Source organism: Eumetopias jubatus, unplaced genomic scaffold, assembly GCF_037043125.1.
Source record: "Eumetopias jubatus isolate StellerSeaLion01/CBP00866 unplaced genomic scaffold, mEumJub1_p1.0 scaffold_9, whole genome shotgun sequence".
Taxonomy (NCBI): Eukaryota; Metazoa; Chordata; class Mammalia; order Carnivora; family Otariidae; genus Eumetopias; species Eumetopias jubatus.
Genome location: NW_028274815.1, coordinates 35,482,709 through 35,763,933, shown reverse-complemented (window position 1 = coordinate 35,763,933; position 281,225 = coordinate 35,482,709). Strand labels below are relative to the sequence as shown.

At 50.0% G+C, this 281,225-nt stretch overlaps 11 protein-coding genes, 1 non-coding gene and 1 pseudogene across 24 annotated transcripts in view; 3 read left to right on the top strand and 10 right to left on the bottom strand.

Annotated features, from left to right (window-relative positions):
* The window catches only part of LOC114219706 (oxaloacetate tautomerase FAHD2A, mitochondrial), a 9,627-nt gene extending 5,987 nt beyond the window's left edge, over nt 1-3,640 (top strand). For 3 of the 4 annotated variants that reach the window (XM_028117285.2, XM_028117283.2, XM_028117284.2), the window contains exons 4-8: nt 281-340; nt 535-697; nt 1,622-1,730; nt 1,841-1,928; nt 2,042-2,219. In XM_028117285.2, coding sequence (XP_027973086.1) covers nt 281-340; nt 535-697; nt 1,622-1,730; nt 1,841-1,928; nt 2,042-2,104 — 483 coding nt within the window. In that variant the 3' untranslated portion in view covers nt 2,105-2,219. Of the gene's footprint in view, nt 1-280; nt 341-534; nt 698-1,621; nt 1,731-1,840; nt 1,929-2,041; nt 2,220-2,945 lie in introns of those variants that run through there. The other variant, XR_003611442.2, reaches the window with a different exon arrangement.
* GPAT2 (glycerol-3-phosphate acyltransferase 2, mitochondrial) lies at nt 2,519-12,672 on the bottom strand. Of its 5 annotated transcripts, none has more exons than XM_088026415.1 (21): nt 12,610-12,672; nt 12,361-12,474; nt 11,616-11,689; nt 11,085-11,189; nt 10,714-10,842; nt 8,299-8,398; nt 7,777-7,913; nt 7,363-7,462; nt 7,054-7,266; nt 6,598-6,717; nt 6,347-6,429; nt 5,881-5,999; nt 4,983-5,053; nt 4,648-4,906; nt 4,410-4,558; nt 4,172-4,249; nt 3,588-3,719; nt 3,385-3,505; nt 3,231-3,296; nt 2,940-2,995; nt 2,519-2,635 (listed from the first exon to the last, which is right to left on the bottom strand). In XM_088026415.1, the coding sequence occupies exons 1-21, from the start codon at nt 12,670-12,672 to the stop codon at nt 2,519-2,521; spliced, it is 2,406 nt and encodes an 801-aa protein (XP_087882541.1). The 5 variants fall into 5 exon arrangements, with proteins under 5 accessions (XP_087882541.1, XP_027973080.1, XP_027973081.1 ...); XM_028117279.1 differs by having other exon boundaries at nt 7,777-7,910; XM_028117280.1 differs by having other exon boundaries at nt 4,648-4,888; nt 7,777-7,910.
* A 65,964-nt stretch (nt 12,673-78,636) lies between these two features.
* ADRA2B (adrenoceptor alpha 2B) lies at nt 78,637-82,016 on the bottom strand. The gene has a single exon (XM_028117182.2). The coding sequence runs from the start codon at nt 81,803-81,805 to the stop codon at nt 80,474-80,476; it is 1,332 nt and encodes a 443-aa protein (XP_027972983.1). The 5' UTR covers nt 81,806-82,016; the 3' UTR covers nt 78,637-80,473.
* Nucleotides 82,017-88,098: 6,082 nt separating this feature from the next.
* On the bottom strand, nt 88,099-102,370 carry ASTL (astacin like metalloendopeptidase). Of its 4 annotated transcripts, XM_088026414.1 has the most exons (9): nt 101,611-102,370; nt 99,523-99,590; nt 98,198-98,288; nt 97,628-97,745; nt 96,721-96,902; nt 94,287-94,368; nt 94,038-94,192; nt 89,873-90,069; nt 89,477-89,556 (listed from the first exon to the last, which is right to left on the bottom strand). In XM_088026414.1, the coding sequence occupies exons 1-8, from the start codon at nt 101,759-101,761 to the stop codon at nt 89,957-89,959; spliced, it is 960 nt and encodes a 319-aa protein (XP_087882540.1). In that variant the 5' UTR covers nt 101,762-102,370; the 3' UTR covers nt 89,477-89,556; nt 89,873-89,956. The 4 variants fall into 4 exon arrangements, with proteins under 4 accessions (XP_027973049.2, XP_027973052.2, XP_027973050.2 ...); XM_028117248.2 differs by lacking the exon at nt 89,873-90,069 and having other exon boundaries at nt 88,099-89,556; XM_028117251.2 differs by lacking the exon at nt 89,873-90,069 and having other exon boundaries at nt 88,099-89,556; nt 97,682-97,745.
* Nucleotides 102,371-106,665: 4,295 nt separating this feature from the next.
* DUSP2 (dual specificity phosphatase 2) lies at nt 106,666-109,076 on the bottom strand. The gene is made up of 4 exons (XM_028117238.2): nt 108,571-109,076; nt 108,325-108,446; nt 107,651-107,867; nt 106,666-107,528 (listed from the first exon to the last, which is right to left on the bottom strand). The coding sequence occupies exons 1-4, from the start codon at nt 108,956-108,958 to the stop codon at nt 107,314-107,316; spliced, it is 942 nt and encodes a 313-aa protein (XP_027973039.1). The 5' UTR covers nt 108,959-109,076; the 3' UTR covers nt 106,666-107,313.
* Nucleotides 109,077-136,618: 27,542 nt separating this feature from the next.
* On the bottom strand, nt 136,619-161,001 carry STARD7 (StAR related lipid transfer domain containing 7). 2 transcript variants are annotated; one of them, XM_028117128.2, is made up of 8 exons: nt 160,679-161,001; nt 150,143-150,351; nt 149,746-149,795; nt 148,182-148,292; nt 148,019-148,101; nt 147,461-147,560; nt 140,824-140,908; nt 136,619-139,973 (listed from the first exon to the last, which is right to left on the bottom strand). In XM_028117128.2, the coding sequence occupies exons 1-8, from the start codon at nt 160,999-161,001 to the stop codon at nt 139,789-139,791; spliced, it is 1,146 nt and encodes a 381-aa protein (XP_027972929.1). In that variant the 3' UTR covers nt 136,619-139,788. The 2 variants fall into 2 exon arrangements, with proteins under 2 accessions (XP_027972929.1, XP_087882538.1); XM_088026412.1 differs by lacking the exon at nt 160,679-161,001 and adding an exon at nt 156,304-156,925.
* An 8,541-nt stretch (nt 161,002-169,542) lies between these two features.
* On the bottom strand, nt 169,543-181,965 carry TMEM127 (transmembrane protein 127). 2 transcript variants are annotated; one of them, XM_028117154.2, is made up of 4 exons: nt 181,818-181,965; nt 181,076-181,418; nt 172,773-172,937; nt 169,543-171,984 (listed from the first exon to the last, which is right to left on the bottom strand). In XM_028117154.2, exons 2-4 carry the CDS (start codon nt 181,317-181,319, stop codon nt 171,677-171,679), a joined length of 717 nt encoding a protein of 238 aa, XP_027972955.1. In that variant the 5' UTR covers nt 181,320-181,418; nt 181,818-181,965; the 3' UTR covers nt 169,543-171,676. The 2 variants fall into 2 exon arrangements, with proteins under 2 accessions (XP_027972955.1, XP_027972954.1); XM_028117153.2 differs by having other exon boundaries at nt 181,076-181,393.
* A 185-nt stretch (nt 181,966-182,150) lies between these two features.
* On the top strand, nt 182,151-187,534 carry CIAO1 (cytosolic iron-sulfur assembly component 1). Its single transcript, XM_028117225.2, has 7 exons — nt 182,151-182,437; nt 182,995-183,143; nt 183,297-183,408; nt 183,512-183,600; nt 184,048-184,249; nt 184,897-184,984; nt 185,850-187,534. The coding sequence occupies exons 1-7, from the start codon at nt 182,299-182,301 to the stop codon at nt 186,088-186,090; spliced, it is 1,020 nt and encodes a 339-aa protein (XP_027973026.1). The 5' UTR covers nt 182,151-182,298; the 3' UTR covers nt 186,091-187,534.
* SNRNP200 (small nuclear ribonucleoprotein U5 subunit 200) lies at nt 187,535-220,223 on the bottom strand. The gene is made up of 45 exons (XM_028117133.2): nt 220,059-220,223; nt 219,391-219,554; nt 217,870-218,041; nt 216,749-216,941; nt 216,212-216,267; nt 213,880-213,978; nt 213,356-213,508; nt 213,148-213,247; nt 212,863-212,999; nt 211,573-211,656; nt 211,307-211,480; nt 210,870-211,007; nt 210,477-210,632; nt 209,555-209,725; nt 206,690-206,883; nt 206,353-206,476; nt 204,908-205,057; nt 204,606-204,716; nt 203,932-204,063; nt 203,579-203,767; nt 203,007-203,204; nt 202,226-202,378; nt 202,032-202,112; nt 201,691-201,774; nt 200,942-201,048; nt 200,518-200,636; nt 200,087-200,241; nt 199,781-199,970; nt 199,401-199,574; nt 198,070-198,230; nt 197,539-197,766; nt 196,983-197,174; nt 196,718-196,896; nt 196,376-196,527; nt 195,431-195,539; nt 194,404-194,512; nt 193,716-193,905; nt 193,458-193,622; nt 193,111-193,232; nt 192,745-192,888; nt 192,465-192,641; nt 191,992-192,152; nt 191,793-191,874; nt 190,043-190,135; nt 187,535-189,940 (listed from the first exon to the last, which is right to left on the bottom strand). The coding sequence occupies exons 1-45, from the start codon at nt 220,101-220,103 to the stop codon at nt 189,797-189,799; spliced, it is 6,411 nt and encodes a 2,136-aa protein (XP_027972934.1). The 5' UTR covers nt 220,104-220,223; the 3' UTR covers nt 187,535-189,796.
* On the bottom strand, nt 188,779-188,916 carry LOC114219720 (U4 spliceosomal RNA). Its single transcript, XR_003611448.1, has one exon. It is a non-coding gene; the product is annotated as a U4 spliceosomal RNA (small nuclear RNA).
* LOC114219594 (ubiquitin-conjugating enzyme E2 C pseudogene) lies at nt 207,962-208,483 on the top strand (annotated as a pseudogene).
* Nucleotides 220,224-230,333: 10,110 nt separating the features above from the next.
* On the bottom strand, nt 230,334-264,674 carry NCAPH (non-SMC condensin I complex subunit H). Its single transcript, XM_028117290.2, has 18 exons — nt 264,534-264,674; nt 259,672-259,891; nt 259,436-259,526; nt 258,670-258,762; nt 258,201-258,339; nt 257,628-257,752; nt 250,246-250,435; nt 248,612-248,703; nt 247,688-247,893; nt 243,641-243,789; nt 243,130-243,236; nt 242,451-242,573; nt 239,657-239,767; nt 238,256-238,432; nt 237,086-237,199; nt 234,956-235,047; nt 234,270-234,345; nt 230,334-230,836 (listed from the first exon to the last, which is right to left on the bottom strand). Exons 1-18 carry the CDS (start codon nt 264,550-264,552, stop codon nt 230,777-230,779), a joined length of 2,184 nt encoding a protein of 727 aa, XP_027973091.1. The 5' UTR covers nt 264,553-264,674; the 3' UTR covers nt 230,334-230,776.
* A 3,978-nt stretch (nt 264,675-268,652) lies between these two features.
* On the bottom strand, nt 268,653-273,195 carry ITPRIPL1 (ITPRIP like 1). The gene is made up of 3 exons (XM_028117253.2): nt 272,950-273,195; nt 272,682-272,785; nt 268,653-271,861 (listed from the first exon to the last, which is right to left on the bottom strand). The coding sequence occupies exon 3, from the start codon at nt 271,845-271,847 to the stop codon at nt 270,204-270,206; it is 1,644 nt and encodes a 547-aa protein (XP_027973054.1). The 5' UTR covers nt 271,848-271,861; nt 272,682-272,785; nt 272,950-273,195; the 3' UTR covers nt 268,653-270,203.
* Nucleotides 273,196-281,225: the final 8,030 nt, after the last annotated feature.

The following is a 281,225-nucleotide window of genomic DNA, read 5'->3' as shown; positions in this document are numbered from 1 at the left end:
TTTATAATCTCTACACCCAGTGTGGGGCTCGAACTCACAACCCCGAGACCAAGTCACATGTACCAAGTGAGCCAGCCAGGCGCTCCCCAGTGGGGAGCTGTGACTGCATGCAGTGGTGCTGCCTGCCACTGCCCACGTTTATGGGTCTACAGGCCACACCTCCCCCCTCCTTCACTACATCTGGTTCATGGTGATTACAATTGTGGGCCCACAGCGAAGCCCCACTGTCAGAGGGAACAAGCCTCTGGAGCCAGGCAGCTCACTGCTTCGTTCTCTATAGGAGGTGGACTGGGAGGTGGAGCTGGCTGTGGTCATTGGAAAGAAAGGCAAGCGCATCAAGGTAAGGTGGTAGAGATGCCAGCCGTCTCTGGCATTGGGAAGTGGATGGCGACTACCTGCTCCCTGACTGCCTTATTCCTTGCCCATGTTTGGCTAGTTCTGGCGACTGACATGGGATAAAGTCTTGGTTATGGGGGGTTGGTCTCACCGTGATGATCTAACTTCCAATCTGGCCAAATCCCCTGTCCCCTAAAGGCCACAGATGCCATGGCTCATGTGGCTGGCTTCACTGTGGCTCATGATGTAAGTGCTCGTGACTGGCAAATGAGACGCAATGGAAAGCAGTGGCTGCTGGGAAAAACCTTTGACACCTTCTGCCCCCTGGGCCCTGCCTTGGTGACCAAGGACAGCGTAGCAGGTAGGTCTTGGATAGCCCACATGGTGACTCTTTTGCATGGACACAGCAGAGTCAACGAAAAGCCATACTCGGGAAATTGGAATTTGGAGTTACCTTTGAGAGCAAGTCTCACCCTAGGCCATGCGTTCCACAGGCCTCCTTCCATGTCCCTCACTACAGAGGTGGTAGAACTTCCTCTAGCTGCCACTATCTGTGAGCGTCTTTAAGTTGGCAGGAAGCAGAAGTAATGGCTGCCAGAAGTCCATGCCTTTTCCCCAGGAAGGGAGAGGGGAGAGCACAGCGGCACCTCCACAGCCAGTGGTACCAGGGCAGCACCCGTTCTAGGCAGCAAGGTGAGCCAGGAGGAAAGCCCATCATCAAGAGGGCAGAGCACAGCCATTTCGGTAGGCATGTGTCCATGCGGCCCAGGTTTACACCACCCTGTGCAGCCATCAGTGAAGTGAAATTGTGTTCCAGCTGCTCTGAGGGGGCTGTGAGTGTATAAAGCAAAAAAGACAAAGGTGCTCATTAGCCAGGACACTATTACAGGTAAGCTGTCCCCTGCCGTCAGGTGCAGCCATCTGGGTGGTTGTCCTGCTGGACTACAGATACCCAGTCGTTTTTATATCTGCAGTGGTCAGCCTCTGCTGTGGATAGAGGAGGGTCTGGGACATCCCTCCTTAACCCACCCCAGTGACCACTGGCAGATGCTCTCCTAGGTGGTAGATGAAGGAAGACTTGAGGAGGCCAATGTCCATACAGAAAGTTCCAGGGTAGGGAGTGCTGAGTGAGCATGAAGTGCCAGGATTACATGCAGGGAGACTAGCAGACAGACCTTTCACCTGGCCTGTCACAAAGCTACCTTATGCATTTGCTTTCTGAGTAAAGGGAGGGTATTGAGGGAAAACAAGGAGAACCCCAAGGTGGTGCTTTTACATTTCTCAGATCCACACAACTTAAAGATCTGCTGCCGAGTGAATGGGGAGGTGGTCCAGAGCAGCAATACCAACCAGATGGTGTTTAAGACAGAAGAGCTGATAGCCTGGGTCTCCCAGTAAGTGGGATGGGGCCCTACTCCACACACCCACCTGAGGCTGAGCTGAGCCTTGCAGCCCTGGCTCTGGCCACCTCGGCCCCTGGTCTCACCTGTCTCTTCTGCCCCAGGTTCGTTACTCTTTACCCAGGGGACGTCATCCTGACTGGGACCCCCCCAGGTGTTGGTGTATTCAGGAAACCTCCAGTCTTTCTCAAGGTAAGTTGACTAAAAGGTGGAAAGGGAACAAGGACCCAGAATCCCTGGCAGGCTTGTGAAATCCAGGCCTGTATGAGGCCAAAGGACTAATGTCTTGACCTTCTCTGTTACAGAAGGGGGATGAAGTTCAGTGTGAAATTGAAGAACTAGGCATCATCATCAACAAGGTGGTGTGAGGACTCTCCCCACAGGCCCTGGACTTAAGAAGTGGGGCATCCATTCTCTCCCAGGGCCAGCCGCCTCTTCCAGGTAGAGTGAGAGGAGAAGCTTGCTCTCCTTGTCAATAAAATTCTCAGCCAAAGCAGCAGCTTGGCTTCTGCTACAGTTTGTCTTTTCGGGTTTTAAGGAATAAGACAGGGCATTCTCCCAGGGTAGGGAAGGAGAGAATAGATACCCCAAAAAGACACTTCTGGGCTTGGGAAAAAACCTGTCCAGTCCCCTTGTAACACACCAAAGGATGGAAAATGAAGAGACGGCAAGAGCCAATGAAGCACAAAAGATTTTATAGTTCAGGTAAGGGTATGCAGCCCCCTCTGTCTTCTGGCTCCAGACACAGCTATGTTCTGGGGCTGAGAAGTCACCCCACAGTTCTAGCTACAAATGAACTGCCGGATGAACTGTTCCAGCTTTTCCTGATTTTCCCGGCTGGTGAATGTAGGGGACAGGCAGAGCATGGGGCCTGCAGGGCTGGGCGTCTGCTGCAGCACCTGGGCCAGAGGGAAGGGCTAAGAGCACTCACCATGGGTGCTGTGCCTGTCCCCCAGCACGCTGCAAGTGAGACCTTGGGCCCCTTAGGTCTGGAGTGGAAGTGTTGTCTCTTAAGCCCAAGAGTAGGAGGAGTCAGTGGTTTAGGAGACCAAAAGGGCCAGGAAAGCCATCCTACCTTCAACTACTGCCACCACGCCTATTCTGAGACACTAGGTAAACCCCAGGGTGGGCACAGCTAGGTTCCCTGAGCAGCTCTATCAGTATAGGGATGGGAAGCACAATGGTGAGACTGGCTCCTCTTACCCCCAGGTCTCTGAAGGTCCAGATAGCACTGATGGCAAGATTTTGGTCTGCACACTCTGGAAGGAAGAGAGAAGTGAAGGCTATAGGGAGGAGCAGGGAACCACCAGGCACAGGCTTCTCTTGTGCTGAAAGGAGGAACTAGCCAAGGCTAGGGCTCAGACTAGACGCAAAGACCCTCTCTCTACAACCCTTCTTCCTGGAGTTGCGATGTCACTGCCCAGCAGGGGGCAGCAGCCACAAGCAAACCCTTCCCTGCCTCTGGGGAGCCTGGACTGGCTGCCTGGGACTTACCAAAGAACCCTTCCTCCTGGGCAGTGGCCTGCAAGAACTGCAAGAGCTGCTTGGTGTAGCCGGACTCTGGGAGAAAGAAGATGTGAGCCTGGGGCCCCTGCCCTGAGCTCTCAGCCTCCCCCTGTGGCTGGCCAGGGTGGGGCACAGGCCTTACCCGTATCAGGCAACTGTCCCCGGTGAAGGAAGGTGGCAGCCTGTGCAAAGGCCTTGAGCAGCGGGCTAAGCAGGCGGCAGAGGAAGAGGAAGAAGTCAGGGCAGCGTGACTGCTGACTGAGCTGGAGGGGGACAGACCAGAGTGAGGGCCGTTCCCACTGGTCACCTGCCTCCGCACCCCCGACGTGGCTTCTCCCAACTTACCCTGAAGTACCGGCCCTCAGCCTCCTCGAAGTCATCACTGTCACTATCAGTAAAGTCCCCACTCGGTTTCCACAGCAGCTTTGCACTTAAACGCTGCCGCCCTGTGTCACAGGCTGGCCGGGAGCCTGGGGTCTGGGGACCATGGGAGCCATTGGTCCCTGACAGGTTCAGTCCTGAGCCCCCACTTCCCTAGACCAGGTACTTGGCAGACCAGGCATGTGGGGGTGAAACCAGTAAAAGCAGACCTAGGGAGCCCAAGAAGACACCCGGGGCCATGCGAGACCATGGCACGTGCTGACCCTCGAGGGCCACAGTCTGTGGACAAGAACTGTAAGGGGCAGGAGACATCCAGAGGACTGCAGAGGTACGGCTGTCCAGTCCCGTCATGATAGGGCAGATGGGGCAAAGCCCGAGGCAAAGACTGGCAGAGGCAGGACCCAGGCCTCCCTGTCAGCCAGGCTAGGAGCACGCCCACCCCCATAGCATGCTGGGGCAGGAGGAGGAGTCTGGGGCAGCTGTCACTCAGGGTGGGAGTAGGTGGCCAGGCCCCAGACTGGGGCTTTGTCTCCAGCCGCCCTTCCTACCTCCTCAGCAACCAGGAGCCCACACTGGATAAGACGGTCCAGCACTTCCTGACAGTAGCAGTAGGAAGACTGGCAGGGCTGAGAAGAAAAGCATTCTGTGGCCTCAGAACCAGGCAGTGGGCCAAGGGAGACCTAACGCCACAGGAAGACTTAGGGACCCGTGCCTGCCCAGTCCCTCCCCCTCCACAACCGAGAGGGGAGGCCCAGGACCATGTGGGGCTGGGGCGAGAGGCCTGACCTGCAGCAGCAGCAGGTCCTGGGGCAGCAGGTGCAGCAGCAGCAGGATCTGACGGTACAGCTCGTTCTGGCTCAGCAGCTCGATGCCCTGTAACTCCCAGGGCCCCTCAGGTGGCATTCTGCCTGCCAGCAGACCCCGAACAGCGCAGGCTGGGGGAGGGGAAAGGGCCAGGCATGAGGAGGGACGCCATTTGCCTCACCCCTACACACGTCCCACCCAACCCAAGCCCAGGACTCACCACCTACAGCTTCACTCAGGAAGGCAGGTAGCAGCTCGGCGCTCAGGCGTGCCAGGTGTGTGAAACTCGGGCCTGGCCGAGGAACTACCAGTAAGTCCCCCTGATGGACACGCAGCAGGGCCACATGCGCCCGTAGCAGGCTCAGCGTGTGCTGCACGAGGCACCGCAACTGCCCTGAGAAGCCCACGTCAAAGCCACGCAGTAGTGTCTCCTCGGTCAGCCAGGAGAACTCCCCCAGGAGCTGGGACAGGAACACACCCTGGGGGCCAGGGTAGTAGGGGGCTAAGCAGGAGGGCCACACCCCTCCCCCAGCCCCCTACCACTCTGTCCCCTACCTTCTGATGCTTGAAGAGCAGCAGTGTCGCCATGATGGCTGTGCTCATCACTGCCGAGCTGGTCACACTGGCTGGGGCCAGGGGTGGGAAATGCTTGTCAGGGCCTGAGGCCCAGGGGCCTAGTCCCTCCACCGCCCCAGCAAGTCTTCCTAGTACAAGAACATTCCTCCCGCACCCACCCTGGCAGCAGGCACCGCCCCCCCAACACACACACACACACACACGCACACACACACACACACACACTCTCTCTCTCTCTCTCTCTCTCTCTCTCCTCTTCCCCCCCCCCCCCCCTAGGCAAGGGGAGAGAAGGCCTGGTCCTTGAGTGCCACCCTTCCCTGTGGAAAACCAACATTTATCAAATACACGATGGGAGCTCAGGGACCTTCCCTGCCTCTCACAGGCCCACTCACCCCCACCGTCTCTGCCACAAAAGGGGCACTCAAGAAGAGTAATAAAAGAGAATTTCGTTAATACAGTATCTGGTACAGAGGGTGCTCTTAAGTCCCTTATGTGCATAATTCCATGCAAGTGACATCCCCTTCATTTACAACTAAGGAGACCAGGCTGAGGTGAATGATGAGCCTAAGGCAGGGCCAGGTATGGCCTTGGGTAGGTGGCTCATCCAGCCAGCTCCCCTTGCACAGTGCACCCTCCACAGCTTAGCCAGCTTGTGCACTCATCTAGTGGCTTCCTCAGGTTCTCCCTGGCTGCCCTGCTTCCCGGGAGCAAGGTGAGTTCCACTCCTCCACATGTCCCAAGTGGGCCAACACAGGAGTGGAAGTCAGGTGCAGAAACCCATTTGGAAAGGAGAGCCCCAAAGACTAGCTGACCCAGTAGAAAGAATGCTCAGAAGCCCCCTCCCACCCCCCAAGGCTCAGACCTCGCTCCCCCTCACCATTCAGGACATGACGACTCAGCCTCCTGACCAGGAGCTGGTCCTCTTCCTTAAATGCCAGAAGGGGCCCGGTTGCTGGAGTCCACTCCTGCTCCTTCTCAGTGTCTGGGACAACAGTACTGGGATAGAGACATAGATCACAAGATAAAGGGACCAAACCTCAAAACAGTTGTGGGGAAGCCCAGAGCCTTCTCAAAGGTGAGGGTGTTTCCCCACGCCCACTCCCAAGGCAAGAGGTGGCTCATGTAACCCTAGCCCTTTCCAGGTCTGTGTGCTATGTCCCAGTCAGAGTATAGGCAAGGCGGGGTGCCTGGCTCTGTTCGAGATGACCCATGGATATCTGGAGAGGGAAGGCTGGAGCTGGTGATGTGTTTGTGGGTATGGGGAAAGAAGGTGCCAGCTCACAAGCTGGGGCTGAAGGGCTGCCTGCCTTGCCCCTGAGACCTACACACACCCATGCCCCTACCATTGGCCCAGCACGATGGGCTGCAGCAGCTGCTCCAGGGTCTGCCTGCTGCCCCAGCAGCTTCTGGCGTTGATGGTGTATTCCTGCCCAGGACAAGGTTCTTAGGCAGACTAACCTGGCCCACCAGGAAGCCTGCACACAGCCCACCTGAGGTAGGCAAGGCTATCCCTGCAGAGGCTCTGAGGGCCAGGCCGCCAGAAGCCCTGGAACAGACCCCAGGTACTCCCAGCCTCGTCCAGCAGGCTGCATACCTGTAGGGAGAAGGGCTGGGCCAAGTGTACACGGACACAGACCCTGGGGCTGTGGCCCCAGCCTCGAAGGCTCCGCAGGACAGCCAGTGCTCCTGTCCACAACCCCAATGGGGCCAAGGCCTGCAGGGAGGGAGGGTCTGAGTGAGTAAACTGCCTAGGGGCACTATTTTCTGCTCTGTTTTATCTTGGGCCCCAACTGGTGCATGACCATGACCTCTTCAAGCTTATTTTCTCATCCATGAAACAGGAGAAATCCCTCTAACTGGGTCTTTAGAAGATGAAATGACTGGATAAGTCTAAGTGCATTGGCAAGTGCCACAGAATGATGACTGGAGGGATAGAATTCCTTTGCACTCCCCTTAACTCTAACCCTAAGAGGAGCTAGCCAGAGGATACAGTAATGTGTCTCCTCGCTAGAGATGGTGTCCACTTGGAGTCACTGGGGGCAGGACTCACATGGTATACATCACAGGGTGCATCTGGAACCAGGTCATAGGTGATAGCCACTGGAACTAGCATGGCATCTGGGATGACGCCCACCTGGACAGCCTGTACCACCAGTCCCAGCCAGGTCTGGCCCAGGGCTGACAGCCGAGGCCCCTGGGCCCCAGGATGCTCCTCCAGGAATATGAGCAAGGGCTGCCTGCTGACCAACAGCTGCTCCACAGCCTGGAAGGGGGTTGGGGGAGGCAAGTATCAAGGCCAGAGCAGCAACAATCCCCTGTACCCTGGTCTGGCCCCAACGGTACCACTGGGGGCACTTACGGCATGGACCACAGCCCTTGCAAGGACCCCCTCAGGGCTGTCCAGGGTGAGGTTGGCCTCTTGGGGCAAGAAAAGCCCCCCAAGCTTCTTTAGCAGAGCTCTGTGGGGCATAAGGCAAAGCTTGATGAATGAAGGGGCTCAGGAGATGGGACCAGGCAGGCTAGTGAGAACCTTGGTCCACCAGGGCCAGCCTGGGTCCTGCCTGAACACTCCGAAGCCAGGTATGGCCCTAAGGCTCATAGCTGACCCTCCACCTGAGCCCCACAGGCTGAGATGACAAAGAGTCGGGAGCAGAAAGACCAGGAAGAGGGCCTCTGGGGAACTGCTGCCAGCAACACCCCCGTACACATCCCCACACACCCCTACCCCAGGTGGGGACTTCTCCCCTGTATGTCTACGGGCACAGGCTTTTACCTGAGGGTGGGGGAGCAGGTGCGGGGGTCCCAAGCCACACGGAGCACACCTAGGCCTTGGGAGAGCAGCACAAAGGGCAGCAGGATCCCATCCAGGAGTGACTTGTGGGTAGAGAGGAGGACAAGCGGCAAGCCCTGCTTGGGGAGAGCCAGAGGGAAGTGCCAATCCGCCCCCACCCTGAAGATACAGGAAGCTGAAACCCAGCACCTCCAGACCCAGGGCAGCCCCAGAGGGAAGGAGGGTTCAGCTGAGCAGTTCTTCCTCTGAGCACATTTCCCAAAAGTAGAGGAGCTCTGTCAACAACTTTTAAGGTAATGCACTGATGTAATGGTTGTTAAGACCATGATGAAAAGACGTTAGAGGGAGCCCCATGGGAGCAAGACCGTGAGACACGAAGAGAAGGTCGTCAAAGAGCAGTGGATTTTTCCCACCAGCTGATGGGGATGGTCCCAACTTAGGGCTTGGCCTAGCCTCTGCTCCTCTGTTCCCGCCATCCCCAGCCCAACGGAGGGCGGGCCTTACTGCCTGCGCGGCCTTGTGGACCATCTTCATCTGGCCCTTGTGGAGCTGCACGTTCAGGAAGACACAGTTCAGGAACCGCAGCAGTGCCCAGCTGAACAGCCTGGAGAATGACACCCAGTGTGAGGTGTGTCAGGGCCCCGCCCATGAGTCAGGGCCCATGGCACCTCAGGAGGCTACCCAGCACTCCTGTAAGGCAAGTGCTATTACTGTCCCCACTTTATGGAAGAGGAAGTGAGGCTTGGGCAGGTTACAGAAGCTAATAAGAAGTAGTAGAGAAAGCTAAGAAGTGGTGATGTGGAGACTGGAAGGCAGGCCTGACACCAAAGCCCATGCCTATAATGTGCTGTTACTTTCGCAAGATCTCATGGTGCAACCGCCTCAAATCAGGTTCAGAGCACCTCCCTGCCTCCATTTACCCTAAAAGAAATTAGAGGACCAAGACTCTCTCCAGGTATAACCCAGCTTGGTCTTTGAAAACTCCTGGGAAAGGTGAAATACAAAGGAGGGAGTTCGTGGTACAAAAAGGGAATAACTTAAAGGGCCAAATCTCTGAGGAGGCATTCCCAAGAGGCCCAATGTGGGACTGGCGTTGAATGAGGACAGAAGTGTAGACGCAAGTTGCACAGAGATGTGGTGGACAAGCCGCATGCCCTCGTCCAATGGCTTCTACTTCTCCATGAAGCATGAGATGGGGCCATCAGTTAACAGTGAGTAAATCTGAGAAGTCCGGATCAGAGTCTCAGCAGATGCTGTATGCCTCTTTGAAAATCTCATAAAGGAAACATTTGACTGCTTAGGTACAGAGAAGGCAGGAAGCTGGGTTCAGACAGAACCAGTGACTCCTTCCCAAGGGCATCATCATCACGATGAGCCCTGGAATCGAAGCAAGACCAGGAGAGAAGAAAAGACAAGAGGGGGGCTGATGGATGGTGTAAAGGTGGTCAGGTCAAGGGACTGGAAGTCTCAGCAAAGTCAAAGAATTGTCACATGGAGGGCTGGTCAAAGTTACCAACAACCTCTACTTCCCGTCCTAACTAAGCAGTTGACCACTGAGCGCTTTCGAGACAGCTGTGCCTTCTTTCCCTCAGTGACTCATTCATCTCTTGGTTTTAAATATCATCTATATGCTAAAGCTTTGCAAACCTATGTTCCTGGCCTCAACCTCTTCTGAGTTCCAGACTCATGAGCAACTGCCTCTTCAGGGTCTCTACCAACATGTCAGGTATCTGAAACTGTATAGCCAAAGTATCCTTTGTGGGCCAAACTCACTCCTCCCCAAGCCTGCCCCCTCCAACCACACCACCAGGCGCACTGCCAAAACCCTGGCTCTCCCATGACTTCGCCCTTTCCCCTCATTGGCCCCACCTTCACCCTTCAATCCACCAGTGACCTATTCACATTGGTCTTTCGATCCATTTTTCCAACCCCTACTGTCACCACCACCGCCTCATCGTGGCATCCCACCTGGAGTCACTGGGGGCAGGACTCACATGGTATACATCAGAGCTTCCCAGATGGTCTTCTGTTTTCTGCTCTTGATCCCAATTCACCTTGTTGGCATTTCCTGCTTAAAACCTTTCCATTGGTTTTCACTGCACTTAGAAATCAAATCCAAACTTCTAAAATGGCCATGCATATCTTGTCCCTTCTACCTCTCAATTTTGTCTCTGACAGCTCTCTCACTCACTCGCCAGCTTCCAACCACAGCTTCGTGAGCAAAAGTGGCCATTTCCTATGGCCATAGCTCATACTATTCCCTCTAGTAGGATTGTTCCCTCCATCCTTGCCCCCTCGAGGTTGGCTCCTTTCCCCGCTTTGTCCCTGGTCTTACAAGTCTCCTCCTCCCCCCACACCTATTTTCAATCTTAACCCTTGTTCTGTCCTTCTTTCAGCCATATGTTTACTCTGCCCTGTGCATCCCTCCATTCTTCAGGAACAGGGCCCTGCATCTAAGAGGAGCTCAGACTTGTGCCAGATGAGTGCAGGAGGGAGCATAGGGGCCTATAAGATGGGGAAGCAGCCACCTCACCTCTCTCCACAGGAACCTGATCTGGGGAGAGGAAGAAGGATGGAGAGGGAACTGGAGTCTGGGCCACAACCAGGGGTTCCTGGGGTGACCCCCAAGCCCCTATCCCCAGGACTGACAGACAACACCAGGCCAGCAATGGTGAGAACCTGGGCTGGAAGCCAGCTCAGATCAGAGCCTTACCCCATAACTGACTAGTCCCATCAAAGAGCCAGCTGTCCTTGAAAGAGATCACAATGTCCAGATCAGGGGCTCCCTTCAGGCTCTCTGGTAAACACACCATCCAGCTTCCCAGGAGGGGAGTCCAGTATTTCCCCAAACCTAGCCAACACCCACTCTCCAGAAGGGCAGAGGCCCCAGCCCAGAAGAGAGTGCCCCTCACCAGTTACCTGAGCAGGAAGGGATGGATTGGAGCCTGGATATGGCCCAAGATGCGCTGTACCTCTTTCTTCACAAGGCCTGGTACCTGGCCTTCCCCAGTCCCTCCTGGGACCCTCCCTGAGATGACATTCTGCACCCTGTGGTGTGAGGGAGAGTGGTGTCAGGCTGGGGTAGGCCTAAGATCTCTCAGGTAACTTCCTTCAGCACCCCAGCATCCCCAGAACACAGACTCCTGTATTTATCCTCCATCTTTAAGGAAGGGCCCCAGCAAAGCTAACAGTCTAGAAGCCAGCCCTCTAAACCACCCCTGCCTAGAATGTTGGTCATCCCTTCAAGGGTCCCAAAAGTGCCAGCCAGACTCCAATCCCTGCTTCCTCACCGAGTGCTTTCCATGATCTTCTGTGGGGCATCCTGACAGGGTGGTATGCGCTGCTCCAATGACCATAAGAAATAGCAGAGCCTCCGAACCAGCCAGCCCCGAAACCTGGACACAGCCCCCAGAGCAGGGAGGGTGGTGATCTTTCAGAGGGCCCATATCCCACTAGGGTCTAAAGAGGGTATTCCACCAGGAAGGGATCACACCTGAGTCCCATGGCCTGGGAACACCTGAGCTTGGCTTATCATGGAGCAGGAAGAAGCAGCACTTGCCCAACTGTGCCCCATTCCCCCCTTCTCCCTGAGTGGGATACAGGTTTAGGGCCTGACACACATTGGGCAATCCATAAATGCTCAGAGAAGAAACTGCAGGAGAGCTCCCAGCCTGCCTCTCCCCACCTGCGGGTATGGAGCAGAGGGCAGGGGCCCTTCTTTTTCCACCAAAGGAAAAACTAATGACACCACAAAACAGGGCCCCAGCAGCCCTGCACCCAAGGACCCTACCCACCGCCTTCCCCCCAGCTCCCAGCCCTACCTGGTGTTCTCCTCCTTCACCAGGACCACATTGCAGAAGCCTAGATCCATTATGCTTCTGTGGAAGAGGGACTCCTGCAGGAGAGGGGCCAGAGACAGTATGTCCCTGGGGGCCTTAACAAACCAACAGAGAAGAGCTTCCACTCTATATTCTGTAGGCTTTGCCTGACGGGAGTATTGAGTATTCCAGAAGACAAAATTATAGTACAGCATTTCAATTCTCAGATCCCAAAACTCACTCAGGAGAAAGGGTCCCATAGTCAAAATGGAAGTGCTGCATGCTCTACAGAATCCCCCTTGTGGAGAGTAGCACATAGTTTCTGAGAAGTTCTCTTGTCAACAGCAGAGAACACGTAGCCTGGATCTTTGCCAGGACCCTGGGGCTCATCAGCACCAGCACATGGTATGGATGCATGAGGTCTTCAAGCATGTGTCGAGTGCTGTGTGACTTTAAGTGGGCAGTGTCCCCAGAACTGAACAACAAGACTCATGCAGGCCTGGCCAGACCCCAGCCCTCTGGCCATGCCCCATCTCCTCTCTCTGCACTACCCCAACTCTTGAAGGCCTGGAAGCCAGCCCTGACCAACAACACAACCAACACCAGTGCATCCATTCCCCTGAAAGACAAGAGCACAGGCATGGGTCAAGGAGGGCTGAACATAAAGAAAGCTGCTTCCCAGAGCCCTGGCTCCCATTGTCAATTTCCCCAAGTTTCCCTGGTGGGGCCCAGCCCTACCATCACTCACCCAACTCTTGGGAGTGCAGGTTTGGCAGCAGCGACCCACAAAGGGGCGATATTTCCCCAGGAATGGGGTAACAGCCTCCAGCTTCATCCCAAAGCCTGAGGACCACAAGCTGGTCTGGAAAAGGGTCACAGGAAGAAATTAGAGGACTCAAAATCCTTGGCAGAGGGAAGGGGGCTCCAGAAGTGAGGGGGCACAGAGGGGGAGGTGAGAGGACAGAAGGTATTTTGGGAATGGGAGGGGCCACATTACCTCCTGGCTGTTCTGGGTGTTCCTCTGCTGGGTTTGGAGTCTGGCTTCCAACATGGTATCCATGGGGGCCTATAAAATCTGGGAACTAGCCACTTCTCTCTCTCTCTCTCTCTCTTTTTCTCTCTTTCTTTCTTTCTCTCTCTCTCTTTCTCTCTTTCTTTCTCTCTCTCTCTCTCTCTTTCTCTCTTTCTTTCTCTCTCCCCCCCCCCACCAGAACCCAACCTGGGAAGAAGGATGGAGGGGGAACTGGAGTTTGGGGAACAAGGGGTCCTGGAGTGACCCCCCCCCCCCCGCAAGTCCTCAACCCCAGGACAGACAACATCAAAGCCAGCAGTGGTGAGAAGCTGGGCTGGAAGCTGGCTCAGATCAAAGCCCCACCCCATACCCGACATGTCCCACAAAGAAGCCAGCTGTCCTCAAAAGGTTTCAGTGTCCAGATCAGGGGCTCCCCCAGGCTAACATGAAGGGGATCGGCTATCTTATCATCAGCAGCCACCCCGCCATCTCACAGCACAGATGAGGGCTATAACGGAGACTGAGACCCTTCTGTGCACAGGGAAAGAACAAGGCTGGATTGGCATGAAGGAGGCATCAGACTGCCAAAGAGGAACAGGACCATTGCCACAAGGCCACCAGGTCCTGCTCAGCGGCTCTTCTCCCTTGCACAAGATAGCACTTTATCCATCCAATCATTACAGGAATGTGGGCATAAGGTATGAGGTGGGGGGACAGTTGGAGGGTCAGAACACAGAGAAATGCCGCACAGACCTGTTCCCAACGAATGCTCATCTGGTTGGGGACAAGATAGACTTTTCCAAAGTGGATCCCATCCCCTTTTACTCAGTACTCTCCACCAAAGCTCCCACTTGGTATCTCCTCAGTCCCTCCCTCCCACCACAATATTCCCCTGAACTAACAAACATCTTCCACAAAACAACACAACCCCTCCCAGCCTAGAAACTGGATGCTAAAACCCCCTCTACCCCGATTTCTCACCATGTCCCTGGGTAGGCTGATCCAATTATTTATGTTACCCCACCACACAATGCACATATCCATGTGGAAGTGCCTTCTCCCTTCCCTGCCATCCCACCAAATTTTGTCCAGGGCTCTAAATCCATGATGCCTCTGGATCACCCTCTAGTTTTTTCCTCTCTTCCTTGGTTCCCCCAGCCCAAGCTTGCTGGGCAAGAAGCCTCCTCCAGGATTGAAGTTTCATTTCCCCACATCATCTGAAAGTCTCCTGGGGGCAAGGCCTGCAGTGGACACATCTCCATATGTGCAGCAGTCAGCCCTGCACAGAGGAGAGATCCAGGAAGTGCTAGATGAGACTGTAACTCCCCCTCCCAGAATTCCTCTGGGTCTCTCCCCCCAACACACACTTAGCACAGTTTAGAACTATGAAGCCAAGAGGATCGAAATTCCTTCAGTGCACATGGTCTGCTAGACTCATTCCAAATGCACTTCCTACTTTGAAAAACGTCTCACAGCCCCACTCACAGACATTTGGCACAGAGTTCCCAAGCTGAGACGGCAATTTGAGGGGTTGTGCCTCCTCTGCAAGGAGGATGCCTGCTCCCCAGCCTCAGAACACCCCCTCAGACCACTCTCAGAATCTAACCCCATTAAAGCTGTGCTAACCCTGAAGGGGCGGTGTAAAAGACAAAGCAAGGGGTAACTCCCATTCACCAACTGAGTCAACTACTCAGCTTATAAGATCCAGAGGTCCGTTCAGGGGTAGACCTTTCTAGCGCTCAAGTCCCCAAAATGGGGATCTCTGTCAGTCTGTAGCTCCTGCCTGGACGCCCCCTCCTCCTAGGACACCTATAGCGGAGGTGGCAAACTGGCATCCCAAAGGCCAAATGTAGTTCATGTATGTATTTTCTTTGGCCATACAATATTCTAAAACTTGATGAGTTAACCTCAACATTTAAGACTAGTGAGCATGTTTTATTAGAAAAAAGGGGTTTCCAGCTGTTGTTATTAAAAACAAAACCCCAAAACATGAGACCTACATCTCTGGCTTGCACCGCCACCCCCCCCCCGCCCCCCGGGGCTGGCTGGAGCCCCGCAGCAAATGCCTTCCCATTTGCCACATCAACGACACCTGATGCCCTGAGCAGCGGGGCCTGCAGCCCCTCATCAAGGGATAACATCCAAACCTGGTCCCTGTCCGGAACGTCTGTTCCCTACAAAGAACCGCGGCTTGAACCTGGCGTGCCGGGGGAGGCGGGGGGGCTCGGAACTCGGGCCTCTCACCAGACTCCTGGCAAGCGTTCCTTGAGCTGGCCCCGGACAGAAGAAAAGGCGCCTGAGCCAGTGGCAGGGTCGAACGTCGGACTGGACGGGTCTAGGCTGATGGGGGGCCCCTGACACCCCCCCCCCGGAGGGACGCATTTGCTCGGCAGGCCCTGCAAGGTCGGCACTCCGTCCAACCCTTGCCAACCCCCAGAAAGGTCATCCGAGCTGGCTCCCAAACTGGGAAGGCCCCTGGGCCATCCTGGGCCCGGTCCGACCTGGCCCGGGGCGGGAGCAAACCCACGGTTCTCACCTCACACCCGCCGCGAACTCCCGCCAAAGCAGCCGCCAGTGAGGGGGCCGGAAGGCACTAAGGCACGGGCTGGCGGGCTTTGCGTTCCCGGCTAAAAGAAAGCTCCGCTTAACCAATTGGGACGCGCGCCGGCTCGAAGCCCCGCCCCCTGGCGCCCTGCACCACGCCGCGCCGTGCGCTACGTGGCCACGTGGCCCGTGCTGTGGGCGGGCGGGACAAGCTGACTGCACGCAGGGCACAGGCGCAGTAGGTGCGCAGCAGGCTGCGTGCTGGCGCCTGTTTGCCGTCCCCGGCAGGCCATGCGGCTTCATGGGAACCCGTGGAGATGTCCTTGAGTCCCGCGGGTACCCGAAGGTTGAACGAGGACTCATGAGCAACCATGTTCTAATGAAAGAATTTCTTTCCCAGGATACACATGGCCTCCCAGCTGGAGTTCAGAGTCTAGCAAAATTCTGAGTTGGGAACATTTACAAAAGAGAGAGAACCACCAGGAGCCGGTTACAGATCATAGGAAAACAAGTCAGGCTTCCCCAGTGTCATTTCCCTCCTTGGTTAGAACTCTAACAGAGCTGGCCCTGTGACTAGTGTGTTTATTCGGGTGGTTATGTGGTAAATACCCGAGTCCTGTCTTGACCCTAAGCTCCTGGTGAATGAAGACTGTATTGGTTCATTCATCTTTTGACTGTCCCCAACACACAGCAGGGGAGCAGCAAGTAGCAGGGAAACCATATAGAATAAATGAGGAAAGGAATGACTGCTGTGTTCCGGCACTGCCCCCCATGTAATGAGCTCATTTGTCGCACAAGAGAATCCCACAGTTTCAGAACATCGTTGGCATTGCATGAGCAAAACCACATGGAAGCCTGGGTGGGTAGGAGAGATGGTGGTTCACATCCCTCCCTCCTTGACTCACCTCCCTTGATGTGACTGCCCCCATCATCCCCTCCAGGGTGTAGCCATCTTAATGCCTTCTTTGTGCCACTTTGTGTGTAGCTACCCAGGCCATATTTTTTGTGTCCATTGACTTTAACCCAGGTTGGTGGTGTCTGGTCAGCACTTGCAAAATCCATGTTTTCCATCTTACTTGCTTTTGTATCTAGGTGCACTGGCCACAACTAGACCCTGAGATTCTGAAGCTGAAACAAAACAAAAACAAAACCACCTTTATTTACAAGTTGTGAGTTGCCTCCTAAGAGTATAGATCTGAATTTGCCTGACACTCCCCTTGTGCTGGGAACACTATCTGTACAGGCAGTTGAATTTCACAGTTGTCTGAGGTAGGTTCCCACCTGTCCTTCCGAGGGAGATTTATTGTTGAGACGTAGCCGCAAGCATCCCCAAGATGCTTCAGACTGGAAAGTTGCACAGATTGTGATAGCAGAAACCAGGTGCATCAGCAACCAAAATTCTGTTCTTGGTTATGTTGCTTCTTTGGAAGAAATGTGTTTTGCTGTAATTTGGACATTTGAAAAGAAGCATCACCTCTCAAACCTGGATCGGAGTTGGGGTATTGAGGATTCAGTGGGCTCTTCTTCAAGAAGGTGCAGAAAACCTAGGGCTGCCATGCAGCCAGAACTGCAGGCCAGCGGCCGTAGAGAATGACTGTGGCTGGTTTTATTCTTCCTTACAGCCCTCTCCTATACCAAGATGACAGCCAGCAACCCAAGACTTACACCCACCTGCCTTAGCAACCTTAGAAAGAAATGTCTGTCCCCCAACATCCATATGAAAACCCCAAGGAAGACTCTGATTGGTCCTGCTAGGATCATCTGCCCACCCTCTGGACCAATCACTGCCTAGGGAGTATGGTACCATATTGGCTCCACATAGACCACTGCCCCCTTTCCCTAACTTTGCGAAGTGAAGGGAACACCATGATTGACTACCACAGCAGGAATGGGATGTGGAGACGTTGGTTCCCTCAGGGAAGAGGTGCTGGCTGACAAAAGCAACATGCCCATCATGGTTTCTGCTGCTGACTTACCAACACTAGGCTGGACCATTTGTCTGGTCTCTACTGTGTTCCAGGGACCAGCACTGTGGATTCTGGATAAATCTTTGTTGAGTAATTAGTGAACTTCCTTCTCTGTGGACCTTAGTTCTCTTCTTCTATTGAATGGGAATAATAATCTGTCTACTTACTTCACATGGTTGGAATGTGGCTCAGGAAGACTGTGGAGTGGATGGGTTTGGAAAAGCATGATCAATCCTCTAAACATCATTGATGCTGGTGAACCAGCCAGTGCCATCATGTGATGCTGGCCAGGGCAACCCTGGGGAAAGGCAGGAGTTATTCTGTTGTTCTATGATCCCCTCGCCAGGGGAGCCCAACCCTTCTGGGTGGGAAGTTCAACTTCCCACCATATGCATTTCCTCCACCATACTTGGGTTTTGTCTACCCAGAGAACATAGGTTCTGTAACAGGGTGTTTCCTTCCTATTGCCCAGCTTGGCTAGGAATGGAGGGAGTGGTGCTAAGGAACATTCCAGACCCATTCTTTCTTCCTCCTTGGAGATTTCCTCCCTAGCATTGATTTAGCAAACTCCATCCATTGCTTGCTAATTGCTAGGTGGGAGCTAAGTGTGGGTGTAGACACCCTCCAAGCAGAGTCATCTCATGCTCTTGGGAGGGGTGGCCAAATATATGGCGATGTTACTTCTCCCTAAGTTAATCTATAATGTCATTGTAATCCAAATAAAAACTCCGGCTATGAAAACTTACTCTGAAATGTGTGAGGAGGAATAAAGGTCTACAGATGCCTAAATAAAAGGTGGGTGGGCAGGAATCTCCCTCTTCCAAATATTCAGGCATACTATAATGACATTGTTTAAAAGCAAACAAACAAAAAACCAGTATGGTGTTAGTGAAAGAATAGACAAGCCATGGAGAGTGCAGAGATGAAGCTCTAGTTCTAGGGAAGCTTCATATACAATAAAAGGTGCATCAAAGTCAGCTGTTCTTACTGGGAAAACTGCCGCACTTTATAGAGAAAAACAATGTTATCTCATACAAGGTGGGTGCTCAGATGGTGGGCCATGAGAATGGCCAAATTCTGACATTGATTAAAAAAAAAAAAACACATGGAGAGGAACGTCTTTGAGACTCAGAGTGAGGAAAAGGTTTATTAGGCAAAATTTCAAGGCACAGTCATAATGCAGAAAAAAGGTGGAGGGACTTTACTATGTCAAAACAAAAGATATCTCTTCCAGATGACGCTTGACAAAATGAGAGAACATGTGCAAAGTCTAAAACTGACAAGATTAGCACAGCCTCAGTATACAAGGAACTCCTGCAAATTCGCAGGAGAAACAAATGCACAAAGGATATAAGCATGGACTTTTGGGAAGAGGAAACCCCCAAAAAGCTAAGAAACATATGAGGATATGGCTAAAATCATTAGTAGAGAAATGTAGATTGTCATAAGATATCCAAACAGACTTCTCTCCAAAGAAGACATACAAATGGCCAATAAGCACATGGAAAGATGCTCAACATTGCTAATCATTAAGGAAATGCAAATCAAAACCACAATGAGCTACCACCTTGCACCCATTAGGATGGCTACTAAGAAAACAGAAAACAACAAGTGTTGGTGAGGATGTGAAGAAACTTGAACCCGTGTGCAGCTGTTGGTGGGGCATCACATGGTGCAGCCAGTAGGAAAGCTATATGGCAGTTCCTCAAGAAGTTGAGAATAGAACTACCATATGACCCAGCAATTCTAATCCTGGGTACATACCCCTAAGAATTGAAGGCAGAATCTCAAAGAGATATTTGCACACCCATGTTCATAGCAGCATTATTCACAATAGCCAAAAAATGGAAGCAACCCAAGCGTCTATGACAGGTGAATGGATAAACAGAATGTGAGACATGCACACAATGGAATAGTATTCAGCTTTAAAAAGCAAGGGGACTCTGAAACATGCTACCATGTGGATGAAACTTGACGCTGTTATGGGAAGTAAATAAGCCAGTTAGAATAAGACAAATATAATTCCACTTAGATGAGATACCTAGAGTATTCAAATTCATAGAGACAGAAAGTAGAATGGTGGTTTCCAGCGGCTGGGGCAAGAAGGAAATGCTAAGTCAGTGTATAATGGGTATAGAGTTTCTGTTTTACAAGGTGAAAAGCGTTCTGGAGATGGATGGTGTGATGGCCACACAACAGTGTGAATGTACTTAACACTACTGAACCGTACACTTTAAGATGCTTAAGATGGAAAGCTTTATGTTATGGATCCTTTACCACAATTTAAAAACCAATAACAAAATTAAAATGAGTCCCCGTGCCCAAGCCCTATATAATTCTCTCCCCTTGAATATGGGCAGGACTATTTAAACTTGCCTCTAACCAGTGAAATATAACAATGGTGATAGGATGTCAACCTCTGATGAGGTTATGCAGTATGGAAAAGGCAAAGAGAATTTGCTGATGTAATGAAAGCCCCTAGCATTGATTTTAAGTTAATCAAAAGGGAGATTATCCTAGGTGAGTCGAACCTGATCTGGTGAGTTATTCTTCTAAAAGGATGTAGAGGTCAGAGACTCTCCCTCTGACCCTGAAGAAGCAAGTCAGCTTGAGTTCTACAGCCACCAGGACAGGAATTCTGCCAATTCAGCCCGAAGCAGCTTAGAGGCAGATCCTTGTCTACTGGAGCCCCAGATGAGAACGCAAGAGGGCCAATACCTTGCTTGCAGGCTGAGCAGAAGACCCAGATAAGCTAGACTCAGACTCCTGGTCCATGGAGGGACCTTTTTACCCCCCATGAAAATGGGGGGTAAAAAAATGCATGTTATTTTAAGCCACTGAGTTTGTGGTAACTTGTTACATAGCAGTAGTGAACTAATGCAATCTATTAGGCCAAACTTTGCTGGATAAAGACCAGTGTTAGTGTTGGGTGGAAATGTGGGGATGTTGCCGTTGTGGGAAGGTAGACCAGAACAGCCATGCAGAGGTACTGCAATCAATAGCACACAGCCCTCCAACCCTGCAACTCCCTTCCCAGGATAGATGCAAAAGAAATTGACACAGGTCCCTAGGACATGTATAGCATGCTGTTCGCTGCAGAGTTCTTTGTGGTGGTGATGGGGACAAGGGTTGTCAGAGGGATCGTAGGTGTCCATCCCAGGGAGAGTGGAAAGAAAAATGAGAATGACACCCACTGTAAATTATGCAGCAGCTAGGAGAGATTAAATGCATACAAGCAACATGGATGGGCCTTAATGCTGAGTTTAAAATGTGAGAAACAACATGAGAACCAAAACACTGCCGTTTGCAGAAATAAAAAAATACATAAAGTCAATATCCATTTTGCAAGAACGCCGACAAGGGGGTGGAGGAAAGAGTCCCATTAGTGTGTTGCCTCTGCGGAGGAAGGGAATGGGAGTGGGGGAGAAATGAAAGAGAATAAAGAAAGCAACAGAAGGGTTTTATGTTGACCAAAGCTGATAATGCACCAAGGAATTTAACTCCACTTGAGAGTATAATGAACGGTACCCGAGGTCCAGCAGGCACTGAGGTGGAACAAGGTCTGCTCCTGCAGAAGGGGCCGGTTCAGCTGCGCAGGGAGAGAAAGGAGCAGGCAATGCTCACAAAGTGGGGTAAGTGCTGTAAGCGTATGGAGAACAATAAAGGAGAGATTAATTCTGCGTGCGAGGGAGTTGAGCCTTTATATGCGTAATGACTTTGAACGGGAATGACAGAGAGCCCAGCTACGATTGTTCATTTTGTTTATTTTTTCTAAATAAAGGGAATTTATTGACTCAAATCACTGAAAAGTCTAGAGGTAGATTTCAGGTATAGATGGATTCAGGTACTCAAATAATGTCACGGGATGCCCATGGGCGCTCTTCCGATCTGCTTTCCTCTGGGTTGTTTCCCTTCCTATGCTGACCCCCTTGGATGACAAAGACGGTCCCCAGCAATGTCAGCTGCATACTCTCCAGCTAACAAACCCAGAAGTGTGGGTGTGCCTCCCCCAGAGTTTTCCACAAAAGCCCCAGGACTAACCCACATTTTTTTTAGCCCAGAAAGAGTCACATGCCCGTGCTTGAAGCAATCTCTGTGATTCTGATGGCCACACTGGGGTGGCAGAATCACCTGGGACAGGGAGAATCCTGAGACAGGGAATGGCAAAAGCTCAGCAACATGAAGATGGAACAGCAGAAAGTGAGATTCCTTGCTGCCTGGCTCAGGCATGGCCATCCCGGGGCAGCAAACACCATTAGAGTCTCCAAGCAGAATGGGTCAGATCAGCAATTTGTAGACTTCACTTGGCAGCTAGTGGTGGGTGGCCTGGGGGGTGAGTGGTGATGTTCGGGCCCTCTAGCATTTCCTCTGGGAAATAAAATGCCTTAAGAAGTGCCCTCCCTCTAAGTCATTCTCCCTGCCAGCGTCCCTTTCCCAGAAAGCAAAGAGGCTAGCATGCTCAGAGTGTTTTCAACACAAATGGCTGAGGGAGGGCCCTCTGGGGGTCCTGGGTCATTGCAAGAGAGCTCCTTTGGAAGCAAATCTCTATAATCAGTTGCCAGAAAAGTACTTAACTGGCCTGTATTCATCCTGCACCAGGAGAGCTGCAGAGACAGAATGGTCACAATCCCTCAACAAAAACCCATTCTGGGCCAGCCCCAGGATCTGGGGATTCTCCAGCACTTAACCACTAGCCTTTCTGCCCCATCCGGCCCACAAGCAGCTGGTGGGTGGCTGCTAGTATTGTCTCCGGGGCACTGGGGGCAATGCTGGGCTGGGCGGGGCTACAGTGGGGGAGGATGGGGGTTCTGAAGGCCTTTCTTTATGCAGCCCCCACAACACCTCCCCTCAAACCACTCTTCCCCACTGCCTGGGGTTTTGAACACAGTCCTCAGCCTTTTTCATGGCTATAGTGGGCAGCATGGTTGTGTAATGAGCAGCCAGCCATAAGAGGCTGAGCTCCAACCATGTGGGCAAAGAACAGGTAGCATTGCTTTCCCCCGGAATGGGGCCGCTTGCTGCTGGTCTGCACCTGCCTCTGGAGCAGGAAATGGAGTAGAGGGAGATGTGTGGATAAGTTAGAATGCCTTCAGCTGAAAAGAACAGAAGGCCCGACTCAAAGGGGCTTAAACAATAAAAGAGAGTTGTTTCCTGCACAAAGAAGCCCCAAGGCAGGAGAGCTCAGGGCTGGTCAGTTCAGTGCTACAGTGACATCAGCAGAGAAGCAGGTTTCTTCTCCCTTCCCATGCTGTCTTCGGTGGGCCAGCTCTGTTCTCAGGGTAGCTTCTCTCATGATCACAATATGGCTGCCACAGTTCCAGGCATCATATCCAGACATGACTGTACACAGCAGAGGAGACCACCTCTTCCTGGTTATGTTTTTGGGTTGTTTTTTTTTCCTGGTTACATCTCTTTAAGAATAAGGGAACTTTTCCCAGAATCCCCCTAGCTGCTTTTCTGTCATATCTCACTGGCCAGAATTTCATCACACACTCATTCTTGGCCAGTCTCCAGCAGAGGGCACTGGCTTAAAGGGTGTAGACTACCCTAGTAGTACAGGCTTCTGATACTCCAGCAGCATCTGCTGCATCAGGATGCCCAGGTTCTTCCCATCAGATATCAGGGGAGAGGGGTTTGGGGGCTAGCCCTGGTGCTTTCTTCACTAGTCAATGTCTGACCCTGGACAAGTCACACCCCTCGTCAGTCACCCAACCTGGCAGGCATTTTCTCTTCACACCTTGCAAACACAACCCTGATTTGGCTTGGTAGCAATGTGTGCAGCCAGAGGAGGGATCACAATTGTGTAAACAGTTGTGGCAGCACCTCTGCCCTTTGTTAAATCCTTGCCTGGGCAGCCTCCATTGCAATCAGGGGTAACCATGTGACTCATTCCCAGGCAATGATGAAGAAGGGGGACTCTGCTGTGGTCCTTCTGGGAAAGATTTTCTTCTATAAGGAAAGCCACCCTCCTCTTTCCTCCCCTCTTTCTCCCTTCTTTCCAATTTTGTTCACCAGTAAGTGAGGATGTGGTATTTGGAGCTGTGGCAGCCATTGTGCAACAATGCGGGAAATACCAAGAAAATCTCAGACTTGCCAACCTCACACTTTCAATTTATTGGGTTCTGAGGCAGTCTTAAAGCCACTAGATTTGTTATATGAGTAAAATAAACTCCTATTCAATTAAGCCTCCATTGGTTGAGTTCTCTTTACTTGTAGCCGAACATACCTTAACTGACACAGAGCTCAGTTTCTTCATCAGTAAAAATTAAAAGAATGGCTCCGATGGTGGCCATCTTCCTTCGGGTTCTCCTCTTCTTTGATGAAGGAATCCTGCTAGAATTCACACTTAAGAGCACCAAGGAAGACCAAGTTCCTGCTGACCCTCCATCTGTCTTTGCAAAACTGAAAGGACAAAATGGTGACGTTAGAGTCTCTGAAGCCCTTTCCTTTCCTGCCAGGAAACTCCATCCATGACCAAAATTCCCAAAGGACACAGGTGAGGATCAGTTATAATTGCATATAAAAAAAAAGCACAGAAACCTGTGCTTAACCTATATCAAGCAAATAAGCCTTTGGGGTTTTTTCCTCAAGTAATAGGAAATCCAGAGGCAGGAGGCCACTGGGGTTGGGGTGAGGTTATCAGGGACCAGAGTTCTTTCAGCTTCCTACTTTGCCACCCTTGGCAATTGCCTTTGTCCTCATGGTCACAAGATGGCTGATGCCCTTTCAGAGAGAGCTTCGTGCCCCAGAGAGGAGTGAGGGGAAGGTGAAGGGCCAAAGTGAAGAGCCACTGGGTCTCACAGGAAAGCCCCACTCAGAGGACGCCTGTCCTTGGTCATACTGGGTTGTGGAACTGTCTGTGGCTTTGAGGGAAAGGAAGGGGAGAATGGCTTTTGGGTAGACTACTAGCAACATGGGCCACTAGGTTTGGGGTCAAAGGCCTGGGATGCAGTCCAGTACTACTTGCTGCTGCCTTCTGTGACCCTGGCAATTCAGTTAGAGTCGTGAGCTACAGCAGCCTCATTTGCCTGGCACAAAGGGAGGGAAGAGGACCACATGCATGAGGATCCCCAAAAGGCTGGGGTGCTAGTTCGGGGACCTAGGGCTGGCGTGAGAATGGGAAGGGTGTCTTACTGAAGGCTCTTTTGATTTCAAGTGATAAAAATTCATTGAACTTCTCTACAGAGAAAAAAGAGGGGGATGGGGATTTATTCTGAAGATGTGTGGCAGACCCACTGGGCAAGAGGGGCAGTCAGACCTCAGAAAGGACCGGACCCAAGCGGGAGAGCCCTTGGAGACGGAAGCAGCTGCCCCCTCTGGCTCGCCTGGCCTCAGGGTGGCCTGCCTTGGGTTTTTCCCCCACACCATCTGCACCTTCTATCCCTCTGGGTGAAGGGAGCCTTCCTCAGCGCACAGCTCCCAAGTTCCCTCGGATAACGGACTGCTGGCATGTCTGCATTCTTATTTCAGATCTGTGGGAGAGAGCATCTGATGGCCCAGCTCATCCTTGGGTCCATCTCTTGTCCCATCAGTTCAGCCCGAGGATTAGAGCAGTTCCCAGAAAGGAGGGGTTGTACAGGGCTGATCAGCACACTCAAAACAGAGCCCTCCGCCAAGGGGGGGAGGTGCAGAGGTGGGAGAGTCCTCTTTGGGGTCACAGGAGGGCTGAGGGTAGACCTGTGGACCTGCGCCTCAGCAACCTGTGGGAAGGGTGGCTGGTTGAAGGCAGACTTTTCTTATGTGTCCAAAACTCAACTTCAGTCAGGTCATATGCTCCCTTGTCCCCCACCCCCTGCCTTTGAGATGGAATCGCCTTCTTGGGATCACATGGTCCCCAAACAGCTCCCACGGGCCTGTAGGGAAGGAAACCAGGGAAATGAAACCTGTCCCCACATCAGTCACCTCCAAGATATGCCAGTTTGAACAGGACAAGAAAGCAGATGTACAAGGTTACCGGCATGTGGGAGGCAAAAGAATGAACCCTAAAGATCTGCACGTCTTAATCCCTGAAAACTGGGAATGTGTTCAGTTCTATAGCAAGGCAGAAATTATGGTTGCAGATGGAATGAAGGTTACTATAGTCAGGTGACCTGAAAATAAAGAGGTTATCCTGATTACCCAGGTGGGGCCCAATGTACTCACCAGAGTCCTTGAAATGTGGAGAGGAAGACAGAAAAGTCTGTGTGGGAGAGACAAGATCTGAGACTTGAGCCGCCCGGGCTGGCTCTGCAGATGGAAAGGGGTCACAAGCAGCAGAGTGCAAGCAGTTCACAGAAGCTGGACAAGGCAGAAAACAGATTCTCCTCTTGAGCCTCGAGAAAGGAAGGCAGCCCTGGTGCCACCCTGATTTTCACGCCTGGGGCCGACTTCCGACTCCAGAACTGTAAGATAGTGAATTTGTGTTGTCGTAAACCACTGAGTTGGTGGGAAGCGCTTACCCTGGCGATGGGAAATGAATATGTGGCATTTCAAGGGCAGCCTTCCACGTGGTGGGAGGGATGGAGAGGCGTCTGGTGCAGCGCTGGCCGGTAGAAATGAAATGCGTGCCACATGAGTAATTTTACACTTCTAGTAGCCACATGTCGGAAGTGAGAAGAACAGGTAAAACCGGTTTCAATAATGATTTGATGCAATATGTTCAGAATACTATCATTTCAACATGTAATCAATACAAATAAATGAGATGGTTATGATATTAACTAATGAGATAATTTATGGTGTTATAATTAATGTATTAATTAATTGAGATAGCTCACGTTCTGTGTTCATCCCGTCTTCAGAATCCAGTGTGTATTTTACACTCACAGAACATCTCCCTCTTTCTGACCACATTTCAGGTGCTCATTAGCCGTACGTGACCAGAGGCTGATGGGCTGGACAGCATAGCGGCCATTTCTCGGGTCACTCGGTGGTGGCAGCCGACAGCAGCTGTAACAGGGAATCATTTGTGAGAGAGCCGAGGGAAACCGCCAACCCCTGCTGGTCTGTTGCTCCGTGTCAGACATCCGAGAGTTGAGTTCTTTCCTAATCAGCATCCTCAGTGGCCGTGGGGGCATCCTGGTTGTGTTCGTGCATCTCAGAGTCCAGAGCGTTCAGTGGGCTCAGTCAGGGTGGGCAGGAAGGCCCCAGAGAGGAGGGCCGTGGCTACTGGCTGGGGAGAAATGACAGCACCTTGGATTGCGGGGGGCGGGGGGGGGTTGTCCCATGGGAATGTGCACAGGCTAAGAAGGACATTTTAAAAGCCTGTGCCTGGAACATTCTACCTCTAAAGAATCAGGTGAACTCGGAGCAGGGAGCCAACTACAGAGGGAGTGGGAGACAGCTTCATATTTGAAAGTAGACAGAAACCATTGCTCGGCCTTTGGATGCAGAGCATCAGAAACTCCAGGAGGAATGAGATCAGCCGAACAAAAATGGGTTTGATCTTATAGACCAAACAGGAGCAGTGGGGAACAGGCCAAAAACAGAGTGGACGAGAACAGAAGCCGTCTCCATGGCTGTAACCTGCTCCTCTTCTATGGGGGGTGGTGGGACCAGCTGGGAATGGGCCGAAGGGGATGCTGGTAGAAGGACCAGGGGGTGGCCAGGAGAGGACATGCAGCTGGGCTGCTGCAGGACAGGGGTGGGGGGCGGGGGTTGCGAGGGAGGGCTTCAGGGACCCATGTGCCGCTGACAGGCCTGGGGCCTGAAAGAACCATGGGAAGCCTGCTGGGGCCAGCAGCTCTGGGAGAAGCTCTTACCTACTGGCCCAGCCAGCCCACCCCTAGGCAGGGATGGTGGTAGCAGCCCTCAGCCCCTCTCCACACATTGCAGACAGATGACAACTGGAGAAGCCAGAAAGGGAAGGAGCTGGCCTGGCTTTCCCCCTTCCCAGGGGGGTGCCGGCCAGGCCTCCAGCATCCCATGGACATTGCCTATCCCCCCCCTCAACCTTTAAACTCTTTGCTCAGCACTTAAAAGTTCCAACCACTAGTTGTGGCCAAAGAAATGTCCCTGGTCTTTGACCTTGGCCTGTAGCAACATTGCCTTTTTTTTTTTTTTTTTTTTTTAAACAGGGAGTATGGGACCTAGGAGCAGAGAGTACCCTTCAGCTAACTTATATGCCATCTCACTTACCCTCCAATAATCATTTAAGGTGAGTATCATTCTTACCCACTTTATGGATAAGGAAACAGAGCCTCAGGGAGGTAAGGGCCACCCCGTGTAAGAATTAGGACTGGCTTGGTTTGCTGCTGTAACAAACAGCTCTGAAATCTCATAACTGAAGGCAACTGTTCACTTCTGGCTCCTGCTATATGTCTCCAGGGGGCTGGCAGGGGCATCTGCCCCACACAGGTCACTCACGGATTCAGGCGGATCGAGGCTCTGCTCTCTGGAACAGTGGCCTTCTCAAACTCCCTGGCAGGGGAAGACACAGCTGGGGGCTTGCACAATGGCCCCTCTATGCTTTGGTGTGGTCCTGCCTAAGGAGAAAGGAGCTGGGAAGTCTGGGAGAGCAGCGGGGAAGTCCGACGAACCACACCCGGTCAGGAAACGAGAGCAAGATTTTGTCAGGTAGTGTCTAATGTCACAGGCCTTGCTCTCCTGTCCACATTATGCAGCTTTGCCCCCAGATGACTTTGAAAGCTCGATGTGAGCTGTATGGCAATGTGCAAGTGCAAGGGGCATCCACACCATGACCCCCCAGTAGTCTCCTAAGTCCCCTCCTTAGCCCCTCCCCAGACAGAGAGGACTCTGCAAACCCAGGGCCCTTGCAGGCCAGGCTGGGAGAGACAGTGTGATGATCCTACTGCCCCCCCCCACCCTGCCCCCACGCTCTGAGCCTCACCCCTGCCATCCAGCCTGCTCAGTCCAGTGACTCTCAGCTGCCCGCAGGTTCCTGAGCTGGAAGATTCCTTTCATTCCTATGGAATCTGGAGCCCCGGTTCTCCCCAACCCTGATGCCTGGCCCAATCCTGGCTGGCCGCAGCACCACCAGCCTTGCTAATCTGTTCATTATCCGCTGCGAGCAGAGGAGCCTGTTAATTGAAAATTCAGCCCCCTCCTTTAATTGCCTGCCTGCCTTCAGTGGTGTTGATTTTCTCTCCATTCTGCATGCCCTGGGGCCCTTGGTTCTAGGTCTTTGAGCTTTGGATTTCTTCCTGGCCCATAATGGCATTTGTTACCTCTTTTTGCAGGGAGGGTCCTAGGGGCTGCTGAGGCCCCAGTATGAGACTCAGGGAGTCACACCCACTCCTGCTGGGTCTACTGTGGCGGGGCAGGGAGGCAGCTAAAGCAGTTTGCCCCAGGAATGAATGGAGAGGTACTGCGCCTGCGGGGAGGACTATGCAGGGGGAGCAGATTTTAACATAAATGAAACACCAGACTCCTCAGAGCCAGCCAGGAGCCAGGAGCTGGCTGCCTGGGAGGGCTGTTGGCTGTGCGGGCGCCTGGAAGTTTCCCACTCTGGCTGAGTCTCCCTCTAACCCCCACACCCCTTGCCTGGAGAGTTCTCTGACCTCAGCCCTGTGAGCCTGGCCCCCGGCCTCATTCACCCCTTCTCTTTCTGGCACATCACCAGATTGGCCTGGCCCAGATAGAATTTGCAAATGTCAACAATTTGAAGAGTGAAAAAAGCATAGTTCAGAAAATGGGGATAATATAATCCCATTTTTCTAATAAAACTCTGAGTGTGGTATACATATATGTTTGTAACATTTTTTAAAGTTCTGGTAAAATGCCCACCAAATTGACGAACAGTTATTTTTGGAGGGTGGCATTGGGAGAAGGGAAGACCAACATTTTTATCTTTACTATTTGAATTATTTCACCAAGAAAGGGAGCGTGTGAACATTTGTCCTAAATGGCTCTAGGACCTTGGACAAGCCACTTGACCACTCTGAGCCTCATCAGTAAAATGGAGACTTGTCCCAAATCCCCTTGCACTCTATAGTAGGACCCTTGGTTGAAAGCAACCTAAACCAACCCAAGCTTGTATAATAAAAAGGGGAAGAGTTTCATAGAAGGACATGGGGATTTTTATGCATCCAGATCTTTGGCAAAAATAGAATGCTCATAGGATGCCTGGGTGGCTTAGTAGGTTAAGCGTCTGCCTTCGGCTCAGGTCATAATCCCAGGTTCCTGGGATCAAGTCCTGTGTGGGGAGCCTGCTTCTCCCTCTGCCTGCCACTCCCCCTGCTTGTGCTCTCTCTCTGACAAATAAATAAATACAATCTTGAAAGAAGAAAGAAAGAAAGAAAGAAAGAAAGAAAGAAAGAGAGAGAGAAAGAAAGAAAGAAGAAAGAAAGAAAGAAAGAAAGAAAGAGAGAGAGAAAGAAAGAAAGAGAGAAAGAAAGAAAAGAAAAGAAAGAAAGAAATAGAATGCTGGAGATATCTCTCCATTTCTCCTTACTGTTCCCACTTTCTTCTTTCTCTTTAAAGAATGATTTCTCTGGGGAGCCTGGGTGGCTCAGTCGTTAAGCGTCTGCCCTGGGCTCAGGTCATGATCCCAGGGTCCTGGGATCGAGCCCCGCATCGAGCCCCGCATCGGGCTCCCTGCTCTGCAGGGAGCCTGCTTCTCCCTCTCCCACTCCCCCTGCTTGTGTTCCCGCTCTCTCTCTCTCAAAAAATAAGTAAAATCTTAAAAAAAAAAAAAAAAAAGAATGATTTCTCTGTTTCCACGTTCCCATGGAGGAAAACAAAGCAGTCAGGTTTACATATTATGGGTCTAGCCCATTAGAAAGGCCTAGATCCTAATTCAAAGCCCTAGGCAAGGTTCTTACTGGCCAGCCTGGTGACTGCACCGGTCAGGATAGGCTGGGGTATGTTGCAACCGTCCCCAAATCTCAATGGCCTTAAAGCAGTGAACTTTATTTCTTACACACGCAACACATTCGCCGTGGGGAAAGTCACTAAGTGGCCTGGGATGATGGAGGCTTCATCTCAACGGATGCATCCAGGACCTCAGAGACAAGGAAAGAGACGAGGTGGACTAACATGGGCTCTTAAAGCTTCTGCCTGGAAGTCACACACACATCACTTCCAGGGACATTTTCCTGGTCAGACAAGTCAGGTGGCTGAGGTCTGAATTGCAGTGGATGGGGAAGCCAATGCCCACAACGGGCCTGTGATAAAAGGGACAGCCCCACGGACTACCAGAGTGACGACTTGCCCACTCTCCTTACACCTGCCCCCTCACTACAGGAATGCCCACTCTGCTGAGAAAATGTTGCCAGCAAAGGAGGCGAGATTCTTGGGGAGGATTCAGTTTCTAGCCATTGTTAGCGGGCTCCTTTTCTGTGGTGAGAAAAAAAAAACCATCCTGGCAGAGAGTTAGAAGTCCCAACAGATTCCCGGAGCCTGCCTGTGAGTCCCAGGGTTGCCAGGGCCTCCACCCCCCACACTCTGGGACTTGGGGTCCCAGGAGGACAGCCTTCTCCCCAACCCAACCTTTTCCCCCTCCAACATGGAAGACCTACTTCTGCGGGTTGAGGCCGGGTTGGAGTGGGGGATGGGAGGGCACCTTTGGCAGATTCTACCTGAGGACCCAGAACATAAACTGTAGCTGTTGCCCCTTGCTCTGGCATTCCCTCGCCTCCATGGGGTCATTTAGGGTGGGGTGCCAGGCAGAGGTGGACTTCAGGCTTCAGACGCCTGGGTTCAAGCCCTGGCTGTCTCACTAACTGGCTCTGTGACCTGGGCAAGTCAGCTAATGCCTTGGAGCCCCACTCCGTTTCTTCATCTGTCAACCGGGTTCATGACAATGTCTGGCCACCTGACGGTCCCTGTAGATTCTTATGAGGACTGGCCGCTATTGTGGATGTCACGGCTCTTTGTAGGGGACGACGCTTGGGCAAACATAAACGGTTATCTTTGTTGTCATGGCCTTCCTGGGATCCTCACTAGGGCCTGGCCCTGTCCTGCCTCACACCTGCCCCTGGGAATGGCCCACCCTATCAGCTCCACACCCAGCCATGAGACAGTCACTCTGCCAGCTCGTCTGGAGAAGAGCTCGTCTCTGAGATTTTAGACAGAGTAATTTCTTCTCCATCTCACGCCTGCCTGTCCGGGAAAAATCACACAACCCACACAGGCCCCCCCCGTGTGCACCCACACACTCCCAAAGCCATTGTTTCCCTCGTCAGCCAGCTAAAAGCTCCCCATCTCTGTGAAGCACAGTGCGGCACCGGAAGGGGAGGGGAGGCTGAGGAAAGAGGGCTGACACCCTTACTGCAGAGGCGCTCCTCGCATGGGGCCAAGGGCTGTCCTTAGGACGTGGGGACCAGGCTCCTTCCAGACTCCCACCCCTCCTGGGTCCAGTGTCGAAGGGAGCTCTGCGTCGGGTCAGCCACCCTGCTGAGGCCTTAACCCAAGCCACCGCAGGAGCTCCACAAGGCAGGACTGAGTGTCAGTGCCCCTCGTGTTACGGCTGTGGGCTGAGAGGGCAGGGAGTGTGGGTCACACAGCCAGTTGGTGACAGCATGAGAAGTCCCATGCTCTTTCTGCACTGTTTCCCAGAACTTCTTGCCACTGGAGGCCTGGAAGCCAGAGGGCCCGGGAAAGAGTTTCAGGGAGAGCCAAGGGACGCCGGGAGCCCCAGCCCCTCCTTCCCAGCACTGAAGTCACGCAGGCCTCTGCTGCCCAGCGCTGCTGATGTGGGTTCAGCCAGCTCCTGTGGGTTCAGCAGCCCCTCTTCCCCCGGGGCCCGGCTCCGTCAGTGGGGTCAAGCCTCAGAGGTCCCCTGGAAGTGCAGGCATCCAGGGACCAGGCTGATTCCCGAACTGCGAGTGAGTTTCTCCACAACTGGACAGGTATGCCTGGAGGGGGCACATCCTGGCCACCCTGCCCTCCAGTAGGAGGCAGGTTCTAGATCCAGAAGGGGCTGCTGTGGATCCTTCCCCCTCTACCATCTAGGACGCTAGGTCTTGGGGACTGATGATGGATTAAGGGGGCTCAGGGAGTGAGGATGTGCGGGGCCAAGGGAAGGGGACACGGACAGAGCATTTTGGGGGATACTGTAGATTGGAGACACTTTTTCTACAACAACGCAGACGTTTGCTCAAAATCTGCTTCCTCACCTCCTGTCCCTCCCCAGACGTGGCCCCCTACCAAAGGGCCTTGAGGAGGAAAGCCAGAAATCACTGAGGCACCAGAGCCCACCCCTTCTTCTTGCAGCCCTCAGGTGGGTACTGCTCCCCTCTCAGAGCCCAGGGTGGGTTCTCCAGGATAGGGGAGAGCTGGTCCCAGAGAAGGAAGGCGGTCCGGGAGAGGAAGCGGCCTCCGCTTGCTCTGGGAACGAGGGCACACGCCCCGCCTCTGCTGTTCCCACAGCTACCTCCTTCTGACCCCTCCACAAACCCCACGTGAGCTCCCTTGCCCCTGCGCCTGGCCCCGCAGCCCATCGGGAGCCAGAGAGAGCACCTCTTCTGGCCCCAAAGGGAAGGGGCTTTTGTGGCTGGCGCTCAGCAACAAACCTTGGGGCCAGCCTGGGGGCTGAGAATTAGCCAGTCCCACCATAACCAGGGCCATAAATATGCCACGCTCCTTGACCCAGTAATCCCACTGTTTGGAATTCCTCCCAAAGAGGAGGAATTGCAAGGGGAAAAATAGCTATATGTACACAGCTGTTTATAGCAACATTATTTATAATAGGACAAAACTGCAGTCAGCCAAAATGGTCTGCGAGTGGTGGAGTGGATGGGTGATGTGTCAATAAGGCAGAATATTTATTAGGCAGCCAAGCAAAATGGCAAACTTGGAAAAGTCTTTGTGAAATAATGTTAAGGGAAAAGAGAACCAAAATGTGTACCCATTTATTCAGTCCACAAATGGTGACTGAGTACCATCTCTGGACCATGTATTACTGCTCTAAGTGTTAGAGAGACCACCATGGATGGGACCAAGCCCCTGCCTTCCTGGAGGGAGCATTCCAAAAGTGAGCCTTAGTAAACAAGGAATCATAACATCCTCAGGTCAGTGCCTCCCTAAGACTGGAGAAGGACAGAGGGACTCCCCCCAGCTCCCCTGACCCAGCTGCCCTCTCTGCCCACTGGTGGGGGGGGGTCCTTCCTGTCTGGGCAAGTGGGTCACCAGAATGTGGCCCAGCAGAGGGCTGCGGACTCCCAAGGGAGAAGCCCTTCATCAGGCAGGTGCTAGGCCCAGGAATGAGGAAGCCAGGGCCACCATGTGGCAATAAAGTCCCAGGCCAAGGGCAGTAGGCTCAGCCAGCCTGAAGGGCCTTCTCCCCGCAGGAGGGAAATCTGGCAGGGCACTTTTGGGAAGCTCATGAACGTTCGGGGTCTGTGGACAAGCCAGGGGGAGAAGCAGCCCCCCAGAGTGTGAGCTAGGTTTTCTACTAACCTGGCAAGTGGGAGCTCAGGATTGATGGTTCCTTGGGGGCTGGGGGTCCATCCTGCACTAGCATGGCCAGATCTGTATCTAAGATGGGTCCCCTGGTGGCCTGTGGATGTAAAGGGGTAGGAAGGAGGAGTGGAAGTATAATGTAGAGGTGGGCTGGCCTGAGTCCTGCCCACTCTGTGAGGCCTACTCCGAACACGAGGAAGCCATGCAGACCCAGAACCCTCCCTCACTAGGTGCTGTGTGGGGGCAAGAGATGCATAGAGCACCAGAGCTTGGAGGGATGGAGCAGCCAAGTCTCCAAGAACAGGAGGCGCTTTCCATTTCCCCGGAGCCCTGAGGGAACTTCCTGGGGGGAATTGCACGGGGCATCCCGCCAAGTCCAGGGTCCAAGTGGACCACGGGCTGCGGTCAGGGCGGGGGAACAGGTAGTCCCTCTCTGTCCTAGCTATCCTGCCCCAAGCAGAAGCTAAGAGACTCCCAGCTCCCAGCCGTGGGAGGCACCAGGCAAACAGAGGAGTCGGCAAGCTAAACATGCTATTAGCAGCGATGGAGAAGTGACGATTATCTGCACAGCTGTCAGCAGCATCTCCCTGCCCCCTCGAGCCCGCACTTGGGGGAGGGGGGCTGCCTCTCCTCTGCCTTCCCCGAGATGCGCAACCCAGGAGAGATAGGTGAGGAGGCGGGCATTCTGAGTCACCATTCCCTAGTGCTGCGCCCTGGGGATCCGGCCTTCCGTCTGGTAATGGGGGCCTAATGGCCAGGCCCATCTCCCCAGCTGTGACCCTCTAGCTGTGCCTTTGTTTCTGCAACAGTAAGCCGGAGGTGAAAGTCACACTACCTCACAGGGTTGCTGGGAGGGTCCAGTGAGATATTTTGGGCACAAGCACCTTGTGTAAAAGGGCTAGGGGGTCAGTGCAGTTACGATTCTTCCATCAAAAAATCTGATCTTCGGGGGTTCTCACTGTCCGCTTCATTCACATAGCATCAAACTGAGGCTCAGGAAGGGCAAGCAATTTGACCAAAGTCCCACAGCTGCAAACAGAAGTAGGTGTTCGTTCTGATGTTGCAGCCAGGAGGAAGCTCAAAGAACATCTGCCCACGTTCTGTAAAAGGGAGCTGAGGTCCAGAAAAGTGGCCACAGAGCAGGATGGAAGGCAGCCAGCACTGAAGGCCAGCACTGCCAATCCCCACCACCCAGCTTTGTCCCCAGCAGGGGGCTGCTGGCCAGCACAGCCCGGAAACGACCTCTCGGCCGAGAGTTGAAGATCAACCCTGGCAGCCCCTACTGGAACTTCTTCATCTCAGAGGGGCTCTCTTGGAGACACGGTGCCATGGCCTGGAGGAATGCACCTCCAGTGTTGGGAGTGCAGGCCCCTAGCCAGCTGATGAGGGGTGGACCTTGAACCAAGGGGTACGGAACCTGCCCCGGCACCACGGCGCATCACACCTTCTGAAAGCTCACGCTCTGTGTGAGGCTCTTGGGAACGGAACGCCTCCCCCCAACCCTGCCCCTCCAACTCAGTCTCCCCACCTGACAGAAGGGAGGGCCCTGGGGGGGCAGGCTGGGAGGTGAGAGGCGGGGTGAGGGCTGGTGCACTTGGGGCCTGGCCACCTACCCACCCCCACCTCCAGTCAGCCTCGTGAAGGTGCTCATGCACACAGGAGGAGCGGGCTAGGGAGGCAGGGATGATGATCATGCTTGTGTGGGAGGGAGGCTGAGGGGGGATGGGGGAGCTCACAGGACAGTGGAGACATGAAGTGTGTCAGGGAACCAAGTGGAAGGGAAGGGGCTGGTGGCTCAGGGACAGTTGGGGAGGGCATGGCTGGTGAAGGAGCTCCTTCCCAGAAGCCACTTGGCCACCTGGCAGGACTTAAAATAAGCGAGGGGCTCATGTCCACTGGGATTCATTTCTGCTGGGAGTAACAGTGTGTGAACAAGAGAGAAGCTTATTCCTCTCTCACATCTGCCCGTGGTGAGCCTGGAGCTGACCTAACGGCTCTGCTTTGTGAGGGAGGAGGTCTCGGAGGTCAGGAGAGCCTCCAGCCCAGCCATGGACCTCTCACGGCCCAGACTGCACATGCAGAAGCCCTGCCTCCCTTCCCTCAGGGGCCAGGGCTGCCCGCTCTGGGAAGAGGGCCTAACGGTAGTGCCCGGGCTATCAGGGGGCAGGTCCCCTCCCACAGGCACTCAGGGAAGGCTCTGCCTCTGGGGGCCCCCGCCCCCGCTCCTCTGACTGACCCATCCCCAGCCTGGGCCTCAGGGCCACAGCCATGACAGAGGCCAGCTGTGTCTTCCTCAGTGGCCCAGTGAGGCCTCTAAGAGGAAGTGCTGGGAACATCCGGGGACATCAGCAGAGATCGTCTTGGGTGGCCGCCTCCTTCTTAGAGCCTCCTCCCCAACCAGATGCCCTGGGCCCTTGGCCCTTTCTGGACTAAGGATGATTCTGTCAACCTCTTCCCGCTGTGGCCTACTGTCTTTGCCTTGCTATGGGTGTTCACATTGTAAAAGAGAGGAGGGTGATGCTTAATCCAAAGGAACGGAGCTCTCATGGGGAGATTTCAGGCACTCATGGGGAAGAGTTTGGCATGGGGCCCCTGCCCCACCACGTGTCCTGAGCCTGTCCTGGGCTCCGAGGCCCCTGCCCTTTCCACGGCCATCTGCAGACTCCCCACAGAGACCACCAGGCTTCAGGCAAGCGTTGAACAACTTGGATCATTGCTCTTCTGGGTGATCCCGTGTCAATGACCCTTCCTTCCTCCCTCTAGGGGATAATGTGAGGACTGCTCTGTGTGTGCGTGTGTGTGTGTGTGTGCGTGTGTGTGCGTGTGTGTGCGTGTGTGCTTCCCAGCACTCAGACTACACCACCATCACCCTGGCCACACTGCTTCATGTGGCTGCCCTCACTCATAAGCCTGGAAGACACTGCTGATTGCCTCATAAGGGCCATTCCCAGGTCCTCTATTTCTACCCTTCTTCCTTACTGGCCCATTCAGCCTTCCATTAGAAAGAAAATGCTGGGCACTTGCTTTTTCAGCCCCCCTTTAGAGACAAGCCCCGATTCTAGATGAAGGGACCTGGGGGGAAGTCTGCTGAGTCTTCTGGGGAAACTGCCCATTTGCTGTCTTTGGATATGTGAGGACATGTTGACTAGCGCTGTGGCAGCCACGTTGTGACCATGAGGAAACAAACCCAACGTGGGAAAAATGGTCCTTAACTACATCATTGAGCTGCTAAATTAGCCAGCCCTTGGCAATGCCCTGCCTCTATTTGTTATGTGACATAATAAGACATCATGTGCGTTTACACATTTTATTTGGGCAACTCTTCTACTTGCAGCCAAAAGTACTCTAATACAAAGGCCAATTGCCCACCTGCCTTTTCAGCATCATCTTTCACCATAACCCTTATAAAGCATCTCTAGGTGAAACATGATTTGCTTCCTCTTTGTTTGGCCTGCTGTCTACAGGCCCCCTCTGGTCTCTTCTAATTGATGAAATCTTAGCCATCCCTCAAAGCCCAAAACAAATTCTCCCCCTTCTGCCAACTTCTGAGCTCCCCCAGGCAGAACCCAAGGCCCTGTTTTGCTACTTCAAATGCCTTCACTGTAGAATTTCCACATAATTCTCTGTCCCCTTGTCAGCGGGCCACTCCACTGCACTCTGAGCTCCTCAATGTTAGAGACCCCTCCTCCTTTATCTGGGTCTCCCCTAGCACTGCACCTGGTATGCTACAGGTGCTTAGTAAATGCTGAATGTTGAATAAATGAAGACCCTACTTCGTCTGCCTCCTCCAGCAGTACTCTCCTCAGGTACTCACCCAGCTGGGCAGGAAGGTGGTAGGTCTCTCACTCCCCAGGGCAAAGGATGCCAAGGTCACCGGACTGGTGGAAGCAGAGTGAGGACTCCAGTCTGGGTTTCCTGGCTCCTGTCTAGGGCTCTTTCCAGAACTGAGCTGGGGAAACTGGATGTGTTTCAGAGCTGGCATGACAGCTGTCCAAACTGATGTGACAGGACTGAGGGAGGCAGGAGCTGGGGGGGCAGAGGGAACAGTCAGGTGCTGAACAATGCCGCCTGCCAACCACTGAAGAGCAGCGAGGGTGGGGAGGGGGAAGGGAGCTTGGTGCTGGAAAGGGGCCCCGGGACCTCCTCCCCCAAGTACACCCCCTCCCCCAGTCCATGCTGGGTCAAGCCTCACAGCAGGCAAAGGTGTGGATCCTCCAGCTGGTGGGCTCAGGGTCTGCCAGAGCCCCTCTGGGAACTCAATAAGAGTGGCTCGGAGGGCTTTGGAGCCTGGAATGGTGCTTTGCCCATGTGGGGAGGGGGCAGGGATCAATGTCAAGAGTACCACCCATTTTGGGGGATGAGGGCCAGGCTCCTGGGTCCAGGCCTGCTCTTCTGAAGCTAACTGCAGGATTGGTAAGTGCTGTGGCCTCTGAGCCACACCAGAGGCCCATGGAGCTGGGATCTTGAGTGCTGAGCTGCCCTAGCCATAGCACACAGCTTCTCTGGGCCTGGCTCCTGCCTGAGTCCAGCCAGTGAGGACTCTGCAGGCCTTCCTTCAGCTGCAGGCAGAGATTTGCCTTCCTGAGACCTGAGACTCCCAGGTGGGGTGACAGTGGAGGAGGTATGGGGGAAGGGGGTTCAGAAGCTTCAGCCAGGGATTTTCTTTTTTATTTACTTACTGGGCTCTTAAGATTTTTTTTAAGTTGCTCAAGAACATCTCTTTGTAAGAGAAAACACACACACACACACACACACACACACACACACACACTTGAATATTCTAGACAATGCTAATGTGTCTTTTAACTACTTCCTGACCCCCCAAACAAGTTTCTGTCCCCGGAGATAACTTCAGCTAGTATTATTTTTTTCATAAAAATACTCCATGCAAAAATATATACTCGTTCATGGTAAACAATTGAAGCAAAGACCAGACGTCTAAGATGAACCATCTTCTTCTCCCCGATAATCATTATTAACAATTTTGGGGGTCTTCTTCTGAATCTTCTAAAATTCATCTACAGGAGTAAGATATTCGTTGTTTTCTCATAAAATATATGAGAACTATATTCTCATATAAAATATATATCTCATATAAAATATATTCTCATATATTTTATGGCGTCCTGTTCTGCATGTGGTCCTGCTACTGGGTGTTCTCACACATGCTCTCAGAAGTTTCTCCTTGCGCACCCAGAGGGACTCTGCAAAGGTGGGCTGCTGGGATGTCCCCCCCACCAACTCTTGCACTATGACTAACCCTGTCCCTGGGGTGGGCCCCTCCCCGTGGTTCGGGGAGCCAGAAGAGGAGCTCTGGGTTCTCAGTGGGCAGGTGCCCTCAGCGCTCCTGGTGAGCATCCACGATGGGCACTCACAGGGTCCTGGGCTGGCTGCTGGTGGCCTCAGGCCCGCCACCAACCTCGAGTTTCTCCACAGGAGGTAGGGGTGGGAGTCCCTTCGTGCCTCCCCATGGATGAGCAGGGAGTCACCTCTCCTTCCCTGTGCCTTTCCAGCCGATGGCCCCTCCCCCACAGTGTGAGCCTGCTGATGGTGTTTGCTCGGCACCTAGAAACCCCCAGCCAGACTCCCAGGCAGGGCACCATTGTGCCCGCCCCCTGCACTTCACCGGTCCACTCCTAACACCAGGAGTCCTGCAACCCTGTCCCTCCGCATCCCAGCCGAGGCAGAAGGAGGCCCCAAGCCAGCTTGCCTGTTCCCCCGTTTCTCCCTCTACTGCTGCTGCTCCTGGTTCAAAAAATAAAATAAACACCCTCTCTGCCAAAAAAAAAAGGAGGGGGGGTAGAAAAAATAATAAAAAATTTAATATTCCTGAGATGTAGATCTTCTCAAACAGGAGGTACCTGCTGGAGAGGAGTTTGGCAGAGGCAAGGGGTGGGCTTTTTTTTTTTTCCTTAGTATTTTCCATTTCTCCCTAGGAGATGCCTCTTGTTAAAATACATTCCTGGAATGTGATCTCCATGTGCTTTGCTGATAATTAAAGTTGCTGTGTGTTAGTGTTTTCTTTGCCTATTTGCCGTGTTTGTTTGTAATGATTGCTGGGGGTTTCTTGGTGACAGGATGTTACAGTGGGGGTTGAGACAGGGACATGTGCACAGGGTCAGGGGGAGCTGCCCCAGCAGCTGGGGGCCAAAAGGGTCAAGCAGCTGGGGGTCAGATCCTCCCTGGAGCCGGCCATCTGCTGCAAGAACTTGGATGAACACTCCGGCCAACAGTAAGTGTCACAGGGCACTGAAGCCATTTTCAGACATACCTTCCTCGTCTGCACCTTTTCTCAGGGAATTTTTGGAAGAGATGTTCCATCCAAACAAGGTGGGAGCTCCTGACCACGCTGACGCGGACTTCCGTGGACTTTTGGAGGCAGAAGGGGCTCAGCGCAACCTCCTGGCCTGAGCAAGAGGAAGCAGGGCTCTGGAGGATGATGTTTAGTAACTCAGCCGTGGACTGAGTCACTGCTTTCCCCTGTGGACAGGAGAGCTGAGGAAATGGAGCCCATCACACAGGGGCTCGGGGGCATCCCGGGTCTGGCCACGGCTCCTCGGGTGTCTGCCCGCCAGGCATGGCAGTCTGGGGTGCCCCGAGTAAGGAGAAATCCTGCGGCTGCCTGCAGGTTCAGCAGGAACAGGTGTGTGATGGGCACAGGATGGCTTACACGTGGCCAGGGACCCGCCACGCCTGGTGCGAATGGTCTCTGAGGTCCCCGTCCTGGCACGGGGTCATGGCTTCTCTGATCCGACAGCAAGTCCCACAAACAAAGCCATGGGCTCCCCACGCCCACCCCGAGACCACAGTGGGAGGCCAGACAAGGATCCGGTGGCCTCAGGGGTCTGCTCCCAAGCCTTTTTGCCTGGAAGCCCATTCCTGGGAGGAGAATGCAGCCCAGGAGGGAGGGGCCAGGAAGGCACGCCTTCTAGGCTGTCCCCCACCATCCCATGCCCTCCTCCTGGTCCCTTAGGGAGTGGCACCCATGATTCTCTGACGTTTGCCACTGGTGACTGGCAGTGTGGCGTCTCACTCCCTCTCTCTCCCTCTCAACCAGAGCCCATTAGGCCTCCTTTTATTACCACATAACTACTGCCATTTCAGAGGCTTTGCTCTCTTTATTTTAGAAATAAACAATTTTAAATCCTGGAAGCAAGAAAGGAGCTCACCAGCTTGGGCTTCTCACTGGGAAAGGGGCAGGGGCACGGCGGAGGCTCTGGGGAGGGGCGCCAGGGTCCCCAGGCTCCCTGTTGGCCTTGTCAACGCAGAGCTCAGCAGAATAGCAGCCGAGGGAGCACAAGGCCGGCCACCTCCCGGCCCTAGGGTGAGTGTGGGAAGTTGCCATGGGGCCCACCAGGTCCTCCTCACTACTTCTGACCCCGAGACCATCCCCACCCAAGCACCTCTAACCCTCACCATGGCCTGGCGCGGTGGGCGGTGCTGGGACCCTCACTCCCCTTTACAGTGAGAAAACAGGATGCTCAGTGGCCCGGCCGGGGTCAGCCAGGGGGTAATGGGAGTATAAACAGTAAGGATGAGAACTGTCATTAACTGAGCACTTGCCTCCGTATATACGCCGCTTCCCGTACTCCTCCCCAGGGCCTGCTCACACCATGGGGAGCCACGGGGAGACACTTCTGTGCTAGAAGTGGTGTGGCAGGCAGAGAAGGAGGAAAGGACAGCCAGGGTGGAGGGAACACCTGGGCAAAGGCACAGAGGTGCAGAAGGTGAGGGGCATTTGGGAATCGGTGAAGATATTGGAGATGGCTCTGAGGCCTGATGTTGGGGAGAAGCTGAGAAGGAACAGCCCTCTGGCCAGGGGTCCCCTACTTCCCTCTGGGACCCCATCCAGACAGAGCACTACTGCCCTGGGCAGGCCAGGGAAGCAGCCAGGGTTCTGGCATGCAAAGAAGATTCCTCCAGCCCCTTGCAGGAGGCAGCCTGGGCGAAGGGGGGAACTCAGAGTTCATCCCACTGACTGGCCTTCCTTCTCCGCCCCATTTCCTCACCTGGAAAATGGATGACCTCCCACCCCCCCCACACACACACACCTGGGGCTCTAATCTCCTTCTAGACTGGTCATAAGAGCCAAAGATGGTAGCAAAACCACTCTTGTAAAGTGAACACACTAGAAGGAGGTAAGTGAAAAGGGCTAGGATGTCAGCGATGAAGGACTTCTGAGCTATTCTCGTGTCCAGCCTTCAGTTTACAGGTCATCTAATGTGCCCAAGAGGAGCCAGTGAGTTGGAGCAGGGACAAAGCCTTGCCTTCTCTCGTACACCATGCTGCCTGCAGCCTGGCAACTTTTTTCTCACCTCCTTTGCCTGCCCCTGGCCCCAAATATTTCTCCTCAGTCTGCCATATTGGATGGGACCACATCATTAGGACAGTTTCTTGGAGGTGGTTAATCTGCATGCCCGTTTAGGAAGGCTTTAAATGGGTATCAGCCACTCACTCCTTAGTATCAATTAGTTTTATCAGCTGTTTTCCCCAGAGCTAACAAAGCAAGGGCATTGGTGGGATGAGGATCTTTTAAAAAGGGGCAGAGGAAGGGATAACTGTAGATTCTCTAGCTTTGTTCAGGGAAGACAAGGTTAAATGGGCCCCAGGCAGCTCTTCTAGTACAAAGAGGAGGTCTGCTTTCAAGTCCAATTTCTCAAATTTATTCTCTCTAAGCCCCAAGTCCTCTCTGCAAAACAGCGGCAACGAATTGACTGAATCAGAAGTCCCTTCCAGGCTGACATTCTAGTTTTCCCCACCACAGGGAGAGGGTCCTGGAAAGGGGGTGAGCAGTTTTCCAGCTCCCCACCTCCCCCCCGCCCCCCAGCCCAAGTCCCAGGACAGGAAGGCCAAGCTTCCAGGGCCCTTCATCTCAAAGGCCAAGCCCTGTTGCAGTTCCCATGAAGACAGGAAGATGGGCTCCAGCAGGAGTCAATCATGCAGGGAAATTCCTGCCTGGAAGCACCCCAGGAAGCTGACTGACCCTCTCAGCTCTGCTCCACCTTCAGCTTGTAACAGCCTCCTCCAAGGAGCAGGACCTGACTCCCCAGTGACAAACATAAACATCCGCTCTACTTGTGAGTCCTCCACAGCTTACAGACCTCTGCATATTTCTCTTTTTATGTTAATAATACTTTATTGAAGTACAGTGTAATTAACATACATTGAAGTGTACAAATCTTTAAGCGTACAGCTAGATGAGTCTGCAAATGCGTACATCCTGCAGGCATCACTCACAGGAGTCTTGCAACAATATAGTTTATTTACCCCTCTCAGTCCTTTGTGCTAGTGTTACTGTATATCTTACTTCTGCATTCTTATGATTTTTGCTTTAAACAGTCAAAAGTCTTTTTTAAAAACTGGGGGTGGAAATCAATCTGTTATATTCATCCACATGTTTACAATTTCTGGTGTCTCCATTTCTTTCTGGTAGTCTGGGATTCCATCTGGGATTCTTTCCCTTGGCCCAAAGAACTTCCTTTAGTATTTCTTGTAGTGTAGGTCTCCTAGCAAAGAATTCTCCAAACTTTTATTTGCATCTATGTTCATGAAAGGTATTGGTCTATAGTTTTCTTTTCTTGTAATGTCTTTGTTTGATTTTGGTATTAGGGTGATTAGGGCCTCATAAAATGAGTCAGGAAGTAGTCTCTCCGCTTCTATCCTCTGCAAGAGATTGTAGAAAAATGGTATAATTTCTTCCTTAAATGCTGTGTAGAATTCACCAGTGAACCCATCTGGGCCTGGTGCTTTCTGTTTTGGAAGGTTATTGATTATTGAATCTATGTCTTTAATAGATATAGGCCTATTCAGATTGTCTATTTCTCCTTGTGTGAGTTGTATCTTTCAAGGAATTGGTCCATTTTGTCTAGATTATCAAGTTTGTGGGCATATAGTTCATAATATTCCTTTATTATCCTTTTAATAAAGGATCTGTAGTGATGTCCCCTCTTTCATTTCTGATATTAGTAATTTGTGTCCCCTCTTTTTCTTAGTTTGACTGACTAAAGTTTTATCAGTTTTATTGATCCTTTCAAAGAACCAGATTTTGTTTTCATTGATTTTCTCTTGATTTCCTGTTTTCAGTTTGATTGATTCTACTCTAATTTTTACTATTGCTTTTCTTCTGCTCACTTTGGATTTAATTTAATCTTTTTTTAGTGTCTTAAGGTAGAAGCTTAGATGATTGATTTTATTTTTTTTTTAAGATTTTATTTATTTATTTGACAGAGAGAGAGACACAGCGAGAGAGGGAACACAAGCAGGGGGAGTAGGAGAGGGAGAAGCAGGCTTCCCACTAAGCAGGGAGCCTGATGCAGGGCTCGATCCCAGGACCCTAGGGTCATGACCTGAGCCAAAGGCAGACGCTTAACGACTGAGCCACCCAGGTGCCCCGATGATTGATTTTAGACCTTTCTTCTTTTCTAAGATATGCATTCAATGCTATAAAATTTCCTCTAAGCATTGCTGTTGTTGCATCCCACAAATTTCAATATGTTGTATTTTTACTTTCATTTAGTTCAGAATATTTTAAAATTTCTCTTGAGATTTCTTCAGTAACCCACATATTATTTAGAAGTGTGTTGTTTGATATGCCAGTAGTTTATGATTTTCCAGCTATTTTTTCTGTTATTGATTGCTAGTTTACTTTGCTTTTTATCTGAGAGCAAATATTGTATGATTTCTCTTCTTTTATATTTGTTTAAGTGCATTTTCTGGCCCAGGTTGTGATCTGTTTTGGTGACTATTCCATGTGAGTTTGAGAATATGTATTCTGATGTTGAATGAGTTAGTCTATAGATTTTCTGCCTGATGATTCTGTCCATTTCTTTCTTTTTTCTTTTTTTTTAGAAGTTGGGGGGGAGGGGTAGAAGGAGAGAGAGAGAGAGAGAGAGAGAGGAGAGAATCCTAAGCAGGCTCCATGCCCAGTGCAGAGCCCAATGTGGGGCTTGAACTCAAAACCCTGAGATCATGACCTGAGCTGAAATCAAGAGTCAGATGTTTAACTGACTGAGCCATCCAAGGGCCCCAATTCTGTCCATTTCTGATGGAGAGCTTTTGAGCCTCCAACTGTAATGAGTGGATTCATCTGTTCCACCTTACAATTCTATCAGTTTTTGCCTGATGTATTTTGATACTCCGTTGTTAGAGCATATGTACGCATTAGGGATTGTTGTGATTTCTTGGAGAATTGACTTCTTTATCATCATGTAATGCTCCTCTTCATTCTTGATAACTTCCCTTGGTCTAAAATTGGCGTTGTCTGAAATTAATATAGCCATTCCTGCTCTCTTTTGATTAGTTGTTCACATGGTTTATCTTTCTCCATTTACTTTTGATCTATGTGTGTCTTTATATTTAAAGTGGGTTTCTTATAGACATATGGTCACATCTTATTTTTTTATCCACTCTATCTTTCCTCTGTCAGATTGCTAGCCTGAGGGGTTATCTCATTGGTCTTATCAAGAACTGAGCAAGAGGGCGCCTGGGTGGCTCAGTTGGTTAAGCGACTGCCTTCGGCTCAGGTCATGATCCTGGAGTCCTGGGATCGAGTCCCACATCGGGCTTCCTGCTCAGCAGGGAGTCTGCTTCTCCCTCTGACCCTCTTCCCTCTCGTGCTCTCTGTCTCTCATTCTCTCTCTCTCAAATAAATAAATAAAATCTTAAAAAAAAAAAAAGAACTGAGCAAGATTGCAGCTGGGTTAGTTTCAGTTCCTTGAGGTTTTAATATTTCAAGGGTGAGTTCAGTTCCCCTCCCCCTCCAGCAGGGCTTTGGATCTAAGCACTGTGAGATACCTCTCTCACCTCTCTCCCTCTCTCTTTCTATCAATCCGTGTTTCTATCTATCTACTTATCTATCATCCATCTATCTATCATCTGTCTGCTTTCCAGCCCTACTCCCGGCTGATGCTTATTCAGCCAAAGCTCCATGGAGAATTGGCAGGCCAGCCAGTAGAGGATAGCTCTATATTTGGGGCTCCTCTAGATAATTTTATTTTATTTTTTTAAAGATTTTATTTATTTATTTTGAGGGAGAGAGAGAGAGAGAGCATGAACAGGGGGAGGGGCAGAGGGAGAGAGAGAATCTCAAACCAGACCCCATGCTAAGAGCAGAGGCTAACTGAGATGACTGTGAGATCATGACCTGAGCCAAAATCAAAATTGGAGGCTTACCTGACTAAGCCGCCCAGGTGCCCAAGGGGCTCCTCTAGACTCTAATATACCGGACAAGTTCACCTGGTTGTTGAAAGTTTGGACACTTTCTCCTTTCCCAGCTAAGTCCCTCCGCCTGTCAGGCCTGCTCCTCCACTACCCAGTTTAGGCAACCACCCCCACTCAGGCAGAATGAAAGCAACTGCCAATCTCTTCCCTCTTGAAAGGCTTTGCCCTCTAATTTAGTTCACTTAGACTGTGTGTGTGTGTGTGTGTGTGTGTGTGTGTGTATCTCCACAGCTTTCCTAGGGCTTTAAAGGAAATATTTAAAAATTTTTGTCTGCTGTGCTCTTCAGTTTGGATAATTTATTTCAATCTACCTTTGAGTTCACTGATCCTTGTTGCTATGGCAGGAACAATGGTCTGTCACCACCTTCCATATCCTACCAGAGTGTTCTTATTATCTCTTTTCAGCCTCCCATCAGCTCTGTGAATTGGTCAGGTCAGGCATGGGCATCATCGTCCCTGTTTCACAGGCGAGGTCACAGAGGACTAGAAGGATCTGTAAATGCTCAGAAGACATAATGAAATCCGGACTGGAAGCCCAGCCCCCCGGCCCAGGGGCCCCTTCCCCACACCGCTCTGCCATGGGGCTCCTTCTCAAGTGGTCAGGCTCCTTGTCTTCCCAGCTCCAGGTGGGCCATCAAGCACCACACAGAGCTGGACCCTGGGGTTCAGGTCTCCCTGGCCCAGCGTCCACTCCTTCTCTCTCAGATTGGAGGGAAGGCTTAAGCAGTCCCAGCAAGGCTCGGGTGCCCTCCAAAATGAAGAAGCCTATAGGACACCCCACCCCTGAAGCCCTAAGGGCAGGCTCTACCTACATGCCCTTTGTACCTTTGCCCAACCCACCCTCTGAGACACACATATAACTTGTCCTCTGGTTCCATCAAGACTCTAAGCAGCCCTGCCTTTTCATCCCCAGCCACTTGAGTTAAACCCTCTAAGCCCAGTAGTTCAGCTCCCAGCTAATTCCACACAGGCATCGTTGTTGGCCCTGGGAACCCTCTCTGGTGACTGGGTCCCCATTTGCTATACCTTTCCTTCCAAGAAATGTAACAGCCCACAGAAAATGGCTCTGTTTATGACATGTACACTTTCGACCTTAAGTGTCTTGTTTAGTGTCTGCTGTAGGCCAGGCTTGGGGCAGTAATACCACAATCCTTCATCTTAATAGGCAATCTGGGGGCACCTGGGTGACTCAATTGGTTAAGCATCTGCCTGGGATCGAGCCCCGGGTCGGGCTCCCTGCTCAGTGGGGAGCCTGCTTCTCCCTCTCCCTGCTGCTTCCCCCGGCTTATGCTCGCTCGCTCTCAAATAAACAAATAAAATCTGTAAAAAAAAAAAAAAAAAGGAAATCTGGCCAAACGCTACAAACATTCTTTCTCCCTGTCCCAGTCCCCTGGCCATGCTGCCTCCAAGGGCCACTTGTCCTCTGGGCACTTGGGGACCTGTCTTTCTGGATGTGCAAGGTCACATTCCCAAAATTAATTCTTGTCATGGTCCAGGCCTGCCATCATCCTAAATCCTACCTCCCCCTCACAAATTTAGATATAAAAGATGCCTCGAGATCCACCCGGATTTGCAGGGTGGTGGTGACTGACAACCTTGAAAGCCAATGAACGATCTCATCTCCCAGGACCAGGTCATTATCCCCACCCTTTCCCTGGAACATCCTGGGATGGATCTTTTGGGCAAGCCAGTTGTGCTCACAATGGGACTTGCAGCAGCGTCCCAATATCAGACCCTGGGCCTGCCGTGACCCTAACAAACTTACATCACGGGCAGAAGGTACAAGGGGAATGAGTTCAATAGGTGCTTTGGAATAGAGAGGCCTGGATTTGGATCCTGGTTGCCCCACTTATTAACTGAGCTTGGGCATTTGCCTTCCACCTACCTGGCCCCTAGTGAAGACAAGCCAGGGCTCAGGCAGCAATGCACCAGTCATGAAGAGAGTGCTCACTTCCAAGCCCTTTGTCCTCCACTGACCTCAGTCTGGTCTGCGCTGGCCCAAGCGCTGCTCCTCAGTGGTAGGAAAGCTTCCTGCTTCTCCACTGGAATGGCCTCTCTCCCAAAAAATGCAGGTTTGAGGTTCACAACAAATGCTCAAGGCCACCAAAGTGCTCTTTAGAGTCTGTAGGAGAAAGCTTTGGAGTCACACAATCTTGTTCAAATTTACCAGCCCTGCCACTTATCAGCCCTGTGACCTTGGGCAATTATTTAGTTTCTGTGGGTCCCAGTTACCTCATCTGAAACGAGGATGATGATGACACCTGAGATGAGATGGCTCGTTTGGATGCACATCCAGTGCACAAACAGGTGTTCAGTAATGCCCATTGTCTGCCTCCCTCCTTTCTCTCCCCTTCCCAGGTCCAAGGAACTACAGAAACCTGCAGACACAGTCAAGCACTCACCATCAGTGACCTTTGAAAAATCAGTGCCAGCAGAGAAGTGATGGGAAAATTTTGTACCCATTTCAAAGAAGAGATTGAAAAACCTGCATACAGATAAGCTTGAATTTTATCCCCAGCAAGATTCTCAAATTATTCAATGGCTTTATTTACAAGACCTAGAAGATGGCATCTGCAGGCTCTTCTGGAAGGAAGCAATGGTCACCAACATGCAGGGTTCCTCAGCTGGTCATGCCAACACAAGCCCCTTCCCCTCTTTGATATTTGACTGGCATTCGGAGGAAACATAGCATTTCTTGATTTGACAGACCGTCTCATGATACTGTGGAGGTGATGCGTACAGGTTATAGCTCAGTGGTTCATTTACACAGATGATGGTACAATTAATTATTCACAGAGTGGGCCTCTAATACTCAGCCATGGGGCTCCATCCTGCCCCAAAAGCTTGGCAGTAAATTGTATATTTACAATATACACAGTAATACCTATGAACCAACCCCGAGTATCACACTGGCTAGAAAGGTTGGTGAGATCATTGAATGATGGGATCCAGATTCAAAATTAACCCAAGAACGTGGAGCAGTGGGTGTACTCTCAGACACTGCTGGTGCGAGGGAAGAGAATACAGCCACTTTGGAAAAAGATCTGTCAGTTTCTTATAAAATTAAATATACATCTACATATGAGCCAGCAATTACAATATTAAATATTTACCCAAGAGAAACGAAGACATATGTCCACACAAAGGCTCATACACAAACATTCTTAGCAGGTTTATTCATAATAGCCAACAACTGGGAATGGCCCAACTGTCCCTCAATGGGACAACAGATAAACACAATGTGGTATAATCACACAACAGAACACTACTCAGCAACAAAAATGAACAAGCTACAGATACATGTAGCAATCTCAGTGAATCTCAAAAATATTATGCTGATTTTAAAAAGTCTGACACTGTAAGATTCCATTTATATGAGTTTCTAGAGTAGGCAAAACCCATCAAGACAGACTTGCCTCTAGAGGGCTGAAATGGACATTGCAAGAGAAAGGGCTTGAAAGCTTTCTGGGGAGATGGTAATGTTCTCTATCTTCATAGCAGTTTGGGCTACACAGGTGTTTGCATTGGTCAAAATCTGTGACTTGTGCGTTTTGTTGTGTATTCCCCCAAAAATGTAAATAAATATTGATCTCAAGTCAATGTATGCATGCTGAAATGTTTGGTGGGAGCAGGAGAAGAGCACTGATGTCTGCAACTTACTTTGAAAGTTATCAAAAGACAAGATGGGTTGACAGATGGGTAGAACGATGCATAGATAAATATGTGATAAAGTAAGGATATTAAAATATAAGTTGTAGCATCTAGGTGGTGAGTCTTTTTTGCATGTTTGAAAATTTCATAATAAGATGTTCCAAAAATCAACCCAAGAGGATAGGGAGATGGCCAAGAATCAGTAGGGTGAAATTGAATGCCAATGAAGGACAGTGGTCTCTGCAAGGGTAGGTGCTTCTTTGCTTGAGCAGGGAATGAGGTTTACCAGCTGTTCACATTCACAAAAAATGTTCAGTTCATAAGTTTATTATGAGCACAGTGTTGCTCCTGTTAAGAGATGCTGAATTAATAGATGGTTCCATTATCCCTGCTCATCCACACTGATCACAGCCCCTTGACCCTGGAGATCCTACTTGGGAGAGACATTAACAAATGAGTATGTATCAATCAGGATAGGCTGCATTTTCCTGCAGTAACAAAAGTTCCCCGAATCTCAAAGGCTCTTCTCTCATGTTCCACGTCCATGGTGGCTCTGATCCATGTCATCTTTGCTCTGGAACCCAAGCTGACAAAGTAGCCTTCATCTGGAAAATTCTCTCTGTCTGGTGACAGGGAAAAGAGACATGGCAAACCACAAGCTATCTCTTACATCTTTGGCCTGAAAGAGACATCGGACACTTCCGCCCACATATCATTGGCCTAAACAAGTAACATGACTCCACCTCGGTTCAGATGGACGTGGATGCCCCATCCTCCTGCCGGGAGAGGTACAGTGACTGTGGCCAACAGTGACTTGCTGTACTCCGAGAACTCCATTAAGATGGTGTGAGGTCTGGGAAAGTTGAGGGGACTATGGGAGAGAAGGCTGAGGGACGACATGGTGGTTTTCTTCAGACACTTCAAAAGACACAGGATGAGACTTGCTCTGCATGGCTCCAGAGGGTAGCCCGAGGACATTTCCAGTGGCTGGGAGTGACTGGCTTTGGGTCACCACAGGAAGCCCTTTCTAACGAGGACCACCCAGCAATTGGGAGCAAGGATGGCACAAATCACTTGGGCACCTCCATGGGCCCCACACAGCACCCAGCACTTGAAGATACTGTTGCATTCCATCGTCTCTATCCACCTGAAAATACTTGGCCTGGTTGCCCACAACACAGTGAGTCCCTTGTCCTCAGAAGGATGTAGGCAGAGCTTGGATGGCCGTGTGACGATGCTGTGCATGGAACCTCTGCATCGGAAGGGTGAGGTCAGACCAGAGTGTGCCTCCCAACCCCACCGGAGTACCCTTGGGTGGGTGCACCTGGGAGGGACACTCTACTCTCTCTTGCTGTCACCTGCCTCTCACAGAGCTGCCGGCTGGGCTGCTACATAACCAGGGTTCCAAACACACATGCTTCCTGGAAGAGGACCATGAGGTACGGACCTCCAGCCTTGGGCAGACGCACCAGTGAGCACCTATGATCTTGGCAAGGGATCTAGCTGCAGGGGAGGGGGCACTGAACAAGTGCACTTGTGAGTAGCTCAAGCAGCTGGGCCTGGCATGCATCTCCAGGTCTCTGAGAGTGGGCCAGCTGTCTGGTGTGGCTCCCACAGCCTACTCAGGGCCTTACCACTGAGTGGGCAGTTCCGGTGAGCCACCCTCCCCGGTGGGCCTGCTGTCTGTAGAGAGATTGGCTGTTCTCTCACTGTTGATTTGCTTCTCAGAAGTATCAGACCCATCTTGCCATTGCGATAACCCTTTTCACGGGGATAGTACTTTCCAATCGGAATCTCTGCGGGCTCCAACCCTGTGTCCTGGACAGGGCAGGGATCCAGTCTTGGGCTCACACACGCCCCAGCCCACGTGCTAGTTTGGGAGGGGATGCAAAAGAGAAGGGCCCAGCCTGCAGCCCAGACACCTGCCTGCCCATGGGACCACTCTGCATGCCCAGCCCTGGTCACTAAATTGGGCTGCAAGGCCAGCTCCTCACCTCACCTCCCGTTAGGGCAGCACTTCTCAGTTTACAAAGTTTCTCCACCTCTAAGAGCGTACCTGACCTCACAACTTCCCTAGAGAGGAGGGAAGCAGCTTGCCCAAGGTCACGCCACTGGTAAGGGACAGGCAGAGATGGAGACCCACGTCTCCAGTCTCTCAGAGCCCAGGGCACCACGGCTGCCTCCCTCCCACCCCACTCGTGGGCCAGCTTTTGGACTGCTTCTGGGCAAGTAAGAAGCATGCCCTCCACTTTCCCCAGCCCTGGCAGAGCCTCCACATACTGGAGTCAATGATCAGTGAACTTGGGCACACACCGTGCAAGGTCACTTGAATCAGGAGGCAAATGAGGTCAAGTGGCCAAGGCATTCACAGCGACTCCCCATGCCTTCTGCCCTGGGGGGGTCCGTCCCGCCCAAGCCCAGTGCAGAGCCATTGACCTCCAGCGTGGTGGATGCTAGAGAGGCAAAGCACAGGCCTGGCTCGGGGCTCGCCAGCCAGAGGCCAGGGACAGCAGAGCTGCTCCCGTCCACACATTTCTGAGCATCCACATCCCTTGGCTCGCTTCCAGGGGCCAAGACTCCTGCCCCTCCACTGGAGACAGCTGCCTCCTGCGCTCAGCCAGAGGTGGTCCAAGAATTCTGCCTGGCTCAGCCTCGCACTCCGGCCTCAGCAGAGAGGCACGCAGAAGGCCACGTCTTCCAAGCCCTCCCAGCCCTGCCCTGCCCCAGGCCTGCACGGTCAAATGCTGACCCTCGGAGCTGCTGCCTTGCCTGGGTCTCCCCATGCAAGCTCCCTGCAACCGCCTCACACCCCCTGCAGCATCTCACCCTCTCCCTCCAGCCATGGTGCCCTTCCCCACGCCTGCCTCTTCTCCCCAAGCGCCCGAGTCGGGGCACAGACCTCTGCTCAGGCCCTGTGAGGTGCCACGTGCAGACTTATTCCAGTGTTCCCTTCGTCCCCCCTGCTCCCCCCACCCTCCCATGGATGTCCTTCCATACCCAGGTATCCTTAGAACTATCTAGTATGATTTCTGTACGCCTCTGTTCTCAGTTGAGAAGCGCTTTCGCGGTATGGCCTCTGTCTGTCACGTGGCTTTTCACGCAGCACCGTATTTTTAGGATCTCCCGGTGATGGCATGGGGCCTTGTTTGTGGCTCCTGATGGCTGTGTGGCTCACACCTACCTGTTCTCCCAATGTTGGACCACTGATTTAATCCCACGCTTCCCGGCCCTGAGTAACACTACGAGAAACGTCCTCGTGAAGGCTCCTAGAGACCTGAGTGGGGGCTGCCTGTGTGGAGCAGCCAGCACTGGGCTGGTCGCCGCCACGCGTACTTCAAACCCCAGGCGCTGTCAGATGGCTCCCGAGCCGCCGCACCTGTCCCCGCTCCACCAGCTGGCGCGATGAGAGAGAGGACGTGCCTGTCTGGGAAAGTCTTTGCTCCCTGACAAGGCAGGAGCTGATGTTGAAAAGAAGGCAAGCTTCGGTTTGCCGAAAAGAGGCTGTAGTGGGGTCTCCAAGGACAAGGTGGGGAATGGGGGAGGAGGAGAGAAGGAGCCACTATGGGGGGAGGCCAAGTGCCCCCATGGGCAAAGTTAGCGTTGTCCAAATGTTATCGTAAAGTTATTTTCTTTGCAGGATGTGGTGAGAGCCCTCTTCAGAATGACAGCTGGTCAGAGGCATCCACTGTTCCCACGATGCTTCATGTGAGGGGGCTTCTTAGGGGCCTGATGACCAGACACCAGTGTGGGAGCCAAAGTGGGAAGAAGAGGGGTCCATGAGCTCTGCCTGGTGGTAACAGACCTCCTAGAGGGCTTCAGGCCCCCCACAGAGCGTGGGGTTTGGGGTTCTTGGCCATCTTATCTTGATCCCAACAGTGGGCAGATGCTCCTGGCACCTGAATGATGCTCCCTGGCAGGTGTGGACATTATTGAGGATGTCACTTCCCACATCACAGAGTGCCCTGCTGAGGACCGGGGAGGGGAGAAACAGCCCTCTGCTGTGGTCACCTGTGCTGTGTTTGAGCCAGGCTCTATGTCGAGCTGATGACCTGTAAATCGGTCTCTAATCAGGTTTCCCACTCACCCTGTAGCGAGTGTGCAGGGGGCATCTGCTTTCCCGATGGTGTCCTTTGAAGCACTTTTGTTTTTGTTTTTTTTTTTAATTTTGAAGAAGTCCAATTTACCCATTTTTTTCTTTGGCTGCTTGTGCTCTTGGTATCATACCTAAGAAACCATTGCCCAATCCAACATCATGAGATTATGTCTGTTTTCTTGTAAGAGTTTTGTAATATAAGTTCTTACATTTAAAACTTTGATCCAGGGGCGCCTGGGTGGCTCAGTTGGTTAAGCGACTGCCTTCGGCTCAGGTCATGATCCTGGAGTCCCGGGATCGAGTCCCACATCGGGCTCCCTGCTCAGCAGGGAGTCTGCTTCTCCCTCTGACCCTCTTCCCTCTCATGCTCTCTATCTCCCATTCTCTCTCTCAGGTAAATAAATAAAATCTTTAAAAAAATAAAAAATAAATAAAACTTTGATCCATTTTGAATTAATTTTTGTATATGCTATGACACAGGGATCAAAACTCATTCTTTACATATCCAGTGTCCCAACACCATTTGTTGAAAAAAATGATTCTTTCCCCCATTGGATTATCTTGGTACCGTTGTCAAAAACCAATTGGATGTAAATGCAAGGGTTTATTTCTAGATTCTAAGTTCTATTCCACTGATGGGATTGACCTCCAGCGTGGTGGATGCTAGAGAGGCAAAGTGCAGGCCTGGCTCGGGGCTGGCCAGCCAGAGGCCAGGGACAGCAGAGCTGCTCCCGTCCACGCATTTCTGAGCATCCACATCCCTTGGCTCGCTTCTAGGGGCCAAGACTCCCGCCCCTCCACTGGGGACAGCTGCCTCCTGCACTCAGCCAGAGGTGGCCCAAGAATTCTGCCTGGCTCAGCCTCGCACTCCGAGGGGATGGTCAATAGTCAATTGTGTCAGTACCACACAGTCTTTTTTTAAGATCTTATTTTTATTTATTTATTTTTAATAGGCTCCACGCTCAATATGGGGATCAAACTCACAACCCTGAGATCAAGAGTCACACACTCCACCAACTAAGCCAGCCAGGCGCCCCCCATCCCAATCTTAGTTAAGGCAACTTTGTAGTAAGTTTTGAAATCAGAAATTCTCTAACTTTGTTCTTTTTCAGTGCTTTGTTGGCTGTTCTGGGTTCCTTACCTTTCCATGTGAACAACAGCAGGATCAACTTTTCAATTTTTTGGAGAGGCCAACTGGATTTTGATAGAGATTACACTGAATCTGTAGGTCAATTTGGAGACTATCGCCATATTAACAGTATCAAATCTTCTGATCCATGGACATTTATTTTCATTTATTTAGATCTGCTTTACTTTCTTTTAACAGTGTTCTATGATTTCCAGAGTATAAGTTTTTCACTTCTTTTGTTACGTTTATTCCTAAGTATTTTGTTCTTTGAGGCTATTGTAAATGGAATTGTTTCTTAATTTCATTGTCCGATTGTTCATTGCAACTCTATAGATATCCAAGGAGATTCCAATATCTTCTTTCTCTCCTGTGGTTCGGTCTCCCTTTTCTCTGGTCTGTGGCCCTGAGCCAACCTAGGTTCCAGCAGCATCACCCAATGTCACCAGGGTTTCTGCTGCCCTGTGTCCCCACCAGACCATGGCTCCTCTAGGGTCTCGTTCCCACCCAGGGCCCAGTACTCGGGGCATGTTCATCCAGGGAATGAAAGAATAAGTGAATAAGTGAATGCATGAGTCAGTGGATGGACACATTAATCCGTGCCTCATGTGGGATTCTGCATGTCATGGGGCTGCTGCCCCCAGAGCCCTGGCCTCAGGTCCCCCAGGTGAGTCCCAGCCTTGTCTTGTACCTTCCCTGGAGGTACTTCTGCTCCCTGCCCTCCACCCACACACCAAGGAAATGGAGCTGGGGGGGAGGGGCAGCTTCAGAGCACTTCCCTGCCGGCTGCCAGGGAAAGGTTCATTGGAGGCGGAGCTAACTGAAGGGAGCCCGAAGAGGGCGGGCACTTGGGGAGGGGAAGCCCAGCCAGGGGTTCCTTCAAGGCCTCTCCCCAGGGCCAGGCAGGCTCCAGCCAGGCTGCCAAAAAGTTGAAACAATCCAAATGTTTATCAGCTGATGGGCTGATAAATTGTGGTGTATTTATACAATAAAGTATTATTTGGTCATAAATAGGAATGGAGAACTGGTACACGCTAGGAGAGGAACCTTGAAAGCCTTAGGCTAAGTGAAAGGAGCCAGACACAAAAGGCCACAGATTGTGTGATTCCATTTACATGAAATACCCAGAATAGGCAAATCCATAGAGACAGAAAGTGGACTAGTGGTTGCCAGGGGCTGGGGGCAGGAAGGGGAACAGAAGGTTGAGAGAGAAAGGGGACAGGCTGTCTTTGGGGGGTGATGAAAATGTTCTAATATTGATTGTGGTGATGGTCGCACTGCTCTTGAATATACTAAAAGCCACTGATGTGTGTATTTTAAATGGATGAATTATGTGGCATATTATCTATTCTCTCTCAAGAAAGACATAGAACTGTGTATGGATTCTATCTCAATAGAGACTTTTTAAAAAACTCCCCATGGAGGGGCATCTGCGGCGGCTCAGTTCTCTTTCCCAGGAGCGGAAGGGGCAGCAGTTTCTGGGTCCAGCCCTCCAGGAGCACCCCAGCCCTGCTGGTCACCTTAACCAGGCCATCTCCCCTGTCCGGAGCTTGTCTCCTCATCTCCAGGATGGAAGGGACCAGGTCATTTCTGAGCGCCTTTCCACCCCTGAAGTGTCATGACTCAAAACATGGGAGCCCTTTGAGCCAGCAAACCCCAGTTCTGGAAATCTCGCCCAGAGAGCCATCCTCAGGCAGGAGAAAGCACTATGCTCAAAAAATGTTCCATGCAGCATTTTCTGTAATGCTGAAAAACCGGAAGCCACCTAAGCTTCCAATAACAATAGAACAGTTACATAAACTGCAGTTGTGCCTTAAAACGGGCCCTGAAAACCCCAGCAAACATGGGAAACGCTGCTGCTGGGACATTTGGAGCCAAGTGGGGACAGGGCTGAGTGGGGACAGGGGCCGAGACCACATAAGCATTACCAAGACAGCAGCAGGCACAGACGGTGCTGATGTGCTAGGGAGAAGCCATGGACTGAGCACATCTCCCGCTTTGACCAGGAAGCCCACCAATGTCACCACGACGGTGTTCGTGTGACCTACAAAGTGGAAATCAGTCCCTCACTGTGTGGTCTGTGTGGCACAGGTGACCTGCAGGCTGCTGTTGCCTCCTGGGGCAGGCGGCCTCGGCGACAAGGAAGCCAGGAGGCCATGGCCTCTCCCCAGGCTGCCTCAAAGTCAGGGTCCGCCCCATGGGCCGAGCTCCCCGAGGGGGCGGCCTCCGGGAACCATGGGGAGCTCCTGTAGGAGAGTCCTGCCCGCACACCTGCACAGCATCCTTACCCAGCTGGATTAGCCCCCCAGGAGAAACGGGGGCTCCATCTGGGGAGAAGCATTGTCCCGTACCAAACTGGAAAGGTCTCCTGGACAAAGACTTTGGTGGCTCATGCCACGTCTTGCTCCTCCACGCTGGCACTACCTACATCCGAAGCATCAGTGGAGGAGTGAGGAGGAAATGTGGGAGGGAGGTGTCGCCTCATGGTCCAGCCTGTGCACCCACTGCCCGAGGTGGGGGCTCCCCTTCCCAGACTTGCCTGGCAGCCGGGGCAGTGGCGGAGGGGCGAGCCAGGGTCTGGCCCAGTGAACTCAGCACAGCGCTCCTTCCACAGGCCCAGGTCACAACCGCACCAGAGCCCTGGGGCCCAGTGGGTACGGGCTTTCCTCACCTCTGTGAGCTCCCACCCCCCTCCCCCATGCCTGCTATGGGTAGCTCCCTGCAAGCCTTCGGGAGCCCCACCCCCACCCTCCATGTCACAGGGACAAAGGAGCTGGCCACAGGGCCTTACCTGAGCCAAGGGGAAATCCCACACTCCTGACCCGACCCCTGGGAGGAGAGCGACAGGAGATGAGGGAGTGAGGGAAGACGGCGGAGCAGCTGGCTTCCGTCCAGGCTCTGTCCTGAGAGCCCCTTACTGTCTGGTGGCCTCTGTTGGGCAAACTTGGCTGTCCTCAGCCACCCCTGGCCAGTGGCTGTCGGGGTCTGGGGCATGGCGGGGCTGGGGAAGAGGGTGGGACTCCGGTCCAGGTTACAGGTCTCACCTGAGGTCTGGGTGGGGCTACTGCTGTCCTCAAGCCTCGGGGACAGAGAGAGCCAAGGCAGAGAGAAAAACCTCAGTGGCTGAGGCTCCTGGGAGTGGGGCCGAGGCCAGGGCAGGAGACAGGGGCTGCCCTGGGTCAAGGAACCGACTCTTAAGAGTCTCACGCAGGCTGTTCCGTTTTGCAAAGCAGTTTCACATGCAGGGCCTCCAACCCTCCAGATTCAGCCCTATCCTGGGAGGCAGGCAGGACAAGCCTCGTCTTACAAACAAAAGAGGCAACTGTGAGTCCTGCGTTGTGCCAGGCTCTGCACGGGCTGTTGGCAGGCCCAGTCTGGAGAAAGACAGACAGACAGATGACGCAGAATGGCACAGTGAGGGAGGAGGCCGGCAGAATGCGCCATCGGGCTGGCTGCCGGACCCAGGTGCGGCAGCCGGAGTGCTGGGGGCTCGGAAGGGCCTCCGGGGGCAGCCGGGCCCAGAGCGGAGGAGGCTGCCGAGAGAAGGCCAGGCAATACGTGGGAAGGCTTAGGGATGACATCAGATAGCTTCAGTTTCACTAAGTGCCTGCCTAATTCTGCCAGGTAGGCATTCCTGTTTCATTTCACAGATGGTAAAACTGAGTGTTACGTTACCGACTTGCCCACGGTTACTCCTAAGATTTTACCAAGTCGGGGTGAACCGCCATTAGCAATGGCCCCCCAGATCTCCGTGGCTTAGTGCACACTGGTTTCTTGCTCACATCACAGTCCTGTGTGAGTCAGGGACCCCTCCTCCCAGCCGTGACTCAGGGACCCAGGCTCCATTGTCCTCTGGTACCACCGTGGCTAGCCCGTGGCCTTGGAGGTTGCTGCAGAGAGGAAATTGAGTGGAGGATTGCCCATGGGAGAGTTGTATTGGCCAAGTGGAAGCGGCATGCGTCTCTTCTGCCCTCCCCCTCCAATGGCCCGATTCATCCCGAGGTCAAGGGGACCAGGAAGTGTGGTCTACTAGGTGCTTAGGAAGAAGGGGAACACAGGGATGTCAGGGATACTGGATGACTCATTCCTGAGCAATTGACCCTGAACCTGTGTCTTTAACCATAGGCTACGCCTCCCACACATTCTGGGGGAACTAGGCACCTTGGCCACAAAGCAAGCAGCTGGGATGGCTCAAATGCAAGGGTGGGGAAGAAATAGCCCCCCGGAGGACTGCAGGCCAAATGTGAAAGTCTCCAGCGCATGCCGGGGTGTCTGGACTTTCTCCTTAGGCAATGGGGAGCCACTGACAGCCTTCAAGCAGGGAAGTGCCATGGGTAAGTCTGGGTTCTAAAAGAGATAAGGCTGCCAGGGAGGGGGGCTGGTAAGGAACCCAGACCAGGGGGTCATGTGAACGGCCCAGTGTCCCCCATGACCCAGAGTTGAGGCTCTGGACCCCTGCTCCTGTGTTCATCCTCCTCTGTCCCAGCCCATCACGGAAGCCTCAGCCACAGGATCTCTGCAAGGGCCCCAGGCAGGACACCACAGCCCCACCCCGAAGGACAGCTAAGGGAAGGCTGCCCTTGCTCTGGGAGGGTGGACATGGGGCTGTAATTCTATTGTGTCTGGGAGCTGGCAGGCGCCGGGACGTCACTCAGCCCAAGGAGGAGCCATTAACCTAGATCATGTGTGCCCTGCAGGGAAACCATCTCCCAGCAGCCGCATTAGGACAGGGCCTTGCAGCAAGACACAAGGGGGTGGGTAAGGTGGGGCCACTGGGGAGGCTGGGGGTGTCCCTCCCCAGGGGGGAAGCATTGGTGGGGCACGTAAGGCATCTGGCCCTGGATCTTGGCTCTTCATTGCCCAAGGAGAAGGACAGGTGTTTCCTGATGTGGATGGGCCAGCTGGTGTCTAGGTACATGCCAGCCTCTATAAACCTCCTCATACCACTTTCTGTCCCTACGCAGCCTGGTGACAATACCTCTCCTTTCTTTGTCCTCTCTGGACCCTCTCCTCTCCACAGCCCCTCCCAGGCTTCTCAGAGAGTGCTGGGAGGGGCTCCTGCAGGATTTCTCCCAGCCCCTTGCCCCTGACCATAGCTGCTGGCTCTCCCCCTCCCTTGTCCTCACTCCCCATCACAGCCTCCCAGCTAACCCCGGTGGTTGCCATCACAACCACCCGGTTTCCCCCGTGCTGGCCATGGGCAGACCTATTCTCAGGCTCCACTTGCATTACCTCACCCCACCATGAGTAAGCTTGTGAGCACCGTGCTTCCCTCATCCACAGATGATGGACTGCTGCCCAGAGAGGGCAGGGAGTTTGCCTGAGGTCACACAGCAAGAGTGGCTAGAGCCAGAAATGCTATCTCTTCCCCTCCTGGCCCTGCCCCGTCCTCAGCCCTCTGTCCTCTCTCTCTGCTCTCCCGCTCCAGCCACCCCTCATCCCATCCTGGGGAGGAGAGCTCAGGCTCTTTGCGGGGTGCAATGTCTGTGGACACAGCCTGCCCCTCAGGTCTGGGAGGGTGAAATCGGCTGATGGGTGGCCTTAGGGCTCCATCCCAGTGGACAGGAGCAAAGGGAAGGCAGGAGTAACTTCAGGGAAAGCAGCCTCTGTCTAAGGGAGCTGCATGCGGTGGGTGGGTCCCCATGGAGCCCAGGATGTTATTACCTCCATCCCCACACCTCCCTGCTGGCCCAGGACCGCGGGGGGTCCACTGGGGGCAAGCCAGAGGTCTGCCTCCTACTGGCAGAAGCAGCCAGAGGGGATCTCCTCCGGGAAGCAGGTCAAGCTAAGCGAGAGGCTCACCTGCAGGCGGGCTGAGTGCTCTCTGCCTGTGGAGAGTGGAAGGGGGCCCGAGAGGGGCTTAAGAAGAGGGCATGAAAGACGCATAAAAAGGCCAACGGGAGGCCCAGGGCTGTCTTAGGATCTCTCCTCACCTCAGCCGCTTGGTGTAACGAGGTCTCATCTCCAAGCCAGCACCTAAATGAAAATTCCCCTTGTCCAAGCTCCTTCACAGACAGTTACAGGGGCCGAAGTTATGGCCTCACACCCTCCTCCATATCTGAGCCTTGAGCCGCCTCGTCTCTCTGCCTTCGGCTGGCGACTCTCAGGAACAGAGGCCCGGGACAGTTCTCTGGCAGAACTAACCCCGTAGCACTAGCCTTGCTGAGCAGGCAGGCTGTGGAGTCAGAGACCTGGGTGTCATTCTGAACCCCTAATTTAAAAGCCCTGTGCCCCTGGGCAAGTCGCTTCACCTCCCTGAACTTCAGTTTCCTGGAGTGTAAATGGGCCAACATAGCCTAACTCGCACGGTTGTGAGGATCCCATGGCTACAGCGCAGACCACACCTGGGCTCACGGTCAAGAGCTGACCCTGTCTCCTCCCACTCTGATTGCCCGGGATCCTGGCCGCCTCTGGGCACTCTGTCTATCCACTTTGCCATGGCCTCCAAGTCAACTTGCGGAAAGCTGGACTCATTATTGGTCTCCACACCAGGTCCCTCATGTAACTTACACATTTCCAACCTGAGAATGATGATCATCCCGGACACTGAGGCTAAAAGCTATGAAATCATCTTTGACTTTTTCTCTTGGCTTAAATCCTTCTACCCAATGGTCACCAAGCTTGGGTAAGTCCCTCACCCAAACTTGCCTTCATCCCAGTCCTCCACACCCAGACCAGGGTCAAGACCAGACCCTGTCCATGGCAAGGGCCCTCTATGTGAGCTCTGGGGTGTGGGTGGGGATGGAGGTGGGGCCCTACCCTCAGGAAACTTTGCTTTAATGCAGAAAGCTGGCTTTTTTAACCTTCTCCATGACATAGGAGGGACACCAACAGAGCTGTCCACAAAGACAGACTGGGAAGGTTACCAGTGGCACTTGGATGAGATGTTAAAAACCAAGGAGTATTGGAATCACTGCAGAGCTGGTGAAGGGCATTCCAGGCTAGGGAAGAGCAAACTGTCCATTCAATCATATTTTAAGTGCCTATTGCAGGCAACTCATGTCTAGTAACTAGGACAGAAGACTCTGTTCTCGTGTAGTTTACAAATTCAAACGCAATAAGTACTATAAAGAAAATAAAATATAGCATGAAGGAATTTATATAGCAATATATCTAGCAATATAGCAAGAGGGAAGCTTCTCTAAGGAAACATTTCCGGAAGATCTTAATGACAAAAAGGAAGCTTGTAAAACTGAAGGGAAGAACCTTCTAGGCAAAGAGAATAGCAAGTGCAAAGAAGAAAAGCCTGTCTTCTTCAAGGAACAAAAATACTTTTTACAATCCAGACAGTGTCGTACTGGCATTAGGACAGACACATAGACTAATGGGATAGAAGCAAGAGTCCAGAAACAAACTCATATTTATAGTTAATTGATTTGCAACAAGGGTTCCAAGATTGTTCCATGAGAAAAGAATAATCTTTTTGACAAATGGTCCTGGGGACAACAGAATTATCTATCTGCCAAAGCATGAAGGAGGTCCCCTACCTCACAGCATACACAAAAATTAACTCAAAATATGTAAATGTAAGGCTAAACCTATAAAACTCTTGGAAGAAAACAGGAGAAAATATTCGTGACCTGGGATTTGGCAATGATTTCTTAGACATGACACCAAAATCACAAGCAACAAAAGGGAAACACAGATAAATTAAGCTTCTTCAAAAATTTTTAAAAACTTCTGTACATCAGGGGTGCCAGGTGGCTCAGTTGGTTAAGTGTCTGCCTTCGGCTCAGGTCATGATCTCAGGGTCCTGGGATCGAACCCCATGTCAGGGGGTTTCTCCCTCTTCCTCTGCCCCTCCCCCCGCTCATGCTCTCTCTCTCTCTCTCTCAAATAAATAAATAAAATCTTTAAAAAACAAAGACAACAACAAAAAAGTTTTTGTACACCAAAGGACATCATCGAGAAAGTGAAAAGAAAACCTACAGAATAGGAGATGGTATTTATAAATCAAATACTTACAGATTTGAAAAGAATCTAGTTTCCAGAATATATAAAGAACTCTTACAAATCAATAATAAAAAAATAAATAGTCCACCTAAAAGACGGGCAAAAAGTCTGAATAGACATTCCTCCAAAGAAGATCCATAAATGGCCAACAAGCACGTGTAGGGATGTTCAATGTCACTAGCCATCAGGGAAATGCAAATCAAAACCATGATGAGATACCACTTCACACCCGTGAGAATGGTCAGAATTTTTTAAGTGAAGAGTAAAAAGTTTTGTTGATGTGGAGTAATTGGAACTCTCACACTCTGCTGGTAGGAATGTAGAATGGAACAGCTGCATTAGGAAACATCCTGGCAGTTCCTCAAAAATATAAACATAGAATTACCATACAACCCAGCAATTCCACTCCCAGGTATATACCCAGAAGAATTGAAAACAGGTACACAAGTGTTCATAAGAATACTATTCACTGGGTGATGGGCATGAAGGAGGGCACGTGATGTAATGAGCACTGGGGGTTATACACAACTGAGGAATCGCTGAGCTCTACCTCTGAAACTAATAATACACTGTATGTTAATTAACTGAATTTAATTTTTTTTAAAATAAGAGTACTATTCACAGCTGTCTAAAGGTGGAAACAACCCAAATGCCCATCACCTGCTGAACGGATTAAAAAAATGTGGTGTATCTATTCAATGGGATAGCAATCAGCCATAGAAAGGAATGGAGTTCTGATACCAGCTACGATGTAGATGAACCTGGAAAAAACCATGCTAAGTGAAAGACGCGGGCTGCAAAGGGTCACATATTGTGCGATTCCGTTTATTTTTTTAAGATTTTATTTTTAAGGAATCTCCATACCCAACACGGGGCTCGAACACACAACTCCAAGATCAAGAGTCTCATGTTCTACCGACTGAGCCAGCCAGGTGCCCCTGTAGGATTCCATTTATATGAAATATCCAGAATAGGTAACTCCATGGAGACAGAAAGTAGATTCATGGTTGCCAGGGGTGGCAAAAGAGGGAAATGGGGAATAACTGCTTAATGGGAGTGATTTTTCCTTTTAGAGAGATGAAGATGTCTTAGAACGAGAGAGAGGTGGTGGTCACACAACGTTGCGAATGTATTAAATGCCACTAAATTGTACACTCTTGAATGGTTAATTTTATGTTATGTGAATTTCACCTCAACAAGAAGCACATTTTCTGGCAAAATACTTATATTCAGAGTACATAAAGAACTCCTATAAATCAGTAAGAAAAAGATAAACAACCCAACTTTTTAAATGAGCAAAAGACTTGAACATGCTCTTTATAAAAGAAGATATCTGAATGGCCAGTAAGTGCATGAAAAGGTGCTCAACATCTGTAACCAATAGGAAAATGCGACTTAAAACCACAAGGAGATGCCACCAGACACTCAACAGCCTGGCATAGAGTGCTGGTGAGGAGCTGCAGCCACAGGAACTCTCTTCCACGGCTGATAGAAGTGGACTTGGTAGAGTCATTTGGAAGAACTGACTGCAATCTCCACTAAAGCTAAATCTTTGCCTATCTCATGACTCAGTAATTCTACTTTTAGATATTTACCCAAAAGAAATGAGTGCCTGTGTTCACTGAAAGACACATCCATGAACATTCCTATCAGCTTTATTCAGAGTTGCCAGAAACTGGAAACCATCCACATGTCCATCGACAGGGAATGAATAAGTAAATTGTGGTATTGGACCAATACTGAGACAGCCTGGACATCTCTCCCAGAGTGATATTGATCAAAAGAAGCCAGACACAAAAGAATAGATGCGTTTTGATTACATGTATATGAAAGTTCTAGAGGAGGCAAGATTAATCTATGGTGATGGAAATCAGAATGTGTCCTCTCCTGGGGGATGTTGACTGGGAAGGGAGACAAGAGACTTTCCAGGGTAAAGGAAATGCTCTGGACCATTTTTTCTTAAAGATGTATTTATTTATTTAAGAGAGAGAGCACGTGAGCACACAAGCAGTAGGGAGGGGCAGAGGGAAAGGGAGAGAATCCTCCAGTAGACCCCACACTGAGCCGCAGAGCCCGACGTGGGGCTTGACCCCAGGACCCCGAGATCATGACCTGAGCTGAAATCGAGTCAGACGCTTAACCGACTGAGCCACCCAGGCGTCCCTGCTCTGCACCTTGATCTGGGTGGTGTATACATATACATAAATGGTCCTTGAGCTGTGCCCATGGGGGGCTGTGCTCTTTTCTGACCGGAGTAATCGTTCTTAGGGGCCCTTCTGAGTGCAGAGTGGAGAGGGGCTGGCAGGGGGCTGAGGTGGCAGTGGGGGGCATGTTGTAACGGGTACATCTGCCCAGCAAGCATCTCCTTGACCTGGCTGGTCAGGCCTGAACCACAGCGTGGACTCAATCGGGGCCTCAGGCAAGAAGGGTCTTGAGGAGCGTTTTCTCCCACCCTGCCCTGGACTAGGTGACGAGACTCAGGGCCAGAGAGGAGGAGGGACTCATCCCACACAGGTGGCAGCAGAACAGGGGAGAAACCAAGTCATGGCCTCCCAGCCTGGTACTCACTCCAGGCAACAGGCCGCTCTCATTCCTGCTCTGTGAGAAGTAATGGGGTGTCCTTTGAAAGTCCTAAGGGGGGGACACAGAAGGGCAGGAGAGGGTCATCCTAAGAACTGAAACGTTCAGCATCCAGATGGGAGTGGGTAAGGCATTTCCACCCATCCTCAGCTGGGTAAATGGCTCAAAGGGAGGAAGGAACACAGGCCAGGTGCTCAACACACACCTGGCTCCTTGTAGGACCCAATAAACTGGGTGTCAGGACTGGTAGGAGCGAGCCCTGAGATGTCTGAAGAAGTTTGGGACCCAGTGGGGCCCACACTCCATCATACAGTGGTTCCAGCTCAAGCTGAGAAAGGCCGGGGGATCTTGAGAATGAGCTAGTTCCCTCAGAGGCACAGGAAGAGAAGGGGGCCTGGGACTGCTGGCGGCTGGATGGGGCAGGCTTTGTGTGGCATGTGCGCTCTGACTAGCTCCCAGACCTGAGGCTTCTAGAGGAGGGACCCACTTCTGAGGCGCCCACCCCTGCCAGGCCCTCCCTCACTGTCGACAGCCAGACTCTCAGGCCCAGAAGTGGGGGGAAAGAAAAGGGAGGGCAGGGATAAGACGGGAGCACCCGGAGTTTGGGTCCCCACCCTCCCTCGAGGTCTCTTCCCCCAGCGAGGAAGAGGCTCTATCTGGGAGTGAGTCTCGGCTGTTAAAAATAACCTGCCTTTCCATCATCCTGATAGCCGCACTCTGGGACAGCATGTTCCAAGGCCCAAGCTGCTCTCTGGGGACTGGAGCAACAGGGCAAGAAGGGCCGTGCCCAGGCCAGGAGAGCATGCCCAGAGGCTGGCGCCCCACAGGCCTGACTCCGTTCAGGCTCCCCGGCCACATCAGTCTTCCTACTCCCGCCCAAGATCCTGGGGTGCTGGGTCTAGTGGCGACAACCCCGGGGGTGCTCGTGGGGTGCTCTGGTTGCCTCGGAGGCCCGCGAGAAGCTGTAGGATTCGGGGGCCTCTCCTGGTGACCCGGAACTCTCCCTCTCTTGCATGGAACCCAGCAAAGAAGAGGATGCTGCCAACCCATGTGGCTTCCTCCTTGGATTCCCAAAAACATCCCTGGCTGGGCCCAGAGGGAACTTTGCAGAGGATCAGGGAGGAGAAGGAGGGACTTGTATGCATGGGAAGCCCATGTCCTGTCCCTGTCTCCTGTGGCCTCTGCCCTGTGGGAGAGGAAGAGGGTGGCAACAGCACTCAGGGTTCAGAGCCCAGGCCCCCTGGAAACAGAAAGACCTGGGTTCAAATCCTGCCAGAGCTCTGATCACAGAGTGACCTTGCACAAGTTACCTCCCCTCTCCATGGCCTGACTCCCTCACTGGTAAAACAGACGCCCAAGGCCCCAGCTTGGAGGGTTGCTGTGTGGGCTACGTGAGTTCCAGCTCTTACTAAATGCACAGTGCCCGACCCACAGCAAGCACTCCTTCAATGGTATTCTTACGGCGCCACGGTTAAGGGCATTGCTGTGGAAGGGAATTTCAAATCCAGCCTCCTCTTCCGACCAGCTGTGCGGCCTTGAGCAACTTGCTTGACTCCTCTGATCTTTCATTTCCTGCCTTGGACAACGGAATAATACCTCTTACCTCCTGGGGCTGTTGCAAGGCTCCTTACACTGATGCCCTTATGAAGTGCTGAGCGTGCAGTGGGCACTCCGTAAGTGTGCAAGTCCCCAGTCGGCCAGCGTTTGAGCTGGAGCCCCAGAGAGGGACAAAGGCAGGGGTTGGGGGAGGCAGGGGAGGAGTAAGGACAGCTCCTTTGGCCCACCCTTGTTCAGAAGCAGTTGGAGGCTGTCCTAGCCACACACCTCAGAGGCTGGAGGTTCTTGGGGCATGCCTGACCTGGGCTCACCTCTGCCTGGACCGCACAGCCCCAGAGGCTTCCCGAGGCCCCCGCAGATCAGACCCAGCCCAGACAGCAGGCCCCTGTCCCCACCCACCTTCATGCTATCCCACTGCACTCAACGGTAGGGGGAGAGGGAGGGAGAGAGACAAGAGACAGGCAGAGCGAAGGAGACAGAGGGAAACCAAGAAAGAGGCCAGGATTCAGGAAAAGGAAAGAGAAGGGGAGAAGGAAGGAGAGCCGAGAGGAAATGAGGGAGGAGGGAGGCCTGTAGTCACAAAGTGAGGCCAAAAACAAAAGTAATAGAAAAATTCTGGAAATTTAGAAAACAGGAGTGACCTCTCTAAAAGGACAAAATGGGAGGGAGGGAGAGAGGGGACCAGCTGGGGAACCCCAAGGCAGGGGGGGGGGCCTTCAGGGACAGTGATGGAGCTCAAGGAGCTGGAGACAGCCTGACTCCCCTGCAAACGGGGCTTTTACCTAAGGACGGGTAATATGTTGTCATGACAACAGATGTAGCATTTAGGGTGATTACTGATGAATAACAGAGAGAAGAGGTGGCCCGCAGTCCTCGCTGGTGCTGCAGCCCAGAGAGGAGGGGGGGTCGTGGAGGCAGCCCCAGGGCCCCCTCCGCCGCGGCCCCATCCCAGACCCTTACCTCAGGCTTCACCTAGCCAAGACCTTGCCAGTCCAAAAGTCTGCCCCGGGGCCGACCTTCTGAGCTACACCCACGTCCCTAGGTTACCCAGGCCTGCCAGCAAACACAGGTACGGTCTCTGTGACAAACATTTCCACTCAACTTTCTCCGTGACCCTCGGAGTGCGGTACAGCAGGGACCTCATATTACAGATGACCATACAAGACTCAGAAGTTGAGAAACTTCTCTGAAGTCACATAGCAAATAAGCCAGCATCCGAACCCAGCGTTGCTTCTCTGCACAGCCGCTCCCCAGAAGGTTCCCGGGGCCCAGGCTGATCCTGGGCTGGCCTAGAAACAGGCTATTCCTGAGCACCTCACCACCCGCACCTGCTGGAAAGGGCCCGAGACAGCATTTGTGGGCGAGAAGAAGGGGAGGGGGCGTGTTACGGAAAATGTTCAATGCCTCTGGCTCTCTGCAGACGTCCCATGTCATCTGGAGATCATTCTTTCTATTTTATAGCTGAGAAAATAGGCTCAGGGAGAAGTGACTTGCCCAAGGAGCCCGCTTGCCCTGTTTATGAGCAGCTGTCTGTGCTGGGGCTGTTTCAGGCCTGATCGAGCTGGTGGCAGGGTGGCCCAGCGAATCACGGGGTACCCCAGGATTTGGGGACTGCAGGAGCTTGCAGGGTGACTGCAGGGCCTGGACTCTGATGGTCAGGGGTCCTGAGTCTGAGCGCTTGGGGAAGCTCACAGGCCGAGGCTCCCATGAAGCTCCCTGCAGCCCAGGGCCGCCCCCACCAGGAAGCCCGTGAAGTCCACAGCTGCACTTGCTGTTTCTGTCCTCCAGGCCATTGGCCTCACATCCACAGAGCCCCCAGACAGACGTCTACCTCAGGGCTACCAGGCCGAGGTGGGGGTGGGACACCCCAGCTCCCAGAGCTCACCCAGGTCAGGGGAGGGAGTGCCCTAGGCCTAGCCAGGCCATGCAAGGCAGCCGGAAGTGCATGCTTGGCCTCGGCAGGAGGGCATGTTTGTTAGCAATCCGGCTCTGGGAGGATGAGGCTCTGGCCTTTCACATGCCTTCAGGGCTCCATGCCGCAGGCCCAGAACTCTGCCTGGCTGGCGTCAGGGTGACAGCAGGGGCCCTCTTAATACCCCCAGGCCCCTCCTGAGGGGGACTTCCTCAAGGATGAGACCCAGATCAGGGCCTCCCTACAACAACCCCCAGAAACTGGAAAGGCTAGCCAGGGCGGGAGCATGACCCAGCTGGGAGGGGAGAGGGCCAAGGGGCTGGGGGCTTCCAGAGAATCTGGGCTGCCTGCCACTGGGGAGTAGGGCTGTTGGGGGGTAAGAAGGATGCACATGCACGTGCCTGTGAGTGTGTGTGTGTGGGGGGGGGTGTCACTAATGGCATGGAGCTGCAGTTGGTGAAGCAGGACGGAGGATTTTGAGCCCTTCTAGAGAATTTATCAACGGACTTGATAAAACAAAGAGGAGGAGGCATCAAGAAGAGGAAATAAAGCAGACGGACAGCCCTGCATGGGGGTCCCTCCTGCAAGCTGCTTGTCACCCATGGACCCTTCCCCTGGTCCCTGGATGCAGGCCTGTCCCTGTAGCTGCAGGTGGCACAGGGCCCGAGCCCAGCCCCTCCTGAGGACCTCACTGCCCTCTCACACTGCCCAGGCCAACTGTGACCGCACAGGGGTGCAGATAAACGTCGACAGGCATTCGGCGGAGCAAGGGTAGCCCTGCACTGAGGCTCAAGGACAGCGGAGTGGATCGGGACCTCTGGGTGGTCAGGGTTCACCCCAACAAGGGCTGTTCTGTGTGAGGACAGGAAGGAGGGTGGAAGGAAAGCAGGTTGCCCTGGTCACAGGCTGGATCCGGACCAAGTCTAGCAGAGCTGGTGCCAGGGGTAGGCACGGAGGCCGGGGCAGACAGAGAGCAACCCGCGCCTGCTGAGGCCCACCCAGGCCAGAGGTCAGGATGCCCGGGACCGGGACAAGAGGGGCTGTGTCCGTGTCACCCCGATGCGCTCTGCAGCCTGGATGAGAGATGAGGTCCCCACGGGCCTTTGTCCCAGAGGCAGGGGCAGAGGGGACAGGGCGCACCATGTTTACCCTGGCATCCAAAAAGCCACTTCCCACCTCTGGAGTGCAGGGTAGAGGGGAAGACGTATCGCCAACAAGCCGTGCCCCCAAGGTGTCTGGAAGCCTGGCAGGTGGGCTAAGGTGGGTGTCGTGTAAACCCTGACGATCGTGGGGTAGTTTGTGTCAGCCTGCCCTCGCACCTCCCCCACCCCATACCTACAGGCCTGTTAGCACACCTGCAGGGTGGGCTTTTCCCCACCATATGCCCTCACGCTGCCCCTTCTTCCAAGGGCCATGTGGGCGGTTGTGCCATACCCGGGCTGATGCCCCCTGCAGAAGACCCCCGCAGGCTGCCCTGGGCTCTGGGGTGGCTCCAGGCGAAGCCAGTTCTGTGACTGGGACAAGTCCCTAAACTACCTGGGCCCGTTTTCTGCATGTGCAGAATAGAAGGGTAGAAATGATATTTGATGCACAGGGTTCATTCTCTTCCTCCCAACAGGGTCTTTATGACCTGGTCCCTTTTGCCTTTACCCGCAGAGTTCCCACCTCCTGCCCGCCACTGACAAAGAGTCTCAAAGGAGTGCACGGGAAATGGGGTCCTCGGCATGTAGCCAGGAGTCTGGGGAGGCCCGCAGGTCCGTGGAGACCAGTGCCCCTCACCCAAGCCCAGGGAGCAGCAGCCTGAGAGACTTCAGGCCAGAGAGAAGAAAATAAACAAACAAGTTTGTTGGCCGCCTTCAGCTGTGACTGTCCCTTCCCCTTTGCCTCCTCCTCCTGACACTCAGCATTCTTCCCCACTTCCTGGAGCCAGGAGACCCTGACATCCCAACTTATTTTTAGTCCATTGCCTCCGGAGCAGGGCTGCTGGCCCTGGGCCTCATCCCACCCTGTCCCCTGCCCCTGCGGGGGCAGCCCAGGGCCAGAAGGCACCTCAGATCTTGAGCAAACCCACACCCAAGCCATAGTGGGGACAGTATGGCCCCCCCCTTGCTCCCCCTCCCACTCCCCTCCTGCCTGAGACACCAGCCACCAGTCCTCTGCAGAGGCAGCCCTCCCACAGGGCTCCCTCCTGCTTCCTGCCCTCCCCCAGCCCCCACCCTGCCTTCCCTCCGGGAGTATTAAGTGTTCTGCCGCTGCCCTCCATTCCCAGTGCTCTCTAACCTTGGTGCTGGGGGCCCTTCCTTGCCCCCCTGGATCCCCCAACAGGCCCCCCACCTCGCCCCTAGGTGTTGTCTCTCTCTCTCAGACACAGGGTTCTCCCCTCTGCTTATCATGGACCGGCTGTCCATCCCATGACCACAGTCAAGATGGGCATGGGGCAGAGAGTGGGGTGTGGAGGGCATCATGGTGGGGGGGGCAATCTCTACCCGCCTCCACAGTCCCCAGCAATCCGCCTGGACCCCAGACTTTCACATGCTGCCCGGCCAAACCAAAGCTATGCTGGGGGGGACTCAGCCCACGCGGCCCCACCCAAACAGCAACCAACACCTGTTACTGCTCAAGACCATCTCTTGAGGCTCTAACTTCCCACCCTCTTTCTTGTCCACACTTCCTCCCTCCCTGGAAGGAGCTCTTATAAATATGGTTTTCTGCCCCTCGCCACATTTCCAGGGATATTTTAACAGCCCTGGAGATTGGTGTCCGGGCAGCTAGCCATTTTGACTATGTGTCGGGCACGGTCATGCTTGGGACACACAGTGGACCGGACCGTTAATGATCGCACCCCGCACGGAGCTTACATTCTAGTAGGGAATGAAGACAGGGAGCAGACAGGTGAGTGGAATATCCAGCATGCTAGCTGGTCATAAGTGCTGAGAAAACTTACAGCAGGAAAGGGGCGTGTTAGGTCAGGGAGGGGTCGGGGGAGGCTCAGCGGGTCCTGATGCACCCTGAGGGATGGGGGCTACGGGGTGGCCTCCTGCTCTGCAGGTGGAGGGAAATCGGGCTCAGAGTCCACTCCTAGAACACAGGGAGCAACAACGTTTGCTCCGACCGGGTGATCAGACTCACAAGCAGCATAACAGGCCGTTCAACTGTGTGGGCTGGGTGGTTCTTGAACATCCTTGCCTTGCTTTACACACTCTCAAGAGAAGCAGACCTGCTAGTGCCCCTGCACCCCATTTCCCCTCTTCCTGCCCAGCTCCGGCTCCGATCAAGGTGTGCTGGCCCAAGGAGCCCCCACTCTCATCCAATCCGCCATGCTGCCTAACCCCGTTCCCTCTGCTGGCAGCTGCGTTTCCACTTGCAACCTTCTCAGACTCTCTGGGGTTCTCCTGGGCACTGACACCTGTCCCCTGGGAACCCCTGCTACAGCCTAGGGGTCTCCAGAGACAGCCCTCCTTACCACCCCCAGTGGCTCCCCTGCCATCAGGCTGGGCAGCCCTTGCCCCCACGCCCGCCAAGGCCAAGGTCAGGATTCTCCCTAGCCCCGGGGGACAAATAGCTTTCATCTTGCACAGCAGCTGCCACTGTTTGAGGAGGCCTGCCCAGCACTGCCTGCAGCCTTGTCTCAGCTCACAGAGTCCAGGGATCCCGTCCTGATGTCCGTCATGAGCACAGCAGTAAAGGGGTAGGCGCGCACGTGGGACGTTTGACACATCGGCCCGAAAACCTTCTCTTCCCAGCTACACGCTGGAGAGAGCCTGACAGAAGCTCTTGGAGGGAGAGGCTTTGGAGCCCCTGGAAGAAAGGGGTGAGGGAAGGTGGGAAGAACAGACTCCCTGCACCAGATGGGGCCATCTTCCTGGCCACAGAGCCTACCCTCCTTCCATGAGGCCGCTGAGCAGTGACTCAGGGGACACCGGGGGACAAGGGGTTCTGCTAGCTGACCTTGGAGAGGACCTGGGCTTTGAGAGGAGTAATCATACAGGCTCTGCCCACTCACGGGGACCAACTCTGCCCCCCTCACTCTACCAGGACATTTTCCAGCACCTCTACCCCTCAGCACCCCTCTCCAATCTCAATGTAGTTATCACCCCATTTCAAATGGGGGAAACTGAGGCACAGAGAGGTTTCATGGTCTGCCTGAGACCACACAGCAGCCCATTGATAACGAAGCCAGGTTTGACTGCAAAGTCAGTACCCTTTTCATGCTGCCACTGGGATGGCCCAACCATGCACACTCTCTACCTGTCCCCTCTCTGTCCAGCCCTGTGGATTCTTCCACACTCCTGGACAGGTCCCTGCCACCACCTCCTAGGATGTCCTGGTGCTTCCCTAGCTCTGTGGGACAGTTTTCCCGCCCCTAGCTCCGCCAAGGCCAGGATGGAATCTTCCAACAGAATTTCTCTAGGAAACGATGGAAAACAAAACAAAACAGAACAATTAAACCCCAAATCGGAGACACACTCCCAGAGTGCAGGGTCCCCGGCCTTAGGTGACTAAGGCCAAAGCTGCCCCAGTTTGCTGGGAAAACTCACTCAATGAACAATGTTTCCTGGTAGCTGCTCTGAGCCGGGCTGTGAGGGGAGCAAAGGTACCAACAGGGCAGCCGAGTCTCTGCCCTTGTCCTCCGTCATCTGGGAAGGCGAGAGGCGCCAGCACCACAGCTGGGGCAAAAGTGGGGTTCCTTTCAGGGGCCGCTTCTCTCTGTGTCATTCTAGTCCAGGAGCCTCTGGGAGCATGGTTTCCCCAGGAGCCCTTTCCTGCTTGGTCCAGGGGACCTCACCCACATTCCTTCCCCTTCCCTGCCTTACTTTAGACCCAACACGGACCAAGGGCTGCCGTCTGCCACCCCAGACGCACATGTCCACTCCCCCCCTCCCACCAGCTCCCGACCTGCCACGGAGGGATGCCTTCCGAGGTGGCCCTTCTGAAGTTCACGCCCCCAAGATTTCCCCGGGGATGCAGGCGTCCAGAGCAGGACAGGGAGGTGGCTGAGGGTACGTTACGTGAGCCTGCAATAGCAAGGGGATGGAGGCCACAGGCTCCCGCAGAGGAGGGAGCCTGGCAGGCGGGAAGGGGGGAGCTGCTTCCGGAAAATGTGGAGGTAGAAAAAAGCAGGGGTAGGTTGGGGACAGGAGGCCACTGACTGGGCCCCCCTCCTCCCTCTGCCCCTGCCCAGTGTTCTTTGGGGCAGAACCCAGGACATCATTGGAACAAGCTCCAGTCCAACTCCTTCATCTGACAATGAGGAATTTGAAGCCCAGAGAGGTAAAGGGATTTGCCCAAGGTCACTGAGCAATCTGATGGCCCTACTGGGACCATGACCCGAGCCTCTGGCCCCTGGTCAATGCTTCTGCAAGAGCCGAGGAAATCCTTGAAACAGTCACCAGTCCTGCACCCACCCTAACTCCAGCTGCCAGGCCAGCATAGGGTGGAGAGGCCATAGCCTGCCCAGATTTGTAGCCGGGACAGCGTGTCACAGTGGCGCCGGGGGACAGACCGAGAGCGCCCAGGGACCACGTGGAGCCTGCTGCCTGGGGCTTCCCCCCCCCCCGCACAGCCCCCTCCCACACCGGGAGGGAGGGCTGGGTTTAACCCTCACTCCCCCCACTTCAGTGTCCAGGGACCCCAGCAGCAGGCTCAGGCAGCCTCCCACGCTCCCTCTGTCCCAGCTGCAGCCAGCCTCGGGTGGGAACGGGGACACGGGGACACCTGGGCTCCACACCCCATGGCCCAGCCCTCTTCCCTCCTGAAGCAGCCCAGGTCCCCATGGGAGCAGAGGCAGTGGCATCCCATCTGAGCCTTGGCTGCTCCAAGATTGGAGGGCCCACCCCCAGCCCCAGAAGGGATCTGCACCCCCCCACCCAGGGAAATCGAAGGTCAGGACCCTCGCCCACCCTGGGGCTGGGGCCCAGCACCTCCCCGCCTGCTGGAGCACCGGGGACCCCAGAGGGCTGCAGCCGGGCCAGAGAGAGCCCCAACTTGCCAGGAAGGGAAGCTCTTTTTTAGCCTCTCGTAGGTTCTGGTCCCCTTGCAACCACAATTGTCCATGGAGCCTGCAGGCCCCATGAAGAGCCAGGACTATCCCCAAGGGGGGAGGCAGGAGGCAGAGGGGACACTCAGGGAAGAGGGACCCAGCCTCGAAGGACCCAGAGGTGGGAAGGGCCAGGAGAGGGGAGGAGAGGAACGGAAGAGGGGACGAGAGCGGGGAAGAGGGGTAGAATCCCAGGGGGAGAGGATGGGTATTAAGAGGGGGGGCGCTCTTCCTTTGAAATCACTGCTAATCAATAGATGGCCACAAGGCCAAGCCAAGGGCAGGAGCCTTTGGCCAAAGGCCAAGGGAGGGTGTGAGAAGATCAGAGCCAGCGAGCCCTGGGGAGGGTGCAAGCTGACATCCAGGCTCCTTCCAGCTCTGGCGTGCTGACAGCAGCCTTCCCCACGCCGGACGGAAGGACAGACAGATGCAGGAGCATGAAAAATCCCAGAATCTAATTTTAGCTGAGTGCTCCCGCCTCCCCTGCTAACAGTGAACAGAGCTTCCCACCCCTGCCCAGCTCCCGCTCTAACGGAGGTACCAGCAGGCCAGGAGATAACCCCCCACCCCGAAGCCGTGGGGTCTCTGTAGGGGCGGCCCTCCAGCTAGCCCAGGGCAGGGGCTTTGCTGGGCTGGGAGGGCCCCAGGCCTGCTCCCCCATTGTTGAGGAGGCAGATGCTGAGGCCAGATAGTGACACAGTTGAGATTAAACTGGGTGGGTTGGTATCCTGGCTCTGGATGACCTCAGGCAAGACGCTCAATCTCCCTCGGCCTCAGTTTCCTCTCCTATAAAATGGGAATAGTCATCGCTCTAATCTCAGATGATGCATGTCAGGCACTAGTCCTGATGACTCACAACTGTCATTATTCCTCTGCCACCGCCCATCTCAGAGGGCCCCAAACTGATCGGTCACCCCAGACCCAGCCTGCCTCTGTACTAAGGCACAAAGGTGAAGAAAACACAGCCCTAAGCCTGCCCAAAAGCCTGACCCTAACAACAATGGATTAATTCCAGGAACCTCCGAATCTGGACCTTCCAGAAAGCCGGGGCTACGGCAGAGATGGAGCCGCAAGCTAGGGAACCCTAGAGACCACGGGGTCAACGCCTCGTGGGCAGGCAGGGACACTGAGGCCCCAAGAAGGACCCAGCCCTGCTCAGGGGCAGCTGGACAAAAGACGGCAGAAGCAAAGCATGACCCCCGGCCTCCCCGCCACGTCCCCACTGTGGTTTCCACTCGCACCGAGTCCCACACCAGCCTGGCCATTCCCAGCAACCACTCCTGGCCAGCACCAAGGAAGCCAAAGGTCGCCCAGGACCAGCTCCACCTGGGCAGATGCCTTCCTAGGCCCAGCCAGCCGCAACCCCATTTGCATGGTCTCCCATCCGGTTCTCAGCACCACCTCCCAAACACAGAGACGAGGAGGGGGAGACGCAGGGGCCTGATGAACTCACAAGCACCCTCCACCTGGAGTCTTGGCAGCCGGTCAGCCAGCCCTCCTGGCACAGGTATCTTTTGAGCAGGTGGGCCGGGGGGGCTCCCCGCAGCAATGCCCCCAGAGGAACACCCAGCAGCCCCGAATTTCTCAGCAGCTGGTCTGAGGCAGGAGGTAGGACTGTACTCCCTTTCAAGGGTATCCCCTGTGCTCAAAGGACCCAGATTCTTACGCCGCGAGTGAAACGGGAGGGGAGATGTCTTCCTAAGCCATCCATCCCACCTCTTCTTTAACTGTCTTCTTTACTGGTCCCTCCCTTTGTCAGGGATGTCCTAAGACAGAAGAAGCTAGACGGGTCTCCAGAAGGTAGAAGTGCCCTGCCACGACAGCTCACATGCAGCTGGTGAACTGCCAAGAATCCATGCCGCCTCCTGTCCCCCACCCTCACCCCCAAGGTGTTGGGGGATTACTCCTGGGAGGAGGCGTGCAATCCCCCCACCCCCCTCTCTGCTGCTCTGAGCCCACCTCTTGGACCCACTAAACCCTCACATGGGCTCAGGGTGAAATCCAGAGTAGGTGCTACTCACACAGAACAGCAGGAATGGGGTGTGAGAGGAGGAGAAGACAGCCTGGGAGCCAGGGGTCCCGGGGTCCAGCTCCAGCTGCACCACCTATGAGCTGTGTGACCATGGACAGGCCCCCCAGGGCTCTGCTCCTCAGGCTCTTCATCTGAGAACTGAACAAAGTAGCAAAATGGGGACAAGCCAGGCACAGGCCCTCGCACACAGCAGGCTGTCCCAGATGTTTCCTGAATGTGGACCTGTTTTTCCTTAAGTGTGGAAAAAATCCCTTCGGTATGAAGGTGTGGGATGGTGGGCACGGTGACGGACAACCTGCCTTCTAGACCAGCTCTGCCACCGCCTGGCTGAGGGGGGGCCCAAGGCAAGTCAATTCTCTCTGGGCTTCAGTCACTTCTTTAATAAACTTTGGGGTTTGGACTGAGCTGTCAGGAATGGAAAACCTGTGGAGCCCAGACCATCACTTACATATTCTGTGGCAGTGACAGACATGATCGGTCTGTCACCGCACCGCCGCCTACTGAGCCCAGCCAGGCGCAGTTTCAGGGTCCCCCACCGGCCAGCACCCCCGAACGAGAGCTGAAGTGAGAGACAGAAGCACGATTCCTCTACACCTGAATTTTGAAGCTTTGCGATTCAGGGACCCAGCTGGGTGACCTTGAGCCTCAGTTTCCGCTTTGGCAAAATGGCTACACCTAGCAAGATTGTGAGGATTAAGTAAGATAACGTATTCACTATTGGTACTCAGCCGCGGTAACTCTGTCACTGTCTCTAGAGGTTGGGCAGGGAGCCCTTTCCCCAGGCCCGTGGGCCCGCCCCTCACAGACCCTCGGGCAACACAGTGCGTCCCGTCCTGTAGAAAGAGTGTGGGCCTGGGGCACCTCTGGCAAGTCAGTACACCTTTCTGAGCCTCAGTTTTCCCTGGATAAAATGGGCTGATACTTCTTTTACACAGTGGGCATGAGGATTAAACAAAGTAATTAGACAAAGTGCCAGAAAAGTGATCGGTTCAGTAAACAGGAACAAATGAGCTACTTTAATCTACCCTCATCAGGCCTCAGAACCTTGGCATTGGAAAGCCAGGCTGGTAGAAATTGCTGGGAGCTCCTCAGGGCAGGGTGTGGCTCTCTCATCAAGTCCTCCGTGAAGCCGCATGTCCCAGGAGTCTCCATTGGTTGCCCATGGCGGAAGCCGCAGCCCGGCCCGGGGAAATGTGAATCCTGGATATGGTAGATGGCCTCCCACCACCCGACCCTGGGACCTCACCGCTCCTCCCTCTGCCCTTCCCTCCCAGGCCTCACCCCTCCCTGGAGCCTCCCCTGCCCTCCGAACCAGGCCACACTGGCTCAGGCCCCAGAGGCTACCCTCACTGAGGCGGGACCGGATGCCTTGGAGGCCTCATCTGGGAAATGAGATTGATAGGAGTGACATCCACAGGTCTTCCAACTCTGGTGTTCGGGACTGAATCTCAGTGTGGGAGAGCCCAAAGCAGAGCATTCTGGTCCACTCTCCTGCCCTCCCCGAAGGCAGCCGCTGAAAACACTCTGCAGAGTTACCGTCCTCCTGCCCCCCTGGGGGTGCTGTCCAACGACCTCCTCTGGCCCTCAGCTGCTGCACCTGACCACAAGGCTGACTCTCCAACTGTCACAAATCCACCAAACGCACCCTTTGCCCATGCTGTCCCCTGCCTGAAACACCTTTCTTATCTTGCTTCTTGGTATACTCCGGCTCTTCCCCCAAGACCCAGCCCCAAGGCCCCCTCCTCTGGGAAGCCCTCCTTCTCTTTCCTTGCCAGGCGGCCAATCTCAGGCTTCTCTGGCCATTCTCTTCCCATTGGCTTGCAATGATAAGGGATGCTGAGTGGACAAACCAGGTGTGCAGGTGGGTAGGTACTGGGCAGCCACGCCTAGGGCAGGAAAGGGCAACCGGCCCCGGGAGGGAGCCCATGCTTAGAGATACTATCCGAGTAGCTGAGAAATAATTACTCCTGGCAGCCTTTGGGCAACAAGGACACAGCTCGTTTATTACAAAATATCTTTTATTGATAAAATAGCTCAGACTTTAAAAAAAAACAACAACAAAAACACCTGCATATCACAACAAGGGGCCCACAGGCAACCACAATAGCAGGAGTCCCATGGGACACACACAAGACCAGTCAGCAGATGTCACAAGTCAGCCACTCCCCCAGGCCCAGCCTCCACAGCCTCGCCCCAAGGCTGTGCCCTTGCCTCACCCTGAGACTGAGGAAGGAGCTAGACAGCCCCTCTCCCCAGGCGGGACTCTCTTTGGTCCCCTCCATTCTCTCCACCCCCAGAAAACTCTCTCAGCACCTCTCCAGATCTGGCCAGGCCCATCAGAGTGCTGGCAGTGCCTGGGCTGCTCAGCCCCAGTCCCACGCTAGCTGCTCACTGACTGGTGCTCCTTGGAGAAGAATGGGAAACGTCCTTCAAATGCTCCCAAGTGTTCTGGGTGCCAGGTCCTGGGGATGGGGAGACGACCAGGAGGGAGAGGCCCCTGGAGCCCCATCAGTGGGATGGAGCAATGTGGCTGGGGCAGAGATGGCCAGCCGGCCCCCACCCCATCTTGGGTAGGGTCGCTTATACATCACAGGGACCCACTGGGGACTTGGAGACCTGCCTGGGCGCTCTGGTGGGAGGCTCCTGCAGGAGTCCACAGGGCCCTCACTCACCTGTTCTGGCTGCAGCACCCTACCTGGGGTTTCTGTCACCCACCCCAGGCTCTCATCCCAGACTGCTCCCATGGTGTGGGTATTTTTAGCCATCTTGGGAAAACAATTAACCTGCTCGATGACAAAAGACTTTTCCCCCACTGGGGGGCCCAAGCCCCTGAAAACCCCATTGGTGTTGTGGGTGAAATGTCAAGAAGTTGTCATGCAGCATAATAACTAAACCCTTGCAGGCGCAAGAACACGTTCTCGAAGAAATCCTTTGACTGAAAGAGTGGTTCTCTCTACCATTCCCCACGTCCAGTTTGGGGTAAGAATTCACACACCCCAGGCACAGAACAAAAGTCTACAGGAAGACAGGTGGTGGTAAACACAGAGAAAGGGGATTTTTATATCACCAAACAATCACATTTTCTGGTTCTCTAGTGTGTTCCCCCACGGAGCTCAAAGCTTTCTGCAAAGCCTCTCATCTCCCAGCAGCAAGTGCCCGGGGTTTTTGCAGGGGGTGAATGCTAGTGATCAGGGATCTCCCGTCAGGCAGAGGCCAGGCCTCCAGACCACCCCACCAAGGCGAGGCGTCCACTGGCACACACGCACCTCCCAGAGGGGTGCCGGGTGAGAAAAATGATTCCAGAAAACGTTCTGGCTTTTAAAGGAGCTACAGATCCCCCCAAAAGTAGGTAGAAAGGGGAGAAGGCCCCAGAAGCAGCGTCAGACCATAAGCCCCCCACCCAGCGCCAGATGGGGACCCCGGGCATCCAGCGTGGGTCCCTCAGTTCTGCCTCCTCCTCAGTGGCAGGTGCTCTGGGGAAAAATGGAAGGCTGGCTTCCTGCTCTTAACCCGGGGAAGATGAGAAACAAACCACCACAAACAAGTGACCAGCCAGGGAACACAGAGTCCTGAAGGAAAGCCCACCCATTGGCTTGCCGGGGTCTGGGGTCCTGGGAGGGAAGGGCTCTATCCTGGCTGGCTTTGGAGGCTTCAAATGGACCCCCAGTGAACAGCACCCCTGCCCCTACCCCTCCAGGGGGGCTCCCAAGGGGAGGCCTGCAGGCCCCGGGCAGGAACCAGAAAGCCCCAGGGAGGTGGCCACAGAAAGCAGGGCAGGAATCGGGGTGGCCCTGGTGCCACCTGGCACCAAGCCCACATGGGCGGCGGGCAGGTGGCTCACCATGCCGTCTGGGTCCACTGGCGGCAAAGGATCCTTCGGAAGGCACGGCGAAAGTCCTGGTTGAAGATGGTATAGATGACGGGGTTCAGCGAGCTGTTACAGTAGCCAATCCAGAAGAAGAACTGAAAGAGGCCGTGGGGCACCTTGCAGTGCTGTGGGCAGATGGCTCCCAGGCTGTAGCTGAAGAAGAAGGGGAACCAGCAGAGCACAAAAACGCCAATGACCACGGCCAGCACGAAGGTGAACCGCTTCTCCCGAGTCAGCTGCGCCCGCCGCCGCCACCACTGCCCACTCGCGGTGCCCACACCCCTGCCCAGGAGCACCTGGCCCCGTAGGGTTGCCAGCACCCGGGAACCCTGTGGCTGCTGCACGGGTGGGCTGCAGGCTGCCGCAGGAGGCGCTGGTAAGGCCTGAGGCTCACACTCTTCCTCCTCCTCCTCTTCAGCTTCCTCCTCTGGAGATGCCCCACACACACCTTCCTTCTGACTCTGGCCTGAGTTGGGAAGGGCTGACCAGCTGGGTGGCAAGGCAGGGGTCCCAGGATCTTCAGGGGTATCCCCCCCCTCCTTCTCCCCCGTAGGCTTAGAGTGTCCGTTGGCCTCCTCAGAAGCAGCCGGAGAGGCCAAGGTTGGCAGTTTGGTTGACGTTCCCGTAGGGACTGAGCGGGGCTGCTTAGACTCACCCGCGCCAGGGCCCGCGTTGGCCCTGGGACCTCTGCGGTGGCTGCGTTTGGCGATCAGGTAGATGCGCAGGTAGACAAGGATCATGATGAGGCAGGGTGCAAAGAAGGACCCGATGCTAGAGGCCAGGATGTACCAGGCCTCTTGGTTGAGTTTGCACTGGGGGCGCCCGCGGGGCTGGGGCCCCTGGTCGCCCTTGTAGATGAGCGGCGGCAGGGAGATGACGGCTGCGATGAGCCACACGGTGAGGATGATGCACTTGATGCGGCGCGGGGTGCGCTTGGAGTTGTACTCGAGCGCGCGACTCACAGCCCAGTAGCGGTCCAGGCTGATGGCGCAGAGGTGCACGATGGACGAGGTACAGAAGAGCACGTCGAGCGCCAAGTACACCTCGCACCACGTGCGCCGGAAGTACCAGTAGCCCAGCAGCTCGTTGGCCAGCGAGAAAGGGATGATGAGCGTGGCCACCAAGATGTCGGCAGCGGCCAGCGACACCAGGAACAGGTTCTGCGGGGCGCGCAGCGAGCGGCTCGTCAGCACGGCCAAGATGACCAGCGCGTTGCCGAAGATGGTGAAGAGGATGAGGAACGTGATGACCGCCGCGATGGCCGCGGTGGCCTGCACCGAGTAGGGCTCCTGGTGGTCCATGGCGGAGTGGGACGCGGCCAGAGGGGTCGCTGCTCTCCCAGCGCCTGCTCAGCCGGCGACAGCACCGTCCCACCCTGCTAGGCTAGACGGGAGGATCGACCCCCTGGCGGCGCAGAAGGCGCTGGAGCCCCATGGCCAGGCCGAACGGGGCCTAGGAGATCGAGGGGTGCCTGGGGCCAGCCACTGCCCTCCTACATCCTCTTCCACCTGACCCCGGCGCCCCTGCCGTCCTCCCCGGAGAAGTTTTCCAAGTTGTCCCGCTGCCGTCGCCGCCCCGCCCGGGACCGGGGGAAAGTTGCGCCCTCCCGCTCCGAGGCTGCTGGACGCACGCTGGGGCGCGGGGCTCGGCGGGCCGGGCGGGGGGCGCGCCACCGGTTGTGGGAGGCGGCGCAGAGGCCGGGGCGCCCGCTCCGCTCGCTGGCTCTAGCCGGGAGCCGCGCCTGCAGGCAGCCGGCCGCCGCAGGGGAATGGGAGGAGAGCGAGCGCGCTGGAGGAGGGAGGAGACTGGAGGCGGGAGCAGGAGGAGCGGAGGGAGGTGGGGCGGGCGGGCGGGCGGGCGGGCTGACAGAGGACGGATGGAAGGTGCGCCTGGCGGGAGGACTCGCCGGCCGCAGCCTCCCCGCAGCCCGGGGCCTCCGCCCTGGCGCCCCTACCCCTTTTCCTCCCGGCCTCCGCGCCACGGGAGGGCAGAGACCGGTGTCTGGGGTCTTCGGGACTCCGGGAAGGACGTTTGCAGACGCAGAAGGGTTGGTGCGCGCGGGGAGCTGGGACCGATGGGAGACCTCTCTCCTGCAGACCCAGCCCGAGCACCGGGGTCTAGGACGGTGGGCTCCGGCTGATCTCTCTCGCCGCCGTGTATGAGCCCCAAGGAGAGGGTGGGTGGGTGTGTTGCAGCACCGCAGCGTAATGACCCACACCTCCTACCCGGCGCTCGAAGAGGAAGCCGAGTGGAAGGAGTAGGGGGGAGCGGGGAGACTGCCCGGAGCCCTTGCCCCAGGTGCTTTCTTGCCCCGACCGGACTCCGTCGGGCCTGCCGAGCCCTGGGAGGCGCGGTGGCCAGGTTGCGAGCGCCCCCTGCTGCCGCCCGCGTGTCGGTAGTCCGCGGCCAGCCGGGAGACCCGCGTCCTCGCAGCGCTCTGCGGTTCCCAAGGCTGGTGGGGCAAGCGCAAAGATTTAGGACTTCAGCTGTCCTGTTTCCCCCGCAGATGCCTCGGTTTCCTCCACTAAGGGCAAAGAGGTAAGAGGAAAACTGGCTTGGACTCCAATCTCAGCTTTTTAACACAGCTCAGAGAAAAAGTAGGTCTCCGGGGGCAACTAGGCAGGAAGGAGCATCCCTTTGACTATGTTGTCTGTCTGTCTGCCTGTCTCTCTCTCTCTCTCTCTCTCTCTCTCTCTCTCTCTCACACACACACACACACACACACACACACACACGGCATTCCTGCTGAATCCCCCCCCCACATGCATGCTGCACACCCCTCTTGGAGAGGCTGTAGAAGGAGCTGGGTAAGAAATTTCAGATTAATCACCCCACCCCACCCCATCCCATCCCCATGCCAGACTCCAACAGTGATAGGCTCCCCCTCAGACACCCTCAGCCCTACTCACTCTCCCTGTGGCCACTGCCACCAGTGTCCGCCTGGGCAGCCTCAAGAGCACATTTTTTCGCCACTCCTGGAGCCCCTGATATTATAACCCCAGCCTAGAGCCAGGCCTTGTATTTATAGCCCGTGGCTCTGCATGACATCCTCTGTATAAATAAGCATCAAGCCACCCCTGAAAGTAGGGCTCCTCCAAAAGGCCCGGCCTTGAGACAGTGTGCATACTGGACCTTCCTGCCTGCTCCATCTTCATGGGACCAGGGAATGACCTCTCAGTGCCCACAGTGACTTACCCCTACCCAGGCTCACACAGCAGGGGTGGAAGGGTTCCTCCATCCAGGGCTGTCCCTGCCTCCTGCCATCCTTAGTGCCTTTGTGAAGTCTGAGTGCCACAGCCTGATGGTGGGACAGGACAGCCCCTCCAGAGACAGGTTTTATGGATGCATCCCCCACCCTCTGGCTGGGCTGAGCCTGGGCCTGTGGTTGCCAGAGATGGAGACGTCTCAATAGCCCCTTCCCTGAGGAAGGACTGAGGGACCACTCTTTCACCTTCTCCAACCATACTCACACTGGGGGGCCAGGGGCTATCTCCCCAGACACTGCAATCAGCATCAGCCCTTTGTTTCCTGGCCCGAGTTTTCCTTGAAAGGCACCAGGACCCCGAAGGAGCTGCGGCCAGGGCTGCTCGCTCTCTCCCCCCTGCCCCTTCCCTCCACTTGGGCCTTCCCCGAAGGGGCAGCCAGCTCTGGATCTACCAAGTGTCATGCCCTACCAGGCCCAAGCCCAGATGGGGGCAGCCAGGAGAGCCTCCAGGCACCTGTGAGGCTCAGCCACAACCTGAGGGTCCGTGCCCCCTGCTGCCACCTACCAGCCCGGCCTCCCAGATGTGCAGCTGGCCCTTGGGGCAGCAGAAGCCATCACGTAAGTAGATTTCCACTCCTCTCTGCAGCTCTCTGTCCCCCACCCCCACATACACCCTTCAGTGCTGCCCACTCCAGCCAGCCCTGCATAAATCCGAGCCTCGGGCCATAGCATCAGCCTTCCCCAGACTAGAGCTGACCTTCCACTGTCCCTGCATTCCACCAGGCTGGCAGAATTCAATCCCAGACCCAGACCCGGACCCACCAGCAGCAGGAGGTGCCTTAGGGCCTCCCCAGCCACCTGCGGCAGGAGAGGAAGCCCGTGATGGGCACTGGCCCACCGTCCTGGCCCCACCAGGCTACCTGTTGATCCCTGGACATGCCCTGAGCTCCCATATCTCCAGTCCTTCCCAGGTGCTTGGTGGGGCCCCCCCCTCCAAGGTCCGTTCACCTCTCACCCACCGCCCCTCCAGGGAGAAAGAGGTACCCTGCTTTCCACGTTCTTTGATGCCATGTACATAGTACCATGTTCGCACTCGGAGATGTACTGAGATGCCAGCAGATGGGTTTGCTGCATCACTCCCCCCACCCCCCGCCCCTTGAGCACACATCCCTTTTCCGTCCCCAATATTGGCCAAGATTGCTGAATGATGGGGGGGGGCAGCCTGGCATCAGTGGATGACATACATGAGCCTCTCTCAGGTAGTGTCCTAAAATGAAGGTGTCCCCAAAGGATGCCCTTGGAAAGGGGTGGGGGGAGGTGACCTAGTACCATCTTTTCCAAAGACACAGGGACAGTGGTCCCATCCCTGGCTGTGAGATCACAGCACGAGATATGCCCCTTAGTTGAAAGCCCTGGAGCCACTTGTCCAGACCTGAGAGCCAAGAGTGGCGCCAGATTCTCCCATGCCAGGGCTCCACGGGGATGAGGCCCAACTGGGCTTCACACCCCAGCTCTCCCCAGAAGCCCCAGCCTTTCAAATCCCTGGGACCCTATCCTCACACCACCCTGTAGGCCCCAGCCTTCCCACACCCTTGAGTCATGCCTTCCATAATGCAAGTCCGCCGCCCCATCCTCCTCCATCCCACCTCACCTGACAAAACCCCGATCCTGGGCGGACCTAAATCATCCACCCAGCTTTTGGCAGAACAGCTGCTCCTTCCGGAGCAAAACGCTCCCTGCATCGACTGTCCTCGCTTTAAAGCCATAACCACAAATGCCCAGACTTGCCTCGTGTGCTCACCTTTCCCCCCCTTCAGAATCGGTGTCCCGCTCATCCTCCTCACCCACACACCCTCCTCCACTCCAAGCCATGACTTTGCCTCTAACTTAGAAGATGAAAGCCCTCAGGCAGGAACTCACCCCGAACTCACTCACCTGAGCTCCAGCTCTGCTGGGAGGGCAAGCCCTCTGCATGTATCCCAAGCCCTCTCCTGTCCTACGGACCCTGCTACTGCAATCCTCCCCGGATCCAGGGCCAGCCCCGCCCCCAGGCCTCCTGTGCCACCTGCAACTGTCTCCAACTATCACTGCACGTCTCTAACCCTTCACACTCTCTCCTTAACCCTCCGTTGGGTATCTGTACCCCGACCTCCGCTGAATCTATTTCTGGTGGGTCATTCGTGACTCCATGCCACCAAGCGTGTCCTCCTAATTTCTCAGCAACACTTTAGACCACAGACTGCCCCCTCCCCTGAGAACACTGCAGGTTCGAGGTCACCCTTCTTCTCGGCCTCCTTTTCTCCCCCGAACTCCCAATCACCAAGTCTCACTGAACGTTTTTTTTTTTTTTTTTTTTGCCCCTTCTCCCCCAGGGACATTTGGCAATCGGCACCTGGAGACATTCTTGACCGTCACAACGGGAGGGAGGGGGTTGCTACTGCCGTCTAGTGGGTAGAGGCCAAGGATGCTGCTAAACATCTTACAAAGTACAGGACAGCCCCGCAACAAACAATTATGAGGCACAAAACACTAATAGCGCTGCCCTAATGTCGCAGCACCCCTGTTCAGTCCTGGGGTCCCTTTTCTTCGGAACCCAAACTCTTTGTAACTTCATCCAGCCCCCTAGCTCCCAACCAGATGCTGAGGACTCCCCGAAGTCCGTCTCCCGCCCTGAACCCCAGGCTCATTCAGCCCACACACTCCCTTACCTCCCCTGAGGTCTCCGTGCTGTATGGGAAGCCCCTGCAGCCAATAGCAAGTGCAGTTGCCTCAACTGCCGAAGCATGCTCCTAAAGCATCCACTCTGCCCCTTCCACAGCCCCATCGCTCGGGCTTGCACAACTGTAGTGCCTTCCACCTGGCCTCCCTGCTGCCGGTCTACTCTCCACGGAGCATCCAGGATGACTTCTAAAAGCTTAGATCTTATCACTCCCCCCTCCTTAGAATCCTCCAGCAGCTGCTCCCTGTTGCTCTTGGAATAAAACCATCCCTCTCAACCCCTGCCCTGCCAACCTCCCCACCGCCCCACCTCACTTCATCCCTCCACTCACACCTTAACTCCCTCCTGCCTCAGGGCCTTTGCACTGCCTATTTCCTTGGATTTTTCACAGAGCAGTCTCTATCATTTGGGTCCCAATGGAAATGCCAGCATCCTAAAAAGAATGTCCTCCTCCCCCATCATTTCTAAATCCCTGATGACTTCTTTTACCTATTTACTGTCCATCCTTCCTCTACCCCCAAATAAACTCCATGAGAATGGGAACCCTGCCTTGCTCACCTTGTTACTCCCAGTTCCTATAGCCGAGCCAGCCTGGCACCTAATTCAACAGATTCTGTTGAATGAGTGAATAAATTGATGAGTGAGGCCACATAGTTATACAGTTGGGGATTAGGGAATAGGCCACGGACCCTGGGATGGGTGGCTAGCCACCAGCTGCTTAACAGCCAGTGCCCCATCCACAGCACACAGCCCATGCCAAGGCTTCAGGGGCTGAGCCGAGGCTGGACCACGGGGACAGGGTGGGGCTTGTGGAATAAGCCTGGGAAACAGGGTCTGTAGTGACCCTGTCCTCATGGGGTAAGGACAAGGACAGCCTCGGCCCTGGTCACCCCCAAAGAAGAGGGGGAAAGCACTCTTCCCCTTGAGCCCCCAGGCTCGGCCAGCCCCACCTGCAGAACCCAAATTCTGGAGAATCTAAAAGCCACATTCTAACGGAGGCTAATGACAGGCAGCCTCTGAGAGCTGGGAGGGCCTCACAGGGCAGAAAGCACTCCCCCCGCTCTGACTTCGTGTGACCACTAAGAAACCCCAACCCAGCACCAGAGGCCTGGCTCCACTACTTAGAGAGACCCATAGGTGGTAAGGCGATCACACTCTTTCCTCTGATAAATGGGGGTACTATGTACGCTCATGATCTTACCTCCCAGAGGAACGCCGCCTGCTTCCCCCCACCCACCCCGTAGAAATGGGGCCGAGGCTCTCCTCCCTCACTCTAAGCTCGCTCAGCCAATCGTCCTCTCCTGTCTGGGGGCAAACAGAGGGACCATGTTCCCCAACCCATGATCCTTCCCTGATGCTAATGCCTGAGACTAGGCCCCTGCTCAGTCTGAGAAAATCCCAGATGCAAGATGGACCCAGGGCAGAAGCTCCGGCCTCCCAGGAGCATGCCCTCATGTCCCCTGACTGGGTCCAGGAGGCAGGCAAAGGCCAAGCTCTCCCCAGCCCTGAAACACGGCAAGCCTCAGCCCTGCGGGGCTGCTCCCTCAGCCATGCCCCTCTGCTGCCAAGTCCCTCTCTGCCCCAGGGAAGAGGGTGTGAGCCCCCCAGGGCCCCTCCCGCATCAGTCGGCAGGGTTAAACGCACTCATGCATAGCCCAGTACCTGGTTCCTGGAGCAAATACCCAATTTTATTTGTGCCGTCCCCCAGAACGTCTGAGGTGCTTGGCCCCACGGGGCCCGGACCCAGGCTCCTACTTCCCTCCTACTCCAAGCAGGGCTTCCAACAGGCCACCAGAATAGTGCCTCTCCAGGACTGGGGGGGGAGGGGGGGGGCTCCTGGCCTATAAGCCTTCACACAGCAAGCCAGGAGGTAAGGCTAGGGCTTTGGTGAAGGAAGAAAAGCAGGTTGACCACCCCCTCCCCACCTCCCCAGCCCCTTCCCATCTTCCAGGACCTCCGCTGATCAAGTCCCTGGCTGATGGGGAGAGAGAGAGGGGAAGGCTCCTGGGAATAGCAAAGCAAGGTGGAGAAGAGCTTGGAGTCGTGTGGTCAGGGCCTCCTGTTCTTGCTGTTTCCCCGCTGTGCAGTGCTGGAGGCCTCCAACCCTTCCTCAACATCCCTGGGATAGCATTCCTGGTGCTGAAGCCCCCACCCCTGCACTGCAGGGGAGCAAGCTGAAAGCCCCCTGGGGAGCCGAGCTGGAGGCCGCAGCTGCAGGGTAATATTCCTAACACCAAACACCAGGGATGGGAGGCCGGCCCCAGGGTCCCAGCCACAGGATCCCCAAGTCCTGGCCTGAGAGAGGTGGCAGTGCCTGAGCATGCTGGGGGGGCTGGGACTCACCCAGGGGAGGATGCCCAGGGGCCTTCAGGGCTGGAACCTGCCTCTGCCCCACCTCTCCAGACCCCTGGGGTTCCAGAGCCCTGGAGAGTATCGTCTCCCCTTCCCAGCAGCCTCTAGGCCTGCCTACCCACCCACCCCCGCCCCCGACGGACCTAGGAGTCCCCTTTGTCCCGAGGAACCCTCAGGAGAACATATGGGGAAGGAAGGGGCAGAGGGAGAGTCCTAGGCCTCAGACAGGGGAGCCATCTTGGGGCTGGAAGAGCAGGTACTGGCCGGGAAGGCCAGGGGTTACACAACCCAGCTCTTCGAGACTGAGGATGCCCTTCCCCCTTGGGGACAGAAGCTACAGGCTCGACCTCCTGGCATCCCCCTGAAAGGACTTTCAGGTACATGTGTTCCTGGCAGATCTGGGGTCCCCAAAGCATCCTGGATAGGCACTAGCTGGTCTTCTGCTTCTGGAGCCGCGGTTGGGGGTACAGAGGGCACACGGGCCAGCCAGGACGTATCTAGAGCAATACCAGGAACACCTGCTCCAGGCCTGGAGTTCAGGGAGGAAGCTGGGGTCTGAAGCAGCCCTGCAGATGCCCGCATAGCGAACTTCCTTGGCGCAGGGCGCTCCCAGCTACGTGGGCTCTCTCCGGGCCCTGCAGCAACATGCAGGGCTCCAGCCTTGGGGGCACCGGTGTCGGGGCTCCCAGATTCTGCCAACAACACCTTCAGAAGCCGCTGCAGGTATGGTCTAGAGGCAGGAGTAGGGCTCCTACCATCGCTGTGGGGCTGGAACCCTGAAGTAGGAAAGATAAGAGGTTACATCCCAGAATCCCAGAGGGAAGATGCACTGCCCCGCCGTAGAGTGCCGGGGCCATTTTCAGTCTTAGCCACAGCTCGTTGAAGACAGCCTGCCACACCCCTGCTCAGCCACTGCTCAACACCTTCAAGACCCAAATTCTCAGCTCCCACTGAAAAACAAGGACCACAGAACCATCCCTTCCCCTCCCCTCCCCTCCCCTCCCTGTCTCATTAGTCACCACCAGCAGGTCAGGCCACAGGGATCTTCCATGACCTTCCACCCTGAGCCCAAGCTGCGGACGGTCAACTCACCGGATAGCCGAGGGCTGATAGCACGGCAGCCCCCACTGTCCCGTCACCTCCTGGGGCCCTCTGTACTGAGCGACCCCCTGCCTCTCACCCCACATTTGAGGTCTCCGGCAGAATTTCTCCTGCACTTGTAACCACCTCCATCACGGTCAGGCACATGCACTCAGCAGGACGGGCCTCCTCGCTCTTCACGGCCACTCCTGGACCATGGCCCCAGAGTTTTATAAAACACATCTTAAGCCCAAGTTATATCCAGCCAGGCCCCTCCACCCCCTTGTGCTGCCTCTCACCCGCCACACCTGCCCATGCACCGAACACTTCACAATGAGCCCAATCTTCCATCAACAGACACTGACCATATCAGGGCTGATCTGCTTCAGCCAGCGACTCTTCTCCCTCCTGGTCGCATTGACCTCACAGCTCGCTCCCCCAGACCTGGGCAGTACCAGAAACCACCACTGCAGAAGTCTCCGTTCCTGGCTGCCCACTCCTGTACTTTGAAGCTCACTTGTTTAAATATCACAATTCTTCAGCTCCACCGAGCACATGGACCCCAAGGTCTTCCTGCTCTACCACCTCCCCACTTCCAGACCACTCTCCGCACCCGACTTGGGCTCTACAGCCCTCACTGCAAGTATTCCTCAAGCACCTTCCCCTCTGTCACATCCGCCCACAAAATCCCAGTCCTGGAGAACCGAGTTGCCAACCTACGCTGCGCCTCCACCTGGCCACCAGCTGCCCCAGCACCACCCACAGCCCTATGGAGTGTCTCCAGCGGGTTCTTCTGCCACCTAGTCAGCAGCGTCGCACCTTTCCCTGCACATTCATCCCCTTCTCCCCAACCTCTAGGCTAGTGACCTCATGTCATGCTTTGTGACCAAAGCCCTCAGAAGCCCATGCATCTGCACATCATGATCCACATGCAAAGTTAGGTCTGCTCCTGTCTTCCTTATTAGGTCCAAGGAATCTCAGACATTCTCAGAGACCTATCCACCAAGGGCAGCACCTACCCAAATGTTCTAGATATTATCCCCTCTGCCCTCTAAATCCACCCTTTTTTCCTTCTCCATTGGGTCATTTCAGCTCCCGAACGTGCTTGAATGTCTACCATCATGATTAACCTCCTCTTGACCCACAGCCCTTTCCAGCCGCCTCCCAGTTCCATTCCTCATAGTAGTCCAACCTCTAGAATACCCACAAAGCTCTTGCCACATCATCTTTTTAACTTAAAAAAAAAAGCATGTAATATTTGATATTATGTATGGGAAAGAATAGCCTAAGAAATGGTGCTAGAAATGGATAGTCACATGCAAAAGGCTTAGGATTAAATCTTCATGACCTTGGATTAGGCAAAGGCTACTTAGAGAGGACACCAAAAGCACAGTTAAAGGATGGAGAAGTTAGACCCCCATCGAAATTAAAAATGTTTGTATTCAAAGGACACCATCAACCTATAGAATGTGAGAAAATACTTCCAAATGACGAGTATGATAAGGGACATGTATCTAGAATACACAAAGAACTCTTACAACTCAGCAATAGAAAGACAACCCAAATGAAAAACCGGCAAAAGATTTAAACACATTTCTCAAAGAGGATATACAGATGACCAGTAAGCATATAAAGAGATCATTAGGGAAATGCAAATCAAAACGACAGTGAGACACCACTTCATACCCACTTAGGATGGATATAATCTGAAGAGTAGATAATAGCAAGTGTTGGCAAGGACATGGAGAAATTTGAACCCTCATACAACTGCTAGTGGGAGTGAAAAATGATGCAGCTAATTTGGAAAACATAGCATTTAAATCTGGAGTTACCATAGGACCCAGGAATCTATTCCTAAGTATATATCCAAAGGAAAAGACACGCATTCGCGTAAAATCTTATATACAGACATCCATAGTAGCATTAATCATAATAGCCAAAAAGTAGAAATAACCCAAATATCTTTCAACTGATGACAAAATGTTGTATATCCATACAATGGAGTGTCATTTGACAATAAAAGAACGAAGGACTCATACATGATACAATATGGATGAGCCCTGAAAACATTATGCTAAGTAAAAGAAGCCAGTCACCAAAGATCACGTATTGTAGGATTCCATTTACATGAAATTTCCAGAACAGGCAAACCTAGAGAGACCGAATGTAGATCGGCAGTCATCTAGAGCTGGGGTTAGGGGCACTCACATACAAGTGAAGGAGGTTGAATGTCTTGTGTTTACTTCTCATTTGGTTTCTCCTGTGAGATGCTTGTTAGGTCTCTTGCCTGTTTTATCTACTTTGTACTTCCAGCTTTTTCTTATTATGTATATTATATACATTATATTAACTATATAATATATATTACGTATTTTAGGTACAATTAGTTATGTGTTACAAAAGTTTTCTGATTTGTAATTTGTATTTTCACTTCGTCTTTTGATTAGTAGTTATAATAATTACATAAGTTATTAATGTAGCTGGCTTTGTGAATCTTTCCAGTTTTATGGTTTGCTTTGTGTCTTATTAAAGAAGTCCTTATCCCAAGGTCATGAAGGTCATTTCACTTTTTCCTAAAGCTTTTTCTATTTATATGTAAGTCTTGTATATATCTGAGATGTATTTGCGCATGAGATGGGAATTTTTTTTAATAGATAACTAGTCATCTTAGAGCCATTTAATGACTAGTCTATTCTTTCCCTAATGATCAGCAATGCCCCTTTATCAAGGCTCCACTTCTGAGTAGAATCATTTATGGACTCTCCATTCTGTTTCAGTGGGCAATGGTCTATCCTTGCACTAGTTCTATGCATTTATAGACATTTTATATACATACATTTCATGTAATGTATTTTGTATGGTATACATTTCTATACATTTCTATAAATATATTTTTAAACTGTATATCTTGATATCTGCTAGGGCAAGTCCCACCATTTTTCTTCAAGAGTATCTTGGCTATTGTTTGCCTTTTGTGTTTTGTTTCTTTTTAATAATTTTTTTAAAGATTTTATTTACTTGTCAGAGAGAGAGAGAGTGAGCACAAGCAGGGGAAGCAGCAGGCAGAGGGAGAAGCAGGCTCCCTGCTGAGCAAGGAACCCAATGTGGGACTCGATCCCAAGACTCGGGGATCATGACCTGAGCCGAAGGCAGATGCTTAACCAACTGAGCCACCCAGGTGCCCCAACCCCTGTATTTCTATTTAAGTTTTAGAATCACCTTGCCAAGATTGCCAAAAAGTTTCTTGGGATTTTTAGTGGGAATTGATGGCATCTATAGATCAGAATTGACATTTTTACATCGTCTTCCTATTAATGAACAGGATACATGTCTCTATGTATTTAAGAATCTTTAATGATTTTAATAAAGGTTAATTTTCCATAGAACTTTTTATAGAACTTCTGTCAGACTGATTCCTTGGGACCTTATTATTGCTATTATAATGGTTTTTTTTTTAAATTATGTTTTCCAACTATTGATATAATCAATACAGAAATTTCTATACCTCTTTTAAAATTCTTATTGCTGCGGCACCTAGGTGGCTCAGTCAATCGAGCATCCCATTCTTGGTTTCGGCTCAGGTCATGATCTCAGCGTCATGGTATTGAGCCCCACATCAGGCTCAGGGGGAAGTCCCCCTGAGATTCTCTCCCCTTCTTCTGCCCCTCCTCCCCAAAATAAATCTTTAAAGAATAAGATAAAATTCTAATTGCTTCCAATAATTTAATAGGTTTTGTTGCTTTCAGTGTAGATAATCATCTATGAGTAGTGACAGTTTTTGCCTCCTTCCCAATCCTCAGAGTTTTCATTATTTCTCTTGCTGTACTGCAATGGCTGAGATCTTCACTACAGCATTGAACAGATGAGACAATAGTGGAAAAACATGTTTTGGTCCCAATTTTAGTGCTTTTACATTAAACATGATTTTTGCTCTGGGTTTTTGGTAGATACCCATGTTAAGGTTAAGAGAGTGACCTCTCTTCCTGTTTACTAACAGTTTTTAATCGTAAGTGAGAATTTTCAAATGCTTTTTCTACATCTCATGTGGTAAACCCCTGATGATTTCACCCTGCTCACCTCTGCAACCTCAGTCCTACCACTTCACCCTCATGGACACCACCCTCAACATAGGAACCTGCTCCAGATTCCTCAGATCACTCTGCCCCTTGTCACTCACCTCCCCCACGGGGGCCTTGGCCACTTGGGCTGCAGTCATAGAGCCTGAGGACCCGTGTGATGTCCGAGGTGCTCAGGTTCCATCGCTGGCCAATGTGAACATTGGGAGCCCAGATCGGTGTGATGGTGGGCAGCCCACGGCGGCTGAAGGCAAACCTGAAACCCAGCAGGTGGGGACCTGAGTCCAGATCACAGTGGGGGCTGGAGGGGCAATGAAGAAGGGAGAAAGGAAAGGAAAAGGGGTCCTCACCTCCCGTAGTGCATCACTGATGTGTAGTCATAGGGCATCAGCATGTTGCTGCTCCGAGATTTGATGAAGTTGATTTCAAAGCCTGGGGGTGTTGGGGTGGGGGGGAACAACCACAAAACTTGGTAATGGGAAAGAGGGTGGGGGGGGGAGTGAGGGGTCGGGTGATAGGGGCCTTCCAGCAACTTGTAACCTGTGTGAGCTGAAGGATCCAAAACTATAGCCAGATGTGCCCCCTACCCAGTACCAGTCCCTGGTCCCCACCTCCTTGGTGCCTTCCCTGCCTACTCCTTCCCTCCCCAGGAGGGGTCCAGACCTGCACTAGCTGATGTGGAAGCACAGGGACCTCATGACTTCCTAAAGAGTGCCCTCCACTTCTCGCCCTGCTCAAGCTCACCTGGATGCATCTATCTTTGTAGAACCTACACTTTCCATGGAGTCGCATACCACTCCGTGTCTTCAACACCCCTTACCCAAGAGATGGAGTGCCTACCCTTCAACCTAGCTTTAGAGACCCACTAGCCCATCACCTGCTGTTGAACTCCACTCCCCAGCAGCAAGCCACCTCGTTCTTTCTGCCTTGCGCTGGCGCACCCACCCCCAGGTTTGAGTCCAGCATTTTCCCACTGGTCAGAGCACCCACTTTTCCCCGCAGGCCATACCTGCCTCTACAGAGTTCTTCATCCTTCCTTTTAAAAACCCTTAAGATATTAAACAGTTTTGAACAGAATATATTCATCTGGTTCAAAAGTCAAAAAATGTGAGACGTATAATAAGTCTCCCACTCCATCCCCCTTCTGATGTCCTGCCTCCCCATCCCCAGTTCATTACTGTCATTAGTTTGTTTATCTTAGCAGTTTGCTCTATACATAATACAAATATATTCTTATTTTTCTTCATTCTTAGTGGGAAAAATTGCTTAAGAAAACCACTTGAGTTTGAGTGCTGGTTTTCTAATTCATTAATTCCTGTCTTTAACTTAATTCCCTCCTGCTTTCCTTTACTTTTTCCTAATTTGGATTGAAATGCTTAATTTTCTATTTTTATTGATAGAAGTATTTAAGTCTACACATTTTCCCTGAGCATTGCTTTAGCTGAGAACCATCAGTTCTAGTGTGTTGGGTTTTCGTTTTTGTTTTTCTAAGAATTCCTGCAATTCTTTAACCCTGGAGCTAAAAGAAAGGATTATCGTTGTTTTTTAAATTTTAATTTCTAAGTAGAAGTTTTGGATTATTTTTATTTTATATCACAATCAAAACATTTAACTCTTTCAAATTTGAAGTTTTTCTATCATACGGTAAGTTTTCCCAAGTATTCCATGAGCACTTGGAAGGATTAAAGTCTCTATTTTCAGGGTATAGTCACTATCATCACCCCCTTCCTTAGGCTAATCTCAGATCTCAAACTCCATCCCTTGTCTCATTATAAGGTGCTACCTAAGCCCCCCCCACCCATGGCACCCTCTCTCCGGGGCTCCGTGCATGCTGGTCTCTTGAGTACCCTCCCCCAACATTACCTGGGGGAGGTACTCTCATGAGTACCCAACATTACCTGGCTCACCCCACAACAGCAGTGGAGGTGCTCCCACCAGAAGCTCTCTTACAGGAAGCCTTCCAACCCTTCCCCTTACCCCCACATTCCCCCAAATTCCCGATCATGTATCTGCCCCACTTCCATCCCTCATGAAGCAGTGGCCTCTCCTCACCTCCTGACTCAAGCTGTGTCCCCTCTGCCCGCCACAAGCGGGGGATCCCACCATTCCCGAGATCAGATGCCCAGCACTCAGCCCTACGCCCAGCACACAGCTCCTGCTCACCAGCATGCAACACAGTGCCTCACTCCCCAAACCAGGCTTGGCTCTGCCACTGCCACCTTTTGGGACATGGTCTCCCCCGGGCTTCCTCTGTCCCACATGCCCGTTGGTACCCAGCTCACAAGGACTGAGCCCTTGCAGGGCTGTCCTCAGCCTCCTGCATCAGACACTTGGCACACACAGCCCACTACTTCCAGGGCTTCAGTCTCGGCTCCACCCATGCAGCTGGAACACAGCCCCCTACCCCAACCCCACCCAGCAGTGTGTGGCACAGGAAGGACACCATGAACAAGGGTCAAAGGATACCACCAACTCCATCCTCAGGTACTTGGCTGTGTTCATGAGAAAAAAAAAGAAAAAGGAGACACAAAGCAAATAGTGATGCCCTAGCTCGGGCAGGACTATGGGCGAGCAGATGGAAGGCTGGGAGCCCAGAGCGGTAGTATCCGGACCACCTCCCGGTCTCAAAGAGAACCAGGAGTCCCACCTTCCCCATGGTAGACAGGCAGATGGTGGGGAAGATGGATAAGCTCTTCTAAGTGGCAGGCAACTCAGGTCCTGGCCATTGGCCTCTCACGCCAGGCCCCCCCAGGCCTGGCCCGTGCTGTGCGAGACTTGGCTTACCTGGGAGGACCTCGTTCCAGTGGATACGAATATAGCGGTCCCGATCAGCCCGTGAGTGCTCATGCCAGAACCCCAGCACATGCATGAGCTCATGTAGGACAATGCCTGGGCCTTTCCGGAGACAGGGAGGTGCCAGGGACACCACCTGCATCCCTCCACTGCGTCCCACACTGGAGAAACATCTGCGGGCCAGGAGAGAGCACTGGGTAGGTACCAGTCCAGAGATCCAGAGCAGACCCAGGCCCCCTTCCCCTTCCCCTTCCTCTCCCAAGTCCTGGGATGAATGAGCACCAACAGGTAGTCCCCATCCTAGATTCTAGTCCCAGGCTTGCTGTTCCCAAGGCCATTCACTGCCTGGCCATCTGTGAGATGGGTATACCGAATTCCCATTCCCAGCCTGCGGTACAAGGAGGACGGAGGGATGGAGAGGAGCACCTATAATGGAAGCAGCTCGTGGAGTGAACGTCCCCATGCAGGGGTCCCCGAGTCAACGCTTTCACACATGATCCTCGGTACCCAACAAGCTAGGAAGTGTGTACCTCCAGCATCCCCACTTCAGAGGCTCTCGCCCGGTGTCAGGCGGTTCCTACACTGTGGAACCTGGATCGGAGGCCAGGTGGGCCCCACAGACACCGTACCCGTTCCCCAGACCATGAAGTCTCCGCGGAGCAGGGTTTTGTGAGGGTCAAGCACCTCCTTCCCCTCCTTCTCCCCTTCCACCCTGAGTATCTGTAGGTCCAGCTCCCACCCAGCAAACCACTCAGTGGGCAGGGTGGCTTTGGACCTGGGAAGCCAGGCCTAGAGACAGGTTTTAGACGAGGGCTTGGGTAAGTCCTAGCTGAACTCCGAAGAACGCAGAGGAACGCCCCCTCCCCATGGACACACGGACACCCCCAGAAGCACATACCCAGACATGGGAATGATGGAAATGAAGTCTCTCTGGCCCTGGTAGGCGACAAACCTGATGCACGTGAGGCGCTCAAATTCGGCAAATGCCTTCAGGAGGACCTCGCGGCTGCGTTTATCTGGGGGGAAGGCGACACTGTGGCTGAACCTCCAGCGGAGACCCCAGAGCCCTTGTGACCCCTCGCAAGTCCGCATGCAGGGTGGGAACAGAGCTTCCAAGCACTCTTCCAAAATGGAAAGGTCAAGAAAGGGCAGCCTAAGTGTCACGGGGCGGGGGGGAAGCTGGGTCCCAGACAGGCCCTGGCTATGCAACCTCGGGCAGGTCCCTGTCCTCTGGGCCAGTCGGCCTTGAAATGGAGCAGACAGTCCTTCCATGTAGCCCTATCCGCTCTGCCGGGCTTTTAGCCCTCCCAGCTCCCGAGGTCCTCAGGAATAAAGGCTTCTCGGGGAAGGGTTCTTTGGTGGTGACGGCGAGTAGAGGCAGAGGGAAGAACCCCAGCAGAGCCCAGGCTACACGGGGTGTAAGAGGGAGGCCCACAGCTCCCAGGATGGAGCGCACACGCTCACTCACCGTACTTGCTGGAGAGCAGGAAGGGGACCTCCACAAAGCCCCCGTTCTTAGGCCACCTGTTGCTGCTCGCCGAGAACAGCCGGAAGGGACTCTGAAGAGAGAGGGCAGTTCTGGGACCGTGGGGGACACAGGTCAGCCAAGCTTCTTGCCCCCAGAGGTGCCGTGTCTCAGGCCCCAAGAACCCGAAAGACGGGAGAAGCAGGACGCAGGCATAGGAGGGTGAGGACAGAGGGGTGGGACAGCCGGGGGCCTCTAGGTGAGTTACAACATACAACACGACCCTTTGTCCTACAGAACTGTAACCTATCCCGTCAAGCAGAACAAAACCCGGCACTTGTTCCTGGGGAGGCTGACTAGGAGTGCCAGCTCCCCAGGGTGGCCCAGTTGAGAAAGGCTGAGCTCCAGCCACAGCCCCGTCCTTCCTGAAACCCAGCAGTCAGCTGAGCGTCCCTGAACGTCCAGGGAAAGATGAGGCAGCGTCCTTCTCAGGCTGATGTTAAGGCAACTTCCCTGGCCTTAGCAACTCCTTTTTCCACTCTTGTGCCAACCAAAACCCTGCGAGGCATAGGCTCCATGGCACCCGGCCGGTCCTGCCCCACTGGCTACCACAGGTTTTACTGGATTCGTGCTTCCCCCCGCTGTCCTCACCGGGGACAGGGGCCTCGCCCCACCCACCAGCCCCAGCCTTTGGCTCTGCAGCCCAGCCTCATGTTGAGCCAACAGTGGGCAGCCTCCAACCAGCAAAACCGTCCTGCTCTCACCAGGTCACTGTCCTGTTCGGGAGGACACCTCTACCACCCAGTCCCTAAGAAGATAGCCTTGTTCTCCTGAACACCGAGCATCCTCATCTCCCTGGCAAGTCACCCCAGTTCCCACCCAGCCTTCTCCCTGACTCCACCCCTCCTACCAGGATGGGGTCCCAGACCATGGCTACCACCCCCGGGGTGCCCCACCACCACCTCCCTACAGCCCCACCAGCGCCTCTGCCAGTCTGTGCTCATCTCTTCCTCCATTCCAGTACTTTCTGAGCACCTCCCCTGGGCAGAGCACCAAGCCGGACCTTGAAGGCTCAAACCCCCTCCTTCAGGAAGCCCTCCCAGGCTGAATGCTGTTACCACTGCAGATGTTACCCTCCCTCCCATTCAGTCTGGCTGATTCCTACTAGATCATTCACTGTGACTTTAGCCAGAAAGGGTATTTATCAGGCTACGAGCAACAGATTTTGGATCCCTCACGTGTCACATCCCCATGACACCGGAGGCTGGGCTCAAAGGCCTCTAACGCTATCTGGGAAGTTGTTTACACCCATGTGTGTACATGCTCACACTCACTGGCCGAAGGATATCCCCCTCCAGGAGGAAGCTGCTCTCCGGGGTTTCCTCTGGGATGAGCCCTGGGAAGAAGGGAGGGATGTGGGTGAGCCCGTGCCCTCCCTCCACCCAGAGTCCAGACTCTAGGGACAGGCCCAGCAGCCACCCCAGAGTCTGGCCTTCCTGACCCTGAAGGGGGAGCTTCCCTGGGCCCTGAGGCTGTGTGACCTCAGGCAAGTCACACAGTCCCTCTGAGTCTCTAGTCTACACACATGCATGATGGACCTCAGCCCAATCACATCTCTCCCTTGTTAGAAGACAGTCCATGGCTCCCCCAGCCCACGCAAATCCAGGCCCAACTCCTCCCTCTCTGCTAATCAGGAGCAGCCATTTCTTCAGCTGTCCCCTATATCATCTCCCTCTCCAACCCAGGCCACACTCTTTCCTGTGAGCCTCAGCACGGCTGAGTGGGAGCAGGGCAGTGTGCCACGTTTTGGTGACTGTGACTGGTCCGGAGGGAGCTAGAACCAATCTGAGGCTTCCCTAGGATTGATTTCTTTTCAGCTGCCATAGAGGATACTTAGCCAGGGCTGCTGGAGGCCCAACAGCTATCTGAGATGCCCTTTACTGGGAAGGACACGCCATCCCCAGCTGCCAGGAATGTTGGCTAAGGCCTCACAGCTGAAGGCCCTTGGCCAGGGATGCCTGGGAAGCCATACTCCATACCCAGGCCATACTCCAACATGCCCTGTGCTCTCCTGTCCTTCCTCATCCCCCCCCATCTAATTCCTACCCATCTGTGTGATAGTCAGGGCCCTCGCAGTGACAAGTGACCAATTCCAGCTCACACCACCATAGAAGGAAGGAAGGTGTCTGGCTCCGGTGAGCCTGGCTCTCTCCCTCCCCACATCAGCCTGTCTCTGCTTCTCTCTCCAGCCTCGGTTTCTGCCACAGCAGGCAGCCCTTCTCCCCAGCCTCCTTACTAAGAGGTCAGCCCTATGAAGAGTCCTGGAAGAGGGTCTGGCCCTGAGGCACATTTGGTTGGGTTCCCTGGATGCAGAGCCTGAGCTGGGGAGGCACCTGCAAGTGATTTCTTGAGGGGGCTCTGGGGAAGACCCAGGTTCTGCTGCAGTGCAGCCTCAACCTGATCCCACAGGAGCTCTGGACCCCAAACGGCACCACACACTTGTCCCACACTGAGGCAGGGGGGCTGCCCCCTGGCCCCTATGAGTCACTGTGGGCTGCCCTGGGCAGGGGAGGGAGTAGCTTCCCAGGCATGCCTGGCCAAGGGCCTTCAGCTGTGAGGCCTTAGCAGCCAACATTCCCGGCAGCTGGGGATGGCATGTCCTTCTCAGTAAGGGGCATCTCAGACAGCCATTGGACCTCTAGCAGCCCTGGCTAAGTATCCTCTATGGCAGCTGAAAAAAATCAATCCCGGAGAAGCCTCAGATTCTAGGTTCTAGCTCCCTCCGGACCAGTCACAGTCACCGAAAGGTGGCACACTACCCTGCTCCCGCTCAGCCGTGCTGGGGCTCACAGGAAAGAGGAGGAAGACCACGCGGTCACTGGGAGGTTCTCATCCCCTCAGGCAAAGTCACCCCGTTCCCCCAACACTTCAGCTCCAACCTCCAAAATCCAGGCTTCCCCCCCCCTCCACAGCAGCTTCACCCCGGGCTATCTCTATGTTCTTTCTTCAGCGGAGATCCCCAGACAGGGAGGTGTGAGGCCTCGTGCAGCTTTGGCTTTGCCCCCCAGCACACGCCCTCACACCTGCACACCATCCTGCCCCAGGTGGCTGCCATCTCAAACCCCCACTAATGACTTCGCTCAACACCAGGTGGAGCACCCCAAAGACCTGTACTTTTATCAGGCCATTTTTTAAAAACCTATGTTTTTCTCTTACAATCCAGTAGAGAAGATACAGAAATAGAGACTTCTTAAAAAGTTACCCATAGAACTAGGAACTGCTGCTCATCCAGAGCCCAGTGAGCTGGCACATTTCCAGCTTGTTCTGCTTGGCTGCGTGTTCAGCATGGTCTTCACCACAGCACATGGACCACTTTCAGAGCCCCTCTACCCCACAAGACGACACCACGCCCTCACCTTGGTTAATCGCAGGGATGTCCTTGTCCCAGGATGTCTGGGTCTCTTCAGGGTTGAGGCCGTCTGAGAAGCTGGTTCCACAGGCTTCTTGGGAGCTGCAGGCTGAGGGCGCTCCTAGGATCAAACCTGGCCCGGACAGGTGCATACCCATGATGCCCGAAGCGCCCTCATTGGTGAGAGAGGACAATAGCACATGGGAGTGGGGGGTGGAGGGGGTCAGCCAGCCAGAGCCAGGCCCTTCAGGGAAAGCAGGCCTCCAGAAAGTAGTCCCGGAAGACCTCCTGGCCCCCCCTCAGTCCCAGCTGGTGACAAGAGCTAGACAGCCTTGAGGAAGGTGCTCCTTTGAGGGGGCCAACACTGGGCTCTGAGTATCTGTGGGTATGGGGTAGGGGAGGGAGCAGAAGGGAGGCGGGGACAGACCTCAGACACCCACACCGAAGGCAGTGCGGGCTAGCCTGGACCCTGCCCCGTGCCTCCCTTCCCAGCCCAGACCTCTGGAAAATGGACTCAGACTGGGCAACCCTGGCATGCCAGGAGAACTCCTTCTCGCCTCTACCCACACTCTGTGGCTGGACCCAAAACTCGAGAAGAGAAGGGCGAGGCAGCCCACTTACCTGGCAAAGAGAGTAGACCAAGCACCCACGGCCAGAGGCCTCCCATGTTCACGTGGTCTGTAGGGGGACCCCACTGGCCCCACAACAAGCAGGAGCCCAAACACCAGCAAGGACAAGCCCGCCTAATAGCGGACCTAACGCCAATCCCCGCCCCCACCCAGCCCTTAAATAGCAACTTCTCCAGCCCCCACCTGCAGCCCCACCCCAACCAACCCCACCTGCAGCCCCGCCTCCATCAACGCCACCGGCAGCCCTGCCCCCTCCCACCTGTGCTCCCCACCCTCACCCCCCCAGCCCAGGCCGGAGCCTTCAGGACCCAGGTCAAATCCTTCTCAGCCTGGCTGAAGTGGGGGAAAAGGTGAGAGGCCAGGCACAAAGCACCCTGCAGGGAGGGAGAGTACCACTGGGGAGTGTGCCTCTTCTGAGGTCCCCTCTCACCACCAGGGGGCAGGGAAACATCACAGAAGGGTGCTAAGGTGAGGGGGCAGGGGACTTCATTCTCCAACAGAGGGAGACCCCTTTCCTGCCACGCCCCGCCCTGCGCTCACACCTGGGAAAAGCTGCCCGAGACCCTGAGGCACCCCCAGCCTATCTGTGGAAGAAGGAAAGTGTCACTAATTTTTATAAGTGTTTACTTTAGTATACATAGAAGAAAGTGGACAATCACAAGTGCAGGGATCCGGAAAAGTTTACACACTGAACGCCCGGCGTAACCAGCACCCCAGAGAAGCCTGCCGTGTCGATGGGGGAGCTTCTGGATACCTAGACCTTTGCATGGACACTACCCCTGTCATCCCCACAACAGCCTTGCAAAATCGGCATTTATTCCCATTTCACAGATCCAGAAACTAAAGCTCCTTACCCATATTCCTCCTCTTCTATGCTCCTGGGCATCTCGAGAGGCCCATTCTCAGAGCTTGGTCACGAGGGGGCCCACCTGGATTTAAATCCTGGAGGTGAAGGATTTGGGGACCTCCCCCACCAATGCCCAGTGAAGGGAAGTGACAGAGCTGAGGCAAGGTCACCAGCCATGGTCCACACGTGCTTCTCAGCATCCTGCCATGCCTGGAATCCAACATTTCTCAAAAGATACCAGTCAGAATCACGGGGAGAACAGACAGATGCCCCTGCCGCCCAGGCCGGGTATTAGTGTATGTAAACATGCATGAACTGGCCACATCTGATGAGAGCTGTGTAAAATCATCCTAATAATCACCCCGCTTGGATAGAGAAACAGATTCTTAGTCAAGAAATGCAGTTTGAGGGGCACCTGGGTGGCTCGGTCATTCAGCATCTGCCTTCGGCTCAGGTCATGATCCCAGGGTCCTGGGATCGAGCCCCACATCCGGCTCCCTGCTCCGTGGGAAGCCTGCTGCTCCCTCTGCCACTCCCCCTGTTTGTGTTCCCTCTCTCGCTTTGTCTCTCTCTGTCAAATAAATAAATAAAATCTTAAAAAAAAAAAAAGAAATGCAGTTTGACTTGAGGACATTATGCGAAGCAAAATAAGTCCTTCGCAACAGGGCAAATACTGTATGATTCCACTTATAGGAGGTACATAGTCAGATTCAGAGACAGGAAGTAGAACGGTGGTTGCCAGGGCCTGGGGGAAAGGGGGAATAGGGAGGTGTTGTTTAATAGGCACAGAGTTGCAGTTCTGCGAGATGGAAAAGTTCTGGAGATCTTGAATATGCTTAGCATTACTGTACACTTAAAAATAGTAAAGATGATAGGGCACCTGGGTGGCTCAGTCAGTTCAGTGTCCGACTCATGGTCTTAGCTCAGGTCTTGATCTCAGGGTCGTGAGTTCAAGCCCTGTGTTGGGCTGCATGCTGGGTGTGGAGCCTACTTAAAAAAAAAATAGTAAAGATGGTAAATTTTATGTTATACAGTAGTCCCCCTTTATCCACAGGGAATACATCCCAGGACCCCCAGTGGATGCCTGAAACTGTGGTTCATACCAAACCCTATTTTTTCCTATACATACATATCTATGAGAACATTTAATCTACAAATTAGGCACAGTAAGAGATTAACAACTAACAAATGCCGTAATTAAAGTTATGTGAAGACGGTCTCTCTCTCTCTCTCTCTCAAAATACCTTATTGCGCTGAACTTGCCCTTCTTGTGAGGATGTGAGATAAAAATGCCTACGTGATGAGATGAAGCGGGGTGCTTGAATACGGCAGCGCGACAGAGCGTTAGGCTACTATTGACCTTCCGGCGATATGTCAGAAGGAAGATCGTCTGCTTCCAGACAGCAGCTGACCACGGGCAACTAAAACCACAGAAAGCAAAACCTCGGATAAGGAGGGACTTGCTGTATATTTTTAACCATGATTTAAATTTATTTAAAAGATTTATTTATTTTAGAGAGAGGCAGCGTGAATAGGGGTGGGGGTGGGGAGGGGCGCAGAGAGAGAAACCTCAAGCAGATCCCCTGCTGAGCGCGGAGCCCAACTCAGGGCTCATCCCGGGACCCTGAGATCATGACTTGAGTCAAAATCAAGAGCGGGCTCCTCAACCAACTGAGTCACCCAGGCGCCCCACAATTTAAAATTTTTAAAGAAATAAGAAGGAAGGAGAGAGACAGAAAGGGGCACCTGAGTGGCTCAGTTGGTTAAGCAACGGACTCTATCTCAGCTCAGGTTATGATCTCGGGGTGGTGAGGGTGAGCCTGGCGTGGGGCTGCACGTGGACTCTGCTTGAGATTCTCTCTCTCCTTCTGCCCCTCCCCCCACTTGCACACACTCTCTGTCTCTCAAAAAAAAAGAAACAAACTTAAAAACACAGGTAGGGGAAGTTGGACAGGGAGGGTGGGTGGAAGGGATGGGGTAGGGCTGAGGGTGGGGTGGGCAGGGGCCTCAGCCACCAGTCCTGCTGTTTGTGAGATAGGGAAAGCCCGCATGACTCAGAGCCCCAGCTGCCCTCCACTCCTACCCCAAGCTAAGTGTTGTTGGCAGGTCCAAACGGAAGCCCACTCAGAGCCTAAGAAAGCCTTGATCGCAAGCCCAGCTCTGCTCAGTTCCGACCAGGGAGCACCTCACCCAGCCCCAGACAGCAGAGGGAACAAGGCACGGGTGGCAGGCTGCTTGTCCTTCACCAGGCCTGTTGGTGTGCCAGATTCCTGGCACTGACAGCAGAGCAGACCACAGGCCCTGCCCTCATGAGCATTGGTTGAGATGCACAGCTACACACCTGAGAACCTTCTCCTCACAGGCCATCAGTAGCTAGCATTTCCTGAGCACCTACTACGTCTAGGTGCTGGGCTAAGCCTCTTAAATGGATTGACTTGTGCCATTCTCCATACCATGCTAAGTGGCAGGGCCTAGTGACAAAACCCCATTTTACAGACGAGGGAACTGAAACGCAGGGAGCAAAACTGGCCTCCTAGCCATCAAACTCCACCCCTCAGGCATACGCTGCCAGACACCAGGAAGAGCCAGCATTCTGCAGGGGGAACCCTTGACCTGAGTTTGGAAGGACGAAGAGTTAGCCAGGCGGCGCTCCGAGTGGCCAGGAGCAGAGGCTGAATGAAACGGCGGGGGGGGGGGAGCGGTCCAAGAGCTGACCTCAAGGGCCTCCGCAGCCCTGCTCCCAGGCAAATCACAGCGCCTGTTTCCAGCAGCCTCCACATGCACCCCTCCACTTCTGGCTGCAGCTGGGCCCGTGACTCACACCTCCCCGGACAGCAGAGTCCCGTGCCAGGCAAGTAACCAATATTCAATCAAGACATGCTAGATGGGTGGGTGTAAAGAGCAACTAAGCCCATCCGTGGTGACGTGTTCTCTGCACCAGACACGAGGCCACATGGCTTCTGGGGACAAGAAGGAACTCTGGAACAGAGGCTGCCATGAGCGGGAGCACAAACGGGCGTTCGAGGCCTGGAGGCCCTGCCTGGGGATGTGAGAGGAGAGGGGAGAGGCTGTGTTGCCCTACTGTGGGGAAAAGGAGGCCTGGCCTAGCACATGCACACACGGCCACTGGAAGAGCCACAAACACGGGCACACACAGATACCTTCAGGCACGCGTGACATGCAGGTGTGTGCAAGCTGAGAACACCACACACCCACACCCGCGCGAACAGCCACGTACCTAGGTGCACACATGTACATATCCATCCATGTTCCAAAAAGGAAGTGGGGTCTGAGCCATGGACATAGGCTTCTCCCTACGGGGCCCAAAGCCAGTAATAGGAATAAGGTTTGGAGACAGCCTCCCAGAAACCACCTCTTTCAGCTCTGGAGACAGAACGCTGCCTGGGCTAGGACACCAACACAGGGCGACCTGGGCCGGGAGGGCCCCTCCTATGGGGGAGCTCACACCAGCACCTTCTTCCTTCCACACCTCAGGCACTGCCGCCCAAGGAAAGGGGAGGTCTGATGAGGAAATGGCTTTTGAGCATTTTCCCAGGCACTGACTTGAGACCAGACCCTTGAGGCGTTGCTTTTTAAACAAAACAATATTTTATTGACACATCCTCAATGTTCCGTATAAATATAAAGTGCTAAGTTTCCAACCCCCGCCCACAGGGCTGGGAGGAAGTGGGGGAGGGAGTGTTAAATGTCAGCTGAACCCAAAAAACTTTCCAGCACCGATACGGGCGTGACATGCTCACACACGTATGCACGTGCACGCACGCGAGCAAGAGGCCCGCACGCAACAGACGCGGCGCTTCCCTGCCGCCCAGCTCCCCAGGAGCACAAGGCGCAGGCTCCGGGCCTGTAGTGGACCACCCCCCAGACGGGGCTCCCGGTTGTCACAGCTTGTTCCTTGGAGCGCTCAGGCTGCCAAGGGCTTCAACATGGTGGTAGGACCCGTGGGAATCCATGGGTGTAGAGGTCCAGTTAGTTTCCGCCAGAAGACAGAGGGGGGAGGGGGAGCAGACATGCCCTCCATGCTGGTCCCCAGAAGAGGGCCAGCCCTCAAACCTAGCAGAAGAGCACCAGGTGAGAAAGTCCAGAATTCCTGCCCTCCCAGCACCACCACCTGGGGGCTTTTCAAACTTCGGAGAAGGAGCAGCTTTCCCTGACCTGGAGAGAATCAGTGCCCCCTGCCTGGGGGGAGGGGGCAGCCTGGTGGGGCCCTGCCTCAGTGACACAGCACCTGAGTCTCAAACTGTAGCAGCTGCCCCATGAAACTGAAGTTGGGGGAGATGACTCCCCGGCGTTGCTTAACAAAGTCGAAGGCCTCGTCCAGCCTCACGCGGCGGCTCTGTATCAGGTAAGCCAGGCAGATGGTTGCAGAGCGCGAGATGCCTGCCTGGCAGTGAACCAGTACCCGGCCTCCACTGTTCTTCACCGAGTCTGCAAGGGAGATGGGGAAGGGGGGGGGGTCAGGCACGAAGGGAGGCAGGGGAGGTGATAGGCGCCCCAGGCCCCTCACCTAGATGTCCCTTCGGCTCCCTGGGCTGAGGCCCCCCTCTTACCAATGAAGCTTATGGCCTCCTGGAACCAGGCACTGATCTCCACCATCTGGTTGTCCTCCACCGGGATGCTCTTGTAGCGGAAAAGGCTCTCAAAGTGGTTGGGGCAGCGGGAGACGTTGAGGACCGCCGTGATGCCACAAGCCCGCAGCCCCCGCAGGTCGGAGGAGTGGCTGCAGCTGCCCAGGAACAGGTAGGGCAAGATCTCCACAGGGCCGCCCTGCATGGGGGGGGGGGGGACGGCGGAATGAGGAGGGGGTTTTGTCAGCACCACGGGAGGGCCTGGGCACCCCTGGGGGCAGACAGGGCCAGCTGGCCCCAGCAAGAGGGGCCCTCAGCCTGTCCTGACCAGGATCACGCTCAGGAATAGGAGGACACAAGGGGACACACAGAGATACTCGCTCACAAATACACACCTCCCCGTCAAAGCCCCAAATACGCTGCAGGCACACATTGACAGAGCCCTCATGAGCAGCCCGCACCAGACAAACAAAGATGTGCTCCCATTTGCTGCGGGGACACACACACACACACACACACGTGAGTGCGAACATGGAGAGACTCCTCGAATCCACAAGTGGCAGCCCCTTTCCCCAGAGGTGCCTATCCGGCAAATGCGGGGCACTGGGGGGGGGGGGGCGGCGCGAACAGTGAAAGGAGCTCGGATCTCAGCTCACCTGGTCGTAGAAGGGAGCCCTGGGGTCAGAGCGGCTGTTCTCGCCCCCAGCAGACGACATGGCCGGGGCGGGGGACTCGGAGCACAGATCGGGACAGCAGGCCTGGAAGCCATCGAAGCCGCCTGCAGGGAGGGCGAGGGGCGGTTAGTGGGGAGAGGCCCGGCGGGGACGGAAGAGGGTGTGTGTGGGCGGGGAACGCCAGGGGTCGGCGGGGTGGTGGGGGGGACCGGCGCGGGCGGCGCTCACCTCGCAGGAAGCACACGGCCGTGGGCCCCGCGCGGGTTTCGGGCAGCAGCGCGGCGAGCAGCGCGTGTGCCGGGCCGTCGGGGGGGAGCTCGGCCACCGAGGCGCTGCCCTCGTCCAGCACCACGGCCCGGGCCAGCTCCCCGCGGGCCAGGCGCGCCCGGAGCGCGCGGTCGGGCAGCAGGCAGGCGAGGGCGGCCGCGGGCGGGCCGCGCGCGCGGCGCCGCAGCAGCGCGTTCCAGGGCACCGGCCGCGCGTGGCGCACGTGGCGCCGGCAGAAGGCCAGGAAGGGGCGGCAGTCGAGCAGCAGTGTGCGCTCGGCCTCCCGCGGCTCCCGCAGCAGCGCGCCCAGCGCCGCGCAGTCCAGCTCGCGCGCCGCCTCCAGCCCCATAGCTCCGGCCCAGGCTCCTGTGGCCCCTCTCACTGCGCTTCTTCGTCCCCCGCCCCGCCCTCCACCGCGCGCTCCCGGCTCTCGCGGCGGCCGCGCTGCCCAAAACGAGTGTTCTGGGCGCCTTGGGCGGCGCCGCGGCTTAAGTACCCGGGGGCCCGCCTCCCGGGTCACCATACAAGGGCAGCGCAGGAAGGCGCCGGCGCCCGCCCCCGCGGCCTTCAGGGGCGCGAGCTGGGCCGGCCCCGGAACGGGGTGGACTGAGGGGGGAGGGTGCGCCGGGGGAGGAAGCGGAGACTAGCTCTTGAGGGAAAGGGTTTGCCAGGGTCATTGGGGCCCCGGTGCCACCACCCCCCATCTTTGCGCCCTGGCCCGGAAGAACGTTCCCACCCTTTGACCTGCTCCACGCCGCTCAGTCCTTGGGAACTGGTGTCTCGGATGCACATGCCCATGCCCAGAGACTTCGGGGCCAGTGGTGCCCCTTGCCACGCTTCCTCTCCCTTCTCCCTTTCTGTTCCAGGATTTTCCCTCTAGGAATTTGTTACAAACAAAAATTGACATGGCCATGATTTCTACACCGGGGAATGGGGAGCCATGCTGAGATGTTCTTTTTCTACTTAGAAACCTTGCCCAGGAGGAACTTGAATTTCTCCTCTCCTCCCCTCCCCTCCCGCATTTCATGGCTGAGACCAGCACTCTGAGTCTTGAAGTAGGTTAGTGGCCAAGGTAGTCCAGACCATTATCCTCTGGGCCCAAGACCCTGGACATTGGCATGAGAAGGACCCCCTGGGCCTTCCAGGGGAAAGGCAGGGGGCTGATGATAAGTTTCCAGTTAAGAGTGGGGCAAGGTTTCCCCTGGGGCCCAGGGAAACCCCAGAGGCCCAGGGTGAAGCACTTCCCCAAGTCACAGGCCAGCTTGGAAGGGGAACTCTGCTGACGTTGCTGGGCTCTCCCTGGGGCCTTGTGGGAATTTCAAGGAGCCTCACGAAGGGGAAGAAGGAGAAGAACTACCAGAATCTGGCTCTTCCACCCCTTTACCATGTCCCTTCTCAGCCCTCCCTGGGCCGTAGCAGGCCCCCTGGCCAGCAGGGACCTCGGACTGGCACCTGAGCAAGGCAATGAGCACTGAGAATGGGAAGCTGGGTCATCTCCATCCCTTCTGTCCACCCCCACCCCAACTGCCAGCCCAGGGACCGGATGTGGTGAGGCCCAGGTGTGCCTGGTGGGGAGGAGCGGGGCCCCTGCGTTGGGGGCAAGAGATACTGACAGCTGAACTCCAAAGCAGCGATGTTCAGGCGGATGGAAGAGCATCCTGGAGCTGCCCTTATCCCCACCGCTAGCTGCGTAGGATTTCAGAACCCAAGCCCCTAGGCTCCCATTGCCCTGCATCACTACTCAGTGCCCTCTGTAAGATCCTTCCAGCTCCCTTGCAGCCCCCTATGTCCCTAGTGTCTTGGAGGGCTGCAGATAGGACCCATGTTGACCCCCCAAACCCCCCACTTGGTTTATAAACTCTAAACTCCTCCAAAAGGTGTGTCGATGTGCCTGTGTATGTTGGAGCAGGATCTGAATGCAGCTGGACAGGGTTTGAGACAGTTTGTAGCTCATGTGTGCTTGTGAGGAAGAGGGGGCCCGGGGGGGGGGCAAAAGGACTCCAAAGATTCCTGGGGTCAAGTCACTCTCTCGTGCCTCAGTGTCCCTATCTGTAAGATGGGAGTTCATAATAGACCAGCTGTTCACCCACACTGGTTCCAAGGCTGAGGCCACACTACTGTCTGGGCACCTGCAGTGTCCTGTCCCTCCCTACAGGCCAGTCGGGAAGCTGATGTGGCAAAGCCCACAACAGAGCCGGGGAGTCTGGGCCACAGATCCCAGAGGCTGATATGCGGCCCTTATCCTTGGCATCAGCCTGGCAAATGACTTAATGGCTGATTCCAGGGGCAAATTACAGAGCATGCAAAGGAATAGTCAGGTCCAGTCTTGCTAACCCGTGGGGCTGGCGTCACCTGCCCTGCTAGGAGCCATAGCCTCCCAGCTCCTCGGGGAGGAGAAGAGAGAACTGGCCAGCTGAGATCCTGGCTCGGGAGTGAAAACCAGCTCAATGGTAGGGGCTGCAGACCCTGGACTCCCACGCTGGGCTTAGACTCTCTTCCTCCTTGGGGAAAGCGGCCGGCACCCTGCTTGGAAGTCCCACGCGGGAGTGGGAGTGCACTGTGAAAGCTTTGCTCTAGTGGCAGTCCCAGGGGCCCTGCCCAGCGCTCGGCCTGAGGTGGCTGCAGGTATGTCACCCCCTCAACGCCACCTCCTTCGGGGCTGTCCCTTTTGCGGCTCTGGAACACAGACTTAAGGAGGCCTGACTTAGCCATGAAAGCGGGGCTTCCTTTTTGCCTCCTTCCCCTCTTCCCGAACTGGGGTAGCCCCCATCCCCCAATAACTGTGTGTAAGCCCAAGGCCAGGGTAACAAGAGAGGGAGAAGGCAAACCCACGTCCCACCCCCACTCCTGCTCTGATTAAAGATCCCCAGACCTCTGGTGAGTCACGGCGCCGGATGTCTTCCCTCCTTTGCCACCTCCTGAAGGGACACCATTCCCGCTGCAGAGACGAGGCAGGGCTCTGGGCACACAGGTGGAGACAGTGTGAGGAGGGGTCTCAGTTAGACTGGATGTCCCACAGGCTGAAGGATCTGGAGGGATGACCCCGCTCCTCATCACTAGACTGTCAGAGATGGCAGCAGGGGGGTGCCAGACACGGAGGCTTTGGGTTATTTTGTGTTCCTGGCCTGGCTGTTACAGAGCAGACACTGAGTCAGTTTGGGGCCCAGCTTCAGTTATTTTTTCTTTTTTTAGTGAAAATACCAAACTGGAATAAAGGGTGCTGTACTATTTGTAACCACCTGTTTTGACAGTGAAGTGTCATTCACCTCCTGCCTTTGGGATTCCTGGCTTCCCCCGCCCCCACTAGCGCAGCTCCCCAGCCCCCACGCAAAGTGGTTTCTCTTCCACAATCATGAAGCGCCAAGCTCTATACTGATGTGGGCCTTCCTCCTCCTCCCAAACCTACACCCCAAGCCCAGGGGGCAAGGAAGAAATGAATGGTGTGGCCAGCATCCTTGTGCCAGGTAGGGACGAAGGTGAGAGTGACGAACTGTGGCCACCCCCAGCCTCATCTGAGCAGTGAGTCAGGATGACGTCAGGTTTCCTGTGCCAGGCCTCTGCCTAGGAGGCATGGCGGCCACCCCCACAGGCTCCTGCCAGGCGGGGACAGAGACTCCACGCTCTTCGAAGATGGCCCTGTCCAGCACGGTGGGGAGGATGGGGCAGAGTGGACATTCACCTTGGGCGTCCAGCTCTCAGAAAGGCCGACTCAGAAGAGGGTCCTCCCATGGCAGAAGGGGAGACACACGTGGGTCACACTGTCACATGTACCTGGGGGCAGGAGCTGGGGAAGCGCTCCTCCACACAATGAGTATGTCAAGAAGAAAGTCTCCGCTTGGAGCTGGCAAGGCTTTTTTTTTGTTTTTAAGATTTTATTTATTTGAGAAAGAATGGGGAGAGGAACAGAGTGGGAGAGGGACAAGCAGACTCCGCACTGGGTGTGGAGCCTGACGCGGGGCTCGATCTCACACTCTTGAGATCCTGACCTGAGCCGAAACCAAGAACGCTTAACCAACTGAGCCACCCAGGTGCCCCGGTGTGGCTTTTTTATTAGCGCCTTCCCCAAGCATCCATATCCACATCACTCTTTCCTTTCCTCATTTGTTCATTTACTGGCCCCTCACTCAAAAAAATATATTTTGAGTACCTGTGATGTGCCAGGTACTTTTCTGGGTGCTGGGAATACAGCAATAAATCACAAAGCATTGCCCTCAGGGAGCTGACCTCATTGTTTCAATAATATTTGTTTTTGTCTTCATGGCAAGTGAGACTAGTTATCCACCTAGAGTAATGATATAGTTGAATGGCACAGATGGGACCCAAAGATGTTAAAGAGTGTGACACAGGTAGGCGACATGACAGGAGAGGCAGGACTTGTCACCCAGGAGAGGACCAGACAGCCCCTTCCAGCTTCTCTGCCGTTCTATAGGGTCTGGCTCTCCTTCCCGCCATGGTCTCCCATCGGGAGAGGACATGAGGCACGGAGGGGAGAGGAGGCCACAGCCCTGAGGAAGAGCATCTGGGAGAGCAGTCCCATTGCCAAGGCCAGAGCCAGCTCCTCTGGTGGAGAGCCAGGCTCCACTGGCATGTCCATCAAAGGGACCTGGGTCTGGCTGCACCCCCGGATGCGCCCAGGCTTGGGGCCAGGGGACACCTTCTCCCTGCACTCTTCCCTCGGCAGGCACCCTGGGCCCCCAGCCCCCGGCTGGCGCAGCAGTGAAATGGTCCCATTCCCACCCTGTCAGCCGGATGTGCCCCCGGCTCAGAGTGAAGTCCCCGAGAAGGGAAGAAGTTACTAAGGGAGAGCTCCGTCACGAGTGGGAACGGTTAGGCAAGAGGTGAGGGATTCCCAGAAATGGGACCACACTGAGGCCCCCGGGTGCGTGGCTCTGTGACAAAAGGACTTCCCGGGGCTGCCCCACAGCCAGAGCGGGCTGCAGTGAGAGCAGTGGCCAGGGGGCTTGGAGGCCCAGAGGAGCCAGAGACTGCTCCTTCCCACCTGTCACCCCCGCACCTTTCCCACCACCAAGGACCAGGCCGGTCCTCTCCCCTGAAGACCAGTAATACCAGCATGAGCAGGGCAACGGCAGCCATGGGACCAGGGAGCCCTGGGGACTCTGGAGCCACGTTGCCTTGGCTCAAACACAGCAGGGCTGAGTCCTCGCCACACGGGGCCTTGGACAAGTGATTTCACCTCTCTGTGCCCTCATTAAACAATCGCGGTCACGGGCACTGGGCTGCGTGCCTTCTAAGCAGCACCGCACCCAGGCTGCAGGGCTGGGGGACGGCATCGTTACCCTTCTCTGCCGACAGGGAGACCCAGGCCCAGAGCGGGGAGGGGACGGAAGCAGGGCCGCACAGCCAATGAATGGAGAACCTGGGATTGGCACCCGGGTTTTCACCACTAGGTTACCCTGTCTCAGGCAGGTCTGCAGGGCCCACATGTGTCCCGTGGCCACCCTCCCACCAGCACACACCTGTCTCATCTTTCCTCCCAGAGACAGCTACAAACACTAACACTGCTTGAGTGCTTGCCATGGGCCTGGCTCTGTCCTGAAACCTTTACGGGAATTATCACATTGAAACCTCAGACAGCCCGAAGACACAGGAATGACTGGTACCCCAAATACAAATGGGGGAACCAAGGCAACAAGAGGCTAATTTACCCGAACCGTCACAGTCGGTAGATGGTAGAGCTGGAGTTGGAATTCACGATCTTGTGTCCCTCTGTCCTGCCCTCAGAGTCCAGATCTGCACCCACCCAGGCTCTTCCTATCTGCCTCCCACCCTTGCCCAGAGCCCTTCTCTCGGCCAGGCTCTGGCCACACAGGCCACCATCCAAAAGGACCTGGCTCTTTTTAGGGCCTCAGTGCTATCTCCTGGCTCAGCTATAAACCCCTTGAGGATGCAGGATGCACAGGGCGCTGGGAAGCACAGTGCCCAGCTCACAGCGGGCACCCCATGCATCTCTGCAGATGTCAACTTGCCTCTGTGCCCCCAGCTAGCCCTCAGACAGGAAGCTGATTACATAGAAAGTTGAAAATCCACAATGTTGAACAGAGCCAATGTCAGGATGGGGCCTGCTAGGCCCCTCACCCTGACCTTCTCCCGGCTCCAGAGCAGAAGAGGTGTCCCCAGGGTCCCCAGAGCAGAGAATGGCTCCAGAGAGTAAACACGCCAGCAGGGGAGTGGAAGAGTCCGTGTAACCTGAGTGGGGAGCCGTCGGGAGCTGCTACAGTGGCTCGGGGACCTGGTTGGCCCTGCGGTGAAGACAGAGAAGGGGTCCAGATCAGGTGTGGGGAGAACCAGCAGGGACAGTGGACAGAGCCTTGCAGGAGGGGTGGATGGCTGGCTAAGGGAAAGATGGGGCCAAGCCTCCCTCTCCTCCTTCCCGACCCAGAGCTCTGACTGGGCACCTGCTCCCCCAGCCAGGAGACCCAGAAGCCAGCCAAGAGACACCAGCCGTTGCATGTGCTCACCACCTCCCAGGACTCGGTTTCACAGTTGGGAAGAGGGCCGCTTCCTTACTCGGCAGGTGCAGCAGGTGCAGCAGGTGCGAGGGAAAGGGCAGAGAAGGGAGGCTGCCTATGCTACAGCCAGAGAGGAGCTGGGGGCTGGGGGAGACAGGGCACCCAGAAGTGCCCTGGGCCTGGGGCTGGCTGGAGCAAAGCAGATGGCTGGGGGTGGGAGGGACACCCGAGAGGATTAGGTGGATCAGGGCCACAGATCAGACTATGCTGCCGTTGAAGAAAAGCTGAATCCGGCACTGTTCATGGAGTCGCCCCTGGACATCCAGAGAGGGCCATGTGCACATGCACACACACACACACACACACACACACACACGTGTGCATACAGAGTCATATGCTCACTACCTGTCCATGTACACATGGTGTCACAGACCATCACACACGATCAAAGCCAAGCACCTTCCCATCATGCACAGACACGAGCACACCCCCAGGATGTGGCCTCCCTAGCCCTACTACAGCCCATAGAGACCCCTGTGTGAGCAGTCCTGCCCCCAAGGCTCCAGAGCCCAGCCCTGCCTCACACGTGCCCCAGCTGCCCCTGTGCAGCCCACACATCTTCATCCCTTACCACCAGCCCCGAGACAGGCCTCCACCCGCCAGCACCCCACCTGTTTAACTTGGAATGCTGTGCAGCCTAGATACAAGTCCCCCCTGGTCCACTTCTCACTCAGACAGCTCAGGGGAGGGGGGCAGTCCCCTTCCCTGCACAGCCAACCCACCCTGTCTGCGCTGCCCCAGAAAGAAACTGGGGGTTCCACGCATGGTCATTTCTTGGGCCCTGGCCTCAGTCCTGTGTAGCCTCTCATACACACACACACACACACACACACACACACACACACACTCCTTGTAAGGTCTGAGCTCCATCATCAGTGCTGTTCTGTGGAGAGGAGATCACCCTAGAAGATCTCAAGGCTAAACAAGATGGCCCGTATTAGTCTTCAACTTTGCAAATGCAGTGGCATGGGCTCCCCTGGGTGTCAGGCACTGTCCTGGGTGCCCCAGGGACAATTTACTATGAGCTGGGCTTCACTGGCATCCCCACTGACACAATTCCATAGAGCCCACCCACCACCCCAAGTCAGGAACCCCTGCTTCAGAGAGAGGGCTATACAGATGAATTGTCCAAGGGGCCAGGCCTGGCCTTATTCCTGGTGGGTCCTTTTTGAGCATCCCAACCAAGAAAGGCTAACCTTGCTGTCTGTCTTTCTTCTTTCCAAGGGGTAGCTTCTGGCCCTGTCCCCAGCCTGACTCATGCAGAGCAGGGACTGGACAAGGAGTTCCTGCCTCAGTTTCCCCAGGGGCAGGGGTAGGCCTCAGATTTAGTCTGACACAGGAAAGGTCCCTGGAGGCTAGGCCAGGCAGGTCACCAGTAGTCACCTAGGCCCTGCTACCTGCAGGTAGCTGCCAGGTAGACCCAGATGCCCGCTGTTCCTGCCATCGTGGGGCTGGCTGGCTGAGTCTGCAAGATCACCCAGCAGTGGGCCTGAGTGAGAAAGAGCAGGAGGCTGGACCCAGGCCATGGGCCCCAGGAGACAGCCCCCAAGACAAGTCATTAGGCTAGAAATCCAGGTGGCTAGAGCCTCCCCACTGCTGGTCTGGTGCTGAGGGTGAGGAAGGGCCCCCAAGGACACAGGAGGGCCAGAGGTTGTGCTGCCCTTGCCCGGACCCCAGAGGCCCTACAGAAGGGCAGCAGAGCAGTGCCCAGGGAGGCATCTCGTGCCACACACATTTGAGAGGCCACTGGCCCCTCTGCCTTCTCCCTCCTCTTCCCTCAGCTGCTCCCACTTTCTTCTCCTCCCCCAGCAACCCCTCCCCCCCCCCCCCCGACCTTCCAGCTACTCCCACCCTCAGCCCTTTTTATTAACTACCCCGGCAGAAACCCTGTGTGGCCCTGGGCAGGCCCTCCCCCTAGGCCGCCAGCCTCCTCTCTCGCACAGGAAGGGTGGGGGCCCCTCATGACACGCCTGGCCTGAGTGTGGACCCCACCTCTCACAGTTCAGAGACCGCCTGTGGAGATGGCCCCGTCCCCACTCCTGGGCCTGGCCTTGAGGGCTCACCATGCCCCCCATCCACCCTGCATCCTGCGCTTCCAAACCCTGCCCCGCTCTTCCCTGCCTCTGGATGGCCGGAGAAACCTTCTCCAGGAAAACTGCCTGGGCTCTAGTGCAGCCTCCTGCAGATTTCCCATTGGGCCCAGTGTCTCTGGGAGCCTGCCCTGCCCTGCGGCCCCACACCACCCCAGCTCAGCTGCCACTCTAGGGACACTCCCTGTGGGGGAGGGGTGGCCTGCCCCCCCTTCCCCCCCACCCCCCAGGAGGAGCCCAGCTGCCTCTCCCTGGTGTCAGGGTCAGGTCCATCTCCAGCCTGAGGCACTTGTCCTTGAAGGAGTGAGAGGAAGCAGCACTCTGAGGTCAGCCAAGTTCAGAATACAGAACTCTTCCTGCCCTCCATAGGGAAGTTGCCCCAGAGCCTGGGGATATCTTTCTATCTGGGGACTGAAGCCCCTGCTCAGGCAGGGGGATGGCAAACATGACCTAGACAGCTCCTTCCAGCACAGGATGCTCACCAGGTAGAACAAGATTTTTGGTGGCTTCCCCACACATCAGAATATTACTTCCCTGCACCCTTCACACACCAGGCCCAGGCCTCAGACTCTAGCCCAGAATGTCTATGGCTCATGGGCCTGGCCACAGGGCTACCCAGACACTGTCAACCGTCTCCAGGTCCTGGAGGCCAAACCAGCCCTGAAAGAAGCCCAGGGCCTGCCTTCTGCAGCCCCACTGGAGACCCCAGGACCCCTTCAGGGCTTCCTCAGCTCTGTTCCAGTAGCCCCAGGCATCTGAGAATTGCCTTGTGCTGGGTGAAAGCAAGAACCACTTGGCAATGTTTTCAAACTCACACTTATTGTGGACCTACCATGTGTTGGCCACACTTTTTCACATTTCTCACTAGTTTTATGTCACTTGAAGCGATAGGGGGGCACCTGAGTAGCTCAATCAGTTAAGTGTCCAGACTCCTGGTTTTGACTCAGGTCACGATCTCAGGGTCATGAGACGGAGCCCTCCCCCCACCCACTGTGGGCTCCACGCTCAGCAGGGCATCTGCCTGAGATTCTCCCTCCCCCTCTGCCCCTCCCCTGCTTGTGTGCACCTGCTCTCTCTCAAATGAATCTTTAAAAAATAAAGAGATGAGAATTACTTCTCCCCACTTTACAGATGAAAAAACTGAGGTTCAGAGATTTTCCCTTGTGTGCTCAGGTGGAGCGAGGATGCTCACCCTTCCTTTCGCTGTGAAGTTGCACGCTGTCTCTCTGTCTCTCAGCACTAGGCATAGGACTGGAATCCAGGAGGTGGGTGAAAAGCACTCTGTGCCTCTTGCCTTGCTTTCCCTGCTTTGCCTCACCCAGACCTCGTCCCAGGGATTTTCATCAGCCCTAATGTATAAATGAGGAAACAGGTCCAAAGAGGCCAAGGCCGGAGCAGGGGGCTGGTGGAGTGGAGGACAGGTCCTGTTTAAGCAGCCTAGAGCAGCACTCCCTTCCTTCTACCCCTTTCCGGAGCTCTTCTGCCCCTGGGCCAACCACAGTCCCCTCAGGGTACGCCCAAGAAGCCCCCTACCAGAGCCAAGCTGAGCAATGAGGCTCTGGACAGCTGACAGCGCTGGTTTCTGTGGGGAAGGGTCAGGGGCAGGTCACAGAGGAGCTGCTGGGCTTGGCCTCAGTGGTCTCCCACTTCCCCGTCCAGAGCCTCAGCGCCGGAGGAGAGGTTTACCGCATCCTGGCCATGGAAGGAATGGGTGCTGGAGCACCTGGAGTGGTGGGGTGGCCACATGGGTCTGGGGGACATGGGGCAAGGCAGTCGCCAGCAGCCTGGAAGCTTGGAGGTGAAGCCGGCCTGTTCCCCCAAAGCCCCCACCCTGCAGGGGACCAGGGCAGCTGCCCCAGACTGGTTCTAGGCAGGTGACAGGTCTCAGTGGGGAGGAGACACCATAGCCCCCGTCAAATAAGGGAAACAGGAACTGCTTGCATACCAGCACTGAGGCGCCTCCTTCCCCTTCCCAGTGAGCCAGGCCGGGCAGCCCCCTGCCGGTGCTGTGGCCGCTGAGTCAGCCTCAGCTGCCTCCTGGGGAAGGGGCCAGAGCAGCTACACCTCACTTGCCTGTCTGGCGGTTGTGGGAATTGAACGAGCCGCCTTCTGGGAAGGCATTTTGGAAACTATGAAGGGCTGTGTGTGCGTAAATAATGTAAAGAATTATGGAACAACAGGCTCGTGACCCAGCGGTCAGATCTGAGCCACCCCTAACTGCAAGGAAGGTTTCCAGTATCCTCAGCAGCCATGGGCCCAGCTAAAATCCCAGGCTCTACCACACCAAGCAAGCTTGTCAAATAACTGATACAAGTTTTTTTTTTTTTTAAAGATTTATTTATTTATTTGAGAGAGAGTTGGGGGGAGAGGGGCAGAGGGTGAGGGAGAGAGAGAATCTCAAGCAGACTCCCCACTGTGTGTAAAGCCTGACCCAACCCGGGGCTAGATCTCACGACCCTGAGATCATGACCTGAGCCAAAACTAAGAGTCGACGCTTAACTGACTACGCCACCCAGGCGCCCCAGAAAACTGAAACCATTTAACACTCATTCAAGATAATAAAAAAGCAGAATTCTTAGAATACTAGAAATAGAAAAATAGAAGCCTTCTTAAGTCCAGCAAACATCATACTTAATCGTGAAGCCTACAGGATCATTCTCCTAGAAGGTAGAACAAGACAAGCTAGCCCACTAGAACAGCTGCTGGGCTGAGTTTGGGGGTTCCTGGCCTTTTAATAGGACAAGAAAGAGATGCAGGAGAACATAAACCATTGTTATTTGTAGAAAATATAACTACCGGTCAGAAGAATCCAAGAGAATCGTCTGACGAATATGTGTACTATAAAGGGAAATCAGCAAGGTAACCAGAGACAAGATCATCATACAACAATTGTTGCTTCCCTACACACCAAACAAAACAAAAAACCAATGGAAAACTGTAATAGAATTTTGCCATTCAAAACATTAACAAAAACTGTAAGATACCAAGAAACAAGCCTAAGAGGAATGTATAAGACCTATATGAAAACAGCTATAAAGGGGCGCCTGGTGGCTCAGTCGTTAAGCATCTGCCTTCGGCTCGGGTCATGATCCCCGGGTCCTGGGATCGAGCCCCATGTCGGGCTCTCTGCTCAGCAGGAAACTGCTTCTCCCTCTCCCTGCCGTTTCTCTCTCTCTCTGTCAAATAAATAAAGGAAATCTTTAAAAATATATAAATATATATATATTTTTAAAAAAAGACAGCTGTAAAATTTGGTTGAAGGACATGATAGAGCTAAATATACAGAGAACTATGTCATGCCCCATAACAAGATTATTCCACATTAAGATGTGGACTCCAACCTGACTTGATCTATAAATGCATTATGACCCAACCAAAATCATGAGATGCTTTAATGGGATCTGACAAGCTGATTTTCATATTCATGTGAAAGAGAAAATGTACAAAAATAGTAAAGAAATTTTTGAAAATTAAGAACAAAGAGGGAGGAGGACTTGTCCCACTTGATATAAAAATAAACTATAAAAGTCTAGTGATTTTTAAAGTGTGGTTCTGTCACACAAATAGGCAGATGGAGTAATGGAACCGATTAGAAGGTCCAAAAGCCCACTAGTGATGATGGTATCTCCAACCAACAGTGCAAAGACTGGACCCTTCCCATACCACAATAATACAGCTGGCTCTCCACTTTTTCAAAATTTTTGATCCACATCTCATATGCACAAAAATACATACCGTGTGGAATATATCACTTAAGATAAGACCAAAATATGCAAATATTAGGGCAAATACACACCAGAATATGTTTATAGCTTCGGGGTTAAAAAGCCATAAGCAAAATGCAGACCACAAAAGCCTCAGTTAAAGAACTGATAGATTTGAACTCATATAAATTAATTTTTTCTGTCTGATCAGACTCACCATAAACAAAGGTAAGAGGCAAGTGACAAACATGGAGACAATATTTGAAAAACAAATAACAGATAAAGGGTTATTTTTCACTCATTATTCATTCATAGGACAATTAATTTGGCAGTGCCTTCTCTGTGCCAGGTCACTGGCCTGGGTGCAGGACACATTAAATAACAAAATCTCTGCCCTCCGGCTTCTTCCATTCTCACGGGGAGGGGAGGGAGAGGCAAGAGAAAGAAACATGTCATATGGCGGATGGCAGTCACAGAAAACAATAAACAGGGAGGACAGGGAGTGCGGCAAAGGAAAGCAAAGATGTGAGGCCCTCCAGCACTGAATAAGAAAAAGCCAAAGAACGCAAGAGAAAAAGGGACAAAGAACAGCAACATAGAATTCTCAGGTCAAGAGATGCAGGTGTCCAGTAAACATGCCGCCCTCAGGCTCTGCCCACGGGAACAATGTGATGGTGTTCTTTGCTCAGTGGGTTGGCAAACATTCAGTACCAAGAGCAGGTTACCTCGTGCCCTTTTGGTGGGAGTGTACGTTGGTTTCATTTGGGGAGGAGGGGTGCAATTTGGCAAGACCTATCCAGATGTTGAAAGCACATGCCCTTTGACCCCACAACCCCTCTTCTGGGTATCACTCTGGAAAGAGAATTGTACAAAGATTTCCAATGCAGCATTGTCTGTATTGGGGGGAAAATGGAATACACAATTTTTACAGTTCTACCAAGCATCCGTTAAGAGAATAGTGAGGTAAATCTGCACACACTGATGCAGACCAAGCAGAAAAAGAGGACTTACAAATAAGGTCCTACAGTATGATACTATTTTTATAAAAAAGAGAAAGCTCTATATTCCACGTAAACATAAATATGTATGAAAACACTCTAGGAGAAAAAGCCTGGTTACAAACCAAGGAAAAGCTCTGAACCACCCAGAGGGGGCTGGTGGCATGGCGAGAGGTGCAAGGGGCAACACTGCAGTTGGGCCAGGCTGGGAAGCGGGCGTCTAAAAGCCTTCCACAATTGGACTGTGAGGGGAAGGGGCCTGAGGTCTGCTGCAGGGATGTGGGGTAGGGGAGGGGGGCTGCTGAGAAGGGAAGAGAATGCCAGTCAGTGTCAGTGCCAGTGAGGGGTCAGGCCAGAGGGGAGACTGCAAGCCCTGAGCAGGCCAAGGGGGTGGGCTCTGGCCAGGAGCAAAAAGAGCCCCCCAGTGGCACTGATGCACACACCTCAGGCCAGGTGTCCCCCAGCACCCTGTGCTGGCTGACCCTGTCTGGGATGCCTTTTACCTACCCCTCACCGGCCCCTCCTTCAAGAGTTCCCTTAGGCCTCACTTCCTCCAGGAAGCCTTCCCAGATCCTCAGGCTGAACCAAGGGCCTCTCCCAGGGCCTCCCAGAGCCCAGGCTCACCTCTGCCCTTCATGGGCCCCATCAGGAGACCCTCCCAATACTTGGGCCTCCCTGAAGTCAGGGAACGGGTCTTGGCAGCTTCACTTTGCCCAGTTGTAGCTCAGGCCTGGCCCGAGCAAGTGCTGCTCCAGTGTTCACTGGATGGACAAGTGAGCTATCTGCCCTGTGCTTCCTTCATGTTTGGTTTCGCCCTTGGGTAGGAGGCCTCCCTGGGGTGGCTGGGGAGATTTAATCCCCATCTCTCCAAAAGGCAACATTCCTGTCCTCTCACCTGCCGTCTCACCCAGGGGTCGGATTCTGCCCTGGCTGGGAGCCAGGCAGGGTGGGGGAGGCCTGTCGGGGAGCAGGATGTGACAACTCCCACGCAGCCCAGGGTCTTTTTCCGTGCCTCAGAACACACTGTACCAGGTGGCCTCCTTTGCCGGGAGCCACCTTGCTTCTCACGGCCCCTCTCTGCTCACATCCTGTTTCCACCCCTCTGACACCCTGGGCCCCAAGTCTTGGGCCCCCACCCCCGCCTGCTGGGTTTTCATGAGGCCTTTTCTGGGTGTTCTAGGAGCAAAGGCCTCTTGTTTTCAACTCCTAGGGGCTTGAAGGAATTTGCACTTGATTTTGCCCTCCTGAAGGAACAGTCTTAATGTGTCAAATGTCTCACGGGGCAGGCTCAGCTTAGAACAGGACCAAGGTAAAGGGGGAAGGAATAAGGGTCAGGGTCAGGTCAAGGCCAGGAGACTGGGCTCCAAGCCTGGTTCTCCCACCAACACGCTATGTGACCTTGGGCAAGGCCCTGAAGTGACCTGAGCCTCACTTTCCTTGGTTACCAAAAGGAAATCCAAGGGGGTTGGCCTCATTGGTGAAAGCTAGCAACAAGGATACCCACTATCTGCGCCCTTGAGTCCTATCTCCCCCAGGCCAGGAGCCTCGTCCACCACACGCACCCTGCACTCACTTATCACACAACAGTTGCTACTTTCCTGAGTTGTCCCAGAAAGCGGTCCACACTATAGGAAACTGAGAACAAGCAGGAAAGAAGGGAGAAGACAGCGAAGCACTGGCCATAACCCACCTTGGTTCATTTTTGGAGTCACTCCCTCCCTCGTTGTGTGCCCTTTGCTCTGAAAGCACTTGTTGAGAAAGGGCAGGTAGGGAAATTCCATTACTGAAAGCAAGGCTGTTATCCCCACCAGACCTGGTAGGGGGCCCCAGGCAGGGTGCACTGCCCCTCCTCAGGCAGCACGGAGAGACGCCGCCCCTCCTCTCCTCCCCCTCACCAGCTGGTCCCCCCAGCCCTCCCAGGGTCACTGTAGTCTCCCCTCTCATCAACATCTGCCCGTCCAGGGCAAGTCCAGGGATGGGCCTGGAAGCCAGGCAGGCCCAGGAAGAGGCCAGTCCTGACAGGGTACACATCCTGTGGTGGACGTGACTGGTGGTGGCGGGTCTCCAGACCTCCCCTGCCAGATGCCCGGAGCCCTGCCCTCCTCAGCCCTCCCACAGTAGGGCAGGCCATGCACCCCATTCCAGCCAATGAAATGTCAATTCCGGGCTGGGGCCCTAGAAAGCCCATTGGGATTTTTCCAGTCTTGCTCTCCTCCTCTGCCTTTTTGATGGGGAGGACCTCCCGTTCTCCAGGCAGTGCGACGACATGAGGGAGGTCTATGAGCAAGCCCCGACCCTTTGTTAACGTGTTAAATGGTAGGCATGGCAGGACAGTTGTGCGCCATAACCCAGCTATCCTGCCCGGCAAAGCCAGTCGGCCTCAGCTGGAAAGCCCCACATTTGTTTCACTGGGACAAACTCACTCTCTGTGGCCCCGCTCCTCTGTCCCCCAGCTTCCCCCTCACAGTTAGGTCTATGAAATCCCTCTGCTTCTTGTCCCCCACCACCATCTGGGTCCTGAGCTTCTCCTCAGCCTTCAGTTAGTCATGTGCAGCTGTTGACCCCACTCCTGTGGATCCTGGACAGTGAGGGGTTCTCTCTATCTGGCCTGAGGGCCAGCACCTTCAGGACAGCCCAACCTTTCCCACATGGAGGGCTTCCACTGGCCCTAACTCTGACAGCCGCCACCAGTCTGCCCCGGTCTGTGCTAACTCCAAGGGTGGAGGGGTGGAGGAGACCCCTCCTAGCACATCCGGGCACTGCTACTGCCCACACACTTGGCTTCCTGGTTGTTTTGTCATTTATTATAACCTAAGCATGTCCCTGTGTCTCCAGCACCTACCCACAGGAACCAAAGACGCTTCTGTCCACAGCACTTCCTGGCTTATCGTGTCTACTCCTCCTGCTCCCTGCCAAGTCCTGAACTCCCTTCCTTCTTTGACCTTCGAAAAATGACACTTGAAAAAAAACCTAATATTGTCTCAATCCAGCTCTCAGCCTTGTTAGCTAAATGCTGCTGGAGAAAACCACCGTAATGGGTCCTTCTATGCCCCTCACACTCAGGGGTCCCCTGATCCTTCATGCTCCTCTCTTGCTCTTTGGCTGCCTAGCTGCATGCTAGCTGTGCTTAGAACATGAAACTGGAGGGGCGCCTGGGTGGCTCAGTCAGTTAAGCATCCAACTCCCGATCTCAGTTCAGGCACGATATCAAGCCCTGCACCAGCTCCGTGCTCAGTGCAGGGAGTCTGTTTGAGATTCTCTCTCCCTCTACCCCTCCTCCCCAAAATAAATAAATAAATGAATCTTAAAAAAAAGAAAGAAAGAAAGAAAGAAAGAACATGAAACTGGTAAACCAGGACAGACAAAGCAAGGTTGGATTCCTACCTCACAACTCCTACCTAATGGAGTAAATATCTAAATATAAAAGGTTAAACTATAAAGCTAAGACGTAAGCATGTAGGAGGGCATCTTTTTTGCCTTGAGGGAATAAAGATTTTAAAAGCACAGATCATAGTTGAAAAATTGATGAATTTGACCACATAAAAATTAGAGATCTCAGCTCAATAAACAACATCATAGAGAGAGTTAACTACGTGAGTGATAAATTGGGAGCAAATGTTTGCAATGCCTAAAATTGACAACAGTTATTGCATACATATTATATTTTGTTTCATAAATATTAAAAATCCTAATTCAGCATATTTTTGCAAATCGAGAAGTAAAATCAGGGAATTATAAATATCAAAAGAGAAATGGATATAGCCATAATAGGCAACTCATATAAGGGAAATCTGAAAAGTTAACAAGTATATAAAGAAATACTCAGGGGCGCCTGGGTAGTCCAGTCAGTTAAGGGTCCGACTCTTGATTTCGGCTCAGGTCATGATCTCAGGGTTGTGAGATCGAGCCCCACATCGGGCTCCACGCTGGGCATGGAGCCTGCTTAAAATTATCTCTCTCCCTCTGCCCCTCCCCACCACTCGTGTGTGCTCTCTCTCTCAAGAAGAAAGAAAGAAAGAAAGAAAGAAAGAAAGAAAGAAAGAAAGAAAGAAAGAAAGAAAGAAAAGAAAGAAAGAAAGAAATACTTAAACTCTCTATCAGTTAAAGAACTCAAAAATAAAACTATGAGATATCCCTTTACATCATCCAAATTAGCAAAATAAAAAATAAAAATTAGAGAATACTGAGTGTTGGCAAGGATACAGGGAAAGAAATGTGGTGATACTTAGTCAAAAAATATACTCCATTGGCAAAATCTCTCTGTATCTTCACTCTTAAGGAAAGAAAAGCACAAAAGACAAAAACCAGAAAAACCTTCCCTGTAAGAGGTGTGGGATAGGGTAAGACAGGGTGAGGAGGAAAAAAAAAGTAGGGAAGGGGCGCCTGGGTGGCTCAGTCGTTAAGCGTCTGCCTTCGGCTCAGGTCATGGTCCCAGGGTCCTGGGACCGAGCCCCACATCGGGCTCCCTGCTCAGCGGGAAGCCTGCTTCTCCCTCTCCCACTCCCCCTGCTTGTGTTCCTGCTCTCGCTGTGTCTCTCTCTCTGTGTCAAATAAATAAATAAAATCTTAAAAAAAAGTAGGGAAGAAGGGGAATGACACTCCCATTCTGCCTCATATGAAATACAAAATAATAATCTGCAGTGGTGACATATATACAATAATATAGATCAAGGAAAAACTGGAAATATCCTCAGTATCAAACGTGAATGTTACCTCACACCATATATAAAAATTAACTTCCACAGATCACGAACCTAAATGTAACACCTAAAACCATAAAGTGTCTAGAAAGAAACATAGGAGAAAATCTTTTTATCTTTGAGTTAGGCAAAGGTTTCCTAGAACATAAAAGCACAAAACATAAAAGAAAAAAATTAATTAGTTGGACTTTATCGGAATTATAAACTTGTGCTCTTTGAAAGATACCATTAAAAAAAGGCAAGCCACAGACAGGGAGAAAATATTCCCAACACACGTATCAGACAAAGGACTTGTATCTAAAATATACAAATACACATCTCAACAATAAAATGATAAATAATCCAATTTTTAAATGAGCAAAAGTATTGAGTAGACATTCCTCTGAAGAAGATCTACAAATGGTCAATAAGCACATGAAAAGATGCCCACCATCATTATTCACTGGGGAAGTGCAAATGAAAACCACAGTGAGATACCACTGCACACCCACTGGGATGGCTAGAATGAAAAAACGATAACAAGTGTTGAGAACGTGCAGAAATTGGAACCCTCATATGTTGTTAGTGTGAATGTAAAATGGTGCAGCTGCCTTGGAAAACAGTTTGGCCGTAACTCAAAAAGCTAAGCAGAGTTAACATATGACCCATCAATTCCAGTCCTAGGTATATAACCAAGAGAATTGTTCAAATGTCCATACAAAAACTTAAACATGAATGTTCATAATGGAATTATTCATAATGGCTAAAAAGTGGGAAAAACTCAAATGTTCAGCGAATGATAAATGGATAAACAGAATGCAGTATATTCCTACAGTAGAATACCATACAATCCTGAAAAGGAATAAATTACTGATACATGTTACAGCATGGATGAACCTTGAAAACATTCTGCTAAGTGAAAGGAGCCAGTCACAAAGACCACATATTGTATGATTCCATTTACATCAAATTTTCCATCGAGACAGAAAGTAGATTAGCAGCAGCCAGGGACTAGGAGGAGGGATGGGGCAGTGATTGCTAATGGGTCTGGGGATTTGTGGAGGGGGTAGGCAATGAAGATGCTTGGAATTAGATAGTGGTGATGGTTGCACGACTTTGTGAATATGCTAAAAACCACTGAATTGTACTCTTTGATAGGGTGAATTTTATTATGTGAATTATAACTCAATATTTTAAAAGATAAGAAAAAAATAAGATTCATACACTGTAAAAACTCTTACAGTGTAATAAGGACACAAACAACCCAATAAAAATGAACAAAAGATTTCAAATGACACTTCATAGAAGATTTATGAATGCCAATAAGCACATAAAAATGCTAAACATCATTAGTCATTAGGGAAATGCAAATTAAAATAAAATGAGTGGCAACATGGATGGACCTAGAGGGTATTATGCTAAGTGAAGTAAGTCAGACAAAGAAAGACAAATATTGAATGATTTCGCTTATAAGTAGAATCTAAAAAACAAAACAAATGAACAAATAAAACAAAACAGGAACAGACTCATAGATACAGGAGACAAACTAGTGGTACCAGAGTTGGGGAGGTACTGGTGGGGGGGAGGTACTTGGGGAGTACTGGGGGGCAGGCAAAATAGGTGAAGGGGATTAAGAGTTACAAACTTTCAGTTATAAAATAAATAAGTCAGGGGGATATAATGTAGAGCATAGGGAATATAGTCAAAAATATTGCAATAACTTTATATAGTCACTAGACTTATTGTGGGGATCATTCTATAATGTACAAAAATCGTCAAATCACTCTGATGTACACCCATAATGAATAGGATATTGTATATCTATTATATCTCCATTTTTAAAAAGTATAATGAGAAGATTGGCCATAACAAGTTTTGGCAATAAGATGGAGCAACCAAAACTCTCATACACTGCTGGTGAGAATGTAAAATGTCACAACTTTGGAAAACAGTTTGGCAGTTACTTACAAATATTTAAACATACACCTACCATACACATATGACTCAGCCATTCCACTCCTAGGTATTTACTTAAAAAAACAAAACAAAACCTCAAAAACATAGTCACACAAAGACTTGTACATAAATATTTATGGCAGCTCTATTTGTAGTAGCCAAAAACTGGAAACAATCCAAATGTCTCTCAACAGGTGAATGAATTAACAGACTGTGGTATATCCATTCCGTGGAATGATATTTAGCAATATAAAGGAATGAACTATCGATAAATGCAACATGGACAAATCAAGGATCATTACACTGAAAGAAGCCATAGGAAAAAATAGTACATACTGTATGATTCCATTCATATAAAATCCTTGAATATGTTAGCTATTTGATGGAGACAGAAAGCTGATTAATGTTGCCTGGGGACAGGGCTAAGGGAGAATTACAAAGGGGCACAAAGAAATTTTGTAGATGATGAAATGATGATAAAATATTCATTATCTTAATTGTGATGATGATGTCACAGGTGTATAGACATGTCAAAATTGATTAGATTGTGCATTTTAAATATAGGGAGTTGGGTGCCTGGGTGGCTCAGTTGTTAAGTGTCTGCCTTCGGCTCAGATCATGATCCCAGGGTCCTGGGATTGAGCCCCACATCGAGCTCCCTGCTTGGCAGGAGGCCTGCTTCTCCCTCTCCCACTCCCCCCTGCTTGTGTTCCCTCTCTTGCTGTGTCTGTCAAATAAATAAAATCTTCTAAAAAAATAAATATAGGGAGTTAATTGTACTTTGATTACACTTCAATAAGGTTGGGGGACTAAACTACATGAAGAAACAAGCAAAAACAGACCCAGGCAGATGTCAGATTGAGAACACACATTAACTTTAGCTCCCTCCTGAAACCCCACTTCAACAACAATTAAAGAAAGCAAAATTTAAGGCAAACCCCACACAGTCAAGGAGAAAGAGGAACAACAGGAAAAATGTTTTGGGAACTGGAAAGCAGATGCACAAAACGGTAAATGGCTTAGGGGAAACAAACAAACAAAAAAAAATGGATTCCTAGTCAGTAGTAGGGACAAGAGCCAAACCTGTTTACACAGCAGAAGCCCCAAAAGGCTCAGAATAAGTGGGACACCGAGTGGGGCAAAGAGAGGAGCTGGAATGAGAACCAGCTAAGGTCTGTATGAAACCCAGCCAGGCCTAAGATAAAGTTAATAGTCAGCTACCAACACTCACATGCTCACAGTCCCCAGTACAAGTTTCTTTTAATCAATCAATCAATTTATTTATTTATTTAAAGTAGCCCAGTGTGGAGCGCAATGCGGGGCTTGAACTCACTACTCTGAGATCAAGATCTGAGCTGAGATAACCAAGCTTAACTGACTGAGCCACCCAAGTGTCCCAGTCTGAGTTTCTCAATATGAACCAACAACCAGTGGCTTTTAGCCATTCAAGGGATGCCTCTATCATGCAGGAGAGGGATCTAATAGGAAAAATCAACTTAGACAAAACAAAGTATGTAGGAAGAAGAAAATATTAATAAAAATCACTAACATCCTTAGAGGGGAAAGATGCTGCACCCATAAAAGGACAGTTACTACAAAAAGTAAACATTCCAAAAACAGATCTCTTGGGTAGTAAAAGAAAGCAAAAATTAACTCATATCAGGGTTGGAAGATAAAGATGTTGGAAACTTTCAGAAAAAAGAGCAAGAAGACAAATGGTTGAATAACAGGAGAAAAAAGGGGTGCCTGGGTGGCTCAGTCGGATAAGTGTCTGCCTTCAGCTCAGGTCATGGTCCCAGGGTCCTGGGATCGAGCCCTGCATCAGGTTCCTTGTTCACGGGGGAGCCTCTCCCTCTCCCACTCTCCCTGCTTGTGCTCTCTCTGTCAAATGAATAAATAAAATCTTAAAAAAAAAAACAACAGGAGAAAAAATATAAGAAAATGAGAGGACATTTAGGTGATCAGCCATTTGAATAGCAAAGGGCCAAAAGAGAGAAGGAAAATTAAATAATTCAAGAAAATTCTCCAGAATTGAAAGACGTGAATTTACAATTGAGGGCCCACTGATAGCACACTAGATAAAAACAAGTCAGACATAATACCAGGAACGAAGAGATCTCACACGCTTGGGGGCTTGGAGAGGCCGGGAGGCTACACGTCGCAGCTAAAAGATCAGGAATGAAAACATCTTCAGACTTGGCTAAAATTCTGAAGGAAAACTACTGCCAGCTGGTCTTACTGTACTCGGCTGATTTATCCCGCATGTGAGGATCTGAAAAATTTTACCTCTTGTGTACCCGTTCTCCTTTGACAATCGAGGAGGAAAATAAATTAAGACCAAGGAAGAATGGGATGCAGAGAACGGGGCTGAACATGGAAGGAATCCTAGGCAGAAGGGGAAGGAAAGGGAGATCTTCCAGCTCCAGGTAGGCACCTAGGGCTGCACCTCCTGCTCAGCCCTCTCCTGGGAGGAGAAGCTGTTAATACCTACTCTGGCTGAGTATCAAGAGCTCACAGTTGGCACAGAGGGTGGGGCTGAATTTGTGATAAGAACACAACAAACTGGGGCACGTGGGTGGCTCAGTCCTTAAGTGTCTGCCTTCGGCTCAGGTCATGATCCCAGGGTCCTGGGATGGAGCCCCACATCGGGCTCCCTGCTCCGCAGGGCATCTGCTTCTCCCTCTGCCTCTGCCCCTCGCCCCACACCCCTCCTTCATGCTCTCTCTCACTCACTCTGTCAAATAAATAAATAAAACCTTAAGAAAAGAAAAGAACACAACAAATCAAGCAGATGAGCATTTTCCCTCTAGGCAAAAATAATGAGGTGTGCAAGAAAGAAGTGGTTGTAGTGTCTTGTCGCCTGTGAATATCATTTTCATGCTCAGAACAACAAAAATGCTAGGTAATGCTGTAAAATTTGATATAACTTCTTTGGGAGATGAGGAAATGGGAAGGGTGGAGCAGGGAGGAGGGAGGGAGGAATTTTCATATAATGCCTAAAATGAAAAGTCTGTATGTGGTGATAATAGCACATTATTTAGAGACCTGGAAAAAAAGGATAATATCATCCCTCTGAGAGATGATCCTGGCTGTCCTGGGAGGAGGGGGAATGGTACGGTAGAGGGTTTCATAACAAGCTTAGTAAGAACGATGTGACTTTTCAGACTATGTGCACAAATGCTTAGAGAAAACTTCAAAAAAAAAAGTTACATGCAGATATAAGTATAGAAAAACTACATTGATTTTCTGGCATGTAAGGATTACAAATAATTTTTTATAGTTTTATATATAAAATAAATGCTTTCCCTTTTTAATCACATAATTATTACTTTGGGAAACAAAAGAATATGAGGGCAAAAATCTGGAAGAGTGTCAAGAATGTTCTCAGTGATGAATCAGCACAACACATAGGCTCCAGACTGTTCCCAGGTCTCGTGAACGGAGTCCCACTTCACCCCGGCCTGGCCTGCCCCCACCCCACACCGAACTGACCACTCCTTTGGTCCTCCATGCTGGACCATTTAATTCCGTCTACTTCAGTGTCGACTCCCCAGCTGCTTCATAAATCTTTTGAAAGTCATCAGGCAATTGTGGGTCTTCAATAATCCCTTGCTGAGTATCATGCCTTCCTTCCCAGGCATAGAAATACAGCAAAGAATTATAACAGGATGAAACCAGTATGACACTGCATGTTAACTAACTGGAATTAAAATAAAAACTTTAAAATAAAATAAAATCGTTATAAGAGGAAATGCAGGAATTATACCAAAAGGGCTGGGTCCTCAGCTTAGCCCACCAGCCCTGGCCGGCCCTGGAGGTGCTGACCTACCTCCTTCCACTGGGAGCTGGACTGACCACCGGGAGCAGAAAGGCCGTCAGGTAGGGGACAGCAAATCAAAACTGCCGTCTCTTTATCACCGGCTCCCTCTCTCCCCCATGCACAAACCCCTGGGCATCAGGCGGGGAGCCTGTGGCTCTCCCACCTGCGTTCAGCCTCCCCTTCCCACCAAATTACTATATACACCCACACGGGTTGTGGTCATCTGACCCACTTCCTCTCTCATTTATTCATAGGCCTTGATGCCCATCAAAGCTTTGAGGGAGGGATAGTGGTGCCCAAATAGACCCACATTGAACTGTCGGGTATTAGGTGTAAAACAGCAGCTAAGGGCAAACTGAGGAGAGGCCCCTAGCAGGTGGTGCAGCCCTGCCCCCTGCTGCTGCCACAGGAAAGCTACAGGACGGGTGACCATGGCCAGGCTTTGAAGCCTTTCCAGATTCCTTTCGGGGCTTTTTTTTTTTTTGAAAAGTGATTCTTAAATTGAGTTCTCTGTGATTTACCCTTGTTATAGATTGAATTGTGTCCCCTCAAAATTCGTATGTTGAAGTCCTAGCCCCCAGACCACAGAATGTGACCTTATATTGCAAAACACTGTCATTGTAGATGTGATTAATTAGGTTAAGATCAGGTCAATACTAGGGACACCTGGCGGGCTCAGTTGGTAGAGCATGTGACTCTCCATCTCAGGGTCGTGCGTTCAAGCCCCACGTTGGGGGTAGGATATATTTTAAAAAAGTTAAAAGGGGGCACCTGGCTGGCTCGGGGTTGAGTTTGCGCCCCATGTTGGGTATAGAAATTACTTAAAAATAATTAAAAAAAAACAGACGAGGTTATACTTGAACTGAGTGAGCCTCTAATCCAATGTGACTGGTATCCTTACAAAAAGGGGAAATTTGGACATAGACATGCGCACACAGGGATAACACCATGTGGACATGAAGGCAGAGACTGGGGTGTATTAACACCATGTGGACATGAAGGCAGAGATTGGGGTGTATCTGCAAGCCACAGAATGCCACAGATCGCCACCAAGCACAAGAAGCTGGGAGAGAAGCCTGGAACGGATTCTTCCTCACGGCCCTCAGAAGGGACCAACCCTGCTGACACCTTGATCCTGTACTTCCAGCCTTCAAAACTGTGAGACAGTACACTTCTGTTGTTCAAGCCACTCAATTTGTGGTTATGACAGCCCTAGCAAACCAGAATATCTACTGGCATTTTTGCCTTAACTGAATCCAGTCTTTGAAGATTTTATTTACTGGCATTTTTGCCTTAACAGAATTCAGTCTTTGAAGACTGGTTGATTATTTACTTATTCTGTCAGAGAGCAAGCAGGAGGAGTGGCAGGCAGAGAAGCAGGGCAGAGAACCCCCTGCAGGGAAAGCTGAGCAGGAAGCCCGATGTGGGACTCCAACCCAGGACCCTGGGATCAAGACCTGAGCCGAAGGCAGACGCTTAACTGACTGAACCACCCATGCGTCCCATAATCCAGGGTCTTTGAAGTCTGTTTTAGCTATAATTTGGCAGCCTGCCAATTGTCCCCCACCTTTCCATTCTCTCCTTCGATTCAGCAAAATTACCTCTGAATTTTAACTGGGCACATGCTTGCTCCATGTATAGACTATTTCTCAGTAGCTTGGTATGGTCTTTTGATGAAATTCTGGCCACTGGTCTATATGCAGAAACGGTGTGGCATTCTGGGAAGTGTCCTCAAGGGAAGGGACATTCTCTTTTCCCCTGCTCTCCTTCCCACTGGGAAAACACACACACAATGGCTGGAACTGGAGCAGGCCCCACCGAGGCACTGGGGACTCAGCAGGCAATGAGCAGACACAGTCTGTCCTCACAGTGTTCATCTGCCAGGGAACAGAATCAGGTCCGGTCCTGGGCACATTTTAGGAAAAACATTGACAGAAATAGAACACAATGCTCGGGTCTGTCAGAGATTCAGATGGAGCAATCGCATGACCCCCATATGTTGAAGGTGGGACAAGACAGCAAGAGCCTGGGTCTGGAGAGACTGCAAAGCTATGATACCAGCCCTGGAGTGGCTATGTTCACAAGAGAACATTCATTTTGTTTCAGATTGTGGGTTTCTGTTCCTCAAAGCTGAATGTCACCCTAACTCACACACAGCAGAGTCTTAAGATACGAGAAAATGCATAAACCATAGAAACATCAATATTAGTACTTTTAAGCAGCCACCCTACCATTTTTAGATATGGTTAGGCTCTTTAAAAGTAGATGCTAGTTAGATCATTTCGAAGTTACCTGAAAAAAATTTTAAGTGCATTTGTGGACCACAATCAACCATGAGGTTATTAAAAAGCAACTGTGACACTGTGTGGCCTGGGGGTTCTTTTGGAATGATGCTCTATCAAGTACCCACTGAGGTTTGTAGGAACAAATACATTTTACATTAAGATCACTTTCAGGGGCACCTGGGTGGCTCAGTCGGTTAAGCAGCTGACTCTAATTTCAGTTCAGGTCATGATCTCAGGGTCCTAGGATCAAGCCCCACATTGCAATTACTTAAAATTTTAAGGGGAAAAAAAATCACTTCCATCCACATGCTGTAATTTTTTACTTTCAAGTTTATTAGAAATCAGAGTTCTCAGATTTCATGAGGAATATTTACATTCTGAAAGGAATTTCGACTCCTGTTCTACCATGCTGAGTACAGAAACTGGTTACTTTTTAACTAAACATTTTTAGAAAATGCTACAAGATGTCCACAAGAATACCACCCTATCCCTTTATATTAACCCATATGTCATGGCAGTGGTATATATCCTCAAGTTTCCAGGAAAGAAAGTTTATGCTTCTGATACTCTTAAGTAACAGCACCACCAATTAGCAATTGGATGGTGGAACTAGTGGGTAAGGAGGAAGCTTAAACCATGTAAAATTTAACAAGAATGGGTAAGAAAAAAGCTTATGATCCAGGTTCCAAAATAAGTCAACCACCCTGGGAAGGAATCTAGCCTGACAGTATTTATGAGGAACTAACCTAAGTGTGAAGACATGCTGCTAGAGGGGTCTTTGGAGAGCTCAAAGCTAGGTCTGCTTTCTGCTCTGTCACTTCCCGTGTGTCCTTGAGCAAGAGAATTCCTTAACCTCTGATGCCATTTCCTTGCTTATGAAACAAGGATAGCTACATACTCACAGGGCTGTGGTAGGATTAGATGAGATTCTGCACAAAAGCATGAGGCACGGTGTCCAGCATCACAAGTGCTCAGTAATGGTGGCTATTATTAGCTGAGCCCAAGCCCAAGCCCACAGTGTGACAAGACTGGTGACAAATTAATGACATCTTAGCCTGTATTCAAAGTGTGCAGATCGAGAGACTGTGGCCTATTTTTTTTAAATCTTTTGATTGCATTAACATTCAATACTTACACCCTCAGCAATACTGATGTAATTGGTCTGGGGTGAGAACACAGCACAGGAATTTTCAAAGCTCCCAGGTACAAAGTTTGAGAACCACTGCACTACACCGTACTATCTGAAGGCACCCAGGAAGCTACATTACAAACGACTGTTGACTTAGCTACTAACACAACACAGCATACTTAATTGGATCCTGGATTTGGGGTGGGGGGTGCTGCAAGTCATTTGGGGGGCAACTGGGTAAATTTTAATAGGGACTGAATTAGGTATCAATGGACCCCTGGGTGGCACAGTCCATTAAGCATCCAACTCTGGTTTCAGTTCAGGTCATGATCTCAGGAATGTGAGATGAAGCCCCACATTGGGCTCCACGTTGTGTGGAGTCTGCTTAAAACTCTCTCCCTCTGCCCCTCCCACTCATACTCTCTAAACAATAATTCATTAAAAACAAAGAATATTAGATACTTATGTTACTTATGTGCCACTAGTTAGTATAGTTACAAGAACATCATTATTGTAAAAAAGCATACTCGTGTTTAGAGGTGAAATATTGTGGTTTGCAACTTATTTTTTTTTAAGATTTTATTTATTTGAGAGAGAGAGAATGAGAGATAGCATGAGAGGGAAGAGGGTCAGAGGGAGAAGCAGACTCCCCGCTAAGCAGGGAGCCCGATGTGGGACCCGATCCCGGGACTCCAGGATCATGACCTGAGCCGAAGGCAGTCGCTTAACCAACTGAGCCACCCAGGCGCCCCTGCAACTTAATTTCAAAAAGTCATGAAAACTACTCAGGCTACCATAACAAAATACCATAGACTGGGTAGTTTAAACAACACAACTTTATTTCTTACGGTTTGGGAGGCTTAAAAGGCTAAGATCAAGATGCTGCCCAATTCTGTTCCTGGTGAGAACACTCTCCTCGCTTGCCAACAGCTTCCTTGTGTCCTCACAAGGGTGGAGAGGGAGAACAAGCAAACCTCTGGTGTGTCTTCTTATAAAGGGATTAATCCCATCATGGAGGGTTCCACCCTCACCACCTCATCTAAATCTCATCACCCAAAGGCCCCATCTCCAACACTATCACATTGGGCATCAGGGAGACACAGTTCAGTCCACAGCAAAGTGTATATATAAAGACAAAGCACACACCATAGCAAGTTAACAACCAGCAGTGGTAGGGAAAGGGTATACAAGGTTTTATTACTTTTAATTTTTCAAAACAGAGTTGGGAGGACTTTTGAAGCTGCTGGTGACATAAAGCCTGGGAAAAGGTTAGGGTCACATGAGCACTGTCTTCAAGAATGTGAAGTACTATCCCATGGAACATTTTTCTTGTGTCGCTCCAAAGACAGGGCTTGACCCGCTTGACCCACTGGTAGACGATGAGGTGGCACATTTAGTCTCCATGTAAAGAACTTCCTGAAAGACACAGCTGTCCAACAATGGAAATGTTGCTTTCAGAACTCAGATGTTTCTCAGTGGAAGTGTTAATACAGAACCTAGAGAACCACATCAGGGAAGCCACGTGCATGGGCCTCTGTAGCAGGACGGAGGCCAGAACCAACTTTCCAAATTTCAGGTTATACAGACACATGTGCACCCATAAGCATTACAACGTCTAACAAGTAACCTACAAGTAGAAGACAGCTTTCCAGTGGTTATCTTAGAACAATTTGGAGAAAAGAGTTTTAATAGTTCAGGTGTCCATTTGTGTTCACCTGTTTCCCACAGGCAGAATCACATAACTCAAAATTCAGGTTATGCTCTATAAAGTAGTTCTAATGTATCAATTGCCTTGCAACAAATTGACACTCTAGCAAAACTGCCCGTGTGACCCTACTTCCCACCCAGTCAAGTGGAGTGAGCTCACCACCCTCCCTCTCCAGCCAGAGCCCTGGTCGGCCTCCTAGCCTAGATCCAGCTTGCTCAAATCCTCTCCTTTCCTTGCTCCCTTCCAAGTTTCACTGTCAGCAAAGCTCAAACACTATTTCCTCAAGTTGATCCTTCTTTAAAAGCAAAGGATATCAAGACAAGGAAATGGAAATAGATGGGTTTGGTTTCAGTTGCTAAACCGATCATCTGGAAAGGGCTCATGGTCAAGGCAAAGTGGTTAGTTGTGTGTCAGCCCTACCAAGGAAGACCACACCCTGCTACTTCCACGAGCCAACCCTGAGTAGAAACACTCTTTTCAACTTTCTGATCAGGAATAAACAATTAGTCCAATATACAAGATTTCCCACCACCACATGTCCAAACACAAACACTCTTTTGTACCAATCTTTATATATTTATTCACACATTTGATAAAAATGTCACAGTTAGAAGTGAAATCATTACAATGACATAAGTGACTGACCCCAAGTACAGAGTCAAGTTGCCAAAAATCAGAACATGAGCAACACACACTTCATTAACACCTGTGCACTCACACACTCTGCCCACACCCATCCATGCCCCACCAATCACAGGTGCTAAGTTCAGGGGAAACTTTCCCTGGCTTCTGTCAAGTCCTGGGGATGAGAAGAGAGAAATGATCATGAAAAAGAAGCTGGGACTGGTCGACGTATCTTTCCGTTCTGCCAACCACTCAGAGAAGGCAAGACATGAAAAGACAGATGCAGTTATTTCCTTGGCACAAAACTTAACAGGCAACAAAAATGTCAAGGGCTTTAAGTCAGTCTGAGGTTTAGATCCCCCTTTCAACACAAAAGGGTAGCAAGTAGGGAAAAATCCAGCCATTTAAATTCTAGGGAAAAAAGAGGAGGGAGTATTGAAAACTTGATCCCTATTCTCCTGTCAGATTGCAACATGACCAAAGCAAAATCAGCCAGGCCAAACTGATACCATCTGATTGTGACTTAATCCAAACAGTGTAGTTTGCTTTCATTTTAACTCTGAAGAGAGGGAGAAAAAATTTTCAGAGGAACAAGAGGATCAAATAAACCACATCACCATTATATTAGTATCTGGGGGAAGATTACATCTATTTGTTCACACGGCTTGTCTACAGCTCTGAGAGCTCCAAGGGAGTGGCCCAATCCCCACTACTCTGCCTTTAGCCTTCCAAGATGGACAAGTCCTCAGCATCCAGTCAAACCTGAAGTGTGAAAAATAATGCCTGAATCAAAATGGTGTTTTCTGTACAGTGGGACCACGGAAAAATCCTATTCCATTTCCCAATTCCTACTTGACACAAAGGTTAAAAAAAAAAAAAAAACCTAAAGTGTGATGTTTTGAGAATTGCCATTAACCCTATCAAAACATTGATGACACAGAAAACTACCATCTAAAATACTCATTTCCCAGTGTTCTTGGTGAATGAGCTCTAAGGAAGGAGGCGATGATCCAAATTAATATAGTCCATGAATACAGAAGAACTGACCAATGCAAAGGAAACTGTTTTGGGTAGGGCGAGTCAATAGGGTGGGTACTGAGAGGCAGAGAGAAATTTCCTGGTACAAACCGGACGTCCCCAAGATAGAAGCAGGGTGAGGACAAGGCACTTACACTGCCCAACAACAGCTCACGCCCATTCAACACCAGAACTGTTACCAAGAGCACTCCCCGTGACCCCTCACTGAAGACTCAACCAGCCAACTGCACTTTCCAGTTGGACCTTCAGAACTGAAGGAAATCCCAAGTGCTGCAGAACCGATGGTGGAACCTGGAACGTTGGCAGAGGAAACCACTCAGAGGAAGCAAAAAAAAGTTGTCCCCTTCTGGCCTGAGGTGAGGTTTGTTCCAGATTAGCTCGGTGAAATACTGAATTTCAAGATGCTTGGCCTGAGAATATGACAACGCCCCCATGGATGCCTCCTTCTGTTTTGATAAAGAGCAATAAGGGCTCTGAATGAAACTGGACACCAGTTACTGAGTTATCTTGCCCTGGTGGTTACAGCAGATGCCTTCAAATACATGTCCCTGTTCTGTAGCAGATAAGGGACTGAGACAGGGCTAAGAAGCAGCCTGTCCCTTCTTATCCCAAAGCCCTTCAAGCGTACTCGATCCGGGCAGGGCCACAACTACCCTCATTCTTCCGCTCAGAAGATGGGGTGGTAGCCTTGGCTTCACTACCGGTTTCCAGAGGCTTAGACGAGATATAGTCCTTTACTTTGATCTCCATGTTCTTGGCTTTAAGAGTGGCCATGTGCAGCTTCTCCAGGAAATCTGGCATGCCTGGTGGGAGAGGGGGAAATTTGGGTAGGCTGAAATACAAACCAACAGTAGGCTCAAAATTAGACGGCCTATTTCTTTCATGGTAGGGAGCCAATTCCTTCTTCTAGAGATCACAGCCTGATTGACAACCTAGGTGATAGTTGCCTCCCAAAATGTATGGGAAATGAAAACAATCCATGACCTTTGAGATCCTCAGAAAAGGGGTGCCAATCAAGCCAATAAATCCCCAAAGGCTTTTAGGTGATTAAAATATCACTTATCAGTAGCATAGCCTAAATATCTGCCAATTTTATTTAGACAAATATCAAACAGGAACACCTAATCTCTCCATTCTCCCTCTGAGGTATCAGAAGCTGCCTACAGAGAAGCAGAAGAAAGAAAATCACATAAGAACGCTTTTTAAAGCAAGGAATTGGAACGAAAAGGTGCAGTTACAGCTTTGATGTGTAGCCTTTGTCAAGACACATGGTGGCCCCCTTTTCCAGAATACTATCCTATAAGGACCACATTTTCTACACTAGATTTTATGGCCTCCAACAGGATCTAAAAAGAAAAAATGATTAAATGCATTAATGTACACAGTCCATATTTAAGGAATTAAGCAAATGTTCTCAAAACTCCCTTCTGGGCACATGCTGCTTTCTGGGATTCCACAATTTTCATCCCTCCAAAGCCCAGCTAGAGGCTTCAATATCATTGTAATATTCAAGAATGGATTTGGAAGGATGTTTAATTTCCCCAGAAGTGCTCCCATTAGACAAGCACTAATCCTCTTGCTTGCCATTTAGAGCTAGAGAAAAACAAAATGCTCAACCCAGGCTCCAGGGCCTGTATACAAGTACCCACTCACCACTGGAAACCATCCAGCTAACGCAGTAGCGAGGAAACACAGTCTGGGGATTGTCACTGTATGTCAACAAGTAGTCAAAGCCATTCTGGAAAAGAAAAACAGCAAAAATAATGATACTTGAATTACCCACCATAGCTTCCATATCCAGTATCACAGAATAATCATGATCTGATTCTGGGGCAGCAGTGCCATTTTTTTACCCTGTGCAAAAAAAGAGTTAATACTGAAGACCGCATAGGTCGCTATCCACAGAAAGGCCAGCCTGCAAGGTTGACCCTCAGGGGGTATCGGGGAACTTGGCTCCCAGAGTATTCCCAGTCAACAGTGTACTGGTAAGAATGGCTCCCTGTGTCTTCTCTATTCATGCAAACATTACAGTTTATGCTGAATACCTGCTTTCTTTCTGGCGCATCCGGGATTTTGGTATATGTTATGTAGAGAATCCCTACGTGACCAGCCCTCTATAAAAATCTTGGGTGCTGAGCCTCTAATGGGTTTCTCTGGGCAGAAACATCGCAGACACGTTGCTCTTATTTTTTTTTTTTAAAGATTTTATTTATTTGACAGAGAGAGACACAGCGAGAGAGGGAACACAGCAGGGGGAGTGGGAGAGGGGGAAGCAGGCCTCCCACTGAGCAGGGGGCCCAATGTGGGGCTCGATCCCAGGACCCTGGGATCGTAACCTGAGCTGAAGGCAGACGCTTAACGACTGAGTCACCCAGGCGCCCCTTTGTTGCTCCATTTTTGCTGCTGGAAGGAGAATGTGCTCTGTGTGACCTCTCACAGAAGAGAGAGCAGGAGGAAGCCTACACATGGATTCCTACAGACTCTGCCTGCCTCTTCCCTTATGATGCAGCTGTGTATCCTTACTACATGACGAGAACACATCTCAAGAGTACAACTATATACTGAGTCCTACGAGTCCTTCCAGCGAATTTTCAAATGTAGGATGTTCCTGAAAACTCCAACACATACCCTCAAATGTTTAAAGGTCTTAATCTTTACCAAAACGGTATAAACCCTACTACTACTATGACTAATAACAGCAAATATTTATAGAGCACTTAACAGTGAACTGCTTCCAACTTGGGACAATCCTCTAACATAGGTACTGTTACCTCATTTTACAAAGGAGGAAACAGCACAAAGAATAACTTTGCCCAAGGTCACCTACATACTCAATGACAGCCAAGATAAACCCAAAATTCTGACCACAGGGCCTATGCACCCACTCTTTTTGGCTCAGCCCTCTCATTGCCTATTACAGTGAAGGTCAAGGAATTAGAGATTTCCAGGTGTCTTGATCCCGCAAGAGATCTGAACTAATTATGCTCCACAGAAAGGGATAAGAGATAACCACTTTTATGTCTGCACTTTTTAAAGCAGACTGGGCACAACTCCACGTGGCAGAACTACAACTTTAAATTCCCATGCTTTTACTCCAAAGTCCATCTTCTTTTTCCCCTGAATGAATTGTTTAATCTCTTATTCATTTACTCAACATGTATTTAAATGTCCGCCTCATGTGTGGCACTGTATGCTAGGTACTTAGAGCAAACAAAAATGTGCTAGTCCCTGCCCTCAGGAGCTTATGGCATCGACAGAATAGATGCCATAACAGAGATACAGAATCAATACAGAATCAATACTATGGAAGTAAAGAGAAAGGAGAGGGGCGCCTAGGTGGCTCAGTTGGTTAAGCATCTGCCTTCAGGTCAGGTGATGATCCCAGGGTCCTGGGACTGAGTCCTGCGCTGGGTTCCTTGCTCAGAGGCGAGCGTGCTTCTCCCTCTGCCTGCCGTGCCCCCCTGCTTGTGCTGACAAATAAATAAATAAAATCGTAAGAAAAAAAAAAGAAAGGAGAGGTAAAACCTGTACAGTGGAAACATTAACACTATCCACCACAAAGCCTGGCTGTAAATGAGTTAATACATATGGAAGATTTTATTCTTCCCATAAAACACTTGGATTGGGAAGTCAAGAGATCTGGGTTCTCATCCACCACTGCTTGTATTTTATTTTTTTTTTAAAGCTTTTATTTATTTGACAGAGAGACAGCGAGCAAGGGAACACAGCAGGGGGGACTGGGATCAAGCCCCCCGTTAAGACTCCCTGCTCTGCGGGAAGCCTGCTTCTCCCTCTCCCACTCCCCCTGCTTGTGTTCCCTCTCTCTCTGTCAAATAAATAAATAAAATCTGTAGGTAGGTAGGTAAAAAATAAATAAAACCAAAAAATGATTATTACCCATTGGAAGAAGGAAGGAACAGGGATATAAGCAAAATCACTCTGAATCGTTCTTATTTTATAGATTTGACTTTGGAAGCGTAAGTTTTTTTTCATAATTTAATAAAACAAAATTAAATTTAAAAAGCAGTATCCAAAAATCAAAAGTAAAATGGAAAACAAGGAACCTAACTATGAACTGAATCAGCAGGAAAAAGCACAAAGACAGCACCTATTTCAAGTAACTTTAAAACTCAGTATTTTGGTGGGGGCTGTGTGGCTCAGTCGTTAAGCATCTGCCTTCGGCTCAAGTCATTATCCCAGGGTCCTGGGATCGAGCCCCACATCAGCCTCCCTGCTCAGCAGAGAGCCTGCTTCTCCCTCTCCCACTCCCCCTGCTTGTGTTCCCTCTCTCGCTGTGTCTTTCTCTGTCAAATAAATAAAAATCTTAAAAAAAAAAAAATACACAGTATTTTGTATACTGCATACACATCCTAAGGATAAAAAAAAAATACAAATTTTAAATCGCCATCACTGGTGATCTTGGTGGTATTATTCTGAGGCTGTTGTGTGTGTATTTCAGGTTAAAGCTGATGAGTAGTTATGCTCAGGTGATGAGTTGAATTTTCCAGCACAGGAAAAGATGATAGATGTAAGATATAAAATACAAATTAAAAACTCTCCAGTCTGAAATATGAATTAAAAATATTAGCATGCACTTAGGATTTATCCTTAAAACAAATAAACAACATTTATTACTTAGTTCTAGCTTCAGGCCTAAACACAATGAGCAAGCCAGTAGCTATGAGGACTCCTAGAAGCCAAATTCTGGTATTTATTTTTAAAGATTTGATTTTTTATTTTATTTTTTAAAATTTACTTATCTGAGAGAGAGAATCTCAAGTAGACTCCCTGCTGAGCACAGAGCCTGACGCCAGGATAAATCTCACGACCCTGAGATCACGACCTGAGCCGAAATCAAGAGTCAGACACTTAACCAACTGAGCCACCCAGGCACCCCTAAAGATTTTTTTTTTAAAGATTTTTTATTTATTTATTTGAGAGAGAGAGAGAATGAGAGATAGAGAGCACGAGAGGGAAGAGGGTGAGAGGGAGAAGCAGACTCCCCACTGAGCAGGGAGCCCGATGTGGGACTCGATCCCAGGACTCCAGGATCATGACCTGAGCCGAAGGCAGTTGCTTAACTGACTGAGCCACCTAGGTGCCCTAAAGATTTTATTTTTAAGTAATCTCTACACCCAACATGGCGCTTGAACTTACAACCCCAAGATCAAGAGTCACATGCTCCACCAAATCCTGGTTTAATTTAAATGACATCCTCTAAAAAGGAACCAGGGCTCCCTAAAGAAATGCTAATTTCCAGGTTTACAGCTAAAACCATACTACATGTATCCTAGGATGAACCTAGGATATCTTATAACACCAGAAAACAAGAGAGCCCCTGAGGTCAAGTCAAAAGAACAAGCCAGTTAAAAGGAGGCTCCTAATGGCCAATACTGGGGCAATTTGAGTCTCAGTAAGTGTAACTGTAATGGGGCGCCTGGGTGGCTCAGTTGCTTAAGCGACTGCCTTCAGCTCAGGTCATGATCCCAGGGAACTGGGATCAAGCCCCCCACATCGGGCTCCCTGCTCCTCCCTCTCCCACTCCCCCTGCTTGTGTTCCCTCTCTCACTCTCTGTCAATTAAATAAATAAATATAATCTTAAAAAAAAATAACTGTAATGGATTAGAACTAACCAAACATGTTAAAAACTGATATACCTATAGAAGTCTTCTACTGGTTCTTCTACAGCAAAGACTAATGCTACTTCTTCAAAACAAAAACAAAACTTAACCTTTGGAGGATCACTGGTTGAAAGAACCAATTCATTATTTTCAAACTCATAAATAAAAGAAAAAAAAAAAATCAACCATTTCTCTTACTTCCCTTTCCTAAGTAAACTAAAGGAAAACAAACGGTGAGAAAATTTTTCCTTAATGTACTTTAATAAGTGGAAATAAATGAATTACAGAATCAGCATTTTGTTATAACACTAATGAAATAATGGATCTGATCAATAATAATTTCTAAATTCACAAAGAAAGAGACAATCAAACATCACCTGCTTTCCAATAAAGTGATCTTGCCCAAAACAACCAACCAACCTGAATCTGTTTAAGCCTTAGGTTTCATCAATAACTACCAATACCCAGGAAATACAGCAGGGGACAGAAGAACATGTTAAATAACACTATGGATACTATGGGGACACACACAATCATCAAGATCCAGGACAAAGAACCCTGCTTCTTCAACAAATACAATGGCAAAAAAAAAAAAAAAGAGGGAAAACTTACTGACTTCAAAAGACTCAAGAGATAGTATGAACAAATTTTAGTGTCTGGGTCATATTTGGATCCAGACTCTAATAAACCAACTTCAAAAAAATTTCATGGACAATTGGGAAAATTCAAACACTAACTAGCTTATTTGGTATTAGGGATTATTAGGACACTGAGGTTATGTTTTCAAAAATCTCTTCAAGATAAACACTTAGGTATCTACAGAAAACTTCTTCTATAGCGAAGCTAGAAACTGCTTCAAAATAATCAGGACAGCAGGAAAAGGAACAAGAAAGGATACAGATAAAACAAGTACGGCCATGAATTGATGACTGTTGGAGCTGGGGATGGATACAGAAGGTTCATTATACTATTCTACTTCTTTATCTTTCATATATATGTCAAATTTTCCCTAATAAAAAGTTAAAAAAACACCATACCTTGGCTCAAGGATCCCATCTGGCAGTCCAAATGCTGCTGCCTGGTTTTCAAGTACTCTCTGTACATGGTCAATGTAATTAGTCACTCCTCGCTAATCTCAACCGTCCTTTCTAAGTGGTGAGTCTCTGAACATATTCACGGCTCATTCCTGTCTTGATCTTAGGTATATCACGTCCCCTACACTTCCTGTTGTCCTCTATCCACCCAGTCTGCCTTTTCATAAGAACCAACTCAAATCTTACCTTTTTCGTAAGAGCTTGCCACAAATATACCAAAAGAATTTTATAGGTAACTCTTACTGTTCCCCCACCTCAGCTGAAAAATTATTTATTTTATCCCTACTTAGATGCAACACACTCTGCTAGGTGCGAAACGATGCTTCAGCTGCTTCATGGTCACAATTTCTAAAGGTAGCAATGCTGGAACTCAATTCAGTTTTTTCAATTGGAAATAAATGGACAAGGTCCAAATTTCAAAAGCAATATAAAGGAAAAAAGTGAGGCCTAAGTCTGCCTCCCACACTATCTCCAGCCGGACCTAGGCTCCACTTCCTAAAGGGGACTAGCCATGGACAGTAACCTTGCTTCTTTTCGATCTTCTAAAGTAAGGACTTTCAAACATTTTTAACTATGACACACTGTAAATAATACTTTTTACACTGCAACCAGTTCTCTCTCTCAGCCTCCTACACACACATTCATACATATTTATCTAACTAAACAAAAGTCTCATGAAATATGCTTACACTCGGATGATTTCTATCCTATGTATTCTCTTTTTTTAAGCTGGTCATAAAGCGCTAAAATAGTTTTGTCTTCCACTAATGGGGAGCAATTCGAGGTTTGAAAAACACTGCTCTAAAAATACTATACAAGTAAACACACAGATCTCCCAGTTGAGAGTCAAACACCACACTGACTGAAATGAACCACCATTTCTATCACATTTAAAGTCCCACTTCAGGCAGTATAAATAGAACAACTTGTTGAAAACAAAACCATACTAAAGTACACAATTCATACACCATGAAAACAAAAGTAATGGGGAGAAAACAAAGCCTTTAGTTATAAAGTGAAATACAACTAAAAACAGCAACCAGTGGAATCAATATGTAAACTCAATAGCAATTTGGCTAAAAAAAATAAATAAAACACTCCCTAAGTTGAAGAAAAATATTCTTCTCAAAGAAAGGTCAACAGAATTTTAAAGAAGACTGACAGGATTAGTCTAACCCTCTCATTTTACAGATAAGGAAACAAAAGTCCAGAAAAGTTTTAAGTGTTCTGCCCACTGTAGTGAAATTTTGATGGAAAAGGTGCTCCCTTCAGTTCCTAAAGAATGCTGCTAACCACAGGCCAGTTTTCTCCTGTCTCTCCCATGAATGGGAGTCAGTGGGTCGTTAGTACTCTGTCCTGGGGGATCTTCCAGGTATATCACCCTAGAGCAGTGGTTCCCAAACCAGGAGCATCAGCCTTGGGTCATACCTAAGCACTGTATGTTAACAAGCTCCAGCAGACTCTGATGCATGCCAAGTTTGAGAACCACTGCCCTTCTCAGGTCACACAAAAGGCATTCCTTGAGAAAATCCCAAAGCCACTACACATCCTCTCTTGGACGATGTAAAACTCACCTCATCAAATGACTTGTGGGGACGGATAACCATCTGGGATTCATACGATCTGACCCTTACAAATTCTGGAGACTCTGGAACACTAGGGTGCTCCACAGCACTGGTAAGGAGAAAAGTTAAGGAAACTCTTAGTAATGTCTACAAATAAGAAAACAGCATGAGAGCTACAGTTAAGAGGAAAATCTAAAAAGCTGGCTCTAATTTTTAAAATAAAACAGAAGAGTCACTAAAATGAGTTAATACAGACTAAGTTCTAAAAACAAAGTGAGTTTCCTTGGTGATTCCTGGCTCATTAGGCTTCGTTTGAAGAAAAGAGCACTTCTTTTTTTAATTATCAACACTAAGGAACTAAAGAAATGCTTTAATGAAAAGCGTACACAGATCCCTTCAATATTCCTAGACTGTGGTCACCAGTCACAGCCCACTCATGTTCTAGCTGGGATGGATGGGGTCCTAGCATCACTCATAACGGCGCTGAGAACATGCAAACTCCCACCACACATATATGAAGGACACAGTTAAAGTAACTCAGCAGGAGCCACAGGTAACCACACATACCGTGACACCAACACCATCACATTGTTTTCCTGATCCACGCTATACCGTCGAACATAAACATAATCCCGGGAGTACATCGGATACTAAAGAAGAGGATAGGCAGAATTAGTGTGATGCCCCACATGGGTGTGATCAAAGTAAAAACAGTAGTAAAAATACTCACAGGAAAATGGGTTACCCAGTGAAGAACCTCAGAACCACTAACCACATCCCTCTCAATCACTTCCAGCTTGATTACCAGGGCATCCCACTTTTTTCTATATTCTGTATCCAGCTGCAGAAAGAGAAAAGATATGAAGACCCAGGTAATCCAAAACAAAGTTGCAGAAGGTTTCTCCAGATGCTTGGACCTCTGACCCAAGGACCTTATTCTGAAACAGTAACCTGAGCTAAAAGTGGCAAAATGTGAAAGACAGGGCTGTGTTTACTAGAGATAAGTCTTTTAAAATCCTTTCTTATAGACCAATAGCATTACCTTGAAAGTTAATATTAAAAAAAAAAAAAAAAAGGGGGCACCTGGGTGGCTCAGTCATTAAATGTCTGCCTTCAGCTCAAGTCATGGTCCCAAGGTCCTGGGATCGTGCCCCTCATCAGACTCCCTGCTCAGCAGGAGGCCTGCTTCTCCCTCTCCCACTCCCCCTGCTTGTGTTCCCTCTCTCGCTGTCTCTCTCTGTCAAATAAATAAATAAAATCTTAAAATAAGACAAAGCAAAGGAAAACGTAGGAAAAAAAATACTGTAATAGACATGTCTCAGGAAAATGCAATAGGTATGATATAAATGTGTAAGGACAAAACAATTTTTTAAAGTTTCAAACAGACAAAAATACCCAAGTATGAGCAGACACCTCACACAAAGAAATGCAAATAACATATTTTTTAATTTCTAGCATGACTGGTAAGTAGGGAATTTCAGAATAAGACATATCATATACATCGAAACCAACCAAATAAATTGGTAAAATTCAGTGCTTGGGGGGAAGTGTGCACCTGCGTATTACTAGTGGGTGTTACAATTATCAATTAGTTCCAGAAAGCCTGACAGAACAGTGAAATATCCAGGAAGGAAAATAATTTTTTTATAGAACTCTGGGTGATCCCATCTCCCCTTTTCATACGTTTCCCAAGGAAGAAAGCAGTCTTCGAGGAGATACTCTTCATCTTTACTAAATAAATACCTTCACTATGGAAATGTTCCAGATTCCTAAATCCTGACTGGATCTGTACTGAAGAGGAAAATGCTACAAAGGACATCATTGGGTCAACAGATAAAAACCAGAATACAAGCAGAAGATTACTGACAGCTGCATCCATGTTAAATTTATAGACTTTGATAATGACACCATGGTTAAGAGAATATGTCTAACTTTAGGAAATACACACTGAAGGATTTTGGAATAAAGGGCCACATATGTAACCTGCCCTTAAAATTATTTAGAAGAAAATAACTATAAAACCTTATAAAATATACTAAAAGCACTCAAATACATTCCTCTATTTAATCTTCCCAACAGCCCTGTGAGAGGACAGAATTGGTCTCATCCCCACTGGACAAAGAATGGTAAGCCCAATGTTTACCCAGATGTTATCTGACATGAGATGAAGGGTACAGAGATAGATGGATGTACTGAAACCATGTCTTCTGAGTCAAAGAAATTATTCATGTGGACAGTAGTTGAGTGATTTCTAGGCTTAGAAGCTCCAAATCCGAGAAGAAAAATGTACTCACCTGAACATTGAAGAACTGCCGAGGTGTCACATCTGTGTAGGTTCCAAAAACTAGAATGACAAGAAAGAACAAGAGATGTCTGCCACACCCTCATCACTCACCTTATTCCTATCGCTTAACTGCATTTCAATTATAGAGTACTGACAGATCTTAAAGGCAGATTCAGAAACTAGACATCATACTGGGGCAGCAAAGTAAGACAAAGACAACCTACAGCAAAGTATAGTAATGAAGACACTGAGATGCTTGTCATCTGGGAGAAGAAAAACAAAAAACAGGAAACCATGGCAAATTTTCTGAGCAACAACCAGAACAGTTTAGAGAGTATGAAGAACAAAAGTCCTGCAAATCTGGGCAATCACAGAAAACACCTGCAAGGCAGCCAAGCTGGGCTCACCTCTGTACTGGTAAAGGTGGGTGCCTGTAATAGGGCGCCGCCAGAGCTTAAAGTGTTTCTTATCCATCACCATTTCCCATGGCTGTTCTTTGCCCCCTGAATCTTCATTTCCTTCTCTCTGTGATTTTGGTTCTGGAGGGTGGCATTCAACTCCAGAGCGCTGAAACATATGTGACATTTCCTCCAACCGTTTCATTTCATCAATGGATCTGCGAAAAGAAAAATAAAAGGAATGGTGCAGCTGGTTGTAGTCAATCCTTGTCCACACAATGACTTGTGTAAGAATGGTGTGAGTTGGGGTGCCTGTGTGGCTCAGTTAATTAAGCGTCTGCCTTTGGCTCAGGTCATGATCTCAGGGTTCTGGGATAAAGCCCTGCATCGGGCTCCCTGTTCAATGGGGAGCCTGCTTCTCCCTCTCCCTCTGCCACTCCCCCTGCTTGTGTGTGTGAGCTCTCTCTCAAATAAAGAAATAAAATCTTAAAAAAAAAAAAAAAGAGTGGTGTGGGTTTAAACAGTATAAAGTGTAGTGAAAACTCAAGTTCCTGAGTTTGAATCCCAGTCCAACATTCATTAACCTAAAACACTACTTAGTCTCTATTTTTTTTTTTTTAATTTATTTTTGACAGAGAGAGAGCACAAGCAGAGGAAGCAGCCAGTAGAGGCAGAGGGAGAAGCAGGCTCCCCGCTGAGCAGGAAGCCCGATGCAGGACTTGATCCCAGGACCCCGAGATCATGACCTGAGCCGAAGGCAGACGCTTAACCGTCTGAGCCACCCAGGCGCCCCTTAGTCTCTATTCTTAATCTTTAAAATGAGGATAATAACAAGACCTACACCTCAAGGGTTGATTATAAAACTTAAACAATTACATATTTTCCCTCTTTTAAAAATGTAATTCACATTCCATAAGAATCATCCTTTTATAGTTTACAAGTCAATGTTTTTTAGTATACTCACAAGGTTGTGTAACCATCACCACTAATTCCAGAACATTTTCACCATCCCCCCGCAAAAACCTATACCCATCAGCAGTCACTCCCTAGTCCTGCCTCCCCATAACCTCTGACAACCACTAATCTATTTTCTGTCTCTATGAAGTTGCCTATTTTGGACAATTCATATAAAGAGAATCATACAATATATAGTCTCTAGTATCTGGCTTTTTTCACTCAGCATATTTTCAAGGTTGATTCATGGTATACTTTGTTCCCTCTTTTTTTGGCTGAATATTTCACTGAATGGATATATCACATTTTGTTTATCCATTCATCAGGTGATGGGCACTTAGGTTGTTTCTACTTTTTGGCTATTATGAATAATAACGCTATAAACATTTGCATAGAAGTTTTCATGTAGACACAGGTTTTCATTTCTCTTGAGTAGGTTCCCAAGAGTGATTTGCTGGGTCATAGCAACTCTATGTTTAACCTTTTGAGGAAGTGCCAAATTATTTTCCAAAGCAGCTGCCCCATTTTATAGTCATAACAATATATTAGGGTTCCAACTGCTTCACATCCTTGCCAACACTTGTTATTAGACAATAACTATCTGATTCTAGCAATTCTAGTGGGTGTGAGAAGTATATCTCATTGTGGTCTTTGATTTATTTCCCCAGTGACTAATGATGCTGAGCGTATTTTCAAGTGCTTATTGGCCATCTGTGTATCTTCTTTGGAGAAACAGCTATTGAAATCTTTGCCTATTCTTAAATTGGGTTGTCTTTTTATTGTTGAATCGTAAAGTGTTTTTATATACTCTGAATAATAGTCCCTTACCAGATATGATTTATAAATATTTTCTCCCATTCTGTGGGTTGTCTTTTCACTTTGATAGTGACCCTTGATGAACAAGTCTTTAATTTTGATGAAGTCCAATTCATCTACCTTTTTGATTGCTTATGTTTCTGTGTTACAGCTAAGAAACCCATCGCTTCCTAATCCAAAGTCATAAGGACTGACATCTGTTATTTTCTTCTAAGAATTTTAGTATTAGAAAAAAGAGTTTTAGTATTAGTTTACACTTTGATCCATTTTGAATTAATTTTTGTGTATGGTGTGAGGTAGAGGGTCTAAACTCATTATTTTGCATGTGCATCTCCAGTTGTCCCAGTGCCATTTGAAGACTATTGTTTCCCCATTGAATTGTCTTGGCACTTTTATTGAAAATCAATTGGCCATAAGTTTTAAGGGTTTATTTCTAAACTCTCAATTTTATTCCAACAATTTATAGATCTATCCTTATGCCAGTACCGTATCATCTGAACTACTATAGCTTGCTATTAAGTTTTCATATCAGGAAGAGTGAGTCCTCCAACTTTGTCCTTTTTCAAGACTGATTTGACCATTCTGGGTCTTTTTCATCTCCATCTAAGTATCAGGATCAGCTTGTCAACTGGCACAAAATAGTGTGCTAAGATTCTGATAGGGACTGTGTTGAATTTACAGATCAGTTTGACTAGTATTGCTATCTTTACAATATTGTCTTCCAATCATGAACACAGATCTTCCATTTATGTGTTTTAAAATTTCTTGCAATGATCTTTTGCAGTTTTTAGCAAAAACATGGAGTACAATGTTGAATAGAAGTGGTGAGAGCAGACATCTTTGTCTTATTCCTGATCTCAGGGGAAAAGCTTTTAGGTTTTCATCACCAAACTATGTTAGCTGTGTTTTTTGTAGATGCCCTTTATCAAATTGAGGAAGTTTCGTTCTATTCCCAGTTGTTGAATGCTTTTTATTTTCTTTTATCATGAAAGGAGGTTGGACTGTCAAATGCTTTTCTGCATATACTGAGATGACCGTGTGGTTTTTGTCCTCTTTTCTATTAAGGTATTGTATTAAACCGATTTTTATATGAACTAACCTTGCTCTCCTAAAATAAATCCCACTGTTCCTATTCCTTTTTATATATTACTGGATTCCACTTGTTAGTATTTTGTTCAGAACTGCCTAAAGCTTTAAAACATTCAAGATATTTATTATTATTAAACATTCCATATATTTTTGTGTTGTTTTATACCTTTTAGGGACGTATACATATAAAGACAAAGGAATTCAATACAACTAACTGGGATAGATAATCTGGGGGACAGAGGAGATTTCAACTGGGCAAAGGTAGAGAGGAGGCTTTACCTATATTTTATTTCTTAAATATAACTATTTGGGGGTGCTTGGGTGGCTCAGTCAGTTAAGCAACCAACTCTTGGTTTGACTGAGATCATTATCTCAGCATCCTGAGATGGAGCCTTGCATAGGGCTCTGCACTGAGCAGGGAGTCTGCTTGGGCGTCTTTGTCCCAGCCTCTCCCTCCCCCTCTGCTGCATGTGCGCTCTCTCTCCTTTTAAAATCAATAAATAAACTCTTTAAAAAATATGTAAGTGCATTTGTAACATTCATGTTAAAGTCTTTTTAAATATCTGAAACATTAAGTTGTTTTTTTTTTTCTAAAGAGAGGGCACGAGGGGCGCCTGGGTGGCTCAGTTGGTTAAGCGACTGCCTTCGGCTCAGGTCATGATCCCAGGGTCCTGGGATAGAGCCCCACATCCGGCTCCCTGCTCGGTGGGAAGCCTGCTTCTCCCTCTCCCACTTCCCCTGCTTGTTGTGTTTCCTCTCTCGCTGTCTCTCTCTGTGTCAAATAAATAAATAAAATCTTTAAAAAAACAAAGAGAGAGAGGGCACGAGGGGGTGGGCAGAGGGAGAGGGAGAGAGAATCTTAACCTTACCCACATGGAGCCTAAAGATTCTCTCTCCCTCTGCCCACCCCCTCACACACACGAGTGCTCTCGTTCCCTCTTTCAAATAAATAAAATCTTAAAAACAAAAAAAACATGGCTTGTATTTTCCCCTTAACCTTTAAATAGCAGTTAGGAAACAAAGATTGCTGGCTATCACATACAACTCCTGCTATTCAAGACTGAAGAAGACACTAACTACTAATATACTGTGTCTGAAATGCCCACTCCTCTTCAACCTTCAAAAATACATAAGGTTCAAGGTTAACTTCCAGGCAGAGTTGACCATATACATTTACTTTTATTCTGTACAGACACACATCACATTATAATTAATCCATCTTTGTATCTACCTCCTTTACTAAACTATGAATTCCCTAATGTCCCAGAATCAGTCTCTTTCATATCTGTATTTCCAGCTCCTAGCAAGTACCTGGTAAACATCAGGCACTCAAATGTTTACTGAATAAATTGAGTAAATATGAAAGTAGGCCCCAATAATTCAAGTCCTTATTGAAAGATTACATTAACACATTACTTTAAAAGCCAAAAATTCAAAGTCATACTGGTAACCCAAGATTAAAAGTTTAGAGCAACACAAAGTAATGGTGACTATAAAGATCTGTGTTCCAGTCCTGGCTCTGCCAATTGGCTGTGTGATCCTATCTATCTATCTATCTACCTATCTATCTATCATCTATCTATCTATTTGACAGAGAGAGACAGGGAGAGAGAGAGACAGCAAGAGAGGGAACACAAGCGGGGGGAGCGGGAGAGGGAGAAGCAGGCTTCCCACGGAGCAGGGAGCCCAACGTGGGGCTCAATCGCAGGACCCTGGGATCATGACCTGAGCCGAAGGCAGACGCTTAGCGACTGAGCCACCCAGGCGCCCCCTGGCTGTGTCATCTTATGCAAGTCATTCTACCTGTAAAGCCCTCACTTTTTCCACCTATAAAGTTAGGACATTATTTCTTGAAGGTTTTTATTAGCTCTAAAATTCCATTTCTCTGAATTTTAAACTTTGTGGACTTTGATGAAAATATTTATACAGGGGACATTTTGACTGCCCAAAATCTTGTCATATTCGGGAGAATCCCAAAATAGGTGGGATACAGGCCCCTCTCAAGCCCTAGCAGTTAGAGCACAGCACCTAATTTAAGTGAGGTTAATTAGACTCTTCTGGTAGAGGGTATGAATCTTGAGGAAATAATACAAGGCACAGGATCTTTTGGAGATTATTCTCAGTGATTTTGAAGGAGTTGAGTGTCCAGCAGTGCAACCAATCTAGGGAAAACAAAACCAGCAACACTGCCCTGAGGAGATTATCCCTATAGCAGGTCTTGGCTGTTCTCTTGGCCAACGTGTATTCTGGCCTTTTTGTCAATGCCCTGAGTGACCTAACACCTTTAATTAATCCCTTTGATTAATGCCTTTCGGCTTAAGTGAACCAGTATCAGCTTCATTTGCAATGAAGAACCCTAGCCAATACAATTTATACTGATGTTCTGATGAAAAAAGTTTAACCATTTTTTAAAAAATTTAATTTGAATTAAAAATTGCAAAACAGGATTCACTGCTACCACTGCAAACACATATAGAAATAGGGAAGGAACTTCATAATACACAATAGGATCTTTCATGAGAAAGCAAAAGCAAAACCACAGCTAGACTTGCTTAGAGAACAATTCAGGCATCACATGGCACCAATTTATGACACTTTTCCAGACTAGTAAGTCATTCTTCAATAAAAATTAAGGACCACCCTTGAATGTCATTCTTATCACATAATGAAGAAGGGCAGAAATGCCTTATTAAAACTACATCAGAGGGGCGCCTGGGTGGCTCAGTCGTTAAGTGCCTGCCTTCAGCTCAGGTCATGATCCCAGGGTCCTGGGATCTGGCCCCACATCAGGCTCCCTGCTCAGCAGGAAGCCTGCTTCTCCCTCTCCCAGTCCCCCTGCTTGTGTTCCCTCGCTCGCTTTGTCTCTGTCAAATAAATAAATAAAATATTTAAAAAATAAATAAAATTACATCAGGGACTCATAAAATTACATAGTAATAAGATTTTAAGAAAATTAAACTATATGACTATATGCAATATTTTTAATGGCCTTCTAAGGTGGTACAGAGCTTCAGACCCACTGCTTAATCAACCTCTCCTATATAATTAAACGTCACTAGGTGGCCTTGATTAAAATTATGAGACTAAGTCCCCAGAGGGGGAGAAAAATGTTCTGTGAAGAATGACATTCATTCTTGAAATAACACAGTCTAAATGCTGGCCCAAGACTGCATCATGAAATACAAATGATTCTTGTCCCCAGATTCAACAACCTTTGAAGGGTCTCAACTTCTAAACGCTGACATAACAGATATAATTAGCACACAGGTGCCCAAAGTGGGCATGTATGTGGAAGAAGGAAAACTTCTCACCGTACATCTCTTTAGCCTGCTGTGCCAAATCCTGTTTGGACAGGGTGGGTGTCTAAACCTTGTTATCTGAGACTTAAATAATAAGAAAGGACAAAAGAGATTATTCCCAAATAGTAACAGCGGATTAGTAAGAGGATCAAGAAAAGACACCCAATGCTTCCCTTTCTCCAAAACTAGTCATCTCAATATGTGAGAAAGGCTGGACTTAAAGATATGGAAGCCGAAGGCATAAAACTATTAAAACAGAGTAATAAGTATAACCAGTTTTGGCTCATGTAGGAAAGAGGTCCTGACATCAGTATAGAGAGTTTGATATAAAGGTCCAAAATGATTCAAATGAAGCCATACCTGTAACTGGTAATTTCAGCAAGACAACTGCCTCATTTCACATAATCCCTTCCCTAAATTCCAAATTACTGTCAAAGTTAGGGACTTTCAATACTTAACTGTCATGAGACATAAGAAATACAAGACATCAGGGCGCCTGGGTGGCTCAGTCGTTAAGCGTCTGCCTTCGGCTCAGGTCATGGTCCCAGGGTCCTGGGGTCGAGCCCCCCGTATCGGGGTCCCTGCTTGGTGAGCCTGCTTCTCCCTCTCCCTCTGCTGCTCCCCCTGCTTGTGTGCGCTCTCGCTCTCTGTGTATCAAATAAATAAATAAAATCTTTTAAAAAAAAAATACAAGACATCAGCTAGTTCACTGCAATTGTGGGCCAACTAGTTAATGGTAAAATAATGAAGACAATGTAAAAAATTCACGTCAGGTTTTATGTAGTTCTGATGATCGAAGGATATGTCAGTAAAAAAATCTTTAAGTGACAGTGGCAAAAAAGAAAAAGGATTTTTTGTTGATCATTTAATAACATACTGAAAAGTTAAAATTGTTCTGAATGCCATGAAGAGACAAAAATGGGAAACAGTTTTCTTTATGAAATTTACTGGCACTTATTTACTCAAATTTCTGGAGCAATGGACTGTAACTTTTTTAAAAAGAGGAGGGGTTAATGGAACATTTTCCCCTAGCCTTTCATATTTCTTAACTTCCTTCCTCTTTTTGTTCCTGTAACTTTTTTTTTTTTAAGATTTTATTTATTGGGGCACCTGCCTTCGGCTCAGGTCATGATCCCAGGGTCCTGGGATCAAACCCCGCATCGGGCTCCCTGCTCGGCGGGAAGCCTGCTTCTCCCTCTCCCCCTGCTTGTGTTCCCTCTTCACTGTGTCTCTCTGTCAAATTAGTAAATAAAATCTTTAAAAAATAAAAAATAAAAAAAGATTTTATTCATTTATTTGTCAGAGAGAGAACACACATACGAGCGTGCACAAGCAGGGGGAGTGGAAGACAGAGGGAGAAGCAGACTCCCCTCTGAGCAAGGAGCCCCATGTGGGACTCAATTCCAGGACCGTGGGATCATGACCTGGGCCGAAGGCAGACGCTTAACCCACTGAGCCACCCAGGCGCCCCTCCTGTAATTTTTTTTTAATGTTCCAAAACAATAAAAAATTACTATTGTATTTTTCCGTAAGATCTGCCGTGGGCTCACAGGACGAGTGATTCTGTACCAAAAATAGTGACTGAAAGTTACTCTATTTGACTTAAGTGAAACCAATTGGGTAAGAATCCTAGACCAACCATTAAAAGACCCAATTTCTACACCTGGCCCCCATCAATCAAAGTCACTTTGTACAAATTCTTTTATCAAATTTTCTTGCTGTTGCTAGATAAATGAGATTCTATTTGTGAAGATGTTCTTAAGCACAAGAGAATTGAAAGTGATTATTCCTTTTCATTCTGAATAGTACTCAAGAAAAAACACATACCACATTAAAGCACACATTCAAAGAGAGTACCAGGACAAGACGGTACAGAAACAGCACAGAAAAACCAAATGCTGTGATTTAGTGGCCATGGTACAATCATGCTCTTCTTCTATTATACAATGGAAAAAAAAAATGCACTTGTCCTGAGGCACATTCAATTGTGCTCCATTATGGAAGCCACCCAAAATCCTTTCACTAGAACAAAATCTAAGATGTTCTAAACTAGGGGCCCCTGGGTGGCTTAGTCGGTTGAGTGTCCGCCTTTGGCTCAGGTCGTGGTCCTGGGGTCTTGGGATCAAGCCCCGCGTTGGGCTCCCTGCTCAGCAGGAAGCCTGCTTCTCACTCTGCCCCTCCCCCTGCCCGTGCTCGCTCGCTCTCAAATAAATAAAAATCTTAAAAAAAAAAAAAAGATATTCTAAACTAGCTATGACAACCTCAGCAATAGCTTTTTTTTTTCTTAAAGATTTTATTTATTTATTTGACACAGAGAGAAAGACAGCGAGAGAGGGAACACAAGGAGGAGTAGTGGGAGAGGGAGAAGAAGGCTCCTGGCTGAGCAGGGAGCCTGATATGGGGGCTCGATCATGACCTGAGCCAAAGGCAGACGCTTAACGACTGAGCTACCCAGGAGCCCCACCAATGGCTCCTTTAAACTAAACTGAATACTTAAGCAAAGAAAATTAACCTGAATCCAAAATATTTTATTCAATAAAAGACAAAATATTAGAAACATGAGAAACCCACAGAACCACTTTACAATCAAGATACAGTTAATAGCATATTTGTCGCCCTAGAAGGTAACAAGCATTTTTTTAAAATCCGCAAAATGGACACCATCCAATCTTAAGTATATGACTGAATTCAGGCTTGACCTGGAAAATGAAGTGTAAATGAAAGCCTTTGCTAAATAACTCTGGAGGATCAAAAAGGCACCTTATGTGTTGGGCCTGACCTTAATCTGTGTTTATGATATTCCCAAGTGGGTTAACAGAGCAATACCTTTTCAGGAGTTGGATTTGAATAAAAAATGTTTGAACTGCCCCTAAGTTTCAGAGACAGCCAAAAAAGGTAAGAGAGGGAAATAGAATGAACATGGGGCCTGGTGATCAACTGGTCTGTTTCTGCCACAGTGGGTAGTAACTACTGCCTCAAATGTTTACCACATTCATTTTTTATCTCGGTTTTTTTTTCTAGCTCCTGCTAATGGCAGACCTACTAAATGGAGGCTCCAGGATATACTGTCCATAAAAACACATGAAGTAAGCCAAAGAATGTCATCTACCACCTAGGCCCCCAACACTATTCCATTCCCACCCAAAACCATCTTCCCTCTCTTTTGCACCAGGTAGAGCCCTTTTCTGGTCTTTCTCCTCTTCCTGGGAATTTTTCTCTCAAACTTGACTACGGTGGAACAAGGCTATTTCATCATCAAAAACAAAATGAAAATTCAAAGTTAATTGATAATTTAATTTAAAAGTTTTCCTCCCATAAATATTCTCACACCTAAGCCTGTTTCATTAGACCAATGGACAAGTTGCAAAATACTAACAGAAATTAGGCAAACTCCCTATCATGCTTTATTATATTAACATTTTTGTGAATAAGATTGTTATAATTTTAAATTTATATCCTCATGGTGGACATTTAGTGACTAGTAAATTTTCTATTTATTTATATACTAATAATATCTACTAATGCAAGAATCAGAAAACCAGTCTAGGACCAACCACCTATTTTTGTAAAGTTTTATTAGGAAACACAAATTTAGGAGGAGGGGAGAGCAGTTTAGGAATATCGGTTAAAAGGAAAGAGAGACACTGTAAAGTGAGCTAAATCAAATCAGAGCTAAATCATGAGATTACTTGAAAACTGTAAGGGCTCAGATTTAAAACCACAGATTAACAAATTCAATCAGTGGTACTGCATTTTTTCACACAAGTTTTGATGATGATGACAGCGTGATTTCAGAGGCTAATGAAACAGTATTTCCTAAGTTCTAGCTAAAGCAGCAAAAATCTGACCTAATTTTTGCAAGTTAAAATGTCTGAGGCCCCGGTTTATCTGAGGAAGACAAAAATCCCTTCCAGCCACAAGAGTCACGGTAACAAAGGAGCTCTCCCGGCATTTCTCACGAAATCCCACTAGGAATGAAATAATTTCGTAATTGCGTAACCATACCCTTAGGTCAAATTTAAAACCTATTTTGAGTTTGCACCTTTCTGGATGAGTTAGAGATTACGTGAACAATGGGTTACCTTCAATATCTAATTTATTTTTTACAACGTTATTTCTTCAGTGTCACGCTCCCTATTCAAAGTCTTCCCTCCTACGCTAACCTATACTTCGTTATTTCTAGCCCGACAAGTGAAATTAACACAGAGAAGCAATAAAAACGTGATTTGCTAAAACAGGATCAAGTTACTGCAACGCCACTTCAAGTACCACCGGGTAAACGGGAGACACTGAGCCAAAAGGCAGGCCCCAGGGTTCGACGTGCCAACCTCCCAACCTGACCGGCCCCCACCCCAGCGAACACAAACGACATCGCCGCACGGCTCACCTCTGCAGCTCCTCCTCCTGGATCCTCTCCTCATCCCACACGAACACGCCAGCGAGCGCCGCCATCAAGGCAGAGGCATGGCCAGGGCGGCCTCGCAGCCGGCGCCAGAGGCGTCCGAGGAGGACGCGGCGCGAGCTCTCCGAGTAGAGGCGGCCGTACAGCTGCGCGATCTGCTGCGCGCGCCGCACACGCAGGCCCGTCACGAAGCGGCACTGATTGGCCAGCAGGGCGAGCAGGCCCCCGCCCTGCGCCCCCCCGCGCCCCGCCGCCGCCGCCGCGCCCGCCAGCCAGGAGGCCAGGGCCGGCGGCCTCCGCAGGAACATGCCGTCTGCGCGCGCTCCGCCCAGACCCCCCCCTTGCCACACACCCCCCCGCCGCGCGCCCGGAGGCGAACTAGGCCTCCCTCCCTCACAGGGCAAAAGGAACGAGCCCGGGAAGGCGCGGCGGCCTGATGCCAAGTGCCCCTAACTGGCCGACCCCGAACTCGTCTCACGATCTAAGAGGCTTTTCATCTCTCTCTGCAGCAACCGCTGAGGAAGAGTCCCCTTTGCGGAGAGAGTCGGTCATGGCACAGCAGCGGGGGTGGCCCCGCAACCTCTGCCAAGAGGCGTTCGTAGGCTCGGCCCGCGAACCCGACGGACCGACGCCGGTCAGCCCCGTTGGCCCCCTGCCTCCTTGGCGTCCTCAAGCCGGCACCAGGGATCGTGGTGTAGAGCGCCTGGGAAGCAGCGAGGTGGGCGGCTCAGTCGCGGCAGCAGGTGAGGTCCCAAGCTTTCCGCGTCCGCCACATGCGCTGCTCGCCTACAACCTACCCTCTTCGCGGCCGCCCGGGTCCTGATTGGGCGCGGCCCGGGCTCCTCGGTGCTGATTGGCGCTGCCAAGCACTCGTCACCGCTCCTTCCAGCCCCTTCGCGCAGCGTGCCGGGCCCCTGGCTAGCAAGGTAGGTGGCGCACCAGAGAGCTAGTCAAGGGCGCCTGAGATTGACCCGCAGACCCGCCATATTCCCGCCACCCGGCCCCGCCCCGCGGAGGGGCGCGACCGAGTGCCAGTTAGGTTCCTAGGCGGTGCTCTATTGGTCTGAGAGACGGGGGAGCGTCGCCTCTTTTAGTAATTTGAGTGTAGGGTGGGATGGGGTCTCGGCATTTCCTCTGCGGGGTGCTGGGGGTGGCCAGGTTGGGGGGGAGGGTGGGGGCGGGACGGTGTAGACGCCTTTGGTGAATGGACACCCTGCTGAGACCTAGAAGTAGCTGCCATCAACACCTTCTTCGATCTCTCCAGGTGGCTCTCCTGCAAGGTACCGAGACAGTCTCCGAGGATCGGAGTCTTAGCACTCATCTCTCCGCGAACCCCACGTCGCTAGAGTGGGCCGTTGTGGCATCCTTAGAGCTCAGGACACTTTCCAGAGAGTTACGTGGGCAGGTGGCCTGTCGTAGGCTGGAAATGCGTAAGCCTCTTGGTAAAAGGGCAGCAGAATGGAGTTACTTAGGGCAGATGCCCCTTTTCGGCTAGTAGCTGTCGGACTCCCTTGACTCAAAGGTGACAGCGTGAGAAGGTAAACAGGTCTCCTGAAACCTACTTCGCACCACCCATGAGCACCCTGGCTAAATGACCTCGAAGGACATTAAATTATTTTTCTGTAACCCAAAAATGAAACTGTTCGATGTCCAGTAGGAGAACCTTACACTAAATTGTTTCCTTAATTTTTTTAGTTATATTAATACCTTAGGGACAAGAAAAAAATATTGTAAAAGGACATCTTGATAAAAAAGGAATTGTGCTCATTCCAAGATAATGCATTTAGAAATTTTACTCTTACTGTAGCTATTTGAGCAGTTGTAGATGTTCTTAATAAAAAGTGTTTCTCCAAAAGAGAAAAAAATTAAGCTTTACTGGAAGCTGAAATTTAGATCTATCCTGTCCAGACTGTCTGATTTTACTCTGGGGATTCCTATTGATATTTATTTTCCCTTGAAAGCAAGCAAGGAGAAGGGGTATATAACAGAAAATAGTATTTGAAGCTTTGTTGAGTCAGGCTTTTCTCAATGGTGTGAGGAGGTATGGGGAAAGAGGTTGAACTTTCCTACTGTCTTCCTTCCGTTGATTAAAAGCTTAGCTCTTCTGCTGGTTTGGGGGTTTGGGTTTTTTTTTTTTCCTGTTTTTGTTTTGTTTATCAAAATGTATTCTCAGGAACTCCAGCTGAGCCACTCTAATCTGGCCATTTTTCTCCATCTCTACTGCCTCTTTTCCTTCAGTACATAAACACAAGTCCATCTTCAAAAAAGCTTTGGGAAAAAAAAAGAGACTTTTAACTCCTCCTCTTTCCAGATACCACCTTTCTCTTTCTTCCCACAGCTATGATTTTGTTTAAGAAAATGGCATAAATAAGCTTGCTGTCTCCATTTCTGTGCCCACTTATCAATTCTTCCTCTTTAGAATTTTATAAATCAGTTTGTTCTACACCATTCTCTCTTCCGCTTTTTTGTTTAGGCCCTAACAGTATTCTGTAGCCTGACCTCCCTTCCAATCTATTATCAACAAACTGTTTTTGCTTGTGTATCTCCAGAACAAGTTGAAAAACTTTATTCCCTTTGTATATTTTTAAGTTGACCCAAAATTCTTCATCATGAGTGTGTCTTATGTAAGTTAGCTTCTGCCTTTCAGACCCACCAAACGTTGAGTAGGCCCAGCAATAGTTCATTAGTAAGACGGAAGTAGTACATCCAGAATTGGGTATGAACAGGATCAGAGGCACAAGTAAGCTATACCAGCAGGTGGCCTAGACATCCATATCATCTACCATTTTGGACCAAAGCCTCTCCATCAGCCCGTATGTATGACTGCATAGGAAGTGACAAAGGAGGAAAAAAAGCAAAACTTGATTTGCAGGTAGGTCAGAATGGTATGTGGGTACAAGCAGAAAATGAACTGTGGCTGTACTGTAGCCCTACCCTGAGGTGATCTTGAAGGACAGTGGCCAGGGAAATTCTCCCAATGAATAAATTCTCTCAGTGGTACACTTGGCCATTCACTTGGTGTGGAAAGAAACGTAACCATAGTTAGAATATATATGGACTGGCAGTTGGCCTGGCTGGTTGACTGGGGACCTGGCAGGAGAAAGATTAGAAAGATGAAGGATGAGAAGGTCTGGGAGAGAGGTATGTATTTAGATGGACTTTGTGAGTGGGCATGAAGTACGCAGATGCCCACCCAAGAGTATCTACCATGAAAGAGGCACTAAACAACCAAGTAGAAAGAATGACTCACCAATTGATGTCAGATGCTATCAGCCATCTTAGTACCAGCACAATGGGCATGTGAATGGAGTAGCCATGGTAGCAGGGATGGGAGTAATACATGGGCCCAAGAGCATGGGCTCCCACTCACAAAGGCTGATGCCACTGCTGAATGCCTAGCCTTGCAGCAGTGAATCCAATGCTGAACCCCCCAAATGGCAGTATTCCTCAAGGAGAGCAACCAGGTGCTTGACAACATTGGATACTTTCCACCCTGGAGATGGCATCAATTTATGTTGACTGGAATTACTACATTCTGGGTGTGGTTTGCCTCTTCTGTCTGTGGGGCTTCAGCCAGCACCAATATCTTCAGTGTTGACTGAGTGTCTGACCCATTGACATAGGATCCCACATAAAAATGCATTAAACCAAAGGATCCACTGCACAGCCTTGGAGGCTGGACAGTGGCACATGACCATGGGATCCACTGGCCTTACCACAGTCTGTACCATCCTGATACCAGCAAGAACAGAGAGAAGGAATGGCCTGTGAAGGCATAGCTGAGGTTCCAGCACAGAGATGGTACCAACTAAGGATGGGATACCACCTTCCACAACACAGTGTACATTCTGTCAATAGTCAATATGGCGCTATGTCCCAATAAGAATAGATAGGTCCAGGGAGCAAGGGGTGGAAGTAGGAGTGGCTTCACTTACCATTAAGCCCAGTGATCCTATTGGGAATTTCTGTCACTGCAAGTCTGAGCTTTGAGGGTTTTGAAGTCCTGGTTCCCGAAGTGGAAGTCTTTTCATCAGGGGCTATAGCAAAAATCCCACTGCACTTTAATTTACAAGTGCCACGAGGCACTTTGAGCTCTTCATGCCAAGGGACCAGCAGGCAAGAAGCAGGAGTCACCATCCTGGCAGCAGTAATTGACCCTGATTATCAGGAAGAGCCAAGGCTGCAGTTACACAGTAGGAGCAAAGAGGAAGATGTTTTGGGTACCCACACAGTCCAGCTGGCTGTCTCTTTGTTATACCCTTGCTCAATTTTGATAGTAAATAGAGAAGTGCAGCAGCCAAGGCCTGAAAAGGACATGGTGACCAGGCGCTCAGCAGGGGTGCTTCCTGAGGGTGAGAAGCACCTAAAATGAATGGTAGAGGAGGAGGGTAACAGTTGGGGGCTCAAGACCAGCTGTAGTGGTGGGAAATGTGGCTCATCCCATTAACCATCAGCTTCCCCTGGAAAAATCAAGCTACTCCCAAAACTTATACAAAGAAGTGGATCTGAGTAGTAGGCGTAAGGAATATTGGACACCATGATATGCCATCCCAGTCCACCTTCAGGACTGAAGGGCTTCTTGCCCCTTGCTACTTTGAGTATTGTTGGCGAACAGCCCTCAGTTATCAACCCTCTTCAGGAATTGCCCTCAGGTGATAGACTTCCTCACCCAAGGTAACACCTTCCTCTCTGGGGACAGCACGCATCCAGTGACTGGCTGAAGCTAGCATATAAAGGCCTGATTCCCTCACCCCAAATCAGGACAACTCGAAAGGCCATCCCAGCTTCAGAACTTCTCCCTCTAACCAAGACTACTTCTTTCCCTTCCTCCATACGTGTTGAACCTGAGAGCACCTCCAATACCACATGCTAATCTTCATCTCTCAGTCTGCTGCCCAGGGGACCCAACCTGAAAGAGCCTTTGTCATCACGCTTAGTAGAGTATGTCTGTCCAGAGAACTGGTACTGGAAGTCAGGTCATGGGCTCTCTCTGCCTGGAAAGTGCTATGGACACTGCATACTCCCCTCCAGATGATTTTCTCTGGTATCCCTTTGCAGATAACCTTGCCCTCTGATCTGCCCTTCCTCATGGCAGGTTCCTCATGCAGGCCCCAGGTCCTGCACTGGACATCATCTCTCCCGGTTTGGGGATCTGGCAGAAGTAGGAAGCACCAATTTATTGACTTAGCAGCATAGGTAAAAATCATTTCTCAGGCATTACACCTGAGGTTAGGCATTCCCCAGAGAATTAAATGGGCCTACTATAAGTTAATTAGGCTCTGATGCCATGCCTTGGTCCCTTTTCCCCAAGTACTTGGAAAGTAACTTGTCTGAGTCTGATGCAAACCCTGGACTCCCAACTGTCAAGCCAAGAGGCGGCAGTAATTGCCTTCTCTTCCCTTCAAAATGGTATGTAACCCAAAGCTCTGTTCATCTATTATTCAGAACGGAAAGCATTGACAATATTCATCCACTTACTCATCCGTATGTGCAATCTTTTCCTAACAGGCAGTTTCCCTTAATTCACAACTTAGAAACAATCCATGAAAGCATCTGTTTTTGTCATCAAGGATAGAGCTGTATATGAAACCACCAGGCTAAAGACACCTCAGGTCAGCTCTTCCAGAACCAGATCAAAATCCCCTGGATAAAAGAGATTCATCCCAGTCCTTAAACAAGAGATTAGTGTGAGCCTAGGGCTGCTGTTGGCCATCTTCACCCCCTTTGGGGAGAGACTGCCTGAGTCCATGAGCAGAACAGAGAGAGGGAGAGAGAAATAGTGTTGGGACGTCATCATTTGAACGCCTGGATCCAGTCAGGTCACCTTTTCACTTATGGGAAACAATAAATTCTATTAAGATAGTTCTGTGTTGAGTTCTGTATCCTACAGCTTTAAGTATTCTGACAATACCTTTGCATTCCAGGACCTCATGGGTTGGGTCCATCCACCTTATCACTCCCCTCCAGTGGATTATCACCAATGCTCAAAACACTCATTGTCCCCCAAAGCCTGTCCCTTTCTTTCCTGCTTTCACACCACTGATTACATTATTCTCTCATGAAAGCCTACCCATTCTTCAAGGCCCATACTAAGTCTCTCCCCCTTCATGAAGCCTTCCTGGACCATTACAGTCTCAAGGGGCATCAAGCGCCTCTCTGCCTTAGAGATTTCCTCTTTACTGACAGCTGGACTGGAAGGCCCCTGAGGGCAAGGACTGTATGCTGTTAATAAATTTGCATCCTTCACAAAGCACATTGTGTTCACTGTATTTGGTGAGTGAACACTGCATAAGGAAACAAGACCCCCTGGTCCTAATGAACTTACAATGTGAAAAACAAGACATAAAGCCTGTCAACATAATAGTGTATGTGTTCAAGTGGACATATAAATTTCTCTCACCACTCTACTAGAGCACAAAGAAGCAAACAGGTGGGAAAGAATGAAGAGGGACAGCCTTCCCCTTTTTAAAACAAAGCCCACCTAACCACCCCAAGGTTATTCCAGAGGAAACTTCCTGGCAATAGTGGTGGCACTAGAAATCTAGGTGAGAGAACCCCAAGAGGAAGGTAAAACCAAGGTGGAGGACTGAGCTACAGTGTCTAGTCAGACGTCACCATGAAGGGAAGATCCTTTACAGGGCTAGCTGCCATTTTTGCTACGGAGACAAAAAGAACAGGAAGCTTTCAAACACGGCTGCCTACAGGCCCTGTGCCTTCAGCCCCATTCTCAGAGCCATACAAACCCTTAAATAAGATGGAATCGCAGATGTCTCTTTTAAAGTTGTTTGGTTTTTTTTTAAGATTTTATTTATTTATTTGACAGCGAGAGAGGGAACACAAGCAGGGGGAGTGGGAGAGGGAGAAGCAGGCCTCCCGCCGAGCAAGGAGCCCGATGCGGGGCTCGATCCCAGGACCCTCGGACCACGACCCGAGCCGAAGGCAGACGCCCAACGACTGAGCCACCCAGGCGCCCTTTTTTAAAGTTTTTCGTTACCAAACTCTTTAGACCACATTTTCCCCAAAGTGAGGAACTGATATCTTCTCAAAGTGTGTCCCTGACAGTGCTTTCACTTTGGGCACCCCATTCAAAGAGGAGAAATTTTCTCCCCTCCATGCACCTCCCAACCCCCATTAAAAATGCCACTCCCGGGGCCCCTGGGTGGCTCAGTCAGTAAGCGTCTGCCTTCAGCTCAGGTCATGATCCTGGGATCGAGCCCCGCATCGGGGTCCCTGCTCTGAGAGGAGCCTGCTTCTCCCTCTGCAGCTCCCCCTGCTTGTGCTCGCTCGCACGCTCTCTCGAATAAATAAAATCTTAAAAAAAATAAAATAAAATGCCACTCCCACAAAAAATGCAGGGGAGATGTTAAGCTATTTGAAACCAAGGGCCAAAAAGTGTATTCGTTCCTTTGTCTCCCCACAGAATCTTGAGACCTGTGAATTTAGTGGCTGATGGAGTGGACATCTGTGGGTGAGATGTCAGCTAAAGATTCTCTAGTTATTTTTATTTTAAGAAAACTGCTCTTCCCCAAGATGCAACCACCTCTTCCTCGGTTCCCCAAGGTTCTCTCCTTGCTGCCCTTCACATCCTGCATCTTCTCATCTGTGAGCCCCTCTAGGCCCACCCTGCCGGCTCTGCCTCCCATGCCGTGAGACGCCAGGCCCTGGGGCCGAGACTGCTCCCTTCTTCCCCTTCTGCCAGCTCCCAGGCCCCACACCACTTCCCGTTTCCCATACCCTCAGACTCTTCCACTCAGTACGAGGCTGAGCTTCCTCCACGCTGTCACCTGGGTCCCTCCTTTCTCCTCAAAACCCGTCCAGGATTCCCCACTGCTTATGGTGCCTTACATGAGCCCCTCTCAGCTAACCACTTCTCTCACCACAGCCTGGCCTCCAGTTGTGCTTCTGCTCTTGCTCTTCCCTCAGTGGGAGTTCCCCACACCCTACCTCCAAACCCTCACTGCAAGCCTGGCTTAAGCTTCCTCCTCCACGAAGCCTTTCGTAATCGCTCAGGTCACAACCAGCCTCCCCTCTTGGTACAGCACTTTCCCCAACTGTCCATTAGACCACTTACTTCACTGCCTTTTTGTGAACAAGTCCATCTCCTGAACTAAGAATATAAAATCCTTGGAGACAGGGCCGCTGGTCATGTTTCTTCTCATGGGGCCTAGCGGTGCCTTGTATACAACACAAGGCACCATTTGTAAATGACTGAAATGAAATGAGAGAGAACACATTCCTAGCTCTCAAGAAAGATGTATACTCTTTCTTGAGTAAGAATAAAAAAAGAGCCCCTGAATGGGCTGCTCCTCAAAGGGAGCCTGAAACTCTTCTACCGTGATATCCACTCAGGGCCCAGTGTGTCGGCTAAAGGAAGGGAAAGTGGGTAACCATGAGAGGCACGGACACTAAAGAGCTCTTCCACAAGTTACATTCCTGGAACTGTCTCCACTCACATGCCTCTCCCTGTAAGTAATCATTCCCTGTGGTTTCAAAAGAAAATGCAGCTCCTTCTGCAAGTCCTAGCTCTGAAGAAGTCTGTTTCTTCCCACACAATGGCTGGAGTTCAGGAGCAGCTTTCTCTTCCGCAGCTAACTAGGGAGCTCCAGAGAGGAGCTCAGGGTTTGAAGTCAGGGACTTGGGCTGGAGGCATCTACTGCTCCTGGAAGTAGTATAGAAGTTGTCGGGATTAGGAGGGTCTTAGAGATGAAAATGCCTTGCATGGAGTAACCACATGCAAGTCCCTCCCCTTTTTTTTTAAATTACACACTTTATCAATTTCTCCTGCTTCTCTAAGAGGAAGGGAACAAACCAAATCAAGGAGATTGTGACAGAAAAATGACAGGGAGCCATTGGCATTTACATTCTTATTTGTAATTTGTTTTTTTGTTTTGTTTTGCTTTTTTTTTTTTTCTAGAAAAAAAAAAACAACCAGGGGAGTTTATATGACAAACTATCAGTGTCAGGATGGCAGGGAAAAAGAAAGGCCAGAGGTATGGGGAGCTAATAAAAAGTGGGTTCTGAATCACGTGGAACGTCTGGGTCCTCATGAGATGACTGGTCACTTTGGCATGCGTGTTTGGTGCCCGCTCTCTTGGTCTGTCTGCTTAGATACCCACGGTCAGAGAGAGCTGGCCACAGCCTGGAGATCTGCCAAAGGCAAACTCAGACATAAGACTTAATTTAGCTCCTTGGCTTTGTGCTCAGGTATCATACTGCAGTCTTTCTTGCCTAAGAGAAGAGTCTGGAAGAGTGTGAGAGTCACCCTGGGACACACTTTGGCATCACAGTGAACTCCAGGCAGCCGCTCACTCATGCACAGACATGGTCTTCACCTCCCACACAGGCATCTGTCCAGACATCCCCAGGCAGACTAGCTGAAGAAGGACGAGGGACAAAACAGTCCCCTTCTAGCCACAATTCAACAGTGGTACCCATTCTCCAGTCTTGCTCTGCCTATTTTGGCCTGTGAAAGGAAACTGGGATCCAATCTGCTTTTCAGCTCAGCATTGGACACTGATTCCAAAGAAGCTTGGCCATCTGGATCCACACTGAAGGTCTCTCAAGTTTCTCCCACTTTGTGCCCCAGATCTCAGGGCTGAGTATTCAGCCAGACCCAGAGCCATGTGTGGCAAATGGGGTGGTCAGAGTGATGGCTGGGCGAGGAAGAGCCAGTAACGCACTGCAAGACCAGAGTACACTGGAGGAGAGAAGAGGGGCATGCAGCAAGATGTTGCCCCAAGTCACAGTCTAGGGGACACACTGAGCCTGAGGGACACAGCCAGGTCTGCTGGTCTGACAGGGTGGTTCTGACATCTCACACAATGGGACCCCACTGGTTGTAGTTCCTGTGTGGAGAGTGGCGGGTTTCCTGCCCTGCTGTGGTTCCTGTTCCTGCACGGAGGCCAGGTTACATCTCAGTGCCACCGTCCTGAGGAGCACCACGCTGGCCAGCCAGCCAGGCCACCGTCCTCGGCCCCTCGGGGCCAACCGACAGGGCTCTGGGTTCCACAGGAAGGGCCCAGGGAGCCGGGTCCCTGTTGGGGAGGGAGCAAGGGAAGAGGCTGCATTCTGCTGGGAGAGATTTGGGGAGGAGCTGCCTGGGGTGGGGGTAGCTGTGGCCCAAAACACTGCTGAGCCAAAAGGAATGGGCTACATGTCTGAAAAAATGACAACAGTCTTGTCACTAGTTTAAAAAGAGTATTGTTGCTGTTGGTTGGTTTTGCTTTTTCCTTTTAAAACCACTCACATTTTAAGAGGTGAAGGGGCTAGGGAGACTTGCTCCCCGCCTCCATCTGATCCTTTACGGGCACCAGGGCGCCTCAGGCCCATACCAGCTGCTACTCTCCCTGCCTGGGCTCCAGCCACCCAAGCAAGGGCAGGGCGGGGAGAGCACCGCTCTGCTTCCCGACAGCAATTCCTTCTTCCCGTAAAACCAGAACACACATGATGGGAAGTCCAAAGACTAAAGTGCAGAGAATTCCATGGAGCGGGCGGCCCGGAGCTGCGGCACTCCAAGTAGGAATGGGGGGGTGGGGATCAGTCCAGGGCTAGAGCAGTGGGACAACACTGACCGTTATGAAGTGAGCCTACAGGGTCCAGTCCCCTTTCCCTTTGGACCTGCTGACACTTCTACCTGGGAATGCCCATCGTCAGCAGCTCCCCAGGGAAAGTCCCAGTCTCAAAGCTATGGTCCATGAAGGGAGAAAATTTGTATGGCCATCCCTGGTTGGTAATGACTAGTGACCGCGAAGGGACAGGAAGGTGACAAGAGGGGGAAACAGTGCATTATATAAAATCAGTGAATCCCAGGTTTCGAGAGCAGGGATACATGAACAACCCTAAAGGCAGAGTCTCTCCTGGGAAGGTTTGGTGAAATGGTCAGGATCCTACCAGTGAGGCCTGCTGGGGAGAGGAGCTCCTCTGGGTGTGAGAGGCGCTGCAGAGTGGGGAGGGGCTGCTGCAGAAGAAAGCCCTGGGCTGCCATTAGGGTGTGTAGGCCGGGGGCGGCTGGAATTGGTTGATGACCTCATACTCCGCTGGGTAGGGCTCGTTCTCCTCCATCTCGGAGAGCAGCTCCAGGGCCTGCTCCTCCTCCTCCGTGGGGTAGTGGCGCAGGAGGTTGGCTGCTGTGGCCAGGATTGAGGCTCCACCAGCTCCTGCCACCAGGTAGAAACTAACAGCGAAGGTGACATAGACCTGGGAACCATGGTACTTCTTATGTTGCTGCTGCTGGGCCAGGATGAGTTCAGAAGCCCAGTAGGAAAAGCCGATGACGGTGGCACACTGCAGGACTGGGGGACAGAGAGAGAGCAGAGAAGGGGAGTTAGTAGGCACCTTGCAGTCAGGATGCTTAAAGAACCAACTGAGCCTCTCTCCCCAAACCCCATTCTCAGAGAACCTGCCTGGTCCCAGACATTGTGATGGGGAGCTCTCTTCTCCATGGGATTCTCGGGCAGGCGCAGGGGCTAGGGCCAGATGTCTGACTCCTTTTGGGCCAGAGTCTGTCTGTCTCAAGAATTTGGAATTGGGATGCCAAGCTGCTAGAAGTCCCTGGGTGCTTGAAAGGGACAGACCAGGTCATGCAGTTTGGGGGCTGGAGTTGGCACCACCACAAGTCAAATCAACACACCAGCCCAGTCATGAGTGAGAGGAGAAGCTGCATCTAAGCAGAGAAAGGTGGTGTGCAGACAAGCAGGAAGGAGAGAATCCAATGAGACCATGTATTCCAGGGGGAGGCACAGTGAGACACCGTGGTTCCTTCCCTGCTCGTTCTGGGCCCCATAAGCCCAGCTGAGCTTCAGCTGCAGTTCTTAGAGAGCACTGAGATTTCTTGTGGAATACTAACAATATTCCCCCTCTACAGCTGGGTTGAGTGGGTTTGTGGTCCTGGCAGGCATACGTGCAAATGAAAGAAGCAAGCTGCTATCACAGTCCATTGCTTTGTGAAAGGCTAGAGCTGAAATGAGCATCTGGAATGGTGTCCGCTCACAGAAGCCCCTTCGTCCCCACCTGCAACTGCAGACAGGATGCCTCCGCCCTGTGGCAGTTCCTTCCCCAAGGCGAGCAGGCCCACACTTACCGGTAAGGATGTGGGCAAAGGCATAGCGACGGGTGATCTTCAGAGCTGGATGCTTAGGCCCAAAGACATCTAGGAGGAACGCAGAGAGACTACACAGGATGCCCAGGAAGCAGAAGGCAGCGATGACCCGCAGGAGCAGTACTGTCTGGGGATTCATGCAGAAATCTGTAGGGGGAGAACCAAATTTTCAGGGCCCCAAGTGACACCCTGGTGCAGGAAGTCCTCCCGCCGGGCCCGCCGGGAAGAGCTGGTCCCCCTCCACCACAGTCCTGGGGAACCAGGAGAGTACTGGGGGGCGCAGTTTCAGCTCCTGCTCCCAGCTGGCCTGCAGAGGAGACAAACCGCAGACAGGTTCCCATGTGCTTTGAGTCCTTCTTCCCTTTCCAACAAAATCACCCTAAGTGCAGGGCTCCACTTCCTTATACTCTCCACCCTCTGCTAACCATATGTAAAGACCCTGACCATTAGCCTGGCATGTTAGCCCACTCTGCTAAAGCGTGCTTTAGGCTGGCAGAAAAAGCCCATGGACTTCTGATCTGAGATAGCCACAGAGGCTGATTAATGCTGATTATCTATCCAGTCACTCATTCAGTCCCTTGTTCAGAAAGAAGTTGAAGCAGTTTAGAGGAACACATAATTAAAAGTGCTGAATAAATTCTGAAAGATGGTAGACTAGACTTTCACATTTATTTCTGCTCTCCCTCCCTGCACCCTACTAAAACAAAAGGAAAAAGAAATTAAGGCATAAACCCACACAAAGAAAAAAGGGTCAAAATAAAATTCTGGAAATTAGAAATTAAAAGGAGTTGGACCTACTTAGAACGGACTCAATGGACTAGATAAGTCCAAGTATAAGCCAAAAGTAGGAAAAGCTAAGTGACTAGATTACACCACAAAAGCCTGACAGACCAGAAACTGACAGCCCCCAATACCTTCTAAAGTGAGGGTGAAGCCATTGAGGGGTGCATGCTCTACCATAATGAGGGAGTGAACCAAGAAAAAGGAAGATGTTCAAACAGGTGACCCAACATTCAGTATCCCCAGAGTCAAGAAGAAGGGAGGTCCCAGGATGATAACCGTCCTCCAGACACATAGAGCGAACTTCTAAGACTTTTAACACCTTCCTCTTTTTTTTAAAGATTTTATTGATTTGACAGAGAGAGACACAGCGAGAGAGGGAACACAAGCCGGGGGAGCGGGAGAGGGAGAAGCAGGCCTCCCGCTGAGCAGGGAGCCTGATGCGGGGCTCGATCCCAGGACCCCAGGATCATGACCCAAGCTGAAGGCAGATGCCCAACAACTGAGCCACCCAGGTATCCCCACCTTCTTCTTTTTTAAAAGAAAATTCACCTAGACAATACTATCGGTCCTGTTTTATATCTATGTAAACTACCAGCGCTCCCAGAAACACACAGGATAAAGGCTGATCCAAAAAGAAACCATTTTAAGCTTTGATAATGAGAAATGGGACTTAACTTCCACTCTTCTCTAGTCTAGCCGTGGGCAAGTTCTTCTTTCATTTAGGCCATGGGTTGTCAACTGATTTAGGAAAATTTGGAAAGGGCTGGCAATACTTAGACTATAGGCTCCTTTCCTGAGTCCTGATCTCAGGTTGAGAGGCTCTGGGATCATGGTCATCACTCTAGTGGGCATGAAAATCACAGGGGTGCTGGCTGAGAGCATGTTTCCAGGCCCCGCAGATTCTGAGCTCTTGGCCTGAAGCAGGGCCTAGGAATCTAGATTTTAGCAAGCAGTCCATGGTAATTCCCATGCAGGTGGGCCAAGCCCTACGTTCCAAGAAACACTGATCCTGGACCTAGAAGAAAGTAAACTGTTGAAGAAAAGTCCAAGGACCTAGAGACAGGACCTGAATCCCACAAAGCAGACTCAAACCAATGGACACTGACATCACTGGGTCTTGGACAGAGTCTGGCCTCCCATACTGAAGAACCAGACCAGGTATCAAGAGACTCTGGGGCTTTGTGACGGCATGCATTCCCTGCCTCAGGCTCATAATTCACCAGGCAGATGTTGGCTGAGCCCACACAGGACTCATATGCCTTGATCTGGCTGCAGGTCATCCATGAAGCTGCCCCAGAACTATCTGTCACTCTCTTGTCAGCTAACCATCTGTTTTGGGCCCAGTCATCCAGCCCGGGGAAATCGTCCGTGGCCAAGAGGCTCGCCTGCGCGTTAGCTCTGCCAGCAACCAGGGCCAGCCTTCACTTAACTCAGCCCTGCAGAGCCTAAGACAGCTGGCCTGAAGGAGTCTAGAAACCCACGTGCCTCACTGAAAGAAAAGCCCCTGGAGGCAGACATGGTTTTGTGCCTTTATCTGTATATTGTTAAAGGTCTCTGAGATAGTTCATCTTGGGCTCCACATGGCATGTAGCAGGGACGGGGCAGGACGAGTGTTGTAGCGCATCCAAGAATAACTTGGGAGCGGTGTAAGGGCTTACATCACTCTGCGTTGCAGCAGGTTGTGTTCTGATTCCAGCAGTGTTACTTAATGTGGCCAGCTACTCTGGTGCTTTAATTGTGGTTCTTAAAAATCAACTAAATTTTAACAGTTACCTTTTTCCCCCCAAAGATTTATTTATTTATGAAAGAGAGAGTGTGCGTGCATCGGGGGGAGGGGCAGAAGGAGAGAGTCCCAAGCAGACTCTGTACTGAGCGTGGAGCCCGATGTGGGGCCAATCTCAGAACCCTGAGATCACAACCTGAACCAAAACCAAGAATAGGAGGTAAACCCACTGCACCTCCCAGGCACCCCAACAATTAGTTTTAATGGACAAAAGTAATACAGTAGGGCTTCAGACACTTTCTTCAGCTGCAGAGGGAGTACAGGATGTTCATTACCATCCTTAAAAATGTACATTAATTATATATACTCCTGTGTCTTATGTTTCATAATACACTTATTTCAATAAGGAAAACTTGCACATGATAAAAAGCTTCAGGGAGGACATTCCTCCCTTTCCAAATGTCCAACTGCCCCTCCCAGGAGACAAACATTGTTGGTCCTTTCTGGTGTACCCCTCCAGGAATAGCCTGTGCACACAGATAGGTCAAATGTTATTTCAGTTGGGGCGCCTGGCTGGCTTAGTCAGTACAGTGTGTGATTCTTGATTTCAGGGTCGTGAATTCAAGCCCCACACTGCGCGTGGAGCCTACTTAAAAAAAAAAAAATGTTATTTTAGTTAAGTCTCACTCCACTCTGGGGGATTCATCACACAGCTCAGATGAGGACTCAGAGGGTCCAGGAGGTTAAGTGACTTCCGCCAGGTCACAAAGCAGAGTTAAGACGCCAAACCCGCATCAGGCTCCCTTGCATCATGATGCTCGGAATCACCAAGCACCAGAGTTCGCTGTTTCATTTTTCCCTGATGGATATAATCAATCAAATCCTAAAGAGCTGTATTTGAATGAAGGGTCAAAAGTTAATATGAATGCTGTCAGAGTCATCCTCAGAGCCAGCAGCTGCTGAGCTCACTAAGGGGCTGGAAGCATGAAACCTCTTCTAGGCAAGAAAGGTTTGGATCATTAAGCCATGAAAAGTACTTACACTGGGAATTACTGGGCAAAACCTGTGTGGCATGGTCTAGGCTTCTGCAGCCATCAGAATCTGGCTCTTAGAAGCAGTGGGGACACCAGAAAGGCACCGAACTTGGCAACAAATCCTAGACGGACCACAAACTATGTTACCTTGAGCAAGTCACTTAACTGCCCTGCTCTCTCATCCAGCAAATGAAAGCTGTTAACACCTGCTCCCCGTACACAGGGGGGTGTGCTGATAGTCAACTCACACCACGCCAGGAATGAGCCCATACTGCCTGCCACTAGCCCACTCCCTTGGCACGGGGCTGGTACAGCTGGACCACAGCTGCATCATCCCTGGTGTGCCTGTCCTCCTGCCGCCGGTACTTCGTCTGCACACATCAGCCAGTGTGGGCCAGGGAAAGAGCCCATTAAAGCCAGACTAAGAGTGTGCCCCACCAGAGTGATGATGTGGTACAGAGATGGAGCTTTTGACCCAAAATTCAAATGGGTTTTGTTTCAACATGACTGCCTTTCTCCACTCCAAAGCTGTGAGTGAACCCTCAGGCTTGGTGAGGAAGCCAAATATAAACTTCCCTTGGAGTGATGCTTGTAGATACCCCAGGGGTCTGCCTCACATCCCAGGCAGCCTCTCATCAGAGGGTCTCAGAGCACACAGAGAAGCCAGGCAGAGTTATCCCAGACACGCTCAGAACCCAGCTCTGACTCTCCTAGGGTCAGGATCTCAATGTCTATTTCTCTCTTCCCCCTGCCAGACATCAGTATCACAGGGAGAACAACGAATATCCCCCACCTCGAGGGCTGCTAAAGGGAAACAAAATCCCCAACTGTTATGTATGTATTATTTTATTTGTGGAAATGGCACACAGGGCACGGTCCTAATTTTAAGTGCAGACAAGTGGTGCAGTGTACTACACTCTGGTAAGACAGAGCACACATCCTATTCTCCAGTTGTGCTGTTTATTTTGGTAATTATTGCTGACTGTCCCCTCCAGTCACCAGGGAAGACGGCAGCTGCTGTGTAATAGGATCCCAAGGAACTGACTTTGCCCAAGGTCACTGGTGAGTCACTGGGCTGGATTTGTTTTGAAGGCCCTGGCTGGCTCTTCCTGTCTACTGGCCCACTGCTCTCACCCCCCGCTGACCCAAACAGGCTGCAGGCAGGAAGAGTAAAGTGGCTTCTGGGCAGTTCCCCTCTTCTGTCTCATCTTCCCTCCCTTTGCTCCTCACTGGAGTCCCTGTGAGTTAGAGACCCTTCCCCATGGCCCAAATCCTTTTCAGCGCTCATCCATCCCACCTGCCTAGCCCACTGTGACTTTTTGCCTTCCAGACAGGTTTCTGACACAGGACTCCAACAGGGCCCTCTAGTGCCTGGCTGGGTATCAGCCCAGATACCAGCCCCTAGGAGAGCTGCCTCTGGGGACAGGCCCAGCCGGGCAGGGCAGGCGTTTGAAGCGTCAGCGGCAGTAGTCACCACCCAGCAGGCACACTGGCTCTTTCTGAAAAGGCCTTGCATTTCCAGTGGCTTGTTGTCAACTGTGATTCATTGACTTCAAAACCCAAACTTCCTCATTCTCCAAAGATGCTTCCCTTTGCTGGCCACACTTGACAGAGAGGGACTGGGGCTCAGAAGGAACGATTATCTGCCCCCCCCCCTTGCTTGGGGCCACTAGCAGTCCGAGCATATCTCTGGACCTGGGCCTGGGGTGAGGAGCTGTGTGAGAAGCAGGCACCCCCTGGAGAGCGGAAGAATTCAGGACCAAACCTTGTGAGCCAGAATTTGCTAAAGCCTCCTGGGGCTCAGCATATGACAGCAGGAGGGTGAGCGGCTTTGCCTGAGGCTCACCAACTTGAGCCAGAATATTGAGGCAATGAGGGCTAAGAAGCACAGCTTTGGCTGGGCTTGTGAGAAAAACTCCACTAGGATGGGGAAATACTAAGCCTTGGACAGCTTTGACAGAAGGAAAAAGAAACCTAGAGTGCGCTAAGGTGCGATGGTAAGAGTGGGGTCCCCACCCCGCACATCAGCTGTGCCTCCAAGCCCGTAGTACCTGACCTCCCTGAGCCTGTGACCTTTGTGAAGCAGAGGTGGGGACAGCACCTACCAAGTAAAGATATTCAGGAGAAACTAAAGCCAGACATGGAGTGTGCTTATTAGCACAATGCCTGGCACTCAATGCCTGGCACTCAATGCCTGGCCCACAATGGAAGGCACTGCTCCAAGGCCTGCCAGCCCTGCCCACCCCCTTCACCTGCAGAGACTTCATAAGGTCTGTTTTCCCTCTGGTAGCATCTATTGCCATCAGATCTGTCCCCCGAAGCTCTGCTCCCTCCCGAGATAGAGAATATCCCAGGCTTCCATGTTAGGACGTGGGTGAGGCCCTAAGGATCAACAGAGTCACACAGAACAGCCTGTGTCTAAAGGCCCACTGGGTAGCAAAAACCCAACAGGTACAGAGTAAAGGAAGAAGAGAAGCGATCGGAGACCTCCTAATTCCTTGCCTTCTTCTGTGACAGTTTGTGATAGTTTTGTGATAGTCTGTCACCTCTCTTATTAATGGACACCAGTGTGTTCCCAGCTTGCCATAGCCAAGAAGATGGCCACAGAAAAGCAGGTTGACACTACCCATGAACTGGGGCGCCTGGGTGGCTTAGTCAGTTGAGCGTCTGACTCTTGGCTTTGGATCAGGTCATGACCTCAGGCCGTGGGGCCCGAGCACCGTGTCAGTGCGAAGTCTGCTTGTCCCTCTCCCTCTACCCCTCCCCCCTTCAAATAAATAAAATCTTTAAAAAAAAACACACACAAAAAAACCTATCCATGGGTTAAGATCCCTAAACACATGAGTAAATGTAATGTAAAGATTAAGGCAACATGCTTTATAAAAAACAAAATCTGGCTTAAAAAAGTTCTTAAAAAGGGCAAATATAGACATAAACAAAAGAGAACCTGCATGAAGAATTTATTTTTATTTTTCAAATGCCTTTGACAAGGATGCACTCCAAAGTGGAATACTCATGAAATCATTCTCTATGACACTGAAGTAAAGCAAAGGTTAAAAGCATATGAGACAGCATCATTTTACATTGGAGTCAACAGATGTGAGTAGCCTCAGCTATGCCCCCAGCTCTGTGGCCCTGCAGAGATCACTTCGCTTCTCTGAGCCACAGCTTCCTGGACCTCCGAAATAAGAACATGGGATCAGAGTGCCTGTCCCTCCAACACACGAATTTTGTGAGCCTCCCCAGGAATGATTTGAAAGGGAGAAGCACCATAAACTCTCTCCCGGTTTGTAGGTGATACCACGTTCTTGAAACACTGTAACAGCAGGGGATCCAGGGCAAAGACCCGGATGGGGTGGTGGAAAGGCAGCAGCTATGCTCCAAACAAGGCAACGTGCTGAGGGAAAACCATCCAGACTCCACACAAGCTTGATGGCCTTTCTGCCACCAGCCACAGGCAGACAAAAGCTGCATGTCACAAGGCCTCCATCATCGCGTGTATAACTTGGATCTTAATGAGCCAAACCAGCAAAGGCCATCATCATGGTGAAATCTGGAAATAAACTAGACACTCCCATCCTGTTCTCTACAAAACTATCCTAGAGCCTTAAAAACTCAAAGAGAGATGCAAAACAGCAAGAGAACTCTTAGAGAAAGACAACATTAGGCTACAAGCTTAGGGTTTTTCAGACCAGGCATGCAGAAGTGGTATATAATCCAAAGCACAGAAGGGACTTTGACCTTTTCCCCAAATCCCAGTGCCTGAATCCTTAAAGAGGCAATGTGAAGATACCTAACGCTTCTGATACATTCGGCAGTAAACATCTGAAATGCATCACAGCCCAGAGGTGGTCCAGGGAGAAAATATAAAGACCTTCATAAATGTCTCAAAAGACCTTGGGGGTGACAAACTGTGCTGTTACTAAAGGCTCCTTGGGGTCCTCTGACCATTCTGGGGGTAGAAGCCAGGCACGTGCAGTCCTGCCCTCACACCACACAGCCTTTCCTCTCATTACTGGAGACAGGGCTGGGCAGGATGACCTATGGGGCTCCCTGGAACAGCCCCGCACTCCCACTCCCACCTCCATACTGGCCCCCTCTGCCCAGTAAAGAGAACAGTCCCTTTCTCCTTTGCTCTGCCTGCCTGGCTAGGAAGCAGGATGACGAACAAAGCAACCTTACCACAGTCAAGACCACTTGTAAAGGTTCCAAGAGTCCAATTCCAATTGTTTTACTGAATGGCAATGAAACTGGCTTCTGGTTATCGAAAATGCCATAGACTCCCTTTTTCTCTAGCAAAAACCCAATTATAGCAGAACTCCAAAATATAAAATCTAGCCACATGAAAAGTTCCTATTCCTCCCTTCAACAGGCTGCCCTAAAGAAACCTTCCTATATCCCATGGGTTCCTTGGAAGGGGGCAGCTAATTGTGATGCCTAGCAGCACCCTTATCTGTTCTCCATATACAGCGCCCTTCCTCCGGCAGAATCCGAAAATAGCAGCAGTCCAGATTAGCATGGCGTGAGAAGTAGGTGCCTTGGCTGAATAACATCAGAATTAATGAGAGGCCAGACCCCAAACAGAGCCACCTGGTGGGCATGAACACCAGGCAGGAATGGGGTTGTTTCCTTCAAGCCAAGGGCCTGCCCCTGGCTATCTCTGCTCCAGCCCGCACCACATTCCGCTCTCAGCCAAGAAGGCTCTATCGCTCAGAAAGAGGAGGGCCGGCGCGCAGCGCCCTCACCTTTCAGCAGGTCCGGGTGCACGTAGCCCAGCACGTCGGAGACCCCCAACTCCTGGCGGGAACAGGTGCCACCGTGGATGTGCAGCCAGGCAGGCTCCGCGAGGGCAGTGCACAGCGCCGTGATGGACAGAGCACCCGGCAGAGCCGAGGCCAGGCTACGCTCTGGCTGCTTGGGCAGAGCGCTGCCTCCCGGGCTCCTCCGCCGGCGCCCGCCGGGCAGCCCTGCGCCTCCGGGGGCGTACATGCCCGGGGCCGCCCGCCGTCGCTCCGAGGTCGCTGCTGGTCGCCGCGGACCTCCGCAGGGCGCGCTGAGCCTGCCTGTCCCGGGGAGGAGAGCAAGGCGCTGGGTTCACAGAAGGGAAGGCCGACACAGCGCTGTCAGGGCCCACACCGGAGAATAGGGGGTGGGACCTGGGGCCAAGCACAGACAGGAGGGCTGCAGGGAGTCGGGGGGGGGGGAGGGGGCGGGGACGGGGGTCCCTGGAATGGCTCTGCGGAGGTGCGGAACAGGGACCCAGAGAGGGCTGCGAGCCGGCCAGGATCTGGGCAGACCGGAGTGGGAGCGCCAGTATCGGCTACCGATGCGAGAGACACCCGGCTCCAGAGTCTCTGCGAGAGAGTGCGGAGGGGTCCAGGACCAGACTGGGCCGCGGGGATCGGGAATTCGGGACTGGGAACAGTGTTCTGGGGTGCGATCTGTAACTAGAAAGGACCCTCCCCCACACCGACCCCTGTTCCTCACCGGTCAGCAGGCCTCAGGGCCGGTATGGCGCCGCTCCGTTCCGTCACGGGCTCCGCAGCTGCCTGGGGCAGAGCGATCCCAGGCCCTAAACCCGCAACGCCCGGACCGACCCGGGCCCTATCCACTTCCGGCTTCCTCCACCTCTGCCTCCGCCTCCTCCGGCACCCCGCCCCGTCCCCCTCGCGCGTCACAGCCTGGGCGCGCCGCCGGCTCCCTGCGCAGGGCCTCACGGGACTGGTAGTCCGAGGCCGCCCCACAGTGCTTGCTGCCAGAGAGGGTAAACTGACTACAACTCCCAGAGGGCAGCACGGCCTCAGCCGCGGGCACTTCAGTTCCCAGGGCGACCCGGGCCCTCGGGCGGAAGCGGCGGGATCCGACGGCCTTCGGAGGCCAGAGTGGGCTTCGTCGGGGTTTGCACAGTGGACTCGCGGTCGGCGCTGCCGCCTCTGTCCACCTCCTCCACACCCTGCTCTGGGCCGCCATGAAGGACTCGCTGGTGCTGCTGGGTCGCGTCCCGGCACACCCTGACTCCCGTTGCTGGTTCTTGGCCTGGAACCCCGCGGGAACCCTGCTGGCGTCGTGCGGTGGTGACCGTAGAGTCCGCATCTGGGGCACGGAAGGTCAGGCCCAGCCGCGCTGCACGACCCCTGCTGCCGAGGGTTCAGCGTGCGCGTAGCGTGGGTGCCGGGCTCAAGGGAGTGCGCAGCCTTTGGGGCAAGCCGCCCGGGAATGAGGTTACAGGCCAGGGGGAAGGAGGGAGAAGCCACCTTCAAGTTAGACGTTATCCACTCTGGGAACGACTTTTTGGGCGAAGGATTCGGCAAGTATTGGAAGCAAAAACGTCAATAGGCTGGAGGAGACCGGAAAAGGAGAGAAGGGTGGTAGGAATGTAGCCTGCAGAGTAATTTGCGACCCAATGTGAAGTTTAAATTTTATCCTGAGGGCATTTGGGAGCCATTGACAGTTTTAAATCAGGAAGGTGACTCCTCAGATTTGTTTTAGAAGGATGTCTTTAGAGGAAGTAGAGCTTTCCGAAAGCATGTTGATAAATACACCGATTAAGCCCAGCTTGGCTCCAGCTTGGCTCCGGTACTAATCCCCATTATCCAACGGCATTGATAGTGCTTCTGCACCTTGTGCACCCAGCTCCAGAGCTTGGTCTGTCCTTTGCTTTTAGGTGACAGCTGGATCTGCAAATCTGTCCTTTCTGAAGGCCACCAGCGCACTGTGCGGAAGGTGGCCTGGTCTCCCTGTGGCAATTACCTGGCCTCTGCCAGTTTCGATGCTACCACTTGCATTTGGAAAAAGAACCAGGATGACTTTGAGGTAACCAGGCTGGATGGGAGCAGGATTGTTGCCTTTTTGCTCCCCAGGGCTGGTTCAAGAACTTGAGCCAACCTGGGCTAGGTCAGCTGTACCTATGAAAAGAACACCAGGGATCTTAGTTGCTTAATTCTTGTTCCTCTTCCCTTTTCACAGTGTGTAACTACTCTGGAGGGCCATGAAAATGAGGTCAAGTCAGTGGCCTGGGCCCCTTCTGGCAACCTCCTTGCCACCTGCAGCCGAGATAAGAGTGTGTGGGTCTGGGAAGGTGAGTCTGGATCCTTCCAGATGCAGTGGGGAGCCGGAGAACAGACATCCCCCTCTGTGTCCCTGACATAGCTCGTGGGCTCCTTTCTTTTTCCTTCCCACAGTTGATGAAGAAGATGAGTATGAATGTGTCAGTGTCCTCAACTCTCATACACAGGATGTCAAGCATGTGGTTTGGCACCCAAGCCAGGAGGTAAGAGTGAGGTGAAATTTCTTGGTGGGAAGGAATTTTGGTGTGGAGGGTTGTACCCAGTCTTCCTCTGCTCTTCAGCCTCAGCCTGACTTTTATGGGGATCTCTATCTGTGACCAAAAGACATTATTTTTTTTTTTAAGATTTTATTTATTTGAGAGAGAATGAGATAGAGAGAGCATGAGACGGGGGAGGGTCAGAGGGAGAAGCAGACCCCCTGCTGAGCAGGGAGCCTGATGCGGGACTCGATCCTGGGACTCCAGGATCATGACCTGAGCCGAAGGCAGTCGCTTAACCAACTGAGCCACCCAGGCGCCCACCAAAAGACATTATTAATCCCTTTATAGAGACAGATCGCTGGGACTGTCCTAGCTGGGAGAGGTATTGGAACTATTGGCACATCCTGAGCCACACAGACAAGGGCTGTGTTTCGCCCCCCTCCCCCCCAGCTGTTAGCCTCTGCAAGCTATGATGACACAGTGAAGCTCTACCGGGAGGAGGAGGATGACTGGGTGTGCTGTGCCACCCTCGAAGGCCATGAATCCACTGTGTGGAGCTTAGCCTTTGACCCCAGTGGCCAGCGCTTGGCATCTTGCAGTGATGACCGAACCGTGCGTATCTGGCGACAGTATCCACCGGACAACGAGCAAGGTGAGGGGCCAATCAGCTAAAGGAGACTCCTCTCATGAGGTTTGCAGTCTACTAAGGGTCTAAGACACATAGATGAATCACAGCAGATTGGAGTAGAAAGGGAGATGTGCCATGAGAGGGCTCCCCAGCGAGTGCTGGAGAATCAGGGAAGGCTGTGTGGAAGAACAGCCATTTCATCCGAACTTGAAAGTGTGTATAGGGTTTTAACACAAGAAGAATTTAACAGAAGAGACTTCTGGGTGAAAAGAGAACAGCATGAGCAAAGGCACTGAAGGTGCAAAAGCCTAGATTTATGCCAGGAACCATGATTCCTTTAGATGGCGCATAGGGTGTAAAGGATTTGGGGAGTAATAAGGTGGGTCGGGTGGCTGGTTGGGTTGGTTGGTGGCCTTAAAAGGCAAGCTGACTAGTCAGACATAGTCTGCAGCAAAAAGTTTTTAAAGAACAGGACCTTTCCTTCTCAATTCTGTTGTAAAAATCCGTGTGTAGCCACAGTATGTAAGGCAGATCACTATGGATGGGGACAGAGGAACAAAATGAGGCCTCATGATTGAAGGTGGGGGTGAGGGAGGGCAGTTGAGGAGCTCCTCCCCTGAGGTGCCCAGGACACAGACATGTCTGAGGCTCAAGAGAAGTCTGTTGTGCAGGGGTGGCATGCAGCGGCTCTGACCCCAGCTGGAAATGTATCTGCACTTTGTCAGGCTTCCACTCCAGGACCATTTACGACGTTGCTTGGTAAGACCTCCATCCCCACACCCACCCATTTGGAGAGATTTTAGAGAAGACAAAACCCCGTGATTCTCTCTACCACCTTTGGGAGTACATGGACATAGAGAGGAAGCCACCCTCATTTCTTCTGATCAGGCAGACTGTCTACCGTGCTGGCCTAGGGCCAGCTGGCCTGAGGTTCACAGGAGCAGGAAACAGACTTACAGACCCAGGCCTGTACCTACTTTAAGATCACAGGCTGTGAGGGCAGCACCAGCCTTGTGTTGGGGAGGGGGGGGGGTCACACAGCCTCATACATCCAGAAATATTGAAATTGGATTCATGGGTGCAGTTTTTATGGTTTGGTAATATTGACTCTACCCTTATGGAGTCTGGAAAAGCCATACCATTCATATAGGAGAGTGATCAGAGGGCAGTCCTAGGAACCTGTCCGTAGGAAATAATCCTAAACAACGAAAATAGTTGATGTGCATCTAAGCTTTACTTATATTAGCAAACGTTTGGGAATGACAAAAGTGGCCTTAGGGGAAGTATGGTAAAATTCAGCGGCCTATTACTGTTTAAAGAAATAGTTGAGAATGACTTGCAATAAGGGAAGCTGCTTATGCTAAGTGAGAAAAGTGCAGTTCAGAATCTTGGAGGTTTTTGGGTTGCCTGGGGAAACCTAACCTAGATGGCAGCCCTTGAAGAATTAGGGGGTGATGTTTGTGGCTGTGTGTTAGGGAAGCTTGTCAATGATAGACTTTGAGCTGAGGCCTGCAGTTTGGGAAGAGCTGCCCAAGGACTGTAGAACTGATCTCTTTTGCCTAATTTGCCAGGTTGGGGAGGGAGGAGCCGCCTGCATACTCACTGATGCACATGTTCCTCCCAGGTGTCAGCTGACAGGGGCCCTGGCTACAGCTTGTGGGGATGATGCCATCCGTGTGTTTGAGGAGGATCCCAGCTCAGATCCACAGCAGCCCACCTTCTCTCTGACAGCCCACTTGCCTCAGGCCCATTCCCAGGATGTCAACTGTGTGGCCTGGAACCCTAAGGAGCAGGGGCTTCTGGCCTCCTGCAGTGATGACGGGGAGGTGGCCTTCTGGAAGTATCAGCGACCAGAAGGCATCTGAGCCACCTTGACTTTGGACAGAATCATGGTTTCCCAGAAAACGTCCTAAGACTTTCCCAGCCCCAAGGGAACCTGGAAGGAGCATCCTTGACCTTTGTCTAACTTGGCTCTCTTCCATTCAGACTTGGGTAGAAGTGCAGAGCCACAGAACCACTCACTCTTCCCCTCCTCTGACATGGGGCCCTTGGTAAAGAGCTACAGAACATCAGTGCGTTGTGGTTATGCCACAGATTTTGCTTGCTTGCGAGCACAGTGTTCAATTTTGAGGGGTGAATATAGTATTTATAGTCACCATATCTCTGTGTAGAAGGGGTACATCTTAGGCTTTTCAGAAATAGGAAGCTTTCTAGAAATAGGTCATCTGAGTCCCAAGTCCTATTTCATAAGGACATTCACAACTTAAAAGAATTCCATGGTGAGTCCTTTTCAGAAGTAGGTCCTGCCTTCCTGATCTCTGGGTAAATTCTTACATTTAAGACACTCAGTCAGTATTGAAGGAAATTTTTTAATGTAGACTGGCTTAAAGTAAGACATGCTTCTGCACAGTGAAACACTGTGAAACTTAGAAACTTGTGTATCTTCTGTGCCATCATGCTGTGGTGGCAACTGGAAATGCTGAAAAATAAATGGGGAAGGGTGTGAAGCCTAAGAGGGAGTTATTACTGGCTATAGGCCATACATTCTCAGTGGGGCTGAAAATCAGTTCTTGGGTAGGGGGCAAAAAAATCTTGAGACCATAATTTGTGGCTCTCTAATGAACCGCCAGTATTAAATTTTCATAGTATGGGCAGATAGCAAAAAGACATCTAATAAGGCTCACTAGGGGCATGATAATGAAAAAAGGTAGAGAATCACTCCTTAAGCTATCACTTTGATCTCATTCAAATTGTCTTCTGGAAGTCACTTCCAAGTGGGTTTTGACTTGAGGACCATCCCCAAAGCTACAGCCTTCACCTGATTTTTTATACCACACAAATCACCACCTTAGATTTTGAAAAGACAGCTGAGGCGGTGCCTAGCGCAGTGGCTCTCAGAGTGTGGTCCCAAGGGCCTCTTAGGGGACCTGCGTGGTCAGCTGTGGCAGGAGTCAAAGCAGTGGTACCCCATACTACTGGTCAGTCTCCACTGCCTTGCTCTCACCTCGCTTAGAAATGTCCTGGATAGAACCAATTACAAGCTGTTAAATCCTGACCTCTGAGAAGAGCTAACATGCAGACAGTGGGAAGCAGGAGAAAGCCCTTCCGCCCCCCGCGCAACCAAGACTGGATGAGAAGCCGTCATGCAAGCTGAACTGTCGTGGCCCCGTCTTGAAAACACTAGCAAATTACGTTACTTAGACTCAGCTTATCTGGCAGACGTTTTCTGGGAGATGGACGGAGTGAGTCTTTCACTTCAAGGGAAACTCGTAGTGTTGCCAATGAAAAAATAAAGCTCTCAAGCAAAAATTAGAATTTTCGAAAACTTTTATTGCCACCATGAGCTTGACATCTTCCCTTTGCTTAGACTTTTCTGATGAGATTGGTGGTATCAACAGATTTGGAAGACAGGCCTAAATCAGTGAACCAACATTTTCCAAATGACTGATGCATGATATAAAATCTTTCATTCACGGTTAAGAAATTTATTAAAAGGGTAAGACCAAATAAAAATCTTTAAAGGGGGGGGAGGGTACCTGGGTGACTCAGTAGGTTAAACATCTGCCTTCTGCTCGGGTCATGATCCCAGGGTTCTGGGATCGAGCCCCACATCGGGCTCCCTGTTCAGCCGTGAGCCTGCTTCTCCCTCTGCCTGCCACTCCCCCTGCTTGTGCTCTCTTTTTCAAATAAAGTTGTAAAAAGTGTAAGACCAGTGGGTTTTTTAAGATTTTAGAGAGCATGAGCGGAAGGGACAGAGGGAGAGAATCTCAAGCAGAGCCCAATGTGGAGCTCTATCTCATGACCCTGATCATGACCTGAGCTGAAACTAAGTCAGATGCCTAAGTGACTGCACCACCCAGGCACCAGACCAGCAGTTTTAACTGAAGCTTATTTGATGGGGTTTCAGATTCCGCATTGCCTTTAAAAAAACTATCACTTGTGGAGTCTGTGTAATATCAAATAGCTAATCACCCGAAAAGGCTTTAAAAACCCTTTTCTGGGGGCACCTGGGTAGCTCGGTTGGGCATCTGCCTTTGGCTCAGGTCATGGTCCCAGGGTCCTGGGATCAAGCCCCGAGTTGGGCTCCCTGCCCGTGGGGAAGCCTGCTTCTCCCTCTTCTGCTCCCCCTGCTTGTGCTCTCTCAACTAAATAAAATCTTTTATTATTTATTTATTTATTTTTAAAGACTTTATTTATTTATTCATGAGAGACAGAGAGAGAGGCAGAGGAAAAAGCAGGCTCCCCGCCGAGCAGGGAGCCCGACGCGGGACTCGATCCCAGGACCCTAGGATCATGACCTGAGCCGAAGGTAGACGCTTAACCGACTGAGCCACCCAGGCGTCCCTAAATAAAATCTTTTAAAAAAATTTTTAAATGCATTGCTTTTACTCCTTAGGATAGTAAACATCAATAGATATAACCAAGATGATAAAATATCTTTGGGGTTCTTAATTTTTTGTCGTGTAAAAGGGGTCCTAAGATCCCATTACTTGAAAACTGCTGACCTAGAGAAATGCTTGAAAATCATCTCCCAATTTTATGCACATTTATTCCTACATAACAGAAGGCAAGAATTTGAAGAGGAAATTTTGTAAATCTAGATCACAGAATTGGGAAGAGTTTTCAATCAGCAATAATCGCTCCTTGGATAAACCTCACGGGCTACGATACTGCTGCCACTGAGCAAAGAACTGGTTTACCAAGACTGGGCCACACCCAGCTCATGCATTTTAATCCCCTTTCCGGTACTGCCTCCTTATGGGAGGGAACCCTGCAGATCCTGAGAGACTCGAGCTCAGTGTTAGTTTAACAGTGCTGATATCTGGGTAACAAGAGAGGTGGAGACAAGGGCATAAATCTGACAGCTATCTTTTTTTGTTTTTTAAAGATTTTATTTATTTATTTGACAGAGACACCCCGAGAAAGGGAACACAAGCAGGGGGGAGTGGGAGAGGGAGAAGCAGGCTCCCCGCCAAGCAGGGAGCCCGATGTGGGGCTCGATCCCAGGACCCGGGATCATGACCTGAGCCGAAGGCAGACGCTTAACAACTGAGCCACCCAGGCGCTCCTATCTGACAGCTATCTAACCTTGTTCCCTCCTCTACACTGACTGGAAAGGCTGCAGGAGACAGCCCAACTAAAGAGCAGCCTTGTTCTCTAGAAGTATGCATCGTAAGTATTCATTATAAGCAAGTTTAGTGGCTAAAAAACCAAATGTTTTTGGCCAAGGGCCTTAGTTAGAGAAAAGAAACTAATTTGGAAACACTACAAAGACAAATGGTTTTTCCAAGTTATTTTATGAGACTGTTTGACAAAAGGAACTACACAGAACATGCCTAAAAATGCTGTACATAGTTTATGCTTGACAGCTTACAGGACACCTGCAGACACTGGATCCAAAGTCTAGACAGCAAGGCAGTAAGAGGGCCTAGTAGTAGAAGGGGGCTAGGACAGCACCTGCACTGACTGGCCAGATCTCACACCAACAGACCTGGTCCCCATGTAACTGTACATGTTCCTGATTCAGGTGCAATTCTTCTCTCCTGTTTGTAAGAGTAAGTGCCTCTGGACTCAGTCTGAGTCACTGTCTGTCTCTGCTTCCTTCACGTCCACACTGAATTTGTATTCCTGGTCACATCCCATGTAAGCATCACTCATGAAATACAGGGTGTAATTGTGGGCACCAGTGGCTGGGGCCACAAAGTCAAGCTTCACCTAGAGAAAGCAGGCAGAAGTCAGGGTGAGCATGGACATAAGAGGAAGAATTCTCACCCTGACCCCATCTCAGAACAAGTCCTGGGGCCAGTGTTCACTCACCTTGGCCTTCTGCTGCAGGGTCAGCCTCTTGATGGAGATGAGGCTATTGGATTTGGCATCGCCGATCACCACCCACCAGCCCTCTTCACGTTTCTGCAGTGACCAAAAGCCAAGAATTTCAGCATGTAGAAAGTGATGGCCATGAGACCGTGAGAATGGTTATAAAAGTAGGAAACAAAAACCAGAGAGAAAGCTTTCTAAAATTTCCTCCTGGAGGTGCCTGGGCTGCTCAGTTAAGTGGCCAACTCTTAATTGCAGCTCAGGTCATGATCTCAGGGTCCTGGGATCGAGACTCATGTCCGTTGGGCTCCTCACTCAGCAGGGAGTCTACCTGAGATTCTCTCTCCCTCTGCCCCTCCCCTGCCAGCATACATGTTCTCTCTAAAATACATAAATAAGGGCACCTGGGTGGCTGAGTCGGTTAAGTGTCTGCCTTCAGCTCGGGTCATGATCCTGGGGTCCTGGGATCAAGTCCCGCACTGGACACCCTGCTCAGCGGGGAGTTTGCTTCTCCCTCTCCCTTTGCGCTTCCCCATCGCTCATGTTCACGCTCTCTCAAAATAAATAAAATCTTTTTAAAAAATACATCTTTTAGAAAACGAAATAAAGGGGTGCCCAGGTGGCTTAGTCATTAAGCGTCTGCCTTAGGCTCAGGTCATGATCCCAGGGTCCTGGGATCAAGCCCCGCATCGGGCTCCCTGCTCCGTGGGAAGCCTGCTTCTCCCTCTCCCACTCCCCCTGCTTGTGTTCCCTCTCTCACTGTGTCTCTCTGTCAAATAAATACATAAAATCTTAAAAAAAAAAAAGAAATAAAATAAAATACAACTTCCTCCTAAAAGACAATTTGGTATAACTAAGATTTTGAAACTATCAAAAGGTATCTCAAATGAACGTTTTTAAGTAATGAACTCATTGTTGGTTCTGACTCATTTCCTTATTTATTCCAAAATACCTTCTCCTGACATTCAGTGCATGCCCATGAAGCCAAGATTCCACTATTAGAGATCTAGTCTTTGGGGCCTGGCAGCTGAGTTCCTCAGAAACCCTTTTAAATAAAAAGCACCCATGCCAGATAAGCAACACATGCTGACCTGGACATGAGCCTGCCAGTGGACAGGATCCAAAGCAGACCACCCCTGTCAGAAAGTCCAAGTATTCCAGTTTAAAGCACTCTTTCCCCAGAGCCTGTTAAACCACTAGTTTGTAAAATGAAACATTACAGTGCATCTGGTTTCTGCTTTCAGTCTTCAATTATTCTCTAACATAAGGGATCAGATTTTCTTTCTGGTGGTAAAGAACCAAGTAACCGGACAAAGAGTTAAATGGCAGTGAGAAAGGAAGAGAAATACCAACTAGAAAAGCCCAACTAACCTGGAGCCATTTAAAGAAAATTCATCTTAACAATCCTAGAGATTGACAATACTGTATTGTCACAATGACCAGTCACTGGAATTTTCAAGCAAAAACAACAACAACAAAACCACCCATGGCTCCAATATTAATTCTTGGCCTTGTGTCTTGTCATTACCCTAAATTTCCCTCCCCCAGTGACAATGTACCCTTGAACTCTGAACACTAGCCAACGGATGAGGCCTCCAGAAGAAACCTCATACTGCTACTTAAAAATGGGAGTTCATTTGAGATAACCTTTGACAGTTTTAAAATCTTAGTTATATCAGACTGTCTTTCAGGAGGAAATTTCAGGAAGCTTCCTATCTGGTTTTTATTGCTGTCCTGCTACCGGACCCACCTGCGGAAAGAGAGGCGCGATCACGGGGCCTGTGACTTCCTCCTCACGCTCCAGCTGCACCAGCACCACCACCGGCCCGCCACTGTGGGGGAGAAGAGCAGGGCAGCGCGTCAGCACCGTGGCAGAGGGGCCGGAGTGCGCCGTCATGCCGGGCCCAGCAGGGACCCCAGGGCAGGGCACCTGGCTGGCCCGGGCTCACCTGCGGATGCCGTCCTTATCCACCACCTCGTAAGAAAGCTCGATGTTCGGGTAGCGGTTGCAGAAGCGGGCCACGTCTGCAATCTGGCTGTCAGACAGCTGAAGCAGCGCATTTCGTTCTTCATCTTCCATCTCCATGATGTCAAAAACGCTCTCCACTCCCTGCAGGGGGGATTCGGAGGTCAGGGAAGGAGAACTCATACTAACAGCAAATGAAACCTGGCTCCAAACAGCTGCTAGTTTTACTTCCTCTGCTATCAGATCATCTAAAGACATGGCTTCAGAAAGAACACAGCCTGCAACTGTGCAACCATCAGGCTCTCTAGTATCTCAGTATGCAACGCCCTCAGAGACACTCAGAGAAACTCCAACTACCCCCTACCGTGACTCACCTCCAACAGCCCCTTCAACTGCCCCCACCTCCCAGGACACTTGGTTCAGCCACCCAACCGTCCAGGTCCAGGCCCAGCTCACCTTATCTGTGCACCGTTTAATATGCTCTGAGGTGAAGTGTGGCAACTGTTTCAGGTAGGAGTCCTTGGACCACATGGCTTGGGTGACCATCTGGGCCAGCTCCATCGCTGCCAGGGCAGGGCTAAGCCACCCGTTGCTGGAAAGGACATCCACACAGGCCTGGATGAGCCGGATTGCCTGAACAGGGGTAGGAGTGCAAGAGAAGGCAGGCTTGGAACTGCTACTTCATAGGCCACCCCTGGCCCCTCCACTCCACCCCCATACGGGCACCCACACCTACCTTGCTGAGGATTTCCTCCGTATCCGACTGCAGCTCAGCGCTCAGCTGCATGCGGGACAGGTGAGCCTGCAGAAGCAGGTTGGTCTTGACGTGCGGGTCATTGAACTTCGGGTTATTCAGCTTGTGGGGGACCTTCTGAGCCAACTGGAGGGGAAAGCAAAACAGCTGGTGACGAACATGTGGCCCTGCCCGAAAACAGCTCTGGGGCCCAAAGGACCACCTGCCCCACGTTCACAACCCTTCAAAACAGAGATGTGTGGGTGATGTGCTGGGGTCTTCCTGTGGTGACAAGGACACCATGTGCTCTGGGCACACAGGCCACCTTTCAACTCCAAAGAGGTTGTCCTGAGCCCAAGATGTCCTCACCTGCCGCAGGAGGTTATCTTCATGGTGCCGGATGGGAATGTTCTCATACTCCGCCGCATTGGAGATGATCTCAATAAGCCCTCGCACCTTGGTCTTGGCATTCAGGGACATGCTGAAGAGCTCTGACAGCCAAAGAGGAGGAGGAAGGGGAGGAGTCAGAAAAGAAGGAGGGAGGAGAGTTAACTGCCTAGGCTACCCTACCCCTGCACTACCCTACGATCCATCCCTCTGACCCACACACAGGGCACTGGAAGGCCTGGGCTCGCTCATCCCAGTGGGCTGCAGGCCCCTGCAAGAGACTTCTTTAGCTTGGGCTCCCTAGACAGCATTCCCTGCCGGCCCCTCACCAATGGTGGTGTAGTTGATGTAATAGTAAGCAGCGATCATGCCCAGGTTCAGGGGTGCCACATCCATCTCGTCCTCAATGCTAATGCACTTGGACTGCTCCAAGTCACTCAGGGTCTGCTCCACGAGCTCAGACAAGTGGTCAGACAGGTGACGATGGGAGATGCCTGCGAAGGTGAGAGAAGCAAGGAGTCACTAGGAGATGGCCGGCAAGGGCTAGGAGAACCACAAAAGGACACTGTGCACCCGAGTCCACTGACCCTGTAGATTGTAGTAATTGGGGTTCTGGGTCATGCGGCGGTACAGAAAGGTCCAGGTCAGGTAGTCCACAGCGTCCTGCTTGTTCTCTATGGTCTTGGTGACAATCTCAGCATTGAAGTGGTCGTGCATACAGTGGTCCAGATGGGACTCTACTGGCAATGGCTCATATAAGAACTTTTTGAAGAAATCCTACGGATTGGAAAAGGAGAGATAGTAACAAAGAATCAATGACAACATGGTCACAAAGGAGGGCCAAGGGCAAGTCAACAGGGAATGGCCCTTGCGCAAGAGACACAGCTAATAAAACAGTGGAAGAAATCACTGTACCGACAAGGTGAACTGGGTCTGCACCTGGAATGCTGGGTGTCTGTGTAAGTGGAATGTTGGGTGTGTATGCCTGTTCCCATCGGCATCCCTGGTTATTCTTACAATGGGAACAGGGATATAGAAGGTCACGCAGGCCTAACAGTACCTGAAGAACCAGCCAGAAGGTAAGGACCTCAACACATGGAGTCAACAGTAGCAGCAAAAACAGAGGGCTACAAAATTCCATGTGAGGCTTATTACAAAAGCAATGTGGAAAATAAACAGAAATTGATAAAAAGAATGTAAACAAGGAAAGACAACTATTAAAGACTCTACTCCGAGGCCCAGGATCTCAAGAGGATGCCCGAGGCCAGGACTGACCTTTTTGGAGCCCTGGCACATGATAACACAGCGGCCCTCATCATCCTGCAAAGGGCGGTTGGCATGCCCCACCATCTGAAGCACATCGTAGATGGGGTAATCCACATACCTGGGGACAGAAGAGAGGAAAGGTGACAAAGGTGCATCGATACAGAGACCACAGTCAGGAGGCGCGGACTCCCTCGATGTCTAAGAATAAAATGCGAACATGGGAGACAGTGGCAAATTACAGCTAACCCCTGTGGTTAGGACTACTTGTGCTCAGGTACTAATGTCACTTGTTTATCTCTAGATCACTGTAGTTTTCAAGTGTTAAGAGTTGGGACTTTGCTGCTCAGGGTCCCTGAACCAAAGCTACAAACCCAGCGAATGCCAAAAGCGAGTAACTCCCTAATAAAGGATCAAATATGTAAGTCAAGCTTCCCAAACAACTGCGTATTTCATGAGTTAGCAAGTCACCTGACTTAAATCTAAACCTAAAAGGAATTTCAGACATTAAAGATAGGCCATAAGTAACACTCATTTCAGGGAGAAAAAAAAAATCTACATTTTGAGAAAAAAATATTAGTAAGAATTAAATCATTCAAGGGGCGCCTGGGTGGCTCAGTCGTTAAGCGTTTGCCTTCGGCTCGGGTCATGATCCCAGGGTCCCGGGATCGAGCCCCGCATCGGGCTCCCTGCTCCGCAGGGATCCTACTTCTCCCTCTGCCTGCAGCTCCCCCTGCTCATGCTCTCTCTCTCAAAAAGATAAATAAATTCTTAAAAAAAAAAAAGAAATCAGTCAGGCTTTTTCTGAGAAAACCAAACCTTTTCCTGGTTCTCCAACTTGCTGAAATATGACAGACTAATCACAGAAGCAAAAGTGAGCGTAGGTCCTAAGACTAAAAACTCTCAGACACCTGGCTATGGGGGAATCTCAGCTGGCTGTTCATCTCCCTTAACACGTTTCCTTCATTTCTGGATCTGCAGATGTTACATTCATTTTAGGAGGAAGGTTCCCATTAACACAGAGCACAGTGAGACTCACGCATGAATCTTGCCATTGTAGTACTGGGTGTCCATGATGATCACCAGGTGAGCAGCCACATTCATGCCCCAGCAGAGACTCCGAGAAGCTACCACCACCTGGATGGCCCCTGAGCGGCAGAGAGGAGAAGACGACTGAGTGCAGGGCTCCCTGGGAGGATTTGTCTCCTGTGCAGGAGGAGGGCAGGAGGGGCTTATCTCATGCTACATTTCAGAACTCACAGCAAAGCCTGCTGGGAAAGAGCCCTAATAATGACTAAGGACTAACACGATACCATAAGAGGTGGCTCCATGCTGCTGATGCCCTGCTCAGGACACTATGCTATAGGAAGTGGGGTAATCCTGGAACAGAATCCCAAGCCCAGGGAAAGCTAGGCTTAGCTGTCTGCCTGACAGACTGGCCTTGCTGATCGGAAAGAGCTAACGCCACCTCAGTCATGGGCTGGCTCAGTACACGGCAGCAAAACTGAGCCGTGAGGGATAGATTCGAGCATCAAAGAGCGCCAGTAACTGACTGTGGCAGAAGCAGCTCCACCGAACAGTGTCCGTGCACTGCCACAGGTCAACAAGGGACGGCAGCACACAGGCCACCCAGATGAGACTCAGTTCTAGCATTTACTACACCTCTAAGTCTAACAACCTTGGTGAGTGTGGTATCGATGGAAAACCAGGTCTACTGGTCAAAGGTCCTGGTCTAGAAAACCAGGTTCTTAAGTAATACATTACGTGCCTGCCTGTCTTCTCATCTAGCAAGTAGATGTGATATTCTACTCACGTCACAAGGTTATTGAGAGGATTAAATAAGGTAAGAGAAAACATAATCAGGAAAGTATTCTGAAGACGATTAGAGTGCTGGAAGGAAGCATCACCCACATCCTAAAGCTGTGTACCCATCGCCTATGATACTCTTAGACAGAACTTCCCTCTGGGCCACAAGACTTTTCACCTGAGCTGAAGAGCTGTTCCACCAGGCGTCGCTCCATGGGACTGAGGCCCTCATGCAGGTAGCCTACCCCATTTAACAGTGTTTCCTTGAGCGTGCTGTCACTTAGCTTCTCCAAATACGGGATCAGATCCTTCTCGGTGCAGTGCAAGAACCTAGGCAGCAAGGACACGGATTCAGCTCAGAGCACTTCCAAGCCCTGGCAAGGCCCTTCCAACCGTGCCGCCAGCCGGCCCCTAGCCCGATGGGGCTAACCCCCACCCTCATAAACAGAATGCCCTTCATGGTGAGCCCACCTTAGTGACCCAACTCCCCCCCTCCCACCCCATCCCCACGCGGCTCCACCTCTGCCGCTGGATGTCCGCCGCACATGTGGTGAGAATGTCGATGGCAGTGAGGCGGGTCTGCTTTCGGGACGGAACAAAAACAATGACCGGCTTCTTGGGAGAGTGTTTGGTGATAGCGTGGTACACGGGCTTGGCCATGGAGAGCAGGCGGGTTTGTGTGTGGCTGATGTTGAAGCCCTGGAGACCGAAGGAAACAAAGAGACAGAAGTGAGAGCTGGTCCTCCGACACGAGGCCACATAGGAGCGGGGAGAGCGGGCCCTACCTGGATGTGCAGCTCCAAGGGCACGGGGCGCACGTTTGGGTGGAAGTTGAAAGTAGAGGTCGCACTGCACCCCAGCCAGTGGGCCACGTCCTTAGCGTTTGAGAGCGAGGAGCTAAGTGCCACAATGCGAATGGGTCGCTCAATCTGGGAGGAGATGTAGCGCATCCGGGAGCAGATCACTTCTAAGACAGGCTGGAACATTGTGGGGGGGATGTCACTCCAGGCCCAGGCACCCCATTCCCAGCCTGCACCCTGAGTTAGCCTTTCCGTCTGGCCCAACCGCCTCGAAATGACCACCTAACTCTTCCTTCTAATTAGGAGCTCTCCTATCTTTGGTTCCGCCTCCTCCATGGCAGCCAATCTCCACTAAGCAACGCTCTTTACCAAGAGTACTACCAAAACAGTCTCACAGTGTCCCTTTGGAATAAAGTGACAAGCAGAACCCTCTTGGAAGAAGCAGCACCTTCTCTCTGGCCTCAGATCCAAACTAAGTCCCAATGCCAAGGCCACTCAGCCAACCACAGCCCCTCTCCTGTGCTTCAAAGTCAAGCCATACCCCATTCTCGCCCCCAATTAGGTGAACTTCATCCACCACGAAGAGGTTGATGTTCTGGACATTCTTGCGCTGCTTCCACCGCCGAGAAAGGATGTCCCACTTCTCAGGGGTGCTGATGATGATATTGCCCTTGCCTAGAAGTTTCAGGTCTGTGCTAGTCTCCCCCGTCAGGAGCACCACCTTCTTGTTGAGCCTGTCCTGGAACTTCTCATACCAGTCCATGTACACCTGGCATGCAGGAAGGGCAGAAAAACATCAGGCCAGGCTCGTTTCACTTTTAACGAGACAAGCCTGAGAAGACAGAGAGATTTGTTGATCTGCACATCTCCAACTACTTTACAATCCCATATTAACCTTTAAGGGATGGTAGTGTCTTCCTTCAGTACACAAACTGAGGACATCAACTAAAGAAAACTGAGTCTTGCCGCCACTGACCCTGCAAATTTCAAGGTCCTAGAGAATTCTAATCTGGGCTCAGAGGAAAAGAGCTTCTGGCCAAGTTCACACATGACACAACACCATAGCACGTACCTGCTCTGCCAGAGCCTCCATGGGGGTGATGTAGACACAGCGCCCCTCTGAGTTCTGCAGCAGCATCCGCAGGATGGCAAACTCCGCACAGATGGTCTTCCCACTGCCCGTCGGGGCCCCCACAAACACATTGTCGTCACTGTTGTAGACGGTGTTGAACACTGGAAGCCGGCAGAGCAGCGGGGGGGGACATCGAGGAGAGAAGAGACTCAGACCACTCCTCAGAACAGAGGCCACCAGGAGAAACTCAGCCAGTCAGCTGTCAAGTGCCAACCACGAAGGTCTACCTGCAGTCAGCCTACTACACCTCTCCTCCCATTTTCTCCCTCTCACACACAGGCAACAGGGGAAGAGCCCGGACCAAGAGTTCAGGTAGCACAGAGATTTGCAGGATGGCAGAGGGAAGGAGGCCAAGTATCCTGTGCTTCTCTGCAGGTCCTCTCAGGGACCGGGACGCAGAACAAAAAGGAACTGGCTACCTTTCTCTGCCCCTCCCACACTCTCCTCTGGTCCCTGGAAATGGTCTAATAAAGAAAAAACGTAAAGCCTCAGTCCTGACATTAAGACCGGTTAAAGTCCAAGTTCTGTTTATTAGCTGGTTCAGCTGAGGTGCCTCTCCCTGCTGAGTTTCCTCATCTGTAAAACAGGACACTAATAGTAGTACCATGAACAGTAAATCCCTCACAGGGTTGGTGGGAGGCACAAAAAAGGAAACACCCAGATGTACTCGGCCAAAGGTACTTAGAAAACAGGCACACTCTGTAAATATGGCTGTTACTGAAAACAATGAGAGGAAGAAAGCTTCCGTCAATGCCGCACACGCTGGCTCAATACTTGAGCAACAGGGGCATGGATCCAGCCTCCTGAGCCTGAGAAACAACAATGTACCATGGTAAGATCTTGTTCTACTGACCCTCCCCCCAGTGACATGTGCAGAAAAGCAAAGGAGGGGCGCCTGGGTGGCTCAGTCGGTTAAGAGGCTGCCTTCAGCTCAGGTCATGATCCCAGGGTCCTGGGCTCAAGCCCCGCATCGGGCTCTCTGTTCAGTGGGGAGCCTGCTTCTCCCTCTCCCTCTGCCTGCTGCTTCCCCTGCTTATGCTTTCTTTCTCTGTCAAATAAATAAAATCTTTTAAAAAAAGAAAAGCAAAGGAAATCGAACAGTAACCAAGGCCTGAGAAGGGAAAAAGTCCTGGGGTGCTCCCACAGTCGGCTCTGCTGAGCTCCATCTCCCTGAGCACCCTACTGTCCTTCTTGCCACAGAAAACATCTGTCTCTAGGGGACCTTAAAAGGCACCCAAAGGAAATGACTGCCTAGGGATGGAAACGCCTACCTTGGGTCTGGATGGGGTTGAAGAAAGGAAACTTATCCTGGTAAAGGCTCTCAAAAGCACTGTTTCTCAGGGCAGACACGGGCAAGGGCTGCAGGTCCAGAAGCTCAGTTGGAGGTGGGTACTTCTCTGGTAGGATCAGGTGCCGGAAGGAGACAGGCAGCTGGGTCTCACAAGCTGCCAGAACAGAAACGGGAGGGGTCATGAGCAGTCCTCCCTTTACCTGATGGCCCCTCAGAGCCCCTCCATGCACACTGGAAACCCCAAGGCAACAGAAGATAGTATCACTTTGACCCCAAAGTCCGGTCCAGTACAAAGGGCAAGACACTCTTATGATTCCCCGGGAGACCTGCCCGTCTGGAAGCCTATAGAAACACACTCACAGAGCCAGCGATCAGATACCACTCGGATGAAGTACTGAGGGGGCAGTGGTTCGAAGACAGGCACGAAGAACGTAATGAGGTGCTCGTCCTGGGCATACTTGGCCTTGAGGAGAAAATACTCATGGTGGAGTATCACCTCACTGTCCACATCCTCCACCAGAATCCAGAATGCCTCTGATGACCCGTGAACCTGTCAACACAAGCACAAGTGAAAGAACGTGAGCCAGCGTGGACTCACAGCTCCGATCCAGCTCTCCTCAGGAGGGAGCGCTCTGCAAGCAAGCCCTCCGCCGAGCAAGGCCTCACCTTTTCATCCCACTGGAAGTCCGGCGTGATGGTCAGCTCCACTTTCAGGGTGGAGCGCGTGATAGGCTGGAGGTGCACCGACAACTCCAACTTGGGGAAGAGGTGGACGTACTTGTGGATGGTCTTCCCCATCTTCGGCATGCGGATAAGCTCCCCTAGGAGGACAGGAGAGTACTTGGGCTGCAGCCCAGCCTGCCAAGCACGGCTGCAAACCGGGCCCTGAGGGCGAGGGGCACATTCCACTCGAGTGCGCAGACTCCTCCCCTCACGCACAGTGCAGCCCAGAGGTTTCAAAGGCCCGAGACCAAGAGCTGGCCTCGTTACTTCAGTGGGCTCTGAGAAGCGGACACAGGCCAAGAGGGCACCGGGCCTCGGAACTGCTTAGAAAGATGTCTGAGCAATCAGGACAAAGAGGAGAGTTTCCCACATACCTATCTCATTATGATTCAGGTCATACAGGCGCTCAAAGGGGAAGTTCTTCTTCTCAATCTTCTTCACTACTTCCTCGGGGAGCTTCCGGAACTGGCGCAGAGGACACATGGACTGCCACCTAGCCAGAACAAACACATCACTGTCAGTGCCTTGCGTCACAAACTGCCCTCGCCGCGGCTTCCAAAAGGTTAGCCGTGACCACACAAAACAGTCGTTAATGGAAAGCATCCAAAACTGCACCAGCGACGACACTTGAAAGCCATCACTCCCCACCCCTTCCCCCTACCCCCGGGCTCCACCCAAAGTGCAAGTCCCATTTCATGAGTGGGCTGGAGATAAGAGCACCCCAAGGCTTCCCCAGCGAGCCCTCAGCCTGGGGACTTTAACTCATGGTGACCAGCTTCCAGCGCCCCAGGCCCTTACATGCGCTTGTCAATCATCTTGCAGAGGTTCAGTGTCTTGTCTGTAAGCTGCGCCCAACCTCGGTTCAAGACAATTTCAAAGATGGCACGCATCAACCGGCCAGCCGACTAGGGAAAGAGAAAGCATTCGCTCTGTTAAGTCCCCACTATCCGCAGACCTAATGAAGCCACCCAACACAAGGCTTCATTACCTGAAGGCCTGATGCAATTAGGCACACCGCTCAGAAACAAAGTCCCTCTGTAATTACTGTTCCCCTTTTATATAGGAGATGCTTGCTGAACACAAAATAGTTAGAAAAGTGCAGCTCGAGCTCACTGTACATCTTAACCTAATACTCACTGCATGATTTTAAAGCTTTGGCTCACTTAGCACTTAGGGGTCTAGCAAGAGTAAAGATGCTAGTGACTTGCCCTTAGAGGTAAAAACAAAGCAGAGCGAAGAGTCTTTTGCCATTTCTGGATTTACATCTGAGCCCAGCAGCCACAGTGGGAAGTCATTCTCCATAGGGAAGCAGACACCATGTCCGTGGCTCTCCCCAGCACTCTCTCTCACGGCCCTACCTCTCCATATGCTCGAGGTCAGTGAAACAGAGTGGCTATACCAGACACACATCAACCAACGAGCCTACTAGGGCAAAACTTGGCCTTCTTTCCCCCTCACTAGGGTCAGGCCTCCTTTCTCCAAGACACACACCAGCACAGGGCTATGAGCTGTTAACGTCTCTTCGGGCAGCATCACTCAGCTCTCACCTGAGTGACGTACACCATGTCCGCCATCAGCGCAAAGCCCTCCAACTTCAGCTGCGAGATGAAGGCTTGGAGCAGCACATTGATCTGGAAAAAAGCAAGGATGGTCAGAAGGTGGCCAATCGCTGAATAGTCCAGTCCAAGAAAGCGAATCACACTTCTATTCTGGAGTCCATACCAGCTAAGATCTTGCTTTAGAGGCATTAAATAATCACTACTCCACATAAAAAGAACACACGAGAAAGATGCAAAAACTGGGAGAACCGAGCAGGTCACCAAACACAAACTCGAATTAGGAGATTACAAAACCACCGCCCCTTCTCCCCAGCAGGGGGCGTGCTCACCTTCGCGCTGGGCTCCTCAATGCTCTCCTTCACGGGGATGGGCACCCGCTCTAGCAGCTTCTGCAGCTCCAGCTTCTCCTCCTGCCACCAGAAGGGAAAATGTCATGGAAAAGCCAGGGGACCAAGGAGAGAACCCATCCAGCAACTCGGCAGGGAATACCAAGCCCTTGTCCCAACATGCTATGGGGACTCACCTCCCTCACAGTGATGTTCTTGAACTCTGAGGACAAGGAGAAGACTCTGAAAAGTTCAATCTCACTCAGGGTGGGCTTCAGCAGCTGGTTGTAGGTCTGTACTGTATCATTGGTGATGTAGTAGTGGCTGGCTATGCGGCCCAACTCGGTCACCTACAGAGAAGAAACACTCAATCCAACGGTGATTAAGAACAAGTGGCCTCGGGCGCCTGGGTGGCTCAGTTGGTTAAGCGACTGCCTTCGGCTCAGGTCATGATCCTGGAGTCCTGGGATCAAGTCCCACATCGGGCTCCCTGCTCAGCGGGGAGTCTGCTTCTCCCTCTGACTCTCTTCCCTCTCGTGCTCTCTATCTCTCATTCTCTCTCTCTCAAATAAATAAATAAAATCTTAAAAAAAAAAAAAGAACAAGTGGTCAAACTCTCACTGTGGACAACGGGTGCCCACTGGACGAACTCACAGCAATGCAAGCACCTGGCCCACGCACATGAGGAAAGAGAGCGCAGTACCCTGGCCAATGGTGGGCTGATACCCACACAGAAAAGACAGCTGAATTAGCCACCTCGACAAAAGTGACAGAAAAGAGGTACCGGCAGGCTCTAGTAAGCCATTTGAAAAGTTTCCAGATTCAAAAGCAATGGTCCAATTGCACCTGTTTTTCTACTGTTCCAAGCAAAGGGCAATTAGACGGGCAGTACCCAAATCAAGAACGCATTTTGAAAAATTATCTCCTGGGGCTACCACTTTTACTGAGACCTCTGCCTCAATCCCTCAGCCCACTCACCTGGAAATTGCCTGTCTTCTTGTCATACTTGACCAGATTGTTCTTATCCAGCATCAAGGCAGCAGTATGAACCAGATCCAGTCGGCGCTGGTCCAGCAGGGGATCCCCCTTGAGGTCATCGTGAGAGATGCCATAGAGCGTTGGCGATCGCAGCATTCGGATATACAAATAGGCATAGCCGAGCCAGTTCACCGCATCCTACAAGAGATAGCTCGTGGGTCTTAGCATGGAGAACTTATGTCCAAACGAAATGCTCCCATAGATCACTTAGAAATTAATCCCCAACTATAAGAATGTGGATTTTGTTGTCTTCTGAAGATTTTTAACATTTCATTTTTAAAGAGACAGAGAGTGCTTTCTGAAGTCTCAGTAACAAGGTGAACCGTCCGCCACAGACTTGACAAGCTTCTAAGAAACTACTTACATCGAAGATGTGGGGCGCAGGGTTGAAGGACCCTGGATGCCAGTGGCCCACAGCACCACACCAGAGACCATCCCAGAGACCATCCCACCCTGGTACCTTGACCTCTCCTGAGAAAGCAAGAAGCGCCAAAAGCAGAGCCCTTGCCTACCTTGGCATTCTGCACATTCCCCAGCACGATTTCGGCATTAAGCATGTCAGGCAACTTCGAAACCATCTGGCTCTCAATAGGAAGTTGTTGATTGAGGAGGGACAGGTAGTACTGTAGCTCCCCGTGAGATGTGATGAGTATGCCTTCGCCCTTGGTGTCATACTGGGGTCTTCCAGCACGTCCGAGCATCTAGGTAAGAGAGAGCAAACCAAGAGGGCTGTGGTCACAGAGCTTATGGATTTGTTCCCAGGCTTCTTCTTTACAGAACCCCACCTTCCATCTGCCACCTTTTTGGCCCCCTTGCATACACAGGATACTTTTCCCCACTGAAAATAACCTCAAAAGCTCTATACCTGCAGAATGTCCAGTGCCCCTAGTTCTGTCCAGCGCCCCTTCTCTGGACTGTACACCTGGGTTCCTTTGATGATGACTGTATGTGCGGGGAGATTCACACCCCAAGCCAGCGTTGCTGTGGAAACTAAGACCTACAGAAGCAAGGCAAGGTAATAAGGAAATCAGATGTTACCACCAGAGGATTAGTATCGCCTAGTCCTCTAGGAAACCGATCTCAGAGCTTCTAGCAGGACTTGAGTGGGCCCCACACTTGTCAAGGTAACACTGGAATAAAGAAGGAATCCTTGGATTCCTCATCTATTCAACAATTAACATTTCACAGTTCTAGAGATACTTAACAGGCAAAACCGTAGATGAACATTAATCAACTTAAGATTACTAGACAATAATACACCCTATTCTGAGAGAGAACAAACAAGGTCCTAACCTCACAAGGCCCTGCTTGGCGGTATCTGGAGTCACCAAAATGCTTCGTCATACTTCTCAATTTCCTTAAATCACTCACCTTCCCTCACACAGTACATAAAAAGCTGGGAGAGGGGGCACGTTCTATCTACTGTACTACCAAAACCCTCTGACATGGTTTACCCGAGCCAGAAACAAAGTACTGGGCACAAACGTATGGCATTTGACGTTTCAGGTCTTCTGAAGCCTACATTTTGCCCACCCTCACCTGAATGTGTTTATCAGCAAAAAGATCCTCTACAAGTGTCCGGTCAACTCTGGTCATGCCTGCATGATGAATAGCAAAGCCATACGGCAGAAGATCCTTCAGCTCCAGGTTCTGTGGGACAGAAAAAGAACAGGTGAGCAGGTGAGCCTCGCCATGGGAACTCTACAGAAACTAAGTAGATCTCTTCAATGAGACCCTGCCCCTTAACCTAGTCCACATAACCACCCACAACGCAGTCTGGACAACCCTGGATTGAGCCAGTTACCAGGTAGGAATAGAGAACTGGGACTGTCTCTCCTCACCTTACACTGCTCAGCTTCTGTCCGAAGGACTTCTGTGGAGGCTGAGCCCTCTCTCAGAAACAGACCCAGAGTGTCCTTCTCTAGGCACATGTCCCGGATGGCCCTGGCCGTCTTCCCAGTCTCCTTCCGGGAGTGGACGAACACCAGCACCTACAGAAAAACCACTGTTGGCCACAGTCAAGAGACACAGCTACCGCAGTCCCTCCTACGGCCCTGAGGCACCAGGAGCAGGAAGCAGAGGCTACACCATTATGAGGTGAGAAACCGAGGTGTAGAAGAAGAGCAATGGCAGGAACATATACTGACTCACAAGCTGGCAAGACCCTACGTGAATGGAGCTACAAAGTACAGGGCGCCTGGGTGGCTCAGTTGGTTGGGCGACTCCCTTCGGCTCAGGTCATGATCCTGGAGTTCCAGGATCGAGTCCTACATCGGGCTCCCTGCTCAGCAGGGAGTCTGGTTCTCCCTCTGACCCTCCCCCCTTCTCATGCTCTATCTCATTCCCTCTCTCAAATAAATAAATAAAATGTTTTAAAAAAAAGGAAACTACAAAGTACAATGGCAGAGTCCTGTAGCCAGAAAACTAAGCTAACTCTTAAGCACTCTATCTTTGAAACCACAGTTAAATATAATAAGGATGCAAATTCAGGAATTTCAATTACGAATTTGTGTTCAGGCACCTGACAGGATTCTAAGCCACCTGAGAAATGTGTCTGCAAAGTAACAGCTCAAATGTTGTATTGGCACTAGACTTTATAAAAGGACTAAGGAAGTACGTCTCAGAAGGAGACTAGTACCATTTGGTAGGAAAGTCATCCAAGTATTTAGTGCCAAGAAAAGATTTGTCTCTTCATTTAAATTCATATGCTTTTTATCAGACAAAAATCTTGGACACTACCTGTTGCTTTTTTTAGTTTTTATCTTGATGTACTTGACTAAACAGTATTCAATTAAAAAATTATGTTTTCTAGTAAAATGCTCTCTTTCACTAGTTTTTAATTTTCATCTTTATTTTTACTGTGTTACATTTTTAGTGTCAGCCACCCAAATCTTTTGTGGAAGGATCCCTGATAATGCAGAGAGACAGGCTGATTATCTGCACCTGGGGATTTCTTTTTTGGGAGTTTTTAAATTACAAATTCAATTTCTTATAATGGTTATGAGACTATTCAGGTTATCTATTCCATCTAGGCTTGAGTTTTTGGTAGTTGGTACTTTTTGAGGAATTGGCCCATTTCTTCTAGGTTCTCAAAATTTACGTGTAAAGTTGTTCATAGTATTCCTTTATTATCCTTTCAATGGCTATAGATTCTATAGTAATATCCCATTTTATTTCTAATATTGGTGATCTGTGTTGTGTCTTCTCTCTTTATTTTTGTCAATCTTGCCTGATTATAAATCAAAAATTCAAAACAACAGAGTTCAACAGGAAACCATAGACAGACCTGATTTTTTCCAGCATGTTCCATGATTTTCTCATAGACTATTTCATTCATGATCTGGAAACGCTTGATAGCTTTTTTCTCTGTGATACCCACATAAGTCTGTTCCAGAGGCACTGGGCGGAAGCTAGAAGTTCAACAGTTAGACAAATGAGGCTTCTGGCATAGGACACTGAGGAAATAGTCATTTTCACTGCCCAGGAATGATACTCCTTTCTGGATTCACAGCACATCAAAACCCAAAGACCCTTCTAATACCCAATCCAACAAAGCTCTTTCAAAAAGGGGAAGGGCAGCAGGAAGGTGACCCTGGTTAAACTTCTCCCACTTTTTCTCATACCTGTTGTCGAAGTAGAAGAGGCCTTTGGCAGGATCGACACGCAGGAAGGTAGCCACATCTTCATAGTTGGGGAGGGTGGCACTAAGACCAATGAGTCGGACATCCTCCTGGGTCATCTCAATGTTTCGGATGGCCCTGGCCACCAAAGCTTCTAAGACAGGACCTCTGTCATCGTGGAGAAGGTGGATCTCATCCTAAGGAATAAGGGGGCCGCAAATTACCTCTAGGACCAGAAAAATGTAGCCCTCTTTCCAGAGAATAGCCCCGTCTTATAGTACATACCGGATATGCCAAATAAGGAAGAAAAGGGATCCCAAGCAAGAGAAACCCAAAGGGTGAGACAACATGCACTAGGAAATACTCCAGAAATTACCATGCTGTGACCACTGAGCTACGTTGCTAGTTTAGTGAAACATGCTTTATGGCAAGAAAATCTGATACTTAAGGTAAACGAGTTCATAACTTCACTCAAAGATAAATTTCTTTACTGAAAATGGAGATTCTGAACAGACCGTATTTATATCCAATAAGGCTTCACCTCTGCGCAGTCATCCTTACTACTTTGTACTTGCAAAAGATATCATAAATCAAAGGATGAGTTCACATGGCCTAAGGCAGTGCTACTTGAATTACAGCATGCAGCAGGGGATCTTACTGAAAAGCAGATCATGGGGCACCTGGGTAGCTTAGTTAAGCGCCCAACTCTTGATTTCGGCTCAGGTCATGAGCTCAGGGTCAGAAGATCGAGCCCCGCATCGGGCTCCGTGCTCAGCACAGAGTCTGTTTGAGATTCTCTCTCTCTCCCTGTCTGCCCCTCCCCCAGCTCACGCTCACTCTCAATAAATAAAAATCTTTAAAAAAAAAATTATATTTCAGTAGGTGCGGGATGGGGCCAGGGACTCTGCACTTATAACAAGAATCTGACTAGCAAGGCTCTAAAGCAGGGGTTGGCAAACTTAAAGGGCCAGACAATCAGTGTTTTAGGCTTGTGGGCCATACAGTCTCTGCTACAAATAGAACTGACCCTTGTACAACACAGGGGTTAGGGGTGCCCCACACAGTCGAGAATCTACCTGTAACTTTGATTCCCCCAAAACTTAACTACAAATAGCCTACTCTTTACCAGAAGCCTTACAACAACATAAATAGTTGACTAACATGTATTTCATACATGTTTTATATACTGTATTCTTACAATAAGATATGCTGAAAAAAGGTTATTAGAAGTATAAGGAGAGTTGCAGTCGTGCTCTCCGAGTTCCTGTCTCCCTCCACACGCCGCCTGGGATGGCCTCCCAGAACCGCGACCCAGCTGCCACCAGTGTCGCCGCCGCCCGGGACCCCACGGGCAAGAGGCTGCAGCAGGAGCTGATGACCCTCATGATGGCTGGTGACAAAGGCATCTCTGCCTTCCCTGAATCCGACAAACCTTTTCAAATGGGTGGGGACCATCCATGGGGCAGCAGGCACAGTATAGGAAGACCTGAGGTGTAAGCTCTCGCTGGAGTTCCCCAGTGGCTACCCTTACAACGCACCCACGGTGAAGTTCCGCACACCCTGCTACCACCCCAACGTGGACACCCAGGGGAACATCTGCCTGGACATCCTGAAGGACAAGTGGCCTGCCCTGTATGATGTCAGGACCATCCTGCTGCCCATCCAGAGCCTGCTAGGAGAACCAAACATTGATAGTCCTTTGAACACGCATGCTGCCGAGCTCTGAATAATCCCACAGCCTTGAAGAAGTATCTGCAAGAAACCTACTCAAAGCAGGTCTCCAGCCAAGATCCCTGACTGTCCAGCCTCTCTCCTTGTGTTGCCTTTTTATTTTCTCCTTAGATAGTCTTTCTCTTCATTTCTGTCTAGGACTCTGTATCTTAAGCTGTGGTGTCATTTTTGTTTTGTTTGTTTTTTAAATTAAGTCTCTGGTTGAGCCCTTGTGATGAATATATTAAATATATACACTGTTTTTTTAAAAAAAAAAAAAACTATAAGGAAAAAACACATAGTACTGTATTTATTTTTAAAAAATCAACATATAAGTGGACCCATGCAGTTCAAGCCTGTGTTGTTCAAGAGTCCATTGTACTTAATTCTGTCGCTGCAGCACAAAAGCAGCTGTAAACCATAAGTAAATGAACGGGTACGGCTGTATTCCAAAACCAGTAGCCACAGCTGGCCAAGCCCTGCTCGAGGATACTGAAAATCAGCACACGACGCCTCCTTCCTGCTCTCCCGGACAACTTAGAGAAACTACACTCTGACTCAAAGTCCTCCTTGCCTGGGTGCTTCTCTGCATATGGAACATAATATCCTAACTCCTTACTCGTTCCCTCTGAGAATGGATTATTTATTTATAAAGCCCTTTAATATCCTGGGAAGACACAATTAGTTATGTCTATTTACATTTATTTCAAAAAAGACATTATATTCAAAAAAAGACATGAATAACAACATGGCAAACACCACGCGCCTCCTCGGAAATGCTTCAATTAGGTGAAGATTCTCATTTAATGGTAACAGCAATGCTGACAACTGTCATCATACAGGCTAGAGACTGGAGGAAAGCACTGAAGAAATGGTCAGTGTTAAAACCCAGCAAACCCAGGGCGCCTGAGTAGCTCAGTCGGTTAAGCATCTGATTCTTGATTTTGGCTCAGGTCATGAGCTCAGGGTCATGAGATCCAACCCCGTGGCGGGTCAGCTTGAGATTCTCTCTCCCACTCTGTCCCTGCCTCCCACCCCCCGGCTCACTTGCTTGCTCTCTCAAATAAATAAATAAATATTAAAAAAAACAAACAAAAATCCCAGCAAACCCTCCTCAACCATGCCTGGTCTCTACGTCCCCAAGTACTCCCTGCTCACCAGAATGATGAGCCGGACGAGCTGAGTGTAGGTGCGCTCCCCACCCTTACGGGTAATGATGTCCCACTTCTCGGGGGTGCAGACGATGATCTGAGTGGCACTGATCTCCTCCTTGCACAGCTGGTGGTCACCAGTCAGTTCCGCAACAGTGATGCCATAGGTGGCCAGGCGCTAGGTGGAGGAGAGGCATTATCAGACAAAAATGCTGCAAGGCGGCCTTGCCACCACACTTTGGGAAGTCTGAGAAGAGGGTACTGGAAGGAGGTATCAACCCAACAGGGAAAGAGCAAATGAATTAGATCGATCCTACAAACACATATATGTAAAACAAATCAAGTTTACACTTAGGCAAATGAAGCAGACAAAGATCTGTGGGGCGTCTGCAGACCAGAGGGGAAAATGGAAACTTGTAGATAACAGGACCTAGAATAAAACACTACTAGGTCAGGGCATCTGGGTGGCTCAGTCGTTAAGCGTCTGCCTTCGGATCAGGTCACGATCCCAGGGTCCTGGGATCGAGCCCCACATCGGACTCCCTGCTCTGCTTGGCGGGAAGCCTGCTTCTCCCTCTCTCACTCCCCTTGCTTGTGACACATCTCTGTGTCAAATAAATAAAAAAATCTTAAAAAAAAAAAAAAAAACCACCACTGGTCTACTATCAACCATGCTCCCCGCGAGTGTTTCTTAAGTTCCTCAATAACGTAAATGATAACTGCTATGGAGAGAGTTAAAAAAAATTAGATGCTAAATCCGTGCAAAAGTCCAAGATCGATCCAGGATAGTCTTGCTTCAGAAACACTCTGAACTTGGGTCACGCTCCACCTTGAAGTAGAAGAAAAATACCACAGGAGGCATTCCAGGGATGGCCTAATACGAGCAGTAACACCCTAGGCCCATTCACAATACCTTTCTACACCCTTACCTTTCCAAAACTGCCCACCATCTCCTGTACCAGAGATCTCATGGGAGCGATGTAGATAATCTTGAAGTCATCCACGTTGATAGTGCCATCCATGTTAATGTGTTTCCCGATCTCTCGGAGCATACACATCAGGGCCACATTGGTCTTTCCCGCACCCTAAGATGGAGGTCAAGGATGAGGTCTGTTCACCTGCCCTCACTTCCACAGGCTTATCACCAAAACAGACACGAGAGCATGTCCTGGGAATTGTATCTGACCACTTAATATCTCTTCCATCAGAGAAGAACGAACTCGGGGTGGGGGGAGGATGGAACATGGGTGAAGATGGACAATCCTGCCACCAAAAATAGCCAGCACTGCGCACAAGAGCAGAGCGGTCAGGGCAGTGCTTACTGTAGGGGCGCACAGCAGCAGATTCTCATCTGTCTCCAGAGCAGCACGGTACAGTTTACTCTGGATCCGGTTCAGGGTTTTGAAGCCCTCAAATCCAGCCTGGGCATACTTCGGCAGCTTCTCCACTGGAAGCAGTTGCTAGAAGAAAGAAATGCCATTCACGTCCCACTGGCAGCACCCTCGCGCAGGCCATTTCTGTGGGAGGGCCAGGACCGTACTTCCGGTCCTCCCCCCGCCAGTAACTCTCCACTGAAGGAGATTCACTACTGTCCCAGGGCTCACAATCAAAACAGGGGACCTCTGAAGCCGCTCCCACGTCAGGGATAAACTATCGATGAGACAAGGCCACATTTTGGCCAATGGGATGAAATCCAAGCTGAAAGACAGGTGGAAAAACTGAAGAAACTGAAGAAAACTGAGAAAAGCAATTCACTCACTTCCTCTGAACCGAAGGGCTTGGGCTTCAGAGCAGGCACATGCACCTCTTCATAGCCCTTGCGCTGGCGACGGAAGGACCCATCAGGAAGCTGACAACGTTTATTGGCCATAAAGTGGCTCCCCTGGGTAAAAACCAGGTCCTCCAAGTCCAGAACCTGCCGTGGAGCCAGTGCCTGGGAGTATGAAAAACAAAAACCCAAAGTGAGCAAGGTGAACAAATGAGTTTCCCAGCCAGCACCGCCTTGGAAATAACCCTGAGACTTACCTCTCCACCCTGGTCCAGATCCATGGTTTCCAAGTCCGTGTCCATCCGGGACTGACGCACTCGCTCTCTCCGGGACCTTTCCTCCTATAACGGGGAAAGGCACAAAAAATAACAATTCGTCACCATTGTAGGTTCTGGTCCCTTTCAGTCCCTGCTTAGCTAAGCTTGATTCACAGATGCTGACCAGTAAGTCCCAAAACACAAAGACAGACCTTTTTGCCACGGGGACCGCCAGAGTGATGGAAGCAAGAAAACAGCTTTAAAGGGACAATGCAAGTATGTCTGGGTGGCTCAGTTGGTTAAGCATCTGACTTCAGCTCAGGTTGTGGTCTAGGGGTTCTGGGATCGAGCCCCACATCGAGCTCTGCACTCAGTGGGGAGTCTGCTTGTCCCTCTCCCCACTCATGCCCACACACATGCATTCTCATGAATAAATAAAATCTTCCAAAAAATACTTTCCTCTTAAAAAAAAAAGACAATGCATAGCACAGGAATTTCAAAATTTAACAATTCAGCATCAAGGCTAACCCTAAGGGTAGAAGTGTGGGTTCTGTGTTCAGCCAACATGTGCTCTATCCCTGCATTTTCAGTAGATGCCATGATTTACTGTGTCAACCGTGAAGGGCCCATGGTGCTGGTGAATACAGCAGCAGGCCAGCAGTCTCTTGACCACACCAATGCGAATGCATTAATTCTATCTGTACCAGTGACAAACCTCAAAGAATTCAGAGAAATACTTTACTACTTCAACCCCTTTTTTTTTAAGATTTTACTTATTTATTTGAGAGAGAGGGTGCTCACAAAAAGAGAGCAAGAGAGAGAGAGAGAGAGTGCGCACAAGCAGGGGGAGGGGCAGAAGGAGAAGCAGACTGCCCATTGAGTGGAGAGCCCGACTGAGGACTCGATCCCAGGACACTGGGATCATGACCCGAGCCAAAGGCAGATGTCCAACCAACTGAGCCACCCAGGTGCCCCTCAACCCCCTCTTCTAATAGGAATTCAGCTTTACACTACAATTTTTTTTAAGAGGGAGAGAGAGAGTGCGCACATGAGTGGGAGGGGCAGAGGGAGAGAGAATCCCAAGCAGGCTCCACACTCAGCTTAGAGCCCAAAGCAGGGCTCGAGCTCACACGACCATGCGGAGCATGGCCTGAGCGGAAATCAAGAGTCGGACACTCAACCAACTGAGCCACCCAGGCACCCCTAAGCTACAATATTCTAATTGATGTCTCTTCTCCAAAGCAAACACTCTAGCTCGGAAATCAGACAGATAAACAACTCAGGCCTTACCCGGATCAGATCTTCCTTTTCAGTCTCGTGGAGCTGGTAGAGGAACTTGGAGAGTTCTGGATCAGCTTCCATCTTTCCCATGATCCTTTCCTTTTCCGCTTCACTCTGTGCACTGGCCAGTAAGGTACAGTATAAAACTGCCAACAGCAAAAGGATGAAAGGGAAGGTAAGAAGGAGGGGGTTGGGATAGAAAGCAAGTTAACCAAAACAGACGCCGAAGCTGAGTCTCCATCACACATGCACACATGCATGCATACACTCCAGAAGGGACCACCATATACTCACTCATCATCCTGTGCTGTCGCAACACTTTAATAAAATCGAACGTGTTGAAACCAAGGAGCAGAACCAGCTGGTTCTCACATTCCCGATCATCACTGGCTGTCTGCAGAGAGAATGTAACGCCATGATCAAGGACACAGCCATCTGCTTCCTCTACGGTCCCATCTGCTAAGACACATACGATGAAAACAAAACGACACCCTGGCTGTACCTTCAAGATCTCCAACACTTCATCCGCCTTCTTCTGTGACACAATGGCATCATCATAGAAGCGACTGAGCTGCCTCTGTAGCCAAAATGCATCAATATCCCGAGGGTGCAAATCCTTCTTCTTGGAACTCATCAGTTCCCCTGAGGCTACAAGCTACAGAAATAACTGGGCAGTTAGCTCACGCCGTGTTTCCGTCTGGCCCAACTGCTTTCTCATCATCCTGCAACAAAGTTCTCCTTGCCACCCAGAGCCTTCCAGCCTTTGAGGACTTCCCAGAATTTAAAAAAAAACCCTCTTATACTGAATTCAGGAGCACACCAAACTAACATTTCATCAACACATGCCTTTGGGAAGGAGAATGAGTGACTGAAATCTTAAGAAAATCAAGACGTTGAAAGTTTATTATGGCTCCTATAAAAGGTCAGCTTGGTAAGTTAAATAACAGGACCTACATACGAGAAACAAATGCTACACCCAGAAATCCCCTAGCCTTGCAGCAACAGGCAAGAACAAACTGTACTTACATTAGCCGAGAGGGTGCAACGCACTACAGCCTCGTCCCCTTCCATGTCATCATCAGATGCCTCTTCTCGAACCTCCCCATACACATCTTCATCACCTTCCTAAAGAAACAGTCCAACCCCAATTCATGATTTGGAGGAGATCCTAACATCACCACAGATCCTCTCCCTTGATTCCTTTTCTTTTTTTTTTTTTTTTTAAAGATTTTTTAATTTATTTATTTGAGAGAGAGAGGAAATGAGAGATAGCACGAGAGGGAAGAGGGTCAGAGGGAGGAGACTCCCTGCTGAGCAGGGAGCCTGATGCGGGACTCGATCCCAGGACTCCAGGATCATGACCTGAGCTGAAGGCAGTCGCTTAACCAACTGACCCACCCAGGCGCCCTCCCTTGCTTGATTCCTTTAAAATTAGCTCAATGGCTGGAACAACGGCTCTAGGAAGAAACCAACAGCTTCCTGGAGCCAGGGTCAGCCTTATTCCAGAGTACATGTAATTGAATGATCTCATTACTCTAAGTCCACTTGGCATGGATTCATTAGATGCTTCTACTCTCTCTTCTGCTTCTTCCCTTAGGCTGCCACAATGGCAACCAACTGGATCACAGTCTCTCTCGTATATGCACAATCAATAAATGAAAAAACAGAGCTATCAGTTAACAGGAGGGAAGAATGATACAGAAACTATGCTTGGGAAAACACACGGTGATCCAGAGGTGTAGAGACCACTTGGCTTGCTCTCCGCTGTCTTTATTCACACTCTCTCACACTGTAAGTACTCAATACTTAGCACAGGATCATGTTACAAACAGGTAATTAGTAAGCATTTGATAAATGAATGAATGCGACAAGCAAAGCACTCTTCTATACTTTGTTGCCACTTTTTTTAAGATTTTATTTTTAAGGGATGCCTGGGTGGCTCAGTTGTTAAGCGTCTGCCTTCAGCTCAGGTCATGGTCCCAGGACCCTGGGATTGAGCCCCACATCGGGCTCCCTGCTCCTCGGGAAGCCTGCTTCTCCCTCTCCCACTCCCCTGCTTGTGTTCCCTCTCTCGCTGTGTCTCTCTCTCTCAAATAAATATAATCTTTAAGAAAAAAAAAAAGATTTTAAGTAATCTGCACCCAATGTGGATCTCAAACTTACAACTCTGAAATCAAGAGTCACATACTCTACCGACTGAGCCAGCCAGGCATCCCCAGTTAATAGGATTTTATGATTTTAAATAGCAACAAACTTAAGAGCACAAGGCTGGCTCAGCCGGCAGAGTATGTAACTCTTGATCTCAGGGTTGTGAATTCGAGTCCCACGTTGGGTGTAGAGATTATGTAAAAAGAAACTCAAATAAAATCCCATCAGGGCGCCTGGGTAGTGCAGTCAGCTAGCCATCCAACTCCTGGTTTTGGCTCTGGTCATGAACTTGAGGGTCCTGGGATCAAGCTCCATGTCGGGCTCTGCACTCAGCATGGAGTCTGCTTGACATTCTCTCTACCTCTCCCTCTGCCCTCCCACTCGCGCTGTCTCTCCCTCTCTAAAAAATAAATAAATCTTAAAAAAAAAAAAAAATCCTATTAACTACACTGCAGGAAGCAGCTTAGCAGTCCATCTACTTTAGGCATCTTATTCAGCAGATGGAGGAACAAGCAAAATGGCCTGCCCAAGATACAGGACCAAAATTCAGATCTCGTGGCTCCCAGTTGGGGGCTCTTTCCTTTGACACTCTTGTGCTACCCCTACTTCCTGTCTTACTTAGTGTATGAGATTTCGAGGCTGGCACTTTACCTGAGCCACACTCGCCCACTGAGAACTCTAAGGCAACTCTGAAAATTTTTTCAAGTGTCCCATTTGTTCCCGTTTAGTTATATTCAAGAATTCGGATTAGGTGGTAAATTTCAGGGGCTACTGCAACTGTTACTTAGACAACCATGTACATAACATGGCCGTGCTCTTGGGCCAACATGCATGCTTTTGCAACTGGCAGCAGGACACAGTACTGCAAAGTGGAAAATTCTCACAAGATTAAAATGGAATAAAACATAGTGGTGTACCCGCTCATTGAAGGTATACACTGTACTTTTTGTCCTTCTTTTTACTAATCTATTTGGTTTGTTTTAAATTATTATACGTTTACATTTACAAGTGTAAACTTACTTTATAAATCCCTAAAGATAACCATAGCAAATTTTTAGCGAAATAACATTTATGCCCAAAGTTGACACCCATACAACACCATAAAATTTATCTGGCTTAAGCTAGAGAGCTTCTTTATACCAGAAGTGGTCCCCTCACCTTAACAATTTCAAAAAACAAGAGACTGGGTCCGTTTACTTTTATCACTCACCTCCTCATCAGACTCAAACTGAACATTCACACCGTATGTCTCATCAATGTTGTCATCTGCAACAATAAGGGATTAGAAAAAGACAACAGGGAATTAGGGAAATGAGGCACTATGGAGCTAATTCCTCCCCAACTACCTGACTTGCCCATCCTCAGCATACATCTATGGTCTCAGAACCCACAGACAAAGACACTTAACATAAGAGAGTCATCCATACTGCCACCGCTGAGGCCTTCTCCAACCTGCCAACCCTGGATATGGCCCTGCGCTGGCTGCTCAACCACCTGAGCACCCCCCGACCCACCCCCACACAGGCTCTGCCCAAGTTTTCCCCCAGGTTCTATACAAAAGGTCTTAAGACTAAGAAATAGCTGCTGTTATCAGGGACTCTGATTCATGGATCATAACTCCTCAGACACCAAACAGGTTACGGGAACTCATGGACACATTCAGAGGTTTTAATGACTGAGGCTTGAAAATCAAGTTTAGAGGTCAAAAGCAACCACTTAATATGATATGGACATAAAGAGCCGTTACCCATATTCTGGATTTCCTTGTCTCCACCATAGTCTGTGATCTTTTTGCCCAAGTTCACTAGCACATGGTATCTGGTATCATCTGTCTGACCCAACAGCAGGTCAATCTCCTTTCTTCTTTCCTTGTCCCGAAGCTTTTCATTCTTTAGGACAGCGAGAACTTCATCAGCTGCCCCACAAAGGATATCACGTGGCTGGTGGCCAAAAAAAAAGGGAAAAATTTTTAGAACGAAACACAGAACATCACTTGCCAGCTTTATGTAAGAATGGGATGTGAAGGGGCACCTGGGGGGCTCAGTTGGTTAAACAACTGCCTTCGGCTCAGGTCATGGTCCCAGGGTCTGGGATCGAGCCCCGCATCGGGCTCCCTGCTCGGCAGGAAGCCTGCTTCTTCCTCTCCCACTCCCCCTGCTTGTGTTCCCTCTCTCGCTATGTCTGTCAATTAAATAAATAAATAAAATCTTAAAAAAAAAAAAAATGGGATGTGAAGAGTCATACCTCTTTAAAACCTGAATACCATTTCTGACCATTTTCATTACTATTAATTTAAAAAATGCCACAACTGTAGGAAAATCCACCTGTTTTTAAAAAGATTAGGTAGGTGGTCACAGGAAATAGGACCCAGCTTCCACAACAGTCTGACCATTTCTCCAGGCAACAGAGACACTGCTCTGTGCTCCTCTAGCTTACCAAACTTTTGGTAATTCTTCATCCTCACTAGACCCTCTGAGACTCAAAAAGGCCCTTAATCTAATCACAAATGTATAATGGTCAAAAGCACGGATTCCAGATATAAAATACCCAGGCTCATAGAGTGGCCCTGCCAAATACTACCTCTGTGATGTGGGAAAATTACTTAACTATTCTTTGCACCACATATGTCACCGGTAAAATGGAAAATGAGTATTAACAGCACCTAGTCATAGAGCTAATGTGAGGACAGACAGAGAGAAGGCACATAAAACATTATTCCACATAAAGTGAGTGCTCAGTAAATACTAGCCACTTCCACAAACTGCTATGGCCCACACAGGAAAATCCACAGACAAGGTTCTGCTGGTACCTCCCAGTTGTGACTCTTTCCCTCTCCAAAAACGCAGCTTCACCCTCTGGCTTCCTCACCTGGTCCCCAAGGGCAGCCTGGATGAAGCTGAGCAGCACCTCATAGGTCTCCCGGGTCTCTTTAGTCTTGGGCTTATAGATGATGCCCACCATCTCATCGATGCCCTCGGACAGCAGGGTATAACCCTTCATCTTGTTAATGTCGTGTCGGTCCTCATCACGCTTTCGTCGCCTAATGAACACATGATGTTTAAGAGGCAGAACCTACACCCCAAAAGGCAAAACTAAATCAAGCCTACCCTCCTCTCCTCAGCTTCATGGACACACGTACTATTTAAAAACATGAATCTGTACCTCAGCAAATGATTCCCACTTGGCCATCTTTATGGGAACACAGTAACAGGAAGGGAATCCTTTGTTATTCTCTCGCTAGACGCAATAAACGTTGCAATGAGACAGCCTCCTCATTCATTTGAAAAAGGACAACCCTTTTTACTTGGCATGACAACACTATATAATCAAATTTCGATTTGCCACCTCTCACACACATTTTCTTTTTCTAGCCAGAGAAACAGGCCCCAAAAGAATCTACTGTCATTGATTACCAACAAATTATAACAAACCTGGAAAGGAAGCCATACTCTGCAAAGTGGAGGACAAGTGATGTATTAACTCATTTCAGATATATCTAATCAAGAGGTGCCTGGCTGGCTCAGTCGATAAGAGCATGAGACTCTTGATCCTAGGGTTGTGGGTTCAAGCCCCATGTTGCAGAAATTACTTAAAAATAAAATTAAAAAAAAAAAACAAATATAACTAATCAAAACTGAGCCTACCAATTTTTGAGACTTCATCGTGGGAGAGGAGAAAAAGACAGAGATATCAGGGATTTAAAAATATAAAGATAAGGTAAATTTCAATGATCCTTTAAGTTTTGAAATATATCCTCCAAAAAGAAAAACAACAACAACAAAACAAAAACCTTTCATACAATGGATGCTTGAATATTAGTCTATACCAACATAAGTAGGAAGTGGGCAACAGCAGAGGAAAGAAGTAGGGGTGGGAAGTTTGTAATGAAAGAAAAAGAGTTAATGACACAGGGAATAGCGAGGGTCTTGAAAATACTGTGGAGAAAATTAAGATCTCTCTATGGACCAGAAATATATACATTAGAAAAAGATCTAAAAGTTGTTTTCTCAGGGCGCCTGGGTGGCTCAGTTGGTTAAAGGTCAAACTCTTGATTTTTGCTCAGGTCATGATCTCAGAGTCGTGGGATCAAGCCCTGAGATGGCTCTCGCTCAGCACGGAGTCTGTCCCTCTCCCTCTGCTCCTACGCCTGCTCTGTCTCCCAAATAAATAAATAAATAAAATCCTTATAAAAGTTTATTTCTCACTTCAGTACATATACTGAGGCCAAAAAACCTTTTAAATCTCATGTTCTGTTTTTACCTTCATTAAGTTGTTTTAATGCCACTGATGTCTCATTTTGCACCAAACATTTCAGCAAAAACTGCTCAAATACTCAAGGAACGGTGGATTTTGGATCCCAAGAAAAATCATTTTCTCCTTGGTACTCACTTAGCTCTTCTTTCCTCCTGCATCTGTGGTTTGGTCCGTTGAGCCTTATCTCCCATCCGGGTGCCCTCCAACTTCCCAACCAGGGACAGCACCTCTCCCGTGGGTTCATCCCGGCGGGTCCGGTCAATGAGAGAGCGGTCAGCTTGGAGCACAAGATTGGAGTTCTGAAAAGATCACAATGTTACTCAAGCTCTGACACGACTAGGGCCACTTCCCGTATCACAGGAGTGATATCATAGTAAGAAATGCAGCAACTAAGTGCTGATAAGCACATTCGGAATAAGAGATTTTCCTTAAAATGAAAGAGCGCCACACAACTGCACATGAGGAAAGAGCGATCAAATCAGTTGAACGATCCTTGCTCCTAACACTGCCCGCAATAACCCACACCTGGGAAAAGTGTCGGCACGCTGGGGGTAACACAGAAGGGGGCGGGTATGGCGCCGAGGGGACAGGGAACAAACACTCCTAGCAGAACTCTTAGCCCATCCCGCCCGCCCTAGACCCTAGTGGGCTTATTCATGTCGTCGTGTACCCCCACCTTCGCCCGGATCTGCCTTCGTCTCCGCTTTCGTGGTTCACCTGCAGGCCTTCAGACTAAAACTCCCTCCGCCTCCCGCTCCCCAGTGGGTTCCCTAGCCTGGGTCCTTCCGCGAGCCCACACGTACCGCCTTGTACTCGTACTGCAGGCTACGGGCGGTCACATCCGCCATGGCCGCGGCTGCTCCGGGATCTCAGAGCTCCGCTCCCCTACCACACGCTACCAAAAGCCGTTGCTGCCCGCTCCCGCCCGGCCGCAACAACGCAGGTTTGACGCACAGGAGAGAGAAAGAAACGTGCCCCCTTCCGCTTCCGGGTCACACGCCGGAAGTGTGAGTGGGGCGTGTCCCGGTGAAAGTGCGGAGCGGACCCACCGCCTTCTGGGCGGGGTGGGCGGGGCCGAGGCCCCCCCCCGCGAATCCCGTGATCCCCGACTCGGGTTCCGGCCACCTCCTGCGACTTCAGGCCCACTATGGATAGGCTTCCATCGTCGCATTGCTTCCAGGACCCCTCACATCGTAGCGAAACGTCCGCCTGCTCAGCCCCCTCTCCTAACCCAAGCGCTTTTCTGCCCGTTTCTTTCTGACTCTGGCCACCGTCCTGTGAGCTGTGCTGGCGAGGGGTGCTAACTAGCTCCTTTTCCAGTTGGGGAAATGGAAGCACCCAGCGAGCGATTTAAGAGTGTGTGTATGAGAATTGCCGATAATCATCCTTTGGGTTTCAATTCTGTACTTAACAATTAAAAGAAAACTCTGTCCCCTACCTTTTCCACCTAAAACCCACGCGTGTCAGCAAGACCCTGTTCTGGGCCGGCCGGGGCCTCCTATTTGCATCCAAATGCTTGTCTCATTCCTTCGCAGAGCCCAGGCAGCTGCCCTCTTGGCAGGAACAGCTCCCTGAAGGCAGTGACTTAATTTCTTCCTCAGCAGCAAAGGCCCCAGCGCCAGGAGACACCGCTGCCTTCCCACCCCAATCAACCAACCAGTTCTCACCTATGGAATGGCAACTCAGAGCTGAACGGTTACCTCACTTAGAGCCTGTTCGCTTTTGAAAGAGGAACGAAAGGGAAGATACTATTAAGCCAAAGGAATTCATCCTCTATAGCAGTCTCTGGGCCAAATTTGACCTGCAGGGGTATTTTGTTTGGCTGTCCATTGACTCCTTACTTAAAAATTGGGATAGTTCTTGGAAAATCTGGACTTTTAGCATCTATGGAGAAATCAGAATGCTGGCCACATGAGACCCTCATTCCTACATGGCCTTCTTGCCTAGTGCTGATCAGCAACTTGCTCTTCTTAGAGGATACACATGCTCCTCCCACTGCTCCCGTTTTCTCATACCTGGCCCCTGTAGGCATGTAGTTTGCAGCCCTAACAGTGTTTTTGTCTACCTGGGCCTTCCAAGGGACGGTAAAGTCCTTGCAGCAGCTCTGCTCCTCAGTGGCTTTGTGACTTTGAGGTAGCTAGCTACCTAGTCTCTCTGGGTGAGCATCATTTTGTCATCCTTAAAATGAGGCAGTAAAACTTACCCCCTATGTGTGTTGTGATTAAATGAGGTAGTGTGTTTAAAAGCACCAGTGAATTGTCTGACTCAAGGTGGGGGCTCACTGAAGGTTATTTAATCTGAATCCTCAATACTGACTTTTATTTTGTGGCCATCCTGTGGTTCACCCACCTGACACAAAAGAATCTGAAAAATATTTCAGGGATTCTGCTCTGTGTTTCTAGAGGAGTAGTATTCATGTTCACAGTCAAGCCTGGGCTGTGGGCAAATCCATGAAGCAGAGGAGGAATGGGGAGTGACTACTCATGGGAACAAGTTTTCTCATTGGGGTGATGGAAATGTTTTAGAGTTAGATTATGGGAATAGGTGCACAACTCTGAATGCAAATTAAAAATCACTGAATCATACATCTTATTTTTTTTAAGATTTTATTTACTTATTTTACAGAGAGAGCGAGAGAGCACAAGCAGGGGGAGCTGCAGGAGAAGCAGACTCCTCGCAGAGCAGGGAACCTGATGCGGGACCTGATCCCAGGACCCTGGGACCACAACTCGAGCGGAAGGCAGATGCTCAACCATCTGAGCCACCCAGGCACCCCTTGTTGTTGTTGTTGTTGTTGTTGTTAATTTTAACAGGATTATCCCCAGGAAGCTGAAGGACCCAAAGCACCCTGACAAGTACAGACCCTTGGTGGGGGGCGTTCATTACCACATTGGATTCAGCTTTAATTTTCTTCCAGTCTATGTGTGCCCATTGTGCTGCCTCTCTCCAGAGATTGAGAATTCAATATTCCCTACTGCCAGGCCTGGACACAGGGTTACCCAGCCTCCTGGGCCCTGCATTCCTGTACGTCAAGACCTGTCACTTCATTTAGTAACCTCTCAAATATTATATGTGCACTGAACTTTGTGAGCACTTTTAGGAACTCAGAGAAAAACGAGATGCAGTTAGAACCTTCGAGAAGTTATAGTCTTGGAGAAATGAAATGTACCAGTAACTGCAATTAAAAAGCTAAGTGGGGGGTGTGGGGGTGTCTGGCTGGCTCAGTCAGTTAAGCGTCCAACTCTTGGTTTTGGCTCAGGTCATGATCTCAAGGTTGTGAGGTTGATCCCCACATCAGACTCCATGCGCAGCGGGGAGTCTACTCAAGATTATCTCTCTCCATCTCCCTCTGCACCCCCCACAACTCTCTCTGTCTCTCTCTCAAATAAATAAACCCTTAAAATTAAAAAAAAAAAAAAAAAAGCTGGCGCACCTGGGTGCCTCAGTCAGTTACGCGTCTGCCTTCGGTTCGGGTCATGATCCTGGGGTCCTGGGATCAAGCCTGGCATAGGGCTCTCTGCTCAGCAGAGAGCAAGCAGAAAGCCCACTTCTCCCTCTTCCTCTACCTGCAGCTCCCCCTGCTTGTGCTCTATCGGTCTCTCCCTCTCTGTGTCTGTCTCTCTCTCTCTGTCAAATAAATAAATAAAATCTTTAAAAAAATAAATAAATTTTAAAAAATCTGTAAGTTACCAAAAAAGGAAAATTCCGTATGTTCCCATACCTCCTCACCTTCCCCCCTTAATTACAGCCCCCCAGCACTGCCTCTGTCAGAAAGTCTCTCTTTTGTGTCCCGCCCGCTGCTCCATTGCAGGGTATTCAGTAAACTTCTAGCTCCTTAAAAAAACAAAAACAAAAGAAAGCAAAAAAGAAAACCCCAAAAAACAAAAATAAACAAACAAAAACCTGTGCAGTAAGCGCCACAAGGGGGCGCTGAGGGAGATCAGAGAAGTCACTTGATCCAGGGGCATGAGCAAGAGTTCACAGTCGTAAAGGATGGCTAGGATTTCAGAAGCGGCAAGGAGTGGGGGAGATTTCAAGGGAATACAGAAGAAGCAAAGTATGAAGGTGGGAAGACAAAAACATGTCCTAGGAACTGTTAGGAACTCAATTCAGTTGAGGGAAGGGCAAATGTAAGATATGAAACAATGCAATATAATTTGGACAGATAAAATTTAGAATCTCTTGAAAACATAATGCCATTGTAAAGAGTTTTTACTTTATTCTAGGAGACCATAGGAAGCCATACAGATTTCTGGGGGAGGGCTGTTTGTTTTTTGCAGCTTTATAGCAGGTGTTTGATTAGAGGGAATAACATCTAGATTAAGCAAAAACTTACTGTTTATCACATGGCAAGCATTTTCAAAGTACCACTTTGGCATACATGGTCTCATTTAATCCCCATAAAGCCCTATTAAATATATTTCCACCATTTTAGCAATGAAGAAATCGAGGCCCAGAGAAGATAACTGACTTGCCTGGCCTCACCTACCTCAAAGCTAGGCTGTCTCATTCCAGACCCTCTGTATAGGGGCTTCCTCACAGAGCTGGGCAGGAGAAAGGTGACTCCCATAGTGCTAGGTAAGGTGTAGGTGAGAGAGTGGGGTGTAGGGGGTAGCAGAGGCAGGGAGTACAGCTGGGAGGCTATTGAAGGAGGCAGAGCAAGAAATGAGGTGTGCTTGAAAGGGGTGACACAGGCAGGGGGAATGGAATGTTAGAAAGGTGAGCGAAATTCAAAGGGACTTGGTGATTGTCTCTAGTGTGTCCAGGAAGCCCTTAGGTCGCCTGAACTCTTGGGGTTGGATAAGAGGAGTGCTGGGGCACCAAAAAGCCCCGGGTAACTTGCGTACCAGATGGTGAAATGCCTCCTGATCTAGGATTGAACATTCACATTCTGGGGTTCGAGTGAGGCTAAACTGAATGACCCCAGTAAACACCATGTCCTACATGGAGAAGGGATTCGGTAGAGGGTAGTTTCCTCTCCATTTGCCTAGAACATCAGATCACCCACTCATGCACACTTTTGAACTACTCCATTCCTTTACTTCTTCATTTAGCAAAATTTTATTGTCTCCGTGCCAGTCATCACACTAGGTTCCAGGGCTGCACCAGCAAACAAACCATTCTATGCAAATGAATGTTTAAGATTTAACCATGTAGTGACAAGATTGATTTTCTAATTAATTCGTCCGGTGTACGTCTCTAAACAGGCTTTGCTCCCTTTCAGGTCTTTGCCGTAGGAGGCAACGCCCTTGTATTAACCAGGAGGCAGTTTGATGTAGTGGTTAAAAGCATGGACTCTTGTGTCAGGCTGCTGGCGGTCAAATCTCAGCTTCACCCCTTCCTAGCTGTGTATTCTTAAGTCAGTTCTTAGTGCCTCAGGTGCATCCCCTGTTGAACTGAGATAGACTTACCCACTCCTTAGGAGTGCTGGGCACCTAGAACTCCACCAGGAAATAGTAAGGGTAAAGGACTGTCCGACAGAGCTGCATTTCTCAAAAGCGTTTATGAAGTACTTCGTGTCTGGAGGCAGTCTGTGATCAAACACAGGAAAGCTGTCTCATTCTTTGGCATACCCTTGCTTTCTTATTATAAATGGTCTTAGCTGATGGCCCTTCCACCCAAAACTTGGTTCTGAATGGCTGTTGGCTCTTCTCCAAACTCCAGCCCTCACATGGAAGATGACAGTTTGCCAGGACTAGGCGTATCCAGTAGTACGGCTATAAGTTGGGTGGCTGTGCCAGCATGTTGTGTATTGGGGCCACAGTGTTAGGCTAAGTATGTGACCTCACTGGGTGACTGATTTGCAGGGCCTCCTGAGAACTCATTTTGGGGTGCAAGTTGCCATAGGCTTGTTGAGAAATGAAATAATGTCCTAACTATATATAAGGTAGACTCCTTGTAAAGCCAGTCACACATCAAGGTGCGGCTCATACTGGTTCTGTGATGGATCCGTTCCTAACGAGGCAGCTGGTGGCTTGCAGTTTCAAGGACTGGCTTCCGCCACAGATGGAGGACAGACGGTTGTAACAAGATGAGTCTCCTCCTTGTACCGGGCAGCTCCTCTGTTAGGCTTCCCCCTCCCTACTATCCGATTCCCTCCAGTTTCCATTGCAGAGTAGAGCTTTTAAAAGAAAAAACAGGGGCACCTGGCTGCTTCAGTCAGAAGAACATGCAACTCTTGATCTTGGGGGTGTGAGTTCGAGCCCCATGTTGGGTATAGAGATTACTTAAATAAACTTTAAAATAAAGAAACAAAGAAAAAGAGAGAAAGAGCAAACAGGCCATGTCTGCACTGCATCTCACCGCACCCCTGCCCACCTTCCTCTCTGGGCCCTGATTTTCTTTCCTCTTGACAGTTCCAAGTCTCTGCCCGTTAATCTCCCCAAGCCGCAGACTGCCAGCTGGGACAAAATCCAAATCCCAAGCCCCAGTGATTTTTTCCCTGAGGCACTGTAGCCTTCTTAACTGTGTATCCAACCAACTTTTTAAAAAGCCAACGAGCATGGACCCAGCACTTGTCATGCACTTGTGACTGGGCCCGGTGAGAGGAGGGTCACCACACGTGAGCTCTGAGAGGAGGGTCACCACACGTGAGCTCTTCTCAGGGGCAGATACCAGCAGCTGGGGCAGGCTGAGTGAAGGCTTGGAATGCTGATTCCTGCCAGAGACCAATGTGCCAAGGAAATAGGAAGAGAAAGCACACAGCAGCGTGCCTATCACACCAGTAGCTCAGAAGCCCCTTGAGGATCCTCTGCAATTGCTCTTCTCCCCCCTCCCCACCAGAGATAACCACTTCCCTGAGTTTTTTTTTTTATTATTAGCCAGGCCCTTGCTTTTCTTCATAGTCTTACTACTTATGTATGATCTCGAAACAACATATTGCTGTTTTGAAAAAATGAGTAGCAACACAATACCCTGCCATGCAAAGAGAGGGCAATATGGTCCCAATAGATAGAGGCAGCAGAAGAAGGTCAAAGCAGAATGCCTGCATCAGAGGCTGGCCTCAGTTCCCCTGAGCGTCTCTGGGGCTACTGCAGGCCTTGGGCAGGTGAGGCCACAAAGGAGGCCTGGAAGCACAAGGTTCGGGGCAGTTGGGCATCTAGCAGGGTCGTGGTATGGACAAATACAGCTTCTTGGAAAAGGGTACATGTGAGGGGTTTTCGTTGTCATTGTTTATTTTTTTTAAGATTTTATTTATTAATCTGACAGAGATAAGAGAGAGCACAAGTAGGCAGAGCGGCAGGCAGAGGGAGAGGGAGAAGCAGGCCTCCTGCGGAGCGGGGAGCCCAATGCAGGGCTTGATCCCAGGACCCCTGGGATCATGACCTGAACAGAAGGCAGACGCTTAACCGACTGAGCCACCCAGGTGCCCCTGTTGTCATTTTTTAAAACCCTGCATGTCACAAACTCTGTCTTTATTCTACTCTCACACTAGTTTAGTAGTTTGGCTAAGTATAAAAGTCTAGATTTGGAAACCATTTATCTTCTTGCTTCTAGTGCAATGCTGAGAAGGCTGACACCCTGCTTCCTGATCCTGTGTGTGTGACCTGTTTCTGTCCTGAAACTTGTAGAATGCTCTGTCCTGAGTGTTCTGAAACTTTATGATAAAGTACCTTGGTGTCCGTTCATTTTTATCCATGTGCTGGACACTCAGTCTCAGTCTGAAAACTCATGTCCTCCAGCCACAGGATACAGGCTTTATTCCTTCTTCGGCATGATTTCCTCCTCTCCATTTTCTCTGTTCTTTTTCGGTCCCCTGATTGTCCTATGTGGGACCTACTTGGCAACCCTTGTCATTTCTCTCCACTCTTTTCTGGCCCTTGGCATTTTCACTCTAATTTGGGGAGATTTCTTCTGTTTTACCCTCAGTCTCTATAGTACCCGCCACGCTTGTACATTCCCCCACTCCACACCTTTGCTCTTTTGTCAGCCAAGAACACCTTTGGCCAGTCTTGACCCTTCCAAGGCAGATGGGCCACAATCTCTTCCTCAAGGCCTCCCTGGCCTCACCTTCAGATTCAGTTGAACATTTACCAGCATCTTACTGCAAATAGGTGAACAAATATAAATAAATATTATTTCAAACAAAAATAGTAAGGAAGGATTCTAGAATCCTTAGTGATGAGACCTCCCCTGTGCCAGCTATGAAGTAAGTAATCATCCTTCAGCTCCAAACCTACCTTCTATTCTGGGCCACCCTGCAAACCACATTTCTGCTCTGCCAGCCACTTCCAGTTAGGTTATGCCAAGGGGAGGCACGTGAAGGAGACTGCAGGGCTGGAGAAAAAAGCACTTGCTCCCACTTGTCAGCTTCCGGAGCCTGTGAGCGCCCCCCTACCCCCAGCGGCTCTCCTTCGTATGGGCGGGGGCAGTTCCTTCCTACAGCGGCAGTTTGCAGAGCCTCCAGCATGCGCGTGCGCAGAACCAGCTACACCCCATCCTTCATCAGACGCCAGCGCCAGCTGAGCAGCACCCCTCCTCTTGGGGGGCAGTTTCTGCACTGCAGAGACTTCTTGAAATCTTTTTGATGTTTTGCTCTTGGTTCCTTTTGTTTTCCCGCCGTGGGGTGGTTGCTTCCCGTAGATGCTACCTGATAAGTTGAGATGCCCTACACACCTAGTCAACAGTTCTTTGTTAAGTTCTTGGTTCACGTTACAGGTTTCCGTCTCCTGACTAGACTCTGTTACAACTCCCACCTTTATTTTACAGAAACTCTCATCTTTATCTTTTTTAAAAAATTATTTATTGAGAGAGAGAATCTGAGAGAGCGTGGGGGGGGGAGAGTCAGAGGGAGAAGCAGACTCCCTGCTGAGCAGGGAGCCCGACGTGGGACTCGATGTGGGACTCGATCCCGGGACTCCACGATCATGACCCAAAGGCGGTCGCTTAAATGATGGAGCCACCCAGGCGCTCCTCTCATCTTTATCTTAAAGGAGGTGATGGAGACAGAGGACACTTTTAAGGCAATATCCTGAATTCAGTGCTCTTGTTTATCCGTAAGAATAGGAGATGGTGTCCCGAACGGGGCTTCCATTTTGACAAAGTAATAGTTCGCTCCTGTTTTTGCCAAGGACATCTACGGGTGAACCTGAGCATTTCAGCCCCAGTGGCTTCATTTCTTTTCCCACACTGGCCACATTTCTTCCTGGCACAGGGGGACTTTTCACCTTTAGGTCTTCAGGTGCCCACTCTCCTCCAATTACGTTTTTGTGTCCTGATCGCTCCTTCAGCAGGAAGAGGGAGGGCAGCTCTGATTCCTTAGCACTTCCTTCCAGGGAATGGCCTCCCTGTTCTCTGGTTCTGCAGTATTTTTAATTCCTAAGGAACTGTCACCAGATTTCACTTTGGAAAACCCAGTTGTAAATGAATCCCACTCAACCTTATCCAGGGAAAACAATCTCTATTGTTAGGGAAAAGATTTCTGTTATGAAAAAGTACTCTGTGCTTGGATTCAGAAAATCTGGAACAGTTTGCTCCCAGAGCTTCCTGATAAGCAGGGAAATTTGGGAAACTGTTCTATTTCCTTCCTGGGGAAATTAAAAAAAAAAAAAAAAAATCTTGTTTAGCAGAGCTCCAGAAGGGAACTTTCCAGTCAGCCATCCCCAAAGGACAAAGGAAATTTATCTTCATTAGAAATTCAACCACCTCCACCACCCACTGCAGCTCCACACAGTCTGAATTATCATTGCAGAGATGGGGCAGGGACAACATAAACAAGAGAAACTTAATCCAGAATGAACAATGTAGAGATATCAACCCACCGAGGCTCTATACATCCTATGACAGAGAAACAAATGCAATACAGTCCCATTTAACCTGACAGAGGTGTTTCTTTTCATCCCTGATTTGAGGATATGCTCACGTGGAAATCTTACAAAGGTATGCAAATGAAACCACAACCTTTTCTTTTATAAATCGTTTTTATTCAAAAGAATAAAATGTGATGAACTCAGGACTGTTGGAAGAATCCAAGGCAATTTGGTGACAGTGGAACCCAGAGAGGAGCACTCTGCTTCTCTAGTCAGATATGAACAGTGCATCTGGTCTACCTGATGAGCACATGAGCAAACAGACTCTGCTTTGCTTTACTGAACAGAATCATCCCCGGGAAACAGGACGAGAGAGAGCAGTGTGCTGCACCAAGAGAGGGCACGGGCTTGGCTAGTTGCACTCCCAGGAGTAAGAGCAGAGCAGGCGGAACAGCACTCACCTGGCACGGGGAAAGGTGTGGGAGGCTTCATCCCCAGCAGGACAGGTATGGATCCTCACTCAGCATCACCCCCTTTTCCATTAAAGCACGTTCACAAGTCTACCCTCTCAATATAGCAGAGCAGGTAACATTTTGGGCACAGTTTGGGAAGCACCTTGTGGGATATGTGTTTTGTTTTGTGCAGTTTTTGGCTTAGAAGCAAGTTCTTTATTATCAAGAGTTATCTCCAATTATATACTTCACTGCCTCTGATCCAAGATCTCTATTTACCTAATGAATGGTGACAGGGTGCTCTGGGAGAGACCCATGACCTGCCAAGGACAGAATTACTTGGATCAACATCTACAAGCACAGCCTATGATCTGAGCAGCATATAGCACAGTAGCTAAGAATGAAGACTTTAGAAGCACATTACTTGGTTCAAGGTCGGTCTCTGACAGCTGTCTGCCCTTAGGCAGGTTCCTTTACCTTGAAGTACCTATTTCTCTCTGTAAAATGGGAGTGATAAAAGTATGTTCCTCTCAGTGACGCCAAGAAGGCTAGGTGAAGTAATCCACAGAAGGTACTTAGGAGTCACTTAACAAAGGTTAGCAATTTTTACTAACATCATTCTCCAGCAGAATTCATTGGTCCAAGGGACCCAGTCTGGAAATGTGACCTCCAGCCAGTGGTTCATCTCTCCTCTCCTCTGCTACAAGACAAATCCTCTCAGCCCTTAAGTGTTTCCTGCCTTTACTGACACGTGGCTATCGTCTAGCTAACAAGACTGCATCCCCTCTTAAGGGAAAGGACCAGCTCTAACTTATCCAGAATGTACTCAAATATTTCGCCACGCGTTATCATTCAGAATGATTTTATTTTAAGGATACCAATATATATACATTTGTAAGTGCACATATGATGTATTTTATGTACATGGCTTAGATAGCTGTTTAAAGACAACCAGTGCCTACTGGGAAATTATTTTCCACAAAAGTGTGGAAAACAACAAAGGTCAACTTAGGAGACAAAAACTAGACATGGATACAAAGTAGGGATATAGGTTTCCCTAATCGAGAACAGTATCCTCACCAGCTCCTCCCTGCCAGGTGGTGACCCGAGGGCAGAAAACTTTAATCACAGACAAAGCTTCAGGGTGTGGTGCCCAGATGGTGAGGGCGAGAAGGAAAGAGCGACAGACAAAGCAGCTGGTGCTTTGGTAGTGGGCTACAGCCTTGCCACAGGCCCGCCGCACGGCAGCACCTAGACCGGAGACGTCCTGGTCACTGAAGAAGTGGTGAGCCCCCTTCTGCCAACTTTTCTCGGGCAAATTCAATCCCCTTGCCTCACCAGAATGTCGGAGAGGTCCTCGATTCCTTCCAGCTTTAGATTCTGAAGGAAGACCAAACACATGAACTTTAGCATACTGAAAATACAAGAATCATAACACAGATTCTAATCAAGGGGAGTGACTTTATATGAGCTTTGCCCCAGGACTGTAAGTAAAATTATGTTACAGCAAATATAATTTGCATGATAAAGCTAATTCCAAATCCTTGCCAACTGCAGGGAAAAAAAGCAAAAAGCAAGGACTTCCTTGGCCCTGGTTCCGGAAACAACCTCTCTTTGTAAAGGGCCCAAGAGTGAAGCTCTATGCTCTGGTAGGAGCTAAGAGAAGTGGATGGCCACCAGGAGACACAATACATGCCTGTTAACCGTGTCCACACATGGCCTTCCCCAGGCCCTCCCCATCACTGCCCATCACCTCAGCCCTGGGGATGGCCACGACAGCGCCCTTTCTCTCCCACCTGCGCAGGCCTTTCCCTACTTCGCAGCTCTTCTCCACCTAACACCCCCACTCCCACCCCGTGAATTCCCCACCAATCTGGGCACTTGTTTCCCTCAGGATGAACGACTGTCCGAAGACTCGCTCGCCTAAGCTCGCCACCAGCACACTCGCCCCTCACTGGGCTCCGGAGGCAGGCACAAGGCGCGAGCACTCAGCAGCTGCCCTACCCTTGCTGGTGCACCTTCCTGTACTGCTAACGATGGAAAGCTGAAATCACACACCGCCCCCCAAGTGTGACTTCTGCAGCTTGGGTTCCAAGTGGGTTCGGCCTGGCTAATCAGTTGTACCATGCAACCCTGCGTCCATCACTGCATCCCAAGCCCTATCACACCGCACTTCCCAGGGGAGTTCATTACCAAAGTGGCCGCTGAAGAGTCCAGATGGGAGTGAAAGACCGGGAAAAAGGCCACAAAAAGACTCATGTTCTGGTATTAAGTATTATGAGATTTCTCTTGGTGGCTCTAAGCTCTGAGTTACCACAGATCCCTGTTGATGATCATGGTCATTGACATGGCCAGTGTTACCAGCCAAATTTTCTCAAATAGCCCAAAGCCAAGCCCCAGTAATGGCCTCAGTGCTGAGCCCAGTGGTTCCCGGTCTGGTGCATCTCCCCATCCTTCAAACACTGAGCACTCTGGGCCCCTAAAGACACACTTGATCACGGCAAAACGAACAATCCCGGCCCCACCGTTGGGGGAAGCAGAGCTGTGCTGGAGCCAGAACATTATGTACCCCAGTGAGGCCACAAAATCATTAATGCTTTTTAGCAAGGTTTCCTTGGCCCCAGTCTATTTGGGAACCAGTGAGGACCACAGAGCTGCTCTCTCACCGGGGAGAGGCAGGTTTCTGTGGAGACACATAGCCCAGGGCAACACTGATTCTCAGACTGGTGCAATTGAGTGAAGTCAGTAACATTCTTAATCTGGACTCAAGATAAGGGTTTCTGAGCTTCAGAGACACCCAGGCTTTCGGAGCCTGTGTGTGCTAGGAGAACACACCCAGTGGGAGAGTTCACCAGCACCTACACCCATAAAGATGGTGTGAGATTCCAGGCCATCAGGCAGTCACACTTCGGAATATCAGACAGATGGATGGCTTGTGTGCCCTCCTCCTCCGATGGGGAATCCTCCTCAGAGCCACTTGTGGATTTCTTGTCAGGATGATAACAATATTACCTTTTTATTCGTTTTTTTCTCCTAGTTATTCTTCCTTCATTTGGTTTGCTTCTGACATCAGGTAACTTAGGCTGCGTCAGGAATGACACGGAGGCGTTCTCACTACCATCTCCCACCACCACGGGGGGGGCTGCATGGCCCCCAGCCTTGCCTTCACGACTTCTGACCTGGACACACGGTCTCTCCAGTCAGCCGTTGGTGCTTCCTGCCTTCCACCCAGCATCCATGTGAGTTCAGTGCTCCTGGGTCACAGTCACCCAGAGTGGCTCTGATGCACAAGGGTTCCCTGACAGGAGCGGAGTTGGGCTGTTCTGCTCATGCCTCAGCTGAGAATGCCCAGGCCCAGCGGTCGGCCCCGTAGCCAGACACGTGCAACACTTGTCCTGGCTCACTGGCTCTTCCGTGTCGCTTCCCTACCCAAAATCAAAACTAGCTTCTGCCAAATGGACACTGTCTTCTTCCTCAGTGAGGTCACGAGCTTAGAAGAAGGGGTCCCTGACCTCGCAGTGGCAGGTCTGCTTGGAGAGGCCGACAGCTCAGCTACACAGGCCATCCTACACGGGGCCCTCTCGCCTCTGGGCCTGGCAGTCAGTCCAAGCAAAGCCAGACCTGGGACACCGTCACCGCATCACTTTCACCATGAGGCCAGAGGTCAGACACGGGCACATGGGAAATCCCGGGCACTTCTACAGCACCCCGTTTGTGCTAGCATTCCAGTACAATCTGATCGACCCTCTCAAACCACACTTCGGTGTTCAGACAGGTGCCACACTCTAAGAGGCCCCTCTCAGCTCGGGCAGGGGGAGGTCAGAATCTACACCAGTGGTGCACGAGAGCGGTGAGGCCTAGTGACACTCTACTTCAGTGCCAACGTCTGCGTTAGGGCACACAGAGGACACCCCACGTCCGGGCTTGTGGCTGGCTGCTGCGCTGGGCTTCCTCCTGGGTAGCACCAGCAGACTCTCGACAAGATGGGTCCCTGCCTGTCGCACTGATCACTGCCACAGCTGCTCAGCTCTGCTGCTGGCGTGGCACACCGTGGAGCCTGAGACGCTGTCACGGTTGGCACTTCTCCTGCCTCCTGATGTGACAGGCACTCTGGTCCCAAGCCCTTCTTCACAGCTCTTGGTGGTCCAGCTTGGCTGGCCACTGCCTCCATGTCTTACGACTCCCTTCGCCTGCACCTGTCTTCCTCTCGCCCTCCTCTGTCCCCTCTGTTCTCCACCACGTTTCCATGTGTCTTGACTTCAGCATTGGCAGGATTTGGCCTTTAAAGCCTTTGACACCCAATGATATCAAAACGCTTTGTGTTTTGAAATTGGGAACTGACAGATCACTATCAGTTTTTAAAGCATTTAAAATTTCCCATTTGGGTCCTCCTCATTATTTTCATTGCTAATCATACCCAATGACCTTTTTCTTTTTTTATTATTATTTTTTTCTTTTTATTTATTTGACAGAGAGACACAGCGAGAGAGGGAACACAAGCAGGGGGAGTGGGAGAGGGAGAAGCAGGCTTTCCGCGGAGCAGGGAGCCCGATGCGGGGTTCGATCCCAGGACCCTGGGATCATGACCTGAGCCGAAGGCAGATGCCTAACGACTAAGCCACCCAGGGGCCCCCCTCAGTGGCCTTTTTCTAAGATACTTCTAAGTGCCTGGTTATCCTCTGGGGTTGAAAGTACTGCTTAAGTCACTGTATTTAAGAAGTCCTATGAGGTTGCCCATGAAAGATCTAATAAAAAAACTCAAACAGGTTGCTACGAATAAAGAATTACTCCCATGCTTACCAAATTTACCTACCTTTTCATTGGCTAAATGTAGGAGACAGGCAAAGGCCAGAGGTATAGAGAGGTTCTGAGCCATGAGAGGAGGCAGGCTGAAAAACAAAGAGGCAAGTATTTGGCTAGGTCACTGTGGTTCTAGGAACAAAGGCTCTTTCAACAACTATGAATACACATGTCCAGTGAACAAACTAATGAGAAACAAAGAAATATTTCAGGTGCATTTTATAAGCAGGTTTTTCCAGTTTCTTATTTGGAAATAAAATATCACTTGTTCCATTCCAGCCAATGGTGCAGAAAAATGCTTTTTTTTTTTTTAAGATTTTATTTATTTATTTGAGAGAGAGAATGAGAGATAGGAGCACGAGAGGGAAGAGGGTCAGAGGGAGAAGCAGACTCCCCGCTGAGCAGGGAGCCCGATGAGGGACTCGATCCCGGGACTCCAGGATCATGACCTGAGCCGAAGGCAGTCGCCCAACCAACTGAGCCACCCAGGTGCCCCAAAATGCCTTTTTTTTAATGCCTTTTTAAAAATTGGTCTATATGAACTCATTTATCAATGCAAGGAAGAAACAGAAAAACTGCCCCAAATATTAGAACAGCAGACTGTGTAAGGGTCTGTCATACTAGCAGCTCAGGCTAGAGCACTCTCAGCCGGGGCTCAGAGGAAGGGGTGGCGAGCCCCCTGCATTCACTGGCACGTACCTCTTCTGCAGGTCCTTTGTGAGCCCGCTGAGCATCTTCTCATCAGCCACCTTCACCGGGTCCTCTTCTTTGCCAGTTTCACTGTGGTTTGTCTAACAGAAGGATATTGACAATTCAGACATTGAGAGTCAGTTCACTTTTGAGAAAGCAACATAAATTTCCAAGTTCTATCTCTGAAAAGTTTACATCTGAATGAAACCAAAACATTTTCTAAGTTACCTCTTGAAGGGGACCCATGCCTCAGCCTTGGACCATGATACTGAACTCCGTGCCTCAGCCCTGGACCATGATACTGACTACCAAGTTATGGTAAATGTGGATGTCAATGGCTAGTATAATCCCAGTAAAGGAAAAATTGCAAAGAGGCTTCTAGATTCCTCTGAAGAAAAAAAAATACAAAATAACAAAAGCCATGATCATTTATAGCTTCAACTGGACTACACAACCAAGGACAGCACAGAATCCATCACCTATCAGGCAAGCAGTTATCAAAGGATGGCGTGTTTAATAATGCAACATATGTTAAGAAAAAAGGAAAAGAAGAAGATAGCAGGAGGGGAAGAATGAAGGGGCGAAATCGGAGGGGGAGATGAACCACGAGAGACTCTGGAAAACAAACTGAGGGTTCTAGAGGGGAGGGGGGTGGGGGGATGGGTTAGCCTGGTGATGGGTATTAAAGAGGGCACGTTCTGCGTGGAGCGCTGGGTGTTATGCACAAACAATGAATCATGGAACACTACATCAAGAACTAACGATGTAATGTATGGTGATTAACATAACAATAAAAAATCTGCTCTGGGAAAAAAAAAAAAGAAATGGTTTCAGGGCAATGCTCAAAAAAAAAAAAGGATATCGTGTTTGGTATTTGCAATAAAATAACCCAGACCGTGTACATGATGAGAGGGGTGGGGGACAGGATGGGATGCGTGACAGTTGAGGTAAAACAGTGGTACTTACTGGAAGTAGGTGTTCACTATGCTATTCCCTCTCTACTTGGAATATGTTTGAATACTTTCTTTTTTTTTAAAAGATTTATTTATTTGAGAGAGAGAGAGCATGCGTGAGTGGGAAGAGGGGCAGAGAGAGACAGAGAGAGAGAGACTCCTCAAACAGACTCCCCACTGAGGGTAGAGCCTGACACGGGGCTCGATCCCAGGACCCTGAGACCATGGCCTGACCCCAAATTAAGAGTTAGATGTTTAACCAACTGAGCCACCCAGGCGCCCTGTATGAATATTTTCATGATAAAAGACTTTTTTTAAAAAAAGAATAAATCCTTCATTAACCAGAATCCCTGGAGAACAAGGTATTATAAGTCATTTAAATTCAAAGTTTAAGTAGAACCCTTTTCCTACCTCTTAAAAAGCACATTTCTCTTACATTTGTATACTATTCAGTTTTAGTTGATAAAACCTTATGAATATGACTGAAGCTTTATCTGATATCCATGACTATACAACTCAGGGTCCTCAATCAAATCATGATTTTAACTTCTCAGCCAGCAGGAGGAGGTTTAAAAGAACAGGTTGAGTTTGGAAAGCTCAGAACACTGCCTGAGCAGAAGAGGTCCAGAGGAGAGGATGGAAGGATTCTGGTTAACTGAGAGTTCCATTTAGTTGGAAAGAGTTAGTCAACGTTTCACCTTGTTCTGAAGGAGAAAGAGACAATTTGACAACAAAATAATTTTCTTTTTTACTACTTTTCTACTTAGAAGACATTTCCCTATTAGATCAGAGGGCTTAGACATTTTACGGCATGTGAGATGTTAGAATTTGCTTTCCAAAAGAGTCATTCATCAACCTAAGTTGCACCAGCTGTGAATGTGTACTCCAAATTTTTCCTCAACTCCATTTAATTAATTGCTAAAGTGGCTATTTTAAAGCAGCATAAAATGCTTTGATTTCTATTTTGTGATTACCAGAAAGCCTGAATAATGTCCCATGCACTAGTTTACCATCTGTATCACCTTTTGTTCATATACTTGGTTCATTTCGCTTTCAGAAGGGTGAGATCTTCCTTGTATTTCTGAATGAATGCTTTCTGTATTTGCCCTATTGATCTTGGAGCCTTAACCATGAGCCGTTCCCCTCCCACATGCTGGGCACCTAGAGAGTGAGCAGAGCATGTTACCTCTGTGTCTGCTTGCTTGGAGGACTTTGTCAGCAAACTCCACATGCTCTGCTTCAACTTCTTCATGTCCATCCTTTTGGCAGTCTTGGCATAATGCATTTCAATTTTATTTACCTGAAATAGATATGTGACAAAGTAAAATAAAGCAAAATAAAGAAACATTTACCACCAACCCATTGTAAAATCAAAAGTCTGGAGTTCAAATAAAGAATCTGGTTTAGTTTGATCAACAGAGTTACAGAGCTTCCTTTGGATATACCAAAATAGAGTCCCTCATTTCAATCTAAATTCTTGTTGATCAACTGCAATCTACATTAAGACTAACCTGGAATTCCAGTGTAAAAGAGATAGGTCAAATATATTTGAAATCACCAAGCCGGACAGACAGATGCTTAATGCATCACCATTTCATATGAACTGAATCTGGCCAAGATTGATTTATTTATTTCCTTCCTTCCTTCCCTTCCTTTCCTTCCTTCCTTCCTTCCTCCCTCCCCCCCTTCTTTCTTTCCTTTTTTTTTTTAATATTTTATTTTTAAGTAATCTCTAAACCCCACATGGGGCTTGAACACACAACCCCGACATCAAGAGTCGCATGCTTCATGGACTGAGCCAGCCAGGCGACCCTGGCCAAATTTTCCAGAGCCAAATAGCTAGCCTCACCGAAACAGCACAGAAACTGATTTTCCCTGCCTGCAGCCTTCATACACATACCTTACCCCTAGTCATATGGTTTATCACCATCTCTAAAGAGATGGCTAGTTCCATACAAACTTAATTAGCCATCAGCTCATTCTCAACATGGCCCTATTTAAAAGTCAGCCACTTGGAGAGCAACAGGTTAAAATCGAGAAAGAAAAAAAAAATCAAGTCCAGACCAATGTGATTTTCATACAGGAGGAAAATTAAATAGTTCTCAGGCAAACAATCTAACATAATTCTTGGCTTTCACCTTTTCTTTTTCTAGATTTTATTTATTGATTTGAGAGAGAGAGAGGGAGGGAGAGAGTACAAGCAGGGGGAGTGGCAGGCAGAGGGAGAAGCAGATTCCCTGCTGAGCAAGGAGCCCGATATGGGACTCAATCCCAGGGCCCTGGGATCATGACCTGAGCCGAAGGCAGCCGCTTAACCGACTGAGCCACCCAGGCGTCCCTTGGCTTTCACCTTTACCTTCTGAGGCTCAGCTACCAGATTTGACTCCCCATAAGTGGTGATGTCCAATCCTTGGACTTCAGGCACGTCACCATTCTCTTGTACTGTCTTAGGTGGATGGCAGGATGTGAGGTCAAAGGTGCCACCTGGTCCCACAAATAAGTCATCCGACTCTTCATAATCACTGTCAGCAGCCTGGGCAAGGAAACAGTTCTTCAAGTTCGACAGAAGCTGCCCGAGAGGCTTTGAAGTATCCTTGAAAAAGACTCCATATTTACACATTAAGAGCAGAGTATCCGAGAGTTCATTACATGAATCAAGCCTAGGATAGACTCCTAGGTGCCTCCAGTGATCTTCCTGTTATACATAAACTCTATGAAGAAGGTATCTGTTAACTAAGACCGCCAGAGCAAGTTAGAAGGAATAATCACAACTGCCAGTGTCCCCTTTGGCTTCTAGCCAATTTAAGATTTCATTTTATGGGAAGCATTTCCAAAACACCAGAGATCTGACCAACATGCCTCACCCAATGTGAGCACAAGAGGTGCCAGGGGACCCCAGCCGGCGGCGGGGGTGGGAGCCATGCCTGGGAGCCGTGAAAAAGTCATTCTTGGACCAAGCCTAGCAGGAATGGTCAGATCTCTGGGCTGGGACCCAGGACTTTGGTTTTTGAGCAGGCTCTCTGGGTGATTCTTATACCCCCTGAAAATGTGAGAAGCACTCTCCAAGAGGTCTGGATTTTCACTAAAAGTTCACAACCCAACTCTCCTCCAAGGAAGATGATAAGGTGAACAAACTATTCTTCAGTTCTTGTCCCTCTCCCCACAGGGACACAGAGGAGACCTAGTATTTTTCCCCTGTTATTTACATTTGCCATCTCATTAGTATACTCACCAAAAGGATAGTGAGATTATTTAGTCTAAACCAAGATCTAAAGATGGGGAGTGGCTTGTACAAATTCACAACGTAAGAACCAAAATCAGAGCTACAAGCCCGGTCTCCTGAATCTACCCCATCGGCTTTTCCCTTTCAGATCACACCATCTTCACATGTCTACATGTCCTGTCTCCCTAGGCAAAAATATTAGCTCCTAAAAGCAAGAGGAGTATTTTCCTCTGAAATCCCAAAATAGCCAAAATAAGTGCTTTGTACAGGCTAAAGACATTGATTGGTTTGTTGGAGTATGAACATTCGCTTTCCACATACAGGGCTCGAGGTAAAGCAGGCCTAGGTTTTGGCTGTTTCCTCAGCTTTGCTCCATTTCCTGATGCCTGGGGGACGGGGCAGGCAGCCGCAACCCCCACCCCCCACCCCCGATTCAGAATTTCCTACAGCCTTCCTCCATATAGAGAGAGCAGATGGGGAACAGGAAAGGCTCTTCCACTTACGAAAAAGGACAGAGCTCTTCTCTCCTTTTACCTGTAATCCAGGACAAAAGTTGGAGGTGTCGTTAGGATTGTTATAATCATAGTCTCCAATTTCTTCATAATGTTCAGTTCCTGCTCTCTGGCCTTGGGCCATCTTAAGTAACTAGAACGAAGGAAAGAACAACTGCAGAAAGCAATTTCTAGAAAAGCAGCTCTAACCTAGGTTGGATAATAACCTTAGTTCTTATGATCAAGCTCCTAGAATTATAGAATTTTAGAGTTCTAAGGGCCTTGAGAAATCATCTAATCCTGACAACTTCAGATGCACAGCTCCATTCTAGAGCAAGCCTCAGGGTAGAAGGGCTTGGAGACTCCATCCATCCCAAATAAACCAGAGCAGCTGGTTTGCAATTAGGTCTGCACACAACTTCATTTGACAAAGGGTTCATTAAAAAAATAATAAAATTATATTAAAAAAAAGAAAAAGGGTTCATTAAAAATAAAACTGCCTATAGCTATCTGAAAAGAAGTCAACTTGTTGCTGCTCAAACAATTCTGAGAGAAAGCCCACTCATGATTTTAATTCACAGACAGCTGGTGTCCCATTTCTGGGGCAATCACTGCTCCCTACATAGCTAAAGGGAGAAACATCCAGCTCTTCTCCCTGTCATTACACCCCCAGGTCCTCGCTCTGCCTTCCAGAGCCTCACAGAACAAGTCTGCCTCCTCTTTTGGGAATGCCTGTGACCACACTCCTTCAGATATTTGCTGGCCATTCTACCAGTGATTTTTACCTGGGGTGTGTGTCTCTGGGGTGAAGGAAGTGAGGCTGAAGGTATGTACAGTTTACGAGGCATACTGAATATTTTAACACAACGATATACTCCAAAAGCAGCCAAAAAAAACGCCCTCACAATGTTTTTGTAATAAAAGTCCAAAAATAATATTCAACAATAGGTATTTATTGACTTAAGAAAAGTCCTCTTTCTTCCACAGTTCCTCATATGACACCATTTCTAAATCTCTCCCCACTTAGGATACTCTCCTTTAGGCATACTCTAAATTGTCCATAGTCTACAAGAAGTGTTTCAGGAAGGGGACGCGACCCCCTCATGTATCAGCTGGTTGCTACAAGAATCCCCCATCAGAATATTAAACTAGATGGTTGATCTGTACGGTCTCTGGCCAAACAGTGCTTATTAACCCAGCATTTAATTTCCAGGGTTTCCAGAGTTTAATAGTCATTTTCCCTGTGTAGCTCTGCTGGCAGGACAGGGATCCCCAGCCCCTGCTGCCTGGCTGCCCTACCACACACGGTGACTTTGACCCTATGGACAATCAGAAGCAGAAGTTCTTGCTTCTATAAGAGATAACTCTAAAAACAAAAAACAAAAAAACAAAAAAAAACCAACCACCCCTGGAACGTAATGACCTAATGAATATGCAAATTCCCACCTAAGGCCACAATTTTCAAATTCTCATTATAAGGTCTGGGGTGGGGGAGTGGTGGCTTGCGGCCACAGAAAGCAGCTCCAGGCTGGGCAGGTTTGGTAGAAGTGTCCTACTGTCCTGCTCTTCTGCCGCAGGGCCCCGTTTTCCCATTAGAACACGAAGGGGCTAGCACCTAACCAACACCGACCGCAGCCATCGTTTCTACTACTTCTGCAACGTTGCATCTCTTTCTGCATTTTTTAAAAAGATTTCATTTATTTATTTATTTATTTTTATTTGTCAGAGAAAGAAAGAGAGAGAACACAAGCAGGGGGAGGGGCAAAGGCAGAAGGAGAAGCAGGCTTCCCGCTGAGCAAGGAGCCCGATGAGGGACTCGATTCCAGGACCCTGGGATCATGACCTGAGCTGACGGCAGACCCTTAACCAAATGAGCCATCCAGGCGCCCCTCTTTCTGCATTTTTAGTATATGTGCTGCCGAAGCAAGCACTCTTTCTGCATTTTTAAGAGTATTTCTGTTAAGTAAACAGTATTAATTAAAAAGAAAAATATATTAGTGTTGGTTTATAAAAACAATGGGAGATAGTGAATATGGTATACATTATCATTAAGGCCTCGTAGAGAAACAGGCAACATAAGGAGGAGGAAACTGAAGTTTGTGTCTATGACACCACAAGACCAGAACACCCAGGAATGCAAATGAGCAGAAGGTCCAGATAAAACAGAACTTAGCAGGAACCACTGCCTGGTAACCCTGGCAACAGTGACACCCGCTTGCTGCCAGCATCCCCAGAAGAGGCACAGGCAGAAGTGAACCGTGACTGGGGTCCAGCACCTGGTGGTCTAGATGCTCATCGGAGCAGAGGAGCCTCGTAGGAGCCCGGGAAGATGGCACAGCATTAGGGAACTCCCTGAGGACTGCATGGTCAAGTGCTTGGTACTCACGTTACTCCACAAGTCACAGTGGAGCTCGTGTCTACACCCTGATCATGAGGAAGGCCGTGTGGCCTGGGGAAAGCATCTGGCTAGTGAATCCACAACTTCAATGAGAAAGTGAGAGAATCAAGAAATAACTATCACCATGTTAAAACGTCAACGAAAGACTGTTTGTCCCCCTAGCGTTTCAGCACGGAGCCTGAGCGGCCACCCAGCAGTCTCACTAGCCAAAGTATTTCCAAATCTTTACCGTGCCTCAATCCCATAAGCTTTCCCTTTAGCTTTGCTACACCGGCTACATGTCCCCGGTGACTGCCCCTGGCTAACACATGCGCCTCCCCACGTGCTCTCCTTTCCTCGAAGGCACGGGCTGGCAGTCACACTGCCAGCCATCTGATGCCTCCCTTGCTACCAGCATGTTCGACAGCAGCAGCCTGGAGAAACAAAGGAGCAGTCTTACCCTGGTGCCTGGTTTGAGATGCAGCTGGACAAGATGATCAGTCTCATAGAGGAAATCCGTGGGAAGAGTGGTGGCTCTCCAATTCTGGTTCTCCAAAGTGGACTTGGCCAGAACAGTAGAAGCCTATTAATTAAAAACAAGTTTTTAGGCTTTTTTTTTTTTTTTTTTTTGAGAGAGAGAGAAACCGAGAGAGCACATGTGAGGGGGGAGTGGGAGGGTGGCAAAGGGAGAGAAAGAGAGAAAGAATCCAGGCTGAGCACAGAGCCTGATGCAGGGCTCAATCTCACAACCCTGAGATCATGACCTGAGCCAAAATCAAGAGTCAGATGCCTAACCGACTGAACCACCTGGGCGCCCATAGGCATCTTTAATAAGAATGGTCAAAACATATATATTTTTTTAAGTAGCTCGGGAAGGATTTGGGCAGCACTAGTCTACTGTCAGAGTTCCCAGTTCTATGTAAAAGAGTGATTTTGCTAGACATTATTCATATTCTAAACCTGATTCTATCTGCCACTGAGTTTAGGACTATTTCTCAATTCCTCTTGAGTTTGAGGGAGAATGAAACCATCCATTTACTCTAAAAGTTAAATTTGTAATGAATTTTAAAAAAAATCACATCTGAAAAGTGAAAAGAACAATTTAAGAAAGCATAAATGCTAATAAATCTAGCACAAACCTTTGTTTTTTTAAAATACACATCAAAGTCAATATCATCATCAAAGTCTAATTCAAAATCTTTCTTTATACTCTTCTTTTTGTTCTCTGATTTGGAGGAAGCATCATCTGCAGAAATGAAGACAAATGTCAACACTGTTCACCTCTGTGGATAATATTGTGTACCCATTTTGCAAGATCTTAACTGCAAAAATGTCGGCATTTTTGTCTGAGCGTAACAGTATCAGGAAAAGCAAACCATACACCTAGTTTCATCCTTAACTTATAATTTGTGGTCTTGCTAACAAAACACAATTAAAAATATGCTAATTAATCCCTTCTTTTTAAAGAGAGAATGCAAAACACATAATGCTGGCATGGCCCTTCAGAGTTCTAGAGTTCTGCCTTATAAGCCTGTGGTCATTCCCACAGATGGCCACTGTTCAAAGTCACGTGGATACTGGGTGATCATCGACACTATCTCTTAAAGTTCATGCGTGGAAGTACATACGTTCAAACTTAGAAGTACATACGTTTGAGTCGGGGTCTAAAGCGCCAGTGATCCGGGCCAGCCCACATCGACATGGTACGAGGACTAAAATAGGAATATTCTCCAGGTTTCATGGACAGAAGGGGGCACATGGTCCTAATGTCTCCATCCCCAAGGGGAATCATTTCTTCCCTGTAACACACATGAAATGTTTTTACATGTCCAACTGTGTACATGTCAATATACGTAACACAATCATGCCATTTACATGCAAAGCAGCATGTGACGAAATTGGACTCTACCTACCCACTTCTCCACAGATGAGCAGCATTTCTAAGAGTAAGTTCAATATAAATATTTCATCTTAGTAATTCCTTAGTTTTTACTTCATCAAAGTGCTTTTCTCTTAATTCTATAACATTATGATCATAGCTATACAAGGTTTTAAAGTGCTTCATGAAATGCAAGTTTACTCATTTGAGAGACAAGAAAGAGTGGCAGAGAGAAAGTAAGTTGTTTTGTTTTGTTTTTAAATTTTATTTATTTATTTGAGAGAAAGAGAGAGCACAGGAGAGGGGGTAGCAGCAGAGGGAGAAGCAGGCTCCCCGCTGAGGAGGGAGGCGCAGGCAGGGCTCAATCCCAGGACTCCGGGACCATGACCTGAGCTGCAGGCAGACACTCGAACCTACTGAGCCACCCAGGGGCCCTGGAGATGAAGTAAGTTTTTATGTACGACTGCAGTCGGTAAAATGCCAGAGCTGGGAGTAGGACACAATTTTCTGAATCAGCCTCAAGATCTTTCTTTACACAAGGCTTCCTGCCATACAAGACGATAATCTCTCAGTCTTTCTTTACCACCCTTCCGTAAGTGAGGGCTCCAATAACACTTGTAGTGCCTACTAAAAGTGAACAGATGTTATTCTGATTTGTCCCCTAACTGATTTGGGGGTGGCACTTATAATCTGTTAAGCCACCTAGCTTTATTCTGTGCTGTGTGTGAAGAGTCTAACTGGCCAGTCCAGCATGGTAGTTGGGTTTGGTTTTTCAACCTTTCTGCAACGTCCTAGTATGTGCGGGTAGCTTTCTCCTAAAGGCCTGACGCATCACAAAGTACATTAGTGCTGCTATACCGCCCTCTAAAGGTAAAGGTAACAAGGAAACCTCAGATACCAAGCAGCTTTTCATCTACACTGAGCCATATATATACATCCTCTTTACACCAAGCTTTGTGGAATAAGGTTAAAAAGCTTTAAAAGAGGACTTTGCTTTTATCTACAGAATCTTTATTTTAAAACCAGGAAACTGTATTTGTCTATTTATTGTATAATTAAAACTTAATTTTATTTTTATTTATTTATTTTTTAAGATTTATTTATTTATTTATTTGAGAGAGAGAATGAGATAGAGAGCACATGAGAGGGGGGAGGGTCAGAGGGAGAAGCAGACTCCCTGCTGAACAGGGAGCCTGGTGCGGGACTCGATCCCGGGACTCCAGGATCATGACCTGAGCCGAAGGCAGTCGCTCAACCAACTGAGCCACCCAGGCGCCCAATTTTATTATTTTTTTAAAGGTTTTTAAGTAATCCCTCCACCCAACGCGGGACTCGAACTTACAAACCCAAGATCAAGAGTCACATGCTCAGGCGCCTGGGTGGCTCGGTTGGTTAAGCGACTGCCTTCGGCTCAGGTCATGATCCCGGAGTCCTGGGATCGAGTCCCACATCGGGCTCCCGGCTCAGCGGGGAGCCTTCTTCTCCCTCTGACCCTCTCCCGTCTCATGCTGTTTCTCTCTCTCTCAAAGAAATAAATAAAATCTTAAAAAAAAAAAAGTCACATGCTCTACCAACTGAGCAGGCCAGGCGCCCCTAAAATCTAATTTTAAAAATTAGAAGATATGAAAAAAATTCACATTTCTAGTATGTAGAATGCCCATATGTTACTAAGTAACAATTGTACTGCACTGTGAGCTCCAGAGGGAGAAAGAAGATGGCTTCAGTGGAATCTCTGCTCAATTCTCACAGATACTCTTCTGTTTTGGCAGTCAGGCTGTGAATTTATTGGGAACTTATAGGCAAAGCTATAAAGAGCTTGGCTCCCATTCCCTGAGAATCTGTGGGCCAGGGCGGCACTAAGGCCCTTGAGGCTTGAACTCCAGCTGTTTTATCTTGCAGTACACAACGCTACATGGCAGGCACCCTCTTGGTCCCAACTCCCCAACTCAACAACTAACCTACTTCCCAGTCTCCTCAGTTTTCCATCAAATTGCCCCTCCATCAAACTTCTCTAATCCCCTCTGGGGGAACTATTTCTTCTACCTGCCCCCCAACCACAGGGCCCTTCCAAGGTAGCACCAGTTAGCACCACATTAATACCTGCAGGTTAGAGGTCTTCTCCCAGCTGGCTCCGTGAACATAGCAGAATGCCTCATTCCTGCATGCATGGAGCAGGCTGTGGTGTGGGCCTGGACCACAGACTAGGTCTTTAACCATAACAAACACCTGTCCTGCAGAGACTGGCTAGAGCACACATGGGCCACTGCTGCAGGAAGAAGCAATGCGCCCAAGCTGCCATGGGACATACAGCACTGTTAGGCCTGGCCTTGTTAACGTACGGTGCACACAGTGGTCCAAGGGTTGGCATCCAGGGACCGATAACATAGGGCACCCTACAGAACAATGGCATTTATGATTCAGCACTGCCCTACCCTACTTCGACCTAGAGAAGCCCTTGAAGACCTTTCAGTCCAGGGGCACCTGGGTGGCTCAGTCAGTTCAGCGTCTGCCTTCAGCTCAGGTCATGATCCCAGGGTCCTGGGATCGAGTCCCGCATCGGGCTCCCTGCTCAGTGGGGAGCCTGCTTCTCCCTCTGCCTGCCACTCCCCCTGCTTGTACACGCTCTCTCTCTCTGTCAGATAAATAAATAAGATTTAAAAAAGAAAAAAAAGAAAATGCATTAAAAGAGCTCATCCTCCCAACCTGCCTACCACTTCTCACTCTGTAGAAGACAGAATGGGCACAGGGACAAAACTGCAGGTATATCAGTAGTACCGACCAGGAGAGGCAAGGAGGGTGCCAAAGGGCCTTGACGGTAGCTTTGCCTAGAGGTGCCAAATGTTTAGCTGCCAACTTCTACTCAGGTGTGAAGAGTAGAAGTAGAAGGAGAGTAGAATTATCAATCTAATCATTTCCCACACAAGCAGACAAGTTATCCTGGACAACTTCTAAGGTTTTACCCCATACTAAACCAGCTTGGCTATCCCCGATCCCAGGAATACGAAATTGTTACAGGCACAGGAGTTAACAGAGGGGCTGTCCATCGCAGTCTTACGGCGTCTCCTACACCCAAGCCTATTTACCACCTTTAGAGGCCCGTGGTGCCACAGGATTATGGGATCCCGCTTCCAAATCGTATTCAAAATTAAAATAGTACTAATCTCTTAAGTATGTATAATAAAGGCCAACAAAGTTCTGATTTTCTTCTAGGTCTACTAGAGTAATAAAAATTTTAAATTGCTAAAGACCCATTCTACCACCTTTCCTCCTGCCCAACATGCTTGGTTTTATCTGCTTATTTAGTTTCCTCTGCTTTGCTTGTCCCTGGTCTGCCTATCTGGTTAGCCCGACACTGCCCAGCCCCTCCTCTTTGCATGACCTTTCAGGCAGGGGCCACTTTGTTTCTGTAATCAACACATGAGCCTGTTGCTGTCTATAACTGATCTGGAGTGATGTGGCCAAAAGCCAGACTACACATCGTGTGGAAAAAGCACGCTCCATGCTACCAAAATGCAAGTGGTAACAACAGCCACCACCGAAGTAGCTCCTATATTCCAGGTATTTTTCTCCAGCACTTTACATATTTTAATTTTATCCTTATAAGCTCCTGCAATGTCACCAATAGGTGGCTGAGCCACCATTCACAGGTGAGTATGATTTCACCGTGAGTCGGAATGGCTCAGCCTGCAAGGACAACGTGGCCAGCACACCAAGCTAGCCAATCTCGGAGATGAAATGAGACTCTCCCAGCAGGAAATCTGTTAAGAACCAATAGAAAGTTCCTCTGGGAACCTCTTCGGTGGCCCTGAGAACCTTACGGGCAGCTTTGAGCGTGGCAGGGCTCCTTCCAGCTCCTGAACTCGGTGTGATCCCCGGCGGCGCTGTGCTCAGGTTCATCGTTCGCATCAAAGTCGTCCTCCACGGGCCCATCAGGGAAGTCCTCGCAGTCACTCTCCTCTACCTCGGCGCTGATGTCAAACACCTGCTCGTTTTTCTTGAACTTGTCTACCAGGGCAGAGACAGACTGGAGAGGACAAAGAGAGGGTTCTCTAGTTCTACCCATCCCAGCCCAGGCACTGCTGGAGTGACAGCCTGCCTGGGTGTGCCTTCTCAGCCCTAAGTCCCAGGTTCCAGCTTCTCCTCCCCCCTCCCCAGAGTCAAGGTTCTCACAAGAGTAAAGCGCTGAGGAAGTTTATATTGTACAGCACAGGATGAAGCTGTATTGTCGTTAGGCACATTTCGTAAAACATGAAACAGGAATCTGCATCCATTAACTACATGTTTAGAGAAAACAGTTTTCCATGGAGACCATTTATTCTGGAAGTGATAGTAGTAAGTAGGCTAAAGGGGGCCATGCTAAAAATATACAGAGAAAAGCTTTACACATGACAGATTCTCAGGAAACTCTGTGCCAAGGGACTCAACCCCGAAGAGCAGGAAATTCCTTGAGCCTGACAGCAGCCTGAGACCAAAGGCCTGGAATTAACCATATTCAAGGGGATAGCCAATTAAAAAAAAATGTGCACCCAGGAAAGACAGGGCTGCCTCACCCTCCATTCCTACGCCCCAGGTTTTAGTCCCTACAGAAGTGCCAAGGGAAATATTTTCCGTACTCCTGGCTAAATAAAAATGATGCCACGGTTTTGGTTCTCACTGGGCAGAACTTGTCTTGGGCCATGTCACTGAAACCACGAGCAGCTGGACAAATGCCGAGCCCTCAGAAGTCTAAAAGTTGAACTCACCTCATTATGTGTCTCACTGTCCCATTTCGTGAACTGGAACCCGGCCAGGGAGGGACAGATCTGGCCGTCCTCCACACACTGCTGCATGGGTGCTGGAGAAGACAGGAGAGGGCAGAAGAGTACGGAGGGAGCAACCACCCCACACTCAGAGTGACCAGGGCAGCACGATAGAGAGGCTCAGTCATCCCCTGTTCTGTGGCAGAGGCTGGCTCGTGGCCAAGCTCCAGATCATAGACTTCTGTCCGGGGAGACAACATACCCACTCTAGAGGTAGGCTCCACATTGGCACTCCAAGAATTAGTAAAACATTAGGGCAGAAGCCTGATGCACAGGCATTTGACTCTGAAATGGACTCCGTGCCCTATGCTGGAGTTGGGAAATCAAAAACCCTTAAAGTGTACTAACTGCACAACCAATCACGCAGTGTTACTTATTTTAGTCCTAAACTAAACTGGCTACCTCACAGAATTAAGGTCCCAGTTGAGAGCATAAACTTCGAAAAGAGACTGTTAGCACAAATACTTGTACTAAGAATTTAGACAAGAATGGAAAGGAGGAAAGTAGGCCCTGTAACATCTGCGTAGTCCCGGAGGCAGAGGATCAATTTCATGCGACACACGAAAATGACGGAAAATGACGCACACAAGTGCAGCTTCGCCTTCCCGCCACCCACGGGGGTCACAACATTCTCAGACGATCCCCGCAGAGGGGTGTGGAGGGTAGGATGGGAGGGGGAATAAAACCCTTGCCAGGCCAGTAAAAGGGGCTGACAAAAGGACAGGTCCAGGGACGCCTGGAGGGCTCAGTCAGTCAGGCGCTGCCTTCAGCTCAGGTCATGATCTCAGGGTCCTGGGATGGAGTCCCGCAAATCTGCTTGCCCCTCTGCCTGCCGCTCCCCCTGCTTGTACTTGCTCTCTCTCTCTGACAAATAAATAAAATCTTTTTTTTTAAAGATTTTATTTATTTATTTGAGAGAGAGAGAATGAGAGATAGAGAGCACGAGAGGGAAGAGGGTCAGAGGGAGAAGAAGACTCCCTGCTGAGCAGGGAGCCCGATGTGGGACGCCCCGGACTCCAGGATCATGACCTGAGCCGAAGGCAGTCGCTTAACCAACTGAGCCACCCAGGCGCCCTAAATAAATAAAATCTTAAAAAAAAAAAAAAAAAAAAAGACAGGTCCAGTCTCAGACCACCGAGGTAGAGTCTGAAAATAACTCACAATGCCCTCTCCTCCTCCGGATGCCCTGGAATGGTTAACAAATAAGAACAAGGCCTCTCTGGCTCAACAAAAGCCTATGAAAGCCCCTTGCCCAAGTCCAGACTCTGACATTCCCAGCGGGCTCTGGGCCCTAAAACGTCACTGTGAGAGCTGGCTGCTAACAGGGGCACGTGAGGGATGTGGCACATATGGACCAAGAGCAGCGGCGAGCATTAGCTACTGCTGTTAGCCTCCATGCCACTGACAGGGACAGAAGGCCGTTTCTCCCAAGGGGACACCCAGTGTGGCATTCCAGAGGAAACTTCTGGGTAATTTAAACAAGCAACATCACGATGGGTGTATTATGGAACCCATGGTTGTACGGAAACTTCTCTGATGACTGAAATGCTCTGGTGAAGCGCATTATGTGTACTCACCTTTTAAATCTGTCATTTCCACCCAGCCTAAATCTGGCAGCTCCAGGGGTTCTTCGGTGGACAGAGTCTGCACGTCAGAAGGAAAGAGCAACTCACTTCTATAGTCGTGGCAGTGGAGGGTCGAGAGAAACACCCCTGCTGTGCTGCACTCGTCAAAGGAGGCTGCTGTCTTCTGAAACATGGGATCGACCTGACCGTACAGACAGAGAGAACCGACAAATTACGGGATGCGGCCAAAGCAAACAAAATCTCATTCACTGGACCCTGCTCATTCACAGCTCTATCTGCTGAACTGAAATATCTCTGCATGTGATCGAAATAGGGGGAGGGCTTTCTAACTGATCAATAAAATCCCATCCTAGCAGATACCAATTGAAAAGGAAGCCTGTGCGTGGTCAGCTGAATAAATGTACAGCGTTCAAGTACACAGTAAGTGGGAACGAGCTGCTACTGTGTCATTCTGTTTATATTCCACATGGACGGTACCCTTCTGCTGGTCTCTTTCTACAAGTCACTGTTTTCCAATGGCTATCCCAGTTGAATGCCATCACCACAAATTCTGTGGACTTAAAAAGCCTGTGTGATGGATCTGTTCACAAGATGCCATTATGACTCTGGGCAGAAATATTTGTACAGATTTGGAGAACACAACCAAGAGATTCAGGGGAAAGACAGGCAGAGTCAGCAGGACTAGATGGATGGGTACAAGATGGGACAGGTTGTAAGAGGAGCAGGAGTGGCACAGCCAGGTGACGGCAATCCCAAAAGCAGACCGGGGCACAGTGCATTAGAACAAGGACAGAGCAAGACACAGGCACGAGTCAGAAGCCACCTGACTCTACCAGCGGCCCTGGGATGGGAAACACATTAGGTATTGGGTTCACAGGTCTCCTTCATTTCTCAGGACATAGCTACTGTGGAGAGAAGGGGCCTCAAGGAGGAAGACAGATGTGGCTTCTGGCTCTTTCCTGGCCCCCTTAGCTCTGAACCTGACCTCTCCAGAACTGAGATTCTCTTCTCGCCTTCACAATAAGCCCGTCTCAGAATCCTTCCAGCCCCAGAGTATCACATACGTCACCTCCACGTTCTCCCTGGCTCCTGACCCTCAGGCAGTCAGTTACACAGCCTGGTGGGTCTCCCTCCCAGCACATCTCTACCATCTACCCCTTCCTTCTTCACCCCTGTTGCCACCAATACAACCCACGCCTGATTTAACCCTTGTCTCTGGTCGCTCCCATTTCCTATCCTAAAAATACTAGTGTTGTTACTCCCATTCCCTTCCTCAAATGCCAACCACAGCACTGGCTTCCCACCTGAAGCCCCACACCCTGAGAGGTCCTGTGTGGGTAGTTAGTGAAAACTCAGCATTTCAAAGAGTCAACACAGAAACTGTAACACTAAAATAAAGCTGAAAACACTAAGGTAACTGTCCTCGCTTTTGTCTAGAATTACATCATGCAATGTGAAAACAATGGTTCTTTCATATAAATTAGATCTCACTGACATTTTTGAGTTATTTGATGGGAAAATGAACTATTGGTGACTGCATAGTTTAGGTAGATGAACCTTTTGTCTTTCTTTTTTTTTTAAGTAATCTCTACACCCAGCGCAGGGCTTGAGCTCATGACCCCAAGATCAAGCACTGCATGCTCTACACACTGAGCCAGCCAGGCACCTGGGTAGGTGAACCTTTTGAAACAAGGGTCCACAGCAAGAAGAGAAACATTAAAAGGAGACCCTATATTCCCCACTTCTTTCTTGAAGGTTCTCTCTACCTACCAGCTCTAACTCATTCATTTTATATTATTTTTCTTTATTTTAAAGATTTTATTTATTTGTCGGAGAGAGAGTATGTGCACAACAAACTGCATGTTTCAGCCTTGTGAGTAAATCCTGGCCTCTAGCCAAACTTGTACACTGTCCAGCTCCTTAAAGAACCAGAACTTTCCTATTTCATGGCCTTTGCTTGTGCCTCTGCCCAGAATCACCTTCCTGGCAAGGTCCATCTGACAAATACCTACCTTGCCTTTAAGGCCCAGTTCAAATTTCACCTCTTTCATAAACTCCGACCTCCACCCACTCTGATTTCCTATAGTATGTGCCTTGAACTTCCTTGCATTGTGCTCTCGTGGTATAAAGAACTGGAGAATAATCAGCTTGGAATCTCCTATGACAGCAAACATTTTGCACACACAGAGCTGTGTCCAAAACAGATCAGCTCATACACAAATAAAAGAATTCTCAACTCGTCTAGACACACCCACAGAACATTTGCTCTCTCATCTCCATGCCATCTCCAAGAGAATACAGGTTCAAGAAACAGTTGAAACTTCAAATTCTTGTTTCTGACAATCCTTTGTTCTTGTTTATCTTCCGAATTGGGCTTTGGGCTATTACAAGTTTATGGCAGCTTACAGAGCAAAAAAAAAAGCTTTCTAGGATTGGGGTACTCAGTGTTTCTTCAAGACTAGTGGTTTCATTTGGCATAACTGTGGCTGACCGCCACAGGATGAGAGGGAGCAGCGCTGCCTGCCCTCTCGTTTTCTCTTTAGAACAATGGGAAAGGCTAGTTAGTACAAGCCTCCTCAGGCTCCCCAGAATTGGGTCTATCTGGTCGGAAAAAAGATGACTGGAAACAGAATTTCCAACCATATTGTTGAACTGACATTTCACTTCAGAACCAGAAGCAGAGGCAAGAATGACAGTGAAATTAATACCCAGATTATCTAAGAAGGAGGAAAAACATGGAGAATTGGGGAGGGGAAAGGAAGGTGGGAGAGAATTAAATGGCTCCCCTTCAGATGTGTACAGATGTATACAACATATTGCCATAGATAAATAGGAATAGATTCACCACCACAAAACCCGTATGTGGATGGAACTAGTGTTAACCTGTTTCTACAGTTTAACAAAGTGAAATTCAGAGCATTTTCCCGGGGCCACACAGCTAAGATAGCAGAACCAGGATCTGAAATTTACATCTGCTGCCTTCAAATCTGGTACTGTCCAAGGTCAAGGCTGACATACGGATAAATACAACTCCCTCCCCACAAAGTACCTGCCACCCTTGTTTCCCCCCTCCCTCTCCAGCCTTGGCCTCAGTATTCCCACCTCCATGCCCATCCACACACAGTCCTCACACCAGCACAGGCTGGAGCCATTAGGCAAGCCCAGAGCAGAACTACCCCATTACTCAGAGTGAACCCGGCAAGTCTCCTCACTCCTAGCCCCCTGCGTGCTCTATCTCTACCAACTACCATCTGCCACGAGGCCACCAGGACTAATCTCATCATTGTCCTTTATTTAGTTTATTTATTAGTCACACATAAAAGACCCAGGGGCCGCCTGGGTGGGTCAGTCGTTAAGCGTCTGCCTTCGGCTCAGGTCATGATCCCAGGGTCCTGGGATGGAGCCCCGCATTGGGCTCCCTGCTCTTCAGGGAGCCTGCTTCTCCCTCTCCCATTCCCCCCTGCTTGTGTTCCTTCTCTTGCTGTGTCTCTGTCAAATAAATAAATAAAATCTTTAAAAAATAAAAAATAAAAGACCCAGGACCCCCCAGAATTCTACATTTCCCAGGCTCTAAACCTCTTTGGCCCCCATCTCCCTCTCCTAACAATGGATATTCCCCCCCCCAGGACCCTCTAGAAATTCCCTATATTCCCCACTTCTTTCTTGAAGTTTCTCTCCACCTACAAGCTCTAACTCATTTTATTTTTTGTTCATTTTAAAGCTTTTATTTATTTGTTAGAGAGAAACAGAGCATGCACACAAGCAGGGGGAGTGGCAGGCAGAGAGAAAAGCAGGCTCCCCACTGAGCAAGAAGCCCAATGCAGGGCTCGATCCCAGGACCCTGGGATCATGACCTGAGCTGAAGGCACACACTTAACCGACTGAGCCACCCAGGCACCCCTAACTCATTCATTTTAAATTGGGGACAATATCATTCTCAAGGAGGTGAAAACTGGTTCTTGGGGGGAGGGTGAAAAAAAATCTTAGAAATTACAATGACTTGTGGTTCTCCAAGCCTCAACCCTACCTGATAAAATCTTATTCCACAACCATTCGTTTCAAGGGCAGGGGGTAGGAAGAAAAGATCTAAAAAGGCCCTGAAGGGAGAAGAAAATGACAAGAGGCTGAGGAGCACTGCTCTAATGGAACCCTGCCTGCCCGAGGACACGGCTTCCACACAGGCCAGCGCTACAGCGCTCCGACCGCTGGCCTAGATGTGGCAGAGGGGAGTTCCTTGTTCCTCATCACGACTTCCAGACTAGTCTCCCTCCTAAGTCCTACAACCCTCCGCTTTGAACACGGTAAGGTCAGACCTCACCAGCTTCTGCCCATCTGTGTTTCGCTCACCTTCCAATCCCCAGGTCTTCCCCCTTCTCGGAAGATTTTAATATTAGCTCTTGGCTCACTATTATTCTCCAACTTTATTGCTGTCCAATTTTCAGTGGTTTCATTATCCATATAGCGATCCACCCAACACTCTGGCCTCTCAGTTCCTTGATATCCTCACCTTCAATAGTCTTGAGCTTCATCCTGAAAACCCAGGACTTCAAGAGATCCCAGCATGAATGCCACCCCAGGACTTCAAGAGATCCCTTGGCTGTTCTCTGAACTGAATCAGAACCATGACTACAGCCTCTCCATATGCTCAAACTCCAAGCACCCCTGGCAAACACCTCCTATCTTTCCAGCCAACACCTTGTCTCAAAGAAGTCTTTGACCCACCATGCCCTACAACGCACTGCTCATATGGCTTTTATGCTGTCTCTCACTCCCCTCTTTTCCTGGCCAAAGTTCCACAGGCAATGATGGTAACCACTCCCTTGCACGTGCTCTTCACTCCGGTGCTCCTTTCTAGCTGTGTACACTGACTCAGCAAAACACAATCCTGCGTTCAATCCCACTTTCTGCTCGCTTCCTGCTCACACCCAACACAGCTAACTAACCATGGCTGCAGAAACACACAAAGTTACGCTGACTGACCTTACTTTAAATCCATCTGCCACGGCCCTCAGGTCAACCCTGAGTGCTGTCTGGCAAGCAAACTATACTTCCCCAGTCCATTCGCTCACCCACCCTCCCACTTTTTTTTCTCTTCAAACCTTTACCTTCCCTCCTCCACACTCAGTCAGTAGATGCTCTGGCTTCCTATTTCAAGGCGGGGCACAACCAGAAGGAAATACGTGGAAGCTCCCACATGTGCACACTCTCGTCCCATCCCTCACCAGCCATGGGTGTCCCTTAGCCAAGCTCTGCTGGTGCTGCCCCTTCCCTTCCCTTCTCACATGCTCAAGGACTCCACTCGAGCAACTCTCCTCTCTTTTCCACTAGACTGTTGCTATCAACAAGTAAACATGCTGTAATCCTCCCATTAAAAAAGCAAAAAACAAGAAAACCCTCTGGACTTTACGTTCCCCTCCATTTGCCACCCATTACTCTGTTCCAATTTACAGCAAAACTCTTCAAAAGACCAGCCCATACTGCCTTCATTCCTCTCTTGCCATGTGATTGCCCCCATTATTATGAAAAATTTCAAGCTTACAAAAGTGCTGAAATAGTAATAAGAACCTCTGTGTAACTTTTACCTAGATTCCCCACTGCGTATTAGCTTTCCCTCTCCACCTCTCCACCCCAAACCTTTTTGAAAGTAGATATGCTGACATTTTACCTCTCTGCCAGTTATTAAGCTATTGCCTCTCAGCCCCCAACCTACCTTCCTATCAGCCTCTCTGCGATGCTGGCTCTGGGACCACATCTGGGCTTTGCCAGCAGCTCTCTGGTAGGCTCCACCAATAGGGGGCACTAGAGGGAGACTGCAAGGCTAGAAGGGACTTGCTTTTTTCTGTAGCCTTCCTGTTCCTGTCACCCAACAGGGCTTCTTCAGCCCAGATGCAGCAGGTCCTACCCTACCTGTAGCACTAACTGAGTTCAAATTGCACTTTTTCTCACACTCACAGAACCAGCCTTATCATATGCTCCTCACAGACACCAGCACCAACCAGCATGTCCTCCTCGGAGGTCTGGGTCCTGGGCGCACGAGCCCCTCTAAACTCAGGGACACTAGCGCCAGCCAAGCAGCACCCCTTCCCTGAAGGTCTGCGTTTCAGCTCCATAGGCTCTTCTCCAAGCTGACCAGTGGCCCCAGGCTGCCACTTTGGCATGGCTGATCACTCTCTCCTCCCTGACACTTTCTCATTTGGGTGCCACACTCTCTTGGTTTTCCTACCTACTGGATGTTTGTTCTTTGGCTCTCTGAACTCTTAAGATTGGGGTATCCCAGGGCTCAGTCCTTTTTCCACATACGCTCATTCCCTTGGTGATCAATTCCAGTCTCTTGACCTTAACTGCCATTTACAAATGTGGAGGTAGGAGAAAGGAGTAATCTAGTCCACTGTTGGTGGGACAGTAGGCTGGTACAACCTGTTTTTGAAGGTAATGGAAATTCCATGACTCAATGTTCTTATGGATATAGTCTCAGAAGAGCACAAAGATAATATGTACAAGAACATTCACTGAGATACTGTTTTTAACAGCAACATTTTTTTTTTAAGATTTTATTTATTTATTTGACAGAGAGACAGAGAGAGAGCACAAGGAGGCAGAGTGGCAGGCAGAGGGAGAGGGAGAAGCAGGCTCTCCGCCGAGCAGGGAGCCGGACGTGGGGCTCAATCCCAGGAACCCAGGATCATGACCTGAGCTGAAGGCAGCCGCTTAACCGACTGAGCCACCCAGGTGCCCCGTAACAGCAACATTCTTAAAAAGCTTATACCAACACTGTTGCTTTAAATTAACTATGCTAAAGATAAATGAGGCCTCTGGCTTCCTTTAAGTAGAAATTCCTTAGGACTTGCCAGATCATAAAGCTGTTTAGAGCAAGGACTCTAGAGCCAGGCCACTTAGCTTCAAATCCTAGCTTACTTAACAAGCTGCATCATTTGGGGCAAGTTACTTAACAGCCTTGTACTTCGATAACCTCCTCAGAAAATATAACAAGGATGTTGTGAGGATTAATTGAGGTCACATGGCTCACAGACTTAGGGCAGCACAGGGCGCCCAGTAAATGCACAAAAAATGTTAGCTCTCATCATCTCTGCTGCATGTTCCTGGAAAGAAAATTAATGGTTTAATTGATCAGAGTCCTCGGTAACGTGCCATCTCTTTCTACTCAATCATCCTGAAATATTGTGGGAAAAGCAGGAACTTACACCCTAGAGTCTTAATGTGAAGCTAAGGGGAGATAATGCAGATGCCACTTATGTATTTGACTCCCATGAGGCCCAAGCAGGCACATACCAGTAAGGCAGGTGTGGCCCTGCCAAGTTTCAGCCACTGAGGCTCTGAATTAGTCAGAGACCACACTGCACACAGTTCCTCACCTCACACTTCCGATCGGCTTCAGAGACATTGAGGTTGTTTACGTTCTGCTCGATGGTTTTGTAGGAGCGTTTCTTCTTTGGCTTTTGAGCCTTTTGGGTTGTTCCTGTTTCAGTAGCCCTTCCATCTGAATGAAGAAATAAGACTCAGTACTGCAAGGACTGCTTTGGGGCATGTAACTGAACTTACATTAACTCAAAAACTCTAAAGAGCGATCACAACTGAAATGGGCCATTGTTTCAAAGTAACAGGCACATCTCATCTGCAGCTTCAGGAGAAACCTGAAGTATTTGGCTTCTAATACAAGTCAATTGCTAAAGCACCCCCAAACGAGAAATTCTCCACTTGATGCTTACGCAATCTTGCCTAAATAAGATCTAAAAGGTCCTTCTCTTTTCCGAAGAAAAACAATTCTAGGGTCTAAGGATCTTCTCATAAACTATTCTGAAAACATTCATGTCTTCAATCGAATGAGACTATTTCTTACGACTTCCATTCATTCCAGTATACTACCCAAATAACTACCTGCTATGCCCTTAAGAAAGCCCCTTGAATCCAGATCCCAACCCATGTACCTGCATCATGGCTCTCTACTTCTTCTGGAGAGGATGCGTCTTTGCCCAGCCCCCCAAGGACTCTGTAGACATCAGCATGGACCGCATCCACGCGCACTGCATAGATCTTCGTGCTGGCGTCCAGAGTGCCAGCAGCCACCTAGTCCAACAAACAGAGCTCTGCTCACTGGACGCATAAAGAGGAAACACTGAACAGGCAAAACACAGCAAGCTTCATAAAATATTGACTTGCTCTTAAGAAAAAAATGACAAAGATTCCTCTACAACTGATATGGAATAAACAAAATATAGCAGAAAGCTATCTTCTCCGTATTTCATCAGTTTAGGAAAGAAAGGAAAGAAGCTAATAAAATGTCTCATACAAGGAAGGTTCTCATGTATTTGCAGAATTCAGTGATGGTGCTGTGCTCAATGTTAGAAATAACCATCATTAAATTCAGATGCAAGAGAAGGTGAACAGCCTTCTTACTTTAAAGTTGGTCGGTTCGGTGTCTTTCTGTTTAAGAATCTCTGACATGAAATCAATCAAGTGCAAGCCAAAAGCATTCTTGGTCGTGATTTTCTGCAAACAGAAAAGTGCAGGAAGGTTTGTTATTGACAGCCTAGGCTCATGTAAATAACGCTACTCTAATAGAGGAAGCTACGTTTTTACATAGTAATGGCCCACATCTCACCACATGTATCAATTCCCATAAATACTTGGTGACACGGCCTAATCCATACACGTAGCTCCTTATTCTCAAGAACTAGAGAGTGACAGCACACTCCTTGAGTTTTCACCGTGTGTAGACCCTGTTATAAGCACTGCACACAAAGGGACTCAGTCACCCTCAGAACAACTCTATAAGACAGGGACTATTCACATTCCCATTTTACGGAAGAGGACCTTGCAGCAGAGTGGTCAGGTGACTTGCCAAGGCTAGAGAGCTTGTGAACGGCAGAGACTGGATTCCAACACAGGCTGGCTCCAGAACTCACATTATTAACATTATTAACCCCTAAGCAACACTCCCTTTGCAGATACACTGCAGGTGGCAGGCAACCTGCCAGAAAGAGCACCAAAGACCCATAAAACGCAGTAAAAGCATACTGACAAACATCAGCATTGAGAAGAGTTGCTGGAGAGGAAAAGCACACAATTACCATCAATTGCGTGTTCTCCACATTATCAAGAAGGCTAGACTTCCCTCGTGATCAAGTAGCAAAATCTTCACTGATAATCAGCAGATACTCACATTTTCAGCGGACAGCTTGATACAGGTGGAGTAATGTTCTGTAATCTGTGTGTTTGTAAACTTAGGAACCGTGGCTGAAGTGTCAATATTCCTAAATGAAAACCAAAACCAAAACCTTCTGTCAAGGATCCACTCTAACTTTTCAAAATCCAGACCCAGAACCCACGAGGTATTGTGGAGATGCTGGGCGCCCGTTAGGGCGGCCACCCCGCGGAGGCAGCCCAGGGCACACGCACCTACTGGACGGGGAGGCCAGCAGGTGAGGCGAGTCTGCGCTGAACTGCAGGTCCAGGACTCGCGAGCGCCGCCGCTGCAGCCGCTCCTTTTCGTCATCATTCTGGGGAAAGTCTTCAAGGACGGGGGTGCCAGGAGTATTGAGAGGGGCCTTCCGGGGCAGGGACATGGAGAACACCCGTTCTGAAGGTGAGGAGGCGCTGTGGGGGTGCCCACGGATTTCTGAAGAAAAGCAATTGATTATGGCTGACAGCGAGGGAAGAGAACCCTTGCTCAGGACACCTGCCACGGAATATTTCCTATGTCTAAAGTGGGGCTTGGGGGCTGTCATAGGGTGGAAGTTCACTGCACGTTTTCCACCAAGATCTTTTCCAACTCTAATATTCCTCTATAGTTTAAGTTTCTTTGTCGGGGGATGGGTTTCTGATGCTTCCTTGCCAAATTAATGAGGGGTGCAATGAGGTCAAATTAGGGAAGGACTGAGAATCCATCATTGGATTTAACAACCTAGAGTTATTGGTGACCTTGACAACAACAGTTTTCCTAGAGTAGCAGAGGCAGGAGAAAGTCAAATGGGCATAGATTCCAGAGAAGAGAACGAACAGAAAGAAGAGAAACTGGAGACAGCAAATGGAGAAAAGGTTTTCAAGGACTTACAGAAAAGGAAGGACAAAATTGGGAGGGAAGCAGTTGAAAGCGAAGTGAGGTTGAGGAATTAATTTTAAGATGGGAAAAACCCCAGCTTGGTAGAAAAATAAAGCAGAGATTTTATTAGTTTCCTATTGCTGCTATAACAAATTACCACAAATGTAGTGGTTTAAACCAATACAAATGTATTCTCTTGCAGTCCTAGAGTCAGTTTAAAATCGAGCTGTCAGCAGGGCTGTGTTCTTTTTGGAGGCTTTAGGAAAGAATCTCTTTCCCTGCCCTTTTCAGCTTCTAGAGGCTGCCTGCTTTCTTCCCATCACTCCAACCTCTTGCTTCTTCTTTTTTTTAAAGATTTTATTTATTTATTTGAGAGAGAGAGAGACAGACAGCAGGAACAGGGGCAGAGGGAGAGGGAGACGCAGACTCCCCACTGAGCAGGGAGCCCGATGTGGGGCTCAATCCCCGGGATCATGACCTGAGCCAAAGGCAGACACTTAACGGACTGAGCCACCCAGTCGCCCCTCAACCTCTTGTTTCTGTCATTACATCACCTTCTCTGACTCTGAACCTCTTGCATCCCTCTTATGAGGGCCACTGTGATTTTACTGGGCCCATCCAGATAATCCAAGATAGTCTCCCCATCTCAAGGTCCTTAACTTAATCATAGCTATAAAGTCCTTTTTACCATCTTAAATACCATATTCACAGGTACCAGGCATCTCTGGCAAGGAGAGGGCATTATTCAGAGATCATACAGAAGGGGAAACGTTGCTGAACAATACACTCAAGCAGGAAAAGGGGCTGCCTTTCCTGAGATCACTGAAAGCCCACCCACAGCAATAGGAAGGAAGCGAGACAACAGAGGTACAGATGCAGGTCAGGGAGCAGATACAATGGTGCGCTTGTGGATGTTCCTTTCGGACTGCTTTTCTTAGTAAAATAAGAAGCCCATCAAAACCAAAAACTGAGTAGCTAAGGGTGAGGGCCGGGGAAGGAGGTACTGGAGATTTGGGGAGAGAAAGGAAGGTATGGAATAGTCATCTAGGAGAAGGTGAGTGGATGAATGAGGGAATAAGCATGACTGCTGGGCAGCTTTAGGGTTCTCTTGAGATCACTGAGTGAGCAGGGGCCAGGGCAGAGTAGGCAGAATTGGAATTAATCAGGGTTGTGATTTTGTCAAGTATAAACAGGCTAGAAGAGGGCAAGGGGTTATGAGTGTATGAAAGGGAGTGATTGTAGTAATGGACCATGGAATGTAAGCTAAGGAAGGAAGGAACAAGGACACAAGAGACATTAGGGCCAGGGAAAAGCAAAGAATATACATCTGCTGGGTCAAAAGATGGAGTTACTGGAGTCAGGGAACAAGAAGGAGTGAGTTGGAAAGACAGGAGTGGTACTGAGAAGTGGGGTTTTTAAAATTGAGATGACAGAGTGGTATAGCTACTGATAATGACAAGGTCTAGGGTGTGACTATGGTAATGAGTGGCTATTGCCTATTTTGGTAGGGCAAGAAATAAGATCACTGGGAGAGAGATGAAGGAACTGAGAGACTTTGGGGGAACATTTCCAGATTTAAGAATCAAAAGGCTTGGCTTCAAACCCCAGGTCCATCGCTTACTAACTGGAGAATTTTTTTTTTTTTTTTTTACAGTAAACTCTACACCCAGTGTGGGGCTTGAACTCATGATTCTGAGTTCAAGAGTCGCATGCTCTACAGACTGAGCAGCCAGCCAGGCACCCCAGTAGCTGGAGAAATTTTAAGCAAGTAAATGCTCTAAGCATTTGCTCATTCTCCTCCAAATGGAAATAAGAAAGCGTGTCTCAGCTGGTTCTGAATTGGTGATAAGAAAAAAAAAAACACAATGTAACACATATTTTATAGGAACACATTAAAAATAAAGGGAACTAAGGGCACCTGGATGGCTCAGTTAGTTAAGTGTCTGACTGTGGCTCAGGTCATGATCTTGGGGGTCCTGGGATCAAGCCGGAGTTGGGCTCCGCACTCAGCAGGGAGTCTGCTTGTCACTCTCCCTCTCCCCGTACCCCTCCCCCCATGCTCTATCTCTCTCATAAATAAAATTTTAAAAAAATAATAAAGTGATCACAATAAACACTAAACGGTTGCCCGTGTAAGGGGTAGGGAACAAAAGTGGTGTATAGGGATAAAAGGAAATAAAAAAAAAAATACAAGGAAGAACTTCACGTGTTCACCTGATAGCTCCCCATAAGCTCAAGAGTATGGCTAACATACCTCTCAGCTGAGGTCAAAATAAAAGAAAAAGAAAGAATGGAAAGGAAGGAGGCAAGAGACATTTTTAGAGACTGAATCAAGAGGACTTGTTACTATCTGGGTGAAGGCACTTCCAGAGGAGGGGAGCTGGACCTTGAGAGGAGACTTTAACAGAAACAGGAAGCACTGAAGGAGGAACTTGTCTAAGAGGAAAACTCAAGAGGGGATCGGAGGCCATGCTTCAATTCTTGGAATATTCTTTCTCTCACTTCTCTCATTCAGATGGTTACTGAGCTCAAAGACACTTTCTACATCTACTTCCTTCTCTCCCATTCATTTTTCAACCCCCTATGGTCTGGCTATCATCCCCACCACTTTATGAAAACTATCTTGACACAATCACCTACAACCTCCATGTTGCCAAACCCACTGGCTACTTTTCAGGCCTCATCTCTCTTGAGATTCAGCAGCATCTGAAACAGATGACAACCCCTTCAAGTGCTTCTTGAAACACCCCTGGCTTCTATGACACCACTCTCTTCTGAGAGAGTTTTCAGGCTCTCCCTTCTCTGTCTAGCTCCTAAATGTTGGTCCTGAGTGTCTTCTCTACAGGTTCTTCCTAGGGATCTCACCTGTTCCCATGGTTTTATGATCTATATGATGACGATGTCCAAATTTATTTTGAGTCTGTGGACCACTTCCCTGAGTGGCCCGTATCACTCTCTGAGTGTCAAACTCTTATCCAAGTGTTTACTGACCCCTTCACCTGTCTCTTGCCTAAGTCATTTACCATGTCCAAAACAGAACTCTAAATTTTCAAACTTTTTACCAAGACCAAGGCCCTGCCTACCTCAGCAGCCTCACTCACTGTTCAGTCATGATGTCCTAGTTCTAGCCCAAGCCAGGCTCTTTCCTGCTTGCCCCTCCCTTTTTTTAAGATTTTATTTATTTGACAGAGAGAGACACAGTGAGAGAGGAAACACAAGCAGGGGGAGTGGGAGACGGAGAAGCAGGCTTCCCGCCGAGCAGAGAGCAGGGATATGGGGCTCGATCCCAGGACCCTGGGACCATGACCTGAGGCGAAGGCAGTCTTAACGACTGAGCCACCCAGGCGCCCCCTGCTTACCCTTTTTTTGCACTTGCTCCTTCTGCCTAGAACACGTTCCCCAGTCTGCTCTAAGATCTTCCTTGAATCCTCAACCTGAAGGGGCCCCTCCCCTCACTCTGCTGTTCTCAATTAGGGCATTCAGCCTCATCTGTAATTATTTCATTTGTTTACGGTTTCTCCAACTAGAATACAAGCTCCAAGTGATGCCTGGGTGGCTCAGTCGGTTAAGCGTCTGTCTTCGGCTCAGGACGTGATCCCAGGGTCCTCGGATCAAGTCCCACATCGGGCTCCTTGCTCAGTGGGGAGCCTGCTTCTCCCTCTCCTTCCCGCTCATGCTCTCTAATAAATAAATAAAATCTTAAAAAAAATAAAATACAAGCTCCAAAAGGCTGGATCTTGTCTGTTTTGTTCTTTACAGTATCTCTGCACCTGACAGTGGGTTTGACCCAAAGGGAGAGCTCAATGCTTGTTGAATGAATGTACAAAGAAGCGCACGCGTGTTAAGCATTCAGCAGTAAGCACAACGCTTTCTTGGCCCTGAACTAACATGCATCCCAGGAAAACCACCTTTCAAGGGAGAGACATCCCGCACGGTGCAGGAGCCCACGAGAAAGGGACTGAAGAGGGGGGATCGCCCCACGCGCACTCCCGACGCCGACCCAAGCCGCGTCCTGATTGGCGGGGCACACCACCCCCTCCCCGCCTCCCGCCTCTTCCTCCCTGCGCCTTTCCTCCCCCTTGGCCAGCGGAGCGCAAGGCCAACAACTAGGCCGAAAATATCCGTACCCCCGCTCAGGTCCGCCCGCCGACCCTGCCCGCCCGGAGCACCGCTTCACGCCGACGCCTTCCCGCGGCGCCACCCACCCACCCAGCCTCACCTGGGCAGGGAGGTCCCATTTTGCCCTCCTTCTCCGGAGCTGGTTTTTAAATTGCGCGCCGAGAAGCCTTAGCGCCTTAACGGCCGCGGTGACGTCAGTCGTGGGCGGGGCCAGAGGCGCGCCTGCGCAGCTGCCCCAGTCCTCCGTTTGTAAAGGGACGTCCGGAGCTGTGCTGGTGTGTGCTGTGTGGAATCGCTGGCTTCCCGCTCTGCTCCTGTGGGTAGACTGTAGAGATCTATGGACCACTGACCCCCGCCTCCTTTCGAGCGTTAGACGTGGAACTGGGCGCTAAGGACTCCGCATGGAGCAGGACGGGAGTCGGCTCTGCTTTCACGCAATTTACTTTCTAATGGGAGGGAGGGCAGGTTTCTAGGAAACAAGGTTAATTTCCCATAGCGACCTGTTCTGTAAGGGCAGAGGTAGAAGTGGAGGTAGAAAGTGAGGGATGGGGTGTGGGACGGAGGTGAGAAGGAGCCAACAGCACAATGAACATTCCAGGCAGGCGAAGGACAGGTGCAAAATGTTTTATGTACATTTTTAAATAAAGGCCATCGTTTTTATTCAGATTCTTGTGAAGAGCTTCCTGGATATCTGCTCCCCCCCCCCCCCCGACACACACACACACACACACACCTCACCCCCACATATCCCACCACACCAAAGAAAAGCTTAGGGTGAGAAATGAGATGGACATAATTTGCCACCTCTCCATTCTGTTTCATCTGATCCCAAGAATTGTTTTTTATTTTATTTTATTTTATTTTATTTTATTTTATTATTTGAGAGAGAGGGAAGGGAGAGCACAGAGGGAGAGTGAGAGGAAGAAGCAGACTCCCCGCTGAGCAAGGAGCCCAAGGCAAGCCTCATTCCCAGGACCCCAGGATCATACGCCATGCCGAAGGGAGACGCTCAATCGACTGAGCCACCCAGGCGCCCCCTGCCCAACCAAGAGTTGTATTGTGGGAGGAAATGCCAGGGCAATTCCCCCAAATATCCCTAGAACGTCCTATCATTTCTTATAACACACATCAGGTATTTTATGCAGTGTTTCCCCTGAAGGGTGCTATTGGCATTCAGGGTGAAACAATTCTTGACATGTGGGGCTCTTTGTAGGACACCATTTGTCCACTAAATGCCATCAATGCCTCTCAGTCATTTTGGCAACCTAAAAGTGCTACCCTTTGTTGAAAACCATTTTTTTTAAGCCTATTTGCTTTTGCACAAACTTGTTCTCCCAGTGACCACCATCAAATCTTTAGCATAAGGCAGCGTGGAATCGAGAAAAGAAAGCAGGTTTACAGCATTTTTCATCTCAGTGAATTCTACCAGCCACCCAGGAACCCAAATCAGCACCCAGGAGCCATCCTGGATGCCTCATTCTCCACACACAATCTATTGTTGAGCTCTTTTCACTTCCTAAGAATCTCAACCCTGCATCTCTTTTTCACCCATATTACCTTCTTGCAGCCCTACACCTGCTCTGACCCCCTTCTTATTGGGCCCTTGTATGGTAGTTGATAAGTACCAATCTGACTTGTTCCTTCCAAAGTCTCAAACCATTCCAAAGTTCCATTGCTCTGGGAACTTCTAAAGTGATCTGGGAGGCCCTGCAGGGTCTGGGCCCTGCAGCCTCTCTGACCTCATCTTGCACCTTGCCTCCCTTGCTCCCTGCCCTCCGGTCACTTGGGCCTTCTTTCAGACTCGCTCTCATCCTGCCCACTCCCGCCACAGGCCTCTGCACATCCTCTCCTCATCCCCATCTTCGCCCAGTTCGCTTCCGTCACGTTTCAGCTCACATCACTTCCTCAGGGAGGCCTTCCCTGATACACTCAAGTGTCCTTACTGGAGGTTTTAGTGGGACTTGGCACTGTTGAAATTTTACATCCACTGGGATGACTATTTCACGTCTAGCTCCTCCATAGATTGTCAACTGCATGAGGATGAAGCCGTGTTTTGCTCGCCATTGATTTCCCAGGGCCCAGTGCTAGCCCCGTACACAGCAAGTACTAAATATGTATTGCATGAGTGAAGTCGGAAGACAAGTTTAAATCCCAGGTTGGGCATCTGAACCTCTCTGGGCCGCCTTTTCTTCTCCGTTTATAAAACAGTCACGATAATACCCCTTCACTGGGCTCTATGAGGAATTAGGTAACAGATTAAACTCTTGTGGGGCCATTGGCTCGGTGTACACTGGGGTCCCTGTTATCTCACTTGCCTTCTCTGCGCTGAGTGCATTTGAGGAGAGTGGTTGTGATCCTCTGCACCGACGAGGAGCAGTGTGGGTTGGGAGGGTGGGAGGTGGCACTGAATCAGAAACCCCTGAAGAACTGGCTTGGAAGTCCCTGCAGAGGAAGACTGCTGGGTGACCCATCTGGTGAGGCATGAGGCTGTTTGGTGGTTACAACGGCTCCTCGTGAGCTGACTGCTTAGGGCTCCCTGTGCTGGGACAAAACCAGCTCCACCCCCTGCAGGCGGCTCATTCACCATGCGCTCTGAATGCTGTCTTTGTTTTTTGGGGGGTTAGTTCTGTGGGGGGTGCCAAAAAATTGAATGATTTATCAGTGGTATTAGTGGTATGCAGCACTCAATTCCTCTGTACAAAAACTAAAGTAGCGAGCCACTCCCCCACTCCTTGTCGTCCAGAAAAGCCGGAGCCGTTCCCTTTCCCCATTTCACTCCTCACCAAGATTCTACTTCCCCAAAATGAATGGCAAACAGCTTTAGTTTAGGTGAGGAGCAGTACTGTTATCAGTTGGCTACCTGAACAAACTTCTGGATTCAAATTTTCCCAGATCTTCCAGCCTGCAGGTGGCTTCTATCATAATGTAGTTCATGATATAAACCATTGAGCCACTGGGGGCCAACAGGCATGTAGTTCAAATGGCTTTACATTCATTTTGGCCTCTGAGCAAATGCCTTTAATTTTTGTATGTGATACGAAATTCCTGACCTAAAGACTGGGCTACAGACCAACAATTTCTGTCTTCTAGAATTTCTTTTTTTTTCTTTTTTTAGATTTTATTTATTTGACAGAGAGAGATAGCCAGAGAAGGAACACAAGCAGGGGGAGAAGAGAGGGAGAAGCAGGCTCCCGCCGAGCAGGGAGCCCAATGCAGGGCTCGATCCCAGGACCCTGGGATCACAACCTCGGCCAAAGGCAGACGCTTAACGACTGAGCCACCCAGGCACCCGTCTTCTAGAATTTCTAAACGACATACCGCCTTTATCTTAAAATTAATATAGTGCTTTTCGCTTTTCAAAGCATGTTAACCCCTATGTCTTGATATTCCCAAGACCATGCTGGAAGGTTGTGAGGACAGGTACTTTCTTCCAGGCTCTGCCTTTTACTAGCTATGTGACCTTGGAGGAAGTGGTGTACCGTTTCTGTGCCTCGGCTTCCTCATAGGAAAAAGGGAAGGGATAAAGTACCCACTTCATGGAGTTATGGTGTGAGGATTAAATGAGTTACCAGATGTGAAGCATTTAGGACCATTGGCAATGCTCGATGAACGCGAAGTATTCCCATTACAATAACTGCTGTTATATCCTGGGTGCCAGCCAGGAATTGTTTTAGAATAAAGCTCAGCTTCCTAAATTATCTGGAGAAGTTTCCCCTTTCATTGTAAGAGTACTCCCAGAGCACAACAGCTCTGTTCTTTCCATTACTACTTGTTTTTTCTATACTCTTTCTTACACCCTCGGCCGCACCCAAGCTTCGCTGACTATTCCCTTTGTAGTCTTCTGCCCACTCCTGTTTTCTTACCTCTTACTAGACTAGAAACCTCAGAGTGCTAGAACATGATACTGCCTTTCTACTTGACAGATTTATGCCTTCTACAGTTATGCATGGTTTTTTTTGTAGCCACTAAGATCTTTTAAATTGGCTAATATTTTGGTTTGGGCACCATGAGAATGAATAACTTAGATGTTCCTTGACATTCTGAATTATTCTTTCCTGGCTCCTGGCCATGCCACTGGGAAACCTCCGGGCAGACTGGTTCAAGGTGCATTAAGAAATACCAGGATGTACTGGATGAAGCTATCAGGGTAACAGGAACATCTGGGGACAGGCACGTGAGAATGCTGATCTTCTGTGGGTGTTATTACATCGATTCCAACTGACACACAAAATAGCGTCCTTTATTGATTTGGAACTAAAACATCAGCAAATTATTTTCTAAACAAAAAGAATATAGATGTTTATAAAACATCAAAATCCCACTGGCATGGAACCAACCATCACTGCATCTTAACTTGAAAGCAGTACCTGGCAGGTATCAGCAGACAACATGGGAACACAACCATTACTGTGTAGTAGGAGTCTCAAATATTGACTGGCATCAACTCCTGGGACATAAATTTGTAATTTATTTTTGCTGTGGGGAGGGTGTGGATACAACCAAAGCCCACAAGGCCACCATCTAAACCCCCCTGCGACTGAGTTAAATGTGGGGCCAGGTTCTTGTCCCCAGATCTTCCTGGCATGCAGGGTAGGAACAGCATTGTTTTTCCAAAACAACCACACCCACAGCTATAGTCACTTTTCTTAAGCCTCCTCATCAGGATGCCCAGGATTTTGAAAGAAGGGAAAAATCCACCAATCCTATCTCCAGAATCACAACTCTTTTAGAGCTGAACTGCTCCACAGTCTCTTCCTGTCTGACCCTGGCAACAGGCCTGGATTGTGATGGCCCCACTTTGCAAAACCACAAACATAGTTCAAAAAATCCCTTTGTCATCTTTGAAAAGAATACAAAGGCAATAACAGACTGAGAAAAAGCACAGCCACGCATGGTGGCTAAACCTTCTTTTCATTTGACAAACAAGTGGCTCCCTTTAGAATCAGTAATTGTTCATCTGAGAAACCACCCCCCGCAACGTTGCTTCCAGGCACAAGAAGCTCGTTAGACACTATTTCATTAATTTTAGTAAATACATTATCTCGATTATGAAACATCACCATTGACTTCATATTTGTGAATCAATGCTAATGAACTGCTTGGGTAGTATTGGAGTTTTCTTTCAGATGCATAAAAAGAGCTATATTATGTTCTATTTCATATACTATAGGAAAATAGGGCTAAATTGAGAAAATGGAACATAAACATCTTGGATATATCTTCAAACAGAGAAGGTCTGAAAAATTAGATCCTAAAGTATGAGACGTTACCTTCACAGTATTTAGGATAAAATGCTTGGTGCTATCAGCTTGGATGTGAATTAAGCTAACAATTCAACAAGGAAACCAGTTTACAAGGAATGTGCTCAGAGTCATTCACAAAAAGGAATAAGCTGGAATGGAGGTATTCTCTGGTTCTCTTTCACTTCCAGTGTTGATACAGAACACAAATACCTCACAGCCCCCATCTGGTCTCAACTCTAGCTGTGAGATCGCCCCCTAACATCCGTTTCCCTGGGCCCTCTTTGGGTCATGCAAAAAGTCAGGAGAAGAAAACCTCAGAAGGCACACCCTAGATTAGGCCCTATAGGTTGGACCCCATCCTGATGAGCACTTCAGGTGCTCCTTAAAGTGTCTTATCTATCACAGCCCCCCCCCCCCCCACTGGCAAGGTGAGGGTCACACATACCACTGATGTGTCTGAAAAAGTAAACTGTCCGGCAGCCTGAGGAATCAGAAATACCTTCTCCCCCTTTTTAATGGCCTTTACATTAATGTGCCCCAGCCAACGGGGCACAGGGTAGCGTTTTCACTTGGGTCAGAAGGTGGTGGAATTCTTCCACTGCCTGCGAGTGCGCCGTGGGGTTTAGCACCAGGTGTTGGAAGAGATTGACGGGCTCAGCATTCCGAAATGTCTTGGGGATCGGGATGGTCAGGGGCAGGAAGGTGTTACCAATGAGGAAATGGTGGAGGGACCTCTGCTGGAGGCCGCGGCCCAAGAACCAAAGGACGTCCTGGAGCCGCTGGGAGAGCATGCTGTGCTGCCAGTCCGTTAGAGGCAGCCGCAGCAACAGGTGCATGAGGGCTGTTTTGAAGTGGTAAGAGGTGAGGACAGGACGGGATGCTCCCTGGGGTAAGCTCTGAAGGTCCCGGAGACTTAAGATGATCTGGAGGCACTTGAGGTGACAGGTGTTCTCTGGAGCAAAACGCCCTACCAGCTTCAGGAACAAGTGTTCACAGGCTGCAAAGGACTCGGGCCAGTCCACGCTGGTGAGCTGTTCCTGGTCAGGAGCCTGACTCACCAGATAGACCAAGGTGTCTTCCCGTTGCACCCCCAGGACCAAGCGGATCGAGAGAAAGCGGCCTGAGCGGTAGTCCAGCCTGAGCTTGCAGGAGGTGGTAGACGGTGGGAGGCTGAGCTGAAAGTCATACTTGTGGGCCACAAGGGCCCAGGCATTGCCCACCATGTTCCGAAACCACTGTACCGTCTTGCACACGTCCAGGTGGGAGCCGGTGCAGAGAGCCACCTTGATGGAGCTGCTACACTTGCTCAAGACGGCCGAGTGATCCCTGTGGTGGTGCACCAGGCACAGCACGTCCCCCAGAAGCTTCTCACGCTTGCACACGCATTCCGACTCCACCAGCACACAGCCACAGCGGCGGCCTAGGGCCGGATCCCTCATCTCCAGCACAAACATAGTGCCCTGCGGGGGAACAATGGGCACCAGAATATCAAATTTCTGGGTCTCGTGGAGGGTTCCCCATTTCTCAAAGGCAGCCCCAATGCCCAGGCAGTCCTCCAGCTGTGGGTGAGCCTCCCGGCGGCTGAGCACCCGACAGGCCTCAATGAGGTCGTCCACGAAGCTCTCCACGAACTCGCAGGTGCAGGGCAGATCACGGGTGACATTCTGGACAGAGTGTTTGTAAAAGGATTCCAGGGCCTCCCTCGAGGGGAAGTCAGTAAGCCAGTTGTAGGAGGTGACAGGCACAACACGGACTTCCTCCTCCTCCTCATCGCTGCTGGAATCAAAGGCCGGCTCATGCTGCATGTTCTGTCGCAGGAGCTCAAAGATGAGAAAAAGGCAAAAGAGGCCAGCATTCCACAGGTTTCCCAGCATCCAGCTCAGTGGCCCCTCCTGGCCACCAGCCTGGAACGGCCAGCCCATGTCTTTCTTCCCTAGCACTAACTGATCACTGGATGTGTCTCCTCTCCAGAAGTTCTCTGCCTTCTGCTTCTGCTCAGCTGCTCGCTTTCTCTCTTCAAACTCTATCTCCAACTGGCGCATCTCCTCGCTCATCCGCTTCTCCAGCTGCCTACTTCTGGCTAGTGTGTCCAGGTCCATGCGGTCACTGACCATCAGGGGGTGGTGAACAACATACATCACTGCCAGGAACACAAGGCTTATCACAGCCATGGAGGCCTCTGCATCTGGAGAAGTAGGAGGGTGGGAGTCAGTGGTGATCTTCAGGATTCATTTTTTCTCCAGTGCATATCCCCCAGAGCCCTGGAACCCCAAATCCTGGAAGTTAACTACTCAGGAGAAACAGGAAGCTCACAGAGCTGGGGTTGTACAGAGCAAGGGTCTGCCCAGGAGGTGGTTTGGGAGAAAGGGGGTCAGCAGGATGTGCCACTCAGTCTTTCTGCTTTCCTTCCACATGGTGTGGGTGGTATTTAGGCTTCCAGAGTATGGACATAGCACTGTTTTCATTCCTGTGTAGGAGGGGGAGGGGGACCCTTGTGGTAGGGTGGCCTCACCCGACTCATCAGTCCACCATGGGCACCAGGTGTGCCCTGCTGATCCCAGAGGCTCCCTTCCAGCGGCAGAAAGCACTGATCTGCCTGGGGGACACCTTTCCTCTGGCCAGGCAGCCAGCCCCAAACCCCAGCTATGGCATCCCACTTCCCCTGTGACTTCACAATCCTCATTCCGCTCACCCTGTGTCATCAGACCACTCAGTCTCTCCTCCCTCGTGCCAGTGGGGCAACTCCCAGTGGGTGCCAGGGAGGCACAGCGCCACCAGCCTGCTCGCGCTGCTTCCCGCTATGCTCTCTTAGGTCCTAAGGCTGGAAGCCCCATCGACGGGCCAGGCACATAGGCAGGCACGCCTCCACCTCTCAGCCCAGGAGAGTTCCCGAAGAACCAAGGGCCCAAAGCCACCTGACAGCCGTAGTAGTCGGATCCTCTGCCTCCCCAACCACCACGAGGCCGGAAGCTTCTCGCAGTCACCCCACAAGTTACCGGGCTTACCGAGATTATGAAGGACTATGCCGTGTGGACGCTGAAGCCAGGTGGGGGACTCTCCTCCCTTTAAAATTTGGCCTTGCTTAGTCTCACCGCCTGCTCCAGGAGCCCTGTTAAAATTTACAAGGTACCTAGCGGCTGTGGCTCAAAGCAGGGTGCCCCCCTCCCGCTCCCGCCATTCAAAACTTGCCCAAATTCCACGCCCAGAGATCTGAACTCTCATCCGCCTTCCCTCTCGGGGGTTTCTCCCGGGACCTGGGGCCAGGTTACTCACCGTCGGTGTTAGCTGGAACACGGTCTTAAAGAGACAGCGCGGCCTGACTGCCCCCGCCTTTTCGCTGGCGGGGTGGGGGCTCTGGGTGCCTCGCCGGGGCCGCCTGGGGGAATGGCCCCGCTCCCCACTCCCGAGGAACGCACCATCTCGTCGGAGGGTCCGAGGGTCCCAGGATCTGTGCGCGGCCCGCCCGGAACACCCCCACCGCGCCGCGCGCCGCTCCGAGGGCGCCAGCCCCGCACGGCGGCTCCCGCCGTCCAGGCTCCGCCCCGCCCAAGCTCCTCCCAGCCCAACCCCGCCGCCGAGCGCGCCGCGGGAGCGCCGCCCTGGGGTCCCGGTGGCCCGGGTCGCGTAGACGCGCCTTCGGTGCGCCGCCCAGGCTCCGGCGGGGTCGTGTGCAGAACGGAGGGGCTGCAGCCCCGGACTCGCAGCGGAGGGAGGCTCGCATGCCGCAGCTGCTCGGCCTCCCGGCGGTGGCGCCAAGGGCAACTGCAGTGCTGGCAGCCGGCTTCACGCAGCTCGGTGCACCGAGGCGGGGAATGCACCGTACTTACACAGTGACGAGGATGATGGCATAACTAGGAATTGACGGGGGCAGGGGGGCGTCATTCCCGGTCCGGGCGGGTCCTGCGCAAAATGTCACAGGAGCTGAGGTGTGTGTCGACAGCGTCCGTATTGTGCCTCATCCCCAGCCCCCGCCCAGACTCAGGTGTCTTTCCCCACCTCCTTCCTATATCAAGTGGCTGTCGTGAAAGGCCAGACGGCACGCGAAGACCTGGCTTGAGGCCTTACTTCTCACTCACTAGCTGTACGGAGTAAGAATCCTAAACCTCCCGGCTAGCTCTGCTGATGAGATGGGCGTATAAAGGAAAACTTTATGAAGTGTGGAGACTGGACAAGCCTTATGATCCACTAAGATATCCCCACAGAAGGGGCTTCCCGGAAAGGATCTTCAGAGCATCAGAAAGAGCCCCCAGCCCTCCTGTCCTGTGTCAGCTAACAGAGGAGAAAAGGAAGTGCAATCTTTTCATACTTACTAGCTAAAGTCCTTCTGCTGAAAGACAAGTTTCAGCCCTCCTTATCCGGTGGCAATGTAGAGGGGTCCCAAACAACGTGGACAGTGCTTCCAAAAATGCTGACTTATTTCACTGTGGAGGGGGAAAGACTGTCTTCTGACTGTCCATGACTGAAGTTCCAAAGTTTTTTTTATAAACTTTGGAGCTACTACCACTAAGCATTAGCAAAATCACACGGTGACAATGAAATTCTCTTTATTTCCTAGCTTATGACAATGTTGGGATAAAAAAATACATTTCAGAGTGTGCAAACAATGGTGTTGAAAGCCATGTGTTTAGGGGCCCCTGTGTGCTCAGCTGGTTAAGCGTCCACCTTCAGCTTAGGTCATGATCTCCAGGTCCTGGGATCAGCCTGCGATGGGCTCCCAGCTCAGTGGGGAGTCTGCTTCTCCTTCTCCCTCTGCCTCTCCCCCTGTTCATGCTCTCTCTCTGTATCTTTTTGTTTCAAATGAATAAATAAAATCTTAAAAAAAATAAAACCATGTGTTTAAAGGTGTGTGTTCAAATAAGGGTTTGTATTAAAAGTGATTGTCGTGTTAGAAGACATTTGCTAGCTCGTGCTCATGAAGTTGGTTTCTATAGCAAATAGACTCCAAGCTAGAGAACTATAATCCATGTAAATATCACACTTAAATCAACAAGAAGCCCTCTGGCAATGAACATTTCTTGGCCTGTTTTTGGTGATTTATCTGCTTTGGCGTGATGGCAAGTGATTGTTGGCTTAGTGGGATTAAAAGAAAACCGAGTCATTTGGATACCCTGGCCTTCATGCTGATGGGTGATTGTGCAAAAATGACATGAGCAAACTGTAGCAGTGGCCACTCATTTAACAACTGAATTCCACTGTGGTGGGATTTACCCTTGTCAAGCAAGGAAACATGGTAGTCCCCCCCCCAAATAATTTTATTTTTATCACTAAAAAATAAGTACAGAGAAAGCAAGTACCTTCACAATCTATGTACAATTCTGCCTCTTGGCCCACAAAACCTAAAATGTGTTTAAGACTACTAGTGTTTATTGGGGCACCTGGCTGGCTCAGTCAGAGGAGAAAGTGACTCTTGATCTCAGGATTGTGAGTTTGAGCCCCACATTGCATGTAGGTAGAGATTACTTAAAGAAAAAAAAAAGACAATTAGTGTTTCGGTGAGAACAGTTGCTCAAAGACTTGAAAACACTGGGAGAAATATCAGTAATCAATCTAAAAACAAGTCACATGATTCTAAGTGATTTTCCTTGGTTTGATAAATCAGTAAATGTTACTAATACTGCTCAGTTGTTGCTGTTTATTCAGGAAGCCAATGTAGAGTTTGCAATTACTGAAGAATTAGACTTTATGAATAGTCTGCATGGGACAACTAGAGGCAAGAATATTTAAAAAGAAGCTGAGAAAACATTAGTTCAGTACAAACTGACATGGAATCTGCTAATACATGTTACCACCGATGGTAATAAAAATATATGTGGAGCAGAAAAAGGCTTAGATAGGCAAATTTACAAAGCTTGTGAAAGTTTCAGGTGTTTAAAGCCTATAGTTATTCATCTTATTATTCACAGGCAGATACTTTGTGGAAAATATTTGAATCTGTTATGTATTCGTGAACCAGTAATGTCAATGGTGATGAACTTTGTTCATTCTCACAGCCTTAAAAATAGTCAGTTCTGGGAATTTTCATCAGAAATAGACACTGAATATTTTGACTTGCCCTACCATCATTATCAGTTTGCAATCTTTTTGAGCTTGGGGCTGAGATTAAAATTTTTCTAAACAAGGACTGCCCTCAACTACTCTTATCAAACACTGAATGACTTTGGAAATTAGCTTTTGGTTGCAGACTTGATACTGGGGTTTTTTTTGGTGGTGTTGTTTTGTTTTGTTTTTTTAAGTAGGCTCCATACCCAGAATGGAGCCCAATGGGGGGCTTGAACTCATGACCCAGAGATCAAGACCTGAGCTGAGACCAAGAGTCAGACGTTTAACTGACTGAGCCACCCAGGTGCCCCTTGATACTGTTTCTTAATGAATGTAAAATTATAAGACAAAATGGTGTTTATATGTGAAATTTATTCTCTGATGAAATCATTTTAACAAACTTTGAGTCACAAGTAATATCAAGCTGCTTTTTACACTTCCTGTGCTGTCAAAAATAAAACAAGAAGCAAGATGTCCATTGCTACATAAATTTGTAGCAGATATATTTTCTGAGCTCAAACTACATACAATTCCAATTCCAGCAGAGTTTGTCAGACATCAGTGCAAGTGGAAAGAACACCTCCATATTTCAAAATCCATTTAACTGTGCAACTGAGAATCTTCCACATAATCTTCAATTAGAAGTGATAAATCTGCAGTGTAATGACATACTAAAAAGGCAAATAAGAGAAGAATGTAATTACATGAGAATGAACATGCTCAATTAAAATCATATGCTTGTGGATTAATACATCAATATTTGTTAGTAACTATTGAAAAACATTTTCAAAGAGGCAATATGTAATAACTCATTACAGATCAGCATTAACAGTTGAACATTTGCAATCAATTTGGATGATAGGAAACATTATCCTTGGCCCTAATTAAGTGACGTTATTTCCCAAAAATAAAAGAATTCCGTTCTTTTCATTAGCAGCCCCATATTACCAAAAAAAAAAAAAAAAAGCACTCGGTTATTATTACTACACTGTGAATTTTGTCAATAAAATTTTGTGGAAATTTATTTTCTCTCATTATGTAAATGCCTACATAATTCTCAATTCTGCCTCTTGGCTGGCAAACACTAAAACATTTACTCTCCGGCCAATTACAGAAAGAGTTAACGGTCCTTTGTTTCTAAGCAGCAAAATGTGCACATTTCCCCAGAAATTCATTTTTAAAGTTTTATCTTTTTGTAAAAATGATACATGCTCATTGTAAAAATGCATATTATCTAGGAGGAATAGGAAAAGAAGCTACCCTCATATTCCACTACCTAGAGATAAATATTACAGATTTTGGGAGTACCTTCTGACATGGTATGTGCCAGTATTTCCAAAAATGTGCCCCTTGGAGCACTAGTTGCTCAAGTTGACCCTCCACTGACAGATTTGTATAATGTTTCTTGATAACATTTAAAAAACTCATAAACACAGGGCGCCTGTGTGGCTCAGTTGGTTAAGTGTCTGCCTTTGGCTCAGGTCATGATCCCAGGGTCCTGCTCAGTGGGGAGCCTGCTTCTCCCTCTCCCTCTGCCACTCCCCCTGCTTGTGCTCTCTCTGTCTCAAATAAATAAATAAAATCTTAAAAACAAAACAAAACAAAACCCTCGGAACACCTGGGTGGCTAAGTGGTTAAGCCTCTGCCTTTGGCTCAGGTCATGATCCTGGGGTGTTTGGATCGAGCCCCACATCGGGCTCCCTGCGTGGTGGGGAGCGTGCTTCTCCCTCTCCCACTCCCCCTGCTTGTGCTCCTGTTCTCGCTCTCTCTCTCTGTCAAATAAATAAATAAAATCTTTTTTTAAGATTTTTTCTTATTTATTTGACAGAGACACAGCGAGAGAGGGAACACAAGCGGGTGGGTGGGGGGGAGAGGGAGAAGCAGACTCCCTGCTGAGCAGGGAGCCCGATGCTCGGCTCGATCCCAGGACCCTGGGATCATGACCTGAGCTGAAGGCAGACGTCCAACAACCGAGCCACCCAGGCGCCCCTAAATAAATAAAATCTAAAAAAAAAAAACCCTCAAAAACACAAAATAAAAATGATCATTGTGAGAAGTTTGGAAAATACAGAAAAGTTTAAAAAATCAGTTTTTTAAAAATCACCCTTAATCCTGTGGTATCAGTTAGGATCCCCAGGAGGATGTGATGGCATACGCATGTTGGGTAATTCGGGAGAGTTTAATCAAGGAACAAAAGAGTTCAGGGTTTGGGGAAAACTGCAAGGGACAGTTACTATTCCTGGACCTAGGCCAACAGGGAGCCTTCCTCTGGGTAAGGGTGAGGAGAAGGGAGTGATTTGTTACCAAAACTTGAAGAGAATAGCTATGTAGAGAGGATGTCTGATAAGAAAATGTGGTCTTCAGTTGAGAGGATGAAGTCAACCCTGTGGGACACCATGGGAAGAGAGCTGAGTTCTCTAGAAACTCATTTCCTGCTGAAGCCTCCCATTGGCCAAAACCAACTGGAAGCCAGAGAACAAGGGAGCCCCTTGATTCAGTCCTTCTGGGTCAGTGTCTGGCCCTAGGGCACAGAGCAGGAAGGAGAAAGAGGGCTGCAGGGGCAGAGAGAGGCACACGTCACTGTGCACCCGTGCCAAAGGTCCCCAAACTCGTCTCCAATGAGCACAGTCCATGAGCTCATGCTCAGAGATGAACTGCCTCAGCTCCGTACAAACACATTTGAATCCCCGCTCTTCAGACCACTGCGCTCTTCTCCTCTGAAAAGAGTCAGAACTTGGACGGTGACAGCACAACAGGTCAGGACATCCAAAAAGTCAGGTGAGCCTATGACCCCTCACTGATGTTAGAAAGTAAGAAAGCCATTACTAGACCCGTCTCAGGTGATGGTTGAAAGTGTGAGGAGGCCACAGAGAGAATGCCCACTGCCAGCATGAATGGCAGATGATGCAGAAAAAAATCATTATAATCATTGGGAGAAGGGGAGCCATGGATCTGTGAAAATATTTTTTAAATGATATACAGTTTTTGTAAACGAGTCCTGGGCTGCACTCATGTGTTTTCAATTCTTTTTTTTTTTTTTTTTACCAAAATTAATCAAATCACTACACAAATCTTACTCATGTTTGGTCATTACACAATAAACCTATAAAAATATAGAAATGTACTGTATGCATAAAAAATAGAATATGTAAGTCTACATTAAAGTGGGAAATGGACCATAGCATAAGTGAAAAAAAAAAAAAGCAGATTAGGAGACTATGCTAGGGTTGAAACCCCTTGCACGCGTGTATTATATGCCTAAGAAAAAAGTTTCAAATGTTTACAGTGATCCTCTGAGGATGGAGAGATTGATTACAGGTGACTTTTACCTCTCTCTGTGCCTTTTTCGAACTAGTTAATAATGATCTGGTAGTATTTTCACATTATTAAAAATACCATTCAGACAGTGCCCAGCTCGTAAATGAATGGGCTGTGTGTGCTCAAAGCTCTAGTGCGTCTTGGTTGAAGAGAGCTGACATTGCGTTTTTTAAAAAAAAGGAGGTGCGACCACGCTGGCGTGTGTAACCCAGGACCGGCTTTGCGCCCCGGCGGTCGCGTTCTTAGCCGCCCCGGAGACCGGGGCAAGGGGCTTCCTCCTCCGGGTGAGTTCCCCGCGCCCTACGAGCGCCCTCCCCAGGCCGGCACCGCCCGGCAGCCTCCCTTCGCCCCTCAGCCCCGCACGGACACGCCGTGCCGCCACCCTGCCCGGAGCTTTTCCTCCCAGTCCAGGCCCTCAGCCGCTGCACCAGTTCCCCGCGACACATCGGTTACCACCCGCGAGTTTGGGCGTCTCAAGGACGCCGGCGCACGGTTGCCAGAGCTGGAGACTCTCGGGAAAGTGGAGAGCCTGTGAAAGAGGCTCTGGGCCAGCACTTCACTCCTTGCCACATGCAGATGGGTGAGGGGCAGGTGGATGCCATCGATGAAGAGACGGTATATTAGTTTGCCGGGCCTGCCATATAATTTTGGTGGCTTAATACAACAGGTCTGGAGAACAGAAGTCCAAAATGAAGGTACTGGCAGGGCTATGCTTTCTCTGAAGGGTCTAGAGAAGTCTTCCTTGCCTCGTTGTTCTTTGGCTTGTATCTGTAGCATTCCAACCTGTAATTCCATCTCTGCATCACCTTCTCCATGTGCCCTTCTCTACCTCCTACAAGGAGGCTGTGGTTGGATTTAGGGACCAACCTGATGCACATGGTCTCATTTTGATCCTTATCTTAATTACATCTGCAAAGACCCTATTTTCTTCCCTTTCTTTCTTTCTTTCTTTCTTTCTTTCTTTCTTCTCTCTCTCTCTCTCTTTCAAAATTTTATTTATTTGACAGAGAGAAAGCACAAGTAGGCAGAGGGTGATGGAGAAGCAGGCTCCCCGCTGAGCAGGGAGCCCAACACCTGTGGATCCCAGGACCCTGGGATCATGACCTGAGCTGAAGGCAGATGCTTAACTGAGCCACCCAGGTGCCCCCAAACACCTTTTTTTCAAAAAAGGTCTCATTCCTAGGTTCTGGGTGGACATGAATCTTTTGGGGGGGGGTGGGGACACTATTTAACTCCATACAGACAGACATACAGATAGATGCATTAAAAGGTAGACACTGCATGGGAGTATCAGAGGCTGAATTGTGTCTCCCTAAAACTCTATGCTGAAGACCAAACCCTCAGTATCTCAGAATGCCACTCTATTTGGAAAAAGAATCTTTGCAGATAGATGATCATGTCAGGATGAGGTCATTAGGATGGGTCCTAATCCAATATGACTGGTGTCCTTATAAAGAGGAAACCACCTCACACCCTAGACCCATCAGAGGAAGCATGGCCCTGCCAGTACCTTCATTTTGGACTTCTGTTCTCCAGACCTGTTGTATTAAGCCACCAAAATTATATGGCAGCCCCGGCAAACTAAGAGAGGGAGAGCAAGAATTACAAGTGTTGGGGAGAATGTGGAGAAACTGGAACCCCTGTATACTGTTGGCAAGCATGTAAAATGGTGCAAACACTATGGAAACCAATGGAAGTTCCTCAAAAAATTAAAAATAGAACTACCAGATGATCCAGCAATTCCACTTCTGGATACATACCCCCAAAGAACTGAAAGCAAGGTCTTGAGATATTTGTACATCCATGTTCATTACAGCATTGTGCACAATAGCCAAAGGGCAGAAACAGCCTATGTGTCCCTCTGGGACAGCCTTGACCCAGAGTGGGGGGCTGAGGTCCATGGCAAGTCCTGGCTCTGCCACCAGCTTGTTCTATGATGTGGGCAAGTCACTTCCTGTCACTCTGGCCCTCAGCTCCTGATGTGCAAACATTGGGATTGAATGGAACTCTTCCAGCTGGCATGGTTTTCATCTACTGAAAACAATGGCCCCAGTGTACCAAGCCAGGCAAAAGCATGCCTTTTGTGCCTCAGACTCATTCAGCCTCAAGAACTGCGGGGGCCACTTCCCCCAGAGTGGCCCAGGGACACTGATGTCAGACTTGAGATGTCAACACCCACACACTGGCTCGAA

Excerpts from the sequence above, each read along its gene's own strand:
- ADRA2B (XM_028117182.2), bottom strand. The coding sequence starts at position 81,805 with ATGGACCACCAGGAGCCCTACTCGGTGCAGGCCACCGCGGCCATCGCG.
- ASTL (XM_028117248.2), bottom strand. The coding sequence starts at position 101,761 with ATGGGTATGCACCTGTCCGGGCCAGGTTTGATCCTAGGAGCGCCCTCA. Across the intron at positions 97,746-98,197 it reads CCTGCTCTCCAGCAAGTACG|ATAAACGCAGCCGCGAGGTC; the intron begins GTGAGTGAGCGT and ends CCTTCCCCCCAG. Across the intron at positions 94,193-94,286 it reads TCAGTGATGCACTACGGGAG|GTTTGCCTTCAGCCGCCGTG; the intron begins GTGAGGACCCCT and ends GCTGGGTTTCAG.
- SNRNP200 (XM_028117133.2), bottom strand. The coding sequence starts at position 220,103 with ATGGCGGATGTGACCGCCCGTAGCCTGCAGTACGAGTACAAGGCG. Across the intron at positions 216,942-217,869 it reads AGGCTGCCCTTGGGGACCAG|CCACGTGATATCCTTTGTGG; the intron begins GTGAGGAAGCCA and ends TTTGGCCACCAG. Across the intron at positions 193,623-193,715 it reads CAATTACTACAATCTACAGG|GCATCTCCCATCGTCACCTG; the intron begins GTCAGTGGACTC and ends TCACCTTCGCAG.
- NCAPH (XM_028117290.2), bottom strand. Across the intron at positions 259,527-259,671 it reads CTGGCCTCCCCGTCCAGTAG|GAATATTGACACTTCAGCCA; the intron begins GTGCGTGTGCCC and ends GTTTTCATTTAG. Across the intron at positions 250,436-257,627 it reads AAGCCGATCGGAAGTGTGAG|GTCGATCCCATGTTTCAGAA; the intron begins GTGAGGAACTGT and ends CTGTACGGTCAG.
- GPAT2 (XM_088026415.1), bottom strand. The coding sequence starts at position 12,672 with ATGGATACCATGTTGGAAGCCAGACTCCAAACCCAGCAGAGGAACACC. Across the intron at positions 7,267-7,362 it reads CAAGGGCTGTGGTCCATGCC|GCTGTGGAGCAGCTGTTGGT; the intron begins GTAAGTGCCCCC and ends ACCCCCTTCCAG. Across the intron at positions 3,506-3,587 it reads CTGAGGGCCGGTACTTCAGG|CTCAGTCAGCAGTCACGCTG; the intron begins GTAAGTTGGGAG and ends GTCCCCCTCCAG.
- STARD7 (XM_028117128.2), bottom strand. The coding sequence starts at position 161,001 with ATGTTCCTGCGGAGGCCGCCGGCCCTGGCCTCCTGGCTGGCGGGCGCG. Across the intron at positions 149,796-150,142 it reads CCACCTTTACCAGTACAGAG|TTTTTGGAACCTACACAGAT; the intron begins GTGAGCCCAGCT and ends TTGTCATTCTAG. Across the intron at positions 139,974-140,823 it reads TAGCTGGATGGTTTCCAGTG|GCATGCCAGATTTCCTGGAG; the intron begins GTGAGTGGGTAC and ends CTCTCCCACCAG.
- CIAO1 (XM_028117225.2), top strand. The coding sequence starts at position 182,299 with ATGAAGGACTCGCTGGTGCTGCTGGGTCGCGTCCCGGCACACCCTGAC. Across the intron at positions 182,438-182,994 it reads CCGCATCTGGGGCACGGAAG|GTGACAGCTGGATCTGCAAA; the intron begins GTCAGGCCCAGC and ends CTTTGCTTTTAG. Across the intron at positions 183,409-183,511 it reads GAGTGTGTGGGTCTGGGAAG|TTGATGAAGAAGATGAGTAT; the intron begins GTGAGTCTGGAT and ends TCCTTCCCACAG.
- TMEM127 (XM_028117154.2), bottom strand. The coding sequence starts at position 181,319 with ATGTACGCCCCCGGAGGCGCAGGGCTGCCCGGCGGGCGCCGGCGGAGG. Across the intron at positions 172,938-181,075 it reads GCACCCGGACCTGCTGAAAG|ATTTCTGCATGAATCCCCAG; the intron begins GTGAGGGCGCTG and ends CTCCCCCTACAG. Across the intron at positions 171,985-172,772 it reads CTTTGCCCACATCCTTACCG|TCCTGCAGTGTGCCACCGTC; the intron begins GTAAGTGTGGGC and ends TCTGTCCCCCAG.
- DUSP2 (XM_028117238.2), bottom strand. The coding sequence starts at position 108,958 with ATGGGGCTGGAGGCGGCGCGCGAGCTGGACTGCGCGGCGCTGGGCGCG. Across the intron at positions 108,447-108,570 it reads GGCCGTGTGCTTCCTGCGAG|GCGGCTTCGATGGCTTCCAG; the intron begins GTGAGCGCCGCC and ends CCCTCCCTGCAG. Across the intron at positions 107,868-108,324 it reads GGGCTCCCTTCTACGACCAG|GGCGGCCCTGTGGAGATCTT; the intron begins GTGAGCTGAGAT and ends CCCCCCATGCAG.
- ITPRIPL1 (XM_028117253.2), bottom strand. The coding sequence starts at position 271,847 with ATGGCTGTGATAAGCCTTGTGTTCCTGGCAGTGATGTATGTTGTTCAC.